This window comes from Henckelia pumila, unplaced genomic scaffold, assembly GCF_033568475.1.
Source record: "Henckelia pumila isolate YLH828 unplaced genomic scaffold, ASM3356847v2 CTG_461:::fragment_3, whole genome shotgun sequence".
NCBI classification, from domain to species: domain Eukaryota; kingdom Viridiplantae; phylum Streptophyta; class Magnoliopsida; order Lamiales; family Gesneriaceae; genus Henckelia; species Henckelia pumila.
This window is the reverse complement of record NW_027331831.1, coordinates 4,358,188-4,622,586: the sequence shown is the minus strand read 5'-3', so window position 1 is coordinate 4,622,586 and position 264,399 is coordinate 4,358,188. Positions and strand designations below refer to the sequence as shown.

Below are 264,399 nucleotides of genomic sequence, written 5' to 3'. Positions count from 1 at the left end.
CATACCCTGTAATTTTAAAATTTATTATATAAATTTCTTAAAGTAATATTTTTAAATTTTAATTATTAATTTAAATTAATTAATTTTTTAAATCATTATCATATAAAAATTAATTAAATATATAATTAATTTATTGATATTTAATTAAGTTAATAAATATTCTGTGGAACAAATTAGTAGTTATAAATAAAATAATCGGAGAATATTTAGTGTAAGATTGATTGTTGATGAGTTGAATATGAGTTTTGTATTTGGTGTAAAAATTACACTATTAGTATTACGCTAAAATAGCGTAATGGGTTGGAGGTACATGATTTTGGATAACTTAAAATGATTTTAGAATGTAGGATTAAGTACAAAGAACAAAATGGAAGCACAACAAGATCAATATCTGGTTATAAAGATCAATGATTCGCTTGAACCAGAGAATTGATAGATAGATAGATAGATATATTCTCGGGACAATTTTTTTATTAAATAACAAATATATTATAAATTTTTTAGGACTGTTTTTATTATTATGAAAAAATTATTTTTTTGGTCCGGTATGTTTGTCACTTTACGATTTCAGGTTTTTATATTTTTAGATTTTAGTTTTAGTCCGCTATCTTTATTTATTTTGCAATTTTAGTCTTTTTTCCGACGTGGCGCTGACGTGGCACCAATTCAGTGTTGATGTGGAGCTGGCGTATACAGTGCCACGTAAGCATTTTCGAATAAAAATGACCGAAATTGCCAAAAATCGGAACATACATGACTAAAATGAAATATGAAAATATAGATGACCAAAATCGCAAAATGACAAACATACATGACCAAATTTGCAGTTTTCCTTATTATTATTTATTTATACTACAAATATATGTATACGATTTATAAAGAAATATTTTTATTTTTTTAGCAAAAAAGTAATATTTTTATTTAATAAAATAATTTAGTAAATTTATAATTTAATCATAACTACCATATTCATCCATTATCAAAAGTTCAAAAATTCACATATTATCTCAACAAATTGAAATTTCAAAACTTCACATATTATCTTAACAAATTACATATTTAATATACTTTCATCATTATTACCTAATTAATAATTATAAACTATACCAAATCAATCACGAATACTTCATTCTTTTTTTTTTTTGAAACACACACATTATGTGTGCCACAATCGGCTATCAGATATTCATTATAAAAACTCGAGATACATATACTAATTGATTGATCTGTCAATATAACACTCAACGAAAAATTACATATCCACCATATAAAAACATTCATTCGTCTCTATTGATAAAAAAAACAAAATACAGGTCGAAATAAAATATCATTCTCTATCTAATATAATCCATATTCATCTCAAATTTTAAAATTAGAGAACCGTCTATCAACTTATCTTTTCACTTTATATATTTCTTTATAATTTTTTATGTGATTTTTGTTTATTATGTGTTATACATACATCACGTATACCTTCATAGCTAGTCTTGATAATTGATCCAATCCAATTACCAAAAAAGAAGGAAAAATTATGAAAGACTTGATTTATCTCTCTCCATATATATGTTATATGTATATATATATATATATATATATGTTATATGTATATAAAAAAATCGTCTGAAATATATGGGAATTTGAATTAATCAGAACCCGGCAATTAATTAGTATTCGAATCTAAGGGAGTGTTTGGAATAGATTGTGCTTTTGTAGAAGTGATTAATTTATAGATTATAAAAAAGTTACGAAAAATCAAAAGTTGGTATTGTTTGGAAACAAATGTGAAATTCTAAAAATCAAAGTTGGGTAGTGTTTGATAATTAAAGTGATTTTAACAATAATCTTCTTATTAGAATTACTTTTGAAGAATCATAATCACCACATGACTAGTTTTTGGATTTCAATTAAGTTAAGTATAAGCTAACACATAATCTAGGTTTAAAAAACACACAAAAATAATTTTTTTAAGCCAAAAATTAACAATCACCTTTTTTTAATTATTGCAAACACTAAATATACTTAACAAACGGGACACTAATCCTAATCTAAATCTATTAACAAACCAAATTACAATATAATACTGTTTTATAAATAAATTCCCAAGCCTGCTGCTGCTTTAGCCAGCTTCTCTCTCTCTTTGCGTGATAAATATATTTCTCCATAATCGCTGGATCGATCCATTCTTTGTGTCTCCTACGATTCTTCATCCATTAATTAGATCATAAACTCTTCGTTTTCAACAAGATTTCGCCTCCGCTTCTGCGTTTTCCGGGTTTCTGGCCGCTCGGTTCTCCGAAATTCCCAGAAATTCGAGTAAATCTCTTCTTCTTTTTTCTTTTTTTCTTACTGATTATAAACGCATGCACATGAATAGATTCTTGAAGGGACGAAAAGGGTTTCCCAGATTTTAGATGTATGATTTTAATAATTTGACGGGTTGATTCGTTGCACCAATTAATGTTCCGAGTTTCGAAAAATACTTTCTTTTTTTTTATTGTTATGTGCATGATCAGTTTACTGTGGCTTATTAGTTTTCATACCTTCAATGAATTAGTGTGAGGTTTTTTCTTTCGACGATTACGCGTTTTTTTGTGTGTGGAGATTTTGGTGATGGTAATCTTCAATAATGATGTATGTATTTCTATATTTGGTCCAGTGGATGCACGAAATATTTATCATGTGGGCGCAATCTTGGAGTATTTGTGAGAGTAGGCTATTTGATTACCTTGATTAGTTGACCTTTTCGAATAAAAAAAGAAGGGGGTTCTATATATGGACTTGGTTTTTTATTCTTGTTGTTGGGTTTTCTATGCTCAAATATTGAGAGAATATAAAGCAAAAAGGAGTGGATTCCTGGTTGAGAGTGGTACGTAGGCTAGACTTCAAAGTAAAAGGTGTTGTTTGTATTAACTTGTTTGAGTACATATGCCACAATCACAGGTTCACAACCTCCCATTAAGAATATGAGGTCAGGTATTGGTGCTTGTTCATCCTGAAAAAGTATGTTTAGTTTATTTTGAATAAGAAATTCGAATTAGGCCTTTAGTTAATGAGGAAAGTCCTTTCATTTTTCCTTTGGTTATCTTATTTTGCAAAGGGCGTACGACTGCAAAATGTGGAGTGCGAGACACATATATTCGAGTGCATTTGTTTCCAAATTCAACAAGCCGGGGCACTTTCGTTGAATTTTTCATTTGTTTTTTAGTGTACTACACAGTAGCTAATAGAAAAGATCACTTTTTTTTTTATATATATATATGTGAAGTGGAATTTGATTGGTTTTTGATGATCATAACTTGCAGGCGTTGAATTGAGATCAGCCGCTGTTTTTGAGGGTTGTTTTGCGGCAAAATGACTTCAAATGCAACAATGGTCAAATGTCCACCACCCATGAAGCCTACATCTAATGGTATCTTCCAAGGAGATGATCCTCTCAATTTCGCACTTCCTCTTGTGATTGTACAGATATGCCTTGTTGTTGCTCTGACCCGAGGTCTTGCTTATCTTCTCCGGCCACTAAGACAGCCGCGTGTCATTGCCGAAGTCATTGTGAGTAGACTCATGTAACTAATTCTGTTTGTCTCTAGCGTGATTCATGAATCTAGCAAGACTTAAAAGGCTCTTTTTAAAACTGGCAACTTTTTCGCTGTTCTTCCTCCTGAATAAAAACTACATTTCTAATGGAAAATTACATGTTATGCTTTCGTGTATTTTGATCTTCTTTTGAACTTTCTTTTGTAAGCTATTACTGATCTTTGACATCACTGAGCAAAATCTGCTTCTATATCTCACAATAAGTTCACCATTGATGTTTGATCAGTTACCATGAAATTCTGGCAAGATATTAACAAACTTTACGACTTTTGCAGGGAGGAATTATACTCGGTCCATCGGCTCTGGGCCGCAACCAGAAATATCTTCACGCAATATTTCCACCGAGGAGCCTGACGGTTCTTGACACTCTTGCCAATCTTGGTCTTCTATTCTTTCTATTCTTAGTAGGGCTTGAGTTGGATCCAAGAGCTCTCAAAAAAACTGGGAAGAAGGCACTAAGCATTGCCCTTACTGGAATCAGCGTCCCCTTCCTTCTAGGAATCGGGACCTCCTTTATACTTCGAGCTACAATTTCCAAAGACGTGAGCCAAGCCCCGTTTCTCGTATTCATGGGAGTGGCCCTCTCGATTACTGCATTTCCTGTTTTGGCTCGTATTCTGGCTGAACTTAAGCTATTGACTACCGATGTCGGTCAAATGGCCATGTCTGCTGCTGCCGTTAATGATGTGGCAGCATGGATTCTACTTGCTCTGGCTATCGCCTTATCTAGCACGGGCCATTCACCAATTGTGGCCTTGTGGGTATTCTTGTGTGGTTGTGGTTTTATATTGCTCTGCATATTTGTTGGACCTCGTGTTTTCAAGTGGATTGCACAACGATGTCCCCAAGGCGAACCGGTAGACGAAACATATATATGTGTTACATTGGCTGCTGTTTTGGCTGCTGGATTTGTGACCGATGCAATTGGAATTCATGCTCTTTTCGGGGCGTTTGTTCTCGGAGTTCTCGTTCCAAAAGAGGGACCTTTTGCTAGAGCCCTTGTCGAAAAGATGGAGGATCTTGTGTCATGCCTGTTTCTTCCTCTGTACTTTGTATCGAGCGGACTCAAGACCAACATAGCTACCATTCAGGGGCCTCAGTCATGGGGTCTTCTCGTTTTGGTCATATTCACAGCTTGTTTTGGAAAGATTGTTGGCACTCTTGTCGTCTCACTCTGCTGCAAGATTCCCTTCAAAAAGGCGCTAACCCTCGGTTTCTTGATGAACACAAAAGGTTTGGTTGAGCTCATTGTCCTCAACATCGGAAAAGATCGAGGGGTAAACGACTGTGTTCTACTCGATAAATCTTCCATTTTCTTGTGTTTTGGTTCCTCATCTGATACATGTCTTGTTTTGAATTTTGCAGGTTTTGAACGACCAAACATTCGCCATCATGGTTTTAATGGCTTTATTCACAACTTTCATAACAACACCTTTAGTCGTAGCTATATACAAGCCAGCACAAATGGCTATATCAGACTACAAGCACAGAACCATTCGGAGGAAAGAAGCAAGCACCCAACTCAGAATGCTGGCCTGTTTCCACAGCAATCGAAACGTCCCCTCCTTGATCAATCTAATGGAAGCTTCGCGAGGAACTGGAAAAACGGGAGGATTACGCGTCTACGCGATGCATTTGATGGTGCTTTCGGAAAGGTCGTCAGCTATACTGATGGTGCACAAGGTGAGGAAGAACGGTTTGCCATTCTGGAACAAGAGGGGTGATCACTCTGATTCAAATCAGATTGTTGTTGCTTTCGAGACTTTCCAGAACCTCAGCCAAGTCTCTGTGACGCCAACCACTGCGATTTCTCGAATGTCAACGATGCACGAGGATATATGTTCCGGCGCAACAAGGAAGAGGATAGCCATGATCATCCTCCCATTCCACAAGCATCAGCGACTGGATGGACAGCTGGAGACGACACGAGCTGAGCTGAGGCATGTAAACCTGAAGGTCCTCGAACATGCCCCATGCTCAGTCGGCATATTCATCGATCGCGGGCTGGGCGGGACGTCCCACGTCTCCGCAAGCAACGTGGACTACAACATCACGTCTTTCTTCTTCGGTGGGCATGATGATCATGAAGCTCTCTCATATGGTGCCCTCATGGCCGAGCACCCCGGCATCACTTTCAACGTCTTCCATTTCGTCGTGGACCCGAAGGTTGTCGGAGAAAGCGTCAAAATAGACATAAAAGACGGCAACAGCTCCGAGCCAAGCTCAGATGATCATGACGGAGAGTTTCTTGAAGACTTCAAGAAAAGAGCATCGAAAGACGGCTCGATCAAGTTCGAAGAGATCGTCGTGAGGGACGATGGCGAGACAGTAGAGGCGATGCGTGCACACAGCCGTTGTTGCAACCTGTTAATCGTGGGGAGGATGCCTGAGGGTCAGCTTGCTGCAGCTCTCAACAAAAGAAGCGAATGCCCCGAGCTAGGACCGATCGGAAACTTGCTGATTTCATCTGGGTTCGCAACGGCGGCATCGGTGCTTGTGGTGCAGCAGTATCGGAGTAAGCTGACCGGAGATTCTCTGAAATCTTTGCAACAAGAGGATATGGCCACCGATGGGGAATCTGATTCACAATGAGACTGCTGGAGGAAGTGTTTACGCAAAATTACCTTTGTTTGGATTCATATAATTTTATTTTATTTTTATTAGTAATTCTTATTATTATGTTCTTTTTAGAATTATTATTATTACGAATTTCAAATATATGGATACCATCATAATCAAGCGTTAGATCTTATGTTTTCTCCATTTCAAAGTTATTTTTAATGTGTGATTTTATTTTCAACAATTACCTTAGGAAAATTCTTATCTTTTGGCTTTTTGAGTGATAAGAGGATTGCATTTTTTAAACTAAAGATCACATTGAAACTTCCCAACATTACCATAATTTTCACCTTTCTTTAAAAAAAAAATTTTAAAAAGGTTATAAAAACAGTATAAAGGACACAAAATATCACTTTTTTATTTTTTCAATCTTAGCATTGGCCTAAAAAACAACATATTTATATGGCTTACGCAATCCAAGTATTGGCTTCAATAACAAATTGTTATCAAGACTTTATAAGTCAGTAGAATCGTCCCCCATATCTTCTTCCGCCTTGAGTGAATTCAACGAGTCTCCAGTTAACTTGCTACGATACTGCTGCACAACAAGAACAGATGCTGTGGTCGAAAAATCTGCAGAAATCAACAAATTTCCGACCGGACCGAGCTCCGGGCATTCCCCTTTCTTGTTAAGAGCTTCCACCAGTTGACCCTCCGGCATTCTTCCAACAAGAAACAGATTGCAACGACTGTATGTTCGGATCGAATTAACCATTTCTGCAGCGTCCCTTACCACGTTATCTTCGAATTTGATTGAATTGTTGTTCGATACCTTTTCCTTCAGTTGTTTAAGAAACTGTTCATCCGGTGTAGTTTCTTCACCATGATCATCACTGATATCAAGTTGAATGCTGTCTCCGATTATATCGGAGTCTACGATGAACCGTACAATGTTTAGAGTAATCCCAGGGTGCTCGGCCATAAGTGCACCGTATGAAAGAGCTTCACGATCATCTTGTCCGCCAATGAACAAGACCGTGATGACATAAGAGACGTTGCTTGCCGTTACATGGGATATGCCGCCAAGCCCACGATCAACTAGAATGGCAACGGAACAAGGCGCATGTTCAAGAACCTTTCTGTTTACGTATCTTAAATCACCTCGAGTCGTCTCCAAATGCCCATCTACCCTTGGGTGCTTGTGGAATGGAAGAATGATTATTGCCACTTTTTTCCTTTGCGCGCTCTTGCATATGTCCACGTGCATACTGGACATTGCAGAGATAGCAGTTGTTGGTCGAACAGAGACTTGGCTGAGATGCTGGAATGCCTCAAACGCTACGACGATTTGATTCTTATCTGAATCGTGACCCTTTCTCCAGAAGGGCATCCCATTATTTCTTACCTTATGGGCCATTAAAATGGCAGATGATCTTTCAGAAAGCTCCATTAGGTGCATCGCATAAACGTGAAGTCCCCCTCTTTTTCCTGTACCCCGTGAAATTTCCATGAGATTGATCAGCGTGGGAATGTTTCTTGTACTGTGGAAACAGGCCAACATTCGAAGTTGAGTGCTTGATTCCTTCCTCTCAACTGTTCTGTGCTTGTATTCTGATTTAGTTAGATTCTCTGGCTTGTAAATGGTTATAACAAAAGGAGTTGTGATAAACGTCGTGAATAGGGCCATTAAAACCATGATGGCGAATGTTTGATCGTTCAAGACCTACACAGTCAGAATAAGACAAACATATATGACCAACAATCAAGTGACTAGAAAAGAGAGTAGTAGCTAATCGTTATGGAATAGCAACTTACCCCTCGATCTTTGCCGATGTTGAGAACAATGAGCTCGACTAAACCTTTAGTGTTCATCAGAAAACCAAGTGTTAATGCCTCTCTGAATGGAATTTTGCACAAGAGCGAAACGCAAACCGTGCCAACAATCTTCCCAAAACAGGCTGTTACTATGACCAAAACAAGGAGGCCCCAAGACTGGGCTCCTTGAATGGTGGCTACGTTTGTCTTGAGCCCACTCGACACAAAGTACAGAGGAAGAAAAAGACCAGAAACTAGGTCCTCGAGTTTTTCCACAAGGGATACGGAAAAAGGTGCCTCTTTAGGAACAAGAACACCGAGCACAAAAGCACCGAAAAGAGCGTGAATTCCAATGGTATCGGTGACAAATCCAGCAGCCAAAACGGCAGCCAATGTAGCACAGACATATATCTCATCCACCGGTTCACCTTCAGCGCAACGCTGTGCCATCCATTTAAAAATACGAGGGGCCACAAATATGCATAGCGTCACGAAACCAGAACCACACAAGAACACCCATATTGAAACAACAGGAGAACGGTCTGTGCCAGATAGAGCGATAGCAAGAGCAAGTAGAATCCATGCTGCCATATCATTGACGGCAGCGGCAGACATGGCCATTCTACCAACATCGGTGGTTAAAAGCTTGAGCTCAGCCAGAATTCGAGCCAACACTGGAAAGGCAGTGATCGAGAGGGCCACTCCCATGAATACGAGAAATGGGCCTTGGTTTGTGCCTTTTGATATGGTGTCTCTGAGTACAAATGAGGTCCCGATTCCTAAAACAAATGGGAGACTAATTCCTGCCACAGCGATGCTTAAAGCTTTTTTCCCAGTTCGCCGAAGAGCCTTTGGGTCAAGTTCAAGACCTACCAAGAACAAAAAGAATAGGAGACCGAGGTTTGCAAGGGTGTCCAAAACTGTAAGGCTTCGAGGTGGAAAAACAGTATTAAGATACTTGTGGTTGCGGCCGAAGGCTGATGGCCCTAGCAAAATACCTCCCTGCCATTGCCAACAGAGTACCGTAAAAGTAGTGTAATAAACAAAATCCATACCATCATTCACAAAAATGATATCAGTAAAACATTTTCCAAATATTATCGTTCTTTGTGAAGTGAATTTCATTATTGTTGACAGAAACAATCATAATTTCACTATTGCTGCTGAAATTTTTTGCTCCTAAAAGCTTATGAATTACAAAATAATAGCAAGAGAAAATTAGCAAAGGAAACCAAAACTCACTATGATCTCAGCAATGACCCGGGGCTGTCTTAGCGGCCTTAGAATATATGCAAGTACTCGTGTGAGCACGACCACAAGGCATATCTGCACAATCACCAACGGAAGTGCGAAATGCATAGGATCGTCCCCTTGGAAGATCCCATTAGAGGTGGCCTTCATCGGTGGCGGACATTTGACTGTTGAATTAGAAGCCATTTTCAAGGAGAAACACACCAAATAAACACTAATTTCACTGTTTCAAATCTGCATGTAACATAGGGCCAACAAAATCCATATTAGATGACAGATGATAAAAAAGAACATCTTACCAACATCCAAATCAAATGATCCAAGAAACAGAGAGTTCGAATATCATAATCCCACCTCCGTTTTTTAGTTAAAACTCGATTGACTTGGAATTCTTGTTAATATACGTATTACACAGCTCTTGGGATCCAAGCAACTGAATCCGTGATTCACGCCCACAAGATTCAACTCTATATCCAATAGGGCTTTGGCAAAAGACCCCACTCATGTATATAAGTTCTTTTTGATTTAAAGTAAGTTATCAAATGCAAGATTAACTTTAAGAAAGTATGTAACAATCCATTTCACAATCTTTTTCCAAATCCCTGTGTTACACACGCATCAACTCCAAGAAACAACACAAGGGACCCAGGGCAGGAACGAAAAAAACAGATTAAATGGACTTTTCATCTAACTTTTTCAAATTTCCCATGTGTGAACAGATTTCAGATTAACCTTAGAAAATGCAGAAATTGTTCTCTAATACATCCCCGATCGAGCTAAAATTCACAAAGATCATCAAGCAGTGGGCTCAAACAAACCTGAATATGTAGGAGAAGTTTATTGCAAGAAGATGGCCGTAACACTGACATTCAGAGCATCTTCCAAGTCAAACTTTTTAAGAATCTTTGCAGATTTCAAGAATAGATGTTAGAGAGATAAATCTAGGAGAATGAAGATTTGGTTTGGTGGTCTTTCAACGGAAGTGAGGTATTTGAAATGGTTGGAGCATGTGAATCCAAATCCAAAGTCAACGCTTTTGCCGTTGAAATATTGAGAAATGAATCCACATTTGGATCATACACTTAGCTACTCAATCATAAATTTTTTTCATAGCTACTCAATAATAATATTTCTTTCCAATTTAAGGTAGTGTTTGTGATAATTTCTGCGAAATATTTCTTAATTTTTTTAGTAAAATTTTAAAATTTTGTGAAATTTTATCAATTATTCAATTGCCAAAAGTTTTGACTTTGAATTATATATATATATATATATATATTAAAAGTAAACTCTTCAATGCTTGTTGATGAGACCTATTATTTTTATTTTCCATAATTTTCTCATTTCAAATTACAAATAATAGTTTCCCAAAAATTTTCACAATTTTTTTTCTAAGAACACTTCAACCTAATATCAAACATGAGACAAAAAAAAAAAATTACGCAAAAAATTAATGGAGGTTTTAAAAACCAAATTAACGTACACAAGTCACTGATCATTATATTCTAAATTCCATAGCTATCGATATTTTTTTATTTAAAAATGGGGAAGAAAAAGCTCGACGACTAGTCAATGTCAACAAATGCCATTCATCATTTACGTGACACTTCGCAGACCTAGGTCACGTGTAGTGTTCATACTTTATTGATATCGTATTTGTTGGGGATATAAAACATTGAATTTTTACATTTTTTTTTTTGACAATATACATATTTTTGTTTAGTCTATCATTTTGCTCAAATTTTATCGTCTTTGTTATTTATATATATGTTGATTTATCATTCATGTATTATAAATCATTCATCATCTCGTTTTCGAATAATACATAATTAATTTGAAAAACATGTGAAATCGTGTGTATGTATATAGGCAAACACTTGTATGCAACCGTTGCACGGGTCATATTCGTGTGACGGGTCTCTTATATGGGTTATCCATTAAAAAGTATTACATTTTATGTCAAAAGTATTACTTATTATTATAAATATGGATAGGGTTGACCCGTCTCACGAATGAGACCATTGCACAGGAGTGTTACTCATGTATATATATACTATATTCTTGTTAATCAGTCAAAACTTAAAACTATCCGCAGAAAAATTAAATTCAAACATTTGATATAATTTAAGGGTACTATTGCAATATGTGTATAACGTAATAAATAATATCGCGTATTGTGTGTATATAACATAAAATTTATTTTAAAGTGTTTAATTGATTTTAAAACGATATGCATTTTTTGTAATTTGATAATTTATGAGTTTTTTTTGTTTTACATATTGGTTTTTTGTTATCATTTTACAATTATAAGTATTTTTTGTAATTTGAGGGTAAACATATAAAAAAAACCAATTAAAGTATTCTTACTTATTAATTGGTATTGAGATCGAACTTGCTTTATGCAACTTGTAATTATTTTAAAACTTTCGTTGGTTTTTTAAATTATTCAAATTTTGACTACTAATAAATCTATGTGCGACCATTTGTTTGGGCTACGTTCTAATATGTTGTCTTGTTATTTTATATTATTTAATTTCGTTACTATTTTTTGAAATGGTTGGTGAGCATACAACACACAAGCTAATACCTTATCATACAAAATTTTGAAAAAATTAAAATCATTTTTTTTATTTCTTTTATTTTCTGGTTGATGCTTTTTTCCCTTTACTTGATCAGTTAAATACATATGAAATTTAATGTGGTTCATATATAGAAACTCGAGTTTACTCAACGAATAAATATGTTTACTGTGAAATGTTTTATAGATCCGATCTATATTTGTCGTTAAAGGATTTGTATCCAGATATTTTCATTAAACATTTGTTAGAATGAAACTATTATTTTGAAATTTTATATTGAGTTTCTTTTTTCAGAAAAAAATGTATTGAAAAATAATCATTATCATAAATGAATTAAAAAATTTATTTATTTGTGCTAATTACTTACCGCTGTAAAATTTATTCTCATTGAAGAAGTATGTTGAAATTCAATACAATCCTTGTTTGCATAATAGTGAAGAATATTAGCTAGAATATGATGAAAACACTTGATACATGGTCGTGTGTTTGTTAACAATTAGTGCCTAGAGTTATAATTCTAATATTATATTATAAATTAAAAACATACATCTTAGTTTATATTTATCTGTACTTTAAACATTTTTGTCAACTCTTGTCGTCATTGTATTATTTTTTTTAACGGTTGTCATTGTATTGATAATTTAATTTGAAGTATTAATTAAATATCTATAGAGGACGGTGGAATTAAAAAATAATTAATGAATTTATTTCTATATGTTCTCATGTAAGATGATCGCATGCAAGCTAGGCTTTGAGATCATTATAATAGGTAGTTTTTCAAATTTATTTAGATATATTTAAAAATTTTATTTGTAATTCTTTTGTTTGAGATAAGTACGTCTCGAGTCCACCTTCAAATTTCGTATATAGAGGCCAGGACAGCTACTTTATATGGTTGTAATTTGAATCAAGATTGTATTGTACTAAAAAAAATGATCACATGTATGATCTATATTTACAATAAAAAAATTGTTGTGGTGCAATAATTTTCTCTGTTTAGGATCGATCGAACCATGAAGCTTGCGGTGATGCGCGATTTAAATGATCCGAGTTACACAACTACCACCAGCTATAGTTTTTCGTAAAACAACAAGCGCTCAGTCTTACAGGTATCAGAGCCAAGGTTATGGCCGGTCGATTCTCACTAATTGCAAAGAGTGTAATTATTGGGAGATAGATTGCTAATGTGCAATAATTGTCCCTACTTGTTAGAACGATCGAACTATGACGTTTGAGCTGTTGTGTTGTTTAAAAAATTTGAGTAATATCATTACCTGTTTTTAGTAAAACATCAAGCGTTCGGTCCTACAAAATATTTTGATATGAAAGCATTATTTTTTCATGGGTCAGAAACCATCACATAAAAGCTGTGTTTTTCTAGCTTTTTTTAAAAAAAATAGAATCAGCATCATGCATTTTTTTTTTAAACTATGTTTTGTTGAGTTCATTTCCCACTTTTGGACGTCGTGTAATTAAACAAAAAAAAAATTGTCAAGAGAGGAAGCCAAGAGATATCCAAATATCACACCAACTAATTAATTAAATTACTTAAAATAACCCCATATTTAAGACAAAAGACTTCTGAATACAAAACACATATGTAAAATCGTAAGGGAAGTGCCAACTTATACATATGTGTTATGGATTATGTCGGAGCGAATATGATGATAATAATTGCGGAATAAAATAATCAACAAGAACACCAAAGATTTACGTGGTTCACCCAATATAGGCTACGTCCACGGAGCTGCTGCAAATTGTTGGAAAATTTGTTATGGACAAATGGATGGTGAATGAGGCTTTATGCTCATTGTCCCACATTGATAAAATGTGGGAATAAATTTCATTATATAATGTCAAAGTTTAGACAATGGGTTGGGGCCCCAAGGGGTACTCATGTTTGTTAAAGGAAGCGGACCTAGTCTAGGCTAGGTTCGAACCATTAGCCACACGGGCGTGGGCGTGGGCGTGGGCTGGGCTGGGCTAGGCTGGGCTGGCTTTGACATGAATATAACTTGGCTTTGACATGAATATAACTTTTTTGGACAAAAATTAATTAAATATTTTATTTTGCTTCCGAATCAATGCAACCATCCAGCTCGAATCAGTGCAACTTTTCGTGTGAACGGGCACGACTTTTGGTCCGAAACAGTGCAATGGTTCGGTCTGAAGAGATGCACCTGTTCAGCCGAAAGGATGCACTGTTTCGGACCAAAAGTCGTGCCCGTTCACACGAAAAGTTGCACTGATTCGAGCTGGATGGTTGCACTGATTCGGGAAGCAAAATAAAATATTTAATTAATTTTTGTCCAAAAAAGTTATATTCATGTCAAAGCCAGCCCAGCCCACGCCCGTGCCGTGCCGAGCCGGCCGGTCGGACGACGGCGGCGGCGCGCGCGCGCGTGTGGCTAATGGTTCGAACCTAGCCTAGACTAGGTTCACTCCCTTTAACAAACATGGGTACCCATTGGGGCCCCAACCCATTGTATAAACTTTGACATTATATAGTGCAATTTATTCCCACATTTTATCAATGTGGGACAATGAGCATAATGCCTCATTCACCATCCATTTGTCCATAACAAATTTTTCAACAATCCCCCACATGAATGTGATATATGCGAATATGTATGCATATGCTAAAACAGAGTTTCTTACGAAAATTATTATATGGAAAGAGGTAGCTTGCGGCTTTGAACCTTTCTTAGTGAAATACTATCGGATTTACTAGGCTGCCTAGTGAACGTGATGTCTTGAACTATTCAGTCGTTGATGTAAACCTAGACAAGAGTATTCACACAATAATTTTTCTCACACTTTATTTGTTCTCATGGTTTTGTCCGTTTTGGCCCTGGACAACATCTTGGATTCTTAAGTGTTTCGTTTGAAGCGGCCCGTCTTCACACTTAAATAGGTGACCTCCTAGTATATAAGTATCCTGTCATACTCTATTTCTTAAAGAAATATAGGAATCATTAAAAGTTTGTTAAAACTTAATCTCGCTACTTGCACAGGTTGCACTTTTATCCTAGGAATGAGAATAGAACAAAGTTCTAAGTGCATGCGAGCATTCATAACTTGATTTTCCCATTGAACCAAGATCTTGGGATCTCCAATCTACAAGGTTGGGTTTCCGTTATGAATATCCTTTAATTTTGTAGGTTTTAATCACATTCCTCTTGATAAGCAGTTTACTTGATCTCTCCCTAAACCTTTTGTTAACGGATCCGCTAAGTTATCTTTTGATTTTACATAATCTACTGCGATAACTCCATTTGAGATCAACTGCCTAATGGTATTATGTCTTCGACGTATGTGTCTTGACTTACCATTATACATACTACTTTGTGCCCTACCTATAGTCGACTGACTATCGCAATGTATCATTATTGCTGGCACTGGTTTCGTCCAACACGAAATATCTTCTAGGAAATTACGAAGCCATTTCGATTCTTCTCCCGCTTTGTCTAGAGCTATGAATTCCGATTCCATAGTTGAACGAGCTATACAAGTTTGTTTAGAGGATTTCCACGACACAGCTCCTCCACCGATGGTGAACACATATCCACTTGTGGACTTATAGTCTTTTGTGTCGGATAGGGATGTAAATGAACCGAACTGTTCGCGAGCTATTCGGAGCTCGGCTCGTGAAAAAGCTCGTTCGGACTCGTTCGTTAAGCTTATTGAGCCGAGCCCGAGCTGAATTTTGAGCTCGAAAATTTTAACGAGCCGAGCCCGAGATTAATGATGTTTGGCTCGTTAGCTCGCGAACATGTTCGTTAATAGGCTCGGAAGCTCGAGCTCGAGCTCGGCTCGTAAGGTGGCTCGTTAGCTCGGGCTTGGGCTCGGCTCGTTTAATGGCTCGTTAGCTCGGCTCGTTTAATGGCTTGTTAGCTCGGCTCGTTTAGTGGCTCGTCAGATCGGGCTCGAGCTCGGCTCGTTTAGTGGCTTGCCAGCTCGGTCTTGGGCTTGGGATTGAATCGTTTAGTGGCTCGTCAGCTTGAGCTCGGGTTCTGGATCGGGCTCGACTCATTTTGTTGGCTTGTGAAAATATATTAATTTATATAGTTTCTCGAACTCGGCTGGTTTAGTAATTTATATGCTCATTGAGTAAATTTAAATTTATAATATTTTAAAAATTAAATTAATTATTCCTTGAAAAAAATTATGTTTTTTAAATAATAAAATTTTGATTTGTATTTGAAATTTTATATAAAAGAATTGATATGATATAATAAATTTATTTGCTTTTAAAATATTATTGTAAAAATTATTAATATTTTTTACATATATATGCACACGAAACATTTGTTTGAAATTATAAAATTGTGATAACATCATATCAAATTTTCAATTTAAAACAAAAATTAGTATATTGTAATAAATAGAAAATTACTGATAAGTGATAACATCTAATCAAATATAAAAATAAAATTTTTATATTATTATAATATTCGATCAAATTTCAAATTGTGAACCAAAATTCATAATTTCATTACAGATATAATTTATGGATATTTTCACATATATATGGATACAAAAAAATTAAGTGTAATTAAAAAATAATGATAACATTTAATCAAATTAAAAAATTTTATAGAAAAAATAGATACATTATCATGCATCTATACCGTTTGTGAATATTTTTGCACACAAAAAGTAGTTAAAATAAAAAAATAGTGATAATATTATATGAAATTTTGAACCAAAAAACATATATTTGATTATGTTTATTTCTTTTATTGGTAATTACGTTTTAGTAATAATTCTATATATATATATATATATATATATATAAATTAGGTATCGTACGGACAACAATCTTAAGCACTTACATGAATGTAACACTTTGTACATTCAATCGGTTATTGCCACATGAGTTGTTAACCAACTAGGTGTCCATGATTGTCAAGTAAAACTTTAAGGTAAAACACAAAAATGTTAAATTTTAATATTAAATAATATTTTTTATTTTAAATTTTAATTTTATGACATACTTCGGGTTATATTAACAAAATAAAACAACCCTAATCAAATGTAAGGTATATAGGTTTATAACTTATATTGTATTTAATATTTTTTTTTTTACACAAATACATGCATGTATATAGCCATGAAAATATAGGAACAATTTTTTTCATTAATTTTATACATTTTCTTTTAATGATATTATTTATCTATATGAAGAAAAAATTAGGTATATATAATTGAGATGAAAATATTATGATATAAATCTTATCACACATTGGTAATTAAATCATTATATATAATTAAAAGAATTTGTGGAATAATAATATCATTTCATTGGTATAGTTAATAAAAATAAGCTTATCAATGATCAAACAAATTATAAAATCATATTTTATTATGATTAAAACTTAAAAGTTAAAAATATGAATTCAGTCTTGTTAAATAATATGATGTTTATTATGTGATCATTAAAATTATTATGTCGAATGATGTTTTAAAACTAAGTCACCATATAGGTGTCCATAAATTTGTGGTAGGCTGAAGTTTTTGTTAAAATATTTTCAAAACTTAATTTAATATTTTCAAAAATTTAGTTGCAGACAACGACATATATATCATTTGCGAGTGGAATAAATCTTCAAAAACAACAACTTATTTTCAGAAATTGTTTCACATAATTATAATAATTACCGATATATTAAATACGTACAAAATTACAAACATATTTTAATGTATTTTAAAATTACCGATAATTATAACAACTAGTTAACATTACAAACGTATTTTAAAAAATCGTATTTTTGAATATCAAAATTTTAAGAATATAAAATAATTATTAGAGCTACAATAAATACAAAAGATTTGATTTATGAAAATATATACATATCAATATATCTATACATAGATACGTACATTGACACACATGTAAGTTTCTTTTCTCTCAACTTATTCCCAGCCAATTCACGCGATCCCCTTTCCCCCAAACCCTAACAACCTCTCAATGCCACGATTCGCCACCTTTATTAGCAAGAAAGCTATCGACTGAAGCTATAAGAGGTGAGAGCTTGTCCTTGGTTTCATTGTAATACAAAAATATTAAGGAATCTAGGCCCAAAGCTCAAATCGTCGCCCCCTGTTCTTTGCGATGTTTGAGCTATTTCTGGCTTTTCTTGGTTTCCATCTTATGTTCTTTATATCGTTTTTAGTAAAGTGCACGGAGGACTAATTGATAAATAAATTGGGCTAAAAGCATTAAATTGGTTGTTCTTTCAGTCGTACTCATTCCTTTCTCTCCGGTTTCTGGCAAGTTTTTTTTTTTTCCTTTTTCGTCTTAAATCACTTCTCTGAATTTGTTTTTGCTTTTGGGAATCGTATTTTCTTAACTGTGGTTTTTTTAGCAGAAATTTAAAATTTTCAGTCATTAATAATTGTTGTATCCTTGAGTAGCGTCATCTTATATTTTCAAATTTTGAGGTATTATCGTATCCTTGCAACATACTTGGCAACTAATCATTAGCTTCAGTAGATGTTTTGGTAATTTCTTCACTCATCCCAAATATATAGCTTCCAAAACCTCCTGTACAAATTTGATTTATCTAATAACTACATTATTATTCCATGAATATGCAAAACAGTAGACATTCCGATGTACCGGTTTTAAAAATCAACTTTTAATTTTCACTTTTTATAAATTTATATTTGATTTTTTAATTTTTCAAATCTTATATTTTCAAATTGTTGCCAGGGACGCATGCGAGCTTGATCTGTAACAAACTCCTGCATTTCTTCTCCATTTTCAGTTGGAATTAGAATAGACTTTCCTTGTTTATGCAAATGTGTAGATAACACCAGTCCCTGTTATTTTTGTTGATCAGCTCCAAACATGTCAAATCCAAACACATTATCTGCTCAAGAATCTAGCACAACTCCAGTGGTGGGAGGAGCTCAACCAAGTACAAATGATGCCAATGAAACTTCCAAAAGCAAGGATGTGATTGAACTTGAAAATAATGAAGATGGGGAAGATGGGGACGACGGTCCATATGGACCAAAGAAAAGGAAACGCACATCTACGGTATGGACTAATTTTAAAGAGATTGTTCTTCCAGATGGGTCGCTGAAGGTTGAATGTATTTATTGCAAACGTCAAATGTCATATTCTAAGGCTGGTCCTACATCACATTTACTTAGGCATGGTAAAGGTTGTTTGCAGAAGAAACTTAGTGAGAAAGGGCAGAAAAATCTAAGTATAGTGACAACCATATCGGAGACAGAATCTATTAGTGCGGTGCATAACTTCAAATATGATCAAGCAAAAATCAGAGAAATTGTATCTCACATGATTATTGTTCATGAATTACCATTCGCCTTTGCAGAATATGAATTGTTCAACTTATTGATGAAAAATGCTAGTCCACATTATCAAAAGATCAGTCGTGCCACAACCAAAAAAGATGTTATCAGTTCTTATGAAATAGAGAAGAAAAAATTACTGGCAGAACTAAAGGATGTAAACAGGGTTAGTGTGACTACTGATTTATGGAGGTCTGATCAAAAAATTTCATATATGGTCGTCACTTGTCATTATGTGGATTCAAGTTGGAATTTGCAGAAACGAAATTTGAATTTTTGTGAAGTCCCTCCACCTCATACAGGAATTGTTGTTTGTGATGTGTTACACAAGTGTTTGGTTGAATGGGGACTTGAAAACAAGGTGTGGACAGTCACAGTTGATAATGCTGCGTACAATGATGTAGCTGTTCGAATGCTCAAAGAGAATCTCTCTTACAAAAACAGTCTTCCTCTTGGTGGAAAATTGTTTCACGTCAGATGTTGTGCGCATATCTTGAATCTTTTGGTACAAGATGGACTTTCGGAGATCCAAAATATAATTTCCAATGTGCGTGAGAGTGTGAAACACATATCTGCCTCGGAGTCCCGTATTAATATTTTCAGTGACATTGCAAAGCAGTTGCAATTATCTTCAAAGAAACTAGTGATGGATTGTTGCACTAGGTGGAATGCGACATATTGCATGTTGTCTACTGCTCTAGAGTTCAAAGATATCTTTCCAAGATATCAACAAAGGGATGCTAGTTATAACTCTTTGCCAAGTGAGGATGATTGGGAGAAAGTTCGTGTCGTTTGTTCTTTTCTTGAAGAATTTAATGAAGTTACCCACATCATTTCAGGTAATATTTTCAACTTGAAACTTGTTTCTTAATAAAAAAAAATTATTGTTTGAAAGTCTAATATAATTATCTACATTTGTCAGGTTCAAAATATCCAACTTCGAATTTGTTTCTTCCTGAACTTTATAACATAAAAAAGCTGTTGAACGAGAAAAATGTGGGTGAAGGCAGTTTCATGAATGATATGAGAAATAAGATGAAGAGGAAATTCGATAAGTATTGGGGTGAGTGTAACTTGTTAATATCTATAGCAGCTGTATTAGATCCAAGGAATAAGATGAAGTTGATTGAATGGTGTTTTCCAGAGATATATTCTGAAGTTGATGCAATTGAGAACATCATTACAGTTCGTGAGACATTGCGTTCACTATATAGTGAATATGTTGAGGCTCACAAAACAAATATCACTGAAAATGATGTCTCAAGTGGTACTCAAAAAGAAATTTCTAGTGGTCTAAGTATTGTTAGTGGAAAAGGAAAGGGTAAAGTGAGGACTCAATTTGCAAACTATATTAAGAATGTTGATAGTGTGGAGCAAGTGAAATCTGAACTTGAAGTGTATTTTGAGGAAGGAGTTGTATTTTGTGAAGATGATGATGAATTTGATGCATTGTCATGGTGGAAGTTGAACAACTTAAAGTTTAGGATTTTGTCAAGGATGGCGTGTGAGGTACTATCAATTCCAGTAACTTCTGTAGCTTCTGAATCAGCGTTCAGTGCGGGTGGTAGAGTGATTGATACATATCGTGCCAATTTGGGAGTAGAGACGGTTCAAATGTTGCTTTGTGCAGAAGATTGGTTACGTGCCCGCTACCAAATCAAGAGAAAAGAAAAGGTGAGTAGATCAATCTCTAATTTTATTGTGTATTTTTATTAATTATTTGTTATGCTCTATTAAATTATATTATTCATGTCTAACATTTTGAATTTTTGTACTTGTATGCAAAAGGAAAATTCAGGACTTAAAGAGATTCATTTCACTTAATGACATTATCATCAACTGCGATAAGCTCACAATGCTCATTGTCTTTGAGAGGTGAAGTTCATTTGTTTTTTGAATTTATTTATTTTATACGCTTTTTTATGAATTTAGAAACCCTTAATTAATTTTTTTGAGTGTATTGTTGACATATATAATAATGTATGTAAAAGTATAGCATGTAATATATATACATGTGTGGTCAGTACTGAGTATTAAAATCTTAAAAAAGTCATGAAAATCATCAAAAATTGAAGGAATTGGAAAAGAGGGCCTCTTTCAATATTGGAGTTGGAGTTGGTCTTATGTTTCTGATTGCTTCCAATAGAAATGAGCTGAACAAAATGGTAAATTTGCACAAACAAATGCAGATTTTGCTTCAAAGTTTCCATACTGAATTTTAAAATAATCTGTAGGCACAAAATAAGATAATGAGTTCAAAATATAAGTATGACTGTATGAGCAATTTTGGTGACACGTGCACCATATCAGTTTTCCTAGGTGATGCATAGTTTCTTTGATTCTTTTGTTTGGTTAATTTTAAGTATTCATTTGGCAGTGGTGGCAACGATATATTCCATCTCAACAATATGGAACACTAATCCTTAACAATGCTACTTGAGGCAAGAAAGTAGTAGAGGTGGATCGAAATGGAACAAATTAATTTGAATAACATGATACTTAAATTAATTTGAATTACCTGGTTCCATATACCCAATTATGAAATTATGATGACATAGAATGGTGATTGCATTCAATTTTTTGCTTGCTTATATTACTTTGTGATAGTGACTTTATTTTTTATATTGCATAATGATTTTTAATTTTTATTAGAGATGATGTTGCGAAGAATGGTGGTTGCAGGATGGATTTAATTTTTATTTGAGATGCAGTTTGCACTTTTCTAATGGTTTTTCTAATTTGGGTTGTTTATATACAATGTAATGATGTTATATTGTTCTTGCGTATCGTTGTAGTGGACTGTTGCATATGACATATATTTGATAATTAATTTTACGGTTTTATTTATGTTTTTCATTTTATTTTTTTAAGAAAAAATTAATTTTAGTTTATATAGAGATTTATATTTTGTATTTAAGTTTCACGAGCTCGAAAACGAGCCCGAGCCCGAGCCCAAGCCCGAGCCCAAGCCCAAGCCCAAGCCCAAGCCCACTTAACGAGCCATAATACGAGCTTGCTTAACGAGCCTGTTAAACGAGCCAGCGAGCTTGAAAACGAGCTTGTTTAACGAGCCAAACTCGAGCCAGGCTCGTTCCATATGATAAATGAGCCGAGCCCGAGCCGAGCCCGAGCCAAGCCCGAGCTTACATATTCAGTGAACGAGCCGAGCCGAGCTTTATTACAAAAGCTCGGCTGAAGCTCGAGCCGAGCCCGAGCCTCCAAATATACCAAACGAGCCGAGCCCGAGCCTGATACTGTTCGGCTCGGCTCGGCTCGTTTACATCCCTAGTGTCGGATATCCAATTTGCATCAAAGTATCCTTCTAGTACGGAAGGATATGTGGTATAATATAATCCATAGTCCATTGAGTATTTTAAGTATTTAAATACTCTTTCTAACGCTTTCCAATGATCATGACTAGGATTATTTGTAAACCTACTCAATTTATTTATTGAGTATGCAATATCAGGACGAGTACAATTTGTAATATACATAAGAATCCCAATTATCCTTGCATATTGCTGTTGAGATACGGGTTCACCTCGATTTTTGGATAAATGTAAACTTAAATCCACAGGTGATCTTAACGGCATAACATCATACGCGTTGAATTTCCGAAGTACTTTCTCAATATAATGAGATTGTGTTAGGATAATTCCTTCAGTCGCTTTTACTATCTTAATTCCTAAGATAACGTCTGCTTCTCCCATATCTTTCATATCAAAATGTTTTATCTAACATTTTCTTAGTTTTCATGATGATATCATGATTACTACCTATTATAAGCATGTCGTCTACATATAGACAAACAATTACATATGAGTAATGTGTGCCTTTTATATAAACACATTTATCACACTCATTAATCTTAAATCCATTTGACATCATTGTTTTGTCAAATTTTTCATGCCATTGTTTAGGAGCTTGTTTTAGCTCATACAATGATTTAATGAGTCGACACGCTTTTTTTTCTTGACCGGGAGCAATGAATCCTTCGGGTTGTGCCATATATATTTCTTCCTCTAACTCACCATTTAAAAATGCTGTTTTTACATCCATTTGATGAATTTCGAGATTATTTAAAGCAGCAATTGCTATAAGTACTCGAATAGACGTTATTCTCGTAACAGGGGAATATGTGTCGAAGAAATCCAACCCTTCTTTTTGTCTAAATCCTTTGGCCACTAACCTTGCTTTGTATTTTTCCACTGTTCCATCAGCTTTGTATTTCCTTTTTAAGATCCATTTGCATCCTAACGGTTTGCTTTCCGGTGGGAGATCTACTAACTCCCAAGTATGATTTTGCATGATGGAATCTATTTCGCTTTTTATGGCCTCTTTCCAAAGTGGAGCGTCAGAACTAGATAACGCTTTGCTTAAGGTCCTTGGATCATTTTCTATAGCATAACTAAGAAAATCAGGACCAAAATTTTTAGCTATCTTAGCTCTTTTACTACGCCTTGGTTTTTCACTTTCATGAGTTTCCTCATTAGTGGATTCATGAACTCTTTTGGAAGAGCTCTTTTCTTTTCCTTCTTTACAAGGAAAGACGTTTTCAAAGAATGCAGCATTCCTTGATTCAATAATCGTATTTTCATGTATATCAGAAATCACTGACTTGTGCACTAGGAATCTATATGCACTACTGTTGTTTGCATATCCAATGAAGATGCAATCTACAGTCTTAGGTCCAATCTTTACTTGTTTTGGCTTCGGTATTTCTACTTTCGCCAAACACCCCCACACTTTCAAGTATTTGTATGAGGGCTTATGTCCACTCCACAATTCATAAGGAGTTTCATCCTTCTTTTTATGTGGAATTTTGTTAAGAATATGATTTGCCGAAAGTATTGCTTCCCCCCACAAGTTTTGGGAAAGTCCAGAACTTATTAGCATGACATTCATCATTTCTTTCAGATTACGGTTTTTTCTTTCCGCAATGCCATTAGATTGTGGTGAATAAGGAGCAGTTGTTTGATGAATAATACCAGATTCATTGCAAAATTCTTCAAACGGAGCAACATATTCACCTCCTCTATCACTACGAATTTTCTTGATTCTTTTGCCTAATTGATTTTCAACTTCATTTTTATAGGTCTTAAATGCTTCAAGAGCTTCATCTTTGCTTCTTAAAAGAAACACATAACAGAATCTTGTGCAATCATCTATGAATGTAATAAAGTACTTTTTCCCACCTCTAGTTTGCACAAACTTTAAATCACAAACATCAGTGTGAATTAGTTCTAGAGGTATTGTACTTCTTTCCACTGTGTGAAAAGGTACTTTAGTTAATTTAGCTTCAACACATACTTCACATTTGTAGTTTGAATCAATCTTAGTCCTTGGAATAAGATTTAATTTTCCAAGTTTTCTCAAAGTGTTGAAATTAACATGTCCTAATCTAGTATGCCATAAATTAGAACATTCAACCAAGTAATTCAAAGCATTAACTTTATTACTTTCAAGATCACGAAGTACAGTCATTACATTCATTTTGAACAGTCCCTTTTCTATATATCATTTTCCTAGGAACTGTCCATTTTTCATGATTACAACTTTTCCAGCTTCAAAAACTATTCTAAATCCGGCCTTAACCAGCCTAGAACCGGATACAAGATTCTTCCGTATGTCCGAAACATGAAGGACATCAATAAGAGTAAGCTCCTTTCCCGAAGTCATCTTGATCACCACTTTGCCTAAGCCAACGATCTTAGAAGTCGCATTGTTACCCATATAGAGCTCTCTTCCACTTATAGGAGTATACTACGAGAATAAGTCCTTGTCAGCACAGACATGTCGTGTCGCTCCAGTGTCGATATACCATTCTCTAGGATGATCAACCATGTTAGCCTCGAAGACTACTGCTGACAGATCTATCTCAGACAAGTCAATAGACACAGATTTGTGTTGGACAACATTTGCTCGATATTGATTGTCCTTCTTCGGTAAGCGACAATCCTTGCCCTTGTGGTTCGTCTTCCCACAGTTCCAGCATGTTCCTTTCCATTTCTTGTTCTTCCCTTGCTTCACATCTTTTCCAAAATGCTTTCTTTTCTTCATAGCATTTGGCTCCACCAAATTTGCCTTTGCTTCCATCGGTATCTTACCAGCTTTCTTCTCCGACTTGCGATTGTCTTCCTCAATTCGCAGCCTTACTATCAAGTCCTCGAGCCCCATTTCCTTGCGTTTATGCTTCAAATAATTCTTGAAATCTTTTCATAAAGGAGGAAGCTTCTCGATTATAGCAGCAACTTGGAAGGATTCACTGATCATCATCCCTTCAGCCATTATATCATGGAGGATGATTTGGAACTCTTGCACTTGGCTAATCACCATCTTGGTATCAACCATTTTGAACTCAAAAAACTTTTCGACTACAAATTTTTTTGTGCCAGCATCATCGGTCTTATACTTTTTCTCCAAGGATTCCCATAATTCTTTAGCAGTCTTGGTTGCAGAGTATACGCTGTACAACGTATTATCCAACCCATTCAGTATATAGTTCCGGCACAAGAAGTCACTATGAGACCATGCATCGAATGCAGACTTTGCTTGTGTGTCAGCATATGGTGCCGGAACAGCAACCACTTCCTTCAAAAACCTTGCCAGATGAAGTGTCGTGAGGTAAAACAACATCTTTTGTTGCCATGTTTTGAAGTCAGTATCGGAGAACTTCTCAGGTTTCTCGGCATGCGCATCGGAAACAGCAGGGGCTGTGACAACCGGTGGCGGCAGCGTAACAGGGGGCGGTGGTGGGGGCGTAACAGAGGGTGGCGTGACTTTGGCAGAAGGATCAGTAGCCATCATACGAAATTTGTCTTAAACTTGTTATTCACCTTTCAACAGCACGTATGCAGCAACAGAGAAGATAGCGAGCCGAGAGTTTAACTCTCTATCTTTAAGACAAATTTGCCCGCCTAGGTGCTTACGGGTTGATCAAAGTGTCTCCCAAGATAGAACGCTATCTATCAACTTCATTTAGTAGCACTACAAAATCGAAGCACTATTGAACACTTCAAAGTGTTTAAAAAACTCAGACTCGAAACTCAGATGTATGAGTATGCAAGAAAAGGAAGAGAGAATCAGAAAAATGAGCGAGTTGGAATGAATGCATATGACGTCTATTTATAGACGTTGGAAAGCTGCCTCGGACGGTTTCACCCCTTCGATGCATGCATGGCCGAAAAGTTGCAATGGTTCGGTCTGAAGAGATGCACCTGTTCAGCCAAAAGGATGCACTGTTTCGGACCAAAAGTCGTGCCCGTTCACACGAAAAGTTGCACTGATTCGAGCTGGATGGTTGCACTGATTCGGAAGCAAAATAAAATATTTAATTAATTTTTGTCCAAAAAAGTTATATTCATGTCAAAGCCAGCCAGCCAGCCAGCCAGCCAGCCCAGCCCAGCCCACGCCCACGCCCACGCCCACGCCCACGCCCACGCCCGTGACCGTGCCGTGCCGAGCGGCGCCGGCGGCGCGCGCGCGCGCGCATGTGGCTAATGGTTCGAACCTAGCCTAGACTAGGTCCGCTCCCTTTAACAAACATGGGTACCCCTTGGGGCCCTAACCCATTGTCTAAACTTTGACATTATATAGTGCAATTTATTCCCACATTTTATCAATGTGGGACAATGAGCATAAAGCCTCATTCACCATCCATTTGTCCATAACAAATTTTCCAACAATATTTATAACCGGAGAAATATTACAAGTGTATACAAAACACTATATCTCTCACACGATCCCAACACCCGAGTATTACCGGGGAAATAATTTCTCTAACTCACACAAGAGAACACTCAAGAAAAATACCAAGAAACACTCTTTGTTTCTTATCTCTCTTTTCTCTCGATTTTGGGATGGGATCTTTCTGTCGGGATGATTAAAACTGAAGAAATGGAGCTCTATATATAGAGCTCCCGGTATGCGTGAATTTAATTCACGCGTCCTCACCAGCCATCTGCAGTCCACCATCCAACTAGCATTAAATATGTTTCCCGACAAACCATTTAATGTTGACCTAACATTTTTCCCACTTGAAGACTTGATTCCAATCATGGCTTCACACAATCAATGCAGCAACTCATGCCTCCTCTTTTATGCTTGCAGTTCAATTGAAGTCGAACATAACTTCAGTTTGTCAGTGGTCACCACCTTCGTAAACATATCAGCAGAATTTTTACTTTCAGAAATCTTCTCAAGCTTCAAGACTCCATTCACCCAATCTCTAAGGATCCTGATTCCAAGGATTTTTTTTGCAGCACCCAAATCCTTCATAGCAAATTCTATCTTTAGTTTATCAATCTCTTTCAGACAAACTCCTGCTATCAACATATCATCTACATATACCAATAGCATGATATAAGAACCATCAAGCTTCACATAACACCAGTGATCAGCATGATACCTCGGGAAACCATCATTATTCATTACACCATCAAACTTCTTGTACCACTGTCTTGGAGCTTGTTTGAGACCGTACAAGCTTTTCTGAAGTTTGCACATCATTTTCTCTTTCCCTCGTACTTCAAATCCCTGTGATTGATTCTTTTCTTCATCTAGCTCACCATGAAGAAACACAATCTTTACATCTAACTGCTCCAGATGCAAATCTTCTTTTACCATCAATCCAAGTATAGTCCTGATAGTAGTTAACTTTACCACAAGAGAGAAAATATCAGTGTAATCAATGACTTCTTTTTCACCTTTTACAACAAGGATTTCTTTGTACCGCTTGCTACCATCGTGTTCTAACCGGTACTCCCACTTGATATGTAAAACATTTTTACCATCAGGAAGTTTTGACAACTCCCACATGTGATTGGATGACAGTGAATTCATCTCATCTTTCATGGCTAACCCCCACTGTTTAAAGGTCTCATAAACATCTGATTTATTTTTCAAAAAATAAACCGAAAATTTCCTGCTCGAATCGTCAATAGTAGTGCCATAATATCTTGAGTGATCTCCAAGGAATGTCACAGGAGATGGCCCCCACACGTCAGTATGAACCAGCTCCAACTTTGCTGCTTTCGGTTCTCTACCGCCTTTCAAAAAGCTCACCATTTTCTGATTTTCAAGAACACAACTTTCACACAGTTTGTGTTCGACAGTTTTTAACTCCGATAGCTTCCCTTTTGATATCAGCATCTTCATTCCTTTCTCACTCATATGTCCAAGTCTATAATGCCATAGACTTGAGTTAGCTCCAGTATCCACAGCTGCTAACATGTCTCTGCAACTGGAAGTCATGTACAGGGTTTCAGTTTTCGTTCCTCGAGCAATAATCATGGCTCCTTTGCTCACTTTCCAAGAGCCATCACCAAAGGTCACTTTATGACCTTCGTCATCGAGTTGACCCACTTATATCAAATTTCGGGTCAACTTTGGTACATGCCTTACTTTGTTGAGCTTCCAGATGGATCCGTTTGACATTTTCAAACTGATATCACCCATAGCAGCTATTTCCAACGATTTTCCATCTGCCAGGAAAATTTTTCCGTAATTACTAGCAATGTAATTACTGAATACATCACGATCACCGGTGGTATGAAATGAAGCTCCCGAATCCATAACCCAAGAATCAACCGAGCTTTCCATGGATAGTACTAAGGCATCATGTACATCCTCAGTAACAGCATTTGCATTATTCTTGGGTGATCTGCAGTCCTTTTTCATGTGACCAGTTTCACCACAGCTCCAGCACTTTAATTTCTTTTCGAATGTATTTTTGTCTTTTTCACTCCTTGATTTGGATCTGCCACGCCATCGGTTAGAACCTTTTTCGCTACTCCTGCCCCAACTTCTATTTTTGAGATTTAGGGCAGATCTCGATGATGTTGCTTCTCCTGAATCCCTCCTGCGAACTTCTTCACCAATGATTCGATCTCTGACATCATTGAATTGTAACTTTCCCTTTCCAGCAGAATTGCTAACCGCTGCCCGCATCGGCTCCCAAACATTTGGTAAAGACGCCAAAAGAATAAGTGCTCGAATTTCATCATCAAATTTAATTTCAACCGATGTTAGCTGGGAAACAATCGTGTTGAATTCATTGATGTGTGCCGCCACCGAAGCACCTTCCTCCATCTTCAAGTTGAATAACTTTTTCATGAGGAACACTTTATTATTTGCTGATGGCTTCTCGTACATGTCCGATAAAATGGACATCATCTCCTCTGTGGTTTTTGCCTCCGCCACGTTGTGTGCCACGTTCTTTGTTAGGGTTAATCGTATTACCCCTAACACTTGTCGGTCAAGAAGCTCCCACTCATCATCCTCCATCTTTTCTGGCTTCACCCCGGATAGAGGTTGATGTAGCTTCTTGCTATACAGATAATCTTTAATCTGTAACTGCCAGAACGTGAAATCTGTACCGTCGAACTTATTGATTCCCGGTCTCGATCCATCATTTCCGGCCATCGCTTCTACTGCCTTAATAAAATTTTAAAAAAATCTTTTCTAATTTGGAAGATCAGACAAAGCTGCAACCACAGAGCATACTCAAAATTTTAAGAAATTTTTCACCAAGGCTCCCGAACACCGTAACTGCTCTGATACCAGTTGTTATGGATTATGCCGGAGCGAACATGACGATAATAATTGCGGAATAAAATATTCAACAAGAACACCAAAGATTTACGTGGTTCACCCAATATAGGCTACGTCCACGGAGCTGCTGCAAATATTTATAACCGGAGAAATATTACAAGTGTATACAAAACACTATATCTCTCACACGATCCAACACCCGAGTATTACCAAGAAAATAATTTCTCTAACTTACACAAGAGAACACTCAAGAAAAATACCAAGAAACTCTCTTTGTTTCTTATCTCTCTTTTCTCTCGATTTTGGGATGGGATCTTTCTGTTGGGATGATTAAAACTGAAGAAATGGAGCTCTATAAAATAGAGCTCTCGGTACAATTCACGCGTCCTCACCAGCCATCTGCAGTCCACCATCCAACTAGCATTAAATATGTTTCCCGACAAACCATTTAATGTTGACCTAACAATATGGATATGGATGGATATGTGGTATCATCATTTCTTCTTTTACTTTTCCCGTCTCATTTTTTAAAAAAAATAAGTGTAATGTGATATGTTTCACATGTTTTTATATGTGAGACGAGTCAACATAATCCACATATAAAAAAATTATTTTTTAAAATAAAAATTAAAAAAAATCATGAGTCGGGTTGAGTAGAGAATTCATTTCACAAAAGTTTTTGTGTTTTAAAAAACTACACTATGTATTTACTTCTATATTTTTTATTCAATAATAATATTTCGTAAATTTAAAATATAGTGACTTAATGTGATAAAATTTAATTTCATCAATAAAAATTTCAAAATATAAGATGATCACCAAAGATCATAAACCTACATTCGATATCTGAGATATATTATTACCTTATGATTATTTTAAGATTTTAGTTACAATCAAGATGACATTTTTCTCTTCAAATATTAGATAGTAAAAAATAATTACATGTAATTATATCCAAGAGTTTTGTCAGTGATCATGCATGTAAAATGTTAGTTTGAGTATAACCTAATAATTTTTTGAATAAATCTCCAAAAAAAAAATTGAATAAAAACTTTTCTTATCTTAAATGTGAGCGCGTCGCTTATAAAGTCAACGCTATGTCAACTTTAAATTAAATATCTCTCGTTCAAACTAAAAACGAATTCTCATTCTAAATCCTTGAAATTCGTAGAACACATTTCAAAATATGAATAAAAAAATATATGCGAGGACAGATCACACAGGAGGATCCTCTTCCAACCATTTGACTAAATTAAACAAGCTGATTATGAGAAATAAAATATATCTCAAAGATAAATTAAAATATAGAATCAAATATTTTGGCAGCTAAGTAAGTTAAAAAAAAATACATGTCAACCTTAATTTATAGGATTTAAATATTCATAAAACCCGAATCCATGCATTTCCAGAGGAAGGTTCATTATGGCCCTCGCCTCGTGTTCCATTATAAATGGCTAAAATATTTGGCAATTTCTCTTAGGCCCATTTGTTTCAAAAGTCAGGCCAAAAAAACATTTTTTAAGTGCTTTTCAGTTAATAAGGTATTTGGTTGACCAAAAAAGTGCTTAAATAACCACTTTTTAAAGTCAAAATTAAAGCTTTTTCAAAAGCTAAAAATTATAGCTTAAAAAATATTTTTTAAGTGCTTTTCAGTTAATAACCACTTTTTTAAGTCAAACGTGTAATCCTCCGTATACATGTAGCATGACCCTTTTTTTTATTATATGGAATTAGACAAATATTAGCTATAAATCTGAGGGGAAATCTTAACTCTGTTCTTCTGATCATGCACAAGCTAAATCAAATTAATCATGAAGTTGCAAAGCCTTTTGGCACTCTTTTTTTTTTCCTTTTCACTTGTAGTTTCTTCTGCCAAGGAACATGACCTTGATTTCCTCGAATGTCTGAAGAAGGCACACGAATCCAACGTTTACACCCCAACCAACTCCTCCTACACATCCATTCTGAGTTTTTCCATCCAAAACCTTAGATTCGACGCCCCGTCCACTCCGAAGCCTATTAGGATCTGATTCTGAGAATGGACGAAATCGCCGCGTCCTCGATTCCGTTCCCTCATAGAGCTGGTAATTTGTACAAGATCCAGCATTTGGTGTTTTGGGGAGCAGCAGAAGCAGCACGAGATTCAGAGAGGTACATAAGCTGGATAAGAAGACTCTACAAGTACACATGACTCCTTATGATTCGAAATCGCCTAGGGAGGCATATGTCAATTACAGGGATCTTGATATCGGGGCCAACAATGACAATGGAACCACTACTAGTTATCCACAAGCCAAGATTTGGGGTTCCAAGTATTTCAAGAACAATTTCGACAGATTGGTTCGAGTGAAAACGGTGGTTGATCCTGGGAATTTCTTCAAGAATGAACAAAGCATTCCTTCACTTGTGATCAGGTAGTGGAATTAAAGATTAGATTGTGGGAATTAATATTAAGAAATCAATGCTTATGGGCTCATTCTTATTAGTTTATTTTGAGCTTGTTATAAGTTATAACATAAGATATCGTTCTATTCACGATATTACTAATATATGTATAACTCATCTCATCTCACGTTATTCTCATCATATTATTTATTTATATATTAATTATTTATTTTACATCAATCAAATCATTAATTATTTATCTCCCATCAATCAAATCATTGAATTCAAATTATTATATTACCCTTTATAAATAATATAAATTTTATTTTATTTATCGTTAAAAGGACAAAATAATCATTTAACATTTTTATATAAAATTTAATCAATCAAATCAAATAAACCATAATCTATCAATCAAATCCAATACAATTTTAACTATCATTTTTTATTTATTTTTTATTACATTATACTACTTATCTATATATTACTTATACCATACCTCAAACCAAACGGTGCCTAAATATATAAATAGTGCTGCTAATTAATAAAAGATATAAATCTTCAAAGGTACCTTAGGTAGTGTTTGCAACCTCTAAAAATAATTGATTATGGAGATTCTCTTAACAAATTTGTTAAGAAAATCTCCATAATCAATTATTTTTAGAGGTTGCAAACACTATCTAAATTACATGTTTTAAGTTAACCTTAATTCAAAAGCCAGAGACAGTTTTTCAAGTTGGAAAGAAAATTGATCCAGATCGTGACAAATAAATCAAGATAACCAATAAACATTACAAAGAAAATCGACATCGTTGAAGGAAGACATGGCAAAAGAAACACGTACTGCGTACATGTGTTCTCCACTTGATCCTCTTAATTTTGCAATAATTAATCTTCAAGATTCTTCCCGCATATTTCATTCGTATGCTTTTGGGACAGATGTACGTACGTGAAAAAAGGAGTTAGTATTTTTTTAAAAAAATCAATTTCAATATATATTGAGATTAAGTAACATCAAATTAATTATTATAAAATGTATTGATCTTTTAATTTGTGTGTTAAACAATTTTTTTATATATAAAATAACAGGAAATATTCATAAAAATATTCTTTCGGTGTAAATTTTAGAGTTGATAGATTGAATATGATATTTATATTTTGACATAAAAATTACACTATGTTGAACGTAGTATGTATGCACTAAAATAACGTAATGAGTTGAAGATTACCAGATAGAGCTAGTATTTGTGATCACCTTCAATGCTACGATGCTTGTTTTTTCACAATCAATGAAGGACCTTTTGTTCTTGGAAAAGATACTATGTCTCGGAACAACGACTTTTTCATTTCATACATGATTTCCAAAATTATAAATTAAATAAACATTAATAGTTATTTCATCTGTCTCACTCATTTAGCCTACATTTTTTTTTCATGTGTCCCATATATAGTCCAACTTCAATATTTAATGTCATGATCTTGTCTATTCTTTTATCAGTTTACCTTTTATTAAATTAATATCATTAACTACTTGTACAGTTATCTTATTCTATTAAAATATTTATTAAATAAGGGTAAAATGAAAAATTTTCTATAACTTATTTTTTCAAATATTTTTTAATCTGAACACAAACTTGTCTATATCAATAAAACGGAAATATATATATATATATATGTAGGTCGATAGATGAAAGAACATTACAGAGAAAATCGATATTGTTTTCATGAAATCGAGTAGAGATCATTCCCACATATTTCATGTTTCAGAATCATGCATGCATGTAGGAGAAACAATGAGTTTTAAAACATGGTTAATTGATATTGATTATCAAGAAAATTTTCAAGATTCACTCTCATGTATATATGGCACCAACACGTACACAAAGTTAAAGAAGAAACCAAACATCTAAATCAAATAACTTACATTAATTAACTTTTTTTTTTTGCTTTTTACTTTTCGGTTCTCTATTATTATTAAAATTATTACTATTATTTCGAGAAACTACATTTATGTGAGGCGGCGGTGAAATTGCACGTTTATGAACAAATACTATTATCATGGGATATTGGGATTTACTTTATTTTATCGCTTTCTCATATTATTTGTATCTCACATTTAGTACTTATATAAGTTTGAGAGACCAAAAGAGATATAAAATGGTGGGCTCACCAACTTAAAGACTCATACCTTTCTCGGCCTTTTGGCTAAGATCAAGTGTAGTATCTGTTCTTATCAGTTTAATATCTGATACGTGGGCCAATGGCCCACACGATATTAAATTAATTTTTTTAGGGGGAAGGTCCAACAAGGTAGCTTGCTACCTGGGCCTCCGAGTGTCGTCTTTGTGTTGCACTACTACATGGGCCTGGCACACCCCTCCAATTAGAGTTTAAATTTAAACCACTTTACTTGCCAATAAAGTTTTTGGGAAAAATTTGCATCTCTCTCACGAGAGCACAAAATCATTCCACTTTATGGGTTTCTTAATAAATTACTAGCTACAGTGGCACAAAAATCATTCCACTTTATTTATGGGTTTCTTAATAAATAACTAGCTACAGTGGCACATACATATGCGTGTGTGTGTGTAAGTAATACAATACATATGCGTGTGTGTAAGTAATAAAATGTGATAGTATCAATTGTAGAAAAAAATTGCATAGATGATACGAAATCGAAAAAATTCACTATAATGAAACATAAAAATTTGACTGAGATATGGAAGAGAAAAAAGAAAAACAGTAGCAACACATCCTTGCATTGGAGAAGAAACTTACTATCTTTGCTTGATATTTTGGCTCTCAGAATTGGACGATTGAATTCTTTTCTACTTTGTGGAAAAAAGTTGTTATGGAGACATGAGAAGGTGGGAGAGTGGGAAAAAAGTTGTTATGGAGACATGGAAGGGTGGGAGAGAGAATGAAATAGGAAGATGAGGGTAAAACGTGAGAAAAGAGTTAAAGTGAGGGTAAAATGAGAAAAAAAACATGTGTCCTCTTGTCATACCAAATATGGTTATTATATACCTCTCAATTATTATAATATAGTCTAAATAATAAGATATCGTTTTCATGAAATCGAGTAGAGAACTAGAGATCATCATTCCCACATATTTCATGTTTCTGAATCATGCATGCATGCATGTAGGAGAAACAATGAGTTTTAAAACATGGTTAATATGATTGATATTGATTATCAAGACAATAATAAACTATAATTAATAAAAAAAAACATCAGTCAATCGACAACTAAAATTAATGTATCTTAAAGTTCGATCATAAGCTACACACGGCCAGACCCACTTGTTAATTGTCGAGAAAACATTGTAAAAAAGATGAACAACACGTACAAAATCCACAATTTAAAAAAATTTGATCGAAAATATAAACTCTACATTTCGATAAATAAGCATAACATCATTCTCGATTGCAAAAAAAAAACATGATATGTATATATATATATATATATAATGAATGATTGAAAAACTTTGAAGGAAAAAAAACTGAACCTAAAATTTGGTGAAATCATATATTTTGTATAGAATAAGAATGATGAATCATTAAGTAATATGAGTTGAAATTATTGTTAATCAAAATGTAAGAAACTTGTGAGAAGAAAACATTGGACAAAAAGTTATAGACCGTGTACCCAAATAATAGAACTAAAATTTAGATCAAAAATTATAAAAGGACAAAACAATTATATTAATTTGCTATTTTATTGGATTTAAAAATTATATATATATATATATATACATGGTGCCCACACTGGGGACAAGCTGGCTTCGCCAGTGAATACGTACACAAAGTTTTTTTTTTTTGATCGGTGAAACTTGTAATTTATTAATGTAGCATAATGTCATTAGTTACAAGATCAACCAACCAAAACGGAAAATTCTCATTATCCCAAATGAACGGATCTTGGGAGGGAGAAACAAAATGAGCAATAGCATTAGCAACGACATTAGCCGACCGACGTATATGAAATAACTTCACAATAGTAAAACGGCTTAAGAGAGATCTAATTTCATTAGTAATTGCCCCATTGATACTACGATCTTCCTCCAAACCGATGATTGCTTTCACCGCCAAGAGAGAATCGAAAGAAATAAAATTTGTAGTTAAACCTCTATCTTGGACCAGTGCGATACCCTCCCTGATAGCCATCAATTCTGCATAAACAACTGAAGGAGGCTTGGTAATATTCTGCCCAAAAGCAATTATAATCTTGCCTACATGATCACGAACCACTCCACCAATCGCAAACCAATTTGATTCGAAATTAACCACAACATCAACATCCATGCGCAAACAGTAAAGAGAATGAGTTGCCCACCTAACTGGAGATTCCAACTTACTGCCTATAGAAGCAGCCACCATCATCTTACATGCCTTGTGGAATTCTTTTAGTAATATCTTGCTCCAATCAATAGAAAGATGAATAACTTCACGCTGATGGCCTGAAGGGGATCGGTTAACTCATGCCCGGAAACGCAGCGGATATTTTAAAAAATATAACAAAAAAAAGTTCCGAGCACTTGTGTAGTATTCAAAATTAAACAACCATAGGGTGTTTAGAATTTTACCTATCAATCTCAAAGATTGATTTATGACTCCAACCAAGTTGATAAACAACTAGGCTCTTGAAACGATAGATACAATCTACAAGTTTCCAAGAGCACTCCTTGCTCAAAATGGATTCAACACTTCGAGCCTCCGAATTAGGTCCACGACTAGACGATCTAGATCCGCTCTAAATATGCACTAGAATATTTAGAGAATTTTGCATTGAGAATTTCCTTTTCTTTCTCCCTCAAAAATGAAAAGAAAATTTGGAGAATTTCTTTTGGTGTGTTCGGCCACTTCAAGCATAAAGTTGGAATGAAATAAATTGTATGTGTATATATTATTCATAATAATATATTAATGGTCAAAGATTAATGGATACAATTAAACATGCATGGAAAAAATCAAGACTTGCATGGAAAATTGTAAACCATCTTCCAACCCTTCAAATTCCATCACACACACACACATATATATATATATATCATATATATATATATACACACCTAGAGTTCTTTTATTGTGCCCAACTCTATATGCCCAACTCCATGCCCACCATGTACAATATGTGAGTTGACCAACACAATTGATGAGTTGACTTATCACATATTGTACATGGTGGGCATGGAGTTGGGCATATGAGTTGGGCACCATAAAAGAACTCTACACACCTATATATATATATATATACATATATAAATATATATATTTAAATGGTATTTTGAACTTATTTTAATTAAATATTAAATCTAAACCCATTTAAGTTTAATCAATTAATTAAATTCAACTTGAACTCATTCAAGTACACTAGTAATAATAATTATATAACACTATTTTATTTGAGCTCTACAAGACTCAATAGTGTTTAATTATTTGTATATTAAAATATCAACTAGTGTTAAATTAATTCAACACTTGAATTAATTAACTAAGTTCAAAATAATAGTTTAGAAAATCACCATTTTCATAAACTAATTATTTTAAGTCAACTTTTAATCTTGGAACACATTCACAAATTAAAAGTTACTTATTCCATTCATTCTCCAATTTAGAAGTCAAAATTCTAATTTATTTTACTTATAAACACCTTTATAAGTTGTTCAACACATTGAACTTATTTTAATCTCAACGGGATCTAGAAAGCTAGTACTTGTGTGACCCTCAATGGTTCACTGATACAACTAGCAGTGGGTTCACATCTCCATGTGATTCGGGATCAACAAGTCCCTTATATGAGCATACCCTATATAGCTCCATTCTTATTGATCAACACATTGATAATAAGAACGTCAGAAAACTCAAGTCTGATAGTGCCCAACCAGTCATGTAAACGTCTAGCAGCATCGCTTACATGACTCCCTAGGTATCAAATGATAGTGCCTGCAAAAACCAATCAATTATGGTTAGTGTACAGTACGGTCCCTTCAACTCATATATCCCGACCGATTCGACAACCATTGGTTTATCGAGAGTTGTCATTGAATCGATAACTATGTGTCATGCCGTAGTTGCATCGAAGGTGTAATTCAAGAAACCCCTTTCTTAATTACCACCTACTCTGATCAGAGATTTCAAGCTACGTATGCATGAGATTACATAGGATATCCATATCCGTAGGTAAGCGGTGAATCCCCGACTACAATGCATTGACTCCTATATGTTTCGTCACAACACCCAGCATTGCCACTTGATGACCCCAGATGAGTCGGTGAACAAGTCAAAGTGAAGCACTAGCATATAGAGTCTCCATGTTGTCCCGGGTCTTAAGGACTAATGGTGTACAACCATAAACTAGGACTTCTCCACTCGATAAGTGATAACCATTTGAAAAGTCTTTTAGGGAGGGTTGTTCCGTGCACTCTACAAGGAGCACCTATTTGCATGTTTGGACATCTCCATGTCCCCTACCAATGAAACATGGTACTCACATCGCAAATACTAGTCTCAAGCTCGAGCGGCCTTTATCCTTCTTTATGACGGCTGAATCGACTAGGAACAGTTTAGAATATACAGTATTTCAAATATGAGTTTCATGATAGTCATCACATGATTATCTCATATTTTTTCTACTATTTGTATATTCAAGGGCTTTATCTATGCAGCTAGCATGGGTATATTGATAAAGATTTGCCAAATTAAATAATGTGAAATATTATTAAAATAAAGATTGTCATACAAGAGTTCTCACAAGGACCATCGGCCAACACATTGGCTCGACGGACACCTACTCTAACACATGTATAATTTTGTTTCTTTCACACCATATAGCCCAGGCTCGCATTATAAAAACTTTCATTTCCGCCTTGTTCGTTGAGTTTTTCAAACAAATAAAAATATCGATAATTCCCAAACACCTTGCCTTCTTTAGAGAAGGCCAAAACATAGTTTGATTCCAGTAGTTTTTAATTCTATGGCACCAAAATAAAGCATGCTCAGTAGTTTCAGAAAACGTACCACACAAAGGACAGCCATCTCGCACAGGAACATGATGAGTAAGGAGATTGTTTGATGTTGGAATTATATTATGTTAACTCTCTACCAGAATATTCGAAATTTTGGAGGGATTGAGACTCCAAATATATTTCCACCAATGTTTTTCATGAAAAGATGATGAATGTAGTGGAGAATCATAAGCACCAATCTCCACTCTATACCCTCCTCGATCATATTTTCCTTTATAGAAGTAGTGCTTCAAATTTTAAATGAGGGTGCATCTTTGGAGGGGTGGAATGATACAATTGTTACTCTAATTCCTAAATTAAAAGATCCCATGACATTGAAAGATTTCCGACCTATTAGTTTGTGTAACGTTTGCTATAAGATCGTGGCATGTACACTTACTAATAGGCTTCGGAATGTGCTTAAAGGATCTATTAATAAGTTTCAAAGCGCGTTTATACCAGGTAGATTGATTTCTGAGAATATAATCTTGGGTTTTGAAACGCTTCATTGGATTAGAAATAGGAAAACTGTTAAGAAAAGCTATGCAACGCTCAAATTAGATATGAGTAAGGCATATGATCGAATTGAATGGGTTTTTCTTGAAAAAATAATGCTGAAAATGGGTTTCGCTCCTCTTTGGGTTGACAAAATTATGAAGTGTGTAAGAACTCTCAAATATTCATTTATGCTGAATGGTAAACTAGTTGGCAGCCTTTCTCCGGGGAGAGGTATTCGACAAAGAGATCCTCTTTCTCCCTATATATTTGTTTTGTGTGCACAAGGGTTATCTGATCTCTTTCTCAAGCGTGAAGCTACTAAAGTTTTTTCAGGGGTGAAAGTTGCTCCTTCTTGTCCATCGATATCTCATCTCTTTTTTGCAGATGATAGTCTGGTTTTCTTCAAAGTAGCATTGGAAGGATTTGCGGGTATTAAGCGTTGTCTCTCTCTATATGAAAAGGCGTCAGGAAAGCTCATTAATTTTGAGAAGTCTTCCCTCTCTTTCAGCCCAAACATAGATGCTGGTATTGCTTTTCAGATCAAAACAATGTTATCTATTCCGATTACTCAGGGACATGAGGTATATTTGGGATTGCCAACTTTTTCAGTTCGTAATAAGATACATCAATTCAGATATTTATTCGAGAGAGTGGTCAAGAGAACCCAAGGCTGGAATAGCAGAACATATTCTATGGGCGGAAAGGAGACGCTGATTAAATATGTGATACGTACACAAAGTTAAAGAAGAAACCAAACATCTAAATCAATAACTTAGATGGATCCATCATACACGATTATCCAGGCGATCTTTCTTCTCCGGCAGAAAAATCTTCAAGATTCTCCCACCATGTATATATATATATATATATTCTCATACGTTTGTGAGGCATTAATTGTCAAGGAAAAGAATTGCAGCTTACGTGAATTATCTGAAAGTAATCGAAAATCGAAGTCGAAATCAAATTATTAAAAAGAACAAAGAATATTAACTTACGCATAAAACTATCCACAACCTTTAAAGGCATGATTGATATGAAGGAATGAGATGTGAATGGAATGAATACTCCCATCTCATTGCTCATACTTATGTTTGGTATGAACATAGGAATGAGAATGATCATTCCCATGGGAATGGCCGCCCATGCCATCCATTTTGAATGAGAATGGTCATTCCCATTCTCCTTTTTTATTTTTGTAAGAAATTTTTTCTATATTTAGAGGGTGTTTGGGAGAGCTTTTAAGCTCTTAAAAACAACTTTTAAGCTGTTTTAGAGCTTAAAAGCTCTCCGGATCTGTTTGGTAAATTTTTTAAAAAACAGTTTATAAGCTGTCAAAATAAGCTGTTTTTAAAAAAGTGAGTGGGGAGGTACTTTTTTTCAAAAAGATCTTATTTTAACATTCTATCTCTCTAAAATATCCTTAAATATTTTTATAAATCTCCATCATATCCTCCACCCATTAAATATTAAATATTATTTTTTAAAAAAATTCCAAATCGCATAAATTTTTCTAAAATAAAAATATTATAACAATTTTATTTTTTAATATATGTTTATTCTAAAACTATTTTCATATATGTATAACTCGAAACATTATTTTCATATAATTATACCCTTTTTGGTAATTTCGACAATAAAAATATCTTATAATACCAAACACATCAACATCTTTAAGTTATTTAAAATAAGTTTATCCAAAAACTTTAATAGCTTATTTTTAAAATAAGTTCTAACAACTTATAAGCTCGTAAAACAGTTTTTAAGCTCTAGGAGCTTATAAGCTCTTTTTAATAAGTTTAGCCAAACACCCTCTTAGTTTATTCTTATCAATCTAACCTTATATAATAATAAAAATAATATTTAATATTATTTATATATAAAACAACAAATTATTATATAATTATTTTACTATTATATATAAATAATTATTATTACGTATATATCATTATTATTAATATGATTTATTATATATTTATCTATCGATATTATTATTTAATAAATATTAGTTTAAAAAAATTAATATTTATTATTATAATGTATTATATTATTTTATTATATAACTAATACTAATAATAATTATTATTATATTTTTAATTTTTATTATTATAATATTTATTTTTTTATTATCTTAAAAATATTATTATATTAAAAAATATTTTTATAAATATTCCGATTAATATATAAGATAAATGAAATAAAATAAAATATTTTTATAATATAATTAATTTAGTATTTAATAATAGTAATAATATTAATAATAATAAACACATTGATATGAGTAGTTATTATTTTTTTCTTTTTGGTTAAAAATATTTGATTATTAAAATAATTTCATTCTATTTTCCATTTTTTTCAATATCAATCATTGGAATGGAATAAAAGTATCATTTCATTTCCGTCATTCCATTGCAAAGTTGATTTCATTCCTTTCTTATTCCATTCTAACGTATTAATCATGCCTTAAGTACTGTATTCTCGAAGAATGAAGGCGATGGTGGAGAGAATTTTTGGACCTATCAAAAGTGGAATTTGTGCAAATTATATCGTATATCTTGAACGCGATTTCACTAGTTCTTCGGGACACGCTTTTATTATTACTACTATTATTTTTTTCTTTTTACTTTTCGGTTCTCTATTATTATTATTATTAAAATTATTATTGTTTCGAGAAACTACATTTATGTGAGGCGTCGCGGTGAAATTGCACGTTATATGAACAAATACTATTATCAAGGGATATTGGGATTTACTTTATTTTATTGCTTTCTCATATTATTTGTATCCCACATTGAGTACTTATATAATTTTGAGGGACCACAAGAGATATAAAATGGTGGGCTCATCAACTTGAAGACTCATACCTTTCTCGGCCTTTTGGCTAAGATCAAGTGTAGTATCTGTTCTTATCAGTTTAATATCTGATACGTGGGCCAATGGCCCACACGATATTAAATTAATTTTTTTAGGGGGAAGGTCCAACAAGGTAGCTTGCTACCTGGGCCTTCGAGTGTCGTCCTTGTGTTGCACTATTACATGGGCCTGGCATACCCCTCCAATTATAGTTTAAATTTAAAGCACTTGCCAATGAAGTTTTTGGGACAAATTTGCATTTCTCTCACGAGAACACAAAATCTTTTCACTTTATGGGTTTCTTAATAATATTTATTAGTATCAAAACTCGTAAAATTAATTAATGTTAATTTTTAAGAAAGTAATATAACTAAAACATACTACTATTAGGTATACCATTGGTACGTATCATAAGAATCAAATGATATTGAGCAATGAGTTATAAAAAATTAACAAAGATATAAGGTAACTTACATAGTGTCATATGAAGTTTGGTGTATAAGCTAAGTGTAAGTTCTGCAATCAAATGATACGTAAAAGTTTTACTTTTTTACCCACATAATTGGTTATAGCGATAAAAAAAATTTCTCCAAATTACTCCTTTCGGATAATTTGAAATCATTAACAATTTTTTTAAACCTCTATCTTAACGATTAAATTTTTGAACAATCATAAACTCTTCCAAGTTAAATAACATTATAAAAGTTCGTAAATTAAAAAATGATAAAAATTTATTAAAATCAAAAAAAAGTTTTACAATATATACACGCAACTGCATAAATTAAATTTGAACCCTTCTTTTTATTTTTTATAAAGAGAAGAAAAAAACTTAAAATGAATATTATTTAAAAGGATTTTTTTACAGTAAAATATATTAGGGTTTTGTGAAAGAAGATAGGCCATCATATGTATATCGAGGTATTTGCACAAAACACCTCTTTGAAATATTGAAAATGCACACTTCTCAATTGTGAAATTTTAATAGGCATTTTCAACCATGACCTTTTAAAAATTTAGCACACTCGCCCCTTCAGATGAGTGCTTGTTGCGCACGTGCCCCTCATGCGATTGATCAAAGATTTTGATATTTTTTTTTTGCACCAAATACTCCTGTGAAATATTAAAAATACATATTTGATCCCTATGAAAATAAATTTTAAATCTATTCAACCCATAATACACAATTTTTATTAAAATCCAATTATAAAATATTTAACAAACACTTTTTATTTTATTATTTTTTATTTTAAATGTATTATCATTAATTACTTATTTTCTAAAAAATATTATTACTTTATCCTGTTATTATTATTTTATTAAACTCACTTCATATTTTTAACTTTTTCATTAAACATGCATTCATAAAAAAATATTTAAATAATATCAAATACCAAAATATTGAACTAAACTGATAAGTTTAAACATATTGTTTTTTTTTTATTTAGGACTATATATTATTGAACTAAAATTTAAATTTTTCAAAAATATGCATTGCACAATTTGTAATAAATAATAAAAAATAACATGCTTATATAATTCTAAATCAAAAAAGTAAAATTCATGAACTTATCATTTGGTTTAATATTTTGGTATTTTTAGATATTTAAATTATTATTTATGAATCATGTTTAATGGAGAAGTTGAAAACACGAAGTGATTTGATAAAATAATGATAACGAGATAAAGTAATTATTTTTTTAAAAATAAATTAATTATAAATTATAAATTTAAAATAAAAAATAAATAAAATTAAAAATATTTGAAAAATATTTTATAATTAGATCTTAATAAATATTGTGTATTATTATTTAATGCAAATTCTGCAATGCAATTTAAAAATTTTAGATTTTGGTTCAAAAATCTATAATCAAAAATTGAAAATTAATATGCATGAACTTATCATTTTGATTTAATATTTTGTTACTTTTAAGTATTTAAATCTCGTTTATGAATGCATTTTTAATTTAGAAGTTGAAAACAAAAAAAAAGTTTAATAAAATAATGATAACAAGATAAAATAATAATATTTTTTAGAAAACAATTATATAATCATAATAAATTTAAAATTAAAAATAAAATTAATAAAACTAAAAGTGTTTGCTAAATATTTTATAATTATATTTTAATAAAAATTGTGTATTATGAGTTAAATAGATTTAGAAATTATTTTCATATGGGTTAAATATGCATTTTTAATATTTTACAGGGGTATTTGATGCAAAAAAAATATCAAAATCTTTGTCTAGTCGCATGAGGGGCGGATGCGCAATAATTACTAATTTGAAGGAGCGAATGTGCTAATTTTTTAAAAAGTTAAAATTAAAAATGCCTATTAAAATTTTATGGAGATAATTATGCATTTTCAATATTTGTTGCAAATAAGTTATATCCAACTTTACAAAAGTAGGCCTTTAAGTTGGAAAAGCAACCGACAATTCAGAATCGGTGCTTACATTCGATTTATTGATTGCTATCAACATTCAATGATTCCTCATAGAGTAAATGGCTAAGTATGGATCGAACCCCACACCCCGCCGACTTTATAATTTCTTTTGAAAAAAAGGGTGATTAAAGAATAAATCATAAACCCCGCGTAGTTATTATATTATACTTTATATGATGCGTTGTAATTTATTTTATAAATCACATCGTCGACTTCATTTATTTTTCTATTTATTTATATTTATATCTATGTAATAATTTACGGGGTATTTATTAAATATATAAATAAGTAACTGCTAATTTACTAATTATATAAAATGTCAAAAAAAAATAAACAAAAGTCAATACAATCATTTTCTCTAAAGTTTAACCTAGTATCTTTTTTTTTCTTTCTTTTTTAATAAAAAAATAGCTTAGGTTAGCCTTTGTTAGCGGATCAACCCATAATCCGTCGCAATTCACCATTAGGCTGGGCAGGACGAGCCGATCTACCTTTTAAGTGGGTTGGAAAAATACCAACCAACCTACCTATTTTAGGCGACGAGACAACCCAACGGCCTTACGTGTAATTTGACGGGTTTTGGCTCGCCGACCTGCAACCCATCAATACCATAGACATAACGAGTCAGCCCACCTTGTAGGTAGGTTGGAAAATTGTCAACTCAACCCACCTATTTTGTATGGTGGGACGGGTCAACTCAATAGACCTAGCCCACTTTGACACATATACCTTTGTATTATATATATATATATATATATGTATATATATATACACACACATACACATATTATACTACGCTATCTTTTCTTTTATATACCCGTCACATCAATCTCATGATGCTTTAATTATTTTTATCTTGATTTTGAATGCAATATCTATGATTAAAGGTGTAAAATTGGCTAGGTCTGTGCGGTTGGCCCGCCTTGACATACGAAATAGGTGGGTTGAGTTGATAATTTCTCAATCCGTCTAACGGTGGGATGCGGGTTGACTCGTCAAAACACGTCAAATTACATGTAAGCCTATCGAATTAGTCTGCCAGCCACCTAAAATAGGTTGGTTAGGTTGAGTTGATGTTTTATCAACCCGGCTAAAAGGTTGATCCGCGCTCCGCCTAATGATGGATTGCGAAGAGTTGTGGATCGGATTGTCCACTAGCCCGTTTTGACATCTGTAGCTAAAATTAATATTTTTTTTATTAAGAAAACTACATGTGATGTAGTAATGTTTCTCAATAAATCATAAACCACGCGGTATTATTATATTATACTTATACGATGCGTTGTAATTTATTTTATAAATCACATCGTCGACTTCATTTATTTAATTATTTATAATTATATTTATATCCATGTAATAATTTACGGGGTATTTATTAAATATATAAATAAATGCCTGCTAGTTTACTAATTATATAAAATGTCAAAAAAATAAAAAAAATGAATACAATCATTTCTCTAAAGTTTAACCTAGTTTCTTTTTTTTTAAACAAAAAGAAATAGCTCAGGTTAGCCTTTGTTAGCGGATCAGCCCACAATCCGTTGCAACCCACCATCAGGCTGGTCGGAACGAGTTGATCTACCTTTTAAGCGGGTTGAAAAAATATCAACCAAAACCAACCAACCAACCTACCTATTATAGGCGACGGGTCAACCCGACGGACTTACTGGTAATTTGACGGATTTTGGCGGGCAAACCACCAATACCATAAGGCGTAACGAGTCAGCCCACCTTGTAGGTAGGTTGAGAAATTGTCAACTCAACCCACTTATTTTGTATGGCGGGATGGGTCACAAGTCAACCCAACAGACCTAGCCCACTTTAACACATATACCTTTGTATTATATATATATATATATACACACACATATATTATATTAAGCTATCTTTTCTTTTATACACCCTTCATTTCAATCTCATGTACTACCATTCTTTAATTATTTTTATCGTGATTTTGAAAGCACTATCTATGATTAAAGGTGTCAAAATTGGCTAGATGCGTACGGTTGGCCCGCCTTGCCATACGAAATAGGTGAGTTGAGTTCAAGGACGGAGTTAGTGTTAGGCCACCCGGGTTGGCTTAAAAAAATTTTATATTGACAAAAAAATTTAAAAATGGATTTTAAGTGTTATTTTTGGGGCTAGTGTTATACTAGCCCGAGTAATTCAATTAAAAAAATGAAATAGCCCACCTTTTAGTTCTCAAAACTAGTCCAAAAAAAAAAAAATAATGAAACGAAAAATAAGTTGTTCTTTATGTTTATCTTTGTCTAAGTGTCATATTTTTCACTCTCTATCTTCTAAAGTTTTCTGACATTATAATGCTTCCACTTTTATAAAGTATATATCGACCAAACAATTATGAAATTTGTATATTCGCCGAGAAATATATAATTTTATTGCAATTAATTTTGAGGCAATTTTTTCTGGTTTTTTTAATAAAAAAATTTACTGTTTTTTTCTACAAAATCGGTGTTTTCAGCTTCTATGATTTTTGGATTTCTCGCTAAAATTTTTTAGCCCGGGCGGAGCTAAAATCCTGGCTCCGCCATTGGTTGAGTTGATAATTTCTCAACCCGCCTAATGGTGAGTTGCGGGTTGGCTCGTCAAAACCCGTCAAATTTCATGTAAGTCCGCCGGGTTAGTCTGTCTGCCACCTGAAATAGGTGGGTTGGGTTGAGTTGATGTTTTTTCAACCCGCCTAAAAGGTTAGTCCGCATCCCGCCTAATGATGGATTGCGACGAGTTGTGGATCGGATCGCCCACTAGCCCGTTTTGATATCTCTATCTAAGATTAATATTTTTTTATTAGAAAAACTACATCTGACGTAGTAATGTTGCTCAGTAATTTTTTTTCCCTTTTAAATCTTAAAATCCCCTAATCAGCTAAAATATTCAAAACCGCTCAAAACCGCACATTTAATATTATTAGATAAAATCATATTTACTCAATAATTTTTCCCAATAGGCCAATACCCGTATTTTATAATTTTATTATTCAGGTGGTAGGTTAACCCGGAGAATTGGCTGTCAATAAAGAATGATAAAGGAGAATCCAACTTGAAAAAGAGTGGACGACATGTGACTCTGTGTTTATATATACACAAACAAATAAATCAGGCTTACTATACAAAGCAAATAAAGTAAATTTATATTTTACAAGCGGCTTTTGGAAAATAAAAATCAGGCTTACTGTACAAGGAAGATGAACACAACATTCATGATGATGTTTTTTCTCCGTGCGTTGGGTGTATATAATCGATTTTTTAAATAAGTTTTCTTATTTTAAAAAAATAGAGATTGAATTTTTAAATTTAAAATTCAAAAATCAATTTAAATTTTATGATTTTTAATATACTTTGTTTTAAAAAAAATTTATACATAAAGTAAATTTATCAAGCCAAAAAATGAAAATATTTTGGGGATCGAAAAATTCACGATGACACTTACTGTATCTCCATTATATATATAGTTTCGATTACATGAGCACCATCATTTTCAGCTGTTGCTCACGTAGTTGCCCATAGTGTTTGACCATATAATCGAAACTCGTTTATTTATGGAAAATGGAAAAACAAAAGGAAAAAGTAAAAGTAATATTCTGAATCTACAAACACATCAGTCAAGGTTATCAAATGAAAAAACAATAATTCAAGATTCTCATCAATCTCTTCCAATTAAAAAATTAAATCATTATCAGACATCTATTATTGGAAGATTTCGATCAGTCTATTTCAAATAAAAGAAAGAAGAAAAAAAAAACAGGATTCTCGTTTTCTTTATTTCTTATACAAGTTCGGAGAATTTTTGTTTTTGTTTTTGCTTTTGTTTTGTTTTTTTTTTTTTTACTAAATTGTGTTATATTTTATTTTAAATTTCCAGTCAAAAATATTACAATCTTCAATATTTTTCATCCCACTACAAAAGCCCATACTCCTTATTTCTTTTGAAACGAAAATACTAATAATAGTAAAAAAAACACAAATAAAATTTTAAAAAATACATTTTATCCGTTTCGATTATATAATCTTTTTTTTCTACACACATATCGAGAAAAATTCAATGAAAAAACAAAAGATATATATACCGTTTTTATTTTATCCCTATTAATTGTATTCAAAAAATAATTGCTCAATTTTTTAAAATGTACTTGATAGAGATATAGTAGTAAGAAGTGGAAAAAAAAACTATTACGAAATATAATGTATTCTATGTATTTAAGACAAATAAAAAATAATTTACAGTGAGATCTTTAGGGCGAGAATTAATATGCGGAGTGGTCCCATATGAATCCAATTCCATTTATTAGAAGGCCCACGAACAATTTAATTTTAATTCAATCCGTACAAAAGATGGTTGCGAAATTGAGGGTAAAATGAAGATGAATCAAACTAATTAAAAAATAGATTATATTAATTTTTTTAAATAACAGACATGTAACACGTGTAATAAAACATTAATGTCAAGACATACTCATCGCTATCTAGGCCAACTACATAGATATTAAATAAAGTAGTCCAATTATTATTTATTATATATATAAAAGTGCATGTGTGACAGTGGAAGTAGTGGCTTTAAATGTTCCCATGACTATTTTCCAGTCAAATTTGGTGGCCACTGCATACTACAGAAAACAACACTTTATACTTCCTTGTTTTAAAAAAAAAACACTTTATACTTCCTGAAAAAAATAAAATAAAAATAAATTCACTTTGTATTATTATTATTATTATTATTTTAAAGAACAATATTTTCAAATTGTCAAGTTTTAGATTTGCGATCCCAATGTTTTTTTTTGTTTTTGTTTTACTCCACTCGAGTTGTTTTATTATATAATTTGGTAAGAGATTTGTGACTCAATTTGATGCGTTTAGAAAATTTATTTTTATACGAAAGATTAATTTTTATTATAGTATGTTTTAGGATCATGATCTTGCCTCTAAATTCATCCTAAAAGCTAGTTCAAAAGAAATAATTGTCAAATTTCATTTATAACTGCTGAAATATTAATCCAACCAATGTAAGATATTTAATAATATGACACGATCGACCTTGTCACCGTTTTATGTTTTTCACGTTTTAATTAAATAAAATTCCAAACATGCAATGGAGAGGTAAAAAAAAATGTTCTCTCTCTTTTTTAAATAAATAAAAACTAGAATTTAATTATAAGATATAGGAAAAAAAACACATTGGACTTAATTTTCGTGGCTAATCATATTTTACCAATCGTTTGTAGTGTTCGTTTTAAATTTTCGATTTTTTTTAGGGATGAAAGGGAAATATATTTTCATATTATTTTTTAAAAATAAAATCATATCTAATGACATATGTTAACATCAACCCATACAATATTATCTTTGGTGAATCTTATTATACGATCGATACTTATGTTGGTGATATTAGGAGCGAGATATTATAAAATTTTATATTTAATCCAAGCATAATATAATATTGGTTAAATATAAAAATATTTTATAAAATATGTATTTTGAGATTATATATAAAATTAAACACAAAAACCTCTGAATGTTTATAATTTTGTCAGAAAAATAATCAATAAAAAATCACTTTTATATAAAAAATTTACCTTTTTGTGTTGAGGTGATAATATTATTTATTATTCCTCAAATCTAAATGAAGGACACAGGAGCAAATCATCCTTCTCCACCACATTTCAAGAAAATCAAGAAACACTCGGCTTCCTACGCGCAAAAAGATAAACAAAAAGATGAAGTTTGGGAAGGAATTAGCTTCCCAAATGGTGCAAGAATGGCAGGAAGCATACATAGACTACACCCATCTCAAGAAACTGCTAAAAAACATCCTAAAATCCCGACAGCAAAACGCTTCAACGTCTCCGGGGAGACAAGGTGGTTTCTTGAAGCGGACATTAACGTTGTACAGATCCTTCAGCGGGCTGACGGGTCACGAGAACTGCGTGGTAAAGAGTGAAGAGGATGTGATATTTGTGAACCAAGTGCAGCAGCCAGGAAGTTCGGACAACGATGGGCTTTTCTATCAGACGATTTTCTTGAAGTCGGCCGAGGAAGGTGGCGAGAGAGAGAGCCATTTTTTTAAGGATCTTGATGAAGAATTCAACAAAGTTTTGAGATTTTACAGGGAAAAAGTTAAGGAAGTGACACTCAGGGCGGAGGAGTTGAGCAAACAGATGGATACGCTAGTTGCTTTGAGGATTAAAGTGCATAAACCTTTGACGGAACGAAATGAGAATCATCAAGAAGTTGAGTCATCAGATCTGGTGCATGAAGGTAAAGACAATGTGGAATTTATTTTTCATGTTTTCGTGTTTTTTAAGGTGGGAAATTTTATATGTATATATGATTGTGTGCGATTAAAAGAATCGATTCAGAACAGAAATTATACTTTAGTATTTGTGTGTGTGTGTGTGTGAGATCTGGGATAGTGAAAGTTTTCTAACATTTTCCTTCTTGGGGAAATAAATGGCTGAACATGTTGGAAGTTATTGGTCATTTTTCGTGTTTTTTGAGGTTGGAAATTATAAATGAGTGTGCGAGCAAAAAATTTATTTGCCAATTACTTGAAAACCGAGCAAAAATAGGGAATAAGCAAAAAACAAGATAATTTATTTTAAAACAAGATAGCTTGAATTCGGGGTCGAAGCTTTCTAACTGATTCCACCATTCGGATTTGAAAGCTTCGAGCCTAAACTCAAATTTTATTCTTGTTCTTTCATACACCAAAATTCTTGTTTTCCAGCATCCTACTTGATTCTTAAGCCCTTTGAATTATAAACCTTCAAATACATCCTTGTGTTCATGGATTCAAGGCTAATGATATGCCTTTTGGACGATGCGGTACGAGGGTCGTGTCACCTTCTGTTGTTTAGTCTTTTTTGTTTAGTACAAGTTTGCTCCGAGCATTTGGGGGGCATTTAATAAGGAATTGGATTGAATGAAGTAAGAATTTTTTTTTGTAAAATGTTGATCTCGTGTCTTCCACTACAGCCATGGATGTAATCCAAGAAGTTGGCCCGAGCCCAGTGGAGGCTTTGGAAGATCGAACCAATGTTGGATCGTTATCATCTCTGGATCATGTAAAGATCAATATCGAACCAGTTTGTCCTGTTACGACAGTAAGAAGTGTCATCAAGAGTACGACAAAAGCAGACCTTACATTTAGCACGGTGGAGCTGAGACGAGCGAAGGACAAATTGCAACGGGCCTTCGTCGAATTCCACCGACAGCTTGGATTTCTAAGAAGATACCGGTTATGCATCCTTGCCTGAAAATTTTATCGGATAACTTGATATTGGCAGTTGTGGAACTAACATGTTTCATGAAAATGCTGGCAGCTTTTCGAACATGTTGGCGTTAACCAAGATTATGAAGAAATATGACAAGGTGTGGTGATTCAAATTCAACCAGGAAAATGTTCTCTATCACCACATTTAACCCACTTGAGGTCTCAATTCCGGAATTGTTTTTCTGCAGATCACTTCAAGAAATACTTCAAAATCCTATTTACACGTGGTTGGCGCCTCATATCTTGGCAGCTCTGATGAGGTTTGTGTCCAAGACATGCTTATAGTCAAGAAACCGAAACTTCGGCCTTATTTCCCCATATTTACTGCAGGTTAACAAACTTATCGATAGAGTAGAGGCCACGTTCATTAAGCACTTCTCAAATGAAAACCGGAGAACAGGGATGAAACATTTAAAGCCTAAAAATAAAATGGAGAGGCACAGAATAACTTTTGTTCTCGGTAAGCTATACATGGAAGGAAAAGGTCTTACATTCTGAAGAAAGAAAAGAGAATGAACAAGAAAAAGTCATTGTTCTCTCTGATTTTGAATTGAAGCTTTTTGAAAACTAAGGCGAATATGTTGTGAACTAACAACTATTCACCTTGTAGGAATATTAACTGGCTGCTCACTAGCTCTAGTTGCCAACCTTATTGTCTCCATACGGGCAAGGGGACTTATAAGACACGAGGGAAGGGACCAGTATATGAACAATATATTCCCACTTTATAGGTAATTCGTACGTAAAACTACTCTGAATTTGCGAAGATGTCACGTTCAATCCCCTAGATAATGAAATTGATAAATGATAAATTAACACTGCGAAATGCTAAATCAATGTCTTTATCCATGTAGCTTGTTCGGATACATTTTCCTACACATGTTCATGTATGGGATAAACACATACCTCTGGAGGCGATTCCGGGTGAACTACCCATTCATTTTTGGATTTAAATCTGGTACAGAATTGGGATTCAGAGAAATCTTCCTTATTGCTTCCGCGCTTTCAGTACTCACTTTGGTGGCTGTACTTTCAAATCTGGACATGGAAATGGATCCACGTACGCTACATTTTCAAACATTAACTGAACTGGTTCCAGCAGGCCTAGTCGTGGTGAGTTAAAAGCTACTCTTTCTCCCTTCATAATGTATTAACGTGATACATATCTTCATATAAATTGCTACACAAGATTCTTGTAAAAGAATCATCCTTCAACAAATATTGATACTAGGATACTAATGTCCAGGTCTTGCTTCTTATAACATTCTGTCCATTCAACATTATATATCGCACAAGTCGATTCTTTCTCATTCAGTGCGCATGGCGATGTGTATTCGCTCCCTTTTACAAGGTACCCAGGATCATGAATAGGACAGAATATAATTAGATAAATTATACCCTGTAATTCATCATTTTGTCTTCTGCTTTCCTTTGTAGGTCATGTTCTCTGATTTTTTCTTGGCCGACCAGCTAACAAGCCAGGTCCGTATTTCATCCACAGCACAACAGAATGACTTATCTAATTATCATGCTCTTAATTTGGTGTGTGTTTTTTGTGAATTCTTTAGGCAGTAATATTTATTTCATGCATTTCAGGTTCAAGCTCTCAGAAGTTTGCAGTTTTATGTCTGCTACTATGGATGGGGCGACTTCCAAAGGAGATCAAATCAGTGCTCTGAAAGCAAAATATATGGAATTTTTAACATTGTTATAGCAATCATTCCATTTTGGTCACGAGTTCTACAGGTAAGCCAATGCTTTGATTGGCACAATCTTTTCTTTCCCAAAACAATATTACAACTTTTTGTTGCAAAATTGAATTCAGTGCCTACGCCGCATGTTTGAGGAAAAGGATCTCATGCAAGGAGTCAATGGCCTGAAATATTTCTCGACGGTAGTGGCACTTGTCTTTAGGACAATGTATGATTTGAGGAGAGGAACATTTTGGAAAATCATGGCTGCATCAAGTTCTGGAGTCACGACGATTTTTAGTACGTACTGGGACATTGTCATGGATTGGGGACTTTTACGAAAGAATTCAAAAAATCCATGGCTGAGAGACAAGCTTTTGGTAGCAAACAAGGCTGTTTACTTTGTGGCCATAGTGAGTGTTTTTAACGGCTTTCTTTGTGTCAGCAGACTCTGTAACATTTTTGCATTTTTCATGAAATATGTATACAAAAAAGAAACCAAATGTTATATTTTTCTGATTGACTTGGAACTGTAGGTGGTGAATATTCTCCTGAGACTTGCATGGATGCAGTTGGTTCTTGATTTCGATGAAGCACCGTTCATCCACAGGAGAGCCATGATTGCCCTTGTCGCCTGCCTGGAGATACTTCGTCGTGGCATTTGGAATTTTTTCAGGTACGATACCGAAAGACCCTTCAGCATGCTTAATTATTCTTTCTGCCCCCTCTTTTTAACAGTTTTTGGCCGTAGGATGACGGTTATTAAAGACCGTTAGGAAAAACATTAATAACACCATATCCATCGACAAATGGAGCTTAAAAAACTTGAAAATTACATGATGGATATGCAACAGTGCGTCCAGTCTTCTGAAAAACACCTGATCCGCATCAGAAACCGAGAAATAGAGACTACATCTGTTGATTTACTGGTCTAGAGCAGATAATTTCAACCTGTTTAACTGCTTTTGAAAACCAAGACTTCTGTATTTTGATGGTTATGGCACTAACTTTTAAATCGGCAGGTTGGAGAACGAGCACTTCCACAACGTCGAAAAATATCAAGCCTACAAGTCGACACCTTTGCCATTTTACTATGAAGATGAAAAGTTTTTATGACAGATTATTCAGCATCACTGGATGTTAATATCAAACATTACATAGACCAGGAAAGGCGTAAACCGAGTGCTGCCTTATATACCCGCGACTTTTGGGGTCCGAGCATACGCTGTCTGATGAAGCTTTTGTCTGAATCCGATGCAGCTGCAGCATATGATCTGAATCTGATGCAGCTGCACATGATTTTTCATACAGCACACATCAAGTATACTTGCACTTGTGCTAAACTAAAGTGTATAAACATTTTGAAGCCTCACTACGTTTGTACACAGGGTGCACTAGGGGCCAGAGTTGGAGCCCCTTAATCATATAATTTCTTACAGTTTTCAAGAAGGGCTTCAGGTAACGATAAATTTAGCATGAAAATATAAATCTTCTAAACCATCAACTATCATCCATATTTTTAACACACAAAATCTGTTGACGTCATGGATGAGTTAATTTTATGACATCGATTTTCTATCATATCTAATCTATAAGAAAATATTATATTTTATCTTAAAATTATTATTTTTCATTAAACATGGATCGGATTGATTTGTTTTACGGATTTAAATATGTACGATCGTAACAAAATAAATTGTTTATATTTATTATTTTTAAATGTTTTATAAATAGAAAGAAATAAAATTAAAACAACAAGTAGAATTAATTACAATATACTAAACTTCTAACAATGAAAAAATGTTATTAATAACTAAGCTTTTAATGAAGTCTATTTTATGTTCTGTATATAATTACAAAATTGGTTTGTAATTTTTTTTTGTCCGAACTTTAAACTCAAAACAACTTTTCAGGTTTCGTCCAATTTAAAACAGATTCAAACCGATAATGATAAACAAACCTGAACTATTATGGTAGTGTTTGAAATAGTTTTTATGAAACACTTTTCATCTATTCTTTCACAAAAGTTTGAAATTTTGTAGAATTTTGTGAAAGAAAAACTGATAAGTGATTTGTATCTCAAGCACCGCCTAAAAGTTTGGTTTGATTCCCCGATTTGATTCAGCTTCTGCTTACCAAAATTAGGTGATTTCACGTATAAAATGTTCATTAAAAATGAATCTCAGTTTTTTTTTCACCAAGAAAATGATTCTCAGCTGCTTGAAAGTCTTGAATTAGAAATTATTTATCAGCAATAGATGCATCATGCATCGATGCCACTGACTTTTGTGTAGTTGTGCTAAAGGAAGCATAAAACTATCTGGATTTTGGTCTATGTAAATTCAAAAACTTTGATTGGTGTCTCACATGGGATATTCATTTGAATGGGGTACAAAGTTAGGTCTTTTTCTTTCTTATTCACATGTCCTGTTATGTGGTATAATCTGTCACACAAATTTCTCATCCTCCTGGTAAAATGGCAAAGGCGATAACTTGAAGGCTCGATATTTTTCGACGTTGTTGAAATGCTCGTTCTCCAACCTGCCAATTTTACAAGCAACTGTGAAGGAAAATAAAAGCATTGAAAGAAATTAGTTAGATGCTTCAGGCATTTTCAGAAGTGAACTGGACACACTGTTGCATAGCCATGATGTGGTTTTTAACCTATTAGGTTCCAGTTGACAGTAAACATGGGCTTTGCTGCAATTGAGTGTTTTTTTCGGTGAAGCAGGAGGGTGGTAGATGTATCATCAAACCTGAAAAAGTTCCAAATGCCACGACGAAGTATCTCCAGGCAGGCAACTAGGGCGATCATGGTTCTCCTGTGGAGGAACGGCGCTTCGTTGAAATCAAGAACTAATTGCATCCATACAAGTCTGAGAAGAATATTCACTACCTGCAATTCAAGTAAGTTCAAAAACTTTAACTATTAGTGTCTCTTTTAAACATGATCCATAGAAATTCACAACTGTTATAAGCCATTGGTAGGACTCACTATGGCAACAAAGTAGACGGCCCTGTTCGATATCAAAAGCTCGTCTCTCAGCCAGGGATTTCTTGCCTTCTTTTGTAAAAGTCCCCAGTCCATGACAATGTCCCAGTATGTGTTAAAAACCGTCGTGACTCCCGAACTTGATGCTGCCATGATTTTCCAAAACATTCCTCTCCTGAAATCATATATTGTCCTAATGACAAGTGCCACTACTGTTGATAAATATTTTAGGCTATTGAGTCCTTGCTTGAGATCCTTCTCCTCAAACAAGCGGCGCAGGCACTAAATTTCATTGAGCAACCAAAAACTGTGACATTATTTTGGGACAAAGGAGACTGAACAGAAGATCATGTCCATTTGAGCAAGGACTAACCTGCAGAACTCGCGACCAAAATGGAATGATTGCTACAACAATGTAAAGAATTTCATATACTTTGCTTTCGAGGCAGCGGTTTGATCTCCTTTTGAAGTCACCCCATCCATAGTAGCAAATGTAAAATTGCAAACTTCTGAAAGCCTGAACCTGAAATCCATGAAAGTGGAATTACCACATAGAATGTTGGAAAAGCACAATCAAAATCATAGCAACTATCAAATTAGCTATACAATTATGAAGGAAATGAAATATGAACCTGGCTTGTTAGTTGGTCTGCCAAGAAGATATGTGAGAAGGTAACCTACAAAAGCAGCCAGAAGGCAGATGACGATGATGAGGTGATTATTTCTAACTACATTTTGTTCCATTGCTGAACCTGCATACCTTGTAAATAGGAGCGAATATACAATGCCATGTGCATTGGATGAGAAAGAAGCGACTTGAGCGATATATAATGTTGAAAGGACAGAAAGTTATGACAAGCAAGACCTGGAATTTAATTTCTTAGTATTAATATTTATCGAAAAATTATAGGTTTACAAGAATTTGCACAGAAATTTTCACTGAGGAAATGGTAATATGCCAATACATAACAGAGGGGGAAAGAGCAACTTTTAAGTTTTAACATACCATGACTAGGCCTGCTGGAACAAGTTCTGTTAATGTTTGAAAACGTTGCGTTCTTGGATCCATTTCCATGTCCAAATTTGATAGTACAGCTACCAAAGTGAGTACTGAAAGTGCAGAAGCAAGGAGGAAGATTTCTCTGAATCCCAATTCTGTACCTGATCTATATCCGAAAATAAAGGGGTAGTTCACCCGGAATCGCCTCCAGAGATATGTGTTTACCCCATACATGAACATGTGTAGGAAAATGAATCCAAACAAGCTACATCCAATAGTGTCATAAATTGAGTTTTCTTAGTCTTAATGTGTCCACTCTATCATCTATGAGAACTAAAAAATTTAGTACCTGTAAAGAGGAAATATATTGTTCATATACTGCTCCCCTCCATCGTGTTGAATAAGTCTCCTAGCATGTATTGCGACAATAATACCGACAACAAGTGCCACTGAGCAGCCGGTTAATACACCTACCAGATGACGAATAGTTCGCTAAACTAATCGGTTCACATAATTTCCCAAAAGATTTTGAAATAAAAACATAGAGACTATAGCTATTTCCTTCTGCGCTAGCTTACCTAGAAGAAATGTTGTTCTGTGCCTCTCCATTTTATTTCTGGGCTTTAAAAGTTTCACCCCTTTTCGTCTATTTCCATTCGAGAAGTGCTTAACGAATGTGGTCTCTACTCTCCCAAAGAGCTTGTTAACCTTCAGTAAAAACAGGACAGTAAGGCCAAAATCGTGCTTCTATTTTCCCAGTAAGGAAGGCTTGGAAAACATACCTCATCCGAGCTTCCGAGATAGGATTTATCAATCATCTGTAAATAAGAATCTGAAGCACTTCTTGAAGTGATCTGCAGTGAAAAAAACTCCACCGATGAGACCCCAAGGGAGAAAACAGTTACTGTGAACTGTCATACCTTGTCATATTTCTTCATAATCTTGGAGAATGCCGACATATTCAAGGAACTGTGGCATTGTAATGAAGCATGTTAGCTCAACTCCTGTGTATATCAATTTGTCTAATACTGTTTTTTTCAGGTGAAAGATGCATCACCGGTATCTTTTCAGGAGTCCGAGCTGCCGGTAGTATTCCACGAAAGCCCTTCTCAGTTTTTCCTCCGCTCGTCTCAGGTCCTCGATGCTGAACGCAAGGTCGGACTTTTTTGTACTTTTTATAACCCTTTTCAATGCCGCAAGGAGACCATTTGGTTCTATATTGATCTTTACATGATCTCTATGGGAGCTCGTCCCAGTTTCTTGGACTACATTCATGGTTAAATCTTCTACAGGTATAAGAAACGGAATCAATCTTAATTTTGTACCACAAATTGAAAGAATCCACATCGCATTTACCTTCAGTTTCCGGATTTGATGACTTCACTTCGTGATGATTCCCATTTCGTTCCGTCAAAGGTTCATACACTTGAATCCTTAAAGCAATAAGTGTATCCATCTGTTTGCTCAACTCCTCTGCCCGCAATGTCACTTCCTTGACTTTCTCCTTGTAAAATCTCAATACTTTGTCGAATTCTTCATCGAGAATCTCAAAGAAACGACTGTCCGAAGCTTCTCCTCCATCTTCTGGTGACTTAAAGAAAATAGTCTGATGTAACCCATCATTCTCCGATCTTTCTGGCTGCACTTGGTTTACTGATATCACTTCATCTTCACTCCTCATCATGCGGCTGTCTCGACCCGTCAAGCCGCTAAATGATCTGTACAAGGTCGGAAATGCATTTCGCTGTCGGGATTTTGAGATGTTTTTCAGCAGTTTCTTGAGATGTTTGTAGTCCACGTATGCTTCTTGCCATTCTTGCACCATTTGGGAAGCTAATTCCTTGCCAAATTTCATCTTTTCTTGCTGAGCCTTTTCTTGAAATGCACTTTGGATTGCTGATTTTCAAGCATGGAATTTGGAAATCTAAAACTTGACGATTTCAATCATATTTTGCACGGGCCGGTTCGGTCAATTATATATGGATATGATACAGAATTAGTTATTGTTTATGTTTGTGCTCGATGAGTTGTCATTTACTATTTGTTTGCGTGTGTTTATGTGTAAACCTTGTATTCGTGAAACGAATCCCAAGGACTATTATTTTATAGTGGTCAACTGAAGAAGCACTTTTATTATAGTTTTGGGTTCGGTACCTTCGTGAAATCGCATGTACATGCTGGTATACTTAAAATGTTTTAATATCTTTCTTTCTTTTTCTTTTCTCCCCCACTTTTTATCGTTGTTTTCAGTACGTTTTAAACAAACTTTCGCATCAAGAGAATAGTTTACAAATCATAATTTATCGAGAGTTATTTTCAGTACCCTTTGAACAAATTTTCGGATTAACATAATAGTTTGTAAATCATCATTTACTGAGAGTTATTTTTAGTATGCTTTGAACAAATTTTTGAATTAACAGATAGTTTGCAAATCATCATTTACCGAAAGTTTATTTAATCCATCACAAACGCTCGTTGGGGACAAGAGAAATAATGTTTTTAGTTAGTACATGAAGACATGAAGACTGAAATTATTATATACAAACAGATTGTGTTACACTAAATGTATGTATTTCTGAAAAAAAATAATTAAATTATGAGATTTTTTTTAAAAAAAATAGAATAAAAGTTATTAATTTTTGAAATATGCAAAGGTAAGAAATAAAATAAAATATAAAGAAACATACTATCATGACATAGTAATTTCAACTTTGATCTTTTCTGTGGTTTTTTATTTTTATTTGCTTTATATATTTAAAATTTATCGGAATTTTTTTTGATATATTCTAGTATTTTTGCAACTTCTGTTTTCCAAACTCGCACTACAAGATTTTCTTTCGGATTGTAAGTAATAGAATTAGTAAAAAAAATTAATTAATATAAATCTTTTCAGTATAATTTTATTTGTGCTATGATAAATACCACATATTTAAAAAGAAATAATTTTGTTGTACTCATTTTTATTTTGTATGATATTATGATCATAAAAAAATCATTTTCAAAATTTATAATAACTACAATATTTGTGGTATGAAGTCATTAAAAAATAAAAATGAAATATTTTTTATTTCTAAAATTGAAAATAAAATATAAATTAAGTTAAAATTATAATTAAAAATTAGTTTGATGATAACAATTTTAATATTTATTCCTAGTTTTCTTATATTTATGAATCTTAATAAATTATACTTATTAATAAGGCTTTAGTTTTATAACAAGTATTTTGAAAATTGAAACATACCCAAATATCACATTTTGATTACTGTATTAGCTTGAAAAATAGTTACTCCTCAACAATTGCTTGCTCACATTCAATTCATGAAACATATATAATCTTCAGCTTCCATTTTTTCACAATATTATTGAAGAGTAATTTGCAAAAATAATGGTTTTATTCCCCTTGAGATTCTGTAGAATTCGGATCAGCATAGTAAACCATGAACCTGTTCTCTTCAACAGCTCCATTAATAAGAATATATCTTGAGTAGCCGAGACGGTCTCACGGAGTTGACTTGACTCATATTTATAACGAAAACAGATCGTGTTTCCAGGACAGCAATCAGAAAATGGAGATGCCCAAGAATTCATTTCGAAGTTTCTGAGAAGTGTCAAACATACGTTGGAGATTTGGAGTTCGGATTTCAGGACAAAAACAAAGAACAGCCATTGCTAGAGCTTCGTTGATGAATCCTTGAAATCTGCTTGTAGACGACGCCATTACTAGTGCCGGGGCGCCCACTCTCTTCAAAATTCCTACATATGTACCCGACTATACTTATACGCCCTTTTCAAGCCCACTGATCACTCAATGTTTTTAGCAACTTCCTTGGACTCCAGATACTGTTGTGGCCTGAAAAGTTTCCACATGCCAACAGGATGACGGCTTCGAACTTGATCTTCTCCAGAAAATCTACCGTAAACCTTTTCCAGTTCTGGATATGGCTTAACATACATATTATAGAATTTCAGCCTACTGAGCTTAACCAGATTTCTCAGACGAACCTCGTCTCCAAGCCCACCATTTGCCCTTAAATAATCAATCACCTTGAATCTAGGAACAATCTGCTTATCCAAATTCAACCCCAAATATTCAGGAACTTCGACCAAGCATTGTAGGTCAAACCTCATTTTCTGCAGCAAGAATTCGATTTTCTTCTCGATTTCCCCAATCTCATACAAAATCACCCTTGGTTCCTTCCATAGTACCCCAAATGCATCTCTGTATGTCAAACCATGCTCCCTTAAGCAACTTATCCTCAGCTTCACTTCATAACCAGCTCTAAATTCTCCTGACCGAAAAATACGCTCCTTAATTGCCATTCGACACTTCAAACTCCTGAGCAATTCCATACACCGCGTCAGCTCTCCATTTTCCAACTCAAGAACCACAGGATCTCTAAGAACCTCTCTCTTAACCTCACTTAAGCTAAAACCTAAATCATCAAACTCATCAAATAATGGCTTCAACCTATTTTCCACTCCGTACCCCAAAATCCCAGGAAACAAACAAATAATTCTGTCTATTTCTTTCTTCCGAACTCCAATCCCCATCAAGAACTTAACTTTTTCCATAATTTCATCCCTTTTCGACGCCAATATCATAGGCTCTTCCTCCAAAATCCTAATAATAGTCCCCTCACTGATCCCCAAATCCTTTAAATATAGGATACACTCAAGAACATCATCTGGGCTAAGCCCCATTTTCTTTGCAACTTGAAGGACATTCTTAACTGCCTTCGTTGTGATGTTACAAATTTGTAATTGCAGAAAACCCTTCTGCCATTTTTTCAAGAATTCAAGTTCTAGAACTCTGGGACAACTACTAATTGTTGAAACAATAAAATCTTGGGAAGGCTTCATAGACAACAAGATTTCAAATGATTTTTCGACTTCTGAGGGGCTCGAGTCCAGTAAAAACTCATTCTTTCTGAGGAAATCAGGCAGCTGAGAAGGTGAAAAACCATACCTTTGGAAAAGGGATGCTAAATTCGAGTGATGGGAAGCTGCGGAAATCGAAAAAGATTGAAAATTTATGTTTGGAAAAGGAGGGGCGGTGATTGAAATTGCTGATCTCTTGAAATATTGATGCAAAGGTCTAATGATAATATCCCGGGTCGCCATTTTGAGGGGAAAGTTAATATAAACTAAGCTCAGAAGTTTAAATCCACCGAAAAATCATAAATTTAAAAACGAAAACAGAGAATTACCTCTCACAAGTATCGAATTTTCGACGTTTGTGCAAAGTTTCTGTTCAAGATTCAATAGTTAAGGTTAGGGCAACATAGGAGAGAACTGAGAAGCAAGAACATGGCGGATGGTATGTCCATAGATGAATATGAAACAGGGAAAATGAAAGAATGAAATTGAAAGTGAGCCCAATACAGAAAAATTAAAATCTAAGGCAGCCCATATTTTCTTAATAAAATTGTTAGACAGTTGCCCACATGGGCATGTGCGAGTTGGTAAGGTTTAACGTGATATGGAAAGAAATTCTCCAGCGTTGCGGGTTCGATACTCGTGTTGAGCATATCCTGCTAAAATATTGTAAGGTATGCTCTGAGGTTGACCATGTTGCTCCCTCAAATATTGTGGGGTATGCTCTGGGGTTGGCCACGTTGCTCCCTTCCTCATATCCCAGCCGCGTGCATATCCCTCGATTTAACCCCGCATGAGCCAATGGACCTCCAACTCATGTGGATTGGGTCCCTTTGGGGTCAACCCTTTTAAATTGTTATATAGTTTTTTTAAGGGAAAATCGCAATTTTTGGTCTAATATGTTTGTCACTTTGCGATTTCGATGCTTTATGTTTTCATATTTCAGTTTTAGTCTTGCATTTTTTGATTTTTAGCAATTTTAGTTCTTTTTCTTCGAAAATGCTTACGTGACACTGTACACGTCAGCTCCACATCAGCACTGCATCGATGTCACATCAGCGCCACATCAGAAAAATGACTAAAATTGCCAAAAAAATAAAGATAACGGACTAAAACTAAAATCTGAAAATATAGAAGATCAATCGCAAAATAACAAACATACCAGACCAAAAAAATAATTTTTTTTTTTTTTATTTCAAAACCTGAATCGTATCGATTTATTTAATCAAATCAAATTTTCGATTTATATCGGTTTCATCGGTTATTTCGATTAAACTATATTTTGATTATTTTCATTTTTTTTTACAAGATTATTTTCATTTTCGATGATTGAGACTATCTTAGTATTTTGGAATGAGAAATAGACCCATCGGTGTTATGGGAAATTCGATTCAAACCCCAAATGTATTTCGTGTTTTTCAATTCTAATAATTTATTAGAATCTATATTTTAGGGTTTTAAAAAGAAAAAAAATAAAATAAAATAATTTACTTTATTTTTATAAAATATTTTGTTAATGAAAAATTTTCAAACAAAATAAAATTTTCTCGAATAATTTGCAACCGCACTTTTGAAATTTTCCATATATTGTTTCACTTAATTTATTTTAGTTATATTACAAGTTCACAATTTATTAATTCAGTTAAAAATATTAGTCGAGTTATATTTGGAATAAAAAAAAACGATACGACTGTTATTTTAAATTCATTCTCGATATCATTTCTCCGATTCAAATGTATTGGTGGACTGCATGGTACGATCGGTACAATAAAACAAGCTACAATATTAATCTATACTTTTACATGAAAATTGAAAAATATATTGAAATCACCAAGTTTGTCCAATAAAAATCTTGTGCTTATTTATATATTTACATGAAGAGTGATATATTGAGATGGTTTCATGAATTTTTATTTGTTAGAGAATTAATTTTATTTATATTTATAATAAAAAATAATTTTTTTTCATCGATAACCCAAACAAAATATTTTTTTTTTATAAAATTGGCATGTGAGAAGTTTTTGTGTTACACGAAACATACCGAAAATGTCATGTTGAGATTCCAGGTTCAAGCCTTAATTAATGCCCATTTAATTATAAAGGACCAAACCAAGTCAATGTTTGATTTTGATTTTTATTTTTATTATGGAGGTCAATGTTTGGTTTTATTTTAAATGTTTTGGGAAAACTTTTGAAAAATGATTTCGGAGATTTTTTTTTCTTTGATAAAAAGAAATTATTTTAATTTGTATTTTTTAGAATGTTTTTTTTATATAATAAATTCAAGTAATATTTTGTATAATAAAAATTATTTTGTTTATTTAAATTGATAATTATGCTGATAATCATTCGGAGTGAGATACTATAAAAAAAATAATACTTAATTTAAGTATGATATAAATTATATAATAATAAAATATATTCGGGAAGAGGAAAATTTAACAAAATAAATTTTCTGAGGATAAAATTAAAAGGAGTTCACGATGTTTATTTTTCTATTTAATGGATTTCAGCAAACAAAGAGCAAATCATATTCTCCAACACATTTCAAGAAAACAAAGAACACTTACAAGGCGCAGAAAGGATGAAATTTGGCAAAGATTTAGTTTCCCAAATGGTCCAAGAATGGCAAGCAGCGTATATAGATTACAAACATCTTAAAAAACAGCTGAAAAACATCTCAAAATCCCGACAGCAAAATTCTGGGAGCCGAGGTGGTTTCTTGGAGAGGACCTTAAGCTTGTACCGGTCATTCAGCGGGCTAACGGGTCGGGACAACCACATGACAAAGAGCGAAGATGAGGTGATACTAGCTAATCGCGTGCAGCCGGAAAGTTCTGCGGATGATCAGTTCTATCAGACGATGTTTCTGAAGTCATCAGAAGATGATGGAGAAAGAGAGAGTCATTTCTTTAAGATTCTTGATGTTGAATTCAATAAAGTACTGAGATTTTATAAGGAAAAAGTTAAGGAAGTGACAGTGCAAGCAGAGGAGTTGAGCAAACAGATGGATACACTCATCGCTTTAAGGATTATGGTGTATAAACCTTCAATGAGACAACATGGGAATCATCAAGAAATTGAGTCATCCGATGTGGCACGTGATTGTAGAGATCCTGCGAATCGAGGACATGAAGGTAAATGCAATATGGATTTTTGTTTGTTCTAAATGTTTTCTGAGGCTCAAAATTGTAAATGATGCCGTCTCTTTCCTATAGAAGATTCATCCATGAATGTGGTCCAAGAACTTGGGACAAGCTCGGAGAGCGCTTCCGAAGATGAACCAAAGGGTGCTGATAGAGATCAGCACAATACGCATCTGGATCATGTAAAGATCAATATTGAATCAAATTCTCCCCTTTCAACATTAAGAAGGGTCATCAAAAGGACAAAAAGATCAGACCTTACATTCAGAATTGAGGAACTAAGACTAGTTGAGGAAAAACTGAGACGGGTTTTCGTCGAATATTACCAGCAGCTAGGACTCCTAAAAAGATACCGGTGATGCATCTTCACCTGAAAAAAACTATCATACTAAATTAATATCGAAAGGAGTTGAATTAACAAATTCTTAAAATGTGACAGTTTATTGAATATGTTGGCATTCTCCAAGATCATGAAGAAATATGACAAGGTAAGTAGTTAGTTCACAGTAAATGAGGAAAATGTTTTCTGTTCACTGCACTTTACTCAACGATGGAGCTGTTTTGTTGCAGATCACTTCAAGAGCTGCTTCGAAAACTTATTTACTGATAATCGACAATTCGGATCTGGGAGGCTCTAATGAGGTTTGTATCCGAGTCTTTTTGGCATAATAAAAGCATAATTTTGGCCTAACTTTTGTCTCTGTCCTGCAGGTAGACAAGCTCATGGGAAGAGTAGAGTCCACATTTGTCAAGTACTTCTCAAGTGGAAACCGAAGAAAAGGGGTGAAACTTTTAAGGCCAAGAAATAAAGTTGAGAGGCACAGAACAACGTTTACCCTTGGTAAGCAAGTTCGAAAGGAAAAGGGCGAACTGTCTGTAAAAGAAAATAAAATGTCAACATTCTCTATGATTTCATTGCAAATTCTTTTGGAAAATTAAGGCGATCCAATTAGTTTAACGAACTATTTACTCATCATCTTGTAGGTATACTAACTGGTTGCTCAGTGGCACTAGTCGTCAGCGTTATTGTCACAATACATGCAAGGGGACTTATTCAACATGAGGGAGGAGAGCAGTATATGAACAATATGTTTCCACTTTACAGGTATTATTTTCAACCTCCGAGATAATAAAATGGATACCTCGAGACTACGAAACCCTCAATCAATGACCTTATATGTGTAGCTTGTTCGTCTTCATTTTCCTGCACATGTTCATGTATGGGATAAACACATACCTCTGGAGGCGATTCCGGGTGAACTACCCCTTCATTTTTGGACTTAAATCAGGTACAGAATTGGGATTCAGAGAGATCTTCCTACTTGCTTCCGCCCTTTCAGTACTCACTTTAGCAGCTGTACTTTCAAATCTGGACATGGAAATGGATCCAAGAACACAACGTTATCAAACATTAACTGAACTGGTTCCAGCAGGACTGGTCATGGTAAGTTAAAAGCTGTCCTTTCCCCCTTCATAGTGTATTAACATAGTACTATTACATTGCATAAATATCTTCAGCAGATTCTCACAAATGTATCATCTTTTGATAAATACTGACACTAGGATATTAATTTCCAGGTCTTGCTTCTTATAACCTTTTGTCCTTTCAACATTATATATCGCTCTAGTCGCTTCTTTCTCATTCGATGCACATGGCATTGTCTTCTCGCTCCCTTTTATAAGGTATGCAGGTTCATTAATGGAACAAAACATAGCTGGAAAAATTTTACCTCATCACCATCATTTCTCTTCTGGCTACCTTTGTAGGTTACCTTCTCAGATTTCTTCTTGGCAGACCAGCTAACAAGCCAGGTTCCTATTCCATTTTCACAATAATTGTATAGCTAATTTGCTAGTGGCTATAATTTTGTCTGTTTTTAGCCAATAATCAACGTGGTAGTTTCACTTTCATGTATTTCAGGTTCAGGCTTTCAGAAGTGTGCAATTTTACATTTGCTACTACGGATGGGGTGACTTCAAAAGGAGATCAAACCAGTGTCTCGAAAGCAAAGTGTATGAAATTTTTTTCATTGTTGTAGCAATTATTCCATTTTGGTCACGAGTTCTGCAGGTTAGTCCATGCTTCAATGGGCATGATCCTCTGTTCAATCATCAATGATCAATCTTCTCTGTCCCCAAAAGAATATTACAACTTTTGGTTGATGAATTGAATTCAGTGCCTCCGCCGCATGTTTGAGGAGAAGGACCTCATGCAAGGACTCAACAGCCTAAAATATTTCTCAACAGTAGCAGCACTTATCATTAGGACCATATATGATTTCAGGAAAGGAACATTTTGGAAAATCGTGGCAGCATCAAGTTCCGGAGTCACGACGATTTTTAACACATACTGGGACATTGTCATGGATTGGGGACTTTTAAGAAAGAAAGCAAGAAATCCATGGTTGAGAGACAAGCTTTTGATATCAAACAAGGCCGTTTACTTTGTGGCCATGGTGAGCACTCAAGTCAATTCAAAAGACGTAATATCCGTGAATTTTAATGGATCATGCTCATAAGAAACACAGATAGTTAAATATTTTTAACCTACTTTGAACTGCAGATAGTGAATATTCTTCTGAGACTTGTATGGATGCAGTTAGTTCTTGATTTCGATGAAGCACCATTCCTTCATAGGAGAGTCATGATTACACTTGTCGCCTGCCTGGAGATACTCCGTCGTGGCATTTGGAACTTCTTCAGGTTTGATAAAAACATCCATCACAATCCTGCATCACAGGATTACATTATGTTTAGTTTCTGTCTGCCCTTGCTTTTTCTCCACATTTTTCGGCATCAGCATGACAGTTATAAAGCCAGAAAGAACTCATTTCGGTTGCATCAAGACCATGTTTATAGAAAATTGGAACCTAAGAACTTAAAAATCACATCATGGTTATGCAACAGTGTGCATAGTCGACTTAGAAAATGCCTGAATCAGCCAACTAATTGCTTTGGAAAACCAAAGGTTTTAATCTTTCCATGGCAATGACAATAACATGTAAATTGGCAGGTTGGAGAACGAGCATTTCGACAACGTTGAAAAATATCGAGCCATCAAGTTATCATCTTTGCCATTTTACTATGACGATCAAAAATGTTTGTGACAGGTTGTTCCATATAAGGTATACATTGGCATCATATGAAAGTCGAAACATCCGTATAGAAAAGGCCAGCTAAACTAAATGTTACGTATCTTGCAACGACAGGATCGAGCATGTGCTAGCTGACTTAAATTTTGTACATCTGCTGCATATAACTTCTCATGCAGCAAAACAGATACACTTGCAATTGTCCTAAATTACATTATATGAAAAATTACATTGTTGAAACATCTCTATGTTTATTGCACCTCAAATCTGAATGTCACATGTATGGCAAGCTTTAGCGCAAGGCAGACAAATTAAAAACATCTGATGCGTAAGACATTAACGGGCAGTCCGACACATGACGAGATTATGATCGAACTTGGACGACCTCAACCCAAAAGCTTGAACAATGACCCTACAAGTTCATATATACAATTCCCAGAAACTTAATCCAATAGACGTGGACATCTAACAACTATGACCGTACAAGTCCATATAGATGGGGACATCTAACAAACACCCAAATCACCATATAAAATTTGGTGCAAAAAATCACCTAAGAAGCAATAATACCTTATCAACTACACCCAATTAAGAATTACCGTTGAATAACATGTTCATCAAATTCAGAAGAACCCCAAAAAAAAAAAAAAGATTAAACTGCCAATTAAAGAGAACCATATTTATTCAATAGTGGCAACGAAATACATACTTTCCTTGTCCTTCCAAGCGCGATCCTTTACCGACCGAATTCGCGTACAATGATTAGCAATTCCGGGAGGGGAGGGGAGGGGAGGGGAGGGGAGTGAGTAGCGTGTTCGGAGCCGTCTGATGAGTGGTTTTGGCAGGCGAAGCACAAATCCGAGAGTATTCCGCCGCCGCAGCGTTCCCCGACATCTTCCGTTAATCACGTCGGAAAACAGCGGGGAAAGCATGCATTTACGTGTACTGCGCGGCGGCGATGAAATTTGGTTATCAATCCTTCAAAATGGTTTTCTAAAACATAATTTCATCGATGTTAAATTATAATCAAATTATTTTTGTTACGTTTACATTTACGTCTTTAGTTATAATATTTTTGTTACAAAAATTAAATTTTATGATCATATAATATATATTAGCCGATCGGTAAATATGTATGAATACTTGAGAAGTTGAGATGGTGGAGTTAATGTTTTTTTAATTCTTAAAACATCTTCTAATTATCTAATTATATAGATCTCGTTTTGATATTCAGATTTTTCGCTATGAACAATAATAGAATGTACATTTGAACGGTTTTTTTTTAAATATGAAATTCAAATGGCATTGAAAGAAGAATTACGGAGAATTTAGAAAAATCTAAACAAAATCACAACTCACAAAATTAATTGCATTTAAGTTTAATTATTATTATATATATGAAAAGTAACCAATGTAACTAGCAAAACAAAAAAACTAAGAATAGTTACAAAACTACTTCTATTTAATTCTAATCACTAAATATTAATTAACTCGATGGATCAGAAATGGCAATGAAGCTTGTGGAAGATGTTATGAATCAACCAAGCGGACATGATCTTATATCCTTCTTGAGTTAAATGCACACCATCCCAACTCATATATCGATGAGGATCCGAGCACACTTCAACGCCAGCAGCTCCACACATTCTTCTCAAATCGAAATTGTATTTGCCTCCAATCCCACAACAAGCCCTTTCCGTATCAAATCCTGAAATTAATCAACACAAATATCCATTTAATTAATATCCATAAAATAACCAAATTTTGCAAACATGACTTGTTGCACGGTTTATAACAAGTGAGGTCGACATACCGTAAAATCGTGCGAAGTTGAGCAAGAACTGATATGCATTGTAGTAATCTCCATAGATGATCATGGCATTCGGTGTTTCTTGTTGTAGTTTGTGAATGGCTTGTTGGAGTTGTTCGTTGTGGTATGTCGCAAAGTCGTTGAGCTGCTTAAGACATTGGTTCTCGTCGTATGCCGCGGAGACGTTGGTTTGGAAGGCTGTTTGGTAGATTGGGAGGCATCCGATGGGGAAGTTTCCGGGAACCACCACTCTTGTAGCCCCATAACTAATCACTTTCTGCAAATTAGACATATGTATATAATTATTTTTTTGGTAAAAGAATGGTCAATCTTGGAAACTTGTACACTTTTAATTGAATGTATATAATATTTTTTTTGATAATATAAATTACCTTAACTGCCTCCACGATGACATTGACAATATTAGGAACCATACTTCTTAGATCATCCATTGATTTTCCTTGAAAGATTGCGTAGTTGTAGTCGTTCCCGCCAATCTCTCCCACCATGAAAAGGGATTTATGAAGTTTCTCCACACAATCTATAACATCAATTTATAACATATTATAATTTAGAGTTTGAAAATTTTATTTGAAGATATGATCAAAATATATTATATAGGAAGTTGGTTACTAACCTCTATGGTCAACACAAACGGAATCGAAATGAGATGTCATCCAATCTAATTGTATGTCGAGAGAAGAATTGGTGACTGGATTCAAAATCTTTTTGTTTGCCAACACTGGAGTAGATAATGCAGTGGACCCTGCAACCGCAAAGTTTGCTCCATGCTCGAAGTTTGCTGTCGTGTTTTTATAAGGCTGAAGCAATGGAAGACCCGCGGCCATAGCTATCATAAAAAACAAGATATTATTATTGAGTTGCAAATCTTTTATAAACAAATTATAGTTTAAGATTTTAAATATACATGCATACAATTAATATATACATATATGTTTGCTCTAATTAATCATGCCTATTAATTCTAAAAACGGAACATATATGTAATATATCGAACAAAACATATAGGCTAGCCACGAGCAATATAATTCAGAAGCATGCATATATCAATAAAACTAGCTCGTACGTACGTACCTATGTAGTCGATCATAAGAAAGCCATTAGAACATCGTCCCGTGGCTTTGTTGAAAAAGTTCTCTCCATATGGAAGCTTCGCAAACGCCGTATTCGCTCCGATGGGATACTCGCGTATCAAGTTTCCCGTATCGGAGATGGAATCACCGAGTTGATATATTCGTTCGAATTCACAGATCTTCAGAGGATGAGCGTTGGTCGGAAGTGAAACACAAGAAACAAGGAACAAGAAGATGGCGATTGCGAGTTTACGAGACATCTTTAATTTCACGAGCAGAAAATAAATTGGTTACTAAAGTTGTATGTGTGTGTATGATGATAACGAGTATTGGTATATACGCTAATGTAAGGGGTTTGGGTTGTATTTATAGGGGAAGATGTACGTATATTTCTACTAGGATTAGGATTTGGTTATAGGTGTTGTATTAGGATACTTTGTGATTCGGGATTTAATTTGGATGAGTTTTTTTAGAGGGTTTAGTAATTATATTTGATTTTGAATTCTGCTAATTTTCGTTACGTGCTTTAAACTTATATAAGCTATATATGTGATCTATACAAATCCAAAATTTGAACATTGAATAAGATATTATTATTTATTATTTGTAAATTTTAAATTTCTAAAGCTTTCTTTTTATATTCTTTAAAATAAAATTGATACATTTTGTATTTTATTAAAAGGGGTCGTTCTGCGATTTAAAAAGTACATAATGATGATTATCGATTCAAATGTACATACCTATTTATTTATTTTTTTTGAAAGGTAGTAATAGCTATTTTAATAAATGTACATCTTATCTATATTTATCGTATTTTAACAAAATGTTTTTTTTTTTATATTTATCTTATTTTGAAGTTTTTCAATGATCATATCACTCATTCATAAAAAAATTATTACAAAAACTATTTTCAATATTTAAATTTTAATATACTTTCTGAATTTTCGGGGAAAAAAAAGCATATAACACCAATGTTTGCATATCAATGAGACTAATATCTATACTATTAATAAAGCAAGATCTATACTATGAATAAAGCAACATGGGTGAATAATAACTGTTTTTTTTGGTGAAACTTTTTTTCCTAATTTCAAACGTGACCTTTAATACATTAACTCCTAAACATATTTAATTTTGTAGGGATGCTCAATTTCTCATATTTTATATAAATAATTATCTTACTAAATCTTATATCATATTTATTTTTGTACAATATGGTAATTAAATTGAAATTTTCAAAAAAAAATATGAAAACATATTATATTTTACGCACAACGTGTGTGATCAGTTGCAAGTATTAATAAATTGGTATAGTATGTTTATAAATTGGACTTGAGAATCCCCACTCCTCGGTAGACCTGGCCACGGTCCGGGTCCGGGTTGGCATTTAGCCAACCCTTAACCGGCCCGCCAATGGCCGGTTCCGGTCCGGGTCGGTGAACCGGCGGTTGCGGTCCAGGTCCAGGTCCGGGTCCGGTTAACCGCCGGTTCAGGGTCCGGGCCAAACCGTGCCATTTTTTAAAAAAAAAAAAATTGCAGCGCCCCAGCGCTGAATTGGCGGCGCTGGGGCGCTAAACCTTCGAATTTAATTCGAAGGTTTAGCGCCCCAGTGCTGCCAATGCAGTGCTGGGGCACTGCACCTTCGAAATTTAATTTTTTTTTAAATTTTTAAACAAATTTTTAATAAGACATATTCTTTAAATAATCTCAATCAAATATTTCATATCTTCATAATGAAAATCTATTACATTTATTAAATAAACAATATATTAGAATTTCAACATCTTAATATCTTATGACTTAATATTACAAATCTATTACATTTTATTCTACTTCACTCGCATTTCCTCCCGTCGTAGTTCCGGATGTTCCTTCGGTATCATCTTGGTCTTCTTCATCACTTTGAATATGTTGTGTTCGAGTAGCGGCTTTTGACCAATCATTGAGCAAACATTGAGCTTCCAAGTTTTCCGGCCTTAAGCTAGAACGTCTCTCGTCCAATGTATTTTCTCCAATACTAAATGCTTGCTCCACTGCAACTGTTGAAACCGGACAAGCTAGAATTTCTTTTGTCATTATAGCCAAAATTGGATATATTTGTGTTTTTTGCGACAACCATCTCAAAATGTCGAAGTTTTCCTCATCTGTATCACTAAAATCAAAAGTAGTGGTAAAATAATTCTCAAGTTCCTGACTGGAACTTGAGGATCCTCGTGGACGTTTCGTCCGTTCCCTTAATAAAAGTTGTGCTTTAGTAAGTTTATAAAAAATATTACTAGTTGCAGTGGATTGTGTTTCATGTAAAATAATTTGTCCACCATATTTGATGTTATATTCATTATAAATATCAAATAAATGAGTTTTAATATTAAACAAAATCAATGAGATAGAAGGAATCGTTTCCGCAATAGGCTCCAAAGATTCATAATATAATATTAACATGTCGCTTAAGCCATCTAATTTAAGTCTAGGATCTAAAACAAAAGCACATAAAAAAATTTCAAGAATGACCAAAAAATATTTTTCACATTTTGCTTTCATGACGAGAATACATTGAGATAAAACACTATCATTAGAATTAACATGTTCATGAAAAATACAAGCAATGTTGCAACAATGTGTTAAAACTAAATGTGAAGTAGGGTAATAAACACCGGATAATTGGTCACTAGCATCATTAAAAACTTTTAAAATTTCACAAATACTAGTGCATATGTTCCATTGATTTGAAAACAAATAAATATCACGAGCTTGAACAAATTGATGAAAAAATGTACATAATAAATCTTTATATTCAAAAGAGGATAATAATAATTTATATGTTGAATTCCAACGAGTTGGAACATCTCGTGCAAACCTCTTAGGCTTCATACCATTTACTCTACAAAATTTTCCCCATTGCTTCATAACTTGAGGATGCGTCCATAAAATATGACATGTGCATCTAATATGAAAAAATTTGCCACCTAGTGATGATTTACATATTTCAATAAGCTCCCTAATACTAGAAGTATTTGCACTAGCATTATCAAAAGACATTGAAAAAACTTTGGTAGTTAGACCATATTCTTCTAAAATAACAAATATAAGTTGCGAAATATTTTGTGCCGTGTGTGATTCGTTGAAACATCTATATGCAAGCAACCTTTTTTGAATGTTCCAATTATTATCAATCCAATGACATGTAATACCCATATATGAACAACTTTGCCAATGATCACTCCAAATATCGGAACACAAAGAAACTTTATTATTCAAACTATAAAATTCCTTAATTAATTCTTTCTTTTGATCAACGACTAACTTTTCCATTGTGCGTTTGAGACTATTTCTTGAAATACGTCTAATAGAAGGATTTGCACTTGTAGAAAGCCAATTTTCAAAAGATAATTTATCGCTAAAACTAAAAGAAAGTTGTTCAACCGTACAAAATTTAGTCGTTTCTTCTCTAAATCTAGCTTCGTTATATTTAAATAGTTGAGATTCATTACCCGATTGAGAAGAGAATGCCGGAATTTGAGTTTGACCACGATCAATACCAATTTCCACCGGATGATTTTTCTCGATATGCCGCGTCAAAGTTTCATAACCACCTCCTTGTTTAAATTTGTAACATTTTGAACAATATTTGCATTTGGCTTGCAAATCACCAGAGGGAAGCGTCACCTTGTCGAAGTGTTTGGTGAAGATATCGGATGTCGGGCGAGGCACCGCTTGAGTTTGTCTTTGAGAGGCCGCCGGATCGTTCATACTTTCTTGACTTGCATGATGACGTGGTGGTGGTGGTGGTTGTTCAACTTGTTGTCTTGTTGCGCCTCTTGTCGAATTTCTTGAATTTCATCATCGGAATATTCAAGATCAAATTCATCGACATTGAATTGAGGATACTCGACCTCGAGTGGCATGATGCTCTTTTCCTTTCCTTTTTCTTTGTTACCCCTACGACTTGATCCCGCTCCGGACATTTATAATTATATAAATATGAAAATAAATCAACAATTGACAATAAACCAATAATCGAAACTTGATATTTTTGATAATTCAAGAAATTAAAAGGAATTGAGAATAGAGAGAATGAAGAGAGAATTGTGTAAACAAAATGAAAAGAGGTTGGGGGTATTTATAGATAAAATCATAAAAATTAGGTTTTTTTATAAAATAAAAAAAAATTAGCCGGTCGACCCGTCGGGTCGGGCGGGTCGACAACGGCCACTTGCTAGTGGCCGTTGGATCTGGGCGCCCTGATGGGCGCCACGTGTCCAACCCGCCGGGTTGGACGGTTCCAACCCGGCGAGTCGGACCCGTTCAACCCGTTGACCCGGTTAACCGGCCCGTTGACCACGGGCCAATTTCGGGCCGGGTCCGAGCCCAACCCGGCCCTTGGCCAGGTCTACTCCTCGGAGCCATATTTATGCGGGAATACTTAAAAAGTTAATCAGCTTTTTTGTTTCATTTAAAAAAAAAAAAAAACAAAAAAAAAGGCAAACCAAAAGTGATCTCGATATTTCAAAAAATAATATTAACTAATAGGTTGCGTACTTGCGTTGCGAATTTTTAGCCTACGTACGAAAGTTATTTATGTTTCAAATTTACCCATATTCATGCACAAAGTTTTACGATTAATCCTAAGCCAACATACGAGCTGCAATTCTTATTTTAAAGATATTTTGACACTAAATCAAAAATGTTACATATTTTAACTATGTAATAATGCGATTCAACCAAGACTAATTAAAAGTCCGTTATATTTTGGCGGGAAAATTGTTTTTCCTATCTCTTATATTTTATCTCTTTCCGATTTTTAATCCACTATATAAATCGATCGTGTACTATATATTCTATTGACAATTACTATATTTTCACTTTATAATTTTAATCATTTTTCATCTGAACAGATCATGCAACGTTGAACAGATCGTACGTGTCTAGAAAACACTTATCAATTTTTACTAGATAACTTCTCAAACACTACCTAATTGATATTGGAATTTGGCTTTACTAGATAACTTCTTCTTCGTTTGATCGCTAAATAAAATAATAAATAATCTTGAAAATCGTTTATGGAATTACACATAAATTAACGCACAAAACTACAAATGATAAAACGTAACTAAAGAGTACAATGTACGGATTACTATTTAATGTTAAATTTAATAATCCCAAATTAAAATAAGATAATTGGATATGACACGGAGATATTATTATTTTTATTAAATGGTTTTTACAATCTTTAAAAAGTTGATTATGGATATTTTTTTTGAAAATAAACATTTTTTTTAAAAGTTGTGGACAAATTTTTTTAAAGATTGCAAATACGTATACTCGTTTAGAGTTTCACCAACCGAAAGGAACTTCCTTATCATGATAAATGACCCAACAAACAATTGTCTATTCAGAAATTTTCTGCATCGGCATGACAATATTTATGAAGCCAGAAAGAAATCATTTCGGTTGCATGAAATCCATGTTTATAGAAAATTGGAACCTAAGAACTTAAAAATCACATCATGGTTATGCAACAGTGTGCATAGTTCACTCAGAAAATGACTGAATCAGCCAACTAATTTCTTTGGAAAACCAATGGTTGGAGAACGAGCATTTCAACAACGTTAAAAAATATATATCGATCCATCAAGTTATCACCTTCGTCATTTTACTATGAAGATTAAAAAAAAATGTTTGTGCCCAGTTTTTCCATACATATGTGGACGGTGAAGATCATGATCGGAATTTTGGGACTTGGGGAAAGGTGGCTCAGACCGCCGAACTGCAACACAATCTGCTTGCATAGTTTCTGAGCAGTGTTCTTGAAAAAGTCATTCTGAAAAATCTAACCGTTGAAATTATTTGAAATTTTTATCATGAGTTCAAAACATCTTGACACACATTCTGGACGGTGAAGATCAATTTTTGTTTCCTACATCAAGTCGGTTCTTTGATCAAAGAATAAAAGATGTTATCATGCTATGCATCCAAAGTCATGTCATCGACAACGCATGAACGAGATAAGTATTTCAATCATCTTTATGTTTGAATTAAATTATTAAATTTTTATTTATTATCATTATTAATAATATTATGAGGCATCTTCTACTATCAAAATTACATGTTTGTTTTCTTGTAATCAAATTTGTTGGACTTCTATTTTTGTTTGGGTTATTTTACGTCATTGGGCATGCAATCTTGCAGTAAGGCCCAATTATATCACATCGGGCATGCAATCTTGCAGTAAGACCCAATTATATTATATCGTGTATGCAATCTAGCACTAAGGCCTACTCTACGACTTGACACTTTATAAGACCAACATAGCTTGGCAAACCACAAAAGCCCGACTAGTTCGGTACTCACCACGCCACTCGTGGTTATCTCAAAAGCCCGACCAACTCGGCACTTACCACGCAATTCGTGGTCAAAATCAAAGCCCAATCTGTTCGGCACTCACCGCGCAATACGTGGTCAAAATCAAAGCCCGATCAGTTTGGCACTCACTGCACAATTCGTGGTCAAAATCAAAGCCCGACCAACTCGGCAATATGTAAACCCACGCCACTCGTGGTTATCTCAAAAGCCCGACCAGCTCGGCAACATGTAATCCCACGCCACTTGTGGTTATCTCAATAGCCCGACCAGCTCGGCAATATGCAAACTCACGCCACTCGTGGTTATCTCAAAAACCCAACCAGCTCGGAAATATGTAAACCCACGCCACTCGTGGTCTCAAAAGCCCGACCAGCTTGGTAATATGTAAACCCACGCCACTCGTGGTTATCTCAAAATTTCGACCAAGTTCGACACCTATCACGCACTTCATGGTCAAATTCAAAGCCCAACCAGCTCGGCACCTACCACGCCACTCATGGTTTCCATCAAAAGCCCATCCGGTTGGAAAATGTTACATGTACTTGGTTAATATAAGAGTTCTTACATGGGCTCGGAATTCGACCAGACCATATGGTCTAAACTTCATATTTCTTTTAGACCAGTAGGAGGAGGTACTATTGATGCCCCTAAAAAATATACGAGTCTAATCCGACCCGAGCCCAATAATCCATATTTTTGGAAATATACTTTGAGGCTCATCTAGTCTTATTTTATGAGAAGCCCAGTCTGGGATGGCCCTGTTAGGGAATGAGCTCATGATCATAAATTCATGGGCTTGAGCCATAACTGGTATGGTTGGAGCCCGACCCGAACCCAGGAAGGGCCCAATATCTAGAACCTTCCAGTACTCTCGGACACATGACGATCTGCAACATATAAGGACAATATCTTATGAATCCAAGATTTGATATGATTTTAGACTCATCAATTAGAGTCCTACTCTAATACATGTTCTATCTTGGCAAGGTAGCCTACCCCTCCAAGCCCCTATAAATACAGGTATGGTTCATACATGCGCAGATCCTGATTCAATGCTTCTTTTTTTATATGATAAATAAATCAGATTACATATTATTATACATTGATATCATTATTCTCATTACGTTTAAGTACTCCATGAATAATGCATTCAACATCTAAATATGTTATTTAAAAAATATCCTAAACATAAAATAACTATAGTAGATAGATATACTAAAAGTATCTATGCCAAAAAAAACTATTTATAATTGTTACGGTTAGAAATCAAACAGAACAATTCGATATTCTAAGAATTACTAGACAAACACACACACAGCAACACAAGAACACAATCCCAAAAACAGATAAAACTCAACTCACGCAGATCAAACATCAACTCACGCGAAAGCAAATAAACGACACAAATATTTACGTGGTTTGACAATGAATTTACCTACATCTACGGGAGAGTAACACAACACTTTTATTAATCACGAACAGAAGAAATCCAAGCTCAAACCCGAGCTTATTACAGAACCAAACCAGACAACTCTAACAATAGATACAGTCAAATTTCAAGCTTTAAATTCTTGAATCTTCCCGTCATGCACAATCTACGCCCCAGTTCTCTCCTCTGAATTCTCTCTCAAATATTTTTTTGAATAATTTAATTTTTTGTTATGTTGATTACGGCCAGCTTCCATCTGTTTATGTAGAAAAGATACACCAACTTTTTTCTTAGGCTTTAGGTCAACAACTTACTAAGGCCCAACTTCAAAGTCAACGTGGATCAACTCGATAAGTCTTCTCGCATCAGTCTGATCTGCTCTTGTACTTCGATTTGCCTTCAAGCTTATAGCTTCACAAACAATTCATCTGACTTCTAACCAAGTCCCAGTACTCGAACAATCGATCTGCCTGAACTCATCCGAAGAACTCATCAGACCATCACCTTCGATCTGATCCCAATATTCGATCTGACTATGAACTTATCTGGTCACTGTACTTTGATCTTATCTTTTCTCTATTCTCATTCAATCTGACACAAGCACACTTCAACAGTTACGTAACATTGTTAATTATCCTACCCATTAATGAAATCAAGATCAGACACTTCCATTGTATTTCAATCAACAGTCTTAAGAAACAAAAATATATTTGCATCTATTCCATCAAATGGAAAACACAACTCAAAACTATCAAATTGCAAAAACAAAATAACGTATCATATTAGAAATCAAATACTATTAAAAAAATATTTTGAATTACATGCACACGGTGCAAGATATTTATATATTAAATTTTGAATTACATGCACACGGTGCAAGATATTTATATATTTAGTCACACGCAATGTACATCCCATCGCGACTAGTATTTATTATCCGCTAACCCCTTAGAATAAGTATCTCATTTTATGAACGGATAAAAATACCATTTTTACATTTCAATAAATTTATTATTTACTATTTTTTAAAATTATTTATTAATTACTATTTACTATCATCTCTCAAATATAATTTTTCAATTTAAAAATATAAATGTATTTTAGACGTAACATAAATTATTTATACACATGAATTTCGAGTGTAGAGATTACTCGCACATGCATGTGTGTGTGATACATATATCCACGCACACATTAGATTAAAGTCAAGACGATATATTTTTTCTTAGGATAATACAGAATACACAAAATAAAAAATCATAATTTATTATACAAAATGTAAACTCGACAAAGGTAGTGTTTGGAAGAGATTTTAGGAAGTACTTTTCAGCATTTTCTTAACAAAATTTCAAAAAATTTGTTAAGAAAAAGCTGAAAAGCATTTCATAAAAACTCTCTCAAACACTACCTAAGTAAGAGAGGTGTATTGGTTCTAGACTTTTAAAAACTTTTATGAACTTTTTTTAAAATGATTGATTTTTGTGGAGTTCATGAATTTTTACTAATTTTATAGACTCTTATTGATTTTTTTTCAAGATTAATTTCTGTAAACTTTTGTAAACTTTTTTTATAGATTATTCTTGACTTTTTATACCTAATATTTTTCATATAAATTTTTTTTATCCAAATAATAAGAACCAACTATAGTACTACACACAGACAATTTTACTGGATTATATGCCAATTTTGTAAATAATAATTCGAATGACATGATTCACGAAAATAAAAAATCAAAACCAACTACAGAAATCACGATTCACTAGAAAAATCAATTCATAGTTACAAATTCCAGATTCACGGAACATATATAACATATTAACAAAAGTGTCGATTTCCACTTTTCAATTTGTTGAAGTATGCTTCTATCAGATTGAATGAAAATAGAGAAGAGATCGGATCGAATAGTACAGATCAGATGAGTTCAGTGATCAGATGAATTCATGGCCAGATCGAATATTGGGATCAGATCGATGTGATGGTCAGATGAGTATTCGGATGAGTTTATGTAGATAGATTGCTCGAGTATTGTGACTTGGTTAGAAGTCAGAAGGAGTTTTCGTAAAGCTGGAAGCTTACAGGCAGATCGATGCAGATCGAAGTACAAGAGCATATCAGATTGATGAATGAAGGCTTATCGGGCTGGACCATGTTGACCTTGTAATTGGGTCGTAAGTTACTGTTACCTAAAGCCCAAGATGAAAGTCGGTGTAATTCTATATATAAGCAGATGGAAGATGACCGCAACAAAAATAACAGAAAATCAAATTCTTTAGAATATATTGTGAGAGAAGAATGAGAGATTTCGGAGGAGAAAACTAAGCATAGATTGTGACGGAAAAATTCAAGGCTTTAAACTTGAATTGTGTCTGTATCTAGCTTGATAGTTTGTCTGAGTCCATCTCTGTAATAAGCTCTGTTGATTGAGCTTGGATTGTTCTGTTGGTGTTTAATAAAAGTGGTTGTGTTGCTCTCCCGTGGACGTAGGCAAATTCCTTGCCGAACCACGTAAATAATTATGTTCTTTAATCGCTTTCGCGTGAGTTGGGTTTGATCTGTGTGCGTTGGTTTTATCTGTTCTGGGATTGTGTTGTTGTTCTTGTGTGTTCGTTTGCGTGGTGAATTCTCGAATATTAAATTTCAGTTTGATTCCTAACAAGTGGCGTCGTCTGTGGGAAACCAAGCAAAGATGGTGGGATCAATGAAGTTTGATATCGAGAAGTTCACGGGCAATAAAGATTTCTCGCTCTGGAGGATTAAGATGCGTGCAATCCTGATACAACAAGGATTGATGGAGGCTCTTAAGAAGAAGGAGGAGATGTCCGATGAGATAAAGAACAAGGATGAATTACTCGAGAAAGCACACAGTGCAATTATTCGCTGTCTGGGAGATAGACCTCTTCGGGAGGTGGCCAGAGAAGAATCTGCAGTGGCGGTGTGGCTTAAACTCGAAAATTTATACATGACGAAATCTCTGGCTAACCGTATGTACATGAAACAAAGGTTGTATTCCTTTGTGATTAAGGATGAGAAAAACCTTGAAGACCAGATCGAAGAATTCATCAAGATATTGGATGACTTGAAGAATATTGAAGTAAAGCTTGAGAATGAAGATCGGGCTTTGATACTTCTGAATGCTCTTCCAAAAGCATATGAAAATTTCAGAGATGCTTTGCTGTATGGAAGAGAACAGACGATAACCTTGGAAGAAGTTATGTCTGCTATTCAATCCAAGGAACTTCAGAGAAAGTCAAACACAAATACTGAATCACATGGAGAAGGTATTACAGCGAGAGGCAGAAGTGATAAGAGGACATCCGATGGGAAATACAGGCCAAAATCCAGATCGAAGAGTCAAGGAAGATACCAGAACAGAAACTTGGGTAATATGAAGTGCTATGCTTGTCAGAAGGTTGGACATCTGCGAAGAGATTTTCCAGAAAAGAAAGGAAAGCAGCAGAAAAACCCAAAGAAGATGGTACTCTGGCCGTAGCTACAAATGGATATGACTCAGCAGAAGTATTGGTGGTCTCTAAAGGTAATCAGAACCACGAATGCATATTGGATTTAGGATGTTCCTTTCACATGTGTCCTATAAAATCTTGGTTTGAAAAGCTGGAAGAAGCTGATCAGGGCATGGTACTGTTGGGAAATAATTAATCATGCAGGATAAAGGGCTCTGGAAATATCAGAATAAGGATGCATGATGGGATTGACAGAGTACTCACCATGGTGAGGTATGTGCCCGAGTTGAAGATAAACTTGATATCATTGGGAACACTTGATGCTCAGGGATATTCATTCAAATCAGGAGCAGACAGTATCTCAGTGTCTAAAGGATATCTGGTTGTTATGAAAGCTGTCTAGAGAAATCTCCTGTATGTACTACAAGGTGACACGATTATTGGAAGTACAACAAGTATTCAGGAACAGCATGACAGAACCAAGCTATGGCATCTGAGGCTTGGACATGTAAGTGAGAAGGGATTACATGAGCTGTCTAAACAGGGTCTGTTAGGTGGAGATAAGATCGAATCACTTGAGCTGCGTGACAGTTGTGCTCTTGGGAAATCAAAAAGAGTATCGTTTGGTCAAGGAAGTCACACAACTGAGCAACCATTGGTCTACATTCATTCAGATCTATGGGGTCCTTCTCGGACAGAAACTCATGGTGGAGGCAGATACTTCATGTCTTTGAAAGATGATTACTCAAAGAGAGTATGTATATTCATCTTAAAGACTAAGGATGAAGCATATGACAAGTTCAGAGAATGGCTGCTGGCAGTTGAGAACAAGAGTGATCGAAGAGTTAAACACCTGAGAACAGATAATGGGCTGGAATACTTATCAGATAAGTTTGTGAAGTTATGTAAGGAGAAAGACATTACCAGACACAGAACAGTGGCAGGAACATCACAGCAAAATGGCCTGGCAGAGAACAGAACTCTTCTGGAAAGGGTCAGATGTATGTTGATCAATGCTTCTCTTCCTAAGTCTTTCTGGGGAGAAGCATTATCTACTGCTTGCTATTTGGTCAATAGGTGTCCATCCAGTGCGATTGGTTTCAAGACACCAATGGAAAAGTGGAGTGGAACACCCGCAGACTACTCAAACTTGAGGGTATTCGGATGTCTTGCATATGATCATCTGAAACAGGACAAGTTGGAAGCAAGGGCAGTCAGATGTATATTCATTGGGTATCCGGATGGTGTGAAGGGCTATAAAGTTTGGAACCTGGAGTCAAGAGGTCCAAAGTGCTTCAACACCAGGGATGTGAAGTTTGATGAATCCAAACTGGGATATAAAATGAATACAGATGGAAAGGACAGTCAGATCAGTGTGAATGATAAACTACCGATTGAGGTGGAGTCTTTTGTGCTAGATGAAGAGTCAGACGAGATGCAAGATGATGATATGAAAGCGAGTGATCCAAAAGAGGACTTGAGTACCTATAATCTTGCAAGAAACAGAACCAGAAGGGAAATCCGAGCTCCTAAGAGGTTTGGTGAAGCTGATCTGGCTTGGTATGCACTTACAGTAGCTGAGGAGGTGGAGTATTCAGAGCCGAATAGTTATAATAAAGCTATGACGAGTAAACAGAAAAACAAGTGGATTGAAGCTATGAATGAAGAGATGAACTCACTTGAAAAGAATCAAACCTGGAAGCTAGTAGATAGACCGAAGCATCAAAAGACATTAGGATGCAAGTAGATCTATAAACAGAAGGAAGGAACTCCTGGTACAGATCAGATCAAGTATAAAGCAAGATTGGTTGCAAAGGGTTTTGGTCAAGTAGAAGGAATCGATTTAATGAAGTCTATTCTCCAGTGGTCAAACATTGTTCCATTCGGATTATGTTTGCACTGGTGAACCAGCTCGACTTGGAGCTTGAACAGATGGATGTGAAGACTGCGTTTCTACATGGTGACCTGGAATAAACCATTTATATGGAACAATCAAAGGGCTTCATACTTCAGAAAACCCAGAACAAAGTCTGCTTACTGAGAAAATCATTGTATGGGCTGAAGCAGAGTCTGAGGCAGTGGAACAAAAGGTTTGATGAGTTCATGATTGGTATTGGTTTTGTGAGAAGCCAATATGACAGATGTGTCTATCTGAAGAAGGACGATGAGCAGGTTATCTTGTACCTACTGATTTACGTTGATGATATTTTGATCGCAAGTAAAAGTAAGACAGAGATATCATTCTTGAAACAACAACTCAACACAGAGTTTGAGATGAAAGATCTGGGTGAAGCGAAGAGAATTATGGGCATGGACATAGTGAGAAACAGGAAAAGACAGGAGATTCATCTGAGTCAGAAGAACTATTTGAAGAAGGTTGTTCTGCGGTATAACATGAATCAAGCAAAATCTGTCTTGACCACTCTGGGACAGCATTTGAAGCTATCTGCGAGTCAATCACCTGAAAGTGAGGAAGACAAGATGAAGATGGTTGGTATTCCATATGCTAGTGGAGTGGGAAGTCTTATATATGGAATAGTGTGTAGTAGGCCTGATCTGGCATACGCAATCAGTGTTGTGTCAAGATTTATGGCTAATCCGGGAACATATCATTGGGAAGCTCTGAAGTGGATTCTCCTATATCTCATAAACACAACTGGGCTGGGATTGAAGTTTGAGAAACAGCAAGATGGGATTGATCCGGTAGTTGGATATGTGGATTCAGATTTTTCTGGGAACTTAGACACGAAAAATTCATTGACTGGTTATGTGTTCACTTTTTATGGCACTGCGATCACCTGGAATTCAAATTTACAGTCAGTGGTTGCCCTTTCTACCACTGAGGCAGAGTTCATAGCTGTTACTGAGGCTATAAAAGAAGGATTGTGGATAAAAGGGATGATAGCGGAGTTGGGAGTAAAACAAGATCAAGTTGTAGTACACTGTGACAACAAAAGTGCAATACACTTGACGAAACACCAAGTCTATCATGAACGATCAAAACACATAGATGTGAAGATGCATTTCGTCAGAGATGTAATTGAAAAAGGAGATGTGATCCTTGTGAAGATAACATCAGAAGAAAATCCTGCAGATGCTATGACAAAGTCACTGCCGTATGCTAGGTTCAAGAAATGTTTGGACTTAGTTGATGCGGTGATTGGAAATTAGCCAAGGTGGCTAGGATGGAGAGCAGCATTCAACCTGAAAGAATCAAGGTGGAGATTGTTGAAGTATGCTTCTACCAGATTGAATGAAAATAGAGAAGATATCGAATCGAATAGTACAGATCAGATGAGATCAGTGATCAGATGAATTCATGGGCAGATCGAATATTGGGATCAGATCGATGTGATGGTCAGATGAGTATTCGGATGAGTTCATGCAGATAGATTGCTCAAGTATTGTGACTTGGTTAGAAGTCAGATGGAGTTTCCGTAAAGCTGGAAGCTTGCAGACAGATCGATGCAGATCGAAGTACAAGAGCAGATCAGATTGATGAATGAAGGCTTATCGGGCTGGACCATATTGACTTTGTAATTGGGCCGTAAGTTACTGGTGACCTAAAGCCCAAGATGAAAGTCGGTGTAATTCTATATATAAGCAGATGGAAGATGGCCGCAACGAAAATAACAGAAAATCAAATTCTTTAGAATATATTGTGAGAGAAGAAGGAGAGATTTCGGAGGAGAAAACTAAGCATAGATTGTGACGGGAAAATTCAAGGCTTTAAACTTGAATTGTGTCTGTATCTAGCTTGATAGTTTGTCTGAGTCCATCTCTGTAATAAGCTCTGTTGATTGAGCTTGGATTGTTCTGTTGGTGTTTAATAAAAGTGGTTGTGTTGCTCTCTCGTGGACATAGGCAAATTCCTTGTCGAACCACGTAAATACTTGTGTTCTTTAATCGTTTTCGCGTGAGTTGGGTTTGATCTATGTGCGTTGGTTTTATCTGTTCTGGGACTGTGTTGTTGTTCTTGTGTGTTCGTTTGCGTGGTGAATTTTCAAATATTAAATTTTGGATTGATTCCTAACACAATTTGATTCGTTTCTCTTATTCCCAGAATGTCAAATTCAAAATTAACTTGTTCCTAGTGTTGTTTCTTTTTCAACATTCACACTCTTTTTTCTTTGAAATCACGATTCACTGAGTTTTTAATAAAAAATAATAATTCATATTATCATGCTAACAAATACGTAGGTAATATTTTTCAGAACGCAAAATATTGTAAAAAAAAAGTGTTGAAAAAGAAGAAGAAAGATAGCTTAATGGAAGAAGACGAGAAGCCGGTGAGAGAAGAGAAATCCCAATAACCCTAAACGTTTGAGGAAAATAACAAGTCTATCAAAATTTTTGGTATGATGGGAAGAAAATTATAGACTTTTTTATGGTACCTAATGCTTTAATATTTGTACATAAAGATATTAATAAGAACCATTGAAAATCCATGTACTTTTTCAATACCACTCAACTTTCATAGAGTTTAAAAAAGTCAAGATTGAATACAACTTGACTTTTTATAACTCTATGAAAATCTATTTTGAATACTACTGTACTTTTATGAAATTTATATTTAATACCACTAAAATTTAAAAGTTCATAAAAGCCTTTAAAAGTCAAAAACTAATACACCCCCCTTACATCCCGAATTTATCATGCAATAGATCTTATCCGCGAGACAGTTTTACGGATATATATCAACGAAATATTTAAAAATGAAAAAAAATCTTGTCGAACAAAGGACTTGTCTAACAAAATGACATTATCTCACGCGAGTTTTCCCGGTCGCGGGGAGTTACTCCTGGTTACAAATAGTCCGGCATGCTCTCATCCAGCCGTTGATGTAGCCACGTCATTTCCGTTAAAAACAAATCCTATCCGCTAAAAAAACTTGTGGGCCACCACGCCTTCCCCTTTCATTAAATAAAATTTGAGAAGCATGCCTCACTAAGCGGGAACAAACCCAACCATCTTTATGCACACCCAGAAAAATAACCAACCAACCACCCGCCGCCGCCGCTCGCATTTTACTCCGGCCACCATTTCACCGCCGTGATAAACAAACACTCGCACATTGATATTCACCATTCTCCCATTTTATCTCCATCAAAAAAGCACAGAATTAAACCAAAGTAGACACATAATCACAGATTAGTAAATTTCCATATCCTCGACGTAAAAAATTGTGTAGCTATTCTAGTTTCTGACAGATCAGAGCATGCAAAGATAAAAAATTTCTGGATTTAGAGAAGAAATGGAATCGAAGCATATGTTGATGTCGGCTTTGGGTGTAGGGATAGGAGTTGGGTTGGGGATTGGATTAGCGTCGGGATCGCACAACGTCAGCAGATTGAGAGGTGGTGATACCGGTATCACTCCGCTGATGATGGAGCATGAAATTCTGGGTCTCGTCGTTAACGGAAGGGATAGCGGCGTCACTTTTGCTCAATTCCCCTACTATCTAAGGTAAATGTTGGGGAAATGTAGTTTTTGATAGTAGGATTTGTGATCCATTTATATCTGTTGCCTGCCATTGAATGTAGTCATCAATCATTTTGTAAAAAAATTGTACAATGTTGAATTTTTGGTTTTTCGTATAGGCCAAATTATATTTTTCTTATAATGTATGCATTATCATTGGTTATTGTAGTCTATCTTGGGCAAGCATGTTGTCTTTGCAAGAATCAAACAGATCAAAGGGTGATTGTTTGCATGTTATCGTATGTCCGAACGGATTTTCCTCCTCTTGTACTGATGTAGGCTCACTGGACTGCCTAGTTGATTGATATAGACCTCGACCAAATCAACAGCGTGGACAATTTCGAATTTAAGTTGAACATTGAAAATTTCTAGCTGATGTGGTTTCAAAAGGAAACACAATACGGTTCCTATATCTCAGATTTTCTGTTCATTCATGTGATAGTTTGAGATCGGAAATGCATTATGTTGTGTTTTGTACTGATTTTAGACACACTACACTCTTTGCACAACTCTTTATGTCATCGAGTCTGCGAGAATGGTGAAACTGATGAAGTTTTTTTTTTATTAATGGACAGTGAGCAGACAAGGGTCTTGTTGACCGGTGCGGCTTTTGTTCATTTAAAGAAAGGTGATTTTAGTAAGCACACACGGAATCTTTCTCCGGCAAGCAGAACAATTTTGCTCTCTGGTCCCAATGGTATTTTGTCGTCTAGATTTTCATTTTTCCTTTCCTTGATCTTAAAGGCATTTTGAGTTCATCAAATATTTTTTCCAGAGACATACCAGCAAATGCTTGCTAAGGCCTTAGCTCATTATTTTGAAGCCAAACTACTGATACTAGATGTAACAGATTTTTCTCTAAAGGTGAGTTGAAGACGCCTGAATTTCTATTTAAGCAGGAAATAATATTCAGATTCCTTTTGCTAAAGCTTCTGTGGTTGGTTAAAACAGATTCAAAGCAAATATGGGTCTCCTAATAAAGTAAGTCTAAGTTCTCTGGATAATTTTTTTATCACTGGCCTATATTTTTTACTCCCTGGCTGGTAAACAATCGGCGTTCAAGCATATATTGACTCAAATGAGCATATATTTTATGAAATCTGCATTGTTCCACCATATTTATCGCAGTCTTTCAAAAGGTCCATATCTGAAACTAGGCTGGGTCGAATGTCGGAATTTCTGGGACCCTTTTCAATCCTTCGATCAACTGTTGAAAATAAAGGTATGGCACGGATAAATTATTCCTATTGGGATAAAGCTGACTCTGCACGAGCCAACGCTCTATGATGTTAAGTTATTTCTAAATTTCTCTGTGATGTATCGTGTGTCTGTCATAAAATACTCTTTTGTATCGCATTGTGTGTCTTCCTTGTTGTGTCACGTGTCTTTCTTAAAAGATATATGATATATATATGATATGATTATAATACATGGGCATTAAAGTGATGTATGTACATGAATAACCAGACAGGAGCAAATTTCAAATGTAGATGTTGGATTATAAATATGATTCATGTCCATATTCAATCTCAAATTGTCCTTTTTTACTTGCTGTGATGTATCCAAGAAAAATCTATCTACATAGTAATAGGAAAGCAGAGCAGCAAGCTTCATTGCACACCATTGCAGTCCTACAATAGAGTACAACTCTTATTTGTGCCCTCTTTTCTAGTGATCCATCATTTCACACAAAGTATCTCATACTTTGCTTGCTCTCCATATACTAGAAAATTTAATTTCTGATCTCATCCATATCTCTGACTGTCATTTGATTGTTTTATTATTCTGTCATATTTTGAATTTTCTTGTCGAAGGCATTTATTTACTCTGTTTGTACTTTCGTCTTATCTTTCTATTATGTTGCAGGCAAAATACGTAGACAGAGCAGTGGAATTGATTTTCGAACAAAGTGTGTTGTTGTCTAAGCACTTTAAAATGTTTATCATTTTATTTTCATGTTTTCTGATTGTGGGAATATTTGGTATGCGCAGTGGACAGGAAGGCTCTAATTCTTCGCCACTAAGGAGAAATTCATCTGCCTCTGCAAGCTTGAACAGTTTTGCTTCAACCAGTACAACTGCAACTTCAGGTCTTGAAATCATTTAATTCAAGGAATAACATTGACGCACACTTTATTTGGTAAAAACATTTCATAGATGTACAGGTTGGACAATTATTTAATTAACAAAAATTCAACATCGTGAAACATTTTGCCGATGGATGGGAATTGCGGTACCCAGACTTTTTTCTTTGTAAAGATTAGATATCATATGATACAGCATCTTTAGAGAAACAAATTATGGGAGTTAGAATTTGTGAAGTTCAAATACAAATTGATATATCAGGTTATACAATCTTTTCCCTAAAAGAGAACTGCATTTGGCCATGTCATGAAGCAAAGAAAAATTTGTATGTGGTCCGCCTTTTCAACTGGGTTATGAATGAGATTTGCTTATCTTTAGGCAGGGAATGGCTTAATTGATTGAACCCAAGCTATTCTTGTTTTTTGTGTTGAAACCTTTTATAGAAGAAAATATGAATGCCAAAAGTTGAAAGATGAATTGCAAAAGGATAACTCGCATGGGAAAAATCGTAATTGATATGTATCAGTCCAAAAGTACGGTTGAGTTCACTTCATGCAAGCTGGATTATACTCAACCTCATAAGATTGTTCAAGCTTTCGCTCTCGTTGCTTTCTCAAAATTCTTTATCTTTCAGCTCCACTTAGGCGCGCAAGCAGCTGGTGCTTTGATGAGAAACTATTTATACAGACACTTTACAAGGTATAGCATTTTCTTCAGATGAATTTTTAAATATTTATTCGATGTTCTAAACTTAATACAAATGATACAGGTTCTAGTCAATGTATCAAAGATTAGTCCCATTGTCTTTTATCTGAGGGACGTTGAGCAATTCCTCTGCAAATCGCAGAGAGTTCATAACTTGTTCCAGAAAATGCTGGCAAAACTCTCTGGATCTATCCTGTTCCTTGGCTCAAGAATTATTGACCCTGAAAATGAATATGGATCAGTCGATGAGAAAGTTTCTTCTGTATTCCCCTACAATATTGACATAAGACCCCCAGTAGATGAAAATAATCTTGTCAGCTGGAAGTCTCAGTTGGAGGAGGATAAGAAGATGATTCAGTATCAAGACAACAGAAATCACATAATCGAAGTGCTTGCCGCTAATGACATTGAGTGTGATGATCTGAGTTCAATCTGTGTTGCGGACACAAAAGTTCTAAGTAAATATATAGAAGAAATTGTTGTATCAGCTATTTTATACCATCTGATGAATACAAAGCAACATGAGTACAGAGGTGGCAAACTCATTATATCAGCGAACAGGTAAAAATTAGCTCCTTTTTTCTTATTCAAAAGGGCATCCGAGTAAAAGCTGCTGACATACCACCCTGGCCTTTGGACTAGTTTGTCGCGTGGATTAAGCATTTTCCATGAAGGTAAAAATTGTGGAAAGGAGTCGGTGAAGATTGAGGCCCAAACTGAAAAGGCTAAGGTTATGCTTAGTTTTGTATCTCTTTTGTCTTTTTCTTTTTTTGAACGATTCTTAGTTTTATATCTACTTGCAAGTATATGGTCAGAAAATTTTATTTCATCTTGTTGCTCAATGATAATGAATACAGGAAGGAGAAACTCTGAGATCAAGCCCTAAAACAAAAGATGAAACCTGCAAACCTGAAAGCAAGGGTGAAGATTTGGTTTCGAAAACTCTAGTAAGTCAAATAATCCAGTTTTCCAACTCATATATTATGGTAATATGTGGATTTCTTTGAGATTGAAAATGGTGTTCGATAAATCCTATTATTTTTTCCTTACATACAGTCACTCAAAACTAATAGCAATTAATATTATGTCATGGTACTCTGATGATGATGTCGCTGCTGCAACAAATCATGCACCACACTTTTACCCAAGTTATTGGTTTGCAATCACTGAGCATACACTTCTTAGTGTGACAGACTAGCACCTCCTTTTCTTTCATTTTTGCATGTATAAATAATGTGGCTCTTGCTCCTTTCCCTTTTTATCTTGTCAGGAAAGCCCTCCAGATAATGAATTTGAAAAGCGCATACGGCAAGAAGTCATACCATCAAGTGAAATTGGAGTGACATTTGCAGACATAGGTGCCTTGGATGAGATTAAGGAATCTCTTCAGGAACTAGTAATGCTGCCTCTTCAAAGACCAGATCTTTTTGAGGGCGGCCTTCTGAAGCCTTGCCGAGGCATATTGCTTTTTGGACCTCCTGGTACGGGGAAGACTATGCTGGCCAAAGCTATTGCTAATGAAGCTGGAGCGAGTTTCATTAATGCTTCAATGTCTACTATTGCTTCTAAATGGTTCGGTGAAGATGAGAAGAACGTTAGAGCACTTTTCACTCTTGCAGCCAAGGTCTCTCCAACCATCATATTTGTAGATGAAGTAGACAGCATGCTTGGGCAACGAAGCAAAGGTGGGGAGCATGAGGCCATGCGGAAAATAAAGAATGAGTTCATGACTCAGTGGGATGGGTTACTGACAAAATCTGGTGAAAGAATTTTAGTGCTAGCAGCAACCAACAGGCCTTTTGATCTTGATGAAGCAATCATTAGGCGCTTTGAGAGAAGGTATGTATACTAATTTTGGTTACCCATGGTTAACAATTTTTTGATTCGAGGAAACTGTTGCGGAGTTCAGGTTTCAGCTGCCATTGGTTTAGTTCGAATTAATATATGCAGAGGAACCTAAGGCTATGCTAGAAGCATTTCTATTCAGTTGATAATCTTATTTTTTCTATGTTGGAGACCACTCACCACTTATAACCACCAACTTACTTGAATCATGTTTCTTCCGCGTGCCTAGAGTGACAACTGATGAAAACTTTTGTTGCTTAATCAGAATTATGGTTGGTTTACCATCGGTCGAGAACAGAGAAAATATTTTAAGGACTCTAGTTGCCAAAGAGAAAATTGATGAAGGATTAGACTTTGCAGAGCTCGCAAGGATGACAGAGGGATACTGTGGAAGTGATTTAAAGGTTCTTTGTGCATAGTTTGTGTTTCATATGTGCATTATTTATATTTCTAAATTTTAACAAAATATGTATGAAATAGAACCTTTGTGTTACTGCTGCTTATCGACCAGTTCGAGAATTTATACAACAAGAGCGGCTAAAAGATCAGGTAACTTTGATATTCATGGTAATTTATGTATTTGAAGTGTAAATTTGTGTGTTTCTGACCTTTTTGTTTCACTCCTTGAACGTAGCAGGATAAGAAGCATAGAACTGAGGAAGGGCAAGATTGTAGGAAAAATTCAGCGAAAGGACGTGATATGGAAAGGAAAATTACTATCAGACCATTGAACATGGAAGATTTTAAGGACGCCAAAAATCAGGTAAAACATTCATTCATTCATATGAAATATTCCGCCGTATTATCATGAAGCACTTTCATTGAAAATCATATGGCTTATTTCCAAGTACGGTCATACATAGATAAAACATCAAATATTATTATTACTATAAGTTAATAAAAAGAAAAATGCTAGACCTGTGATTAATTCAATTTCCAAGTGTGTCAAATTCCAGATAAAAATGTTTCCCCCAAATCTATTGGTGTTACAGTTTAGCCGCAGCAAAACATTAGTTGTCACTCAACAGAACTGAATCACTATGTTGATTCATTTTATTATTTTTAGTGATGGTAAATTAACTTTGTAAGGAGCCTCGTAGCGTTTGCCACAATATATTCATCAAGAAAAATTGTACTGCCAAGTATTCTTACTTTGTCTGTATGGAAATGTAAGATAACATTCATGAACTCCGAATATTCTTGAAAAAAAAAGGCAAGTGTTTGCAACAGCTATTTCTCAATTCAATTCGCTGGGTTGTCATGTGCGGATATGTTCGTGGTATTTGACAACAAATTGAAATATTTCATACAATGTTACAGATTGCAGCTAGCTTTTCAGCTGAAGGGTCAGGCATGGCCGAATTGAAGCAATGGAACCAGTTATTTGGGGAAGGTGGTTCGAGGAAGAAGGAGCAATTATCTTACTTCTTGTAAGATGCAGGTCAGAATTCAGATGATCTCTTGAACTATACACATATATTCCTGTTGATCAAATAATGATCTGTTTGCAAACATTCATAATAGTGAATCGTTATGAGGTACTGCAGAAGCATCAAAAGCCTCAAGCCTTGTCATCAGATCCAGATAAGTTAGATTGAAGTGTATATTGTTAGCAGTGTAATAATTCATCAATCGTGTCCGTGCTTGTGTTCTTACTTTTTCGCCGCAATAAAAGGTTAGTGACCTGAACAATAGTCGATGGGGAACGATGAACGTCTCCATGTACATAGTAAGTAAAGTAATGTGTAGAAATAGAATGATTTCATTCCTGCAAAGGATTGGTTGGTGCGAGGGATACCTTGCACTAAGATTGGAACTTTAGAGTGTAAGTAAAATGTAAGGTCATTGTACCTATGACATTTGATCATGTATAAATTAACATTCATTATTAGGTTAAAGTTAATTTGATTAAATTTTGTACTGTGACATTTTCCTCAAATTCCACATTAAAACACACTAGCAATTGAGAGTTTGAAATTTATAAGCATAGTATAGAAAGAACAACTTGAATCAATTACAGTGGATCTCTAATCTACATTATATTCTATTGTAAATAAACTTTCAATGTTCATAGAAATATAGAATCACACATAATCACATCAATTAACTGTAGAAATTTAAACAAGCATTGCTTACACATTCCATGTACATTCAAATATTAATCCTGGAGCTGAATTTATGATCCTAGAGGAAACTCACAGGCACCATACTATCCTTAGCCAACTATAAGTTTATCCACATTTTCATGAAACAAGTGCGGCAAAGACATTGAAACAACAGAAAACAACACATATACAATAACGGGGTCAAGCCCTCTTATTATCCTTCAATGGTCCTCTCGGAATCTTAGACAGTACTGTAGCGTCAAATACATCATAGTGTTTCTTGAACTCGGCCGTCCCCTTCTCGGCAAAAGAGGCAACCTGATGTTCATACTTCTCATACAAAACAGGCACCGTGAATAGCAGCACAACACCTGTTTAAATGACAGTGAATATTGAGTAAGAATTGGGGGCATCCCAGGCTTTGCCATGTAGGTGACATATCATGTTCGTGGTTCTTGGGGAAAATGAGGAAAGAAAAACTGATGTAGTTCTGCCTGATGGACATTACCTATATACAGCAGAGTCAAAAAATCACAACAACTTCCAACAAGCGACAACACCCACAAGCCGGCAATCACCTGCTCATTATGGCATTGTAGGGAAATTTATTAGTTCAAAACACAAGCAAGAAGTAAAATATTTGCTGTAAATTATGTATTCACCCTCATTTTTAAATTTGCAAAAAGAAATTGCACACAAAAAATCTCAGAGACAGTCCTTCCTAATAATAGAAAGCAAGTAAATATATGATAATTTTAAGGACATTTACATCTGAGTAAAGAAAAAATCTAAAAGTTGCTTACTATATTCGCAGGTTGAACAAGGTTAAACATAACCTTGTGTTTAAAAAATATTAGGGGATTAGATGGGCGAATTCAGTAAAATATAGCTACATGTCAACACCATTTTCATCTCTTGTAACCAACAGCATCAAGCATTTAGGGATTGCATTTATTTAAAACAAAATCGAAAAAAAATTAAATACGCAGAGAAACATCTTCAAATCCTTTCCCAATGCAATATCCCTCAGAAATGCACTGGCTTGATTGATCTCGATCCTCAAAGCTGACGCCAATTTTAGTACAGGATCTTCTGGAATATCTACTTTTGGGATGCGCGGAGGAGATCTAGAATGAAATCAAACACACATAGAACATACAAATCATTGATATAATTTATGCAAAGCAGTAAGGATAATGACGAAGAAAGTGTTGGAGAAAAAGCAAAACCAACAGGAATGAATCAGGGCAACCCACTCTGTGACTGAAAAGATTTCTAAGTTTTTTCGCCACAAATAGTATGTCACCCCTCATCAGCATTCTCCATGTTAAAAAAACAATACAATATCTTACTTATTGATGAAGGTTGTCGCATTTGACCACAAGAACGATACAGCCAATACAAGAATCAAACCATGAGAGACCAATGTGAGCAAATGGTATTCAAGAACATCAAACAAAACCCATATTGCAGTCACCCCACCGAGCACTCCCGCTGAGACCATCTTGTTCCTCCATAGGAACAAGTCCGCAGCTGATAATTAAACACAATTAACACAAGCACACATACACTACCATAAGGTGCTTACGCAAGATGCATGCATAATATGTTGTATCGATTCAAAACTTTTTGGATGCTAAGAACGTTTATTTATTCTGAGTTGATTAAAATATAAGATAAATCGAGGCACTTAACTAATGGAGAAACAAAACAAAACGTTTTGATGATAAATCAAAATCGTTAGCAAACAACTATAATAAAATTAAAATAGTTTAAAATATGATAACTTGTAAACAAAAACTCTTTGTTTTATACTTCAATTCTTGCTCAAGTTACATGAAAGGCAATCCAAAGAGGCATTGTGTCAAGTGGTTCATTTTTCTTTTGTAAACTGATTGAAGTTGAGCACGCAGCAAAGTTCGAGCGACCAAAATTAAGAATTTCCCACTTCAAGAATCTATACTTCGACACGAAAGTTATGCATTCCGAAAACAAATCATAAACTAATAAAGATGTTTGTAAAAAGAATCGCTAGTTCATTCTACCAAAATCAAAGTTAAAAAAAGGGGGAAATTTCTCACGTTTGCCACCGCCAAATACTTTATGGAGAGGCGTCGTCCGGCCGTCGGAATCGCGGGCGGCGTGGATTTGGTCCGCCATTTTTTCCAAGAAAGAATCTGCCTTGTTCCGCCATATAAGCAGAAAATTGGTGAACACGGATTGATTGCGAATTTGCGCGTGCGGACGATTCAGTAACTGTCAGCTCACTGAAAATCTTCTTTGGAATTTATTCTTTAATAATAATTAATTACGGTATTTAAGTTGAAAAAGTAAATAAATAAATAAAAACCATTTTCACATTTTTTGAAAATATAAACACGTTTTTTTCATTAAAAAACTTTTCTTACTTTTGAGAAAATATAAATTTTCATTGATAAGTAATAAGTTGGACTGTTGGACTACTTTCTTAGTAACTTTAAGCACAATTCATCTAATGTCTTTTTTAAAAAAGGAATATGGTCCTATAAAATAAAATAAAATAAAATAAAATAAAATAAAATAAAATAAATAAAATAAAATAAAATAAAATAAAATAGAAATGGTATGAGAAAATTATTTTGTCACGCTGTTTATTAGAAATATTGGTATTTTAAATATGTAATCTCAATCTAATCTAAAACATTAATGGAAGGCATCCCGGGAAATTTTAGTTGGTATGAAACAACTTTTATTTAACCAATATTGTATAAGAGTATAACGATCGTGTGATCGTTAGACGGGTTGATCCGGTCTATATTTAGTAAAAAAATATTTTTTTTTACATAAAAAATGATATATATTTTTTCATAGTCAAATGGACGGGTTGATCGAATATCTATACATAAAACTGACATTTGAGATTATCTCATAAAGTTATCATATAATTTTTAATTAATTGGCATGAAACAATTTGTTTGTATTAAAAGAATAATAGCCAACAAGAAAGTTAAGATTTTTTTTGTATATTTGACTAATTATTTATGGAGAATCATAGTTATAAATCCTTATGTTATTCGTGTATGAGTTTTATCACTGACGCGATTAAAAGATTTATGTTATAAGTGCATAATGTGAAATCGTGATGACTATATATTTTATATTTATTGAAACATGATATTTAACTAAATATCCAAATAAAACATTTCAAAACCAACTCGAGTTAAGTTAACATTTAAAATATATTTAAATAATTATCGTGAGAATACTAATATGCAAATTTAATTAATCAAACTTGTTGGATTTAGATTTTAATTTTAGTATTTAAAAAAAGAAACAAATTTCCAGAAACTTGTGAAGGCCCATTAGAGGCACAATTGATATCTCAATAAAGAAAAACATATTGGGCCATTTATTATTGCTAATTTACGGAAGGCCCAAGTTTTTGCTATTCCCAATCCAATTTCTATTTTCGGCTACTGACACTCCGCCATTTCTTCATGTTCCAAAACCCTTCAAACCCCAAATGCTGATCCGACGGGCCGCAGCTTTGACCACAGCCACTCTCGCCAGCCACCTCCGCCGTTATGCCACCGCCGCACTCCTCCAAGAGATTGACGTTGACCTTCCACAGTTCACCTACCTGGAGGGATTCCCAAGACCAGACCCTAAATACGCTGAAACCATCCACGCGATTCAACGCGCCACCTCCGGCAAGAATATTGCCGCCAAGGAGAGGAAAGCTGGCCGCGTGCCAAGCATTGTGTTCGAGCAAGAAGATGGGCAGCACGGCGGCAATAAGCGCCTGATTTCGGTTCAGTCGAATCAGATTAAGAAACTCGTGAACCATTTGGGTCGATCTTTCTTCCTTTCTAGGATTTTTGATCTCGAAGTTGTGTCCGAATTCGGCTCCGATGAGATTGTAGAAAAAGTCCGGGTTTTGCCCAGAAATGTATGTTCTGTGTTGGGTTAGCTTTATTATTTCGTCTGAGTATAAGAATTTTTAGTGAGCTAGGCATTTGGAATTTATAGCACGAACGATTCTTCTATCAGATTTTTCTGCGCTGGGTTGACTGCATAGAACTTACATTTCAGTATAAACTGATCCTTTGCAATTTTCATGTGCTTGTCTATAATTTATGTGTGGTGATTTGGTAAAAGCTTGTGAATTTTTTGGTCTTTTTTTGAAAATGGCTACTAGAGTGCCTTCGATTTCCCTTTGTTCACAACGAGTAAGTACAGTTTCTTGTTTACTCTGATCTGGCATGTTGTATGTGTTACTTCTCGAGTGGATAAGGTAATCATGGTATCCGGAAAGATGAGTTCGTCAGGCGCCGAGGTATGGTATCCGGAAAGCCGGATGACTTCGTCAGGCGCCGAGGTCGTGGAAAGTTTATTTTTGGATGCTCAGGGAATTTTTTTCATGTTTGGGAGTATAGTGGTACTCCTTGTATGTGAATAAACTATTTTTTATTTCTGCCAATAAATAATAGAGTGGACAAATGTACATGTGTTTTTCTTTAAGCCATTGCCGTTCAGATGGACAATATGGAAGCAGAAGATACAAATTTAGATTTTTTATGAAGATCTTGATTGTTTTGTTGCTTCTAACATGTTATATAATCTGTATGTAAAACTAATTTGTTCTGGATATGCACTGATTCAATTCTTCGTTATGTATGTCAGCTTCATCTGCATCCGGCGACAGATGCCGTGCTAAATGTTACATTCATAAGAGCTCCATCAAGTGCTTGGTTAAAGGTCAACATTCCTATTGTGTTAAGAGGAGATGATGTCTCCCCTGGACTCAAAAAAGGTGCATTGAGAAAAATGTTTCATTTTTCCTGTAATTTGCTATTTCCAAAGACATATCCCTTAACCCTGTCATATTGCGTGGCATAATATCCATTTACGTGCTCTGTAGATCACTGTTCTTGTGTTGGGATATTCTTCTGCTGTATGAAGCTCCCTTTTCTTTTGTTTCTGAGCCTTTTTCTTTTGTTTTGTCACTGTTTTGCAGGTTCACCTCTAAACATCATCAAAAGAACCGTCGAATATCTTTGTCCTGCGGATATTGTTCCACCATACATTGATGTGGATGTGAGTGAGCTCGATGTTGGGCAGAAGATAGTCGCAGGAAATCTTAAAGTTCATCCAGCTCTGAAGCTTCTAAGATCGAAGGATGAGGCCGTTTGCAAAATAACGCCTTCCAGAGTTTCCGATCAAAAGAAATCCAAATGATCGCCTATTTTTCTTCCAAATTTTGGTTGGTTGTAACATTGTCATAATATTTTGCAAGGCCATTGGGGAAAAAAAAAGTGATGCCTTCGTTTTGATCATGATTTTCTTTCATCTGTCACTTGATAAAGAAACCTGTGATTGAATGCATACTGTAGTATGATTTATAATCTTTTGGAAGTTGGGAAGGATATTACACTCACCCTCTGAACCTTGTACTTATACTAGGATATTTGAACTCAGAAATTATTCGCCTCCCTAAATCTGGACTTCCGATCAAATCTATAATGTTGGCCAGTGATAGCATGATTTATGAGGGAACTTGGAATGGGGAACTGTCATCCTAACAGGTTATATTTCAAGAATTGATATTTGGTGTGTCATCCTGAAAAAGATGGGTTATATAAAGTTCGCTCGGGTTATAATATCAACGATAATTATTATTATAAATACCATAAAAATATATTTTCATGATTTTGTTCATACTCCTTGGATCCACAAATCATTTTCGAAATGACAAATATGTATAAAAAATTAAAAATCAGGTATAAATATATGAAATTTCAGTACCAATTATTTCAAATTTCGTATAAAAACAAGTTTTTTTGGTATAAAGTTTTTTGTGTTATATTTCATCTCTTTAAAACCGAAAATATAAATCATGATTTTATACTCAATTTAAGACAATTAATGTCATAAATATATAAATCAATACATAAATTGTGTGCTCAAATTTATTAAATTAGTGCACACAAATTATTAATTTTTGTGATTTTCAAAATAATAATGTATGTACTAATTAATAATGGACAAGTGCTTTCATATAAATATTTTGTACATAAACATGTATGTACAGTTAGCTTTTGATATTAAAAAATTTGTTTTAATGTTATACTCAAAATCTTAATTTTTATATCAATTTGAGACTTTTATTACTCAAATATCATATATTAATATAATAAATTTAACTCGTTATATCAATTTTCATCCATGGAAAGAAATATGAAACCAAAACGTTGAAACAAAATTTTCAGATATGAAAACTAAATCTTTTTAACTTATGCTTGAAGTGAACATATCGAGAGACTATAAAAAGTATCACATCCCACAAGAAAACAATAGTTGAGTTGTGTGTCTCTCTTTCAGCACATTCGTGGGAAAGTATTGATGCAGCAGTTGATTGATAGGTTACTATGGCTGACAAACTGACTGCTAAATCACATGACTCCTCTGTCATACCCACACACCACATCCTTATTTTAATTATCAATAATTTAAATACATTCTATCCAACCAAGTTTTATATATATATATCTATATATATTTGAAAAAAAAATTATTCTTCTGGAAAATATATTATTTATTCGGATTTCAACTTTCCAATCAAAATATATAATCACAAGACTACCATTTGTCTTATATTTCATGTTCCCCATTACAATTTTTTTGTACCCCTCGAGGTCACAAGAATTTTCTCTTATGAGATAAGACATACTACGGATGAATCGGAGTTTAGTTTGGCTTCGAGATTAATCATGGTAAATACGATCTTATCATACATTGCTTCAAGAAATATCTAAAATTTAAGAATTATTAATACATATGAGATTCACTATTTTTTCAATAAACCCTACATATCTATACTATACTACTATATATATATATATATATATATATATATATATATATATATATTGTAATGTTATTATAGTAGAGAGCCTTTAATTAACTAACTTTAGATTAATTGATGATGAAATTACGATTATATCCTAATTTAATTCCAAACAAAAACCAAAATTATTAGACAAATTAGTCATTTTATATGATCTCTTATTTCTTTTGACATTAGATTTTATCTTATTTACCAAAATGACATGCTCTATTTTTGTTTGTATTTTTAAATTTCTAGATTAGATTGTTATCACTCTTAAAATTTTGAATATTTAATTCATCATGTGACTTCTATAAATAACATGAAAATCAATTAGCATAAAAAATTTATATATAGCATGCAAAGAACGCTAGTATATTATAATAGTTCAACCCCTTAGACTAACCGATTTTGGTGTATCAAATTACACCAAAAAATTTTCTTATTTTACCCCTAAATTTAACACACATATCTTTTATGTTAGATTTTAAATAAATAATTTATCCTCGTTTTTCTCTAACAATCTTATCTCATATTATCTTTATCTCTTTTTTAAAATTTAATCATTTATCAATTTTTATTAAATTATTTACAATTTTTTTTTTTACAACTTCTCTCTAATTTATATATCAAATCATCAAGCATATAAAAATCATGTGTCATGATCGCTAATATATATTATATTGCACACGCAAAGCGTCTGTTGCGGTCACTAATATTAATAAATTTTCACTATTAGATGCACTATTAATGTCGTGCATGTACAGATAGAGTGAGATCTTCATATTAGATCTAAGGAATTAACAAGAAATTCATTTTGTTTGTATCTATATATCAGTCATTGTTTGATGTGGTATTAATTGGTCATACATATGTATTTCATTTAATATTTGATTTGAATTCTACATATGATTAAAATTATAAATTAATATGTTATCTGTGTATTGATTTATCATTTATATATGTATCGTACATCCTAAATCACCAGATCCCACGAGTCAAATAATTCCCTGAGGTTTGAATTATAATTGTAGCTCTTCTTAAACGTTGACCAATGCACTTCTTCATTCGTATGTAGTGGTGCCCAATAATGTTGCATGCACACGACAATATAATAAATGTATAAATATCACCATAAATTTCAACATATATTTTTGTAGGATTCCAATTAAAATTTTAGTGGATTTCTAATATTTTGAGATACTATAATTTCATGATTTTTCAAAAAAAAAAAATTGGAAAAAATAGTGAAATATACTTTTTTTGAAAAAAAAAAAAAATTCGTTTCAATATGCTTCAAAACCTAAAGTTTTATGACAGCATTCTTGCGGTACAGTGGAAAAACATCTCAATAGGATAGAAAAACTGGTTCAAATCCACGTTAATAAATAAATCTCACTTTCAATTGAAATGAAAAAACACCTTAATATATATTGTATTTATACATACAAATTAAATCATTAAAAATACAAATAATAATAATAATAATAATAATAATAATAATATCAAATCATAAATATAAATATTGGTGAAAAAATGTCAAACTATGTCAAGTATGTGATGATAAATCTCATATTTAAATACAAAAAAAATTGAGATAATGCATGTAAAAAGTAGGATAAAATTATCACAAGTGTGGTTATCTTTACCCACACTCCCATGAATTGTTGTTTCAATTTTCACCACTTTGTCCCCGGCTCTGTGATTTTTGGGAGAAATATTTTTGATGTATTCGTTCAAGATATCCGTGGATGTGTTCATTTGAAAATAATGATAATAAAAAGACTTACGAATTTCATGTATTTGTTTTAAAGTCGTTAATCGAAAATCTCATGTAAAAAATGCACCGAGAGTAAAACTTCATGTATAACATAGAATTACATATATTTAATTCATATTATATCATAAAAACAGTTTTTTGTATCGTACGTGCGCACACGTTCCTTATATTATTATAGTAGAGACTCTATAATTAATTTACTTTTAATTGATTGATAAAACTTTAGATAAAATTACGATTATATCCTAACTTAATTTTCAGCAAAATCAAAATTATTAAACAATAGTCATTTTATATAATCTTTTTTTTAGCCACTAAAAATAATATTATTTACCAAAATGATACTCTCTATCTTTGTTTGTATTTATGAATTTTTAGATTATATATATATTTTTTAATGATTTAGATTAAATAATCATCACTCTTAAACTTTTGAATATCTAATTTATTATGTGAATTCTAAAATAATATGAAAATTAATTAACATAAAAAAAACTTATGTATATGCACAGATCGCGTGCAACGGATACTAGTATATATATAGTAAATCCCTGATACAATTTCATGTATCTTTATTCATGAAAAGTGTCAACTCTCCTCATATTTTATAATAAGATGTGATACTTTCACCATAAAAATAAGAATAGATCGGTCTCATGAAATTGACTTATACGTTTTTAGCAAAAACTCTTGTGAGATGGTCTCATGTGTTAATTTTGTGAAACTGATCTCTTTTTTGGATTACCCATAAAAATATCAAATAACACTCATGCGAGACGGTCTCATCCGTGAGACGGATCAACCATACTCGTATTTATAATAATAAGTAATATTTTTGGCATAAAATGTAATATTTTTTAAAGGATAACTCATATATGAGACACGCCTCAAAAAAATAACCCTTGAGACCGTTTCACATGAATTTTTACCAAAAATATCACTTTTTTTATTATAAATATGATTAGGACTGACTTGTCACGGTCTGTTAGATCGTCTCACGAGAGATGCAGTCTTACCATTTTTCATATGAGAGTTGATATTTACACTCCATTTTGTGTTATCTACACTCCACTTCATGTGTAAAATATGTGTCCAATTTACTCACAAGTGGAGTGCAAATAACAAAAAATTGAGTGTAAATATCAACTTCCTTTTCTCATATATATATATATATATAGAGTTTTGATATGCTGCCCACCTCCATGCCCACCTATGATGTGGCACTCATTCATTGGATGAATCATTTGTATATGATTCATCTCATCCATTGGATGATTGACACCTCATAGGTGGGCATGAAAGTGGGCAGCATGACAAAACTCTATATATATATATATATATATATATATATATATATATATATATAGAGTTTTTTTCAAGTGCCCACCTACCATGCCCACCAATGATGTGGCACTATTCTATTGGATGTGATAAAGATGTGATAAATTGTAGGTCCAATAGAATAGTGCCACATGGTGGTGGGCATGGTAGGTCGGCACTTGAAAGAAATTCTATATATATATATATATATATATATAGAGTTCTTTTATGGTGCCCAACACTATATGCTCACTTCATGCCCACCATGTACAAGTCAACTCATCTATTATACCGGTCAACTCATCTATTGTACATGGTGGGCATGGAGTTGGGCATATAGAGTTGGGCACCATAAAAAAACTCTATATATATATATATAGAGTTTTTTTATGGTGCCCAACTCTATATGCCCAACTCCATGCCCACCATGTACAATATGTGATAAGTCAACTCATCAATTGTGTTGGTCAACTCACATATTGTACATGGTGGACATGGAGTTGGGCATCATAAAAGAACTCTCTATATATATATATATAATAAAATAAAATAAAATACGTACATAAATTTGCTATAAAAGCATCTTTCTTTCTCCGTAAATCTCCGCGAAGTAAAAACTCCACGCATTCCCAGCTTAATTTAGTCAATATATATACTGGTTCTGTTTCTCCTACCCAATTATGGAAGCTTTCTCTTTACTCAACTACTGGCGAAGCGGCGGTGACGGTGGCGGAGGAGGATGCCCAACAAGTGCCGTGGAACAAGACTCCTCCTCTACCCCGACCATCGTCACCGCCGCCGTCAGTCCTTGCTCCTCCGACGGAGAAGAAGATGGGCCATACTTCGACCTCGAGTTCACACTCCCCGAAGATGAAACCGACGCCGAAGAAGACGAGTCCACCCCAAAACGCAGCGAAAATGATGACCCAAGAACTCGGAGAACAGAAGATGGAGATAAAACTGAGGATGGGTCCCGTGCGGAAGAAGGCTCGGAGCATGAAAATGAAGGAGACCCGAAATTCACGGTCGAATCTTCAAGCATTTTGCTGAATGTCTCCGAAGAAACCTCGTACAGCGCCTTCCCAGTTTCTTTACTGAAGTCGGCGACCAAAATTCGTGTGCTTTTGCTCAAGTTCAAGAGATCGAGGTCTGAAAAATCTGAGAATGATGCGGAGACCCCGAAATTTCAAGAAAACCAGTGTACTAAAACGAGTGGCAAGTTTTTTGCGGTGAAATTTAAGGTGGAGGAGGTGAAAGCCCCGCTCGTCTCTCTGTTTAACAGAGACAACCATTCTAAGGAAAAACAGGGGAAAGGGATGAAGAACAATGAGGAGAATTTAGATTTGAGTGGCGTTTCTGTTTCGGATGACAAAAAGTTGATCCAAAAGTATTTGAAAATGGTGAAGCCTTTGTACATACGTGTTTCAAAGCGCTACGTCGAGAAACTGAAGTTTTCCGGCGGGCAGCAGAGCTTCTCTGGTTCGAAGGGTGGTGGCGCGGCTTCTTCTCCGCCGCGTGTGGCGGTGGAGGAAGAAGGAGTGAAGAGTCGTATAGCGCCTCAAGTGAATGGAGGACTACCAGTGCAAGCTCCGGGGCCGAAAGTAGTGCATAAGCAGTTGGGTAAAAGCCGGTCAGCGTCGTCGGCAGCCGTCGCAGCGTCGCCGCCGGACCGCCGCGATGACTCGCTGTTGCAGGTGCAGGATGGGATCCAAGACGCCATTCTGCATTGTAAGAGATCCTTTCAACGCCTCTAGAGGTAAATTTCAGTGTTAACATGTTATTTTCGTTTTTTTATGGCATGTTAATGTGACATTAATTCAGTATTTTTGTTATGTTGAAATACTTAGGTAATGTTTTGGAGATAATTTTTCAGTTGTTTTTTTTTGTTTTAAATTTATTTTTGTGTAGTGAAAATTGAAGAGTGCCTCTTAAAATCTATCTCAAACACTACCATAACGTTGTATCAGAGATCTTGATTGGCAAATGACGAGAAAATTTTACAAGGTAGTAGTAAAAAAAAAGAAGCAATTTCTATTGAATATTATATTAAATTTCTTAATGTTATAATTTTATAAATGATTTGTTTTTTCTGATTGATATTTACAGGTCCCATTTGTCGAGTACTGATCCAACTTGGACTATTACCATTATATTATTATTTTCTGGGAAGATCAGTTCAGACTTGGGGTAATTAGTACCTAGTTATTATTATTATTGTAAATTATATTAAATGAATAAAGTAAATAGTGGAGATGGTCAAAGTGCTTAAATTAGGGTTAAAAGCACTTAGGTTATAACTGTGTGGTCTTTTCGACTTTGAATGCTTTGAAGTTAGTGATTAATTAAAAGTTATGGATTTCCCATTTCTTATTTGTCCATATCATATTTCGTTTACTATAAAATAATCACAATACATTGAATCGTTCATTTCCCATCTATTGTGACGTTGAAAATGTTAGCAAAGTCGATTTCTTTCATAAACACTCTCGATTAGATTTTGGACTGCTAATGTAATCCTCGACGATCGATCAAATACCCACGGTTGTCAAGTGATCTCTTTTGATTTTTATTTAATATTCTCTATATATGCAAAATATATGAACTTGTTTAATTATTTTTTCTCAGAGATCAAGAAAATATTTGAAAAACTAAAATTTGCAAGTTATTTTTATCATTTTTTAAAGTATTATAAAGAAAATATGTTTTCTAAAACTTAACTGATATGCGAATATTAATTAAGTAATTAAAATATGTATATAAGAACTAGACTATATGTTAAAACAATCGAACAAATAAAAGAAGAGCATGTTTTCAGTAAGACATTCTCACGAATTTGAATATTTGAGATAAGTCAATCCGATTTATATTTATTACACAAAATAATTTTTTATAAATTAAATTAAATATGAAATCTGTCTTATCCATGAGATATTGCTATATATATCTCTTGGAAATTTCGACTCGCCAGTTACTTAATTCCCTGATTCAAAATATGACGTCCATTTAATTATGTAGGGCACTTAGCAATTAATAAATTATTTTGTGCTTGATATCTATTTTCAAGGTGGCGACGTGGATTACTCAATTACACAACCATATTTGTATCATCTCTTGCGATTTTTCCATGACTTTAATGTGTAGGGAAACTTCTTCCTTTCACAATCATCACGAATCCAGTGCTTCTACAAGACCTTTCCCATCTCTATCGTTTATAATATATATATATATATATATATAATATATATATATATACATATATATCAAGTTACTCTATTTTGTGTTCATGACAAATAGAAATCTCAAAATGAATTACACTTGTCATATTGGGTTTGACAATTTTTAAACCTATCAAATTGCGGGTCGGCCTCCCCGGCTCGTCCTCTAATGGTAAGTTGTGGGTTGAATAGCCAAAACCGTCAAATTATAGCTTATCTCGTCACCTAAAATAGGTGAGTTGGATTGAGCTGACATTTTTTCAACCCGTCTAAAAGATGAGCCGTCCCGCTCCACTTGGTATATTAGTAGATTACGATAAGTTGTGAGCCGGTCCTATTTGACACCTCTATTCGCAAGTCTTCTTAGTTCTTAGCCAATTGATGAAAAAAAAATTATCGGGTTTTAATTTTAGGTGTGTATTGACAAATAACTAAAACTCAGACGGAACACGACTCTGATCAAATGAGACACCATCCAAGTTTTGGGTTGATCGGTAGTTTGATTCACTTCTGCTCCGAGTTGGAAGTATACTTTTCCAATGTTTTTGTGAATTACATGAAGATATGATAGGATATATCTTATATGTGTCATTTCAAAACAAGATTTAAAACGATAATAAAAAAATATCTTAAAAGGGGATTTTTTAAAATCTAACCTACTTTTTGTCTGTCTTTCTTTTTTTTTTTAAAGAAAATTTTCAACATGGGGATTCGTGTTAAAATTGGTGGTAGAGGTCAAATTTGTCTTTCTCGGTGGACATGTTATGCCTCAAAAGAGATGTTTCACAAAGTGACTCACTTTTCCTTTCTTCGCCTCGCAGTTTGTCTTCTCACCATTAATAAGCTTGCTCGTTTTCGTTCCGTTTGTCTTTTTCTTTTTTCGATATTTGGTTTTAATTGAGTTTTTTTTTGTTAGGATCAAATGATTATCACCAAACCAAAGCAATGTTAGTCAAGACACAATTTTATTTTCTTATATTTATGATAGTATAGATTGGTCGAGTTGTTAAGCTCATGATCAGTCTAGAAAGGGGTGTGTCTTACTGCTGATGCTGAATCGTACTTCTTCAAAATCAGTCTTATTATTTCCCTATAGCCGATCCTTTTTCCATCAGAGACTGTAACGCCTAGAAATTCGTCACGTAAATCCGCATGCATAACTAGGAGATTTAATAATTTTAAAATAATGTGAAAATGTGTTAAATTGCTTTTATGGGATATTATGTGAATTATGTGATTTAATTGCATGTTTTAAATATTATTTCAGCATTTAAACCGTTAGATTTTAATTTATGAGTTTAATTGAAAAAATTATTTTATTATCGCGTAGGCGGGACCGTGGACGGACGAGATGTTAGTTTTCACCCAAAATATTTTATGAGATTTTTAGGAGCCTTAAAATATTATTTTATGGTAAAATTTTAAGAAAATTATGGTATTTATATATGTATATATGTATGTGCCCGCTTTTACCTAAAATAAGTTATTTTAATGACTTTTATTAACCTTTAAAAATCCTTTTATTTTGTATTTCGGGATTTAAGGTTAAATATCAAATTTATGATTGTGTTTAAGAGTTTTAAGTTATTTAATTAGTTTAATAATTAGCTATTATCCTAAACTTGTTTTTATTAAAGAATTAACCTAAACCATACCCCTTAACCTACGTAAAAACCTTCTAGCCGCCTCCCTCATCCTTCTTGCCCATTTCTCATGTTCTTTAGCAGAGAACTCATCCACCATAGCCTAGCTTTCAAGGTTTTTTATTTTAGTTTGGAGATCTGTTCGTCCCGGAGGGCCTTGCGCGCGACATAAGCATTATTTCTTGCTAATAATTATCAAGGCACGTTCGAATCCCTTCTTGCTCACCATTTAAATCATAGTACACTGATTTATGCATAAAAGATTTGATGTTGCATGTGTATTTAATTTTAGAATGAAAATCCTTCATGAACATGCATAGTTATTCACGTTTTTATGACATGATGGCTTGTTTTTGAAAGTTTCTGATTCAAGGGCTGTTCGAGGGGCTAACCAATGGTTCAAGGGTTGAGATAGGGTCCTTAGGGTCTGTTTTGGATGGGTGGTTCAGGCTGGAAAGGGCTGGAATCGAGGCATATCTCCTAATGCGCAGCAGATTGCGCAGGTTGAGCGAGGTTGAGAGATTGGATCGTTCGCGGTCCACAGGGCACGTGTTTTAGGGTGATTCCAGTTGGGTTAGAACCCCAAGACCTTAGGAAAGCTTTTCCATGTAGTTCCCCGACCGTTAATGACAGGAGCTGGGCGGCAGAACGTCCGGAATGCGGTGGTCGCGTTCTGCACGCGAGCAGAAACTAGAGTGTGATTGTTTTGGTTTGTTCTCCTTCTACAGAGCTCCGTTTAAGGTCAAATTTGTTGGGTTAGAACCTCCTGGATGGTGGCTAAGTATGAGAGGTGGTTTCACGGTCAAAGGTGGCCTGAGCAAGCAGCACAATAAGATTTTCTGAAGCCGCTCAGGGCTGCCTAGAGTTGGGTTTAGGGAGAGGTAAGCTAGGGTTGTGTCTTGTGTTTTGGCGGAACGGACTTGGTTTTTTTGGGTCCGGGTCTGGTCTAAAATATAATGGGTCAAGTTATTTTGGTCAGGGTCCGAGTTATATTAGTTGGGCTCGGGTATTTTTATTTTAAATTAAATAAGAGTTTAAGTAGTTAATTAATGGGTTGAGCTTGACTAATTAATTAATTGAATTAATTTTATGGGCTTTAATAATTATTGAAGTGAGCCCACTAATTTGTCATGGGCCGTGTGATCCATGAGAATTAATGGGCCAAGTTGTATCGGGTTTAGAAATTTTATCGGTCTAATTTATAAATTAATGGTTAGTTAATAATTTTATTAATTTAATTTTAAGTTAATTAGTTAATTGGCTTAAATTATGTTTTTAAGTGAGTCCATTAGTTTTTCATGGGCTTGGGGGCCCATGAAGCTTAATGGGCCAGGTTAGGTTGGGATTTTGGGTTTTTGGGCCAGTCTATAAATTTTTGGGTTTTTGGGCCAGTCTAGAAATTTTTGAGTTTAAGTCTAGTGATCAGCAGCTCGAACAAGTCCTTGGAAAAATAAATGAACCATAAATATATATTTAATTCATGCATGTAATTTATTAGTTATATAAGTATGATTTTTAAGAAAACAAATTAAGTATATATTTACGGGCAAATTTTCATGAAATAAAGAAATAAATGAGAATTTTAAGTTCATGCATCATTAAGAATTTTCATGATAAGTTTAAGGGCATGTTATGAAAAATATTTTTATGGAAGTTGAAGTGAAGGTGGGAAGTGATGTGGTTGGAGGCCGGGATACCTGGGCCCGGTGACCTTCCTAATGATGTATAAGTATGATGAGCTTATGGATCCAGATGAGAGGGCTGGTGAAGTGGCAGCACAGAGATGAAAATCCCACCGCCGCGTACGTTGGTTTTTAGATTGATCAATCGCTTAGTATGAGGCCACCGACATGGATATGACCTGTTGAGAACTAAGAAATTTTGATAAGTCATTTTTATGAGAATTATGAAGTATGATAATTTATGTTATTGCATGATGATTAAGCTGTATAATTAGTTATTTCATGTTTATATGCATATAATTTTAAGATCATGCACGTATAATTATTATTCACGTATTTTATATAATGTGTGCTTGTATGTGGTTTCATTTTGTTATATAAGGATAGAACGTGCTGAGCCTCTAAGCTCACTAGATTTAAATGGTGCGGGTGAGCAAAATGTCAATGAGGACAATGTGTTCCCGATTGGCGGCGAGGGCGTATGAGTTTTCAGGCGGCTAGTACCCGTGATCATAGCTCTATTACGATATTTATGTTGAGATTTAAAATATGTATTTTCGCACACGATTAATTGCTTTAGATTTTTAGATATGCATGATTGTTAGATTTAATTATTTTATTTTAAAGTTTGCATGGATTTTGGTGTAGAATTATTGTTTAGGAATTTTATTATGGAAATTTTTATAAATGATTATTTAGTAATTAATGTTAGGTATTTAGTTACATGTGTGTACTTTTATTGTATTTATTGTGCATTTATATTTTAAATTAAGTAAAGTTATTTTTTTTAGTACGATATATATATGTATGGGCATATATATATTTATATTCATTATTTTATTGTTAGAGATAGTTTTCAAAAAAAAATGCAGTAGAAATTTTAGGACGTTTCAGAGACAATATTACCCCTTAAGATCTGATATATCTCTTTTACGGCCCACCTAACCAACCAAATCAAGCAGTACAACGTCAGCAGCTTGACGCACTGGAACTTCTGCAGCTAGAGCACCGGCATAACTCCAATCCTCTTATGGCCTAATGATGACTTGCACTGTCAAAAGAGAATCCGAAAAAATAAAGTGAATCAATAGATTATTTTCATTAGCTACTTGTAATCCACTGAGAATTGCTTCAAGTTCAGCATAAACAATTGAAGGAGGCTTCTGAATACGTTGTCCAAAAGCAAGACTTAGCATTCATTAATGGATATTGATCAACTATTTTGTAAAATAATTAAATACAATAACACGTTCGATTCGAAGTCGAATTTGCCAAACTGGCAAGTTTTAATATTTTGACTTCATATCGTAGAGAATTATAAATAATTGATTGCCTTCGAGTGAATCGAGTGACATGAAGGTTGCAATAAAATATTTTGCACCCGTTTAGGGAAAATTAAATAATATATGGCCATGTGAATCTATTTTGGGCACGTAGGTTTGTTAATCCACTTAGAAAAAAGAGCCTCGACAATGCATCCAATTAAGGAGCTCTCACATGGCCTATGTCGTCATTACATGGTTAGAAATTTGAAAACCGCTTTCAACCAAAAATAGATTGATCGGGATTAGGGATGGGTTTTCGGTATGCCGTATCAAAAATATTGGTATGAAAAAAATTCATATCGATACCGATATCGAAATTCCTAAATTTTGGTATGGAAAAAACTCATACTAATACCGTATAGATACCGAAAAAAATTCGATATACAAAAAAAATGTATATATTGAAAAACTTTCGGTACGATATCCCGAAAATTCGGTATTTTGGTTCGGTATCTCAGCCCTAATCGGGATAGGGATATATTGTTACAAGATCGTCACAAACAAAAATATAAGAATGAAATCGTCTTTAAACAGGTGTCTGAGTTGATATAGTAGACGATCGTTTTGTTAATGATCAATAGTTTGATTATCTTATCAACAAATTATCGGATAAGCTCTGTGTGATTTATCTAATTAACGTGATTTGTAAGTTATTACGTTAACCCGATAGTTTACCTAATGTACACCTAGGGTAGCGGTTGCGAGCAGCAACGTCATCTTTTATAATAACTTGCGTCTGCAATGCGTGTGTTTATTAAATTATCGTATTAAAAAATAATTTATGATAAAAGTTCTTATTTTTTGAATTAATATATCTAAGAGTTAGTTTTGAATTTTGAAATTAAAATATGTCAAACATGATGTATGAAATTGTGGGAAAGTTGTATTGAAGAAATTAAAATTGCAAAACAGTTTTTTTATTTATTTATTAAATAGGGTTATTTTTGAAAGTTCACATAAAAATACCAAAAGGTAGTTACTATAACATCATCTTATTTTATTAAATAGTAATTATTAATACTAATAATCATTATTATAATAATAATAATAAATAATTTTTCACTTTTTTGTTGGAAAATAGTGATTTATTCACTATAATTGGGGATTTATTTTAATCTCAAAGTTTGGAATGTTTTTTTAAAAAAAAACGTAATATAAATTATTTTTCTTATATTTTAATGATATATATATATATATATATATATGAAAACCTCAAATTAATTATATGTGAGTGAAAAAGTGGCCATGAAAGTGGATAAAGTTTTGTTTAAAATCACAAGGTACTCTACCGTCTCAAATGGAATTTCCACATTTTCTTTTCGTCCCAACTATAAATACAATATCGATTTTTAAAATATTTCATTGATTCATAAAATCACTCTTAAACTTGTCAAAAAAATAAAATCACTCTTATCGATTAATTAATATTCCATTTAGCCGATGAATTTCACAGTGTCCGAATACGAGTCATTTACTAATTTACTATCTTCCCCTCTAATTTGAACAGCACATAAGAATAATAGTATGATTAAAAAAGTGATACCTTAAATTAGATTCCTTGTAAGTGTTTATAAGATTGATGGGAAATAAATAGACTTAAATTTTCAATAAAAGACGTTGTATGTTAGGCAGATGTTGAAATAACAAGAAAAAAAAAGGTCTTTTTGTTATAATGGCTTTGTAATTATAGTATGAGACAAAAGTGTTCGACTAAATGCATCGCTTTATTGTGATACTATTTATTTTTTAAGTAAGTCTTGTATGATACGATATATTGATCTGATTCATGTTTACAATGAAAATAATGTTTTTGACATAAAAAATAATATTTTTCTGAATCGATTCGAATAATATATATGTCTCACAAAATTAACCTTGAGATCGAATCATAAGAGTTTTTGTGTTATTTTTTATAGTACGCAATCACAGCAATAAAAAAAGAAGAGAAATATAATGTACACACATTTTATATGGGTTATTTGATTTGATCTAGTACTGAATTGCACGCAACGTATACAGTGTATTTTTGCGTACATACATTGCGTGCTTATACAATTGAATTTTGCTTATACGTTGTGTGCTCATACAATCTGTTTTTTATTAAATAAATGTAAAAAATAAAAAAAATTAAATAATTTTAAAAAAATTAAAAAAAAACATAAAAAAGAAAGATATCACATCAACGTACCAATTTGATGTGATCTCACACTCAATATAATATAATAGATATATTGTAACGCCCAAAAATTCGTTACGTAAACCCGCATGCATAACTAAGAAATTTAATGATTTAAAAAAATAAATAAAAATGGGTTAAATGATTTTTATATGCTATTATGTGAATTATGTGATTTATTTGCATGATTTAATGTTATTTTAGCATTTAACCCGCTATTATGAAATTTATAAATTTTTTTGACAAATGTTATTTTGCGATCGCGTAGACGGAACCGTGGACGAACGAGATAAATGTTTTCATCCAAAATTCATGACTAGGATTTGTAAGAGTGATAAATTATTATTTTAAGATTTTATTTTTAGAAAATAAGAGTTTTAATATATATATATATATATATATATATATATATGTATAGAAACCTATTTTTAACCAAAATAGGTCATTCTATGGACTTTTAAGGTACTTTCAAAAACTTATACTTATATATTACGAAAATTATTAGTTCTTAATCTGATAATTAGTGGGCTTAAATGTTTTTAACTTAGTTTAATTTATTAGTTAAGCCCAACCCATTAAACATGCAAATATATATCAAATATTAAGCCTCATTCTTCTCCATCATCACATGAATACCTTCTCAGACGCCTCCATAAAATTTCACAGCCTCCATACACACACTTACACACACTTTCACCTAAATTTTGAGAAATCTCGAAGGTTCGACGCCCCGTTCGTTCCGGAAGGCGATCTACGCGACGGTAACGTAGTTTCAAGCTTTAACGCAAAGGCACGTCTCGAATCCATTTTTGCTCACCATTTAGATCATATTACACTGCTTTTAAGATGAATGATCTGATTTATGCTTGTGGTTTCAATTTGTATGAGATTCATCAAAGTATTATGCATGTTTTACGTTTTTTAGTATGATGTCCCAAATTTGTCATGGTTTTTTCATTCATGGCTATTTAAGACTACTTCCTAGTGGTTCGGGGTCCTAGCTAGGGTCCTTAGGGTTGGTTTGGTGTGAGGGTTCGACCATGGAGTGGGCTGGAACCAGGACTGGGCGTGGCTGTGCATGGGGTGCAGATCGCGCGCAGGCTTTAGGGGAAGAAGTGGGTTCGGTTCGAATATATGAGGCTATGGCTGGGCTAGGGTTGGGTTAGCTAGGACCGACAGGACTCTGGGGAGGTCCTACCGGCAGCGCTCCGGCTAGGGGTGGCCGGAGCTGGGCAGGAGAAGGCTGAAGGTGGGGGGCTGTCACGTAAAGATAGGGTGAGGGGCTAGGGTTTGATTTTGGGTTTTGGGGGGTCGGGCTCAGGTTTTTGGGTCCGGGCCAGGACTGAAATATAGTGGGTCAGGTTAGTTAAGTCCGGGTCCGGATTATATTATTTGAGCTTGGGTATTTTTAATTTAAGTGAATAAGAGTTTAAGTTAGGAATTTATGGGCTTAATTGGGTTGATTAATTAATTAATTGTGCTATAAATTTGATAACTTGGGCTTAATTAATAATTTAAATGAGTCCATTAGTTTCATGGGTCTAGTGGTCCATGAGAATGAGTAGGGATGTAAATGAGTTGAGCCGAACCGAACAGTATCGAGCTCGAGCCCGATCTGAGCTTTTATCATAAGGCTCGGTCTCAGTTCATTTAGTATATATAAAAGCTCGGGCTTGGCTCGATCTCAGCTCGAGATCGGCTCGTTTATCATATTAAACGAGTTTGGATCAAGTTCGGCTCATTTTCGGGCTCGTTAGTGAGCTCGTTTTCGGGCTCGTTAGGCAAGGCTCATTAGCAGACTCGTTAAGGAAGCTCGTGCTCGTTAAGTGAATTTTAATACAATGACTTTAAAGATAAAATAAAAAATACAAATTGTGACTACATCTTATATATTGTAAATTCATCTTTATTTCAACAAAGTATTATGTTCTAATCATGTCATTTGCATTAATATTAATATTTTTTTATTTTTTCACTCAAACTCAAACTATATAAAATTACATAAATTAAATGAACATATTCGTGAGCCTTCGAAACGAGGCAAACCAAGCTGGAGCTCGCAAGCCTCCTAAATGAGCCGAGCCGAGCTCGAGCCTATACTAGCGAGCCTCCTAAACAAGCCGAGCCCAAGCTCGGGCTCCCGAGCCTATTAAAAAACATGTTCGCGAGCTCACGAGCTAAACATCCTTAAGCTCAAGCTCGGCTTGTGAAAATTGTCGAGCTCAAAATCAAGCACGGGCTCAGCTCGATAAGCTTACTGATAGTCGTGTTTGTGTTGCATGTTTTAATATTATTCTGTTGTTGTTTTGCATGTATTTATATGTTGTAATTAAGTATTTTGTTCATATTTCATGCATCATGTCTACATTACATGCTCCCGGGTTCATTGTGTAGGATGTAGTTTTTTGGCTGGAAAATCGAGTTAGAGTTTTGGCCGCTCGATCTGCATCATTCAACCGATCGAGTGGGCATCATGGGAGTAGAAAAGATTTTGAGCCAGAGATTTTTCCGTTCGATCTGCCATATTCCACCGATCGAGCGGCCAGAAGAAGAAAGACGGAATAATCGAAACAGAGTTTTGCTCGCTCGATCTGTCAAGTTCTACCGATTGAGCGAGCTGCACAGTTTGGAAAAATATTTTAAATTAGCAAACTTGTCTTTTGAGGACTCTAGGATATATTTAATACGTTTTATTCCGATTTTAGGGACGGATTATCAGACTTAGACGTGGGAGAACACCAAGTATTCTTTGGCGGCTAGGTTTTATTCTAACTTTTCTTAGTTTTCTTCTCTTCTTTTGATTTTTCTTGCGAATTTTCATGAATATGTGTGGCTAGGCTTTAGAACATGGCTGAGGAAGACGAACACTTGAGTTTATTTATTTGTGAGATTCAGTTTTTCATTGTTTAATTTCAATTGAGTATCAAGAGTTGTTTGAAATTGATTGTCATGCTTGTGTGTTTGATTATTGGATTGATCACCTGATGATTTTTCATACAATCTACTGCTAAATTAGAATCCAATTCCGCAATTGTTTGAATCATCTAATTTGTGAAGCAACTACAATTAATTATCGTCCGCTTGTGAGTTTATTAAATTGTAGGAACAACGATTGACTAGATTAAATACATCCGCTTGTGTGTGTTTTGTTTAGATTCATCAGTTTCACTAGTTTGCATGCTGCCTTGGATTTAAATCTAATCGCTTGTATTAGGTTAATTCATTGGTGGAAGTTAATTTAGAACGCTTGTGTTTAGTTAACTAAGATTAAGGTGAAATAGTAATTAAGTTTTCAATGATGAATATTCAAAGATAATTAATGTTTTTTGATGATCGATGATCGAATGAATAATTTCAAGGGTGTAGTCGACCGATACCAAAGATTGTTTTAATTGATTAATTCGTTATAATTTTAATTATTGCATGCTAGATGGTATAATTTATTTTAATTTGCTTTTAATTTTCGGTAGTTAATTTCAAAAACCCAAAATCCCCTTTTATTTATTTTCAGTATTTTTAAGAACACAATAAATTGCACCTTTCTCATGGGAATGATTCTTACTATCGCTACTACATATTTATTTGTTTGAGTTGAGTTTGGTTAATTTGGGCGCAATACGACTAAGCGTACCAAATTTTGACGCCGTTTTCGGGTAGGGCGTTTAATTTGATTGTGTTCTTTTATTTTTTCTTTTCATTATTTTTTTTTATTTTCTTCTTCCCAGTGCTTCTCGGGTTTGTTAATGCTTACAGGAGAGTCTTCTGAAGAAGAATTCCCCTACGATTCGGAGATAGAGAGAATACTTCATAGAAGAAAGAAAAAGGCTCGAAGGAAATTAGATGAAGAAGACGAAGTTCTACTTGAAGAGCCTAGAGAGGAGATGGCTGCAAATTTGAGCTTGAGACAACTGGGCACTCTTGATTTAAACCAGTCGCCGTTATGCATCACTTTTCCCACTATGGAAGCTAATGTTACATTTGAGTTAAAATCCGGATTAATTCATTTATTACCTTTGTTTCATGGTCTTGCAGGTGAGGACCCCTCAAGCACTTAATGGAATTCCATGTGGTATGCACGAGTATGAAACCCCATGGAGTAACAAATGAGCAAATCCAACATAGAGCCTTCCCTTTCTTTTTGAAGAGTGCTGCAAAGGATTGGCTATACTATTTACCCTCTGGATCCATCATGACCTGAACTGAAATGAAGATGATTTTTCTGGAGAAATACTTCCCAGCTTCTAGAGCAGCGAATATCCGAAAGGAGATATATGCAATCAAGCAAATTACGGGAGAATCACAGCACGAATACTGGGAGCGGTTCAAGAAGATTTGTGTTCCGCAACACCAGATAAGTGAAAATATTTTAATCCAATACTGCTATGAAGGTTTGTTGCCTCATGACAGGAGTATGATAAACGCGGTCAATGGAGGAGTGTTTGTTGATAAAACACCGCAAGCTGCAAGGAACCTAATAGAGAATATGACTGCCAATTCTCAACAATTTGGCACCAACAGAAGTTATTCTGCACCCATAAGAAGTAACGAGGTAAATGTTTCTTTCCTTGAACAACAACTGATTGATTTAACGTCTCTTGTGCGTCAAATGACTGTAGGGAATGGACAGAATGTGAAAAAGTGTGGAATTTGTGCTGCAGTGGGACATGCTACTGACATGTGTCTCACTATTCAAGAGGAATCGGTCGAACAAGTGAATGCCACTGGAGGATTTCCCGGGCCACCGCAACAAAAGTATGATCCTTATTCCAACACATACAATCCAGGTTGGAAGGATCATCCCAATCTTAGATACGAAAACCCTCAAGTGAATCAGCTTGCACCTCATGTGCAACCGAATAATCAAACATATAGGCTACCGTATCATCTTCCACCACAACGTCCTCAAATTCCAGCGCCTGGTGAGTTTCTAGAAAACATTGTTAAGGATCTTGCAACTAATACTTTAAATTTTCAACAGGAAACGAGAGCAAATATCCAACACTTTAACACTCAGGTGCGACAGTTGGCAACCGTAGTTAACAGGTTGGAAGCACAACATTCTAACGGTTTACCATCTCAGACTGTCATGAATCCAAAAGAAAATTAAGTGCAATCACCTTGAGAAGTGGAAGAGAGTTGAAGGTTCATGAAAAAATGGTGAAAGAAACAGTACAGAATGAAGATGTGAATGAATCCAAGGTAGAGGAGAGTGAACCTATTCAAAAGAAAGCACCAAGAGGTAAGTGTCCTCCTCTTTCTGAGTATAAACCTGTAGCTTCTTTTTCCCTTGCATTGAAAGAGTCTAAGAAGGATGAAGGTATTAAGGGGTTGTATGAAACTTTTCGTAAATGTGAGGTAAATATTTCATTGTTAGATGTTATCAAGCAAGTAACTCGTTATGCTAAATTTTTAAAAGAATTGTGTATTGCGAAAATAAAACACAAACTGTAGGGATGCTAGAAAGTTGAATTAGGAGAAAATTTTTTGCTGTGATTCAAAGAAAAATACCCATAAAATACAAGGATCCATGTATGTTTTCGATTCATTGTAAAATAAAAGATGTTCAGCTTGATACGGCCATGTTAAACTTAGGAGCATCGATTAATGTCATGCCGTACTCGGTTTATGCTTCCTTAAAACTAAGGCCTTTGAATGAAACTGCAACTGTTATCCAGATGACTGATATATCTACTATTTATCCTAGGGGTGTGATAGAGGATGTTCTTGTGCAAGTTGGTAATTTGGTTTTTCCTGCTGATTTTTATGTTCTTGACATGAAAAACAATGATTTGAAGAGCTCAATTTTGCTAGTATGATCATTTATTAAAACTTCAAAGTCTGTTATAGATGTTAATAATGGTACTCTCACTATGGAATTTGATGGGGAGATTTTCAAGTTTAATATTTTTGAGAACCTGAATTTTCCTAGTTGTGAAAGTGCTGTTAATAATATTGATATCATTGATTACTTGTCACAAAAACATAAGAAAGTTGTGAACGAGGGTAAGTTGAAGGAAGTAATGGCAAGACCTGTTAAAATTTCTCTTTCTGATCTGCATGTACCAAAAGCTGAAGAGCTTAGGATTTATAGGAATTCAAAGAAAATATCAAAATTAACTGTGAAAGTGTTCAAATGGGTGAATGTGGACAAGACAACTAGATATGAACCACCATGAACATCAGAAGCATATAATCGGGCCGAAGAATGTAAATAGAGGCGCTGGCTGGAGGAAACCCAGTGTTCTTTCTTTTCATTTAGTTTTTTTTTCATTTTGTTTCCTTGTTTTCAGAATCGAGTGCCTCCACCTCCGCAGTCCAAGTTTCAATATGATTCTTCCGTTATTCTGCTAGACATGGAAGAGGATGACAACGCCAACACTTGAACCAGGGGAGTTCTGTTTTACATTTGCATATCATTGTCTTTTTGTTATTTGTGTTGTTATGTTTGTGTTTTTGTGTTCTGAAGAATTGAGGGCAATGCTTTAGATAAGTGGGGGGTGCATTTATTGTTTGGCATTTTGTTTTGCATTTGTTTTATTGCATTTCTGCATATAGTTCGTGCGTTGTCTTGTTTGTGTTTCTTGTTTGTTCGTTTGCATAAGTAGAGGATGAAGATTGTTAGCCTATGATGATGAAATTGGAAAAAAATGAAATTTTTGAAATTTTTTTACTCTTGATTGGATATGAGAAACCGTAGGTTGAATTGTGAATAATCTTAAGCACGCATGTTTAACCAGTGAATTGTAGCGATGTATTAGATGATGTTGATGTTTGTTGGACCATTGCACGACAATATGTGTATGTGAAATTGATAGTTTCTTGAATCTTGATGATCTTTTTGATATGACATATACGATCTTGGGCGCACCTGCTAAAATATTTTTTTATGAAAATTTTGGGAAAATAAAATTAACTCCATCTGGGTTATGAGCAAGAGATTGAAATCCTAATTATCTTGTTCTTGACTAAGTATACGGATCAAATAGGGTTAAAATTTTGAAAAATTTTGAATTAACAATTTCATCAGGGCTTGGATAGTGATTGAAATTCTATTAACTGTTCCATGGCTAAGTTTGCGGATCCAATGGGATTGTAGCTCCATCCGGGCTATAAACGAGGGGATTGAAATTCGAATCCTATCTTAGTTATAGCTAAGTTTGCGGGTAATTATTGGGGTTTAAGAAAATCGGATGCAAAATTCGGAGGTGCGTAATTATATCTCAAGAGAGTTGTGTTGTGTTTAAAGATTGTTGGGATGAGGGGATCTTGATGGTAATACTCACATTGATGTGACATAGGTCAGCGAACAGTCTTGAAACTATGTCTTTTTAAGTTGCATGTAGCTGGGGTAACATGATACACACACGTTCATATTCGACTGGAGGTGTATCATGAAAAATCGAGAGTATTCGTAAGCTTGTTTTTGTGGGAGAAACTTCATTGAGGCTATGTTATGCATGATTCGTCATTCCTTATGTTTTTGTTATGTTTCCATTTTGTTTTTGCATGACTTGCTCGAGGGCGAGCAAGGATTAAGTGTGGGGGAATTGATAGTCGTGTTTGTGTTGCATATTTTAATATTATTTTGTTGTTTTGCATGTATTTATGAAACGACCTATGACTTCTACTGATTTTTTTTTAAAAAAAAACTCTCTGATAATAAAATAATGAATATAAATATATATATGCTCATACATATATATATCATACTTAAAAATAACTTTACTTAATTTAAAATAAAAAATACACAAAAGATACAATAAAAGTACACACATGCAATTAAACACTTCAAATTAATTACTAAATAATAATTTATAAGAATGCCATAATAAAATTCCTAAATAATATTTTTTTCACAAAAATTCATGAAAACTTAGAAAATAAATACTTAAACGTAAAATCCATGCATATACTAAAAATCTATAATAATAAAACATATGCGGAAATAAATGTTCTAGTCTCAACATAAAATTCATCTTAGAGCAATGGTCACGGGTTCTAGCCGCCTGAAAACTCATATGCTCTCGCCGCCAGTCGAGAACACATTATCCTTATTGACATTTTGCTCACGTGCACCATTTAAATCTAGTGAGCCTAGAGGCTCAGCACGTTCTATCCTTACGTAACAAAATGAAACCACACACAAGCACACATCATATAAAATACGTGAATAATAATTATACGTGTATGATCTTAAAATTATATGCATATAAACATGAAATAAAATAATTATACTGATTTATCATAATGCTAAACATATATCATCATACTTAATAAATCTCATAAAATAACTTATCATGATTTTTTAGTTCTCAACAGGTCGTATCCATGTCGGTGGCATCATACTAAGTGATTGATCAATCTATAAACCAACGTACGCGGCGGTGGGGTTTCCACCTCTGTGCTGCCACTTCACCAGCCCTCTCAGCTGGATCCATAAGCTCATCATACTTATACATCATTAGGAAGGTCACCGGGCCCAGGTATTCCAGCCTCCAACCACATCACTTTCCACCTTCACTTCAACTTCCATAAAAAAATATATTTTTCTTAACATGCATTTAAACTTATTATAAAAATTCTTACATGATGCATGAACTTGAAAATTCTCACTTATTTCTTTATTTTCATGAAAATTTGCCCGTAAATATATATTTAATTTATTTTCTTAAAAATCATACTTATATAACAAATAAAATACATGCATATATTAAATATATATTTACGGTTCATTTATTTTTCCAAGGACTTGTTCGAGCTGCTGACCCCTCCCTTAAACTTAAGCTCATAAAAATTCTAGACTGACTCAATAACTGACCTTAGGCCTATTAACTTATATTTTAGCTCAAATGTATTATTCAATCCCAATTAATACTTAACCTTATCCAATAAATTTCTTAAGCCCATTAACCACTTAATCTGCTCATTAAATCATAACTTAAACTATTAATAAAAATAAATTAAAATACCCAAGTCCAACCAATATAACCCGGACCCGAACCCGGACTCATCTAACTTAACTCACAATATTTTAGACCCAACCCGGACTCAAAAACCCGAGCCCGGCCCCCAAAACACCAAAATTCAGAACTTAAGCTAGGCTGTCCCATGAGTCTATGACCAACGACCAACAGCCCTATATGGGCTTCGACCGCCTGAATCCGGCCACAACCGGCCAAAGCACCACCCAACCTACCTAGCCCACATCCAGAGGGTTCCAACAAGACAAACCCCAGCCCATAACTCATCCCATAGACCCGAAACCAGTCCCTTCTTCCTCTGCCTAAAATCTGCTCGCGCGCAGAACACCAACTCAGACTTCAGGCCGTTCAGCCGCCCATATTCGGCCATTACCGGCCAGAAACCCACCTGGAGGGATTCTAACACAACTGGAACCAGCCTCGAACTCGCACCATACAGCCTACACGATCAATTCTCTCAGAACTGCTCAATCTGCGCGCCTGGTGCATGTTTCTGTTCTTATTTCATTTTCAGCCTATTCCTGGTTCATGAACCAATACAAGTCGATCCTAGGGACTCTAAATCAGACCCCTAACCATGGATCAGCATGCTGGAACGTGTCATAGCAGAAAAACATGAGAAAATATGATATTCAAGCCATAAACGTGAACTGCTCAAAAATTCATGCATGATCTTCAATCAAAACCACTTACACACGCAAAATGAATCCTTTTATGCATAAATCAGTGCAATATGACTCAAATGGTGTTCAAGAAGGGAATCGAAACGTGCCTTTGTGATTTATTCACTCGAATATACGTTACCGACGCGTAGATTGATCTCCGGGACGAACGGCAAATCGAACTCGTGATTTTTCTTCAAAGTAATCGTGTTGTGTGTGGTGTGAAGGGAGAGGGTCTGCTGGTTTTTTTAATGGAGGCGGCTGATTGTTTAGACGTGATGTAGGGGAAGGAATGAGGGAGATTTCTAGGTATATATTTGTGTGTATAATGGGTTGGGTTAATTAAATAATTAAAATAAATTAGACACTTCTAAGCCCACAAAAATATATGATATAAATCTTTTAATTTTCGTAATAATAAATTAAGGGAATTTAAAAGCATTTTAAAAGCCCATAAAATGGCTCATTTTAGTGAAAAATGAGATTTTATACATATATATATATATATTAAAACTATTATTTTTTAAAATAAAATCTTAAAATACTAATTTATAATTCCTAAAAATTCTAGTCATAAATTTTTGGATGAAAACTTTTATCTCGTTCGTCCACGGTCACGTCTATGCTATCGCAAAATAACTTTTATCAAATAAATTCGTAAATTCCATAATAGCGGGTTAAATGCTGTAATAACATTTAAAACATGCACATAAATCACATAATTAACATAATAAGTCATAAAACTAATTTAACACATTTTCACTTTATTTTAAAATCATTAAATCTCCTAGTTATGCATGTGAATTTACGTGACGAATTTCTGGGAGTTACAATTTATATGTTGTAATTAAGTATTTTGTTCATATTTCATGCATCGTGTCTACATTACATGCTTCGAGTTATTGTGTAGGATGTAGCATTTTGGCTGAAAAATCGAGTCAGAGTTTTGGCCGCTCGATCTGCATCATTCAACTGATCGAGCGGGCGTCATGGAAGTAGAAAATATTTTGAGGCATAGATTTTTCCGCTCGATCTGCCATATTCCACCGATCAAGCGGCCAGAAGAAGAAAGACGGAAGAATCAAAACAGAGTTTTGCTTGCTCGATCTGTCAAGTTCAACCGATCGAGCGAGCTGCGCAGTTTGGGAAAATATTTTAAATTAAGAAACTTGTCTTTTGAGGACTCTAGGATATATTTAATACGTTTTATTCCGATTTTAGAGACGGATTAGACGTGGGAGAACATCAAGTATTCTTTGGCAGCTAGATTTTATTCTAACTTTTCTTAGTTTTCTTCTCTTCTTTGATTTTTCTTGGAATTTTCATGAATATTTGTGGCTAGGCTTTAGAACGTGGTTGATGAAGAAGAACACTTGAGTTTATTTATTTGTGAGATTCAGTTTTTCATTGTTTAATTTCAATTGAGTATCAAGAGTTGTTTGGAATTGATTGTCATGCTTGTGTATTTGATTATTGGATTGATCACCTGATGATTTTTCATACAATCTACTGCTAAATTAGAACTCAAATCCGTAATTTTTTAAATCATCTAATTTGTAAAGCAACTGCAATTAATAATCTTCCGCTTGTGAGTTTATTAAATTGTAGGAACAATGATTGACAAGATTAAATATATCCGCTTGTGTATGTGTTGTTTAGATTCATCAGTTTACTAGTTTGCATGCTACCTTGGATTTAAATCTAATCGCTTATATTGGGTTAATTCATTGGTGAGGGTTAATTTAGAACGCTTGTGTCTAGTTAACTAGGATTAAGGTGAAATATGAAATAAGTTTTCAATGATGAATATTCAATGGTAATTAATTATTTTTAGATGATCAATGATCGAATGAATAATTTCAAGGGTGTAGTCGATCGATACCAAGACTTGTTTTAATTGATTAATTTGTTATAATTTTAATTATTGCATGCTAGTTGGTAAAATTTATTTTAATTTGCTTTTAATTTCCGATAGTTAATTTCAAAAACCCAAAATTCCCTTTTATTTATTTTCAGTATTTTTAAGAACAAAATAAATTGCACCTTTCTCGTGGGAATGATCCCTACTCTCGCTACTACATATTTATTTGTTTGAATTGAGTGAGTTAATTTGGGCGCGATAAGACTAAGCCTTACCACTTATCAAACGAGCTTTCTACCGAGCCGAGCTTCGAATAGCTCGTGAACCGTTCGGTTCATTTACATCCCTAAAAATGAGCTTGAGTAAATAAGTGGGCTAACTGTAAGTTATTGAGACATACCAAGTAGATATTAGACTATTAAGATGTGCTAAGATAATAATGAGTCAGTCTAAAAATTTATGGGTTTTAGTTAAGGGTCAGCAGTTCGAACAAGTCCTTACAAAAATACATAGTCCGTAAATGTATATTTAATTGTTGCTTATATTATTTTAGTATATAAGTATGATTTTTATAAAAATAAATTAAATATATATTTACGGACGAATTTTTATGAAATAAAGGAATAATGATGATTTTTAAGTTCATGCATCATGAAAGAATTTTAATGAGAAATTTAAGGACATGTTAAGAAAAATAAAGTTTTAAGGAAGTTGAGGTGAAGGTGAAAAGTGATGTGGTTGGAGGCCGGGATACCTGGGCCCGGTGACCTTTCTGTTTAAGAATAAGATGAGCTTATGGATCCAGCATTGAGTGTTGGTGAAGTGACAGCATAGAGATGTAAACCCCACCGCCATGTACATTGGTTTTTATGATTGATCAATCGTTAAGTATGAGGGCACTGACATTGATGCAACCTGTTGAGTTTTAAGAATTTAAGACATGTCATATTATGATAAGTAATAAGTATAAAGTTATGATGTTAATGTTTATGATGAGATATGATGATGATGTTTAAGATGCAGCATTATGTAACGTTTTTAAGAACATGCATGTATAAGTTATATGTATGATATTTTATAAGATGAGTGCTTGTATATGGTTTCATGTTGTTATATAAGGATAGAACGTGTTGAGCTTCTAGGCTCACTAGATTTAAATGATGCAGGTGAGCATGAGTCAGTCCATGATGATGTGGTCCCAACTGGCGGCGAAGGCGTACGAGCATCCATGGCAGCAGCTAGTACCCATGACCATAGCTTAATTTGAGTTATTGTTATTATGTGATTTTTAAATAGTTTTAGTTTTTGAGTTAAAGAGTTTTAATTTCCGTACATGAATAATATTTTATGGTTTGCATGAGTATGAGATATTTTAAGTATGCATGGATTGACATGAGAATATTATTTAGTCATGATATTTTTATGCATGAGATTTTATCATGATTTAATAATTAATTTTATGTTATTTCGACACTTTATACTTTTCTAGAATTTGAACATGCTAAATATATTAAATTTTTTTGAAAATTATTTACCAGTGTTTTTATAACCGGACCGGTGATCGAACCGGTCTATCTAAAAAAAATGGTCCAACCGGTCGGACCGTTTTAACCGGACGGTCGAACCGGAAAACCGTTTATATAATATAATCTAATAAATAATATATTTTGAATTTTAAAAACTCAAAAATATATATAAATAGACAAAAAATATATATATTTGTCATAGTTTGAAAGCTAAATAAATATGTAAATATATTCAAAATGTCAATTATAGTTTTAAATTATTTAAATAATTAATTATTTAATTTTTAAAAAATAAATAATTATTAAAATAATTTTTTAATGAAGTACAAATTCCAAATAATCATGTATATATATAAAAATATATTAAATTTAAAGTTTTTAAAATAAAAAATTCAAATTTTCAAAAAAAAATAAATAAAATTCGAAAAACCGGTTCAATCGGTTGAACCGTTTTTCCGGTTATTGACCGATTTTGACCGGTTCTGACCGGTTGGACCGGTTTTCCGGTTCCTAATGAAGTTCCGGACCGGACCGACGACCGGTTCCCGGTCGAACCGATCGAACCGGTCGGTCCGGTCCGATTTTAATAACACTGGTATTTACTATTATTTTTTTGATAATCATCTAGATTTCTTTTTTTTTTTTTAAATAATTTGGAGTTTATGTACATTAACCGATTAATTATTCAAAGTTGTTATAAATTTGATCGATTTTTTTTTAGATAGCAAACGACTGACTTCTTGTATATTTAAATATATTAATTAATAAAACGATAATATAATTTGTTGGGATCGAAAATTACTGTAGAGGGGTGAATATACTCTTTAAAATTTTATGATACTTTGAGCTGATTTAACAGCTTGTTAAAAGTATTTTTGTTTAAACTAATATTTTGCTTGAAAGAACTTAGACAGAAAAATCTTTCTCGCAAAACTGAACTAAAAAAAAGCTTAAGGAAAACTGAATGAGTAAATGCAGTAAGTAAAGATAAGAGAGGGATTTATATGGAAGTTCGAAGTCAAAGCATCTATGTCTCCCCTTCTTGTGTTTCCAGAAGGATTTCACTAGAAGAATTTGATTTACAAAATAGTTTGTACAAATCCGATCCAATCAATCTTTGAAAGGAACTCCTGATAACAACTTCTCAATACAGATCAACGTCTATTTGAGTTATAAATAAAAATCACAAGAGTTGTTCTACAACAAATCACTCTGAGATATCACATAGTGCTTGAACTTGATCGATATGATATCAACAATAAGCTTTTTTTTTTTATAAAAAAAATCTCTATATGCTTTTCGATCTGATATCTGTTTTAGCTGAGTACGATTCACAAATGAGAATTGTTTGGCTTTGAATCGAAATGATAAGAGTTCTTCGCTTGCCAAAAGTTGTCGTTTGCTGATCATCGCCGAGTATCTACAAGCTTTTATTCGCAACGTTCAAAAAAGTATCCGGTGAAATAATTATCTCTATTTTATCAGACATTTGATCAGCAATTGACACGTGTTCTCATACTACTCCAAATGTAGTGGAATTTTTGAATCATTGTCGAGTACGGAGTCTAATGTAACTATTCCCAACAACCCTTTTTTGTCCTTTGGCTAGAAAGCTCGCAGCTTCGATCTGATCTGGTCTACCTGTTTTGCTCTGAGAATATTTGATTTGTCCTGACTTTCTTTCTTTCCTCTGAGAGATGTTTTGTTCTGATCTGATTGATCTAGATAAACTGCTAGTTTGCCTTGTATAATTGATTTGATCTTATGTTCTTGATTTATATCAACTTATCAGAGTTTAATTATTTGGTTTTGTTTGATTTGATCTTATCTAGTATAATCACCAAATTTATGAATTAATCACTATCATAATTTAATAAAAGATAATGTTATTTACTCTCCAAAAAGTATTAATCACACTCTAATTTTATTTTTATTATACTAGGTGACAAAATTACCCCAATTTATGACTTTCTAAATACATATAAAATCTTGTTTGACCTTTCAAACATATATTTTGCATTCATTATAAAAATTATTATGTTTAAAGCATTCATATTTTTATTCTAGATATAATCAAACAATAAAATTTTAACAACTCACGTGTAAAAATATTTATATATTTTATGTTTTATCTTGAATTTTAAAAAAATATTATAAAATTTTGGTTAAATCAAATTAAACATTAACTATTATCTAAATTGTATATTTTGATTTAGATATATCTCCATTATTAATTTTAAGAATATATATTATCTTATTTCAATTCATTAAATATTTGAAAATTTAACCATAGATTGAAGTTCCGGAAAGCAATTTTTTATTTTATTTGTTAAAAAAAATATTCAATTTCCTTTATTTATTGAAATATTTACTTAATTTTATTACATAGAAATAAATTATTCTAATTATTATAATTTTAATCATTTTATTTTATGGTTTCCAAATCAATTGATTACCCGATATTATATAATTTATACTAAAACTAATATTACAAATTCACGACATATTTATAAAAAATAAAAATAAATATTATTTTCTACTTTTTGAATATACCGTATTATTATTAAAAAATTATATTATTACTTTTATAAGTAAATTATCGAGTCATATATATATAAAAAATGTAATTAAAATGTATAAAATTTTTTATAACTATCTCAATATTTAATATTTCATTTAAATTTCAATATTGTTGTTATAGTGTAAAAAAATTAAAAAATTATACAAATTCTGTCAATACGATGATAAATTATATTTGTAACCGGTTTACTATGTAAATTTTTTTCTATTTTGAAGATTAGTTTTAAGATTTTCTCTAAAATTAATTGATTGCTTATTTATTTGTTTATTAATTACACAAAAAAATTAGTTTATATTAGGTATGCGTTTAAATTTTAGAATGATTTAAAAACTTATTAAACAATAAGAAAGGATACTATGTCAATATGTATAATAAAAAATTATAGTCGAGTGTGATTAGTATTTTTTGGAATGTAAATAACACTCTTTATTAAAATATTGTAAAATTTACGATATACTAATTATTTTTAAAGAAAAACATAATAATAAGGTTTTAAACAATATAATATACATATAATTGTATTGTTGCGTAATATTACTAAACTTTTGGTAAATCAAAATTTTGTACACCAATATTTCTATGTATTTTGTGGAAAAATCACAATAATTTTACATAATATTAAAAGTTAGGATATGACTATGAATAGTATTAAAATTAAAATTTAAGATTAGAATAAAAGTTTTATTTGTTATTTTATATTTTATTTTTATAGAATAAATTATTGCGATAAATTTAAAAAAATCAATTTTTGAAAATAAATATTTTTGGTAATAAGTTGATTTTTTAATTAATTGTAATTCAGAATTTTAAGATATACGCAATTTAGATTTAATTAATGTATAGAGGGACTCGTTTGTACCATTATTATAACCATTCTTGTTTCTTAGCAATATATTTAGGCTACCCATTCCGACGACGGAAGAAGTTGAGAAGATGACCGGCACGGCGGTGACACCGGAGCCGACGACCGGCGTTGACGTCTCTCCGAGTAGTGTCTTGAATGCGTCGAAAGTGAACGCCTACCGCATTTCCGTGGTGATGGATCGTTTATTAGGTCACGTCCGCGACTCCTATAAAAACGACTCGGAGTTCTTGAATCTCTGCCTTTCCCTGTCCAGGTAATCATCCACTCCACTACGTTCGTTTCTTACTCGAACGACTGTTTTTTTTACTCTTAGATTTTAATATTTTCTGGGGTCTATTGCTGTATGACAAGTAACTCGTGTTACAATAAGGGATGAAGTGGGATTTTGGTTTAGGAGGTGATACATAGTAAAATTAAAGCATTATTAGAGCCAAAGTTGCAGTCTTTAGATCATTACCCACGGAAATTGTTGTCTTGGGGGCAACTATCTTGCCAGTCTCTTGCTAGTGGGATAGTTCGACTCTGATTTGACCTTTAATTGCCATAATAGCGCGCCTCGATTGAATTTTAACTCCACAGATTTAACCTAGAATCGAAGAGGAAGAAGCTGAAGAAGGGTATTTTTTTTTTTTTTGAGGAGAGAAGAACGGTGTTTTCTGAAGATAGGAAACCGGTGAGCTAGGGGATAAGACCAAGAGAAAAGCTGAGGAGGTGAAGGAAGAAGCCTGCCAATTTTCATTCTCCTCAAATTGCAACTATTTATATTTATATATTATATATAAAGCCATATTCTCTAATATCACAACAAACTAGTTATTATTCAACATGTATACTATTAACTTGTCCAACATTGCTAAGCATTTATTCACTATAATTATGATAATCGTGATACGTGTCAAACTGCTCGTAGTCCCTTACTCGTACAATGAAGGTTAGATAATGAATCTTTGGCTACAAACTCAAGAATTATTAGAGCTCAAAGCCCAGAAGGCTAGTATGTTAGAGATGGGAAAATCATTTAAGCTCATTGACCACTCAATGTTTTGATGCGAGACTGATGACAGAGTGTTACATGCAAAATCATCCAACATTTATGAAGGTGACACCCATTGTGATCTGCTTTGAATGGTTTTAATCCATTGACCATCGAAATTCTTTGGGACTACCAAACACAATATATCCAACCGTAGGAAACTGGAGTTGGAGTTCGAATTGTTCCAACAGATATCAGAAAACATTTACTAGGATTATTAATTATCAATCTTAATCTAAACAAGTAAAATTAAACGAGTGAGTGGAATCATTACTAATAAAACTAAACTAATTAAATTTTCAAAATCAAATTGAGTCACAAGGAATGTTGGAGAAATACACCAAATACAATTAAAATGATCAAAGCACATGACGATATCTGACTCAACTATGTGACACATATTATAATTCAATCAATCGTTGAAATATTATGAGGTCATAGAGTTCAATCTTATCTTCGCTCGCTTGCTTATTATGGTGAAATCCAGGAGAATTTATGCTACACCTGTAGTTCTATTCTTGGTGAGTTTGTACAAGATGTTCCTGCGAACATCTCAGTGTAAAACAAAAAAGTATGGAAGTACAATATATTTTTTGTTTTGTAGTGCGATGTTCGTGGGAATCTATTATACAAAAAAAGAGAGTACTTCTCCCAGTGCTGCGTATTATACAAAAGAAAATGAGAGTACTTCTCCCGGTGTTGCGTAGACTGACCCGTGAAATCCCCTTAAATATTTATCAATATATTTCCGGAATCAATTAATCTATTTTTATTTAAACGTCCTAATATTTCTATTTGAATCTAATTGAATAAAAACACATTAAGCTTTGTAGAATACGAGTTTTCACCGAAGGCCTCACATTGAAACCAAACACTTATGTTTTTTTTTTTTGAAATCGAACAACAAATATGCAAATAATTGTCCGACGATTCACCTGCAATGATAAACTAAATATCAATTAAATTAATAATTAAAAGCTGGAAAGAAATAGATTCCTTGAAATTAATATCAAATATCACATAGTCTTGCTTTGGATTTATCTTGGTTTAAGCAAAAGACAATGTTACCATTTAAATACTACTACTAAAGAAAGAAATAAATTAATGTTTCAATCTATGAAAATAAAATTCAATAAAGATTAAGAATCTCAGCTTGAAAATTCGTAGATCCGCTTTCAACTGGTGCTCTTCCTCCTTAAGAGCCTAGCATCCCAATTTAGTAGTCAAAAGTTCTCTTTATCGTTAGGGCTCGCTGTTTGTAGTTCCCTTCCGAAAGACTTGAAAAATCTCCAAACATAGAGTCATAACATGTCTGGAATCAAGAAAATCGAGTTTGAAAAGGAAAACAAAATCTGATTTTTCCTTGTACCGTGTGATATTTCAGGATTCGGAACCCACGGCTACGTCTGGCCGTGCTTCGCCTTTTTCCCAACAACGGTTCGTCAATTTTTTACATCCCATGGGTTAAGGTACGCGAGAGCGCCTGTTCTTGTGCAATTAATTAGCACCATGCGGGCAAACCGACACAAACATGGGGTTCCACCATGTCTTCATGGTCGAGCAAGCGAAACAACCCATGCAAATGTGGGCTCGGCCATGCATTAGGCAAGGCATACTTGCTTCCAATTCTTCATCCCCGTGTAAGGGCACAACCACGTGGGTTATTTCTTGGTTTTTGACTCAATTTTGACAATTCCCTTTCGAGATTTTCAGCACTTCTTGACGTCTTTGCTTATATGGCGTCCTTTTATTGACTTTTCTACATATTTTATTCTCTTTTCCAAGCTTCGGTCAACACTAAATAATAACAATTAAAAACACGATGAATAACCACAAGAATCGGACGCACATAAGCCGGATACACATGAAATCAATATAAAATTATACACACCACGATGTTATTTTGCTTTTCTTTCTTTTCATTCATTTACAGTATTCGATGTAATATCTTAATCTAATCGATAAGGTAAACACAGACAACATTACCACTATCGAGTCAGTGTCATCCGTTCCCAAGAATCTCTTTTATCGTCGACTCTCAAGTCTCAACCCAAGAATCAAAGTTACGCCATATTTCAAGAGAAGAACACAAACCTCATATGAATTGCCTATTGGGTTGAAAAGTTCCTTTAACTTTATGAGCACTCTACATTTTGTTGTGCAATCACTGAGGGACGCATAGCAGTCTTAGAGAGTGAAGTTTAATTTGATTTTCTGCTTGGTTACCCTGACACATGAGCAACTCCAAAGACCCATATGTTGAAATATGGTGAGGAAGTGCATGGGGTTCGAATTGAGTACTTTCTGTCATAATAAAAAGTAAAAACCACTCATATTAAAAGTTTGAGCCTATGAAAGTGGTTATGTTCAACATGTCAGTGTAAACTACGTTTGCCTTGGGATTGGATATGTGGCAGAGTGTTAGGAGATAACACCAACAAAGTACCAAATTTAACTATTAGTTTTACTGAGTTTTTTTTGTTTATTGGAATCTGCAGAGGTATTGATTTTGCTGTTGTACACCACGAGGTTCCAAGCAGAGTGCAAGAGTTCCCTTCTCTGTTGAAGCAGGTGACTTTGGATAAAAGTGCTGTTTCTTAGGGACCTGGCAAAGGAGTTGATTTGTATTGGTGGAATACTTGTACTCAATAAAATATATTTTTTGGTCACAAATCATTAATTATATGTAATGTCTCTCAAATCAACATCATAATTTGTAGGAAGACCAATAATTCGTTATAGATTCTAGTTGTTAATTTCAATTATAAATTATAGTCAAATCTATTCCAATACAATTCCATCAAACTTGCGTGCTCAGTCTAATTTTGCATTATTTTCGTCAAAGCATTGTGTAAAATTTGACTTCTGCATTGCAGTTTCTCTAAATCCTGAGTAAATTAGACAGTAGTGGCTTTATTTGATTAGGTTCATTAGGCTGAACGACTCTTTATCTCCTTGTTACTAAAATTATTTATATGTATGAGTGCATGTTGTCTCTAACACCAGTTCTCTCTTTCACTTTCATGAGCCTGGTTATGGCCTTTTGATGCCATTCTTTATATTTCCTTCATATGATATTATACGGATTTATCATTTTTCTTCGATGATCATCTAATAAGGTGTGCCGATGTAAGAACGATGCCCTCCTGCGATCAGCTATAATGGTTTTGATGATTTCTGTTAAGGTTAGTTACCAAGCAATATTTGGTGTGACCGTACAGCGTCACATTTCATCGTTTTTTGGTTTTTAAAATTTGAAGCAATGTTTTTATGGACTCCATGCGTTTGAAAATTGCGAGTTGTGTATATATGCGTTAAGTGGACCACTCCATGCACTGCCAAACGGCACCCTTCATGGTGCTATCTGCACAGAGAAGATTGCTTTTACTTGTGTGGTGGCTAGTTTTAATGATTGACAATGTTGAAAACTTTCAACTTTGGTCGTGCTTGTTATGGTGGTTCCCCTTAATTGACAAGTTTAATGTAGTGGGAAAAAAGTAGAGTTTTGATGGCATTTGTCTTATAGCTAGTTGGCGATTCCAGCCATCATAACTTGTAAGGCAGAGGAAATGAATTTTTCATACCCGAATGCTTAAAGAAGCCTTTTGGTGGAGTAATTACCCCCCTGAAGTACATTGGCATTCTGAAATATGGAAGTTTGTGCTGCATAATTCAGTGACAAAATTTACCTAGAAAAGCAACCTTATTCCTTCATTTTGCAATTCTGATGCTGTTCATTGTTTGGCTGCAGAATGCTTGTGAATGTGGGTGGTTTTCAAATAAAGATTCTGATGAACTAATAAACCTGGCAAAGGAGGTTGGTTAACAATTGAATATTGTTTTATACTCATCAGATTTTTCTCCCTCGTTGGTTGGAATTACAATTATTGAAATTTCTTTCTTCATGTGTAGATGGCGAGTAATTTTTGTAGCTCATCGAATTTTGATACCAAGGCGACCTGCTCTCTTACTGTTACCTCCACAATTATGTCAAGGTAAAATATGCATGTCTAATTTTTTTAGAAGTGATATTGTGGTTCCAATTTTCTAGAAATAATTGCATGCCGGTTGTTAAATTTCACACTCAACTGGAATTTAGATGTGGTCTCTCTGTTTATGCACACAGCCACACACGCATTATTTGATGAATTTTTTTACCGAGCGATTGATGATAAGATTACATAAGCACTTTTTTTTTTTGGCTGGTGGAGTGGGATGGATCAAATTCTTCGCCTTCTTATATCCTCCGTAGCTTCATTGTGCTATGCTGACATGTTAGTAATCCTTTGATTCAACGGTAAAATTTATCGCTGTTGTTTAACTCGACATTTTTTAATGTAATTACTGCAACTCAGTTAGCAACGTGACTGTTGTATCAAGTCTTGTTACCATGTCCAGTTAGAAGAGAGAATAGAACCGCCACAGTTTTTATGCGAAATTGTATATGCACCAAAGCATCTGATTCTTGGTGTTTCCGATATTTATATCTTGTATGTGGCTACTCCATTTGCATACTTGGCTTTCCGTTTCTTTCTTTAATTTTTGTAAACTACCTTTTATGTGTCTTGCCAAGTGGTTATTTGCCATTCAACCTGCAACTGAAAGAAATCTTGGGTGTATGCTCATCCGCAGGTTCTATCCAAGAATGAGGATGGGTCATAAATTAGTCTTCCTTGAAGTCAAGGTGGCTATTTTGCCTTCCTTCCGCATGCATTGATCTCATATCGTTTTAACTGCTGATAGCCTTGGTGCACTTTGTGTTTGCATTTTAGCCTGGGTTCAATGCTTATCTGAGTGGCTTCCAGATTTCAAAAACTTTAAAGCCTTCTCCGGGTCAAAAAATAGTAAGCGTGCAAAGCTCTCAAGTGCAATTTTTTATATTCAGGAACAATTCTGTGATTGTGCAATAACTAGACATTGTATTGTTTCTGTAATTTTATTGCATCGCAGTACTTGACGTTTCTTTTAAATTAGCTGGATCGCTTAGTATGATCCATGAGAAGGCAAAACAATAACTAAAACATGTGAGCTGATTTTCAAATATAAGTTGTGCAAATTGTTTTTCTCTTGCTATGGTTTATTGCTGGTTCAAACAGAGTTTTTCAGTTGCCCTTGCGTTTTTCGAGGCAGCTATGATGAAATTGTGCGGGTCATTGGTAATATTCACGTGTGACACCATATATAAAAGCAATTGAATAAAGGAGAAAGAAAATGACTAAATAATTATTATCTTGTACACATTGCTCCTGAACCCTTGTACTGCTTAGCTTGTAACCTTTGATTATATGGCATCATATTATGTGTAACTGTTGTGTGTTTCTTCTCTGGGTGGACAGATGCAAGATCTAATAGTTATGCTACTTTTGGTTCATGGATTTTGTGGTGGAAAGTGGAAAGGAAAAGAAAAGACAATTTTTTCTATTTTAAATTTAATTGAATAAAATGGAAAAAAAATGAAGGATTTTGTGGCGGAAAGTGGAAGGGAAAAACAAAGTCAGTTTATGCTATTTTAAAAATTGAATAAAATGGAAAGAAATGAATCAGAGTAAATTAACCTTGAAGATGTACATGACTCATGAGAATATATTTGAATATTTTTTTGTCCAATGAAATTTAAGATCCAATGTAACTGTAGTAAATGCTTTCCTTTTGTCCTTCATATTGTGGTTCAGATGCTTCCGAGCATGGGCTAAATAAAGCTGAATTCTCAACCAGGTGGTCCTCAACATGTTGTAGATAAGGGGATGCTATGAATTTGGAGTGGGTTGTAGAAATGGATCAGTACAAAAGGGATTGTTTTAAACTTTAACCTTCCCTTATTTTAGTCACCATCTTAAAGCTGTGAAGTGGCAATCTCATTTTCTTGAATATTGAAGCAACAATAGGCTTCTCTGATTTACTGATTTGACCAACTGCAATTTATTAGCAGTTCATGATAATCCATTTATATACCAACTACTAAGCCTCAGCACAAGAATAAAATAATAGGTGAATAAGTGCCTTAAAGTCCTTCTCGATCTTGTTCTTAGTGCTTGTTCTAGGACATCTTGTGGACAGAGTATCAGTTCATAAGTGTAGAGCACAACTCGTTGAAGTGAGATGCTTCCTTTTAATGTATTATATTATACTTTAAATTCATGAAAAAAGTAACAGATATATCATAAATTACACCACCACCATGTCAGCCTTTATCCCAGTAGGTGGGGTCAGCTAAGATATACCTTAAATTGCTTGATGATAATTCATTTCATCTACAGAGGTTATTTGTTGCACAATCAGATAATACAACGACGTCTTCCTGCCTCGCTACCCCTTCCAAAGTCAAGTAATCTATTCTTTTGCTACTTCATTATTATTATTTTCATTTTGAGCAAAAATAGATTTGTTTCTTTCTTCAAAACGAGATGAAAGAATTTAACATTTTCTATATTACTTCTGCAGCTTTCTCGTGAATGGGAAGGGAGTGGAGAAGAGGATTACTATTTCCATGGTTGGTCTAGACTAATTTTTGGACACACCTTTATCTGTAAGCTAATTGTATTGTGAGATAATTGTTTTCCTTCTCTCAACCAGGATACAGGACCTCAAATCCCGACAGACGTGACACATATGCTGAAATATGGGTCGAATCTTCTTCAGGCCGTGGGTGAATTTAATGGTATAAGTTTGGTTCCATATCTGAAAATGTTGCTTTGCAGTATAATAGGTAAAGGCGTTGACTCCCAAAGTTGATATTTGTGAAGGGAATTATACTATAGCAATTGCTTTCATGAGTGAGATGCCAAACCTTGAGAGTAGTGCCCTTCAAGACTCTGAGCAGCATGTTCTCACAGCTGTGGATTCAGGTGCCGTTATTATAATTTCTGGAACTTATTTATTCCTGTCAAGTTGGCCATTCTTTTGCTACTTTTTAGTCTGAACAGCATTTATTTTAGAATGACATGCATATGGTAAGGTCTATTCCTTAGTGGAATGCCTGTGTTGTTTAACTGCTTATGTTAGTTTGCTTAATTTCCTCTGTAGATTCTGAGATAATTGAAGGGCCATCAAGGATATCGCTAAATTGTCCCATTAGGTAAACCTTGATTTTCGTTGCTTGACTATGTTATGTTCTTTCGCATTCATTTATGCACCATTTGCGTGGAACTTAACAATTTTACTGGGCCCCTCATTCTTTCATTAGTATTTATTCATTGTGACAAAGTAAAAGATCATTGTGATATCTGATCACAACGCCACCAATCATTGAAAACATTATGAGATGTATATACTCAACGGTATTGATCTGTGGTGCTCATATCGGTTCTAGAATTTGGATTTTGACTTCAATTCTGTTTTCACATTTTCCTTCAGTCTTTTAGCTGGCCTTTTTACCAACCCTGTTTGAGTAGCTGAACCTTTTTAACTGCTGATTTCTTACACCCCTTTTAATATTGAACAGCTTCAAGCGAATTAAAACTCCTGTCAAAGGATATTCATGCAAACATATTCAGGTAAGTTTCAAGTAAAGAAGTTGCACTTACTGACAAATGTGATTACAAAGACTGCCTTTTTTATTTTTGAAGTTGTGTGATAGTTTAATGCACAAGTAAAATTTCTCTACTCTAATCCCATTGTGACCCCATGGATACTGAATTTATCTCACGTTACCTGACCACTACCGAATTGGTCTACGTTCCAGTTTGACCGCTGAATTTTATCTGATATGCTGTACCATTTACAACTTCTGATTTGTTGACTTTTGTGATGTTTGTTATAATTGATTTGTAACTTGTAAGACCAGGACAGGTGCTGGAGGGAACCAGCTTTCTAGGATCTTTTTCCATCTTTATTTCAGATTTCAACAGCGCAGAATAAATTGATTTCCTATTTTGTTCATTTTGATAACTCCTCCATATCTGCCTTTATTTCTTGAAATTTACGTTTGCCAAGAGATTTGAGGGATGAGGAAGTGAGCGCTTTGAGTGGTTGCTAGGAGCTTTAGAGAGGATAAGCTTGATTGAAGGAGCTGAAGATGTTAGAAAATGGGTTTTGGACTCTTTGGGATATTTTCAGTTAAATCCTTCAACGAGTCTTTCTTCCCTGTTGGTGGTCTTCCCACTTTCTTCTTTATCACGTTATCTGGAAATCACCAGTCTCATACAAAGTCCAAGCGTTCTCGTGGATACTTATAATGGGGAAGTTACCAACTTGTGAGATGCTGCAAAGAAGGTGGCCCACATGACTAGACCTGTCAATTCGGGCCGCCCCGCCCCACCTCGGCCTGCCATCGGGCGGGGCGGGCCGGTCCGAATTGATGGCGGGTTGGGAATCCACCAACCCAACCCAACCCGTCATGGGTTGCGGGTTGGGCTGACCAACCCGCCATAAATTTTAAAAAATTCAAAAAATTAAAAAAATATATGAAAAAAGTTTTAAAAATCATACATAAAAAATTATAAATGATATACATATTTAAAACTCATTAACAATAAATAAATCATTATAAATAGGGAATATAGTCAAAATGGTCTTGTAAGTTTGCCTATTTTGTGTTTTGGTCCTGTAAGTATTTAATTTTAGGTTTTGGTCCTATAAGTTAAGTTATAATTGGATTTTAGTCCTTTTTTCATAGGAAGATTACTGACGTGACATTAGAAAATGCTGACGTGACAGCTAAAAATGCTTAAATAGCATTGAGAAATGATGACGTGTCTATTGTGATATCAACAATTAAATGTTATGTTTTCAAAACCTTAAATATTATGTTTTCAAAATCAGACTGTACCAACTGGTTCAACCAGTTCGACCCAGAACCGGTCACTGATTTGATCCAAAACACTCCCAAAAACCGTTTTAACGGTTGAACCGGCAGAACTGATCAAGAACTGAAAAATTGGTTTTTCGATTTTTTAAAAAAAATTAGTTTTTTATTTAAAACCTTAATTTAATATTTTATTATATATATACATGATTATTTGATTTTTTTTCTCGTTAGAAATATTATTTATTAATATTAGAGTTTATAATTTTTTAACATATTTTTTATTTTTTAAAATTGATTAATATTTATAAATATTAAAGTTTAGTTTTCAAACTACGATAAATATATATATTTTTTCTATTTATATAAATTTGTTAGGTTTTATAATTTAAAATATATTATTAATTATATTATATAAACGATTTTTCGATACGATCGACCGATTAAAACAATCCAATCAATTGGACTGTTTTTTTAAGTTAGATCGGTTTGATCATCGGTCCAATTATAAAAATATTTCTTAAATGAAAAAGGACTAAAAATCAAAATATAACTAAATTTACAGGACCAAAACTCAAAATTAAATACTTACATGACCAAATTACAAAACAAGTAAATTTACAGGACTATTTTGGCTATTATCCCTTATAAATAACCCTTATAAATAATATAAAATTTTAAAAATAATCAATTAAATATAAATTATCATAAATCATATAAATCATTTAGAGCTTATAATCATTTATAAAATATTTGAAACAATATAAATTGTTTAATACTTATCAATCATACATAAAATATTTAAAATATTAATTATAATATAAATTTTAAAATGTAAAAAACAAAAAAAATATTGGCGGGCCAACCCGCGGGCCAGCCCGCCACGCCCCGCTTGGCCCACAGCCCAAATGGGCCAGCAAACGGCCCGCCTCCTGACGGGCCGGCAAAAGCTTGACCCAACCCGCCATTTTTTAATGGCGGGGCGGGTTGGCACGACGGGTCAAACCTGAATTGATGGGTCCTGCACATGACTTTATGTCCGAACTGGTTCGTGTTATGTCAGCAAGAGGTGGAGACTTAAGATCACTTTTTTATTCATCGTCCTTTTACGAGCTATCTGTGGTTCAAAGCTTTGGGGTAGTTGGGGTTTGGTTTGAGTGACTCCGAGATCGACGAAGGACTTATTTGCAACGGATATTGGGCATGATCAAGGTAGGAGGGGCAGAGAATTTTTTGGACAGTAGTTGCTCGTTGTATTTGTTGGTCAGTGTGGCTGTTAAGGAATCGGAGGATTTTTGACAATTTGGAAGACACGCGGGAAGCGTGCTGGGATTAGATAAAATTTCGGACCCCTAGTTGGATCGGAAAGCACAAGGACTTTAATTTATTTTCGGTTTCAGATTTATACAGGAATTGGAGTTTCATATGCTGTTAATATGTTCAGATCATGGTGTTAGATTGCGTGGACCACTTGTCCGCTTTTCGTAATTATCCTTCTCATTGATATAATATATTATTGTTCTTATCAAAAAAACTTGTAAGACCAGTAAGCAACTAGTGGTGGTTTGATATTTTTGTTATAATTGATTTTTAACTTTTAAAATGTGAATGCAAATTGCGGTCGTTTGATGCATTGATAAATCTATAGATTAATGGGGAGGTGAAACAACAATCCTGTTGAGCTTAGAAAACCTGAATTATCGCTAACTTCACTCTCATACTTCTGCTGGATTTCATAGCCTTGCTTCTCATTTTTTAAAGTTCTTAGTAAATTTGAAAGCTTGCATTTTCATTTTGTGCCAGTGTTTTGATTTTGGCAACTACGTGGACATAAATTCTAGAGTACCTTCCTGGCGCTGCCCTCATTGTAATCAGTATGTCTGCTTCACTGATTTACGCATTGATCGAAAGATGGTCAAGGCAAGTATATTATCTGCATTTTTTTTATTATATTCTTGTATTATTTTATTCTTAGGTTGATATGTTTGGAGCTTTTTCAGATCTTGGAAGAGGTTGGAGCAAATGATACCGAGGTAATTTTTGCCTCGGATGGATCTTGGAATGTTGTGACGGGAACCGATGACTCTATACAGAAATCAGTGGATGAGATCTCCAATAACGCACAGGATGAGCCTCAACGATCTGAATCTGTTTCGTTGTCGAAAGCTCCTGTAGATGTTCTTGATCTAACTGCCATTGATGATGCAATAAGTTCTTTTTCCGATGATGAACTCCTAGACAGGACGCTCACCGCAACTCATCAGTGTCAAACGAAGACTCCAACTGAGGCATTCGACCCTCAGATGACCAAAACAAATGATGCTGACCAAAATGATGCTTGTCTTGACGATGACTTCTGGTCTGGATTAGTTCTGCCAAACTTTGGACAGGTGTCATCATTATCAGACACACCGATTGATGCTGCTTCTGCCACCAATTCAAGCAATATTGCGCACAGTTTTGTTTTGACCAATCCAGTTGGTCCTAATGCTCCAAATCAAGAACTTGAGGCCGTCTATGGTGATGCACTTGTTACTGCCCCTACGCCACAAAGTGAAATTTCTGTATCAACTGCTCTGCCATTTCAGCAGCAGCAATTTGGAAATTCAGCTGTCACTAACGAGTATGGAAGGTCCCCGTCTCTACCCAGGAATGTTTCCAGAACACCAACAGTGGTTCAGATCCTTCCTGCACGGAACCCAGATTCTGTCCTTCAAAAACGGCCAAGAGATAGTGGGAACACGTTTACCAAGAATAGTTCGTCAGCAGCTTCTCAAGCCTCTCCACGGGCCCAAATGATTGTCAACTCAGCTCATACGAATCTATTTAACGCCTCACAGAGGTCTTCATCTCCATTGCATCAGTACATGGGTATGCAGGTAAATTAGTGCCCTTTCCCTGATTTAGTGGTTATTTGCAATGCATCCAAGTGATTTCCTTATAGATTTTCCTAATAGTTCAGATTGTTTTTATTACTAAAAAATCGAATTTTTTTGCACCAAACTCATGTGAAATATCGAAAATACACACTTCTCCTTTTTGTAAACACGCGTTGTTTTTGCGTCAAAATAACCATTTTTTTTAATAATATTAGGATAATGATATGAAAACGACCTATTATTGTAATAATTTTCATAGCAACGCAAATACATCACCCAAATCAGAATACATGATTTTTCTTTACAAATACACGTGATGTATTTGAGTAAATATGAAAAATACTACAATATAAGGACATTTTCGTACTATAGACATAATATTGTAAAAAAAAAGTGGTTGGTTAGGCGTCGTAACAACGCGTGTTTAATAACTCTTTATGTTAAGGGTTAAACGTGCAACTATTACAAAATCTCAAGGGCTAGAATGTCTATTAAAATTTCACGGGAGACAGGAGAAAAGTGTGTATTTTCAATATTTCAAATGGGATTTGGTGCAATAAACTCCCAAAAAAATCTACGGGAGTCTTTTCAACTCAAAATGTGATCTGTGTTTATTATGCTTCTACCACAGCATGAAGTCTCAAACAACCAAAATTGCACTTATCTATTAACATCTATTTACCCTTCTCAATTTCTTGTCTGGAATTGTGGTCAGCGAAATCACTCATTTCCTTCCGTTCGATCATCTCAACAAAGTGTTCCAGATCAAGGACGAAATTCTTTCAGTGCTTTAAATGAACGTCGTAGTTCAACTCCACCTCACCTCGTTGGTCCGAAGATGCCATCTGCTCAGTCGCCTGCGAACTTCTCTCGGCCTCAAAGCCAAGTTGGCGTTTCACGGGACCGAACCAATCTCCCTGCAGGACCAGTCACTAGTCAACAAGCTGGTAAATCATCAGGTGGACAGATGCCATCTGCTCAGTTGCCTGCGAACTTCTCTCGGCCTCAAAGCCAAGTTGGCGTTTCACGGGACCAAACCAATCTCCCTGCAGGAGCAGTCACTAGTCAACAAGCTGGTAAGTCATTAGGTGGACAGATGGCTAGGCCTGTTGAGGCATCTAGAACACCACCTACATATACGATTCCCAATAACCACAAGATGCCATCAATGAGAGACCAGGTAAGTAAACCAGAAATAACATCTTCTCAAGGTCAGACAACTGCAGCCAGTGATTCAACCGAGCAGAATTGGCGCCCGGCAGCCCGTATGCGTGGAGCCTTATCGGGTCAGGCTTATTCTGATGCTTTAAACCAGTACATTATTCGACCTAACCAGCAAGCTCAGGCAACGAGACCGTCACTCCCGCCTAATATCCCACCACATTTGCAATCCTTGATGGCCGATACAACTGCTCCGCCGCGGCCTCCAGAACCAAGCCATTCGCCTGGAGCCTCCGTCACCCCGCCTGAGGTTTCAAGCAAATTGCCAGACATATCATCTGGGACAAAGTGATTTGAAAAATCGAAGGGGCAAAGTCTTGGGTGGCTTGCATGAGGAGAGGCCAGTTTTACCCCTTTAGGCCTTTCTGCTAACGAATTATTCTAGATTTTTTTTTTTTTTTTTGGGTTTTATTTTCAGGTTACCCGAGTTCTTGTTAGAGATGATGTTTTTCATGTCTGGTGTTATAAAAAGGGTCACACCTTCTTCTGCTTTAATTTCCAGTTATCCGGGATATGTCGTATGGCTTAAGTAGTGTTTGAGAAAGCAAAAACTTCTCATAGGGATGACAATGAACCCGACACGTATCAAATCCGCCCCGACCCGTCCCACCATAATATATATGTATATAAATTTATATAAATATAAAATATATATAAGTAATATTTATAATATGTATTTATATTTTTATACTAAATAATTAGTATTTTATCCATAATTTGAGTGTAATACTATTGGATTGAAATGAATTTGTTTTATTATTATATATTTAGTATAAAAATATATAATTATAATATTTTTTGGGCTAATAATTATTAATTAATTACAAGTTAAATTTAAACTTGTGAGAATATTTTTTTGTCTTAAATATTATCAATATATATTTGAAATTTAATTTAATGATAATATTTAAAATTTAATTTAATGATTTTTGTTAATTTTTTAATTTTTTAATTTAATAAACGTAAAAATATTTAATTTGTGACAGGTCCAACGGGTTTAAACCCGCCCCAGACCCATTCCGTTGCCATCCCTAACTTCTCAATCTTTTCTTTTTGCTCTCCCAAACATTATCTTAATAACATTTCTCGAGTCTATTTCCAAAAAAAAAAAAATTTAAAAAAATTAAAATCAGCCCTACTATTGAATATTCACTAAAAACTAAAAGAAGAGAAGGGCAAATTTATAAATTAATTTTTATGATTAAACATAATACTTCAAGAAAAAGAAAAGGTTAAACATAATGTTATGTGATTTTTGTTTCTTACCTCTCTTCATCTTTTCCCAACTTCTCACGATCTCACCTCTTGCATAAAAAATTTATTGATTCTTTACAAGAGAATAAAATTTATTTTTCTTTTTTTAAAAAAGAAATTAAAAATTATTTTTCTAGCTAATTGATTTGTTAATTATAATTTCAAATCTTATTTAATATGCATCATTTTCCGATATATAGACATAACACTAACATAATAAATTTGCATGATCTGTTAGTAAGTTATTAAGGGAGTGTTTGCATGAGATTCTATTTATTTTGAACTAAATATTTTAGAGATTATAAAAAAGTGAATGCGAACTTAAAAATAGAGAGTGCTTGAAATAAAAGTTCCTAGCTAATACAAACTAAAGTTTGGGTGTTTGAAAAAAAAAAAAATTGATCTCAAGCTTAATTTTTTTTAAAAAAATGACAATAATATCTTACCCTATATAACACTCACTCTTTTACTTATCTAATTTTTGTGCTCACACTATCAAGTATATAATCATTATATTTTGAATATTTGTATAAAAATTAATTTATCTTATTATAATATGAAAACTTGGAAAATATATGTTAGATTAATATATTTTATTTTTTTTAAAAAAACAAATGACAAAATTTGTGTAAATGCATAAAACACATAAAAAAATTATGGAAATGATAATTTAAATTTTAAAAAATAAATGATTGTAATAAAATACTATTATAATTTTATGAATTCCATTTAAAACTCTTTGAAAACTCATATATATAAATTAAAATTTTTAAAAATATCCAAAAATTTTTATAAAAGAAGGCATGAATTTGAGAAAAAAAGTATGAAAAAAAATACGTGAGGACAATTATGGAACACGATAACTTTTTTTAATGATAAAAATATCAAAATTATATTATATTATAATTTAAAAACATTAACAAAAAAAATAGAAGCTACTAAAACATCAAAACCTTGCTTCCAACTTTTGATTAAAATTATAGAAGTTGAAATAAATACAAATATATTTACAAACATTCCAAAATACTTTCACCTTTATAATATAGGAAGTGTTTTCTAATTATTATTATTTTTTAAAAAATATTTTTAAATACATTTAATCAAACTTTAACCCATTAGCCCGCCAAAATTCAGAGACAATTTCATCTTCTCGCCAACGAAAATGGCTGAAATGCTAAAATCCTCCATTTTCGTTTCGGATCAATATCTTTGCAACGCTGATATCATTCCTCCTTTCGAGGTTCCTACATCTTTTCATTTTTGTAATTTTTTGGTTTGATTCCCGTGATTCTTAATTTGTTAGTTGGTTTGCTTTCAGGTTCGAGCTAGGATTGAAGTCGCCGTCCTTAATTTCCTGAGGAATCTGAATTCAACGAATCCATCGATCTCTGATTTACCTCTGGTTCGGTTTTTATTTTTGGATCTTCTTGTTTGTGATTTGTAAAATTAATGCCTGTTCATTTCCTAAGTTATGGCAATTTTTTTTTATGTTTAAGATTTTATGGTTCGTTTGTGACAGATAGACAGATCGTCGAGCAATTGTAGAGCCAGTCGAGGATTGCTAACTGAATCCTCGGCGATTTTTCTTTCGCGTTCATTTTGCACCCGGTCTTTGATGAATGAAAGCAGTGCTAAGTCATTTATCAGAGGTATCCATTGTTCGCGATTTTCGGTTTGGTTTGTTTCGTAGTTGAATTCACTTTTCATGTTAATTTGACGTTCTTTTGGGTTTTTGAAGTGTGGAAGGTGATGGTGATGTGCCATCAGATTCTGGTCCAAGAAAAGAAAGTGACTCAAAGGGAATTATTTTATAAATTACTCTCCGATTCACCAGAGTATTTTACTTCTCAATTGCAGGTCAATCGGACTATCCAAGGTCCAAGTTTTGTATTTGTTTTTGTTTTTTTTTGGGAGCTGCATTGGTTCTATAATCATTTATCAACTGGGATAGCAGTAACATGTTAGAGAATACAGATGTGGTGCAACTGTCATGGCAACACCTGTGCTTTACTTTGCTTACAGTATACTTTGACAGATTGAACTTGATTTTGTTTTAATTATCTTCCTTTATCTGCCTGTAGAGCTTCTAAGTTGTGGCGTTCTTTCTTTGATAAGCAAACAGATGTGGTGGCATTACTTAGATGTAGCCGCTATAGCCTTGGCATTATGGCATCCAGTAGAGGAGTGGTTGCTGGCCGCCTATTACTTCAGGCATTAATCTTTAACTCGCCACCTTCAACAGAAGATTAGAATTTTTGTTGTTGAAGTGGATCAATGACGTGATTATGTTAGTTTTACGGCCTCCAAAATTTTCAATAATCTACTTTGTGTCGATTGAACTTGTCATATGGTGTTCTTTTCAAACAATCATTTGCTAAGATTTAATACTCCGGGATAAATTTATTTTATAGTGCATTTTTCACACAATCATTTCCCATGATTTCATAATGGTGAGAATTGTACGACCGGCTTCCCTCTCTTAGATTTTATTATTAGAAAAAGGAAAACCACAATTGGTATAACTTGAAGTAGAATAAAACAACTTGATGTCACTCTACTTTTGTCTGCAAGTGAAGCATACTATGTCTTACGAATGTTTTTTCAATTGTGGAGAAGGAGCCAAACCTAAACATTGTTGATTGTTCGATCTGTGGATCTTCTGGTTATGCCATCTCTGGAGACCTGAATTTTCTCGAGAATTTGATGATGAAGAGTGATGCTAGATACATCATTGTGGTTGAGAAGGTTTTTGTTTCCTCGTTTAGTTTTTACTTATTTACTATTGAAAAAATCCCTTGCTGCTACTTTTATGGCAAATCAATGAAACATCAGTATTGTCCAGCATGCCATATTCCAGAGGCTAGCTGAGGACCGGGTATTCAATCAAATTCCATGTATTCTCATTACGGCCAAAGGATATCCAGATATTGCCACAAGGCATGACCCTTTCTTCATTAAACTCACTTGGCAGTTTAGCACAGGTTTTTTTGCATGTTGGGATTTGGGAACACCACTTAATGATGTATAATTTGTAAAATTTCATGCAGGTTGTTGCTTCATCGAATGAGTCGAGAGTTTTCAGAACTACCCATTCTAGGCTTGGTTGACTGGTATGAATGATCTTCATCAATCTCTGCAGACTTGTAAAAAGACCTGATCCTTGGGCTTGAGTTTTCCAAAATTCTATCATATAACTTTTCAAATACACACTGCACATGCACCCACAGAAGTGTGTAATCACTTAATACATGTTAATGTAGAATTAAAATTATTTAAAAAATAAATGAGATGCATCCCCTGTATTGTCGTCTTCATCATTTGACAACCAGTCAAATTTGTTTTACCGTGTCGCAATAAAAAGCATTAACTCAACCATCCTATTTGTCAATACCATGAACTAAATTTAGAATGTATGTAATCCTTTTTGAGCCCAAAAATATTTAGTGCCTCCATTTATTTGCTGTCCTAATCTGAGTAATTTCTATTGATAATTCAGAGTTATTTAACAATTCCTTTACCTTTTGATTTTTAAATACGAAGGAATCCAGCAGGATTGGCAATACTATGCACCTTCAAGCATGGAAGCATAGGAATGGGCTTAGAAGCATACAGATATGGTTCTTACTTCTAACCTGTCACAACCCTTCATGCCTGAAGCCATGCAAACACTGCCTAAAACGACTTAATCTCTGTAATTTAGCTTGCAATATCAAGTGGCTGGGACTGCATAAGAATGATATCGAACAACTCGTACCTGAAGAATCACTGATCCAACTGAAGACGCGTGATCATCAAATAGCTAAAAGCTTGGCGAATTCAGAAATTTTACTGGTAAATTTACACTATCGCATTAAACCAGATCATCTTCATGTAATTGTCTTTCAATATACAACTCTCATTATAGTCTTATCCGTGCTGATGTTATGCGAAATGTTATAACTATCCTTACCATTATGCTCTTTTTTTTTTTCTTTTTTTTTAAAAAAAAAAAAATCTTCGGCCGCCTTGCTTATCAATGGTGTACTTGGTTTTACAGGATAGATACAAAGAAGAGCTAGCCATGATGGTTCAGAGTGGCCACAAAGCAGAAATTGAAGCTCTTTATGTTCATGGCTTCGATTTCTTATCAAAATATCTGGCTAAGAAAATTGTGCAAGCTAGTTACATATAATTTACCTTTTTGAATGGATATACTCCCAATTATACATTTTTTTTAGATTGAGTAATTGTGTAATGTAAATATGTGAAAGCTAATAGTTATACCACTGAGGCAATTGTTGCTCACATATATCCAAAAATCACCATTTCAATATTTGAAAGGGCAACTCGTGATGATGGACGAACTTGTGCAACATGGGACTCTGGTATAAAATTGTTAATGTGTTATGATATTCTACTCATGGTATTAATTTTCAAATACAATTTTTCCGCATCAAAATAATTTTTGAAATTATATATTGTTCTATGTTCTTTTTTCTTTTTTTTTCAAGCCATGTACAATAATTTAGTTGTATAAGAGAAATCGAACACAAGATAACTGAACTAATGTCTATCTACTCCATCAACTTAGATACTCTTTTGGATGTAACCTTAATAAAATACCCACCACTTTTGACATGCATGTCTGCAAGTCAAATTTGATTGAAAAATATAATTCTGAATGATGAATAATATTTTTCCATTGAAATTTTATTTAGTTATATTTGTTTTTTGGCAGATAATAAAAATAATTTTCTTTTAAAATCCCGAAATAGTTTTAACAACGTACTTGTCACCCGGTATTACATAGATACAATACAAATCCAGAGATTGGAAAGATGAGTGGCAAAAGCAATTCCGCTGCAGTAAATGTAAAGATTCTCCCTTGTAATGAAATTTGGCAACAACACCTGCCTTGTGACGCCAATTGCCACCTAGAAGCCTTTGCGTTGCAAATCCACCCTCAATTCCTCCGTGTATATCTGTTAGTTTTCTCTTTATCGCTTGCACTTCACCTTAATCAGTAATCTCCTCCGGGTTTTGCACGCTGGATGAATCAATGCTGGGTAGTTGGCCTAGTATCGATCCTCAAAACTTCAGCCAGTTCAAACCCAATGATCCTTCCAACCCATCGGTAGTATTTGACTCGGTGTTCTTTTTGCTACACCCCATTTGGTTTTTTAGTAGAATCCCATTAGTTTTTCGTCTTCTGTAATTCAGTTGTGTTTTTGTTTCAAGACTTCAAGTTTCGTGCGTGAGAGTTTAAGAAATGGATTTTCTGAGATGACTGAATATTTAACTGTTTCGTGGACTTGTGAGGTTGTGATCTTTGGTCCCTTTTGCAATTAAGGGCGTTTTAGTTTATCGATGTCGTTTTACAAGTCTCAGCTTTGGGTTGTTTTGAGTTGTGTACTGCATGAAATTGTTGGCTCAAGAAATGGTTTTTTTTTTTTGTTTTTTTTTATGGAAGAATGCTGTGGCCTACGCTTGTTGGTTCAAGAAATGGCGTTTTTTTGGTTTTATGGAAGAATGTTGTATCCTATGACAGTTAAAGCTTTGATTGGTGAAGAATTATTGAGTGGACTGTGTTTAGTTGTATGATCTTAATTTGAGTTTACTGTGTTGTGTATCTCTGTTTGCTAGTAGTGTGATTGGCATCATTTATGTCCGTTATTGTGCTATTGAAAGTTGATTTGTGTGAGATCCGTATATTGGATTAGATGAGCTGCATTCATTTATGTCCGTTACTGTGCTATTGAAAGTCGATTTGTGTGAGACGTGTATATTGGATTAGACGAGCACGTGTCTAGCAGTCGCGTAACGGAATTGTTGTCCGTTGTGTAAAGATTGACTTCTGTTATTTAGATACTGACCTTTTTATTATAACGGACGCGACAATTGTTGGATGTCAATTCTTGATATTTTCCTGCCAACAGATAACGGTAGACTTTTGGTGAGTCGAGCACGTGTCTGTAAATTATCTTTATTATAGGTGAGGATTGTCACAAGTGGTGAAAGTTTTCCAATTTTGCTCAGTTTCATAATTGGTGGTTAACGAGCCGAGTAAGAGTGCAATGTCTAGAAGCTCGTAGGCCTAAAAGAATTGTATACCGACAGGTTGCTATAAGACAACATCATTGTTCTGTATTTTGTTCATTGTGTGGTACTAGTGGTGTTTTCTTTCTGTTTTTCCGGGAGTAAATCCACAAGTATCATACTTTTCTGGCCCTCTCGCCTTCATTTGGTTCTTGGAAGTATATTATTTCGACTGTAATTTTGGCCAAGAGTTGAAGACTGAAAATTGTGCTTGTTGATAACCCAACTAATCACCTTGTTCATTTGTAATTACTGGCAAACATAGTTAACCACTTAAGATTCTTGAAAGATTCAACTTTCTTGGAAGATTTGGGTCACACAGACATAGGAAAGCATTGTCTTTCACGTTTTTTTTTTGGTTTGCTTGGTTTCTTCATTTCGCGGAAGTCATGTCAGGCAGCTTCTCTAACTTGATAGTTTAAGATGTGCAAGATTCAGATGGATCTAATTTCAAGACTATTAGCAAGTTTTTCCTCGCTAACTTTTGAATTCAAACTTGTTTCTTTGAATCAGCCCAACACTTCACGTGCTTCAATTTTTTTCTGTTTGATGCTCGTTCATTGAAATAGGTTAAAAAATCTGCACAAATTTCTATAGCAAGTGCCAATTTACCATTTCTCAGTTTAAAGATCAATTCATCAGAAAGAGAGAAAATCAATTTAAAAACAATATCATTTAAATAGTTGTTGGTTCATAATTATGGATTTTCCTCTCTGCCTACCTTCATACATATGCATAAACACACACTCTTATACAATATACGTAATTATACATGTTTCGTGTTTCATTTTGTTCCTTTCTTTTCCTGAGTTGCTCAAGAATGTAGGTTAGTCTGCCTCCATTGTAGCAGACTCCAGGTCATGGATGTGACAAGCTATTCTATCTAAGCACATCTTTGGATATATTTTTCTATAAAATGTTTCCATTCCATGCACTCAGTATGGCTTACATTTGAGATGGCAATCCTTTGAATCCAACTACTTCACTTTTGGGTTTACCATTGTAAATAATATTATTTAATGTTTGAAGTTTGTGATATCCTAGCAATTATGATTCTCAATCTTGCCCAAAAATTTGAAATGTCCGATGAACTTCTTTTGTTCTCAGAGATCGAATTCCTTTTAGTGGTGCCATGTTTATTGGAAACTTGAACAATTGTTTCTCATATACTTTGTCTGTGTTGCTTGTGTCTCCAGAAAATGACACCCGTTACTTATCGCCCAACTCATGATCGCACTCTTCCACCACCTGATCAAGGTATTTGAAAACTTGACGTACCCCTTTTTTCATATTTGACGCAGATTCCTGTCTTTTCTATTTTAACTTGCATGTTACATCTTTCTTATGTTCTTTCCGCAGCCAATTTATCAGTTGGTGGTGTTTAGTTTGATTTCGGCATTTCTGGAGTTTGATTTTGAAAAAATATTTTTGAAAATTTTATCTACATATCGATTTCTTTTTCCAAAAGATATTTTTACTGCAGATATCATATCATGTAAGAATGTGCTGTAATTGTTTATTAGTATGTCTGATATTTTAAAATTTAGTATATTGTATTAGAACATAATACAAAATTAGAATATGTTTGAAGGCAGCGAAAATTTGAACTAAACATAACGATGAATTATTAAATTGGGAGGTGTGAAATGTGAAAATATTTTTTGGAGGAAAAAAATGTAAATAACATGAGGATTTTTGTTTTTATTCTTGGAGTGGAGAACTGCATCCACGAGAAACATATTAAGCAAAGCCTTGAGATTTCTTATTATGAAGCCTGCGTCAAATGAATATGCATCAATGTAATTGAGAACTTTAGCTTTGCGAAGAATAATATCAAAAGTTCCATCTAATAGATGTGAACTTAGAGGGTAGGCTGCACAAATTATTTGCAGTTTTGATCATGGATGGATATGGTTTCTTCACGCTGTATTCTCGACTTTCTTTTATTTCATTTTGCAGTGATAGTTTCCGAATCAAGAAACATACTTTTAAGGCACTTCTACAAGCATACTGAAGAAAAGGTTAGTGTGATTTATAATTTCCCTTTTTCATATCTTGTGATGAGATGGCTTTGTCAATGTCATCTTTATTTTTGAGCCGTAATTCGAATGGTATATTAAAAACCCGAGTCTTGATGATCCCTAATCTCCGAGTAAAACTTAATCAATGCCTTCATGTCAAGTTGATTTCAAGTTTTTTTTTTTTTTTTTGATACAACGATTTCTATCCCCTTGAATATCAGTGTCTCCAGCAGTTGATATTGTAAGTGAAACCATTTCAAACACTGATTTCTGATATTCTTTTCATCAATCAACACCAGGTTGTTCACTAATATCAATCCATTTTTATGTGAAACTCTGTTCATTCTTATGGTCGTGAATTTCGCGCCAAAGCATACGCCTTAGTATGAAGATTGTTTCTCTAGTAAATATATATGATTTTGCAGTTGAGACCCAAGAGAGCATCTTGGGACAATCCGGCCCCCGAGCGTCCATCGAAGCTTCAGAGGTCTTCTTCTGTTTCAGATAATTTTAGGCTTTCATATGAACCATGAAGTTGTTTCGTGTTTGTAATGCCATCATGATATAGACGTAAACTAGTGAACAAAGTTTGTCTGTTTTGTATTTTCGTAAACTTAGGATATGTATGCATAAATTTATGGGTTAGATTTTGTTGATCTTGTTTATTGAAATTACATTAAAGTCTATTTTTGGTCTTCCTCCATTTTGCAAAGTAACTTAAAAAGTGCAATTGAAAAAAGCACAAGTATTTTTTGTTTTTGTCTTAACATTTTTCATATCAACAAACTTAAGATGTCGATATATTTTCTCTGTGCGCAAAATATCCTTGATCGAATTGCTTTTAAAAATCATAAAATTTTATACTCGGCGACCGGGGTAACGTTGGTTTTATGTTTAAATACAATATGTTGAATTGATTGTTATTATTATTATTATTATTATTATGTTGATTTATATATTTTTATTTATCTTGAATTTATATGATCAATTAATATTTTTCATTTTTTTTTGAAATAATATACTTTTTTTTTATTAAAACATAGAAGTTTGGTCAATTGATTTACGTTGGAACGGAGGTTGTGTTTGGCGGCGCTTATAAATAAATAAATTATTAGTAATTAAATGATAAATAACAATATTTAAAGAAAGTTCATTGTGTGCATTCAATTCAATAGCCCGCAAACACGACTCCGACTCCCTATATAAATATTACCCTTCCGATAGTATATTTAAATATTCTTCATTTTATAATCACGACTAAAATTGAAACTTAAATTATCTTACTTTATCTATTTTAACTTTATTTATATGCTTGATTTTTTATTTTATTTTTTAACTGTATTTTGTACTATTTGTGGCTATACTAAATTTAATGTATTCAAAAAAATGATTACACAAGTTTCGATATGTATTTAATAAGAATATATTAGTAAAAAATTATAAAAAATATTACTAAATATGATATATGTTTATATATTTAGAAAAAATAAAAAAATAAATGTGTCATATATAATTGAGAAGGAAAAATTATATAATTTTGATCTCGAACTCAGATGCACGGTGCAAAAAATCGGTATTGTGTTTTAAACCACTTTTATCATGTTTTTTTTGTTACACTAGGTGAGATGAAGTGGATTTCGCAAGCATAAATGAGCGTGATGGGATGGATCAACTCAACGAACCCGTCTATTTTGACATAGGAAGGGTATATATGTACATGTGTATGTGTAAATTGTAATGTATATGTATATGCATATATATGCCTCCATAAAGCTACAAATTTGAGTTGGTAGCAGAGGCGTCTTCCACAGATTGAGAACACAGTCAAAATTCAAAAATGGCGATGGCGATTTCTTCACTCAGCTATCCAACCAACACAAGCCTCACTAAACAACCGCCGCTCCATTTCCCGGGGCCTTGTTCAGCTCGCAGCTCTCTGAAGCTGGCGGCGGGCACTTCATCTTCGTCGGCGGCGATGGCTGTGGTCGCCGCGACCACAGGCGCTGTGGAAGCTGAACCGAAGACGACGGCCTCTGTTCCGACTAGGTATCTGCCGTTTCGGGTAGGGCACGGATTCGATCTACATAGGCTGGAGCCTGGCTATCCTCTCATCATCGGTGGTATTGATATTCCTCATGATCGAGGCTGCGAAGCTCACTCCGACGGTATCAATCAATACGCGTTTGACGTTTCTGTTTCTATAGATAGGCTATTTTAGATGGTTCGTTTCGGAAGAAAATTGGAATTTTTTAAATTTATTTATTTCATTTCATGATCATCCCCACTTCTGCTGCATCCGTTCTTGTGTATGTGTTGCTTGCTTACTGATTTTTTTTTATATCACGATTTCATGTTTAGTTTAGATAGCTGAATGGTGAAAGCCTGTATTTTTTGCAACTGATTTGTTTGCTTAAATTCCATAAACAATTGAGGTTCTATATTCGTTGCTTCTCGTTTTTTTCTTAATTTTGAGAACTAATAGATTTGTTAGAAAGAACTATGAAGAAACTGATGGGTCATAGAAGAAGAATAGATTAACATATAATGTCCAAAATGCTCAATCTCTTAATGATCTTACCATTGATTTACACTAATCGATTCTATTAATGTTTGTGACAACTGACAATAATGATATGTTACGAAAGTCACTCCAATGAAATCATAACCAAATCAAAAAATCACTTCAAAATTTCAATCCCATAAATGAAGCCCAAAATTTCAATTTTTTTCCTCGTTATTGATTTGATTTCACTTGGATATTACAAACACTTGTAAAATAATAATTGTTTATATGGATTGCTTCTTGGGTGATATATTGCTCATCTATCGCGAAATTTATAGCCAATTCAGAATGACTGGCTAAAATCAAAATCATGTTATAACTTATCAGCAGTCTTTCACAAAAAGGGCTAGTTAACTCGTTCTACTCTTTTCAATTTTCGATCTTCAATCATCGACAATAGTCAGTGCCAGTGGACAATGACAAGCTTTAAAGAATTGGAGCAAAATTAAGACATGTTTCTCAACGATAGCGATAGTCTGAATCTGCTCATTTTAGTGTCCATACAGTAGTAGCTGGTAAAAATTTTGTCATCAAGGTGGCTTTGTTCTTTTGTTTCTAGGGGATGTGTTATTGCACTGTGTGGTTGATGCTATATTAGGCGCACTGGGACTTCCAGACATTGGGCAGATCTTTCCAGACACAGATCCTAAGTGGAAAGGCGCAGCCTCTTCTGTTTTCTTGAAGGAGGCTGTGAGTGTTTCTCCCCTTCTTTTTTACCTATCATGCTTAGGTTTCTTTTGTTCAGACTTTTTGCATGTAATTCATAACGTGTGTGTATTGAGTGCCTGAATTGGAGAACTTATTTCACATGACTCACCCCCATAGCCAGAGTCTCAAGGAAAATTCTGTTAAATGAAAATAATGCATGCCTAGCTTGGTATATGAAATATTCATTTTTTCCTATTTGAATTATGACATAACCCAATTCATTGTTCTCGTAAACGGTAAACACTTCAATGTTGTATGAATGCCTTGATAATGCATTCTGAAGCTAGCCCATACAATCAAATTGCGGTAACCTATTTTGACCAATAGCGGCTGCATCATCCTCATTAGCCGTTCACATTCTTTTCATGCATTGGATTATGTATAAAATGTTACAAATTCCCTGACTCAAATATGCAACTTGTACATTACATCAATTCATGGTCGTGGATCTCATGGCCCACTCTGCAAGAGCAAGCTCACTCAGTTAGGGAGCATCATCATCCTGCTTTGTTACCACGGTACCACCTGTGGGAACAGTTGGCGGTGCGTCACTAGCTTTCCCTGTGTAATCAGAAACTAGATGATTGACCCGAGTGTGCTTGAATTGTTTTTTGTTGTGCCACCGTGCTTTAATCATTGTTAAAGTTCGAAAATTTATGGTTAATTGTTGGATATTTTAAAGTTCAAATTATGGGAACCAGTATTAGTGCCGAAATGACGATTACAAAAGTCTGGAGTTAACAAGAAGATTTCTGAATATAACCTTTCTGCAGCATGCTATTGAATATACCTTAGTTTATAATGTACTCAAATGCTTGAGTATTGACTGATCTAGTTGTACCCGTAGAATATCTACTTGCTTGACCGAAAACTCCTAAAACTTGATGGCGCCCCCATATGGGATTTTTAGAAACTTAATTCCTGAACAAATGAAAATACTATTGCCGCATTTGTTCCTTAGATATTTCATATTTCACATGTTAGGTTCGACTAATGCACGAGGCGGGGTATGAGCTCGGAAACCTGGACGCTACTTTAATACTCCAAAGACCAAAGTTAAGTCCTCATAAGGAAACTATCAGGACCAACTTGTGTCACCTTCTCGGTGCGGATCTGTCGGTTGTAAATCTCAAAGCAAAAACTCACGAAAAGGTTGACAGTCTTGGGGAGAATAGAAGTATTGCGGCACACACAGTGGTTCTACTCATGAAGAAGTCATAGATGATTCTTTTAAAAATCCAAATAGGAAATGTTGTGCAATATGTCTCATGTATTTTTACAGTCTATGGCGCGATAAATGTTATCAATATCAGACGGTGAACCAATAGAATCTCTTGTAATTCAAACTTGAATAAATAAAAGAGACTTGGAGCTTAGTTCATGTCGATCTTAGATTTTTTTTAATTTAAACCACTTATGCTAATTTCTCCCCCAAAATTATCATAATTATATTAATTTAATAGAGATTTATAATAAATTTAAAAAAATGACGTTGAATATCACGGGTGTTTAATTAAATTAAAGGGGATACAAAAGACAAAGATCGGTTGAGAATTGGAGGACCTATTCCCAGACGAAATGTCATAACTCATAAGATGTGATCTCACCATATTGCCTCCCCAACCAATGCCCTTTCAATTTTTATTTATTTTTCATTTTTTAACAAGTATTCAATTTATATTTCAAACAATGTCCACATCTCAGTCGTCATCCACGCAACTTTCATATATATTATATAACATATGTATGTGAACATATATGCAGATATGGAATCTGAAATTTTTAAAACCAAACATTATGTAACTCATTTGACATCAAGATTTTAATTTTGAAATGATGTCCAGATTCGAGACTCGATTACAACAATAGAACAACACCACTTGTAGTATGACGAAAGAGTCTTTTACAGGTTATATCTTGTGAACGAAACTAGACGATTCTTCGATATTCAAGAAACGACACAAGAATTTGGATTCTCGTCAGCACTGTGGACATAATAGTGCTGCAAATGGTTATTGGTAGGATGATGCTGATGATGATAAACAGAGTTGAAATTCCTGTAATTCTTCCAAAGCTCTGCAATCTGTTCACTCTCTTTTCTCTTCCTCTCTTCTTCTTTCTTCTTCTCCTCTTCCTTCTTCTTCTCTTCTTCTTCCTTCTTCTTCTTCTCCTCTTCTTTCTTCTTCTTCTCTTCCTCCTCCTTTTTCTTGTCTGGTTCTTTTGCTGGCCCCACTGTTAGAATCTGTGTGGCCCATAGCTTTCTCAGCTTGCTCACGATTTGAATCGGATCCACGTCTCCGACTATCGTTAGTTTCTTGTCCTTCATGTCCATGGATATTGATTCAAGCCCTGTAATTGTATATATAAATGTAGGATGTTTCAAGAATTGAATAAGCTTCTAGTGATGGAATCTAGATGATCAAAATATATGCATGACTTGACAATAGTTCTTTCCTATGCTAGCTAACCTTGGGAGAGTTTGTTATAATTGAGCGTTGAACGTGAGATAAGTCGTGAATGAATTTTGGTGCAAGATGAACTACAAGTCGTCGATGCATACTATCTTTCGATATCTCTATGATGCTCGTATTTCTATCTTAAAACACTTAAAAATACTTCATATGTAACGTCTTAAAAATTCGTATAGATTGCATCAGAAACCTAAACTTCAACTCGATTTATCTACTAACTTGATGTATGTAGTTTTATGAACAGAGGAAGACAGAAATATATCGTTTTATTAAATAAATAAATATATGTATGTATGTGTTTGAAAATTTTACATATTCGATAAGATCATGTTGGCCACCAAAGTCCAAAGAAACCAACCCCCATAACAGTACTATCAGTCCTTTTCTCTTCATATATTTTCAACGATTAATGTTTTAAAGTAAATTATATGCATAATTGTTAGAGAAAATATCAAAAATTAAATCATGTACATGAAAATTTCACACTTTAATCTTTAGAAATTAAATACGATCAGATAAAAAACTTGTAATTTTGAATGAATACAACAAATATGCAAGAGTATAACAAGGATATGCTAATCACAAATCAATGTTATGTCGAAAGAAAGAAAAATAAAATTTTTAAAATGATTGAATTTTTTTTAAAACACAAGAATATGTATAAGAAGACAAATTGAGTACCTGAAAGGCTCGAAACAGCCTTCAAAGCCTTTTGTTTGTCTTTGTCATCGTGTATTTCTAACTTCAACACCACTTTCTGTTCTCAACAAACATATTTGAATAAGTCTCGAAAACTTTTGGTCAGTTGAGCATAAGAAAATGTCGATTTTCATCGAAAACACGTAGAACTCGGGAAAAAAATTGACTCGCGAGATCTTCTTAAAACAAAATTAACTTTGGAAGAACATGATGAATGATGATGATGTTTATATATAGCTAGGCGTGTGACTTTTTGGTCGCTGATTCCGTTACAAATTCGCGCGTTTATTTTTTTTTTTTCTTAAAGTGCAGGAAGAAAGTTATATAAACAAGAAATGGATTGAAGAGGTATTCAAATCTAACATCTAATTAACAATATACAAAAACAAGAACAAAATCAAAGATGTTGTAGGGAAATTACCTTTGACATCTTGGATCAGATTGAGAATCCTTAATCCGGAAAATTTACGCTAAAATCAAAATAAACTAATGGGAAATTATGATCAGTTTTGTTGAAATATTTGGAGTACACCAAAGGAAGGAAGAAGCTGATGATCGAATTGATTTTCAAAGTGTGAATGTTACTATGAGGGCGGGTTTATAAATCAAGAATTATAATAATGGTAAAATGAAAGAGATATATAAAATAATATATAATTTTTTTTAAATAATAAATAGTTTTGGTTGTTTGCTGAAAAAGAATATGGATTTTTATTTGTCAAGAAAACAAGGTTAGACGATTTGACTAATTAGTCTCCCTTAGAAAATCTAAAGGCCATTTTGTGGATGCAATTGTACCCATTCTTTATCAGGAAAGTTTGTGCATGTTGTTGTCTTTAAATAAATAAAAAATGAAAATTCAGTCGGGTCGGGTTAAATTCTTGAAATATTTTATATCTTTATATATATATATATATATATATATATATATATATTGTTGAAAAATATATTATTATTATTATTATTATTATTATGTTGAATGTTGAATGTTGAATGTTGAATATTGAGTTGTAAAATGTGGAAAATTAGTGTGTGATGATGTAGATGATGATGTATTTATTTTTGGACTAATCTCAAATGTGGATCTATAAATAGGTCTTTATTTGTGATGAAAGATACAATTGAGTTGAGAGAAAAATATTATAAAGTGTAGAGTTTGATATATTTTGTGTTTTGAAGTATTTACTTTTTACCGTAAAATTTTACTTTTTCACAACACGTTATCAGCACGATCGCTCGAAGGTTCTCTATAATTTTCGACGCTCCAAAATACAAGAAGGAGTCAAAAATAATCAACAAGTAAGAATATTCACTTTTACTGTTTATATATTTTTATTGTGTATAATATCATGTTATGAATTTCAAAAACTTGTTATAAATCCTGGGAGGATGTTAAGACGACATCCCACACTCCCGGTAAGAGATACGACAAGTATAAAAGCCTCTAAGGTTTTTAAACAATATAATCATATTTGTATAATTTTATGTTATTATATAAAAGGCTGTCTATGACACCGATCTTATAATAATATGATATGATATATTATACCTGACTTTATACTAACTATATTAGTATAATTTCACAATATTATATAAAAGGCTGTCTATGACATCGACCTTATAATAATGTGATATGATATACATAATTATTTAATTATGATTATCATTATATGCATTGCATCATTATCACAAATTTTTATTCAACACATACTCGATTTTTTTCTTTACCCTCAACGGTCACAAACGGCTAATTTTTGCCCTATAAATATGTTCACTCAAACTCATTTTCAATCACACCAAATTCACTCTTTCTCTCAAAATATTTTCTCCTCGATTTTTTTTCGAAAAAGAAGAAGATGGAGTTTTTAACCTTTCTAAGGCTATTTTTCATAACGACTATGATCATCATGCTCATGAGTTTTGTACTCACCGGCGATTTTCCACCACATATTTTTTTATCTATTTATATACGCACTTGTAATTTTCGTCCTTCCATTATTTTGTATTATCATACTAATAAAAATTAACTAATAAAATGCATTGTTATTTTTCTAGTACCACCATGTCAAATTTGGCAAAGATTGAATTCGTTGCGCTCGATATCACTGGAAAGAATTATATGTCATGGACTTTCGATGTAGAGATGCATCTTGAGTCATTGGGTCTAAGTGATACCATCAAAAAAATTAATATATCAACCTCACAAAATAAAGCAAAGACAATGATTTTCTTACGCCGACATCTTGATGAAGGGTTGAAATGTGAGTATCTCACAGAAAAAGACCCAATGATTTTATGCAAAGGGTTGAAAGAAAGATTTGAGCATATAAGGGAAGTGATACTTCCGACCGCCCGTAATGAATGGAATTCGTTGAGAATCCAAGACTTTAAAAAAAGTCAGTGATTATAATTCTGCGATGTATCGAATAGTCTCGCAATTAAAATTCTGTGGACTTGAAGTCACAGAGATGGAAATGCTTGAGAAAACGTTTTTCACTTTTCACGCATCAAATATAACTCTACAGCAACAGTATAGAGTGCGTGATTTTACGAGATATTCTGAACTCATTGCATGTCTTCTTGTGGCGGAAAAGAACAACGAATTGTTAATAAAAAATCATCAATCCCGACCCACTGGATCAACGGCATTTCCTGAAGCAAATGTCGTAATGAAAAATAAAAACCAAAATCAAAGACATAGACCAGAATTTGGTCGTGGAAGAGGTCGAGGAAGTGGGCATGGGCGTGGACGTGGACGTAAAAATTATCGCGGTCGTGGTCATGGCCGTGGATATAAAAATAATCGAGATAGTTATTTCAATAACTCATCTCAAAAGAACGTCACAAACCACCCACCAAAAAGGCAGCATGAAAATACGAGTGAAAATGAAAATCACTCAAAAAGATCTGAGAGTGTTTGTTATAGATGTGGCACTCCAGGACATTGGTCACATATTTGTCGAACCCCTGAGCACCTATGTAAGCTCTATAAAGAATCGACAAAGGGGAAAGGAAAAGAGACCAATTTTGTTGAAAATAATGACCATTTAATTGGTTCAACTAGTTTCAATGCTGCAGATTTTTTGAATGATTTCGAAGACATTGATTAAAAGATTGGTGGGATTAGATTGTAACAAATTTGTATTTTTATGCATTCTTGTATTATAAAGCATGTTATATTTTGCATTTGTATTGTACTTAATTTTTCTTTATTGCATTTTTGTGAAGTTTGATATGGAAAATGCTATGAGCAAACATGAAAATAATATCATGAAAATTTGCATACCGGATAGTAGTACAACGCACACTACTCTACGAGATGAAAGATATTTCTTGGAAATAAAACCAACAAAAACAATGGTGAATACAATATCAGGTCCTGTAGACTTGATTGAAGGTTGTGGAAAAGCACATTTTTTGTTACCTAATGGTACAAAATTTTTGATAAATGATGCTTTATATTCACCACAATCGAAAAGAAATTTGTTGAGTTTTAATGACATATATTCTCATGGATATGATACTGAGACGATAACTGATGGAAATCAGAAATATATGTGTCTTACCACATATAAATCAGGAAAGAAATATGTGGTTGAAAAATTATCAATGCTCCCTACTGGATTGCATTATACACATATAAGGCCAATCGAATCAAATATGGTGGTTAATAGTTCTTCAATATTAATCAATTGGCATGATCGATTGGGACATCCTGGTTCAATAATGATGCGAAGAATTATTAAAAATACGCATGGTCATCCATTGAAAGACCAGAAGATTTCTCAGAATAATAAGTTTCAATGTAAATTATGTTCTCTTGGAAAACTTATTATAAGACCATCGCCAGCTAAAATCCAAACAGAATCACCCATATTTCTTGAACGTATTCAGGGTGATATTTGTGGGCCAATTCATCCACCATGTGGATCATTTCGATATTTTATGGTATTGATCAATGCCTCCAGCAGATGGTCACATGTATGCTTATTGTCAACTCGGAATGTGGCATTTGCAAAACTAATGGCTCAAATAATAAAATTGCCGAATCAATTTCCCGATTATACAATCAAGAAAATAAGACTTGATAATGCTGGAGAATTTACTTCCCAAACTTTCAATGACTATTGTATGTCAATGGGAATTACTGTTGAACATCCTGTTGCTCATGTTCATACACAGAATGGATTAGCTGAATCATTGATTAAACGTCTACAAATGATTTCTAGACCAATGATTATGAGAACAAAACTCCCTATTTCTATATGGGGACATGCAATTTTACATGTTGCGGCATTAATTCGCATCAGACCAAGTGCATATCATAAATTCTCCCCATTGCAGCTTGCATTTGGTAAAGAACCAAATATTTCTCATCTGAGAATTTTTGGATGTATGGTGTATGTGCCTATTGCACCACCTCAACGATAAAAAATGGGTCCTCAAAGAAAAATCGATATTTATATCGGTTATGATAGCCCATCAATCATTCGATATCTTGTGCCTCAGACAGGCGATGTGTTTACAGCACGTTTTGCTGATTGTCATTTTAATGAAGAAATCTTCCCAATGTTAGGGGGAGAAAAGACACACATCGAAAAAGAAATCACATGGTATGTACCATCATTGTTACATTTGGATCCAAGGACCAAACAATGTGAGAAAAATGTACAGCAAATTGTGCATTTGCAAAGAATTGCAAATCAAATGCCAGATGCATTTGCAGACACAAAAGGGGTAACAAAATCATATATACATGTTGTAAATGCCCCTGCTCGAATTGAAATTCCAAAGAAACAAATTGAAGACACTCATGATGTCATAAAACGCTTGAAGCGTGGAAGACCAGTCGGTTCCAAGGATAAAAATCCTCGGAAAAAAAAGGCATAGAGAAACACGATGATCATAAAATAGAAAATGGTGTTCCAGAAGAAACACCTGATGATGAAAATATTCTGTCAGAACCACAAACTGACGAAAATCGTGAAATCTCTATCAATTATATTAATACTGGAAAAATATGAAACCGAAAAGATATAGAAGATATTGATGAGATATTTTCTTATAATGTGGCATGTGACATCATAAATAAAAACGAGGATCATGAACCAAAAACCTTTGGTGAATATAAAACTCGTCATGATTGGGCAAAATGGAAAGATGCCATCCAGGTTGAATTGGATTCGCTAAATAAACGTAATGTTTTTGGACCTATAGTCCCCACACCTGAAGGTGTAAAACCTATTGGATACAAATGAGTTTTTATTCAAAAGCGAAATGAGAAAAATGAAATAGTAAGATATAAAGCTAGACTTGTTGCACAAGGTTTTTCTCAAAGGCCTGGAATTGATTATGAAGAAACGTATTCTCCTGTTATGGATGCAATTACATTTCGATATTTGATTAGTTTGGCAGTGTCTGAAAATTTGGAAATGTGTCTGATGGATGTTGTTACGACTTACTTATACGGATCACTTGATAGTGATATATGCATGAAGATCCCTGAAGGATTTAAGATGCCTGAGGCACAAAGTTCAAAACCCAGAGAATTTTATTCTGTAAAATTGCAAAGATCATTATATGGGTTGAAGCAATCCAGCCGAATGTGGTATAATCGGCTAAGTGGGCACTTGATGAAAAAGGGATATGTAAATGATCCAATATGCCCTTGTGTTTTCATCAAGAAAACAACATCCGGATGTGTAATTATTGCTGTATATGTTGATGATTTAAACATCATTGGAACGAATAAAGAAATTCAAAAGGTTATGATGTACTTGGAGGAAGAATTCGAAATGAAGGATCTTGGAAAAACCAAGTACTGTCTGGGTTTGCAAATAGAACAAAAAGAATATGGAATTTTTGTTCACCAGGCAAATTATACAGAAAAGATCCTTAAACGTTTTAATATGGATAAATCAAATCCATTAATTACTCCAATGGTTGTAAGATCATTAAACATAGAAAATGATCCATTCCGTCCATGTGAAGATGATGAAGTTATTCTTGGTCCAGAAGTACCATATCTAAGTGTCATTGATGCCCTTATGTATCTTGCAAATTGCACTAGACCAGATATATCTTTTGCTGTAAATTTATTTGCAAGATTCAGTTCATATCCAACAAAGAGGCACTGGAACGGAATTAAACATATATTTCGTTATCTACGAGAAACGACAGATTTGGGACTTTTGTACTCAAAAGACATCAATCAAAGTATCATTGGTTATGCAGATGCTGGATATTTATCTGATCCACATAAGGCACGTTCCCAAACCGGATATGTATTTACTCATGGAGGCACCGCAATTTCTTGGTGTTCACAGAAACAAACACTCGTAACAACTTCATCAAATCACGCTGAGATTATTGCGTTACATGAAGCAAGCCGTGAATGTGTTTGGCTAAAATCAATAACACAACATATCCAAACTTCTTGTGGATTATCAGTAGACAAGAAGCATGTGACGTTGTATGAAGATAATGCTGCATGTATTACTCAAATGAAAGAAGGATACATCAAAAGTGACAGAACAAAACATATACCCCCAAAGTTCTTTGCCTACACTCAAGAGCTTGAGAAGAATAAAGATATTGATATCTGTTATATTCAATCAAGTGAGAACTCATCAGATCTCTTCACAAAGGCACTTCCCACGACGATATTCAGAAAACATATATACAACATTGGGATGCGCAATCTGCGGAATATGTGAAGAATCATTCATGTTAACATGAGGAGGAGTTTACGTGGCTGCACTCTTTTTCCCTTACTATGGTTTTTATCCCACTGGGTTTTTCCTAGTAAGGTTTTTAACGAGGCAGTATAAAACACGTAATAAAGACAGTCATCATATCACGATCATCATCACAAGGGGGAGTATTGAAAAATATATTATTATTATTATGTTGAATATTGAATATTGAATGATGAATATTGAGTTGTAAAATGTGGAAAATTAGTGTGTGATGATGTAGATGATGATGTATTTATTTTTGGACTAATCTCAAATGTGGATCTATAAATAGGTTTTCATTTGTGATGAAAAATACAATTGAATTGAGAGAAAAATATTATAAAATGTAGAGTTTGATAAATTTTGTGTTTGGGAGTATTTACTTTTTACCGTAAAATTTTACTTTTTCACAACATATATATATATATATATATATATATATATATATATATATATATAAACATATTTATAGATGGTACATAAGAATATTCAAACATATATATGTATGCAAGTTGTGGATTTTGAATATAATATACCATTTTATACAAAAAATATTTAATTTGTTGTACATCAGTATATGCAATGGATTACATTACAAGTAGCTAGAAATGACTAATGAGCTATCTTAAAAATTGATTATTGTCTAATAACTTATCTGACATCAAGATCTCGAATTTAATATCAAATCTCGGGTAATCCATTTTAAAAAAGAGAGAAGGGATCTTGAAACATCATGCTCCAGAGTTAACTACTGAGGGCGGCAGTAGAATATTAAACAATTTCATCATCAATATCAAATAATCAATTTGAACCATTATATTAGCCACTAAAAATAATATTAATCCATTGGCAAAAAATAAAATAAAATGGAAAAGTACAATGAGCAAGTCTACGCACATCGTTTTACACATCGTTTTCTTTCTCTTTCTCTTTTTCTTTTTATTTATTTATTTATTCATTATCTAAAAATGCCGCCAATAATTCCAATTTGGTGTACTAAATAATAAATATTACATGTACGTAAGATATTATACTTCATGCGTTAATTAGATAAATATTGAATATATGAATCTCACATATATAATATTACGTGCAAATCTTTCATGAGATGACCTCACATATCTATATCCGTAAACGGGTTGAGTTGGTTCAAATTTGTAGTAAAAAAAATTAATTTTTAATAGATCGAGTCAGATAAAAAATTTATATCACAAAGTTGACTCATTATATTGTGTAGATTTATGCATGAAAAATTATATACTAAAAGTAAATAGAGGGTGTTAAATTAATTAGTTACCTCCACTGATACTATATATATATATATATATATATATATATATATATATATATTAACCATTAAATTAAATATGATAAAAAATATTTTAGTTCGAGTACGTATTTTAATAGTAGTTTTTTTTTTGAAATGATAATAGAAACGGTTTCCAATAAAATAATATTTGGGTTTTCGTTTAGATAAATAAAAAATAAAATACAAATTGTTTTAAAGTAGAAGAGCTAAACCTGCCAACCCCTCTCCAAAGTAATTTAGAAAATATGCACGAACCCACCAAAATTAATTAACTTGCACGCATTAATTTCTTTTTATTATTGAATAAATTTGTAATTTAATTTGCTGAAGATTAATCATATGAAATCAACTAATTTAATATGATATAATATTTGCTTATGTCGACTGACTTTAAATTTGTCGTTAACTAAATTCCATATCTATCAAGTGGTGTATACATTACTAATTTATGATTAATATTTAATAATGTAAAATTTTAATGAATTTTAACTTTCGCTTAACAGATAACACATAAATAATTATTGTGATTAAATTTTTTATTATTTAACAAATAATTCGTTTTTTCGTTCGAATTAGTTCACATTTGTAAATTCTCAAGACAATTCTAGTAATTATGTTTGAGAACACAAAATCAATATTTAAGAAATTACAATGTAAGCATTAACAAAGCTATTTCTCTTTTTTCTTTCCAAGATGCAAACATATGGTTAGGAGGCGTTGGCTCTAACATGATTGGTCCACTTTCAATTTCGATACAAAAAACAAATACAAGAAAAAGTGTCATCAATCTTGGATGATCATCATCCGATTTATCGACTACCAGACAAATATAAATATAAATATATTGTCGGATGCAACAATGAGTCATGTTGCGAAATACAACGGTTGATTTGATGTACAATTTAAAACATAAAATTTGTATCATTACCATCGAATTCGTATCATGAAATGGGCTCAGTCTATGTTGGCAGACGAGCATTGCCCGATCTGCCAGCATCAATATCCCGGATTACTCGAAAGATCATATCATGTGACTCCCAAGTGATCCGGGCCGTTGCTACCCCATGCGGACATTGTTCAGTTGGGGTAGCATAGACTGCTCCCATGAAATGATAGATATATGTTTTACTAAATTAAATTTCGTCTTAAATAGTAAATGCATGAGTAGATCGACCAGTATCACGTAAATAAAGTCGACATGATCTATATGGAAAACAATATTTTTGATATAAGAAATAACATTTTCCCATGAGTCAAACCAGATCGAATGTCCATTTCACAAAGTTGATCTGTGACACAACCTAATACGAGTTTTTGAGATTCGGATCCTCTGCTATAGAAAGAAAAACAACATAGAATGTTGTGCATTGAAATAACATTTTCTAATTCATATCACATGTTTAAGTAATAATTTATGTTGTTCATTGAAATAACATTTTCTAATTCATATCACATGTTTAAGTATTATATAATTAATTACACACATAAAATATTATAAATCATCTTTATTTCAATACACAACACCAATACAATTTCTCCCTCCACAACATACGATCGTTTTCCGAGTTTTTGTGCAAATATACTTTCCTTTAAAAGGGTACAAGTTCAAGTTTGATGGACAAAATCGTAAATGATGAGACCCTCAACTACAAATTACAATTACGTCATGAACCAATAATTGAACGAGAAAAGGTCAAAAGCTTTACGTAAAATAATATTATATGGAAATGCAGTGAGCTGTCTGGTCCAAGAGAACCCTTGCATGAACCCAAACATGCATATGGATAAAAATATTTGTGAGTGATAATTTTTTTTTATCCATCGAAAGGATGAATAATTAATTATAAAATTTTTAATAATAAACAAGTAACAAACATTCAACAAAAGTGTGCAAATTTAACGAAGTGTATATCCCAAAATAATTGTCAAGTGACAACTCTAGTATTTTGTCTTGCGTATACAATTAAATAGATTTCCAACACCTCCATCAACTTCTAATATATAACTACATCAACGGAGGCCAAAAAGGTAACCAAGATTTATCCTGTAATCTGGAATCGACAATGTTAGAAGGAACCGGAGCTAAGAAATCAATCTTATATATACATGAGTGAAGTGACGGTACAATGAATCAAAAACTGATGCCCATACGCGCACGTATCACTTATCTATACAGATGAAACATGAGATGAAACACAATCGTCTAGCACGAAAACTGGAGTGAACAAAACCGTCAAAAAGAGTAAAAATGGAGCTCACATTGCAAGGAGAGATAGCTAATGGTTGGGACAAAGTTCAGCAGTCAGCCAATGTTCATCTTGTCATCTCCTATGTGCTTTTGCATTTATATACACATAAGTATGATTGATAAAAATGCAGTTTTTTGCAGACAAAATCGATTTTTTTTCAAAACTTAAAAACTAGTGAACTCCTGGGAGTGGATGAAACCAATATATAAACAGAGGGGAAAAAAATCACAACCAAGCTAGGGACAGAAACAGGGCACAAAACGGAACTGCTCCCCTGTATCTGAACATCCCAAGTTCTTATATAACGCACCCAGTGAAGAGCTTTTACATTATCCTCCCATAGTAGGACTGAAAACCATTTCCTGCGTTCAAGAAACATCTAAGAAATGCATCCGGGATAAAGAACTGTTCCATAACAAATGGAGAATCAGATAGATTAGCAATTTTAACCTGGTCACAAACAGGACAGGTATCACTTCTTTCCATCCATTCAAGTATGCAAGCAAGGTGAAAATGATGATCACATTTTGTGATAATTTTTGGGTTCTCCACATCATATTCTGCAGTAATGCGAAAGAAGTTATTACTATAATAATAGCCTCAAAACCTATAGCTATTTGCGGATATCCAACATTAGCTATATGTTAACATGCGACGTGCAGCCTGGATATGGGGCAACAGAAACAAGAAGACCTACAAATATTGGCATGGGAAGCCTAGAAGTAAACAACCAAACCGACTTAGGAAAAAATGCATCTACATGAGTGCAAACTCATGACCCCCAATTCTAATGTCAAGAAAATTGTACATGATTAGTCCAAAACCCTATAGCAATAAGAAATGGTTTAACAATAGAAAATAAGTTCACAGTGTTCAGTTTGTTAGAGAGAACAAAAACACGAGCCATGAGGTAAAGTTCAGTAGGAAGTTAAAAAGGTTATCTGTAGGACCTTCAAGGCAAGTGGGGCAAACATCTTCCTCCTCTTGCAAAGGTGGAACAAAAGGTTCACTGGACTTCTTAAGTTCGTCAGAATTGTTGTCTTCCATTTCTTTTGAAGCTGTAAGGTCAATGTGGGTTTCCATCTTTTCATCAGATTCCAGATTCTTTAACTTAGCATCCAAAATACTATCAGAGTTGTTATCACCAACAGTGTTTGTGCTTTGCAAAGCAGTCTCATTTTTATTTCCAGAACTTTGTTGATCTATTGACGGAGTTGGTGGGTATCCTACATTTGTTTCATACGGTAGAGGTGCAGGCGGTGGCCGGTAAGTATCTGGGACAGCGGTGTCCAGATTTGTATCAACCAAAAGTCCAGTAGAGAGAGCAGAGATTGTCGCATGGTGAGATGATAAAGGCTCGTGCTCTTCAGAGACTGGGTACTGCAAGTAAAATCCCCATGAGGCAATCAATTGATATTGGTGGACAAACATCAACCTTAATAAAATTGGAGATTTTTAAGTTGAGCTATATGGGTTGACGACAACTGCAGTCTGTAGCTCATAACTGAACGGGGAAAATAAAAACCAAGACTTACGATCCACCTGTAATATCAATATCCAAAAGAAACATAGAAAATTGGTTTCAAAACATTTTTAAGAGAACCAAAATTTTTCCTCATTAAACCTAATTTTCCAGTGAGAAAATGGGCATCGATATTCATTCCTACCAATGAGACGGTTTAAAGACACATAGACATAGTTGAACAATCCAGCAAAGATAGAATTTCAAGAAAATCACATATCACCTTAATAAACTGGATAAAACAATGTATAGTATTTGGACTGATGGAGAAGAGCTTAAAATGAGGCAAGAGAAATCACTCACGTGAAAATATGCAGGTGACCTATTGAATTCAGGACTCTTAGATGCACAGCAACAACAACAGCCTCCCATCACTGCTTAAGCCTTAATTATCTTTTGTGTCCACCAAGAGGGGCCGGAAACTTGGTCATTGTGGTCCCTCTCTCTATCACAAGATAGAAGCACCATGAAGCAAAAGTAATGAAAAATATCATACTGAAAGCCCATACTCAGTTACCAGATGTACAAGTGTCCAACTGATTAAAAAGAAATTAGCTAGGCTACATTCATAAGAATACGATTCTAAGGTATTACTACAGTAAGAAACCTCAGCACTGAGAATAAAATAACATCAATTCGTCATCTATGAAAGGACAAAATGGCAAGTGCAAGCAACACATTACTAAACTATCAAGACCTTTTTGTTAGAGCTTAAAACACAACCCTGCAGATCACAAGGCTCAACACTTTCAAAAACATGTAGTTAGATGAACTGCTCAGAAAGTGAATAAGCAAGAATGACATACCATCGTAAGATCAATTGTAATGAGAACTTTTGCAAGTTTCAGGTCCAATCTTCCTCTAATTTTTGTTTACCGTGGAATTTAACATTTTTCTAGACCGTCAGAATACAATCGGCTTTATAAATGAATTATAATTATATTAATTTATATTCCATTCATAAAAAATTACAGTGCATTCAAGGTTTCCAAGCGGATTTAGACATTTTCCATGAACAAGCTTTCCCCATGGTTGTGATCATCCACCTTCAATAAAATCAGCTAACCAACAGCCATCATCCACCTCTCACCATAATTTAGACATACACGAAATGCCGATCTTCTTTTTACCCCAATTGAGTCACAAGACTAAAAATTCTTAACGGCTATGATTTTCATCTGATCACAATAACACTAATCCAAAACTAAAGGAAGAAGATGAAATCATTGAAAGACAAAATCATACATAATCGCTACTATACCAGTGCCTAGAAGGCAGAAAGCTAATAGCTCAAACTGATCTAACCATGGTTTCAATCATTTCCCAATAAAAATCCACAAAACCCCATGAAGAAAAGGCATAATTCCTCACTAAAATTGCACCGAATTTAAACCCATATAAAAAATTCAGCTAATCAGAGGCAGAGGCAGAGGTCATACGCAGGGGGAGAAAAATAGTGTTTTTGCTACAAAACTTGAAACAGAGACCAGCAATTCAATTCCAGAAAACCAAAAGCCCCCACGTTTGGATTCAATCACTACCCAAAAAAAAAAGTCCAACTAAAAATCAGCTAAACGAATTCAATAAAGCTTACAATCATCAAAAACAAAAAATTTAACCAGCCAATCGAATTCAGTTACATTCAAGGAATCCAGCGAGCATCATATAACAACAACTGGTGTATACGAATATAAAATGTACGTACGTATGCGAGTGTGAGTGTATGGTGAAATAAAAACATACCTCTTTGGTTGGATTGAATCAATGAAGAGAAGAGTTGAGAAGAAAAAAAGTGTGTTTTCGAGTGGTCGACTCTGGAAATTATTTGGAATTATAATTTAGTTCTTTGAGTTTGGATTAATAAATTTTAAAACCATTAATTTTATTTTAATTTTGTTTTTTTTTAAATGTTACCATAAATGACATGGATATTCTTGTGAAAAATATTTGGTATCACAAAGTCTATAATTAAAATATTTATTCCGTATATCTCATATTAATTAAAATAGATTTCAAGTTCAATCTTGTGTTATTTATTAAAAAAATAATTGTATTATTTGAAATCCACGTTGTGCTAATAAATTAATAATATGTAAATAAGTAAAATATGAATTTAATTTGATCTATTGTTTTATTGTTAACAATTAAATTATAATCGAAACCCATGAATTTCAAATTCATCTCCCCAAATACAACATTATTGTTTTTCCAAATATATAATATTGTTATTATTATCAACATTGGGGATGAACAAGATTTTTACAATCTGTTTAATTCAAAAATTAAAATCAACTAATCAAATTGAATTAAAATATAATGTTTTGATCTGTATCCAAATAACCAAATTTTGGGGGAAACTTAAAGGATAGTATATTTTATTTAAAAAATTGTAAAAGCGCAAAAAAAAAAAAAAAAAATTTGAATCTTGAGTTTGCTTGGTTTAATTGATTTTTTAAAATAAAAATAACCAATATCATATCGAATAAACTTTCTTTTTTTTACCTTCTGTTTTGGAAAATAAAATCGAATTTCAAAAATTACCGAATCGAAATTTTGAATTCAATCGATTCGGCCAATTATTTTCGTTATACCGAAGTGTTGCTCACTCCCAACATTGCCTACAATTCTCCTTTTTTAATTAATTATGTTGTAGCAATACTTTAATATATTTATTTTTATAGTTAAATATACTGATATATTAAATCATTAATCAAACAAGAACTATCTTTTAATGTCGATTTTTTAGGCCTGCACAATTTGTGAATTATTGCCAGTATTGAGGAGGAACAACAAAATTTCCGACAAGGAAGAGTGTCGTTGATTCTACATTTCTATTAGGAGAAAATAATAATTACAATAAACATAAAATACTACACCATCAAACTTAACCAGTGAAAGCTCTGCAGATTTTGGTAAACATATTGGAAGTACTACAGCTAGTTTATAAAATTACATGATTCATGTTTCTCATGCTTCTTAAAGCGATTCTGGCACGGATTCGAGACGAACATGTGGGCAGACCCTATCCGGTTCACCACTCGTCCAAAGGATCTTCAGGTCCCCTCTTTTTTTTCCGAGCGCGAGAAACGTCCCTGCATCAAGAAATCCAATGTTTTACAAGCCTTCAATCTAAAAGTTTCTGCTTTTGGTGTCTACTTTTATTGCAAGTGCGTTCTAAATATAACAGATAGTGCAATCTTTTTAATTTTGGATATGAGTCTATTATATGTCATTTGAGCTCTAACACAGAATTAATCTAACAGCAAGTACACATTTAGTTTACCTAGTGTAAAAGGGACAATGTAAAGCAATGCTGGTTGGCCATGTCCGTCCATCAAGTTCAACGCCACGTAAGTGACGAGAAGACCTGCAATGCATGTCAAAAGTGTTGAAAATGTGTAACCACCATAGAAAATGCTTCTACATAGACACTCTCATGTCATCTCCTATCTTGGAATCGATGGCGAACATCCGCTTCGTGAGGAAGACATTGGATAACACAGGACATCGAAGATGACAAAAGACCATTTGTAGTATAACCGTATTCAGGTGACTCAAAATCCGCCGGTAAAACGAGAGAAATGAGCAATCTAGCTACCCAAAATAAAGGTGCGAGCTCAGATTATATTTGCGAAATTTGTTGTGAATATGCTCGCGTGAACAGGTCAACGGTTTAGCTAGCAAAACTTCAAATCATGAACTTGTTAAGAGCTCATACTATTATTATATTATATTATAATATATGTAACTAAAATTATTAACTTTTTATATTATTAAACTACAAAAATATTTAAAAAAATCAATTATGAGCTGGTATGCTGGTTTGCGAGCTCATGCACAGTAAGTGTTGGACTCGAGCTCTAAAACTCCTTAGCTAAATTCAGCCGGCTCAACTAAACTTACACCATCTGATAAATAATTGAGCTGAATTTCAAGAAGTCAGTCAAATTTCGGAAAAGTTTTGTTTACCTAATCCATAAGCAAACATCGCCCATAAAAAGTATCCGGCCTGTAGGCTCTTGTTTGCTAACCAATCATACCTGCAACAGATGAAAGAGATTGAGTAGAGGTGTACAATAAAGGAAAAACATATTTGAGTTAAGGATATAAATTAAGTTATTAAAAAAAAAAGGATATAAATTGAGACTGCACGATGCTAAGTTTTTGCATCTCGACCGAGTGCTTGTCAAGTTTTTTTGGAAGGGAGCAGGACCAAAACTTTCCATACCAATTTCACTTCACGTTGTGTTGTCACATCACTTACATACTAGTCGACCGGGCCCAAGATATGTGTATGTGAAGTTTGAAGGGATTGTTTCTCAAATTTGCATAAAAATGCCACAACCGTAGTATCTCAGTATAAAAATTACTAAGGTCGTGAAAGAGCCATCATATTAAAAAAAATTGAGCCGTTCTGAAGCTAATCAATTATTAAAAGAGGTTTTAACAAGTTTTTTCGCAAATTCAAAGCATGACATACCAAGAGATAAAAATGGTCAGCAGAGTGCTTTTTTTAGTAATATGTATCACCTCTCTTCATACTTGGAGAGGACAAGGGCTCGACGCCCATAAATCAATTTCATTTCCCAGATTCTTATAAATCAACTACACAAACACCGACTGTGTTGACAGAACAGGAATAAGGGACACCAAATGAGTGCTAAAAATCCATTTAGGTCCAAACTGGATGCCATTAGGCCCATTACCAAGCCCTGGACAAACATTCTAGAAATTAGCAAGTAAATGTGAATAACTCTAACCTTAGTGAAAATGCTACTACCAGTCCAGGCAAGAGGATGTCACCAAAGCCTATGATACTGTAACCACCCCATGGATCAAACATACGTGGAATTTTCAGAAGCATCGGTATACCATCCTCACCACTTCTGTCACCACGGGCAACCTAAAACAACAATAACCATAAAAACTCATCTCTTCTACTTGCTACGATCTTGGTGGATATATATTGTGAAATATTGAGGTCAATTACCCACCACAATCATCACACTTTCTTGGAAGAGTTTCTGGGAAACAAACACCCAAAAGATGTCATACATGAAAGCGCAGCTAAGAAGAACAGTTCCCACCTGAAATAAAAGATTGTGGTACGGAAAGGGCCAATGACTACAGATATTATAAATACATAACAAAAGGATATTGAAAACAGAGCAATTCCTTCAATTATTGATTGAATCGAATATATGCATGAGAAAGATTTCATGAAGGAATATATATATATTCATAAGGTAAAAGATGAAGATGTATTCTCTACTGTTAGCCCCAAATGTCCTGTATATCCAATGAATCATTGCTCGGACAGAACTTGATCCTATTCACATCAAGTCAGGAAAGCCATCAACTTTTCAGTAATCTTCCAAATGTGTCAGATGAGTAATTGATTGAACTATACAATCTGACATCTTTTTTTTTTTTTTCTGTTAATCAGAAACGATACAATCTGACATCTGTTCATGTAAGGGAGTTCGCAAAAATATTAGAAGTGAACAACCCTATAATTAACAACTTGAACAATAAAATGAGGCAATGCTTGATTCTGGCAATATACACCATTGTCTCATTTCACAAGCAAGTTGTAAGTTGAGATTAAAAGGATGAGTGAGAACTTTCTGGCACAGGAACCTGGTTAACAATCATGTGAGAAAAATTTGAATTCCGTGAGGGAAAGGCACACAAGGAAAATCATGTGATTTCCATAGCCCACCAAATTTAAACACTCTACAAATGCATTTTTTGCTGGTATATCAGCAATTATATTGCAGTAAAGTTTATTAACCAGGACCATCTTAGATTTTAATAAGTTATCAAAAGGAAGCATTAATCCGATAATTACAAATTTTGGCCGCTCAAAAATCAAAATATAATTCATCTCACCCTTTAACGAGTAAAATTTAAATCATAGACTGAAGCACTACCAAATATCAAGCCAGCTGCCAGCAATAAGTGCATGCCCTTGAATGAAAGTACAACAATTGATAGATGTTCAGACTTGACTCACGAAATATATAGAAAATTTATAAATCCAATAACAGAATAGAATTATTGATGTAGAAGAAAGTGTTGATGCCAAATACATAGCAATAAACAAGAAAAGCTCTTCAAATTTGACACCTAAATTTGACAAATCAAAATTATTACCTTGAGATTAGGAATTCGAACTATCTGAAGAACAGTAATTATCAATGCAATTCCCTGAAAGAAAAGGATACCGCTATCAATTATCAACAACAATAGCATATGATGAAAGGCAATTTATCTTTCAAAAATACATAAATTATTCTCTTTTACAGGAACAAGAACATCTCTTTTGCTAAAATATGCACGTGATGAAAGGCAATTTATCTTCACACGGCAAAAAAGGATGCCTGTCAAAGTCTTAACAAGCCTGCCAAGAGTATTATATCTTCACTTTGTCATTGATTTGAAAAGGTAAAGGGGTTTCATCCAGATCGAGACAATATGTGTCACATCTCTTACAGCTCTAACTTTTTGTAAAAGTTCTCTCACAATATGATGCCGGGCTCATGATGTATCACCACCTCCCATTTCAAAGATTAAAGATAAAATAGCACAAATAAAGCTACAGAGAACAACACTACCATCTCATGATTGGACATTTACTAGAGATACAAATTTTGGCAAACCACATATCCAACAACTTAAATTTTCAGACTCTGTCGGTGTTCAATTTTTCCATCAATATTAGAGATGTCTTTCTAAAATAATCCCTTCATTAGCTCCGGAAAGAAAATTATCATTCCACGGAACTTCAAAAGGACGAGTTGAGAAGACATCTTTGAATTTAATGATCCTGGATATCCATTATTCCATAGTAGAAAGATGATTAGCTCAAATAATTCTATTTCCATAAAACAAAAATCATTTGAAGGAGGTTGACAATCAACTGTAGTTCCCTCATGGTAGCTATGTACACTTACGAGTACATCTTGGCCTATCCATGCAAAAGAGACCTCTCTGTACACAGCCCACACCACAGCAAAAGCTACGCAGAATGGAGCAACAGCCAAAGTAAGGTACGAGATAGCCCCCAAGACAGGTACTTTGATAAAAGATTCAGCAGCTTGCTTGAACCACCTGAAAATATAGTTTAAGAGCTTGAATTCTATCCCCTCATTAAATTTACACTTCTGACCTTACAACTTCAGTCTAACTGTAGATAATTCTGACGGTAGATTTTAGTAGTAACACAAAAAAAAATAATGGCATTGCTCCATTAAACAGGTTCAATCACATGCCTTAATCTATTAATGTAGAACCAAATGAGACAGATAAGGCTAATTTTTTAGGAGGGATCACTGGCTAAGCAATTTTCCAAATCAGTTAAAAACATAAAATGGAGTGCCCAAAGTGCATACCTTGATAACAAGGCAACCAAACAAGTTTGTAAACCCTTCAAGAAAAGAAGGAAGTAGAATTCAGGATCAGTTTTGACAAGAACAAACCAAATACAATCCCTGCAGGTATACGGAGTAAAAAAAACAATTCACCTCCACACCACCAATGCAAAAGAGAACCACCAAGAGCTCAATGAACCATAATGACATTAGCTTGTATATAAGTATCAAAAAGCATGAGGCGACAACAACAAACAGAACAGCCGATGTCGTGTTGATATCCACAACACTACTTCCACCGAAGCCTTTAATGTTTGGAAGTTCATCTGAAGCATCCTACAAAAAAAAATTAATTCATATGGCTGCTGATATAAAGGTTTTCAAGCTTACAAGTTTTACTTCTAAGCAATCTTGGTTGAATATTTTCCAGACCTTCAACAGCTTATCTTGCTCAATAGCTCCTTCTCTGGCACTCCATGCAGACCAATAAGAGGCACATAAGATGGTCCCAACAGCCATCAACCACAGAAATACTTCGGCTATATCAACGACCGGTCTCTTCGGAGAGTACAGCTGTACAGATACTGCGAAAGATACAGTGTCAAGCGAGCCACTTTTTTTAACTTGTCAAAAGTGCTTGTGTATTATGCAAATGGAATTAAAGAAATCACATGAAACAAAATGTGGCATATAAAAACACATTGTATATAATTGAGCAACCAAATGATGACCAGATCTTGCAACTTGAAGGAGAAAGGCATCATTTGTCAGCAGAGATTTTAAGCACAATGAAACAACCTTTTATTTCAATCAATGCTTTCCTACCTCTTTGCCACACCCCTACTACTTTCTTGAGCAATTGGACTAAATCCTTTTGCATAATTTCTAGAATCGAACCTTTTAAATTGTCCGGAGCTTAGTTAGGACAAGGGTATCTTTTAATATTTAGGTCAGGGTTTAGTTCACAATCATTAGATTGTGCCGACGAGCTAAGTAACCCGATGATGCATTTTGTTATGCCATTCTGTTTTCAACTAAAAAAACAAAGGCATTCAATCAGTCAGCATATTCTTTAAAACAAACACAACCCAATTGAATTTCACTTCTTTGCTTAGTCATATAAACATTACCTTGTGAAAGGTTTGGAATCTGGATGATTAACTAGGTTGTTATATGATTAGCACCATCAGAAAATGAATTACAGCTTTGCTGTTGTGAGAAGCAACAGCACAAGTCTTGCCACATACTGGAAAGGCATTTGCATATAGAAATTAATGTTATTGATCGAAACTAAGCCAGGGAAAGATAACCCAGCACAAAAATAAGCCAAAACACACATTCTCCTTTAGCACCAAGTTGAAATTGTGAAAGAATACTGATGATTTCTCCATATCCCCCATCACTGTGAGTTTGCTTATTGCCAGTGCTTGTTAAGCTCGTATTTAGATTATATATTGCAATGACATAGCATCACGGTACATCACCAATTTGAGGCCAATTGTACACCATCAAGAGAGCCATCAAGGAGGTCAATCGAAGCAAGAAACATAAATCAAAGGCAACAGGAACTTTGGAGAGGCAAAAGAGCAATCTCTTAATAAAAAAATACCTGATGAACCATTTGACAACATTTTCTCCAGTGTAGAACCAGCATCTTGAGGGAGCATGACAGCAGAAATTTGAATATCTAGATCAGTTTCATCAGGCTCACAAACCATCTTGTAGAGTTCTGAGGAGATAAGGAATGACTGGTTTACATATGGAAAAGAATTTGAAAGACAGAAGTAAATAGATATGCTTTAATTAATGCTCCACTGATTGAATCCATGTACCAATTAAATTGATTTGGTAGCATTTGTATCATCTACTTATGATGCAACATGCAACAATCCAACAAATTATCAACAATATGAGGTGATGAAAGTAAGTTTTATAAAAAAAAAAATGGAAAAAGAAAAGAAATTTAGTACATCTTATTAGACTCATTGCTCTGTCCTTCATTTCAACCTAAATGTTAAATTAATAACCATAAGCTCGGTCATGTTACTACATATACCAGCAAGGGTCAATTCCTTCCATCTTAAAACCACAAATATGAAGTATGAACCATGATACAGAACTTTTGTGAACTATGATATGAGAAAATTTGAGCAATTTTGGGCCACCTCAAATTGGCATTATAGACTGCAAACAGACTCTTATCAAAGCATTGAAAAGAAAAATTAACCTTTCTGGTTGTTTATGATGAGAAGTGCCGAAGCACCAGCAGCTTCAGCAAAGTTTGTCTTTGCAGTGAATTTGCAGTTACCTCGAGCCACCATTATAACATCTCCAGCATACTACAAGCATAAAAATATGGAAATTCAAAAATAGCATTGAGGCATATCTATTCCATCAAGGCATCAAAACAAAATAAAGAATCAACAAGAACCAAGCAAGATAGCAACTATAACCTTTTTCTTTGGAGGACTGCATCCATCCAAAGGGTCTGACAGGGTTAGGCGATTCTGGTTTGCATTTTTCTCCTTTGATACTATGGCTTTGCCAAATCTAGCACCCACACCGACAAACTCCACGTTTTCCACACCATCGACCCAAGTTTGGACTTTTACCTAAAAAGGAACAGCTTTTTTGTTAGAAGCTGCAAAATGCATTGACAAGTGAATCATGGGAAAGCTTCTGGGACACATTTAAAACTAATGCCCGTGTAGTTTACATCTAAAAATTTAAGTCCCAAAGAACTATACATGCAACTTTGTATTTTATGACGAACATGGTGAAGATTCATAATTGTGGCATTCAACTTGAACATTGAAGCATCAATGCAAGCTCTCCTTCTCACACACAGGCCCCAGAAATAAAATAGGCATCGATGCAAAAACAAAAGAATAAAAAAAGACCTTTTGAAATGAATGGACTAAAAAGGGAAACCAAAGCTGGGGGTCCACAACTATAATTTAGCAGCAGGACACATTATCAATACTCGCCAAAAAGAATACTCACAAACATAAACAGAAACATCATACACTAAAGAGAATAACAAAGATCTAAACATATCATCATCAAAAGGATAAAAGTATCATACAAATCAAGCTCAAAAACAACTATAACACAAAACATCAAGATTCAATCTTTAGTAAAGAACCACAAAAAAAATGGTAACCCTGCACGTAAACCTCCAAAATATCTGCTGGGCCAGCAAAAAAAAAAATGAAGTAAACAGAAGAAATTTACCAGCACAAAATCATTCGCACATCCGGGCTTTTTGGGAGCCAGATCGTCATCATGGACTATGTCACCGGCTGTCACTCCATCTGGGATGCAAAAGAGCATCGATAAAACAACGCATATGAAAAATTTCTGAACTCCCATGGCGGAGCTTCAGATTTATAAGAGTAATTTTCTCTTTTATTTCTTGATTTCACCGCATCACCACATGTAGCCAATTTATAGAGAGCTTTTTGCAAGGCAAACCAACCAACAGCAAATAAAAAATGAATGAAGGGATTGCTTTCGCATTTTCATCCAAGATTTACACAATAAAATCATACACTGAACTGCGTAACGGGGAAATGAGAAGAAGAAGGTGCGAGGGGGTGGGGGATTTACTGCTGTTGGACTCCAGGTCCGCAAGGGAGTTGCAATAACAATATTTTAAAATTCATATATAATGATATTAACAATAACGTTCTAATAATTGTCACAAAACAAAATAACGTTCTAATAAAAATAATAATTCAAATATTATTACAAAATAATAAAAATAAATTATAATAATATAAGAGGAATGGTTTAGGTAATACATAATTATATTAGAGTTATATAAAAAAAAAAAATCAAAATAGGAGACTCTCAAGAAATGATAAAATTAGGGATCTAGCCGAGCCGAGCTTTTGAATGTTCAAGCTCGGTTCATTTATAAACGAGCCGAGCCCGAGCTTATTTAACGAATATAATCATGGCTCACGAGCTTATCCGAGCTTTTATCGAGCCTAAACGAACTTAATATATTTAAATTATAAATTTAAATATTCATTAAATTAATTAAAAACTAAATTATATATTTGAAAAAATATAATAATATTATTAAAATTTGTAATTTTATTCTAATAAATTAATTTTTATATATTTTTCAATATTTTTCATAAGTAAAGTGTAAATTTATAAATTAAATATCAATACTATTATTTTTTCGTATAAAAGATGACTTACGAGCTTGTTCACGAGCATGTTCACGAGCTAACGAGCCGAATATTGTAAAGTTCGAGCTTGGTTCATTTGTCTTAACGAGCCTCATTAAACGAGCTCGAACAAGCTTTTAACGAGTCGAGACCCAAACTGTTCGTGAATTGTTTGTCTCATTTACATCCCTAAATAAAATAGAGAAATTTCAAGGCCTAGTATATGCAGGATTGTAGGATTATAGGCAAATCTCTAATGACAGTGGAAAGTGAATGGGATTTATTGAGATATTTATATATTTTTAAAAAAAATATAGTTATTATTATATTCATAAATCATATTAACAATAATAATATATATGATTTCTTTATTTCTAAAAAAATATATTCTTGTAATGATAGTAATAACAACGAAAAGAATAATTTGATTAAAATAACAATAATGCAAAAACTTAACTTATTTAATAACTTCAAGCAATAGTGAGTACAGAAACACAACATAATATTTTTTTTTTAAAAAAAAAGTATTCCATGGATTGAAAAACAAATATCTAAACAAATGTTTAGAATCAGAAACATAAATAAGATCTCATCTCAGCGTGTAAACACTGCCCCTTAGCCGCCACTTTCAAGTTACAAAAAATCCCCCAAAACTAATTCCTCCCTTCTCAATTTATATTTTCCCTTTTTGAATTGGATCACATGGACCCGTAGGCTGGATTGTGCCAAGTCCATTGTGTATATGCTCTGTGCTTGTCTTCATTATTTCATCATGTTTTGCTCATCTGCAATCCACCAGCAGACGTGCACAGCTTTATTTGTTGGAAACATGGTTGGGGGGAATGAGGGTGTGCCCCTTTCCTTCTCAGCTTTGAAGTTCAGCACGATTTCCATGACTGAGACATAGCATGGCTTTGTGGATTAACCAGGGTACCTAGCACATGGATCTGTGGATTCTCAGCCAAATTTTTCGATGTTTCATACTTTCATCCAGATTCTTTAGACATGTTCTCGAGGTCCATCCATGTGGCATCCGAATTGGTGACTTTTCTTTGGAATTTTGTTTATCCCCGAGCCCTCGGTGAATCTAGCATAAAACAATAATATGCAATGAATAACTGTGATGTTCAGATGAATATAGCCAGATCAGTGTGAAGATAAATTAATAAAAACAATAGTGTAATATAATTTGGGCTTGTCAATTCTCACAAAACAGTTGAATAATATATGACGAGCTTGGTATTGCTAAGATATAAATAAAAGCACAACAGTTGAATAATCAGAAGGGTGATCGATCATAATAACAACAAAGCACCATGGTTAGTACATCAATTAGTCCGGAGCAGAGAGCAATCTCTGTGCCCTTCCTCATCAACCGGGCAGGTTACAATCTCTAACTTCATCGAGCACAATATATACAGAGTCGCAAACATAGCCTTCATCTTTCATCAGTGTAGCCAGATCTTTCAAAAGTGCAATTATTTCATCATCATTAGGATGACATTTATCACCAGAAACAAAGTAATTAGTTTTCTGTTCCACAACTATCCAACTACATCCAGGAAATTTTTGTACTCCTCTTTCATTCATCTTTTTCCTCACAAAATTAACACCTTCCCAGTTGCCTGATGCTGCATACATATTGGAAAGCAGCACATAAGGAGAAGAATCCTGAGGTTCCAAATGAATAAGCTTTTCAGCCGCTCGCTGGCCCCTTATGTCATCCCCATGCAACCTGCACGCGTTAAGATATGTGGCCCAAATCATAGAATCAGGCTCAAAGTCCAGTCTATTGATAAAGTTTTCCGCCTCCATCAGAAAACCCCAACGCCCAAAAAGATCAATCATGCAGGCACAATGATCTACCCTTGGACTAACCCGATAATGATTTATCATGCTATCGTATAATTCTTGACCTTCAGATACCATCCCTGCATGGCTACATGCAGTTAGAACACCAAGGAACGTGATTTCATCAGGTAGCACATTCTCTTGCTTCATCTCATCAAAGATCTTCAGAGCATTTTCGGCAAAACCATTTTTGGCATATCCAACAATCATTGAATTCCACAAAATAATATCTTTTTTGCTAGCCATTGCCCCAAAAACTAGGGCCGAACTTTTTACATCTCCACATTTTGCATACATATCCACCAGAGCACTTGCTGTAACCTCATCTTCGTCATAACCAATATGAAAGATGATAGAGTGGATTCTCCTACCTTCATCTAAGGAAGCTAATTTCGAGCATGCTCTAAGGACGCTTGCAAACGTTGCTTGGTCTGGCATGACATTATGAATACGCATTTCTTGGTACCAACGTAATGCCTCCTCACCATAGTCATTATCAGTGCTCCCAGATATCAGGACAGTCCACATGACTGTGCTTTTTGGACAAGGGAGCTCAGAGAAAAGTTCAATAGCATCAGTAATTACTTGAGCATTCATGTACATACCCAATAGAGAGACGACTAAAAATTCGTCATAAAATGATAGGCCAAGCTTTATAACAGAACAGTGGATTTGCCATCCGAGAGGCAAATAAGTATTATCAGAACACGCCTCTAGAAGGGTAGCAAAAGTGATTTCTGACGGTTGCAGTCCTTCAGAAAGCATAGACTTAAAAATAGTTACTGCTGTAACTATATTCACTCGAGCATAACCAGAAATCAAAGCATTTATGCAAACCACACTTAATTGAGGCATGCAAGAGAAAACTTCACTCGCAGCTGCCACTATCCCACACTTGCAATACATGTCAATAAGTGAGCTTCCACTGTAAAGGCCTTCTTCTAAACCATGTTTGACCAGAAAACAATGAACCTGCCTCCCCTTAGCAAGATCCTGCAAGTTTGCAGCAGCACTGAGTATGCTAGCCATAGATACCTCATCAGGTTCAATCCCCTCGGATACCATCCGGCGAAAAAGATAAAATGCTTCTTCTTCTCGTTCATCCCTCACGTAACCAACAATAATTGCATTCCATGAAACATGATCTCGATTGCTGATCAGTTCAAATTGTTTCCTAGCATCGGGCAGAGCCCCACATTTGGCATACATATCGACCAAAGCATTTCCCACATATAAATTCAGTCCATACATATTCTTGACAATAATTGAATGTAACTGGCAGCCCATTACCATATTCTCTAAGTGTGCACAAGCACTCAGTATGCTAGTGTAGGTATATTCATCTGGTTGAAATCCAGAAATTCTCATATTGGTAAACAACTTTAAAACCTCAAGAGCATCCCCTTTCTGAGCATAACCTCTGAGCAATGTATTCCAGATCACATCATTTTTTTCTTGTAATTCATCAAAAACTGCATGTGCCGACTCCATATGCTTGCATTTGGCATACATGTTAATCAAAGAACTCCCTGCATATATATTACAGTCCAGCCCCTGCTTCACCGCCTGAGCATGGACCTGCAAGCCATATTCATAATTTGCAACACTGGCTATGGCGCTGAACACACTTCCTAGAGTTGAACGTGTTGGTTTAACACCAGACTGCATCATATGTTTGAAGATTTTGATAGCCTCTCCCTCATGACCACCTTTGGCATGCCCTGAAATCATTACATTGCAAGCCACAACACTTGGGTTACGCATTTGAGAAAACAGATTCCAAGCATCATCAAGTCTTCCTTGCCCTACATACGCATTTAAAACAGTCACAAACACTACCTGATCCGGCATGCGACCTACTCTTTGCATCTTCATAAATATTTTGATTGCCTCTTCGGTCAAACCAACTTGAGCGTACCCCGAAATCAATGCAGTCCAAGAAACCATATCCGGTTCCAACACATCATCAAATATACTTCTGGCACAGAAAATATTTCCACATTTGGCATACATATCAATCAATGCACCCTCACAGTATGCATCAGAGTTGAGCCCCATTTTAAATACCTCGCAATGCACTTGCTTCCCAAGCTCCATGTCCATCAACTTAGCACAAACCGATAGAACAGTGGCAAAAGTAAACCGATTCCCCACTAACCCATAACCCCTCATGGATCCAAAAGCCTCCAGCACACCACTCAACAACCCTTTTCTTGAGTACATAAACATGATGGAATTCCATGCTAATTCATCCCTTTCATTGAGGTGGGAAAATACCTCTAAAGCATAATCAGCACGTCCGCATTTGGCATACAAATCCAAAATGGCATTCCCCAACTCCCTTTCCGCTGAAAAACCGAATTTCAGGCTCTTTGCATGGATAGCTTTGCCCGTCTTTAAAGAACAGATTCTTTCTGGCATCCCGTCGAACACTTGACGACCCCGGATCTTCTTGCATTGTTCCAAGCATAGCTTCGATAAATAATTGTGTAAGTGGCGCTCTTCTGCGGGCGATCTCTGGAGGTGAGAATCTTGCACAAGTTGGGTAGTCAAGAATTTGTTTTGTTGATTGAGGGAATGAAACTTTGGTTTGAGATGCTGGACTTTGACGCGAAAGCTAAGGGGCATTAGCTCACTGTTTCAGTTCAAGAAAAGGTGTTGTAGCAACCTATTAAATTATGTTTTTCTCCCCGTTAATTATATTGTAATGTAGACGTATAAATTTGCTCTCAAAATAATAAGTATTGTAAGCCAAATTCGTTTTTAAAAATGCCAAAAAGACGAGGAAAATTAGAGACAAAATGCATGCAATAAAGTTTTTTCAATCGTTTTTAAATCATTTATAGTTTTTATACTTGAAAAACAAGATAAGTCTTAAATTCATAAAAGTGTAAGGACGATGAATGTAAATGACTCGTCTTAAACGTAACCCTTAATGAAGTATTTATAAGAAGAGAAATTTTCCATTCCGTTGCAAGAAAAAATTGCATACAAATTCAATTTTATAATATAAAAAGAAGCATTTGTTATCTTGTGTGTGGTCCAGAACAAGAAAGACAAAAGAAGAAGCTTCACCACATCGATTGAGGTTTAGTTGCAGAATATCTATTATCATATATTAAGGCTTAGCTTAATATATACGAACCTTTGGTATATTTGGTATGATCTTATTTTTAATTGCAATGTCACCCTTTAGCAATTTCCACAAATACCACTTTACAATTTTAAGCAATTATTTTTTTTTACTTTATAAATATTATAATTATCATTTTATCACTTTTTCAGTTTTAATAATTACTTGACAAAATTGAAAAAAAAAAGAAAAAAGAAAAAGGACTATACAAGCTCGTAAGACGTACAATGAGACGTTAGAATCCGATGGAATGTTTCAGTTGCTCTTCAAAATTCTCGCGAAACTGAAAAATAAACACATATTGCCCAACATAAAAGTTAAAACTTTAATCTTCAGCTTCCACAGCAGATCTCTAACTTTTGCACCACCACAAGCATTTTAAAACCAAATCCAACATTAATTCAAATTTTTAAAAAAAAACTTCAATTCAGGGAATAAAAGAACACACAAAGAGGGGATCTTAATAACGGAAAAAATAACTACCACAAATTTCTCAAGCTCGATTTGAAACCTCCCCAACTCGAAATTCCTTAACCTTTTCACAACCCATGTCACTGCTTATGCCCTTTTGTTGAACTGCATTCTTGAAAACGCTGGATTTCCTTCTAGAAACTTTGCGACGCTTCCGTTCATTCTCGGACCTAATCCGCAGTCTTCGGTTAAGGTTGACATGTCAGAACCATTATCCATAACCTGATGAAGTCCTGGAACTGGAAACCTGAGTCCAACGCTCGTGGTTTGAGAGAGATTGTGGCCTGAATTTTGGCAACTAATCAGAGAACAACTTCCAAGTTGTGTTTCTGTCGGATGGAATGCTGGAAATCCATCATGGTTCTTCGAATTCATCAATTTCCGGATATCCACATCCGAGCCTGTGTTGATCTTAGGTGTGGCTTCACGAATACAATCATTTGAAGGCACGACATTGCTTTGAAGTTGTGGTTTCATCCCGACAGTAGGCAGAGTCAAGTATGGGGAAGAAACGACGTGATTCAATTCATTTGGTAGAATGGAAGATAATCCATTGGTTTTTGCGGTTTTCAGATCCACATTGCTTTTGAAGCATCGCCCCGTCAATCCATTGAAACGATTAGTTCTTGGCCCTGAAGATGACCGGCAAGCCATCATCTTTCTCATTTCTTCTTTCATCTGCGCAAACATGTTTTCTCTAGCAACTTTAAGTTCTTGAACTAACGAATTCGTGAAAATCTTTAGATTTTCAGACATTTTCTTCTCCTGGGCGTTCGTGTTTCTCCTCCTAGTCTTCTTTTCCTTAAGTGGGCTTTTCTTCGGTTTTCTCTTTGTCTTCTTTTCCTCAATCGGGCTTTTCTTCCTTTTCTCCAACTGTGGATCCTTCTTCTTCTTCTTGGTTGGTTTGACTCTTTTTTTAGCAGTTTTCTCCGACAGGACATGAACATCTTTATTGTGATCAAGCTCATTATCCTGCTGAAATCTTGGAGTTGCAAGCACTTCAATATTTTCAGGCACAGCTAAATTAGAAAATAGCTCACGTTTCCGGTCTTCAGCCTCGGCGCCTGATTTGGATTTGGAATCATCGCTAGAGGAATCTGCATCGTCCTCTCTTCGTCTAAAATCCCATCGATTCTGAAACTGCTTGTCACTGCCTTTGTTCATTTTCAAGCCAGAGCCTACAACCAAACATACGCATTCAAGAACCATGGTCAATAAAAATGCTAACTGAAGTAAACTAGGAACCCAAAACCAGGAAAGTCTGGGACCCAATTAATATATGGCCACTGATTAGGATACAGAGTCGTTTCAAAGATTGAACTCATTTGTTCCAGAATGAAATTCAAGCCCACAAGGTATTCACCACGAATTTGTTGACCTTTCTAATCAAATCACATACAAATTTGGTTTACAGGATGGGCGTCTTAGATTGCAGTCTCCTTCTCAACTAATGCAACGCTTTTAACCAGAACAAGACCCCATGTCCGGGTTCAAGACAAACAACATTTTCAAAAAAGTAAATATTACTTCATATTTTTTAAAGGCTAAAATCTAATTTTAAATGCACTTTTTTTAAAAGTTGGAAGTAATCTCATTAAGGAATAGCTAAGCCATTGATTTAATCATGTAATCATCTGGAAACGTAAATTTCACCCTCTTCCTTGCTTTTTTAGGTATTATATGCCAAGGCGATCCGTACCTATTCGACCTCCAAGACAAGAAATATTACCCTAAGCGAAACATGGCAATGTATTGACATGGGGTAAAATTGAGAAAAACAAAGATTGAACCATCCCCGTCATCAAGCAAATAAAATATCCGATCAGCAAAAAAATATATCACAAGAGAAGACACCAACTTATCTGTTTAAACAAATAATAATTGAATGATCAAAATCTCAACAATGACAAAATTTGACACCTAAAATGCACAGCAGCAAAAGACATCCAATAAAAGCTAAAGGAGAAGAGGAGACAGAACCCTGATGAAGGCATAGAAATCAAAAGAAGTATTCTTCCCTTCTTGTTATGGGCAGACTAGATTAAATGTTATAATACGTACAAGAAATGACTCTTTTCCTCGGGTAAAATCTTTACAATTTCTCCCTTCTCTGGGTTACGGTTGAAGCTGCAGCTTTCTTTCTGCAAAGCATTACTTCTTAGCATTCACTATGTAAAGGGAATAAAATGATATGACTTTAATGAGTGAAAGTATCTCAAAATGGAGACTGTTTTTTTTTTCGTATTTGGATGGAAATTGAACAGGTGAATCGGATGTAGCGGGGTTGGAAGAGGAATATCACAGTTACGGTATGAATACAATTATGCCAGATTATTTGGCAACCATGTTACCTTATCTAAACACGCATCGCCTCAAACATGTAATTTGCTCAAATTATATACATGATGCATTCACCAACCTTTTGTCTTACCGAATGTTACTAGAAAACGTTTTTCACTCTCCTGAGTCAAAATGTCTATTTGCTCCGGATTGCATATTTTTAACTTTTTATAATCCAAGTTAATCTACTGTCTTTATTTTCTAGTTTCCAACAAAAATTAGCAATTGTTCTTACTCCAATACCGTCAACTCACTTACATTTTTCATGTCAGGAAAGGAAAGTGCTGCTTGTCATGGCAAATGTATCCCTCTCCTTTTGCCTTCTTTTATGGGTTTTGCTTTCCATTTTTATTATTTTTATCTATATTTCACTTGTATGAATCCTGGAATGGAATAAGAATTAAATTTAGGAGCGTAGTTAACATTTCCACATGTAACACGTGATAGGGAGGAAAGGGGAAAAGAATCGTATTTTTAACTACCTACACATGCACACTAAAGCTACTTTGCCTAGAAAGAAATTAGTCCCTGCCAAAAATGTGAACTTTCAATTACTAAGCTATCTGTGCACCTCAAAACAGTAATTTTACTGCTCAAAATCATAGAATTTAAGTATCTTGATATTTTTCCTGCTCAGGTTGATTATCTTGATTTACAATTCTTCAAAATATCAGTTGATGACAATAAATTGGATAAATTGCAAAACCACCCTTACATTTTTGGAAATCCACTGAAACCCGTCAATGAAAAATCAATGAGCTAAACACCTTCTGTGACTTTATACTTGAAGCTGAAAACTGCATAAAAGTTTCAATTAGTTTTACAGGGTTATTTTGCTAAAATTGAGGGGGAGAAAGAAACACATATTTTTACTACATGCCAAATGTTACTCTCGACTTTAATCTTTTGGTTTTCAACATTATGTGTAAACGCTTTAAAAACACATGTGCAACGAAAGATTTATCGATTGGGGGTTTTAACTATAAATTCAGTAACACGTTCGGGGTTTTCTCTCATTAAATTTGCCCAAGATTTTTAACTACAAATTTAATAGGAGGATTTTCACTCGTGATATTTTACAATGTGGCTTCAGCATCAAATTTAATACCAAGGAGAGTTTTTACCTAATTGGTTTCATAAAAAAGATATTTGGTGGTGTTCACAATTTACCCCCAATAAATTTCAGAAAGGAGTAACTGCAGCAAAGTTATGAAACATGTACCAGAGTACCAGTAATAACCTGTGTTGGGGCAACTTGTCTCACTCCATCAACAAGTCTATCCCACGCATCGGGAGCATATGCATGCTCCATAATCACTCCAAAAGCTTGTTCCTGATCCATCCATTTCCAATACACATTTGCAGTGAATCACCCAAAACTTGAGCCTAGAGCAAACATTCAAAATATGAATATCATTGCTCTTACCAGGGGTGGGCCCATGATTCAAAAATTTAGGTTGTGAAACTCGCATTTTCAACAAAATAACGCACAACACAAGATCTCTTTTTCAACCCTTCACTATTGGTAAGTTACTCCATGATCCTTACTTTATTAGAAGCACAAGGTGCACTATGGTACAAGTCAAAAGGTATGCACTTCAATGATGTTACACACTCCAATTCTCCAAAGGATAATATGCTAAAATCTAAATATCCGAGAAAATTCTGTTGCATATAATCTAATATGCATTTTACAAACCATTAAATGAAAATAAAATTAATAAACATTAGTTTATCAGTAGACTAAATGAGTTCCTCAAAAAAAAAAGTAGAATAAATGACTATTATATTTTATTTTATCTTGTCTTTACTATCCCTACATATAAGGTGTGCTTAAAAGGCAACTTAGGCCCAAGGTTGAGGATTTATTCTTCAAGTGCAAGCATCATTAAAAGACTGCCTGTGGCCTAAGGGCTGAGACTTAGTGAACCCTGAGCACAGGCTCACAACATGTAGGCTTTTAAGAATTATGTAACTCTCCATTACAAAGGTGATAATAAAAGGTGCCCGAGGATTCTCCTGTGAGATAAAAATGCATCCAAATCTTCAATGTTCACAATTTTGTGATGTGGATTCACCATACTCTGAAAAAAGCTTATCCTCAGCATCTCTATTTCCTCCATCCCATGAAAACCTAAAAGTTCATCGATTTATGAAACTGTAATATAACTTCACCGCATCGTCCAACGTCAGTCAATAAAAATAAAACTCAACAAATAAAACCGTGTCTTAGTTGACTCCTAACATGTTATCCCCATGGACTCGAGATCCCCGTACTCAATCCCATGATTTACATGTTCGAGAAGTCTACTAACTTTCCATTTGTCCCCTAGATTCAAATAAACCAAAAGACTCATTAACTGATATGTAAAATCGAGCTGCATTAGTGTCCCCTACAATTACCCGAGATCACAACCTGGCATCTCCTCCACTTCATTTTACTTGTCACAACCACAAAGAAATCTTAACAACACTCGCATCAAAATCCGATTACAGAGGTGGACCTAAAGTCTATCGAGTGCGTTATGTTTTCACATGATTACACAATAAATTTGGTTCACAGATTGAATCCTGAGTATTCATTCATTTTATCAATCGTTTGTATAACATATCAGATTACATTAAATTCGGTTCACCTCTGTACAAGTTCCTTGATTTCCACAGCCACAGAGTAACGTTTGGGTTCAACAATCCTGACCTTAATTTCCCAGAATCCCTGGCTACAAAATCAAGATAAATTGGTGGAGAACTCAACAATAATCACCTCAAAATGCGACCTTTTTTTCATTTTCTTCTCCAATCTCATCATGCAAAAAAACATCAGCAAATCCTCGAGGTCCAATGACTTCCGACAGCACCAAGTAATCCATACCGCCAACTTCGGGCTCGGGTTTATATCGGGCTAGCATCGATCAAATTCAAAACCTTCCCTATAAATTCAGTGGTCACATGATGAAGGTCGACTGCCGTTGGAGGGTTTTTGAAATAGATAATATAAATAAATTTTAGCATATTATTTCTTTCCAAAAATATATATATAATTTGATGCTTGTATTGCATTTGTGACATTCTGACGGGTTGTCAAATGAACTCAATCCAGCTACCCAACGTCAATGGGGAAGGGTCGATGCTGGTACCACCAAGATTAATTTTGCAGGTCAAATCATTTGATCTGTAACAAGATTCGGGTCGTTGCTATCCCATTCGGACACTGTGCATCGACCAATTCCGTCAATGGATCCGAAAAATATGAGGTTTGGGTTGGGAGGTTTTTGGATTTGGATTAGACCCGAAAGCTAACCGAAAAAATTAAACAGGTTTCATTCAGGTCAAGCCGAATTGATTTAAATTACCCGAAATTTTTTGTTATTATTATTTTAAAATAAAATTAAGAAAATTTAATATATTTTTATATATTATATGTTTGAAAATAATATATTGTATATTGATATAATATATTTTCGTTATTTAATATTTATTTTGTAGAATTTTGATTTTTAAAAATAAATTTTTTTAAAGTAAATATACTTTAAATTTTTTGCATCTAGGTTTTCAAATTTAAGTTATACTAGTGATTCATGCACACGAATTTTCGCGTGCATAAATAGGTTATATTACATCTAAAAATAATGAACGTTTTTTTATATTTTTAAATTGAAAATTAAAATTGAAAAAGATGATAGTTATAAATAGTAAGGAACATTTTTGTCCATCCATTAATTTGACCAATGTAGTTATTCCACGGGTTCATGCATTATTATATTGTATAGATTCTATAAATAAATTTAGATTTTGTTATTATGTATTTAAATTAAATATTACTATTTATTATTGTGTGTTTTTATTATTTAATTATTTTGTTTTAAAATTAAAAAAATCGTGAGGGTTCGAGTTGATTGAGTTATTCAGGTTAGTCGGGTTCGGGTTGAAAAATTTTAAAATAGTATTTGTGTCAACTCGAACTCACACGACTCATCCAAATTGACACCAAGGGCGTTTTCTGATATTGTTAACCCGAATTTTAATAGACGGGTTCACTCCTTGCATTTTTAAAATTTTAAGCACACACATCTCATTCTTTCAAATCTTAAGCACACACATCATACGTATAAGTTTTCAAATATATTTGTGTTCAAGTGTTGAAAACACGGAGGAGAGTTAACAATCACAAAAGCTTTTAAATCTCAATAATTTACAAAACAATGCATGCGATTAACCCTGAGTTTTTAACAAAATAAACCAAAGGTACCAGGATTTTATTCTGAAAATTTTTAATTAATAAAAATATAAATTTTAATTTTGTAATATACACAAAGTAAATCAATTAATAAATATATAATTATTATAAAGAATATAAGACTAATAATATTAATAGTACCAGTGACAATAAATAACGTGAAATGAAATTTAAAAATTAAAATTTGAAGAATTCCCTTTCCCTGATTTTTTGTTTTAATAAATCATTTAACTTTACATGGGTGAGTTGATACAAAGTTGATTCCTGTTTTAAAATGAGATGGTCAATATTTGTTGTCAAAGGCTTGTCTCAAACTAGCAACCGTGACACACACGTTGTGTGTGCATAACGTTAAAAATTAAATGAGACTTAAGATTTGGTAGCTGTCTAGTAGTTGAAATATATTATTGGCAAAGAAAATATAAGAACATAAAAAATGGGAAACAATAATAAAAAACAATAGTTAAACTTTTCTATCAAACAGCGGGATGATACTATCATTATTTTTGTAATATTAAAATAAATTAGTTTCATGCTTACAATAGTTGAATAGCATTAATTTTTTTAATATATAGAAGTCATGATAGTCACCATCGCCAAAATTGTATAAGTAAATTTCGCTATCGAATTTCAACATGCAGGAACCAATAAATTGTATCTACTTCAAAAAAAAAAGTGACATTACTCCATCTCAAAAGAAGGTCAAAAACAACATTCCCATATTAAATTGGAAAGAAGACAATTAATCTACACAAATTTCACATGCAATAATCCAAAAATGCCGTCATATATTTTTGTCAAACTTTATAGTTTATTTGAAAATTCATAATCCAGAATCTCTAACTTTAAAACATGACACTTATATGCTAAATTATGCGGCATGAATTTTAGATACATATCATTGAATTGCTAAGAATAATGTCAAAATATATATATATATATATATATATATATATATATATATATATATATATATATATAATGAGAAATTCAAACTAAGTAGATACATAAATTAAATATTTTTCTTACTTCAAGCTCTAAAATTATGATTAACATTGCAAAAACCGAAGAACGGATACCTTGCAAATCTGTTTCATCATGTCATATAATTTGTTTAATTCAAAATCAATAATTTTACCATAGTAAGTACATATTGACGATAGAAACTTTTTTGTCACACAAAAAAATTTTTAAAAAAAACTTGTGAACCTAAATGAATATTCGAGATATCAACGATTTATTTTTTGTATTTAAAAAAAACTACAAAACTAATGTATCATCGGAAAAAAAAAATACTACATGACTATATAAATAATGAGCTACCATTTTTTTTTCAATATAAAACCATAACAATGATTACACGAACCATCTAACTCCCAAAGCTTGCAAGGCTACACCAAATTTTAAACATCATAATGCTAAGTAGTAGCCTGTAACAATTCGTTGAAGAATAAGTTTGATTTCTTACCTCATTTACGAATAAAAACTCAACATGATTAGTGGCTCGAGATATAATTCTTCATATATGTTTCTGCATTTAATATCAAATAAGTAATTGAACAAAAAAAAAGTCAAAATATTAGTTAATATGTGTTTGAAAATTGACACCAGAAGAAGAATTTGGTTTAAAATTGTACCTATCATGAAGCTTTGACAAAATTTAATCACGGTCGATTGATGGTTTGCATGAGATCGATGATTTAATTTTTTTGGTTTTGGAATAGATGAGAAATCAAGAATAAGTGGAAAGAAATGAGAAGTTGGATTGAGATAATGATCATGGGAAGTTGAATATATATGAATAATAATGAGAAAATCTTGAGAAAAAGGTTGGAGATTTTTTACCACGTTGTTTCAGCGATTTCTATCCTTATACAAAAACTTGGCAATTACTAAAATCTTTTGCAATGCATGAAAAGAATTCCACCATAATTAAAAAATTCAACCAATTATTGTTCTGTTTTCACAACATAAACGTTTCCTTGTTCAAAGAAAGAGAAAAATATTGGGGAGAATAAAAAATCGTGTTAGACCTGATGCAATTTTCATCCTCTGCATTTCTGAATTAGCATTGCTTTTTGAGGTGAACTTGTGGAATTTAACAAAATAAATGAAGTCAACAAAAGTTCATATGTCAATAATTATCAAATCCACCAAAAAAGGTAGAAACAGAAGCAAATATATACACTATGACAAATGAAAATGGGATCCATTAGATACAAAAAAAAATGCAATCAATGAAGATTGTACAGAGACATAGCATAATGAAATAAACACATTAATAAAATACTTTTCACAAAGCAATTGCTTGTTCGGACCATCGACTTTTTTCGGCTTTATCCCTCACGAACCATGTTTGTTCCAGTACCCTCCCTCGCTAGATATCAACGATTAGGATTATTAGGGTCATGATGCAGGAGAAGTTAAAGAAGAGGTGAGGAAGATAGTTAGAGGAAACGTAGATAAAGACGGTTAAGAATGATTGATAAAGTCATCCAAATTTCAAATTTCAATTTTTTATCTACTTTGACCGAGGATAAATAGAAATAGATATAACTGAATTTGGGGGAAGTTTTCAATTGTTTTTTTTGCATAAAACGTGCATGTAAAAGGATAATTTTGGGAAACTAAAAAGGTCATACCATCTTACCAATTAAAGTCTGCTCAAACTTAATATAATAGTAAGAGATAGTAAGAGATTTATAATATATTAAATTAACTTATAAATATTTTATTAAAAGATTAATTTTTTTCTTAGGAAGGACAAATCTAATTAAAATTTGATATATATAGTTATTATTAAATTTTAGAATAATTATTTTATGTTTCGATGTAATTATATTAAATCTTAGTAAAAAATAATATGTTATGATTGATTTTATTAATCATTTGATACAATCTTTTATTCATAATAACTATTTCAAAAAATATTTACGCCAAATAAATATTTTAGACAATTGGTAATTTTGAATTTAGAAAACATATTAGCTTATAATAATTTAAATGGAATGTTTCAGATTTTGATAAAATAGATTTTTTCTAATGAAAATTTAGTGCACTTAATTTTTTTAATGTTTCTCTGTGGGCTTTTTTAATATAATATTTTGAAAAATATATTTCTTGATAAAATTTCAATATTTATTTTAGGATTTTTGTTTTGAGGTTTATTTGTTAGAGTTTGTATAAAAAAAAATGCCGTTTTTTAATTAAATAAAAAAAATCGAAAAAATAAAACTTTTAAAACTTTATAATGAAACATGGCCTTAACCGCTTGGTACCAGTACTATTAGTCATGTATAACTTATCCTATCAAATCCGAAGTTCTTCTTGTTATAATATTTATCCATCTATTAATTATTTATTTTACATCAATCAAATCATTAATCATTTATCTTACATCAATCAAATCATTAAATTTAAATTACAATATTATCCTTGTAAATAATATTATTCATATTTTATTTATTCTTAAAAGAACAAAATGGTAATTTATTATTTTTATATAATATTTAATCAATCAAGTCAAATAAACTATAATCTATCAATCAAATCAAATACTATATTAACTATCATTTTTTATTTATTTTATATTACATTATATTACTTATCCAATATTATTTATCCTATCACTCAAACCTAAAGGTATCACTCACACACCAAACACATATAATAAGTAATTACACCACATAATTATTTTTATATATATAAATTTATTTTTTATTCATATAATACATCCATATATTTTCATGGTCATATCCAGCGAGCCTCCATGAATGGAACAGAGAAGAAAGAAGCAGTCAAGTGGGGAAGGAGTGTGGGAAAGAACAGAGAGGAGAAACTTGGAAGAAAGAAAAACATTTGATTCTCATTAGGATCCAAAAAAGTTAAGAAACATTTACATTTACAAACTTGTTTGATGGTCTGACCATTTAACACTACATTCCAACAGATTTTCCATTGTCTTCCGATCATCAGAAATTCGAGTAAAAATTATTAAGCCCACACTCGAATGCATTATCTATATTTTTGCGCTCAGCTGCTGCACCAACATCAAAAAAACAATCCCACCACTGGGATGAATTACTTCAAATATCACAACTAATAATAAATTTTTACCCAAAAGTCGGATGTCTTAAAGATTTTTTAGCACGATCTTCAACATTTCTTGATAACTTTTTGAATTGCTTGTTTGATAACTCCTGCCGATGCAAGTTTCAATCCATTACTCTGCAGATATGGATGTTTCAATGTTAGATATCTTGTGTATCCATACTGCATATGCAACGAGAACTTATTGAAAGTTGGCAAACGAGCATATAGTGTCTGGGATTGCTTCTACGAATCACTTTTGAGTTTGTGAAGGAAAAACTCAATAATGCTTCCCAGAAGCAATCCCAAACATTACCATAGTCTTGTTCAAGAAGTGCTTTTTACCAAAGTTCAGCTCAATCCTAAAAGCTGACTTCTTGGGCTTGAGTTCTATCATGTTGTTAATTTCAACCTTGAGGAAGCTCATATTGAGTTAATCAAGTCACTCATGTTTGAATTTTTTCGAGCATAAACCGTGGATGATGAATAAAAAATTTGGATGACAGGGGAGTGCAACAACTGAACCCTTCAATCTTTGTAAGAACCACGCAACTTGCGGAAAAATTTTGTGTGTAATTCACGTTAGACAGTTAGAGGCTTAGAGCAAAGAGTACTCCGGCTTCACAAGCAAATACTCGAGCTACGCCCAAGCTTTAATTGACTTGTGAAAAGTTTCAACTCATTTCATACTATAAGTTACTGACTTAGTTATACTATGTAAGTTTTTACTGACTACTAATTATTTCAATTAGGATAGCTAACCTTGGCTTTTATTGTCATGGAGAGAACCCCATCGCTGTTGGAGGTTTGGACGCTTTGTGGATGCAAATGTAGTTTGCTCAAGGCCTCCATAACTTCGAGCAGCACACATTCCTTCCAAGAACACCTTGTCTCAATGATGACATCCTTGTCCACAACACTGACAATTATATCATCTGTCAAAGAATCTCTCAATCTACTAACCCTGTTCTTTACAAGTCCTACTTTATCGATATCACAACCTTTTCTCTTGTTTGTCAGTGGCTTCTTGCCATTACCGATTCGGTTTTGGCCGTAATTATCAGAGGTCTGTTCAATGGCGTCGTGTGATTTACTTTTTGTCCTCGATTCTTGCTCCATCACTTCTTTGTAGGATTCCAGTTCTTCGACCTTTCTCTCGAGCTCTTTCAAATACTCAATCGTATGATCAAGAATCGATACTTTGTCAACCTGCAAGAAGCATGCCAAGAATCTCCTTTAGTAAATATGCTCAACAAAATGGCTAAAACAAATGGCGAGTTTGTACCATCTCTACAATTATTTTTAGCACAATAGAGTGACAATGGCTCACAGTGCCCAACGATGTACTTGAAAAAAGCCACAATACAATATTGGTGTAACTCAAATTTTTTAAGTTGTACAATACCCTAGAACAGCATGTTCCAATTGCATAGCCACATATGTATCCAAGACTCACGCAAGGAAGTACTATTGTTGGCAAACAACGTGGAATCGCTATGAGTAACTACTCAAAACAAATGAAAGAGTTTTACAAACCTTGCCACCAGATGGGACTACTGACCCTAGAATCATAAATCTCTCGTTTATTTTTTCTCTTCGTTTCCTCTCAGACAAGACGTGGTTTCTGTCGTTGTCATCAGCTTCCTTCGAAGAGACGTCTTTTTTACCCTTTTGTCTATCAGATTCAAGCCTATATTGGTGCATTCTAGGTACGTCAAGTAGAATTTTCTTTAACAAAGTTTGTGGTGTTGGGGTTTGTGGAAATCGAGATATCAACGACCCATCCTTCCTCCAACTTACAAAGCTCGATTCTTTATTTCCATTCCTGACGTATGGACCAAAAATCAACTGGTGGGAGCTTTTCAAAAGATTCGTAAGTACGCTTTGGTAATGAATATCATCACTTTGAGGACCAGCCTTTGGTTTCTGCTGTTGCGTTTCTAGAGTGTTGAGTCCCTGATTGCCAGTTTCCTTATACCCGTCGGTAAGTGGGGCGACAAGTTCAGGATTTTCGTAGGTTTGGGATATACAATCACTCGAGTTTGCCGAGTTGTTGAGGCCATTGCTGATTGCTTCGTCCACAAACGGCCAGTTTTGCATTTGAGAAGCTTCTCCATCAACCCCTTCAGCTAAATTCGATTCTTCTCTCAGGATATTGACCCCAAAATCATTTGAACTGTCATCTGGAGAGCAAATCTCTACATCAGGGCAATCAAGAAACTGATTGACTTCGTTATCTAGCATGTTAACATTATCAGGCGTTTCAGAAACGAGGACATTGTTGTTTGTGCTATTGTTAGGTACATGACTTGGAATCTTGGACACAACAAAGGAAGGAATCTCCAGAAACGAAGTTTTAATATGCTGAATTAGATTTGGGTCCTCTGCCACCTTAAGAAAGAAAACCGTAATTGGTCATTATCATGAATGATTTGATAACTAAAAGCACACTGCCCCTGTGTTGGACTCTAAAAGCGGCTTACTAGATCAGTGGCTCCCAGTTCAATTACACCTCCTAAATGCGGAAAGCACACTACCGTCTGCAAGAACAGGACGTGATATAAGTAACAATAAATTCTTTTGAAAAGAATACATTTCCAAAGCAGAAAACAAATCAGTACCCGAATAGATGCACTCTGCAAGATGCATTGCAAGTCCAGCCAGCATAGATGGAAATTAGAAGGAAATGACGAGTCAGAAAATTTCTCAAAGATTCGAGAAAGGAATCTGATTAGCTTGAGCAAAATTTATCAAGAACTAGATTTTCAAGAAATTATGGGAAATTTTTCAACTTACCTTTGAAAGCAAAGAACGCGAGAAAATTTTGGTGTCAACAAGGTGGGCGTTGCATAACCAGATAGTTCGATTTTCTGCAAATGTCTTTCCAGGCAATCTTTACACATCCAAGAAAAGCATAATAATCAGTGTTTATATAGTTTGATGAACCACGAGTACAGAACTTCCATAAAGAGGTAATGACCTATATGAATATGTGAAAAATGAGATGTAATGAGCCTGATGCCAAAAGAACTAGTGGTCCTGACAAGATGATAACCTTTAAATTTTCACCCATGAGCTAACTGAGGATAGTGACAGTACAATTCTCAGGAATCTGTATTGCAGTTCTGAACTTGCATCATTGAAAATTTCATATCTTATTATTTCAACCATTTCCGTAAAATTGATGAAATGACTATTTCATTAGTGGCATGCTGCACTATCACTACTAATTCAAAATTCAAATTATTTGTGTAATATGTTATCATTTATCATTTGTTAAAAGTTATAGCCAATATTAATGATACAGTTCAAATCTCACTGTCATTTTGGTTGCAAACATCCACTCAGTATCCAAGGCACTTAATGCACCACATAAAATGACCATGATAAAAGATTCAAAAGTAAAGAAGCTTTACCCTTGGCCAATATTGAAGGCAAAGGACATGCAAACCAAGAAATACCACTCGGCATCCGTAAGATCTTCAGGCGACAATGCAGCCGTAGGCCGTTTAGCTTGCTGGTTGGTTTCACCACCTGAAAGAGACTCAAAAAGTTCTCTCAATTGATCACTTCTCTGCAAACCGAGCTGGTCTGTGCTCAACTCTGCAGCTTGAACTGTTTTTCTGGTTTTGATGTCTCCATTATAGTACCCATCACCCCAGGTCAACGCCCTAAACAATAACATCACGTAAATCACAATAACTACAACACACATCATAAACATATAATTTTGTACGCATTTTCTGTCCACGAGAAAATGCAGGACAAGTAAATATTAGGAGCCTTCCATTTCACCACTTTAATCAAGAAAATTTCCCTCAAATGCAGACAAACTTGATGTTTTCTTGGTTTAACAAGAGATATATTAAACTAATTATAAGTGCCATCGCGCAGATTACTAAAACATATTGAAAGGTCAACAGTAAAATCATTCAATTCAAGACTGGAACAGATGGCCAATCCAAATCAGATGTGCATTTGAATAGTCTTTTCTAAGGTGATTCTTTCTAGATGTAAAGTCACGAAGAATAAAGGGTCAACATGGAAATTTCCCACACACAACAAACCTTGTGTCTAAAAATTTCTTGCCTACAGATTTTCATGGGATTTTTAGAAACGGACATTTATGCAAGAAGATTTGTAAACATTGTGGCGATCTTTACAAAGACGGCACGTAAACAAACAAACAGATGAGAAAAAGAGATGAAGATTTCAAAACAGAACAATAAAAAGAGAAATGGGTATTATCCCCAATCAGATTCTTCAAATTTTCCATATTTTTAAATATAAAGATGTGCTAAAGATTAAAACTTTACCCCGGCTTCTCAGCTGAAAACGACCAAAAAATTGCATAGTTCCACTGAATGCTTCTAATAGCAAGAGCAAGCTGCTTCTTTAGATTCTCTGGGACATGCTTTGGGTTTTTCCCAGTAGCCATTCTTGAACTGTGGAATCCAATTCCCAACTTACTGATTTAAATGCATAAAATAACAATGAAATAATCAATTTCCCTTTAAAAAAAAAAGAAAGAGAAGGAAGATAAAAATATTTAAATAAGCATCCAACTTTGCGTTTGACCATCTCCATCAGAGATGTGAACGAAACTACTGCATTCTCAAGTCCAAGGCTGCTAATTCTTTACCACTTCCAAAATATGCCAGATTGTTGACCATTAACTAATGAGGCCCTCGAAAACTAAAATCCCAACACAAGATGAAAACTAACCTTTTTAAAAGGCCTGCAAAAGTTTTGGTTCAAAAGACCAATAAATGAGCTTCCTTTTTTAGGAATCAATACAATTTTGCAATAGATATGCACGAGTTATGTTTGACAAGAGTATGACATGATTTCAAGATTTTGCTCATCGTTTCAAACTCACTCACACTAACACAAGCCCAATTCTTTCAGAATTCTATGGAGATGGAGGACTATGATATGCTCTAGAAAAATAAAAAAATGGGAAATAAGTTGAAATGCAATTAAAGATTTTTGGGTTGGTGCGTGAAGCTTCGGAGATTGGACAAGGGACCCTACACAAAAGGAGGAGTGGCTTAACAACAGTCCACATTTTTCATTTACTAGAAATAGAATGCTTCCAAATAACAAATTATTGGTTATTTCTCTCTCAGAAAAAATAAGTAGATACTGTCTAAAAAAAAGAAAGGAATGGTAGATACTTTTTATATACTTATGAGAAATTCTCTTTTCTAAAATTTATAATAGTTTTTGTAATATTAATATATATTAGCAATTATTTTATTAGTAATCGTGAGTAACTGATAGTTTATTCAGAATATTTTCGAAAACACTTTTTAGTCAATTTAATTTTTTTAAATGATAATTTATATATTGAGACCATCAAAATACATTATATTGAGCTAGTGTTACTTTCAGTAATGTTTTTATAACCCAAATGATAATTGAACATCTCAACTTTTCATAAACCTTTCAATCGGACAGTCAGATCAAAACACTATTATATTATATAAAATAATAATATAATAAATAAACAAAATATTTTAGATATTAAATAATTAATGATATTAAATGTCTAAATAATAATAAAAATATGTGTTTCTCAAAGTTGAAAATCTAACAACAATATACATATAATCAAAATATCAAAAATTAAATCGAGTTAAGCTCAAATACTACTAAAATAATATTTTTAACAAATTGAGTTCAAAACCCAAAACCATATATTTATTTATGACAAAAAATGTAAATTAAATTTTTTTTTTAAAATGGGAAATTTATAAGAAAATTTAAAAATTTAAAAATGGATGAACTTATCGGATCGGTTTTTAACAGTTTCACATATTCAAAACCAATCCGACCGGTTTTAACCTGATTGGCTGCTAAAACGGTGCATATGATTGTTCCAAAGCAGAGTCATTTCTGATCACGACTCCCCTCGAACCGACATATCCAATCCAATTTTAAAAAACTTGATTTTGAGTGCTAACGTAAACTATATGTATAGTGAATTGTATAATGTTTGAAAATATATATTGATAACTGAATTTTTTATATTAGCTAGTTGTCCAATTAGTTGCAATATAAGATAAAAACGTATGTTTATATATTAACTATTGCAAGATCTAAATCTTATTGAATATAATATGAACAAGCCAAACTTAACAATATCATAACATTATATATATATATATATATATATATATAAACAGAGCTTATTTGGCTAAAATTGATTTCAAATTAATTCTACCAAATAGACCAAAAAAGAATTTTATAAAGGTTCTCCCTTGATGATTAATAATTATTATATGACAAAATAAAAAAGTTTTTTTGTAAGACGATGTCACGGATTTATATTCGTGAAAAGGATTGGTCCAAAGTCCAAACCATTTAAGTAATTCAAAGTAATAATTTTAATATAAAAAATAACTTTTCAATAGGTCGGGTTAGATATCCGTCTCACAAAATTGACTCGTGAGATGGTCCAACCGATTGTGAATACCTAAAATAACATGGTGTGTCTGATACTTTTTTTTTTTGAACCTGTGTTTGATATTTATATGTAGATAATAACAATAAATATGTTTTGTTAAAACACAAAAATGGTAATTATTATTAATTGTATCTTGAGAGGAAACCCAAAAGAAACCATATCCAAGAACATGGATAATACCCTAATATTTGATTGGTTTTAAAGGAAGTAGTTTAAAGAACAGAGCAAAATAGAAAGGTAGGTAACATAGTTACATAAATGCCATTTAAGGGAAGAAAGTTTTCTACACATAGCAATAATCATGTTATTCAATATACATGAAAACGCCTCAACAAAGGATAAAATTGGCGGTTGAGACGCAGTTACGTAGGGCATGGGAAGAAAAAGAAAGAACGAAGAAGGGAAAAAAAAGTTCCAACTGAATTTTATTTCGCTCATCCGGCTGTCCGAATCCGCGGTCGATAGAATAATATTAATTCATAAAAAAAACGTTTGTGAGATGGTTTTATGTATCAATTTTGCATGACGTACATAGGAATGACAATGGGTCGGATATGGGTAGGATATTTTGGCTCCATCCTCATACCCATTTATTAAATTCATCCTCATCCCCATCCCCATACTCATACACATCGGATATTTAATTTCATTTTCATCTCCATACCCGTCGAATGATCGGATATCCATACCCTACCCATATACCCATTTATTGTATATACTCTATAAAAATAATTTTTTTAAAATTTTAATTATTTGATAAAACTATACTTTTTTACTAGATTTTTATATCAAAAATTTTACGATAATAAAAAAATAAAACACCGAAGAAAATTTACAACCAAAGACTTATATAAAAAATAAAACTTCTAAAAAATCATTAGTTTTATATTAATAATTTTCATTATTTCATCCAACTAACATAATTCAACAAAAAAAAATTAAATTAGCATTTATTTAATATAAATTAATATGTGTATGTATGTATATATATATATATATATATATATATATATATATATATATAATCGGGTATCGGATCGGGTATGGGTAGGATACCACTACATCCTCCTCCATCCTCATTTACGAGATCCCCATACCCATTTATCCATTTATTTAATCGGGTCTAAAAAATGTCTCCATACCCTCCTTCGTTTGGGTCGGATATCGGGTTCCTCATCGGGTTCGGAGGAAATTGTCATCCCTAGACGTACAGTTTTCATATTTAATAAGCCCAGTGGCGAATGCGTTTTTTTTTTTTTGTATATAAAAATTTTGAATAATTTTGGTTTAATTTGTTGTTAGCTCGGGTAGCTCAATTCAAAATATTAAATGATACGAGAGCTTAGAATTTTAGCCCGGGTAGACTAAAATTTCTAGCTCCGCCATTGAATAAGTCATCAATGAAAAAATATTATTTTTTATGTGAAATATATTATTTTTATTATAAATATGATTATAGTTAACTCAAATAAAGATTCGTGAAACTATTTCATAATCATCTGATCGATAATCACCGATTCAATTTATTTGCTGCACAAGGTTTACTAAAAGAGTAGTCGCAGAATTTACTGTCGGTTTTCTACATTTAATAAATTAAATACAGTACTTATTTTGATTATCAAAAAACAAAATTTGGTTGAAATGTTGTCGTGCGTAGAAAATGACGTTAAAATACGTGATGGCGATTGGTGAAGTACTGTAATTTTTTGTAAAGCATATATTTTTGGTATAAAATATGTAATCATATTGGATCAAAATTTTGTATTAATCTTGCATTCGAGATTTGATCCGTTTTCTGCTTTAAAAAAAAATACTTTTTTAGGGAATGGGTGTTTCGAGAAGAAAATATGATGGGTTTTAATAATAAAGTTGCATAATTTAATTAGATTGACTAATCCAGTACTAGTGGGAGCGAAACTAAACGTGATTAAAATAATACATTATACAGTGCTTAACTTGAAGAAAAAGATTGATTCTGGATCCTTGTACATTTTGTTAGAATAATTTCAGAAATTCATTTAATATTTTTAGAAATTTAATTATCGATAACGACTAACGAGTAATGATCATCACTGTGAAAATTATGGAGATCGACCAAAGCTCTGATCAGAATCTTCGTGTCCGTTCGCGAGTGGATGTGTCCCATAAATACAGAAGGGACACGATAACTTTTCAGAAACCACGCTCAGCAAAGGCGTGTTGTTTGATGAAGAGTTACAACGGTTCGGAGTTGTCTCTTAATTTCTATATATATATTGCATCATCAGATTCAATGACGGTCTTTTTTCGGTTTTTGTTTTGTTCAATAACAGAACATTTTTTTCATAGAGAGATTTTCATATCATAAGAAAAATATTTCTTAAAAGATAGCGTATAAACATGCATTAATGGAGTTCAATCAAAATCTTTTATAATTTTCTAAATTGTCAACACATTTAACTCAATATTAGTGCACGCAACATGCATGAATACTCGTATATGACCATGAGATATACGTGTACGCATGCGTGCGTGCGCACGTGACCATTTCAAGTAGTAGTTGAGATCGACGCTAAATGATCATTTCAATCAAATCAAATTCAATATTAATTGGTAAAAATCAAATGGAGGCAAAAGGTTATGATAATTAATTCAATGGGATTTCAATTTTGGCAAGACCATCTAGAGAAGTCTGGATCGACGATTATATTATATAGTTCCCAGCCGACAGCTAGAGTCATGCAATAAATTGGCTACAATATATATGTCGCGCAATTCGTACTATTTTGGTTGATTTGTGTTAAAAAAATTTCCGATATATATTTCTTTGGAGGGTTAGAAATCACTAAAAAGAAATTTAATATCGTTTGGATTTTGGTTTTTAAAAAAAGCATATTTATATGTTTCTTGAAATCGGATTTTGTATTAGTTTATACTTAATTTTATCGAAATCCAAATGTTGATTATATGGTGAGTCTGATTCTCCCAAAGTGATTTTGGTAAAGTTAATATACACTAGAATTATTTAATTAAGATACTATTCACATAATTTCAACTTTTCACTTTTATTTTCAAGCACTAAACTCACTTTTGATTCGTCTTCATATCTTCGTGATCTATAAATTTAATCAACTTTGGTATAAAACATTCATTTTTTTTACCAACTCTCCAGTTCCAAGGTGATATTTTGTTGGAAATTCTTTAGAAGATTTTCAAACAATGATAAAAGGAAAAATGACATTTTTTGTCGTGTAAGTTGTATATTTTTTACAATATTCATAGTTTTAACTTTTAATCTATCAAGTGCATATAATTTCAATTTTACTCTTTTTCATCGAAATGCTGATGGGACATAGGAAACGTCAATAATGTTTATAAACCACACCAACAATGTCCAACATCATGTCACCATTTCTCAATGTCACGCCATCGTTCATTGAAATATATCATCAAAGATGAAAAACGATGTGAAAGTTGGTCGACTCAATCTAAAAATTGACCAATATTAATAACTTAATCAAAAGCGAAAAATGTGCAAATAAAAAAAAAAAAAAAAAGGTTTCGTCAGCTCGTGATAAAATATATTGCAATTTGTTTTCGAAGGTGATAGTTTATTACAATTTACAAGGCAGGGTTTTCATGTAGACTTAGATACTCACAGGAACCTAGATGAATGTTTCCACTTATAAGTTCGATATAATTCACATGCTATTGAATCAAGTACTTAAGGTAAAAGGACTCCGTTTTGTCCATATTTCCTGTCAAATAATTGACATTAATAGTAAGTATTAGTTGGCGTACTTTTGATAATTTTTTTAATTAAATAAAATAAAATAAACATAACTTATAGCTAGTCATAGACCATGGCATGTCGATTGGAGCTCGATTCAAAATAATTGGCAAAAATCATTGCACGAACTCGATCGTGCATGGTGTTATGCCTAGTAAACTTCGAGCTAATTAACGATGATTTATCACACGCACAAATTAATCACTTAAAACATCACTCGGTAAGAGGATAAAACATTATTCGTTATTGATTCTTATTTTATCTAATGGTTTTCTCAAGTTTTACAACGAGTTAGTGTCGGCATGTGTTATTATCTTTTATATGTTTGTCATTTTAACTTGTATCTTTTTTTTTTTTCATTTTTACTCAATTTTTTTCTGACAACAATGGGCTCGAGTAAAAAACAAGAGTCGATAATAGGAAAAAAATTAAGATACAAGTCATATGACTAAATTAAAATGAAAGTTTAAATTTCCATTAAAAAATTGATTCATTCAATATTCAACCAATTTGATCTAATTTGAATTGATGGGTATTTCATTGCAAAATAAGATTGAAATTTTAATTCAAATAGAATTTTATTTATTATCCACTTGTCGATTGAATCCATTATGTTATTTGGTGTGCATTGTTGGTACGGAATGAATGTGAAGATGTGAACGATCGAGTGTCACACAGATTCGGAAACGTGTAGTTTCCGTTGCCAAGTAAACTAACTACCCGCAGTACTCAAATGTTATCGATCGAACACCAGTGCCTCACAACGATTGGCATTTATTATTTATCGTCCTATCGTCAACTCGTTTTTTCGTCAAAAAATTATAGTTGATGATAATGGTATAATAACTCAGTGAAATTTGTTAAATCGTCGCACCGACATGAGCGTAGTATTTCGATCACTTTTCTGATAAGACAATTGTTTGTCGCTCTCCACATTAAAAGTTTTTTTAAAATATATGATTTGAAGAAGACTAAATGATCATAATTAATTCATAACTAATGTATTTTTCCTTTTCTCCAAAATAATGATGAAATTATGGAATGATAACAAAGGAAATGTCATTTATTTGTTGATTGGATCATTTTGACAATTAGTGTAAGAAAATTCTCGATATCTTTAATTACTCAGAATTGACAACCGAACACGAAATGACGACTAATTTTTCACGAAAACTTAACCTAGAGATCATATATATATATATAGTTCGAAAGATTCATTTTTCACGAGTCCGACCGAGAAAATTATCCACGGCACATCATTCATAAGAACAATTTTGAGTGATCTAACTCAAGCTCGAATATAAAAATCAGTTATTCTAATTGCATATCGGGTTTTTAATTAATCACAATTTTCATAATCTCGAGCTGGTTATCATTCATTCGCTTCGCACCAACAAAATCCTTGGCACACACTGTTTTTTGTTTCTCTACGCAAAGAGAAGTGGCACGACCCCACATATATGTCAATTGTTATGTATAATATGTCAAGCCGATGATGCTTTAGTCTGATCTTAGGTTTGATTCTCGCTGCACATCTCGAGTTCATGCTTAACTTTCGTTTATATTGCAAGCAGATACTTTATATGTTTATAATTTGGATCAATATTGTATATGTAGTACTCTAAAAAAATGTATAATATGTCAAATCTAAAAATTTGACCCAACCAAATTTGTAAATTAATTTTAAGATTTTAAGATTTTGTGGTATACAGACACCTTAATTCTGTAAATAAAATGTTTGATCTATATAAATTGAATTTAACTCTTTATTTTTGTTTCTTCTTTGGTGAAGACTAAATATTAATATCATTTTTATAGGGTGATTGTTGAACAATTATAAGTTTCTTTGTCTCACATATTATTATATCATCATTTTCCTTCTTCTCTTCAAATTTAAAAGGAAATTATTAGTTTAATTCAATTTGTAACTGGAACCGTCGGTTTTGTACCATAGTCATACCTACCAAAACATACGTGCGGAATTTAAAATATATTAATTGTACGAAGCTCGACATTTTAAATTTGTTTAAGAAAAAAAATTTGAATTAAACATAATAGTATAAAGTAGTTTTTTTATAGTTTCAAAAAAAAAAAAGTAGTTTTTTTATTTTTTAATTTTAAAAGATATTGGAAGAAACAATTCAAAAGTTCCTTCTTCTAGCTTCCAATAAAATCGTTTTAGTACTAATTTAACATTTTAAAAATATATGACATTTTTTTATATATAAAATGTTATTTTATTTATTTTTTAAAAAAAACCGTCTCTTTTTTTTAACTTTATTTTTAAAAAAAAAAAAATCATAATTAGTCCCATTTCACAAACCACCAAAGTCAAAAAGGCATTGGGTTGGCTAAGCCGCCTCGGAAGCTTTTATTTTTTGTCGACTTTTGCACTGTATTTTTAGGCGAATTACCAATATTTTTTTGCGTGTGAAACTTAAATGACAATTTCAAATAATTATGTTTTATTAAACCGTTTTTGAAATAAATGGTAGAAATTTTATTCAATCAACTCATTTACCTGTTACGTCTAAAATTAAAGTTGGAGGGATATGTCATTCAACCCGACATGAAAACATTGATCATAGCTAATGTATATATTAAAATCACAATGAGATGTTACTATTGTTAGACTTGTAACCATCTGTTATCATTCGAAAGCTTGAAAAGATCTGAATCGATCGAGGGCATTTAGGTAGTGTTTGCGACCTTTAAAAATAAGTGATAATCATTTATTTTTAAAGGCTGCAAACACTACCTTAGTACAACTACCACCACGTAAACGTTTCGTTCATCGATAACACTTTGTGTTTGCATGTCCTTTAGTCAGTTAAGAGCTCTTGAATAAAAACCTAAAGATTCTGCAATCGTGGGTGAATGCATTTCGAAGTGTTATACCATGCATTGTAGCCAACAACGATCCTTGTGAGTTCCCGAGTACGCATCTATATCCAACATAGTATGGGGTTTACTATATCGGGGGTTAGTAAAAATTGAGATATTAATATATTACTTTTTATTGTAAATATAGATATTATTAATTCGTCCAAGAAGAAACATATTCTTATATAATTGCAAAATTTTGCAAATGAAACTTCTATTTACAAACACCGATAACAATGTATTTGTCTGAAAATCAAAAAAATTTATCCAAGGTTGGTTTTGTCCACGAATAAATATATAAGTTGTTTCGTTTCGGGGAAAAAAAATCCAATGACATTTTTTCAATATTTTTATAATCTAGTTAATAAAAATAAAAAAAATCCAAAGGAGAAAGTCCAGTTTCAGTCAAGCCCAAGCCCAAGACCAAGCCCGGTTGATTTTGGACCACGTAAAACTGATCAACGTTAAGCCCATTATACGTTCGATATTTTAAAATCTGCACTATGATATGGATTTGTTCAGGCTGTTGGTGCTCAAAGTGTTAATAAAAATTATAAAATAACTACAAAGAGATTACCTTTTCTTTTCTTTTCTTTTCTTTTTTTCTTTTTTTTTTCATAAATAATATGTAATATATAAGTTTATGTGAAAAAATACATGCCGCCCCTCGTAGTTTTTGGATCAAGGGTTTGGCACACTCGTTATGTTTAGCATCGAAACATCCATTAACTTAACGTAGAAAGCATTGCCAGTTTGTCGTTATTATTGTTATTTTTTGTGTAAATCCTCTGCCATTATCGGACTCTTATTACTTCTTATTCATAGTACCACATGTAGATTAAAATAGGCGTGGAGAGTGGAGACGTCTATTTTTGATATCGGATACCGAATCCATCGGATAGTTTTAACAGTTGAATCCAATAATATAATGATTGTTGGGTATTTTTTTGCTATCCGATTGCGTATCGAATACCCGACGTATTATTATTATTATTATTTGGAAAATGATATGAGTCTATCCAAATATCCAAAATAACTAATATACTGCGATCTTAACAACGGCTAGGGTTTAAAATTTAACTCTTATCACCCGCCCTAAGATCATCTCCAGCAGTTAGCACTAAAATAGTGCAATTTTTACACTATTAGTTTATTATTATGTTAAATATAGTGTAATTAATACTTCATCTCTAGCAGTCTTCACCAAATCTCTACACCAAATGAATATTTCATAATATTCTTTACTTTTACATATATTTTATAAATTATTATTTTTATTTTTATTATATAAATTAATGTGGTAAATTTAATTAAAAATTATATGAATTCGTATATAATTTATTAAATAACATTTTTGAATTTATAATTTCGTTTTACTATGTAATTTTGTCTTAAAATTTTAATTATCCTATGTTAAAGTTTTTTTATCATATATGCCACGAATTATTTTAAAAGTAATATGTAAAATATTATTAATGTTATTAAAAAAAATAATATAAAGATTCTAAAAAAATAAAAAAAAATGATAATATAAAAAAAAAACCATAAAATAACAAAACAAAAAAGAAATAAAAAGAAATTGCAGTTGTAAACATGCAACTCCAAATTTCACAACTTCAAAAAATCGGCATTTTGTAGTATTTTAGGGGGGTGTATTCAATGTGGAGAATTAATGACTTTTTTGGATTTTAGAAGTCTGGTGATATTAAATCATGACTTTTATATACTCTATAGAAATCTAGTGGTATTCAAAATAGAATTTTTTAGAGTTTTAAAAGTCAAGTGGTATTCAACCTTTGACTTTTAAAAACTTTACAAAAGTTTATTGTTATTCAAAATGTCAATGAACTTTTAATAACTCCATGAAAATCATGGACATACAAACATTAATGCTTAAGGTACAACTATAATTTGTAAAAAAATGTCTTTGATCTATCCCAAAGATTTGGATGAATTTCTAAAATTATAAAACTCATAATTTCTCTCTCTTTCTCATATCTCCTCACTCCTCTCTATCTCACTATCCACCATATTCAAAATGAATTAATATATATATATATATATCAATGTATTTTTTCGTTTTTTTCCTAAAATAAAAATAAAAATATTATTCAAAATATTTTGGGATAGTTTAAAATAAAAAATATATATTATTCAAAATTTTTTGGGATAGTTTAAAATCAAAATAAAAAATATTATTCAAAAATATGAAATTTTTGAAATATTTTGTGCTTTTTAATTTATGATTAATACCAATTATTATAATATTTAATGATAATAATATATGATTCAAAAAATTATAACATGATTTAATTTAATTTAAATATTTGAATAACAGATAACATACATGATAAAAACTAGAATTGACAAAAAAAAATTTATGATATAATTGATAAAATAATTTATAAGTTATCATATGTTTTTTTAAAAAAATTAATTTTACACAATCACAAATTTTTAAGTTTTTAATTTTGTTACATTCATTTATATATATATATATATATAAATGAAATCCATTTTCGTCAATAAATTAAAAAAATATTTCAAATAAAATTATTATTTATGTCAAATAATAATTACTTCAAAAAAAAAGAAAAATAATAAGATATATTAAAGATACAGAATTATGTAATTGTATTAAAAAGTTACAAATTTTTATAAAAATCCTGTAAAAATCTACAAATAATTCATGAAAATCTGTTTGTAAATCTGTGAGATTCTATAAAAGTCAATAAAAATCAATCATCTCCACGAAAGTTTATCATTTTAAAATATCACTCAAAGTCATTTAAAACTCTGAATTGAATACATCACTTTAGTATAGCGCTGGTGTTGGTCTAAGAGCCACTCGCCAGTCGCGAACAACTGAACCAGCACTCACGGAAAATTATTGAACCGAAACTTAACAATTCTCGTTTGTTTTATTGGTTTTATGATTATCAATTTATTTATTGTGTTTTGAGTGTTTTTTTTTTTCCTTTTTTTAAGAAAAATGTTTTACAAGTGTTTGGTGTAAAAAAATGAAGGAGAAGTAAAGAGATCCAAAATAAAAAAAAAATTTGCATAGAGAATTGTCATCCAATATCATTGAAGCGCAGCCCCATGGATTTGCAAGTGGAGAAGGCTTAAGCAGAAAGGATGTTTATGTTTGCACACATAAAATCTCGGAACCATAACAAGAAACAGATTTCCAAGAAGAACTATGTGCGATAATTATATTATAAATCTAAATGGCAAGAGATTTGATGAAATCCAAACCTGAAATTACATCATGCATCTGAGCAATGGACAGAGTTTTTAAGGTGGCGGATTTCATTTGTTCTGTTCGCTCCTGCCTTCCTAGGGTTTGCTTATAATGCTGCACATTACATCTGGGCCTGGATTTTAATCTAGACGGCCTGTTTCTGATAATTAACACTTGTACCAGGCCCAGATTGGCCTCATTTTGTATTTGCCCAAATATATGATTAATAGTAATACTAACAATATCTAAAAAAATAGATTTGAATTGGAATTCGAATTGGAATTGGGTTTTAAATCCATTAAATTGAAATTCCATTTTTATGTTTGAAAAAAAGTTAAAATATATTTTGAAATTTGATAGTATAAAACTTGGATAAATGATTTTTGTAAAAAAATATTATAAGGAAAACTTGAAATTTATAAGTAAAGTATATAAATTTATTATTAAATTTAATTTTATTATTTTAAAAACTCAAATCCCGTGAAATCCGATCAATATTGTCAATATTTCACTTAATTAGTGAAATAATATGAAATCTCGTCAAATACCAATATCGTCTTACCAAACATTAAAATGGTATTTCAATTCCAAATCTCACTAAATCTCATCCAATTTCATTAATCCAAACATAGTGTAAGGGAGGACGTGCACACGTACTGCGTGTGTTATTTATTAAATAACCTTGCATGTTATGTCGTTTGAATACCGTTATTCGGGTGCGTGTGTTATTTATTAAATAACCTTGCATGTTATGTCGTTTGAATACCGTTATTCGGGTAAATTACTTAAAAATCCCTAAATCTAAACTTAAAATTGTGTCCAGTACCCATGTCAGAAAACATTTGTTTTCACTCCCTCACCGAGACCATTTGCTTTTTTCAACTCCATGATCTAGTCAAAAGACACAAAAGCCCTTAACCACCATTGTGAATTGCACTTGAACTCCTCGTTTTTGTCTTCTTCTTACTTCTAATTTCTCACTCTTTCTTCTATAATTTTAAAGATTGATTCCACTTTCTTTTCCTTTTTTTTTTAACAAATTGATTCCTCTTTATTGAATCCAAAATAAGTAACAAAAAATAATCAAACCCATCGAACATACCATCGCAATTTATAATCCAATAGATGTTATGTACATAATTTAAAACGAATAATCGTGATTCGCATTTATGCTATACTTAAATTAAATTATTTTGTGTCTATAATGCTTTTGTTAGTGTCATTTACTCAAATCCAAGTTATGTATCGAATTTAAAATGAATAATAATAAATTTGATAGTTTAAAATTATGGTACACAGTTTTATGAATTTGGATAAAACGACAATGTTTATCAAAATTTAAACTTATATTTCGAGGTTATGTACCCAATATTAAATGAATAATACTGAATACACGTTAAATTGTTTTAAAATTAGCATATTTTATATCAATAATTATGTTGTTAGTGTCGTTTAATTGGCAAGAGAGTTTGAAAAATGATCTTGGTCAACCAAATTTTTTGATTTATGACATTCTTTAAAAAAAAATTTGTAAAATAACCTTCAAATACAAATAAAATGCAAAAAAAAATTAAAGGAAAAAAATTGAGAATGTTATATTTTCAAATCATGGTCAAACGGGGATCAAGATAAGAAATTAATTTGAGAATGTTATATTTTCAAATCTTGGTTTCGTTTAATTGGAATCATGATAGGAAATTATTTTTTTTTTTACCTCTTACTCATTAAATATACATGAGTTTGGATCAAGATAAATATTTTTTTTCTCCAAAACAGGGATTTTTAGAATTTGAAAATGATGAAGATGATCAAGATAAAGGTATTGTCCCTCAAAATTTATATACAAATTCCAAGTATATGTACCCTATTTAAAATAAACAATACTGAATTCGAATTAGATTATCCCAAACTTAACATATTTTGTATCAATATTAATGATGTTAGTTTCGTTTAATTGATAGATCAAAATTGTGATAAGAAATTAATTTTTTTTTTTACCTATACCCATTAAAAGTATGTATGTATGTATGTATGTATGTATGTATGTATGTATGTATGTATGTATGTATGTATGTATAATCAAGCAATAGTAGATTTTATTAATAGGTAAAGATCATTACTATGTGCGAACATCTTAATAATAATTAAATAATTGGTGGTTTCTATTTCATGAAGTCATAATGTAAACATTTCATAGAGATTTTGTACTTGAAATAAGCTATTTTGTGCCAAAATTAAGTTGATATTGTTTTGTTTATAAAATATACAAATAATGGTAAAAAGTTATTTTTATAAATCTTAGAAATTAATTAGATAAAAAAGTTCGAAAAAAGAGCGTGTTGGTGATCTCTAGATGAAGTCATGTTATGCAAGCGTTCAATAGTCATTCATCCACTAATTACAAATAAGTATATCTCGTGTTTGATAATTACTCGTTGACTTCGATATGTACTCTATTTAAATTTTAATGTACCGAAACTACTAAATTATGTACCTTATTTTAACTTTAATGTACTTGATTTACTAATGTATGACCTTATGTTGGTACTAATTTACCAAATGATGTTCTCAATTGACTCCTATACGTACCCGGTTGTAAATTTAATGTGCCAGATTTAGTTGAATTTGTACCCGCAATTAACAAGTAGTGAAATATTATATTATACTTGTGAATTAGCATGAACAAAGCTTGTTAGACTAACTATGTTATTATTTGTCTATATCGTACATATATCCATAAACACCCCTATGATTTTGATATTGGTGTTATCTAGATGAAGTCATGTTATGAAAACATTCCATAATCATTCATCCACTACTTAGAAAGAAGTTTATCTCATGTTTGATAATTTTAATCCGAGTGCTTGTGTGAACGTTCCATAAATAATTCAATAATATATGTTTTTGTGTGAAATCTCGTTAATAAATTCAATATTTAAAATAACTAATCACATTCCGTTCGTTGAATACAACAATCTTCCCATCGAATACTCAAATTGGATCACAATGTGCTCTATTAACTTTTATATGTACCATATTTTGTACTCGGATGTACTTGGTTTTCTTACATATGTACCTTGTTTAACTATTTTATTATTTACTTATCAATTGACATTAGTGTAGTTTTTTGTGTAAATACTCAAATTGAATAAATATGTGCTATATTCACCTCGTTATGTACCTTATTTTAATATTATTATACTTTATTTACTTGAAAATGTACTATCTTGAAGTGAGTAATTAAATCTTTAGATTATACTACTTGACAATTGATATAAGTGAAACTTTTCTGAGTACTTATTATATGGTTTTAATATCTCAAAAATATATCCATACGCACCACTAATGGTTGAGAATTGAAATATTGGTGATCTCTAGTTGAAGCCATTGCATATACACATTTCATAGACATTCATGAACCACTTACCAAGACGTTGATCACATGTTTGGTGATCTTAATATATGTTTTGTTTGAACATCTCATTAAAATAACTAATCACATTCACGTTCGGTGGTTACAACAATCTACCCACCGAATGGTTGGAAATTGGGATATTGGTGATCTCTAGTTGAAGTCATAACAAATAAACATTCCATAGACATTCATGAACCACTTACCAAAAAGTTGATCACATGTTTGCTAATCTTGATATATGTTTTTATGTGAAAATCTCATTAATAATTCAATATTTAAAATAATTAATCACATTCACGTTCGGTGGATACAACAATCTTGCCACCATATACTCAACTTGGATAATAATGTGCTCTATTAACTCTTATATGTACCATATTTATGCTTGGATGTACCTAGTTTACTTATATACACACCTTATTTAACTATTTTATTATTTACTTATCAATTGACATTAGTGTTGTTTTTTTGTGTAAATACTCAAATTGGAGAAATATATGTTATATTCACCTCGTTATGTACCTTATTTTAATACTATTGTACCTTATTTACTTGAAAATGTACCATCTTGAAGTGAATAATTAAATCTTTATATTATACTTGACAATTGATATAAGTAAAACTTTTTTGAGTCATTATTATATGATTTTAATATCTCAAACATATATCTATACGTACCACTAATGGTTGGAAATTGAGATATTGGTGTTCTCTAGTTGAAGTCACAACATATAAACATTTCATAAACATTCACGAACCACTTACCAAGAAGTTGATCACTTGTTTTTTAATTTTAATATATGTTCTTGTGTGAAAATCTCATTAATAATTTAATATTTAAAATAATTAATCATATTCACGTTTGGTGGATACAATAATATTGTCACCAATACTCAAATTGGATAACAATGTGCTCTATTAACTCCTATATGTACCATATTGTACTTTGATGTACCTAGTTTACTTACATATGTACCTTGTTTAATTATTTTATTATTTACTTATCAATTGACATTAATATAGTTTTTTTGTGTAAATACTCAAATTGAAAAAACATGTGCTACATTCACCTCGTTATGTACCTTGTTTTAATAATATTGTACCTTATTTACTTGGAAATGTACTTGATAGAATGGATATATTGATAGATTATGTAAAGTAAGAAAATCACAAAAAAATATCAATTTCACCATGAAATTTACACATGATTTACTAAAGTGTATACCTTATGTTGGAACAAATTTACCGGATGATGTTCACGATTGACTTCTATACATATTTTATTTCAATTTTAGTATACCTAAAATACTCACTTATGTACTATATTTTAACTGTACAAATATATCTTATTTAGCTTTTTTATTATTTATTTATCAATTGACATTACTGTATCTTTTTGTGTAAATATTCAAATGTGTTAAAAAATATGCGGTAATTTATGATTCAGTCCCCAAACCTAAATCTAATTTGGTGATCAGTCCCTGTCAGAAAAAACTTTGTTTAAACTCCCTGGGCCCACATGTTTTGTTTTGGATGAAATTCGGTACGTAACATGAAAAATATGGTACAAGTAAATGATAATTGAGTATCAACTATTTCAAATATTAGTACTAATTTATAATTTTTGAGTACTCAAATATGTAAGCAAATATTGATATAATGACACTTTTTTTTTAGATGACCATCGGTACAAAATATTAGAAATACGGTACTAATATATGAGATTTTGAGTATCAAATGTGTTAGATCTGGTATAAATATATGATTTTCGAGTACTAAAAAATATTAATATTAATAACACATTTATCTTATTTGGATAGAAATCGGTACAAAACATTTAAAATATAGTACTCATATGTGATATTTGAGTACCCAATGTGTTAGATCTGGTACAAATATATAATTTTTGAGTACTCAAACATATGTTGCAAGTTCACATTAATAAAGATGTTTAGATTTTATACTCAAAATCTTATTTTTTGTACTCGATCTTGAACAATCAGTGCTCAAATATCATGTATTTATACCATATTTTCAATGTTTTGTTTTATTAATTTTTATTTTTTATTTTAAATATATTATCATTAATTAATTATTTTCTAAAAAATATTATTACTTTATCATGTTATCATTATTTTATTAAATTTACTTCGTATTTCCAAATTTTTCATTAAACATGCACTCATAAACAAGTATTTAAATAATTTCAAGTACCAAAATATTGAACTAAAATGATAAGTTCAAACATGTTGTTTTTCGATTTAGGACTATATATTATTGAACCAAAATTTAAATTTTTCGAGAATATGAATTGCATAATTTTTAATAAATAATAAAAAAATAACATGCTTATATAATTCTAAATCGAAAAAGTTAGCACAATCGCCCCTTCAGATGAGTGGTTGTTGCTCAAACGCCCCTCATGCGACTGAAAAAAGATTTTGATATTTTTTTTTGCACCAAATACCCATGTGAAATATTAAAAATTCATATTTGACTCATGTGAAAATAATTTTTAAATCTATTCAACCCATAATACAAAATTTTTAATAAAATCCAATTATAAATATTTAGAAAATATTTTTTGTTTCATTATTTTTTATTTTAAATGTATTATTATTAATTAATTATTTTCTAAAAAATATTATTATTTTATCATATTATCATTATTTTATTAAATTCACTTCGTATTTTTAATGTTTTCATTAAACATGCATTCATAAACAAGTATTTAAATAAGTTCAAATATCAAAATATTAAACTAAACTGAGAAGTTCAAACATATTGTTTTTTCGATTTAGGACTATATATTATTGAACCAAAATTTAAATTTTTCGAGAATATGCATTGCACAATTTGTAATAAATAATAAAAAATAACATTCTTATATAATTCTAAATCGAAAAAGTAACATTCATAAACTTATCATTTGGTTCAATATTTTGGTATTTTTAGATATTTAAATCCTTATTTATGAATCATATTAAATGGAAAAGTTGAAAACACGAATTGATTTGATAAAATAATGATAACGAGATAAAGTAATAATTTTTTTTAAAAATAAATAAATTAAAAATTAAAAATTTAAATAAATAAAATTAAAATTTTTGATACTTATCATTCACTTATAATTTTGATTTAATATTTTGGTACTTTTAGGTATTTAAATCTCGTTTATGAATGCATTTTTAATGGATAAGTTGGAAACAAAAAGAAAGTTTAATAAAATAATGATAACAAGATAAATAATAATATTTTTTAGAAAACAATTATATAATCATAATAAATTTAAAATTTAAAATATAATTAATTAAACGAAAAATGTTTGCTAAATATTTTATAATTAGATTTTAATAAAATTTGTGTATTATGGGTTGAATAGATTTAAAAATTATTTCCATGGGGTCAAATATGCATTTTTAATATTTCACAGGGGTATTTGGTGCAAAAAAAATATCAAAATATTTGTCCAGTCGCATGAGAGGCGCGTGCGCAATAATCACTGGGGCGAGTGTGCTAATTTTTTAAAAGGTTGGGTTGAAGATGCCTATTAAAATTACATAGGGAAGAAACGTACATTTTCAATATTTTACAAGGGTAGTTGATGCAAATAACTCCATTTTTTATCATCAATTTTTCTTGCACATTTTGGATTCTCGGGGGAAAAAAAATATTTATGGGGAGAGGATGAGAGGGAAAGATGCAGTAGTGTCGTTAGAAATGTGGAAGATTGACAATTATTATTTAATATATATTAAAGGTTATTTTAGGGTTTAAATAAAAAAATAAGGATATTTTGGTAATTTTAAAACGAAAAGGGAGTTAAAACATATAAATGAGTTTGGTCAGGGGCTGCAGAATTAAATGGGCTGACATGGGGACTGATCCCAAACCCAAGATTGGGTTTGGGGATTTACTCTCAATTTACCGTTATTCTTTTCTCTCGTGTTGTATATTTTTTTCTTCAAATCTATATAAAAAGAATTTTTTGTTGTGAATGCAAGCACTTAGTGATAAAAAGGTGGGAGAAGTGGATCTCAAATGGACCTCGATCGATTTTTGTCCAGGCCAGACTGAGGGAGTTTTATATATAAAATTTTTCTTATCTATGATTTTGGCATTTGTTAAAAAAGATATACTCCCTCCAATTCATCTCATATCAATGACAAGTGTGTGTTTTCACACTTATTAAAAAAGTCTTTTCTTTAAAATTTATTTTTGAGAAAAGTAATTTTTAGAAAAAAATTATCATTTTACCCTTATTTTAAATTTTTTTTAATAGAATAAAATAATTATACAAATAGTTAATGATATTGATTTAATATGAGTAAACTGTTAAAAGAATATGAGAGATAATATTAAATATGAAAATTATATTACATACTTGAGACGAATGAAAAAATAAATATATAACTTAAATAAGTGGGACGAAAAGAGTCGTACCAACCATGAATAAATGTTTAATAAGTAAACTAGCTAGTTGAAACAAATGTTAAAATAATCCGACCTTCAAAAAATAAACGAACTGCAATTGTCAAAACGAGATGTTTATTATATTGATTTATGGGGAAATCATCAGTGTTTCCATCACGAAGGTTTTATAACATTGTATTAGTGCCAAGAGAGTGTTTTTATTTAAAAATTTAAAACATCTTATAGTTTCAAATTCTGTAAAGAAAATTTAGTAATAATATTCTTTTAAGTATTTTTTAACATTATCTTGGGAGCTTATAAGCTGATATGTCTAATTTTAAGTTAAAATATTTAGATAAAATTAAATGATTGAATTTAAAGACGATTATGTGTTTGATATTATAATATCTTATATGAATTACACATAACATTAAATAATACAAAAAATGATTTTAACATATGATTGGTTGAATAATAATTATAAATACAATTACAATAATCAATAATAATAATATTATAACATAAATTAATATTTGAATAATAATATAATTATTATAATAATAATATCAGTATCATTATAATAAATATAGCAGTATATCTTAATTTTATTCATGTAATTATTATTATTACTATTACGATAATATAATAATTATAATTATAATTACTGACATATATACGCTACTATATAGGATAATTATAATATTATTGTTTAATTAAAATTCTGGCACCCTATACTGCATCTATTTGGTTGGAGAAGTAAAAAATTAACTTTTTTAAAAATATTTTCCTAAAAAAAATTATAGTATTTGATTATAAAAGTAATTAAAAACCACTTTAAAAATGCTTTATTTAAAAACTAGGATTTATATATTTTGGATTTTGTTTATATAATTATATTATATATATAAAAAATATTTTTCAATATCTATTCAAACGCCAAAACAGTTTTATTTTTAAATACAAAAAACTTTTAAGAACGAACTTATGAGACGGATTCATAAGTCATTTTAGTGAGACGAATCTCTTATCCGATCAAATCCGTATAAATTTATTAATTTGTATATCAAAAAAATTATTTTATATGATAAATGTGAATTGAGTTATCTCACGAATATAAACGTAAAAATGTATCATAATAGAGTTACTCATTATCAAAGTAAGTCAAAGCCACCATATTTAAGATTATATATATAATATATATAATATTAATATAAATCTAATTCATCGAAATAAGCTATAAATTTGAAATCCCAATTTCAATTTCAAATATCTAAAATCATATTACAAACAAGTTCATCTTCTTTATATTTTTTCCCATAAAAGCGCAAGAAAAAAGTACTGGGCGGGAATACCATTCCGTAGTGGGCCACACGATCGCTTTTCTACATTTCATATTATCAATTTTACTTTTTTGTTTTCATTCATCATCAACCATTGATGCCCAAATTCGCTTTACTTCTAGATCAAGAGATTCCCCAACATTCGGAATTGTTTTTTATTTTTTCTCCTATTTTCATCTGCTAACATGGGCAAAACCTCGGAGATTTAGGTTTAATTTCTTCAAAATGGATGATTTTTGATTTTTACCTGAGGTAATGTTGGCAATTTACGTGTCCATTTATGGGAGCAGGCTGCATTCACCCATTTGCTTGTTTCGGAGTCTGTAGCTAAATTTTCTGTTGTGTTTTTTCGAGATGGGTTCCTGTTTGGATGAAATTGTTGAGCTTTAAGACAATGTGGGGATTTTGGTAGTTTCAAGATTTATATTTTTTTTTGGGTTTTTCCAAACGAAAATTTTAAGACATTATGCTTTTGTTTGTTTGTTTTGGTGATTAATTATTAACTCAATCGTAGAAAATTATCGCGGCTCTAACTTGCACTCTAAATTTTCTTACAATTATAGTCATACGGGGTGATTTGATGTCTAATGAAGAAATGTACGAGTTATGTAGATTATGAGAATTTGGCTTCTGAATTAACAGATTAAATGCTTCTCCGTTTTTGGGATGCTCTGCCGAGAGCTAGTAGATAATTTCACTTTCAAGTACGTGAAAAGATTTTTCACTTTGGGGTTGGGCCTTTTGATTTGTGAGGCTATTAGGGAAATGAATACTTGTTCTGATTATGTAAACTGTGTTGAGTTTTAACTACTACGGAGAAGTGAGAACCAATTGGCTGCATCCTCAACTATAGTAATGTTTTGCTATAAAATTTTCTTCCATTCATGCGTTGAAAGTTGTGGCCTTTCCTTGCGCATTTGTCTGTAGTTTCATCCTTATTGGTGACATTGATTTTCAATCCTGTCCTAATTATCAGGCACTTATGCATCAATATCCCAACAACTGAGTTTTATTTGTTCTACTAGGCGATAGTAGATGATATAATGGAGGTTTAACTTTAAGCATAATGCACCATTAATATCAAATTGGTCCTCTTTATTTATTGTCATTTCCTTTTCGGAACCGTTATAACCTATCCAGTTTTTCTTGAATAGTTTTTTTTTAAATATTTCTTCAGCATCTCATAATATTCATAAGAGTGTCACATGAGTTCTGGATGATTCATGGGTACTTTGTTTCAGAGAGTCAAAAGCTCTGAAGCCATCGATCCCTGCCTACTGTTCCAAGTCACTCATAGAAACACAAATGCACACTCAACAAATGTATTTATTGTTAGATTTCTACCATTTCATTTTTCCAAATATTTTCAGGAATTGCCTTCTCGTTTTGTACATTTTGGTAATTGTTCACGACTGCCCTTTATATTCCAAGTTTCAGGTGCCCCTTGTGATCCTGACAACCATTTATCGAGTTTGTCATGGACCCACAGACACAAAGATGTGTGGGTGAAAATGGAGAGCGGGACGGTTTTCATGAAATCCGCAATGGCAATGTTTCTGAAAGAATTGAAGCTTTTAATGGCAGGGCTGAAGGTAGAGGACCATTTGATAGATTTTTCCTTTGAGTATTATGTTGAATGGTACTTAATTTTCGTTGATGTTCCACAAAGTTAGTGTTTTGTGATCTCCTGTAGAAATCAAAGTAGTTGATGTCAGAGTAGTGTTAATCTTCAAGTACACTCATGTTAGTGTCAATGCCTACTTTTTGTCTTCGTCAAAATCGATGAGTTCATGAGTAAATGCATCTGCATAAATGCAGAAATCGATGTTTGCTTGTTATTCTCCAAATTTTTTTAGCAACTTGTTTCATTAAACCCCCTTGCTCAAAACAAATAGCATCTATCTTGATCTTGGAGTGACCGTGAAGGAATATAACACGACGAGAAAGATATGTGGCTCTGTGTTTTACTGTATGTTCAGTTGTTCACACAAAAATGGTTCTCTTCTTGTTATTATTTAGCTCATTCCAATAACCTAGGTTTTCTCAATCCAAATGTGTCCTTCCTTGGTGACAGTTTACTCTTTTTTTGAACCTAATGTTTGTATAAAGCACTTCATCTTGTAGGGAATAGTTTTGCCGATGACTCCCAACCTAAGCGTGGGCATTCTGGGGAGGTCCCAGTCTCTAAGATTTCAGAGCTGATGAAATTGGGTAGTTTAGAGGTGAAATGAACCCTCCCCTGCAAAACTTATTTATTATTTTCTAAAAATAGAGACAGGTTCACTTTTATCTTTAATACTTCTACATCTTCACTTTTATCTATAATACACTACATTTTCACATGATTATGAAACTTCTAGTCACTCTGAATACGCAGAGCGCCTCTACGCACTCACTTTTTATCGTTGTGAATAGTATTTTGGATGAAAGCATTGAGAGAAAGAATGAAGATATCCCTCAGGTATGGTGGGTAAAGAGCACTTGGAAAATATCATGTAGTTATCTATTCAACTAATCAATTCAAAATTTATTTTCTTCTGAGCTGACTAATTTTTCTGCATTTGATGGTATCTTGTGGTGTGTTTAAATAGCGTGTTGCATCCATGTTAAAATTAGTGGTGCAAGAAATTGAGCAGCGGGTTTCAAAACAAACAGAAAATATGAAGAAGGTAATACATTATCTGCAGTTGAAGAACATTTTTATTTCTTCGAGTGGCTTTGTAATTATGCACCGTCTTGTCACTGCAGCAAGGCAGTGTGTACAAGTCACGTGAAGACAGGTATCAAGTGAAAATCAGAGCATTAGAAACCCTTGCAACTGGAACCACAGAAGAAAATGAGGTATTAAAATGTTGGTTCAATTGTTTGACAATGGATGATGTGTTCTTTTCCTGTTCTTTATTTTATCTCATAGAATTCTAAATTCTGCAGATTGTCATGAACCAGCTTCAAGAAATGAAGGTGCATGTGTTGATTGACGAATCACAATATCCCATGTTTCCATTGCAAATTTTTTTATTTTCCCTGTATCTATTGTCTTTTCCAACTATTGATGCTATATCTTAAATTGTTGAAAAATTCAAATGATAGGATTAGTTTTCAATACACAGATTTATAGAGCTAGTTACTGCTATGTATTTGGTTTTATTGTAGAATATGATTTGTATTTAATTTTAGGATTTATATTTATATCAATAGTTAATTCTTTTGTTTGTCCTAAAGTTTAAGGAAGGTGGAAGGTTGGAAAGATACAAAGTTAAGCTGTAGTGATGGGAGACTCAAACCTTTGGTATATATTATGAAGATACATTTGTCCTGGTTGCAAAAATGAATACCATTCAAATTTTAATATCTTTGATAGCGAACTTTGGATGGTCTATGCAATATATATGAATTAAGAATGTCTCTTTACATGATGACTTAGAGGAAAAAGCATACATAGATCCTCCTCCCGGGTTCATTGGCTCTCTTATTACGAACCAGGTGTGGCGACTGAAGGAAGCAATATATGTCTTAAAACAATCACTAGTGCAACATGATGAAACAAAACACATTGTGGTGGAAAGACATTTCATAAAGGAGAAACTTAATAATGGACTAATGATCTAATATGTACTCTGTATATTCCCACTGTGACCAATTTGCTAACATCCTCAATAGGGGCTCTCTCATCCTACATGCAGGAATATTTTAAATAAGTTGAGATTGGCATATCTTTACCAACTAGCTTGAGGGGGAGTGTTGAAAAATCCAAATGACAAGATTAAGTTTCATTGGACAGCTGCATGGAGCTAAACACTGTCGATTACTTGGCTTTATGTTTAGAGTTATGATCTGTATATTATCTTAGGATCTTATTTATTTTCATAGTTAATTATTTTTATCTTTCCTAGAATAGATTCCAAGGTTATATGTTATTCCTCTTAATTTAAATGTAGAATACAGCATTGGCAGTAAATTTATTTTTATATAGAGAACTAATCTATCATAACACCAGGATGGTTGCCTCCATATAATAATTCTTTTCTGGTATGTTATCTATTTGATATATAAGGGCCTGATGCTTTGTCTGGAGGTTTATGAATTCCCCAGTCCTATATTGATCTAATGTATCAACCAGGAAGCTAATTCACATGCTTCGATATAAACTTATTATGGATGGAATTATACTAAAATTGTTGGAAGACAGCTTCTATATTTTCCCCCTAATTTGAATAATCTATGTTTTGCTTATTAGCCTTTTCTATAGAAAACTCTAGTTTCTTCTTCTCCTTTTTTTTTACAGTGTTTACATGTGGCAGATTGAGAAGACCAAAATTGAGGAGGCGAAGAAGCTTGAAGAACAAGATTTGATCAGATTGAGGAAAGAAAAGGACATCTGTGAGAGTCAAATATCGTCATTAATAGAGGAGTTGGAATTAGTCAAAAAGACCTATGAAGAAAATCGCCTGCAATTGGAAGCCAAATCAGACGAGACTAAAAATAAACTTCAAAATAAAATTTTGGAACTTGATGGTTTGCTGACAGATTCAAGGAAGAAAGTGAAAGAACTTTCAGATTTTTCCGAATCAAAATTCTTGCGATGGAAAACAAAAGAACATGAATATAGGCACTTCATAGATTCTCAATCTGTGTCCTTGCAGGTTTGTGGCAAATTAAGGCCAGTCTCTTTTTTCTTCTTTTTAGAAATGATTTCAACCACATATTTTTCTCAGGAACTTTCTTTTTTCCATCCACAGCACCATTTCATGTATCAAATTATTATTTTTGGGTACTTCAGTGACTCAATTTCTCCTTTTCACGTTTACCTTTTCATGAATCATTACCGGCAAGTCTATCAATCATCACAATATCAGATTGAATTTTAAAATAAATCGATAAAACACCACCTTTTTGCCAATTCAGTGTTTCAATTTCTTTAATATTCCTCAAAAGCTTAAACGAGAAGTGTAAATTCAACATTAACAACCTTAATACTTTATGCTATGTACAAGCACTCATCATTGTTGTTTTATCTCATGATGTAACCAGGAACTGCGGTTGGCATCTAAGTCCATCAAGCAAGAGGTTTTGAAGATCAACAAGGTCTATGCAAAAGAGATTCATAACTTTGGTGAGAAGTGCCTAAAGTTTTCCTTCTTTTGAACTTCTGAAATGGCTATTATCTTGGTACTTGTTTTCTTAAAAGCAAGTTGTTTCTCAATATTTCTTATATTAAGATTTTATTGTGTTTTTAGGTGTAAATCTTGAAGGCTTGATATATGCCGCGCAGAATTACCACAGTGTACTGGAGGAGAATAGGAAATTGTATAATGAAGTTCAAGATTTGAAAGGTAAGCATCTTAGCTTGTCAAAAAGTGTAGTACTCAACTGAATTGCTCATTCATTTTCCTTGATTTTGGTAGGAAATATAAGAGTTTATGCCCGTATAAGGCCATTCCTTCCTGGACAAAGTGACAAACAAACAACCATAGAATATATTGGTGAGAACGGAGAGTTGGTTGTTATGAATCCGGGAAAGCAAGGCAAAGACAACCATCGGCTTTTCAAATTTAACAAGGTGTTTGGTCCCACCGCTTCTCAAGGTTCTGATTGTACTAAATTTTAATGATTGCTTATAATGTTAAATCGTACTCAATACTATTTCGTTAATCTCTATTTTTTTTGTGTGGGTAATCATCTCTGTGTCCATCTACAGAGGAGGTATTTCTAGACACTCAACCTCTAATTAGGTCAGTTCTTGATGGGTATAATGTTTGCATCTTTGCCTATGGTCAAACTGGTTCTGGGAAAACTTATACGATGGTAAGTCCATAATTTGTTATCAAGGAAAAACATTTGTTTGCTATTTAGGTTCATTAATATCGTGAAATTGAAAAACGTATCCAGACTGGACCCAATGTTACATCAATTGTGGATTGGGGAGTCAACTATAGAGCTCTGAACGATCTCTTCAATATCTCAAGGAATAGACACGGATCTGTTGCATATGAAGTTGGTGTCCAAATGGTTGAAATATACAACGAACAAGTGCGCGACTTACTCAGCAGTGATGTTTCTCAAAAGAGATATCCTTTTCCATTTTTTCAGCTGATTTCATGTTTAATGAACCCATAAATGTTCCATCATTTTAGCTGCTGTTGTTAATACTTATCTTTTTGTGTTTTCATTCGTGCTACTTCTTAATTCATGGTTTTCTTTGACTTGCACACGCTTGGGATTTGGAATACCACCCAACCGAATGGGTTGGCTGTGCCTGATGCTAGCATGCACCAGGTTAAATCAACTTCTAATGTGTTAGAGTTGATGAATATTGGGTTGATGAATAGGGCTGTAGGTGCCACAGCGTTAAATGAACGAAGCAGTCGTTCCCACAGGTTGACATTATTATTATTTAGTCACTTTCCAACTCTACATTGTTTTGGATTGTATAGTTTTGATTGAATCTGTATTTAAACAGTATCCTCACTGTTCATGTTCGGGGAACGGATTTGGAAACAAATGCTGTTTTGCGTGGCTGTTTGCACTTAGTTGATCTCGCTGGCAGTGAGAGAGTGGACCGTTCTGAAGTTACCGGTGAGAGATTGAGAGAAGCACAACACATCAATAAGTCTTTGTCGGCTCTGGGAGACGTTATCTTCGCTCTAGCACAAAAAAGCCCTCATGTTCCCTATAGAAATAGTAAACTAACTCAAGTGCTTCAAAGCTCTATAGGTATTTTTATCAGTTTCCAGTTATTTCACATGAATAACTGTTCTTTTAATGTCTAAAACTTCTTGCCTTTTGTTTTTTCTGTTCTCTCCCATGTCATCGAAAGCTCTTTCATTTTGTTACTCTCTTCCTCTCATCTCATGTAACCTTGCCTCAAATTATTGTCGTTTTTTGCAGGTGGGCAAGCAAAGACACTCATGTTTGTGCAACTCAATCCTGATGTAGAATCGTACTCTGAAACTATAAGTACATTGAAGTTTGCTGAGAGGGTTTCTGGTGTTGAGTTGGGTGCGGCACGCAGTACCAAGGAGGGCAGGGGTATCAGAGAACTTATGGAACAGGTCTAGTCTTGTGCTTTAAATACCCATCATTTCCAAATCTTAAATCAAATTATTTGGTTTATCCAAAGATCAGTTGTACGATGAACAGGCATGATCAAATTTTGATGCGACTTTCACCTCTGAGCCTGTGACTGTCAGATAGCTTATTTGCTGTCGTATCTTTGAGTTGATGTTTTTGCTCGGTTCTTTTTCCTTTTTCTTTCATTCTGTATTGTCGTGCTTTTTGTCTAGATTCTAATTGCCGCGTGATGTTTTGATTCCAGACTTTTCACTTGATAGTTTTTTATGTATCATTCTGTTTAATAACTAAGCATCGTTAGTGAGCATGCCAAGTGAAATCATTAAACCATGAATCCATTATTAGCCTCATTATTTTTCCCATTCTTTGGTTTCAACTATTTTTGCACCTGTTTATGATGTATGCATCACTCCTTTAAGTGGCTTTGTTTAATTTTGTTTATCACTTTTTTGCTTGCTCTCCTTTTGTTGATACAAGACCTTTTCTAAATTATTTGTGTTTTCTCAGTGAGCTTAATTTAATATATGCAATTTTTTTACATATTAAATTAAACAGGGAGTTAAGAAGTTAATTAATTTGTATTTATCTTGTAGATAGCTTCTCTAAAGGATGATGTTGCAAAAAAAGATGAGGAAATAGGTTGTCTACGGTTGTTTAAAAATTCTGGAAATGGTGAAAGACACGGTATAAGTTCTCCGAGGTATGGATCTACCTCTCCAAGAAGACATTCTTTAGGGGCATCACGGCCCGGCCAAAAACTTTCGGGTAGGAAAAGCTCTAGTGAGAAAGGTGCTTCTGATTTGGACAATAGCTCTGAGTACAGTGATAAGCATTCTGAGGCCGGTTCTCAGCAGTCAATGGACGATTTCAGCCACCACAAAGAATTCTTTCGACAATCAAGACTTGCTGTTGTTGGTGCTGGTGAAAATTTCCATGAAGATATTGGCTCGAAACTCGATTTAGCAGATGCAGTCAAGAATCTGGATGAGGATATAGAACTCTTGGGATTTGGAGATGCAGATTCAGATGAAAGACTTAGTGATATATCTGATAGTGTTCTTTCTATGGCTACAGAAACTGATGGTTCTATAGGTAGTGCGGTCGAGTATACCCTTTTCCCAGAAACCGTAAAATCAACTGCAGAAACAACCGAAAAGTAAGCATTCTTCTATCCTTTGTACTCTCTAATCTGCCGAAAAGTCAAGAATGGATGCAAAATAGTTTCTTGGCACCAATAGTCTGCAATTTTAATCGTATATAGCTCTTAAGAGAACTTCGATTATACGATAAGAATTTAAAGCCTGCTCTGTGTATGCTATATTTGCCTACATTTATATCGTATTTCCAGCATGTAGTTCCACTTGGGTTTCATTATGTTTCTTGCAGGCCCAAGGTACCTGCCAAACTTCCAAGACCACCTCAAAAACAAACGCAAGCAGGATCTTCTCAGACATCTGCAAGCAAAAGCTCCTCCAAACCGTCAAGTATGTCCCCTTTTTCTTGTGATGTGTTAGTGGTCATGTAGAGTTAGCTTTGTTAAAGGTGACTAGATGCGGTTACGGGTGTTCTATTCTGATTTATAATAAACATTCTCAGTATAAACTTCACCCTGGATCATCCTGAATCTTTACCCTTGGAATGATAAATGATTGGTCGCATTTCCAACAATTCAACTTCGAAATTTGGCATTACAATATCTTCTCTTTCTGTGCTCCTCAGGTTCTAAAAGAGCAACCACCGGCTCATACGCGCAGAAATCTTCCAAGCGATGGGTGTAATTCACAACTTCCTAGCACGACAATGATCAAAACTTTCAAGACCATTGTAATGGTATATACTACGATGTTAATGCCATTAATTGATGTTTCTCAAGGCATGAGAATGTTGTATCAAAGAGGCTATTTACCAGCCTTCATTCGTAAGAGTACCTAATTTAGTTCCCAGTGGATTACATGAAAAACGGGGGTCGTGATCTTCTAATGTAGATTAGATCATGTAACGGTTGTAATATAGTTTTAGAGACCCAACACTGATTTTTAGTTTTACTTCTTTTTTTTTTTTTTTTTTAGAAAGGTTTTAATTTTAGTTTTAATTTTTTTAGTTTTAATTAATTTTTTTTTTGTGAATTTCATCATTCCTGTCCTTGATTAGTCTTGGACTCTTGGGTTCGTTTTGAATGATAGGGTTTATTTTAAGGGTTAATTGCAATCACTCCCTAAAACAATTTCTAACTTATTTATAAATCCCTACATAAATAAAACTTACTTTCAACTTTTTGGAGAGAAAAACTTTTGTTTATAAATACCAATTATATCCTTATCTCTTAAAATTCATAAAAAAAATAAAATTAAAAAAAATAAGAGAATGGATAATAATAAAAACAAAACTAATCCAAATAGTATATATATAAAAATTCAAATTAAAATCAAAGAACATAAACCATATCATATATATGTTTATGTTGATACAGGAGCAAGTATGTGTTTAGGAAGCAAATATATATTTCCAAATCATTATTGAAAGAAATATGATAAAGGATTAAAAGTTCGAATAGGAGATGGATCAATAATCATGCTTGATACAGTAGCAGAAAAATTAAAAATAGAAATTGAGGAAACAAAATTTGTAATACCCATTATATACCAATTAGAATCAGGAATGGACATTATAATAGGAAATAACTTTTTAAGAGAATATCTTCATTTTACACAATTTGAAAATCACATAACTTTAAACAAAGGATCATCAATGATTTATATTCCTAAAATACGAACAACATTTCGTGTAGAAAATGAAGGATTTACAAAGAATTTTCATAAACGAAATACAAATCCAATAGAACTAAAATTAGAAAATATTTTAACAATTAATCATGAAAAAAAAATCATGAAGAAATTTCATGATATTTGTTCTGAAAATTTTCAGGACAAAATTAAGAAAAGAAAACAATTCATTGCTTCAATAAAACTTAAAGACCCTAATATCACAATCCGTGAAGCACCAAGAAGATGCAACATGGATGATGTAAAAATATTCGAAAAAGAGGTTCAAAAATTACTAAAACTTAAGATAATAATCCCAAACAAGAGTCCACACTCTTCACCAGCCTTTTATGTCAGTAAGAAAGACACTGATAAGAAAAGAATGGTAATTGATTATCGAAAAATGAATAATACAACAATTATGGATGGATATTACATCCCAAACAAGAATGATTTACTATCTTATATAGGAGGAATGAAATATTTTTTCAGTTTAGATTGTAAATCAGGATTCTGGCAAATTCAGCTAGAACCACAAACACAATTACTTACATCATTCAGTTGTCCAAAAGGACAGTATCAATGGACTGTATTACCTTTCGGACTTAAACAAGCACCAGGTATCTTTCAAAGATATATGGATGAATCTTTTAAATCATATGTAGATTTTTGTTGTGTTTATATAGATGACATATTAATTTATTCAAAAACACTAGATCAACATTATAAAGACCTCATGACAGTATTAGATATTTGTCATAAAGATGGAATTATACTTTCTGAAAAAAAAGCACAATTGTTTAAAACAAAAATAAATTATTTAGGATTATAAATAGAAGATGGAAAACATTGTTTACAACAGCATATATTTAAGAAAATTCACGATTTTCCTAGTGAAATCAAGGATAAAGATCAATTAAGAAGATTTTTAGGATTATTAACTTATTCTGGAAATTACATTAAGAAACTTGCAGAAATCAGAAAACCTCTTCAGACAAAACTTAAACAAGACTATAAGTGGAAATGGTCTAAAGAAGATACTAATTATATTGACACTATTAAAAAGAAGATAATTAGTAATCTTCCCGAATTATATTTTTCTTCAAATAAAGACATAATAATAATTGAAACAGACGCCTCGGATGAATACTGAGGAGCATGTTTAAAAGCTTATACAGGAGAAAGAAATTTAGAAGAACTTACTAAAACAGCTACTAGGAATAATGAAGAATTATGTAATTATACACCAGAAACTTTTCAAGGTGCATAACTAAATTATCATTCAAATGAAAAAGAATTATTAGCTTTAATATATACAATTAGAAATTATGAGATTTATCTTATTTCTAAACCGTTTTTAGTAACAACGGATAATATGAATTTAACATATTTCAAGACAAGAAAAATATCAAGAAATGCAGGGAGAAATGCAGCAAGGTTAATTAGATGACAATTGGAATTGAACCATTATCAGTTCGAGATCCAGCATGTCAAAGGAACGGACAATTCATTACCCGACGCATTAACTAGAGAACTTCATCCAAATTATACTATCCGTAGTACCAGGATAACAAAAGAGATCCTAAGTGATCCAGAAAATGACTGTGAGTCATCCGAACATGCCTTAGAAAACATGAGAAATATAAATTGATGAAATGAGATTTATATTCAAAAACATGAATTATTTTATGACTTCAAGTCATCCGAACATGCCTTAAAAAGCATGGAGAATATAAATTGATGAAATGAGATTTATATTCAGAAACATGAATTACTCTATGAGTAAAATAATCAATCTCATGAAGATTGGTTCAATTCTTGCAAAAGAATTCATAAATGCAATGATACGCATAATAAAACTATCCGAATTACTCACAATAAAGAGTTAAATTTCTAACCATTTTTATATATATATATATATGTTTCTTGTGCAGGATGGAGCTATTAGATCAATTAAAAGAACAATTGATTGACATAGATGAAGAAATTCAGATTCTTCAACAAAGGAAAAAGAATATAAATGGAAAAATTCAGAGGATAAAAGAAAAGATGACAACCTCGTCGTCATCATCCTCACCAAGAACACCAATCAAGTTAGCAACTCCATTTGACAAAATAATGGAGATGAATGAACAATCAGTGGTCACAGCCAACACTGATAACAAAAAAAAAGAAAAAATGAAAAAGAAGAAAGGACGTTTAAAAGCGCCCTTGAAATAAGAGAAAGAAAGATGGTCAATCTGCGACCACAAAAACCAATTTTTGAAAAAACAAATTTTCCAGAAAACTCAAAACTGAATTCTTTGAAACACTAAACTATTTGAGAATAACCAAACCATCTGCAGGATCTTGGCTACAAACTTGTGACACACAGAGCATATCAAGAGCAAGAACACTACAAGGTGCTCCAGCGCATGAAGTCGCGAGATTCTTTTCAAATGGATTATTAAGCGGATTAGAAGTCAGTCCCAACAATCAAGAGATAGAACTATTTCCATATCAACTGAGAAATAGTATTATCCAGTTCAAGAAAGCAGTCTTCAAGGACGAACCAGTGTTAACATTAAGTATTATTCATTCAACCCTTCCAGATTGGGAAAATGACAAATTCTATCAGCCGATGATATACATTCAATGTCGAAAAAATAAAGACAAGTTTTTATTTGAAGGATCAAATGAAGAGAAACCAGTAATGGATATCTCAACACTTTCTGAGATAAGAATAAAGACATTGATTGACATGATCTCAAAGACGAGAAAGATTGATGGAAACTCAAAGGTTAAAATAAATTTTGCAACCAGTAAAATTTTATTAACCATTGGACACAAGGAGACAATCTAAAAGAAAGAACAAGCCATGTTAGCTCAATTCGAAGCTCCAATCTATGAAGCAAGAGTTGACATGACCAGAGAAACCCAACAAATGTTATGTCAAAGACTAAGAACCATGATTTTCACTCACAAATGTGGACATTGCCAACCCATTCAGACAAAAGAAGCATCTGTCAAAGAGGACAAACCAGCTGTCAAAGAAGACAAACCAATAAAGAAATGGTCCGAATGTACCAGTCATTCAGAAAGTGACACAATGTAAAAACAAATGAAATCGTGGACCACACCACATGTGAAAGGCATCCACTCAGAAGTAAAATGAGCTGTTTTCCATTATGTAGTATGGTCCCCCTCTTCCTTTATTTTTACTACTGTATGCGTTTCTCCACGCCTATAAAAGGAGATGTTTGTGTTATAAATGGATAAGTGAAGTTTGAGTATCTCTCTCTTCTCAAGTTTCTTACAATCTGGTTCATACAAGACGTATGAAAACTATCAGAAACTAAGAAACAAAAAATCAGAAAAAAAAAAGTCTTATGGCTAATAACTAAACAAGCAGGGCATAAGGAGGATAAGGTTGGAAACCAACCATTGAAGATTCATGGTTAGAGTAAACCTGGAGATCCATAGAGCAAGTACCAGTTGATCAAGTGATCGTTAAGAGAAAGCAAGGATTTGGCCTCTGCTCAAAACCAAGATTCATTCAAACAAGGTAACCTTCCTAAATCTCCTGCAGCCCTTAATTTAAAGAATTAGTCAAAATACATTAATCATGTCATCATCCTTTATAAGAAATGAAAGATTGATAATAAAAAACTGGTTTGAAATAGAAGATGATCATGAATACGATACATTTCATAAATATCATTTAAATACTTCTGATTTAACCATATTCGAATCAATTTATCAACTAAAATTTGTAATTATAACCTATGAATGGAACCAAACTAATCTGAAAACATTTATCTGTTATAAATGAATCAGATCTGTAAAGCCATGAATGAGAAAATTCATAAGAATTTGAAGAATTTCGCAACCTGGTATCAGAGCGGTTAAATAAAGCAGATTATTAATGCCTGGATTAACTTTAGATATTGAGACTAAAAATTTATTTGATAAAATAATCTTACTAAAAGATTTACGTCAAATAGATCAATTATGGAATAAAATAAAAGATCTCCAAACCTTTTATTTCAAAAATCATAAAAAAGAACATTTTTCAAGCAACTGAAAAATGATAATTCAAATTTCTGAAAACGATGAAATTGAAGACATAACAATATGTTATGAATAAGAACAAATTTTGTTATCGAAATCCGATCAACAAAAATAAAATAATAAAAGTAACAATTTTTACTAAATTGAAAATGTATGAAAAATACAAAAATGAATATCTTTAATTTATATTCTCAAAATATAAATTTTGATATAGAAAATTGTGAAAACAATTTGAAACATCTTAAAAATTATCAATCTTTAATTGATAGTTTCGAAGATTTTCAGAATTTATTAGAACAGATAGATTCAACAAAAAGGCTTTTAATATCCTTAAGAAAATTAAGAAGTTCTATCATCTGTTAAAATGACAGAAGTAACAATTCCAAATCAAAATAGTCAGATTGATGAATCTGAAGAGAACCAAGAGTATAATTTGAATATTATATTTAATCAGAATAAGTTTGCTGAGATACAGAAAACAGAGTTTTCTAATTCAAAAACAAATCTAATAGACCAACCTGGAATATTAAGCAAGATTTCAAATTTTATTAATCCTAGAAAAAATTTAATTTAGTATTCGATTCGTACAAAAGAACGATCTTGTAAAATAAATAACGAATCAAGGTCTAATACTCTGAAGTTATTAACAACTCAAGATATTGATACCATCATGGTAAAAGCCAGTGAAAAAGAACGATCTGAACTGAAATATGTTCACATTGGAAGAATCGAAATAATAGTATCAGCTCACTACCGAGAAGGAATAGATACACCAATTGAAATCACAGTTCGTGACAAAAGGATACGTAATTATGAGGATTCTATTCTTGGAAAAATTGAAGGAAACTTATGTTACAAAAAGATGAAATTTTGTATTTATCCACAATACAATATATCTCTTTTTGATAAAAATATAAATGACGTTTTAACATTAGATTATTACTTTTATAGAAATAATCTTATGTTAACAGAAAACCATCCGATCAATATAAACTATGTTGTCGGTTTAGCAATAAGTAATAATTCTCAAACATGAATAATTTCAACAAAACCAACTATTTCTGTTGAAAGAATGTTTGAAAATATTACAAGAATTGAACACCCTCGAAAAGCATTTATTTAAAAAATAAATTCCTATAAAAGATGGAGTTCAGATGACCTCCAAATCACAAAACAGTCTGTACCAAGAAGATCATTATTATTTGCTAGAAATGATGAAGATATTCTTGAAAAGATTGGAACCATGAATCAAAATATTCTTAAAATTAAACAAGCTATTGTTAATGAATCAACCTCATCGCAATGATGTCCTTAATAAAATTAGAAAAAGATCTAGGAGATTTAGAAAATAAGATCAATAAGATCAATCTATCAATACAAGAATTAGAAAAAAATTTCAAAGAATATATTGATTTAGCAACGACTAGATTAATAATTGAACAGAAAAAACATAGTAATGAAATATTAAACTATCTTAAAGAAGTTTTCCAATTGATAAAGGAAAAAGAAAAATGGAAGAAGAACCACCATTCAAAATTGAATCATGATATAGAAATCCCCTTAGTTATGGCAAACATAAGTATGGAGATGTTTAGTGAAACCGACTCATCTGATTTTGAACAAAGTAATAGGAGTAAATACAGAAGAATTATATCATTCACATCAGGACTCAGAACAATACAGAGATATGGATATTTCAGAATCAGAATCTGAAGAAGATTCTAGACCACGATTAAATCTACGAACGAATGTAGAAGGTAGTGGTGGAAGAGATGATGAAGAATTTAAATATAACAGAGACCAATACTCTGGATCTTATAAAGATGTTAGAGATATTCTTAGAGAATCAAAAATATCAGGATTTGTGAAACAGAATATCTTAGATTTAGGTTGTTCAACAGCCAAAGAAAGAAAATCAAAGATAGATCATTGGGCAAATGAACTATCAGTACAAATTCAATTAACACCATTATTAGACAAAAGTGAGAATATTCAAGTTTTAACTCATGGGATGATAAAAATGACACTGGTAGGAGCAGTAAGAACTTGGGCTGAAAACCTAATAATTACTAATCTACCACAAGGAATGACAGGACATCGATATTTCGAACTATTTGTTGATGCCTTGTACCAAGAATTTTTAGGAGTTTCTAATAACGACGCTAATTTAGTAGCAAAAAATATAGAACAAAATAAAGCAATTTTTATTCTGGATAATATAAAATTATGTAATCTATGTTATCTAGAAGAATTTATATGTGATTATGAAACAAACTATTATCAGTTAATAGATGCTGATAAAAAAGAGCATTATAAATTAAGTATTTTTAATAAAATACCTAATATACCAATAAATAGTAAAGATGAATTCTTAACTAGTGCTTATGCCAAAACACTAAGAGGAGCTATTAAATTTATTAAAGACGTTATAACAAAGAAATGTCATGAAGTAACATTAAATAAAAGAATATCCAAATCTTACAAACAAAATAATAAACTTTGTTGTGACAAAATGAAATTCACAGTAAAAGAATACGGTTGTAAAACAAACATGTCACACAAACATTTAAAATGACAGAAACATAATAAATTAAATAAACCTTATAAATCTTTTAATAGAAAATTTATTCCCTATAAGAAAAAGAAATTTAGAAGGAATTTCTTCAGAAAATCTTAAAAAAGAAAATTTTATAAAAAGCTTGATAATAAAAAACCACCTTACCCAAAAGGTAAAGGAAAGAACTGCACATATTGGTTGTGCAATGAAGAAGGTCATTATGCAAATGAATGTCCAAAACGAAACGAAAAGAAAAATAAAGTTAAACTTCTTGAAAAAATATATACTATTGGATTTTATCCAGTAGAAACAATTGAATTTTCATCCGACGATGAAAATATTTATTATCTTGATGAATCAAGTGAATCAGATTTTGAATCCGATTCCACATTTGATAATTCAAGAAATAATAATGATTAAAATAAAGACAAGGACATTTTCGAAAAGACAAATATAGGGAGTAAATTAAAACTTATATTTGATTTAGGAAGTTATCTACAAGTTGCCCTTATTTTAATTTCTCTATGGTTGTGTTTAGGGAGATGATTATTATAGTTTCATTCTTTAGGTTGAAAATATAAATCAAATTTTAAATTATGTAAATGATATAAATCAGAATTGATTTTAAACGATGTTATTATTGGATGAATTTAAAATTTCATTTTCATTAATATGAAATACTACATAACATGTAAAAGGAGGATTAAATGTGTGGGGACCTCGGGTTGCTAATCTCATCTTAGGGCAATAAACGATTAATAAGCAATTAATCATAACCTAAAAGAATATTCAAACCAAGAGCTAAAAATTTTTTTTTTATTTTTTTTAAAATGAGCCCCTCGCTCGATCGGTAAAACTTGCCCGATCGAGCGAGCCAAAATATTCTGCTCTCGGGTCTGAACAAAAATGGCCTCGCTCGATCGGTGAAATGTTACCGATCGAGCGAGCAACAAAAAGCTCAACCTCTGTCTTGCAAAATAAGGCCTCGCTCGATCCGTCGATATTAACCGATCGAGCGGGCTCCAAAATACTGGAAATCTGCTGCATCAAAAAGGCTGTCAATTAATATACATGCATTGGCAAATAAATCCTATCTCATAAATACATCAATTCAAGAGAATATAAACTAGGATTTATCAACTAACAACATGTACAAGATCTCTGTTTTCTAACATGTTGGCATACAATACATTTCATCTACTTAAAACCCGAGTCCTCACTTGCTAAAACTGTTCTTGCTGCTATCCAAGCCAACTCTAGCTTGATCATGCCCCAACCTGATGCAATGCACACATACAAACAAAGCAACAGCCGGATAGCTCCGGTGAGAATAAATCTCAGTATAAATAGCATGCATATACATCATTTAAACATATAACTAATTCACATCTTGAATTAACATAACATGCTAGCATTTATAAACACATAATCTAAACCATAGAAGTCTCTAGGTTAATGCATAAATGCAATGCATGTGCCAAGGAATAGGCTAGTAAAGCTGATACCAATAAAGCTTGGTTCTTTGGGATCCCGAGGAATAAAATAGCTCTCAAACTACCGACACGCCCATTCGAGGCAGCATCAAGTATTTTACTCCTCTGACTTTGGTGCAACTATAGTGAGTCTTCTGGCTCTGAACATAAATCCATATTCTGTGTCATGAGTCAAGCTGACTCTAGAAATAAATCTATATTCCATGTCACCCACTACAGCTCTCCAAACGTCATCTGCACTCTAGGCGATGGCTGCCCTCTGTGCTATTAAGGCTGGAGTTCAAGATGAATGCAACATAAGCTGTATGCATTAAAAGCTATAAAACACCTTGAACACTTGCTCAATAATCAACTAAGCAAAACAAAGCAGCTAATCACATAAAGATAGCAATAAATCTGCAAGCATCTCATAAAACATGTAAAACATGTTCAATACAGCAAATAATACAAATCAGCTTACACAGGTAAACATTTACATAAATGTTCTGGGAAATTCAAGAAAATAGCTATCCTGAATAATCTATCCCATTTATGTAAACGTACACCATAACATATATAAAAACAGGCAAGTATGTGATTTTAGGCAACTCGATAAGCAAAACAATCTCGAGTTATTCTGCCCATCTTATTAATGTCTATTCATACCTGCATTTCTGATTCCAATAGCTGACACTCTGTCATCTAATTCTTGATCAACTACAAGCTGTCCAAATCTGACATCAAATTCTGCTCATTTCAATCAGTGCTACTTGAAGGTATTCTTGATTCAACTTCAAACACTTTAAGTCATTCGAACTCGAACTCATCAATTCAACTTCGATAATCTTCAAGTCAAATTTGAAATAATGTATAACATATCTAAACATCAATTTCCAATCTGAATCGATGTTTCTTTAAAGCTGATACATTTCAAATCTGACTAATACAATCGGAATTCAAACCGACGTCACAACTATTCGAATTCGATAAATCTTTCGATTCAAATATCATTATACCTTAATTCTAAATATAACCACATATTCAATTCATCCACTAAACACTTGAATATGAGCTCTAGACATATAGAATGAATAACAATTCAAAATCTTGAACCGGCGGCGTAACGGATTAAAATCGGAAATTCTAAAAGCTTAAACATCAATTAGACAATCTTATAAGTATCAGAACATCCATAATTCAGCAGCCTAATCACGTGAATTGCAGCCCTCAAAATTCAGAATTTCGATAATTCTTTCAATATTCCAAAACATGTCCAAACGACGATCTTTTCTCGATCCGTCTTAGATATACTATCGTCGTATATGCTAGAACATGTTTATACAATCAAATCTTAATTGTAACAACAACATAAAATTCAAACATGGTAGAACTTCACAAAACTTACGTCAAAACGTAGCACTCGGAGCTGTGATCGCAAATATATGCTCAATCAGAAATTCTACCGGGCGGATCAAAAGATATCGGAGTTGAAAATCAAAATTTGCTTGAAACCCTTTCTTCTCCCTTCTCTCGGTCACTTGCTGAACATTCTGAAGAATTCCTGCTGATTACACGTTTTTATTCAGCCAAGTTGCAAGGAATTTGCAGTTTGGTCCCTGCACTTTGGCCTAATTGCAATTCAGTCCCCGGACAAGCGATTTAATTCAATTTCAATTCTAAATAATTTAAGAATATTAGAATTCAAGTCTAAACTCTAAACATTCTCAAATTAAATATTCTTGGATTAAAATTAAATCATTTTGGACATTATTTCACTTTAGTCCCTGAATTGCTCAATATTTGCAAATTGGCCCTTTCTCGGATTTTATCCTCAAATTTATTCTTGATATTTATCATCTTGGAATTCACATCTTAAATTCCATAAATATCAATTGCAAATATTTTTAATCTTTTAATTTAAGAATTCCGGATATTAAAATCTTAAAATCCGAAAAATCCTCAAATTAAATATTTTTGACCCGAAATTGCAATTCCACATTTCTTAACTTCTTCAAATAAATATTTTCTCATATCCGGAATTTAAATCTTAAATCCCGTCATTAAGAACTTAATATTTACGGACCTTACATTTCCTCCCCTCTAAGGAATGATTTCCTCCTCGAAATCGCATCGATCTTACTGCTGATTCTTGTAGGCTGTGTAGCTGACTGAAGTAAAACTAACTTCAATTCTCTGAGCTATCGATACCTATTCTGATATCTTCTCTTCTATCATAGCTTAATCTTCTTTCTGATTGCTTCTGCAATCCTATCAATTCGCATTCACATATAATCACTGAGTCAACTTATATCTAAGTTGCTCTTTCTTGTGATCTAACTCTGCATCAATTACTTTGTCTTGCTTACAATTTTATCAACTTCTGTTGCATCTGAATTGAATACACATACATGTTCTAGCTGATATTCTTCAGCCAATGCATATGGATAACAATTCATCTATCTGATACTTCATGCTTGAGTATTAATCAATAAGCTAGATCAAATACTCATAGAAATCAATTCTGAAATTTCTTTCTAAATCTACTGATGCTCGATAAACAATTTTTGAATTGATCATTCTGCTCAGGTTCAAATATCTATATCTGTTGCCCATTTTCTAGCTCAGTCACTGCTGTTCTATTTCTGTTCAAAACAATATTCACATTCTCTATCATTTCTTGACTCATAGCTGGTCAAATAGCTGATAGTTCTGAAAGATCATTTCTATAGAAAGACATTTCTGTGTTTCTGATCAATCAATCATCAAAATACTGTCTTTATAGCTATTCAAGAGCTCTTACAGGAATCATAGTAATCAAGTGGCAAATAATCAATCAATTAGTACCGAATCTAGTACTCTAGTTCTGAGCATATCCTCGGAAATCTGGATAATCACATCTGATAGTCCACTAATCAGAGGATGGTATACTGAAATCTCATACAACCCAACACTCAGAACATCTGACAATCACTGCCACAATCTAGAAAACCAATCTAAAGTCTCTATCTGGACAATAGATTTCACTCATTCCTGTAATCTGATCATCTTGCTAAATGCATAACCATTATCTTTTATGGTTGTATCATATCTAATACACCATATTCTTGAATCTGTCGAAATCGACTACAATCTAAATTTGCACAATCATGACGATTCAAGTAGATTTGAACTAAAGCTGTTCGTAAAGTTGATCTTCTTTCAACTTTTATGTAACTAATCTGTTACATAACTCACTTGAGTTCTTCTTTTCTGCTTCTTTTACTGGAATTCTAATATTGGTAACGTCAATTCTGTCGTATCTGCTTTCATTTCTTTCACTAATACTTATTTCCAAGTAATACTACATGTAAATCATACATGTTTAGACAACTGAATGGATATTCATCTGTTGTCATATGCCTCTTTCAGAATCTGATATTCCATATCTAGAATATTTGGCATAATTCAACAATTAGTCACTGCGAAATTCATATGTTCTGCTCTGCTGTCTTATCTCTTATCTTAATCTTGCATTCTCAATCAATAGTGTATTGCTTGATCTAAAATCAATGTTGCTTTTATCTTTTCAAACCAATCAAGTTTAGCTTGGATCGCAACAATTCTGATCTTTTAAATATCTGTCAAGCACAAACTTACAACAAATACAGATCTGTACCCAATAAATCCATCAATTAGCTAAAACCCATAAATCTTGCTGATGGTCTGAATCTGAATTTCTATCAGTTACGAGCCAAATACTTCAAAATATACTGAATAAACACATCAAATCATCAAGAATTCTCAAATTTCCAAACAAAGGAACTCGCTCAAGGAAATTTCAGTCAAAATCAAATATTCTGAATGACAGCGAGTGAATCAAATTAGACTCTAGCAAAGAAATAAGAGTCAATCAATATCAATCGAGGTCAAAGAATACAACCTCTGCATCGATATCAAGAAATTCAAGAATCATGATTTCTATGATGTAATAGCTTCAGCAAAATTGAAGATATAGCTCAATTGTAACTGATTGTTCTGATTCTCTAATGATATGAGTTCATTTATTAATTCTGAGCTGAGAATAGTCGAATATAATCTTTTCGACATAACTTATCGTCATAGCATCATTTCGGTACTACATAATTCTTTTCTACTCAATCTGCTAGCTGTTTCTGAAGTTCTTCAGATCAAGTAATGCTCTTCTATACAAGTTGTCATAATACTTTCGTACTAGACACCACTCTAAAAAGAATTGCATTCATGTCATAGAAAAGTCGAAATAGGCTTGAACTATTTCTGTACATTCTAACCACTGACATAGCTGTCAATTCTAGGTTAATGTTGTACTAGTTCAGTATATCGACTAGACTTCTACTGACATTCTTCTACAGTCAACATGATCTAATCAGTACCGAAATAACAAAATCTTATGTCTGAAACTCATATCATACATTTCTATACATTTCTGTTGCTTTACCATTGCACAAATTTCTAGCTTAATATCCCATATCTGATATCAGTACATTCAATCTTATTTCCTCAATTCTGTATTGCATCGTCTATAACTAATCTTGCACATGCATTCCATCTACTTAAAGATAAAATCTCAGCAAATACAATAAATAAAGGCTCATCAGATATAGATTATAGCATAACAAATCACTGATCTATGAATGTATGCTATATAATCAATATACAAGTGGTTAACTAGAATTAACTCACTTACCTGTAAGATTCTTATCTGATACAACTTGAGCCGTATTTTCTGTACTTGCTTATTGCCTAAGCAATTATCTGTCATTCAACTGTTCTCTTGATCTGTTTCAGCTAGGGGACTTATGCTTATAGTTATTCATTTGCTGACGTTGCGATTGAATCAATCTTTGCTGATGTTGCCACTATTTCTTGCTGTTCTTGCTGCATAGCTATACTGCTATGGACTATCTGGTGATGATCATAATTGTGAGGCCTGAATAAGAATTCAACTCTGCCTCATACTACCGGTTCATGATTTTGTTTTGTTTTTTTTTTCTGGCTTGAAATCAACTTGTACTTCTATTCTGCAAAGTCTACTGTTCTATATTTTGTAGCATATATGGAAATAAACAATTATGTTTACTTACCTGCCAAACAATTGCAATACTTTTTATGGCTTCATCAACTTCTAGCTAAGTCCTAGAGTTGATATAAAATCAAGCTGATTCTATGTTCATCTAAATATGCTTCTCTTGAACAGCTGATCCAGCTCGTCAATTCAACCCCTTTCTAGACATAGCCTATGCTGTATCTTTCTGGTTGGTGATCAATAGCTTTGGAGTTGTTCAACTAACATACTCCTCAGTGTACTGAATTCAAATACTTACCTCAACATTGTTCTGTGCTATCTGCAATTCTGTTCTATCTGAGGTTCTTATGCTATCTGCACAACCTGTCTGATTTGATAACAGAAGCAATATATATGGCAGGGATTATAAAATACAATTACAGTTTAACATACATATAATCTCATGCTTCTGACTAGAACACATACTTGCAAAATATCATGCTTTTTCCAATAATACATGCTTGCAACGAATTCATTTATGCTAATGAATTCAAGAAATCAGGCATACATATCAGCATATAAGCATGTAATTCTTATCTCAATAAAGCAAGTAGTGTTCAATCTAATAATCATAGTCGCATACAAAGAAGAAAAAGCAAGTAAAGCATAATCATTCAATACTATAAATGCATGCGACTCAATCTACCCCGCTCAACTTATATCTTAGTCCAAGACTTTATGCTCCAAGACTTTACGCTTTGATACCACCTGTTGTGGGGACCTCGGGTTGCTAATCTCATCTTAGGGCAATAAACGATTAATAAGCAATTAATCATAGCCTAAAAGAATATTCAAACCAAGAGCTAAAAAAATTTTTTTTATTTTTTTTAAAATGAGCCCCTCGCTCGATCGGTAAAACTTGCCCGATCGAGCGAGCCAAAATATTCTGCTCTCGGGTCTGAACAAAAATGGCCTCGCTCGATCGGTGAAATGTTACCGATCGAGCGAGCAACAAAAAGCTCAACCTCTGTCTTGCAAAATAAGGCCTCGCTCGATCCGTCGATATTAACCGATCGAGCGGGCTCCAAAATACTGGAAATCTGCTGCATCAAAAAGGCTGTCAATTAATATACATGCATTGGCAAATAAATCCTATCTCATAAATACATCAATTCAAGAGAATATAAACTAGGATTTATCAACTAACAACATGTACAAGATCTCTGTTTTCTAACATGTTGGCATACAATACATTTCATCTACTTAAAACCCGAGTCCTCACTTGCTAAAACTGTTCTTGCTGCTATCCAAGCCAACTCTAGCTTGATCATGCCCCAACCTGATGCAATGCACACATACAAACAAAGCAACAGCCGGATAGCTTCGGTGAGAATAAATCTCAGTATAAATAGCATGCATATACATCATTTAAACATATAACTAATTCACATCTTGAATTAACATAACATGCTAGCATTTATAAACACATAATCTAAACCATAGAAGTCTCTAGGTTAATGCATAAATGCAATGCATGTGCCAAGGAATAGGCTAGTAAAGCTGATACCAATAAAGCTTGGTTCTTTGGGATCCCGAGGAATAAAATAGCTCTCAAACTACCGACACGCCCATTCGAGGCAGCATCAAGTATTTTACTCCTCTGACTTTGGTGCAACTATAGTGAGTCTTCTGGCTCTGAACATAAATCCATATTCTGTGTCATGAGTCAAGCTGACTCTAGAAATAAATCTATATTCCATGTCACCCACTACAGCTCTCCAAACGTCATCTGCACTCTAGGCGATGGCTGCCCTCTGTGCTATTAAGGCTGGAGTTCAAGATGAATGCAACATAAGCTGTATGCATTAAAAGCTATAAAACACCTTGAACACTTGCTCAATAATCAACTAAGCAAAACAAAGCAGCTAATCACATAAAGATAGCAATAAATCTGCAAGCATCTCATAAAACATGTAAAACATGTTCAATACAGCAAATAATACAAATCAGCTTACACAGGTAAACATTTACATAAATGTTCTGGGAAATTCAAGAAAATAGCTATCCTGAATAATCTATCCCATTTATGTAAACGTACACCATAACATATATAAAAACAGGCAAGTATGTGATTTTAGGCAACTCGATAAGCAAAACAATCTCGAGTTATTCTGCCCATCTTATTAATGTCTATTCATACCTGCATTTCTGATTCCAATAGCTGACACTCTGTCATCTAATTCTTGATCAACTACAAGCTGTCCAAATCTGACATCAAATTCTGCTCATTTCAATCAGTGCTACTTGAAGGTATTCTTGATTCAACTTCAAACACTTTAAGTCATTCGAACTCGAACTCATCAATTCAACTTCGATAATCTTCAAGTCAAATTTGAAATAATGTATAACATATCTAAACATCAATTTCCAATCTGAATCGATGTTTCTTTAAAGCTGATACATTTCAAATCTGACTAATACAATCGGAATTCAAACCGACGTCACAACTATTCGAATTCGATAAATCTTTCGATTCAAATATCATTATACCATCATTCTAAATATAACCACATATTCAATTCATCCACTAAACACTTGAATATGAGCTCTAGACATATAGAATGAATAACAATTCAAAATCTTGAACCGGCGGCGTAACGGATTAAAATCGGAAATTCTAAAAGCTTAAACATCAATTAGACAATCTTATAAGTATCAGAACATCCATAATTCAGCAGCCTAATCACGTGAATTGCAGCCCTCAAAATTCAGAATTTCGATAATTCTTTCAATATTCCAAAACATGTCCAAACGACGATCTTTTTTCGATCCGTCTTAGATATACTATCGTCGTATATGCTAGAACATGTTTATACAATCAAATCTTAATTGTAACAACAACATAAAATTCAAACATGGTAGAACTTCACAAAACTTACGTCAAAACGTAGCACTCGGAGCTGTGATCGCAAATATATGCTCAATCAGAAATTCTACCGGGCGGATCAAAAGATATCGGAGTTGAAAATCAAAATTTGCTTGAAACCCTTTCTTCTCCCTTCTCTCGGTCACTTGCTGAACATTCTGAAGAATTCCTGCTGATTACACGTTTTTATTCAACCAAGTTGCAAGGAATTTGCAGTTTGGTCCCTGCACTTTGGCCTAATTGCAATTCAGTCCTCGGACAAGCGATTTAATTCAATTTCAATTCTAAATAATTTAAGAATATTAGAATTCAAGTCTAAACTCTAAACATTCTCAAATTAAATATTCTTGGATTAAAATTAAATCATTTTGGACATTATTTCACTTTAGTCCCTGAATTGCTCAATATTTGCAAACTGGCCCTTTCTCGGATTTTATCCTCAAATTCATTCTTGATATTTATCATCTTGGAATTCACATCTTAAATTCCATAAATATCAATTGCAAATATTTTTAATCTTTTAATTTAAGAATTCCGGATATTAAAATTTTAAAATCCGAAAAATCCTCAAATTAAATATTTTTGACCCGAAATTGCAATTCCACATTTCTTAACTTCTTCAAATAAATATTTTCTCATATCCGGAATTTAAATCTTAAATCCCGTCATTAAGAACTTAGTATTTACGGACCTTACATTTGTTTCTAGTTGTACTTTTTTAAACAATAAAAATACATTTATAATCTATGAATTTGAAATCTATCTATTCAAATCGATATTTTTAACACTAATAATTGAGACTAAGTTATACATGTATTTTGTTATTCAAACAAATATATTGCCCTGTCAGTCAATCCACCGATGAAGCTCCGTCGAGTTATAAATCGAGTTTTGAATCAAGTGAACTTCAATTCAACTCTATTCCGAGTATTCATCAGAAACCTTTTAATACTTATTACTCAATTTTTTCATGATATTATTATTTAAATAATTATTTTCAATTTTTTAAAACTCAATGTCCGTTTATACGTGTGTGTGTGTATATATGTGTGAAAAATAATAAATTTTTCCCAAAAGTAATTATATACTGGAAATACTTATCGGAATTAAGTATTCAATATTCGCATTAAAATATTTGAAAACAAAAGGTAAATAAATATATAATTAAATATGAAGTCTTTTCGATTTTTTTTAAATTTTAAATTTGAATTATATTTCATTTTAAAATATACATTTTTTTAAAATATTACATAAAATATAAAATTTGTGTAAAATATTACGTTTCTAAATTTTTAGGAAGAGTATCATAATGAATTTTTGGGACATTAAATATCCTTAAATTAATATAATTTTTATGCATTTTAATATAAATATTTCTTAAAATTTTCTTTAAAAAATTAATATTTTTAATCAAAATATATTTATTCAGATGAATGACAAGAATTTTCATCTTTTGAAAAGCCTTTATTAATTTTTTAAAATGTTAATAGATAAATTATTATATGATTTTTTAAATGTATTTTTCTTTTATTTCTATAGGTACCCGTTCCAATTAACCAACATACAGTCTATCTATACATAGGGGTGTCAAAACTCAACCCAACCCGTCAATCCGACACGACCCAACCCGAAAAATATCAGGTTATGGTTGTAGGTTTTTGGGTTTAGGTCGAATCGGGTTGACCTGAAATCTAACCCAAAAAAATTAATCGGGTTTGGGTTAGGTTAGGGTCAACCCGGGTTGACCCGAAATAACCCAAAACTTTTAATTATTATTATTTTTATATAAAATTAAGATAGATTTACTACATTTTTATACGTTGTATGTTTGAAAAAAAATTATTATATATTCATATAATATATTTTCTAAATTTAATTTTTATTTTGTACAATTTTTATTTTTTAAAATATTTTTTTTTATTTTTTGTATTAAGTATACTTTAAATTTTTTATAACTAAAAGTTTAAATTTAAATTATATATAAGTTTAAATTTTGTTATTATGTGTTTTAAATTAAGTATTATTATTATTATTGTGTTTTTTGAATTTAATTTAATAATTTTGTTAAAAAAATATAAAAAAATTCGGGTTGATCAGGTTAGTCGGGTTCGGGTTCGGGTTGGGCATTTTCGGGTTGGTTCGGGTTCGGGTTGAAGAAAATAATACATTTTCTTAATAGTGCATGCATCTAAGAGGCAAAATTTATCAATATATGTGGAGTCCGCTGAAAAAAATAATGAACCTCGTATATATTGATAAATATCCACATTCAGATGTTTTTTTGAGTCAGTGCTTGTAAATACAAAAAATTGTATTATCTTTTGAATGTTATCTCAACATGCATAAAAATTCTTTGTACAATAAGTTTATGTAATAATTTTAAATAATGATTCAAATGCTTATACTTACGTCTTGTTGATTACATAAAATAACATTAAGTCCAATGGATAGACGATGAAATACTAGTGGAGTATAAAATAAAAATCACTACTTGACTGGGCCCAAAACTACATGGGTGCTTACAATATTTGACTTATTTTTGTTCATTGTACAGACAGGTTCTCAACATCGTGCAAGAAAGATCCAGGGAGCTCAATCTCGCATGTTTCAGGATACACTTTCCTGACTTGAACAAACTATGAAGTACAAAAAGAATACATGTCTTAAAGACACTAAAACTCGACCGATGATCATGAACTCGTCGGTAATTCTATCGACTAAGAAATATAAACAGTATAGTTTCTCCTTCGAAGATCATACAAAAATGTCTGGCATAGAAACTGTTTCCAACCTTCAATGTAGACCTCAGCAGTCATAGCATTCCTGATATTCCCCTCGATCAAGAATACTTGGGCGGTCTTGAGACACATCTCAAAATATGTGCGACGTATCATGTCTCATAACAAACATGGAGCATTCTTGATGTCAACTATTTTGCAGGATGCCCCGTCCCATGTGCGTACACGCATGCAAGAGCAAAAATGCAATCATTTTCCAGTTCATCACATGGTGTGTACAGTATATCAAGTACTTGGAGAGAACAGAGATTGAGAACGAATGTACAGGTGTTCATCTCTCAGAACCAATACACCATGTGTTCTTGATCTTACTCTTTTTTCAGAACGCTCCACATGCCTGTCTACACTCGGGCAATTGGAGAGAAAGGTGGATTGAGTACAAGAGATGGTACTGGTTCGCCCATCTTCTTTCTAGTTACAAATTTATCTTCCACTCCATCCATCAAATTCTTGAATTCTTCCTCAGCGAATACTCTCAGTGAGTCACTTCGCAATATTTCTTTGGTACTCTCATGTCCAACCAGACTGGAGGCATTTGACATATGCAAAATCGCAGCACAAATGGAGAATGCTTGTAATGAAGATAATTGTGCATGGAAATCAACGGCATACTTTCCATCCTCGAGTACACTCATCCTAAACGCAGGTAACTTATCTTTCCTTCCCTGTATATAGTTGAGAACTGCTAGTCAGAGAGATCAAATGAAACCTGTAGCACAAAGTCAGCTGCATAGGCTATATTCATCTTCAATAAAGTTGAGATGAATGTCATCCATTCATTTCAAGTCATTGTCTTGAATCAATCTAAAAGGTAACCACATAAATTAGTAAGAAAATCAAAAAAACCTTTAAGGGGTCGTTGGTAAAGCTACTGGTTACAAAGTTATGAGTACACACCACACACAAATGTCATGGATATCAAGACAGGGTTTTCAAGCACATCATCAGAAGTCAAACAGCGGCAGAAGTTTTTCCATTCTCCTTATTGTCTCCCCGTGCAGAAATAAAATAATTTAACTATTGGATATAATATAAGAACGAAACTCATGTATGCACAAATCACATAAAAATTCAAGGACATATTTCCATTCAAAGTTTAACTAAGATATTCTAGTATTAGGCAGCATAATATTCAAGAATCTGATGATACAACTATGGACAACCTTGGTAATATATGAAGGAAACATACAATCTTATGTTAGATGGGAAAATTACCTGAACAAAAAGTTCCATTGGATGTTGATTGTCCATAATGCCCTCACCGATCTGAAGATTTTCATTGCCAAAAATGTTGATAGGACATGCCATGTCCCAGCCACCACAATCACATCCTCCACCTAATCTCCATCTATCTAGTAATGGCAAAGGGCCAAGGCTTTCAGTACATGGCACACTGTGGTTTCCAGAAGGAATAACAACGTGCATTTTCCGGCCAGTTGAAGTGTTGGAATTCAACTCCTTTCTCTGCTCAAGATGGATTAAGTCCAACAAGTTTGGAAGTGTTTTTGTGATAATTCTATCTCCACTATTGAATTTCAAACTCTCTCTCTTCTCTAATGGCATTTGCATAACTACTGCTGCAATTTCAAGTTCTGGACCTAAATTTGCTGATGCTCGAGCACTGTCGCAGGGTTCATCAGAAATTGATTGTGCTCTATCATCATGGGAATGACTAGAATTATCTTGAGCGGAAATACTTTTTCTTGGACGGGAAACATCGGCCAAAACAAAATCTGTCACCATAGACTCATTGTGCGCCCCAGTGCCTTTTATTTCTGTATGTAGATAACATGAAACATGCATTTGCCCACATATGGAGGATCCTCTATTGCTTTCTTTTAGGCCCCATCCACTAGCATTACTCTTTCTTTTACCATGGATTGAATGGAACGTGTAGACCCAATTTGAAGAATTTTCCACTTTACTCATCTTTGCCATGTAAACTTCTTGTGGAGACTTCACTGAAAACTTAAAAAACGGCACCCCATGTTTATTTTCCAACTTGAGAAGACCATTCAGGTGAGCTGGAGATAACTGTGGAACTGAAATGTGGTTCTCCTTCATTTCAAATTTACAGCTGAATTCTTTGTGATTTGGCTCGTTTGTACCACAAATTGTAGGTTCATGACTCGAGTCAAGCATTCTGATTCTTGTTTCCCGTTCTGTATCATTTGCAGAACTTAAGGGACTCTTATGCAACTTGGATTTAACAAATGGATCAAACATCTTTTTGACAGTAGTAAACCTAGCCCTTGGACCATTGGTGTTTGAGCCATCACCAGTTGATTGAGGTGGCAAAGGGGGAAAAGAAGAAGTTAAGAAATCCCGAGAGTTGAACTCTGTCTGGGATTTGCAAACCGAAGAGGTACTTTGTTCCGAGAGAGACACAAATGAAGCTCTATTCTGCTCCAATAATGAGCTATCCTTGTCATCTGAACTACATAATGCATCAATAATACTGAATGAGATCGAAGATTCACTTCCTCGAGAAAACTCGATTTTTTGCCTCCCATCAACCACATCTGTTTTCTTCAGCAGCCTCACATCTTTCGAACTTTGATAGACCGAACCCCGCTTTAACAATTCATGACCTTCATGTTTGAGTCTCATAGATGTTCCGTCTCTACACGACGTACTACGGTAGTGATTTAATCTTATCTCGGATAAGTCTTCCTCGAGGATCGGTTTACGATCATCACGTTTCGGCTTTACACTTGACTTTCTATTTGAAACTCTCAAACGCGTCCTAGGAGCGTCAAGCACAGTTGTTGGACTTCCATCCACACTGCAATACTTGTCAAAATCCAACTCCATTGCTATTTACTCTTGTTTCATCTACACATCTAACACCAAGAAAAGAAAATGTAATTGTTAAAGTTTCAATAACTCCTACACTCAATTGAACATAAATGGAAGTGCGTATATAGAACAAGAATATATTTGTCAATCACATAATTCAAAAGGACCATGTGTTTCCAAGAATATCGAAACAAGGGATAGAAAGATTTTGATTCGGGAGACAAGGACTTCTGCTGAAGTTAAGTTTCTATATAAATTACACAAGCAATTAATTGTACTTACTGTTGGAGGAAAGACCAGCTAAGGCCTTTAAAAATACAAACTGGAAAATATAATTTAATGAAATTCACAACCATATATCCATTTATCTACCACACTCGAAAACAGGATTCTAAATTCCAACTTCATTTACATGTCTTTTCCTTGAAAATGCACACAATGCCCATAAAATTCTTGCGCCAATTAATTATAATATTCAATAGAAACAACCAAAAAAAAACCAATTTGTGTGCCATAAAAATCGAAACTTTCCAACAGAGAAGCAACCTAAGACACTGCTAAAAATACTGACTGCGTGATAATTAGCAAAGCCAACATTTTTATGCATTCCAAGCAAAGTAAAACACAATTTCCACACAAAACAGTCATACCCCACTTCAGATCTCAGAGGAGTGAAGCCAAAGCAAACCCCCCAAAAACAGCCAGCAAAAGCAATCACTTTTCCCCTACCTCCCAAGAACTCCCATCTCACAATCAGATTCACCAGAACAAGAAAAAGCTCAACAAATTTGAACCACCGAAAAGATAAACAAAAACATCACCCACAATTTCTCCAAGAATGAAGAAGAGCAATGCAATGTGGTTAGCCAAAAAGAGAGAATTTTGAGCCCAACCCACAAACAGTAGAAAGCTAATCATATGTATGTATCCACAAAAGACAACATGCATGCCTCAATTTCTCTCTTTTTTGTTGCTTGGAGTGGGGTAGGCTGGGCTGGATGTGAACACCAAATATCACTCTAGTTTAAATGACAATGTAGAATGGAGAGTGACAGAGCTGCCAAGCCTCTGTGGAGTGTCCAAATATTTTAAAAAAAACAAAGCCAGTTACTTTGACTGGTCAGTCTTTAAATGCTTTGGTTGTTAAAATTATTTAGTGATATCCATTGATACCAATGTTAACTAGTATGATAATATTAATTAAAGATATCGACTCTATCCGGTTCATATTTTATTCTATGTTATTTGTTTATCTTCATCTTTCTAAGATTCGATTTATCGACATATTTTGTATATGATATATTTATGGATAAATTATATTACATGGTTTTATGTCATAGCTAGAGCCTAGATTGGACATAAAAACTTAAATTACTTTTAATCATTGCTTTGTTTTTCCAAATGTGCATTGAGTGTGTGTGTGTGTTTTTACCATCTTTTAAGGTCACTTTAGATGGAGGAGGCTTCAAGCTTAGTAGCTCCGTGAAAAGACGAAAACACCCTTTTCAACATCGTGCTATTGTTTTTAACGAGGGGCTTTCTCGGGAATATCTGTCTCTAACCGGGGGTTTTTTGGGGAATATACGTGTTAGCAGCTGAGGGAGGACTTTCATATTGTTATTAAAGAGAGAATCCACTGCAGATATTAATTTAAACTTTTGTTATTGGGAACTGCGTTATTTTAGTGTTTTTTTAATTTTAATAATATATAATAATTAATTACCTCTTGGCTAGCTTTTGCCACTAAATTAATAAGTAATAATATAAAATAATAATTCGATCAAAAAATAATATAAAATAATAATCATAAATTTTTTTGTTGGGTCTGTTCAAGGGGAAAAAACCAAAATTTATATAATTTTTAACATTAAAGCAGCATCACATACACGCGATGTGCGTGTAAACTAATAAATTTTTTTAAAAAATCTAATAAAATTATTTATATGTTAAATGAATTTTTAATAAAATTATATAAATATAAACCCGAATCTGATTTTCGGATGAACTTATCCCAATTCTTGTATAAATGTACTCTCCAAAAAATGTAAGATAATTCATAATAATGATAATAAAAAAAACACACACACAATGAAATTGACAAAATAAACTCATATAATATTGACAAATTAAGCAAGCAGAAAAAGCTCTTGTCAAATAGCAAACAATCCAAATTTCACGGGTAAGTTTCACTCTCTTCGAAAATCAAGAGTTAATTACGATATATCCTGAATGTTAGATTTTCAATGAGTCGATATTAATCCAAAGTATTAAAAAAATTTACTAAATAGTTTCGATTAGGAAATTAATTAAGATGATTTACCAGATAATTCTCTAGTCTTTATTTATCCATTTGAGGATATATGAAATCTGACACAATACTTACTCATAAAATTTGAATAAAAAGAACCAATAAATTTATTTCATGTCAAGAACAATTCACAACTCATTCTCTAGCAGATATATTAAATTATTAATCATCACCACATTAATCAAAAAATAATAAAACTCATATATAATTTTGGGCAACCTATGAATAGAGAACGGGGGAGATCGATGCTACCATATGAGCATTGTCAATGTGCTAGATCTAACGACTCATTCTGCTACTGACAAGTTCATAACATCTCATTTGCATAAAAAGATGATCGTTGGAGAATGAAGCAAAAATAAATAAGTATCACACCTGATCAGCTTGCAATTTTGTTGTTTCGAGCAGACCAGTCCTCTGTGTAACTTATGCTTGTTGTTGCTTCACAAGCTTCTCTGATATTAAACCATCGAGATTTCAACAATTAAAAAACTCGGTTTACAAAATTCAATGAACGATTTGATATGGTGAATCAAAACATACACAAAATTCGAAAATCCCTGCTTGCTGTAAAAAATTTGAAGAGATATTTAGTATGTCAAAAAAAATCATAAAAAATTGCAAACTATAATTTTATTTCATCTACGTACCTTTTCAATGAGAAGGAGACTGTTGAATTATGGTGATGAAGAATTAGAAATGGAAGAAAACTGATGGGCAAAATGAAACGTGATCGAAATAAAATACAAGAAAAAGATTCGGAGTGTGCAAATTATATATTTGTAATTAAGGTGGTCTTATAAAATCTTTGGGACAATTTGAAGGCAGGAGCAAACATATATGGAATCGAATTTTGGTGTGTTAATGACGTACAAAAACAGTTAGTATTTCTTGATAAGTTTAATTAATAGTCATAGATGTATGTGAATATGTATAGATTTTATACTAAATATATTTTGATTCGTATATCTAATTATTATATGTTAGAAATAAGAATTATTCTGTCGCTACAGTTAATCATAATATTACCAAAAATAAAAAACCGTGTTAATCTCATAGGCATCAAATTTAACTAATAGTATTTAAAGGTTTTTTTTTTAAAGGCAATATTAATTAAATTTTTATATGTTCAAGGATTGATAAATGCTATCTACTCTCTATAACGGCGGAATTTAATCCATTGTATTTGAATTTTGTAGGTAGGAAATATTAATATGAGAAATTATTTTTTTGTCCCATTTTTCTTCTTGTTATTTTGGTTCTCAATGTTGTCAAATTTCATTTTTAATCTTTTATTTTTGCGGCTTTAGTCATTTTTTTTTCATCAGTGTCACTGTCACATAAGCATTCCTCATGAAAAATAACTAAAATTGAAAAAAAAAATAAACGAAAAATGATTGATTAAACTAAAATTTGATAACATAAAAGACAAATCGCAGAATGACAAAATTACAGTAAAACAAATATATTTTTCTGTAATTTACGTCCCATCATGTCAAATTATTTACATTTTGAATTAAATATATTCATTGATGAGCGTTTTTAACTTTTGTTTGGATGGATGGATTTCAAATCTATCGATTTCGATTATAATTTTATTATACAATACAATAATAAATTAAATCTTAAATTATACAACTTAGCTATCTACAAATTAGTAGTTCAAAATATAATGAAGATCAAATGATATTATTATTGAATGAACTTGAATTCATCATAATTAATACAAAATATTATATAACAGTAAGATGTGGATTTTAAGTTTATAGTCTTACTTTTATCAATAACAAAAAATCACTTGCATTCATAAATTCAAAATCCATCAATTCAAACGTAACATTTCATTATCTTGTTCGAAGATTTTCGTTGATACTATTTTTTATCATAGCTAGTTTATATATATATATATATATATATATATATATATATATATATATGTTTACAAACCATCAAAATTGACGGTAATTATATAACAACTAATAATTTTGAGTTAATGCTAACAGTATCTCATCTATGCAAAATCAAATGCCTTTTATTTATTTTATGTATAATTTGTTAGTTCAACGTTGATAAAGATAATATAATGACTTGAGTCATGTTATATGTATAATGAAAATTACATACACGGTTACACGGTTACACGGTTACACGTTATTTTTGAAATTATAAAATTATTCAAATAAATTTTATTCTAAAAACATACATGTGCAATAGTTTCTAATATAAAAAATAACGTATAACCGTGTGTAATCTTTATTGTACATATATCATTTTAAAAAAAAACTTTCATATGATTGAAAAATGTGCATTTAATTCTTGGCCAAAATCTTGTTGTCCAATTTAGTGTCGTTTAATGGATCAACCATATGTACATCAATATACTTACCGTTAGGATAGGTTGGTAGAATGATGAATCATTTTTATCCTAACCAAAAGAAAAAAAAAATGGAAAATGGAAAAAGGAAATAATGGATCATTTGATTTTAACATGCGGAATTATAAAAAAAAAAATAGAATAATTAATCTCTTAGCTAAACATAACATTCATTAAATATGACACTGACTCACACCCTCTTTGCCATAATATACCGGGACCATCTTCTCAAACTCACGTTTAATCCAACATCACATGATCCCTAAAATATTTTAAAATTTTATTAATATCTATCGATCGAGCCTAATTTATCTCGGTCATAATCGACTTTTATCCGTTTTCACTTTACAAAAATGAGTAAACTTATATTTACAATTTTACAAATCTTCTTGTTTTTTTTATCAAAAACAATGTTTACGACTTGGTTTAATAGTTAAACCAATACACAATATATCATATACACCCCAAAAAAATAAATAATAAAGAAATTGAAAGATGCATGTGATTGGTCTTAAAGGGGTGGCGGCAGGTCAACCAGTCAAATATCAAACTGGTCGCCCTTTTCCATTTGTTTGCTTTCCCATCATATACCCTGGGATGGAGATAGGCATATATTAATATATATTCTCTAGGACTCCATTATTTATCTTTGTCCACAATAAATTTGCAATATTTTGATGGAACTAAGAGGTCAATCGGTGATAAGAAATAAAGAAACAAAAACATTTCAAAGAAATATCAAAAGCCAACATAAGGCTTTTCCTGCCTCAAAGCATAACCAAATTCCAAGGGTTTATTCGAGGATCCGACCCTTCGGATAGTACCACGAGAGTTGATCCATAGCATGAATGAGTCACACGTGTTTTTTCACGGATTCTTCGACCCTGCAAAGGGGTAGCCATGATTGGTCAATTTTCAATTTTGATGTGGGGTCCACATCAAAATTGTGGGCTCCACATCAAAATTAGCCAATCATCGCCAAGAAACACAGAGGGCACACCCTCTGTAGGATCGACATTCCCTTCTCTCACATATTCCAATATATAATATATATATATATATATATATATATATATATATGTGGCTCATTCATGGTCGTTGGTTCGGCCTTGGGGCACTATCTTTAAAGGTAGTATCAAACAAACCTAGGCAAAATAATTTTTATGTGGCTAAAGAAGTAGAAATTCCATTCAATAACAAGCTTTCATGCATAAATGATTGGTAATCCAGTACCTCATGAAGTGGAAACAGAGAGTTTCTATTTACATGAATAATGGAATGGTTAAGTTGGTGAACCTCTTGATTGAATCATGCTCAGCATTCTGGGCAATTTCCTTCAAACTAGTCCAAAACTTTCTCCTCCTCTTACTCGAAGTACATCTGTTTTTTTCTGCGTCGGCAGCAGTTGAGTTACCTTCTGCTGGTTCAGTGGCTTTTTTGGCACTCGACCTATTCCTTTTCCTCTTTGAATCTAACAAGGAACGGCCTGTTGTTGGCAAAAGAGTTGAGGGACTGCTTGGTTCGAGACTCTGCCTATCTGTAATTGGAAAAGCTACAGTCTCCATCTTGTTGTTAGCCTTGACAGTAGTTGGTGTAGATTGTGTCAAGCTAGTAGATCTCTCTACAACATGGTTGGCGGCATCGAATCTTGAAGGCTGTTCTGTCATTGGAGGACTTATCTCTTGTATATAGCCCTTCGGTGTTCCTCTCATTAAATTTCGATGAGAACAGAAATGACAATTGTAAACCACATTATTCTGAGTGGCAATA

At 33.2% G+C, this 264,399-nt stretch overlaps 29 protein-coding genes, 1 long non-coding RNA gene and 2 other non-coding genes across 69 annotated transcripts in view; 17 read left to right on the top strand and 15 right to left on the bottom strand.

The window, feature by feature from the left end:
- Positions 1-2,125: 2,125 nt before the first annotated feature.
- LOC140872151 (cation/H(+) antiporter 18-like) lies at positions 2,126-6,339 on the top strand. Of its 6 annotated transcripts, none has more exons than XM_073274927.1 (4): positions 2,126-2,313; positions 3,303-3,549; positions 3,870-4,871; positions 4,960-6,339. In XM_073274927.1, the coding sequence occupies exons 2-4, from the start codon at positions 3,352-3,354 to the stop codon at positions 6,184-6,186; spliced, it is 2,427 nt and encodes an 808-aa protein (XP_073131028.1). In that variant the 5' UTR covers positions 2,126-2,313; positions 3,303-3,351; the 3' UTR covers positions 6,187-6,339. The 6 variants fall into 6 exon arrangements, with proteins under 6 accessions (XP_073131028.1, XP_073131030.1, XP_073131029.1 ...); XM_073274929.1 differs by lacking the exon at positions 2,126-2,313 and adding an exon at positions 2,364-2,413; XM_073274928.1 differs by lacking the exon at positions 2,126-2,313 and adding an exon at positions 2,420-2,631.
- A 211-nt stretch (positions 6,340-6,550) lies between these two features.
- LOC140872152 (cation/H(+) antiporter 18-like) lies at positions 6,551-10,224 on the bottom strand. Its single transcript, XM_073274931.1, has 4 exons — positions 10,038-10,224; positions 9,211-9,453; positions 7,969-8,970; positions 6,551-7,876 (listed from the first exon to the last, which is right to left on the bottom strand). The coding sequence occupies exons 2-4, from the start codon at positions 9,403-9,405 to the stop codon at positions 6,668-6,670; spliced, it is 2,406 nt and encodes an 801-aa protein (XP_073131032.1). The 5' UTR covers positions 9,406-9,453; positions 10,038-10,224; the 3' UTR covers positions 6,551-6,667.
- Positions 10,225-18,651: 8,427 nt separating this feature from the next.
- LOC140871925 (zinc finger BED domain-containing protein RICESLEEPER 2-like) lies at positions 18,652-24,267 on the top strand. Its single transcript, XM_073274669.1, has 3 exons — positions 18,652-19,960; positions 20,044-20,795; positions 24,217-24,267. The coding sequence occupies exons 1-3, from the start codon at positions 18,652-18,654 to the stop codon at positions 24,265-24,267; spliced, it is 2,112 nt and encodes a 703-aa protein (XP_073130770.1).
- A 7,443-nt stretch (positions 24,268-31,710) lies between these two features.
- LOC140871924 (cannabidiolic acid synthase-like) lies at positions 31,711-32,090 on the top strand. Its single transcript, XM_073274668.1, has 2 exons — positions 31,711-31,823; positions 31,889-32,090. The coding sequence occupies exons 1-2, from the start codon at positions 31,711-31,713 to the stop codon at positions 32,088-32,090; spliced, it is 315 nt and encodes a 104-aa protein (XP_073130769.1).
- A 2,151-nt stretch (positions 32,091-34,241) lies between these two features.
- LOC140872396 (U2 spliceosomal RNA) lies at positions 34,242-34,437 on the top strand. Its single transcript, XR_012147816.1, has one exon. It is a non-coding gene; the product is annotated as a U2 spliceosomal RNA (small nuclear RNA).
- Positions 34,438-35,900: 1,463 nt separating this feature from the next.
- LOC140871923 (uncharacterized) lies at positions 35,901-36,437 on the bottom strand. Its single transcript, XM_073274666.1, has one exon. It carries the CDS (start codon positions 36,435-36,437, stop codon positions 35,901-35,903), a length of 537 nt encoding a protein of 178 aa, XP_073130767.1.
- A 5,982-nt stretch (positions 36,438-42,419) lies between these two features.
- Positions 42,420-42,615, top strand: LOC140872395 (U2 spliceosomal RNA). Its single transcript, XR_012147815.1, has one exon. It is a non-coding gene; the product is annotated as a U2 spliceosomal RNA (small nuclear RNA).
- A 7,895-nt stretch (positions 42,616-50,510) lies between these two features.
- On the top strand, positions 50,511-55,274 carry LOC140871388 (phosphate transporter PHO1 homolog 9-like). Its single transcript, XM_073273879.1, has 13 exons — positions 50,511-51,127; positions 51,845-52,106; positions 52,192-52,240; positions 52,331-52,402; positions 52,473-52,602; positions 52,753-52,873; positions 52,997-53,255; positions 53,389-53,493; positions 53,580-53,624; positions 53,739-53,888; positions 53,968-54,246; positions 54,370-54,509; positions 54,856-55,274. The coding sequence occupies exons 1-13, from the start codon at positions 50,587-50,589 to the stop codon at positions 54,947-54,949; spliced, it is 2,247 nt and encodes a 748-aa protein (XP_073129980.1). The 5' UTR covers positions 50,511-50,586; the 3' UTR covers positions 54,950-55,274.
- Positions 55,275-56,176: 902 nt separating this feature from the next.
- LOC140871854 (phosphate transporter PHO1 homolog 9-like) lies at positions 56,177-59,831 on the bottom strand. Its single transcript, XM_073274591.1, has 13 exons — positions 59,182-59,831; positions 58,883-59,111; positions 58,746-58,794; positions 58,608-58,679; positions 58,404-58,533; positions 58,175-58,295; positions 57,832-58,090; positions 57,586-57,690; positions 57,458-57,502; positions 57,199-57,348; positions 56,829-57,107; positions 56,590-56,729; positions 56,177-56,374 (listed from the first exon to the last, which is right to left on the bottom strand). Exons 1-13 carry the CDS (start codon positions 59,678-59,680, stop codon positions 56,281-56,283), a joined length of 2,172 nt encoding a protein of 723 aa, XP_073130692.1. The 5' UTR covers positions 59,681-59,831; the 3' UTR covers positions 56,177-56,280.
- A 1,240-nt stretch (positions 59,832-61,071) lies between these two features.
- On the bottom strand, positions 61,072-63,165 carry LOC140872121 (transcription termination factor MTERF15, mitochondrial-like). 2 transcript variants are annotated; one of them, XM_073274880.1, is made up of 2 exons: positions 63,033-63,165; positions 61,072-62,828 (listed from the first exon to the last, which is right to left on the bottom strand). In XM_073274880.1, exon 2 carries the CDS (start codon positions 62,683-62,685, stop codon positions 61,627-61,629), a length of 1,059 nt encoding a protein of 352 aa, XP_073130981.1. In that variant the 5' UTR covers positions 62,686-62,828; positions 63,033-63,165; the 3' UTR covers positions 61,072-61,626. The 2 variants fall into 2 exon arrangements, with proteins under 2 accessions (XP_073130981.1, XP_073130980.1); XM_073274879.1 differs by having other exon boundaries at positions 61,072-63,156.
- Positions 63,166-65,241: 2,076 nt separating this feature from the next.
- On the top strand, positions 65,242-69,131 carry LOC140871635 (phosphate transporter PHO1 homolog 7-like). Of its 4 annotated transcripts, none has more exons than XM_073274238.1 (13): positions 65,242-65,837; positions 65,922-66,201; positions 66,286-66,334; positions 66,417-66,488; positions 66,558-66,687; positions 66,831-66,951; positions 67,032-67,290; positions 67,425-67,529; positions 67,614-67,658; positions 67,768-67,917; positions 68,024-68,302; positions 68,410-68,549; positions 68,860-69,131. In XM_073274238.1, the coding sequence occupies exons 1-13, from the start codon at positions 65,285-65,287 to the stop codon at positions 68,951-68,953; spliced, it is 2,277 nt and encodes a 758-aa protein (XP_073130339.1). In that variant the 5' UTR covers positions 65,242-65,284; the 3' UTR covers positions 68,954-69,131. The 4 variants fall into 4 exon arrangements, with proteins under 4 accessions (XP_073130339.1, XP_073130342.1, XP_073130341.1 ...); XM_073274241.1 differs by having other exon boundaries at positions 65,919-66,201; positions 67,768-67,859; positions 68,131-68,302; XM_073274240.1 differs by having other exon boundaries at positions 65,919-66,201; positions 68,446-68,549.
- On the bottom strand, positions 65,874-69,932 carry LOC140871636 (uncharacterized). Of its 4 annotated transcripts, none has more exons than XR_012147727.1 (5): positions 69,648-69,932; positions 68,398-68,575; positions 67,084-67,215; positions 66,109-66,226; positions 65,874-66,019 (listed from the first exon to the last, which is right to left on the bottom strand). It is a non-coding gene; the product is annotated as an uncharacterized lncRNA (long non-coding RNA). The 4 variants fall into 4 exon arrangements; XR_012147726.1 differs by having other exon boundaries at positions 66,104-66,216; XR_012147725.1 differs by having other exon boundaries at positions 66,109-66,216.
- A 505-nt stretch (positions 69,933-70,437) lies between these two features.
- LOC140871922 (GDSL esterase/lipase At5g03980-like) lies at positions 70,438-71,994 on the bottom strand. The gene is made up of 5 exons (XM_073274665.1): positions 71,844-71,994; positions 71,386-71,598; positions 71,141-71,289; positions 70,752-71,025; positions 70,438-70,646 (listed from the first exon to the last, which is right to left on the bottom strand). Exons 1-5 carry the CDS (start codon positions 71,857-71,859, stop codon positions 70,438-70,440), a joined length of 861 nt encoding a protein of 286 aa, XP_073130766.1. The 5' UTR covers positions 71,860-71,994.
- A 10,326-nt stretch (positions 71,995-82,320) lies between these two features.
- LOC140871921 (uncharacterized) lies at positions 82,321-85,069 on the top strand. Its single transcript, XM_073274663.1, has 8 exons — positions 82,321-82,451; positions 82,527-82,615; positions 83,041-83,270; positions 83,499-83,730; positions 83,983-84,096; positions 84,448-84,576; positions 84,670-84,800; positions 85,007-85,069. The coding sequence occupies exons 1-8, from the start codon at positions 82,321-82,323 to the stop codon at positions 85,067-85,069; spliced, it is 1,119 nt and encodes a 372-aa protein (XP_073130764.1).
- Positions 85,070-88,059: 2,990 nt separating this feature from the next.
- On the top strand, positions 88,060-95,075 carry LOC140871546 (uncharacterized). Of its 3 annotated transcripts, none has more exons than XM_073274097.1 (17): positions 88,060-88,561; positions 89,152-89,213; positions 89,352-89,440; positions 89,528-89,557; positions 89,705-89,798; positions 90,443-90,485; positions 90,568-90,665; positions 91,295-91,359; positions 91,430-91,926; positions 92,008-92,095; positions 92,223-92,312; positions 92,636-93,204; positions 93,476-93,614; positions 93,691-93,759; positions 93,845-93,973; positions 94,531-94,651; positions 94,735-95,075. In XM_073274097.1, the coding sequence occupies exons 1-16, from the start codon at positions 88,350-88,352 to the stop codon at positions 94,642-94,644; spliced, it is 2,388 nt and encodes a 795-aa protein (XP_073130198.1). In that variant the 5' UTR covers positions 88,060-88,349; the 3' UTR covers positions 94,645-94,651; positions 94,735-95,075. The 3 variants fall into 3 exon arrangements, with proteins under 3 accessions (XP_073130198.1, XP_073130197.1, XP_073130196.1); XM_073274096.1 differs by having other exon boundaries at positions 89,152-89,273; positions 93,848-93,973; XM_073274095.1 differs by having other exon boundaries at positions 89,152-89,273.
- A 212-nt stretch (positions 95,076-95,287) lies between these two features.
- Positions 95,288-97,570, bottom strand: LOC140871433 (reticulon-like protein B2). Its single transcript, XM_073273938.1, has 5 exons — positions 97,397-97,570; positions 96,668-96,848; positions 96,301-96,442; positions 95,824-95,893; positions 95,288-95,686 (listed from the first exon to the last, which is right to left on the bottom strand). Exons 1-5 carry the CDS (start codon positions 97,473-97,475, stop codon positions 95,517-95,519), a joined length of 642 nt encoding a protein of 213 aa, XP_073130039.1. The 5' UTR covers positions 97,476-97,570; the 3' UTR covers positions 95,288-95,516.
- Positions 97,571-98,799: 1,229 nt separating this feature from the next.
- LOC140871432 (uncharacterized) lies at positions 98,800-100,625 on the top strand. Its single transcript, XM_073273937.1, has 3 exons — positions 98,800-99,243; positions 99,978-100,107; positions 100,312-100,625. Exons 1-3 carry the CDS (start codon positions 98,818-98,820, stop codon positions 100,530-100,532), a joined length of 777 nt encoding a protein of 258 aa, XP_073130038.1. The 5' UTR covers positions 98,800-98,817; the 3' UTR covers positions 100,533-100,625.
- A 5,250-nt stretch (positions 100,626-105,875) lies between these two features.
- LOC140872269 (probable membrane-associated kinase regulator 2) lies at positions 105,876-107,572 on the top strand. 2 transcript variants are annotated; one of them, XM_073275087.1, is made up of 2 exons: positions 105,876-107,036; positions 107,387-107,572. In XM_073275087.1, exon 1 carries the CDS (start codon positions 105,961-105,963, stop codon positions 107,032-107,034), a length of 1,074 nt encoding a protein of 357 aa, XP_073131188.1. In that variant the 5' UTR covers positions 105,876-105,960; the 3' UTR covers positions 107,035-107,036; positions 107,387-107,572. The 2 variants fall into 2 exon arrangements, with proteins under 2 accessions (XP_073131188.1, XP_073131189.1); XM_073275088.1 differs by lacking the exon at positions 107,387-107,572 and adding an exon at positions 107,189-107,286.
- Positions 107,573-119,525: 11,953 nt separating this feature from the next.
- LOC140871920 (uncharacterized) lies at positions 119,526-121,704 on the top strand. Its single transcript, XM_073274662.1, has 8 exons — positions 119,526-119,641; positions 119,729-119,862; positions 119,938-120,073; positions 120,300-120,335; positions 120,421-120,676; positions 120,889-121,057; positions 121,169-121,458; positions 121,612-121,704. The coding sequence occupies exons 1-8, from the start codon at positions 119,526-119,528 to the stop codon at positions 121,702-121,704; spliced, it is 1,230 nt and encodes a 409-aa protein (XP_073130763.1).
- A 10,112-nt stretch (positions 121,705-131,816) lies between these two features.
- On the top strand, positions 131,817-146,225 carry LOC140871443 (uncharacterized). Its single transcript, XM_073273950.1, has 16 exons — positions 131,817-132,050; positions 135,329-135,401; positions 135,950-136,015; positions 136,582-136,647; positions 136,743-136,825; positions 137,463-137,514; positions 137,603-137,674; positions 139,088-139,155; positions 139,272-139,320; positions 139,404-139,488; positions 139,574-139,675; positions 139,854-139,905; positions 140,272-140,323; positions 143,377-143,493; positions 143,574-144,452; positions 145,168-146,225. Exons 1-16 carry the CDS (start codon positions 131,866-131,868, stop codon positions 145,963-145,965), a joined length of 2,799 nt encoding a protein of 932 aa, XP_073130051.1. The 5' UTR covers positions 131,817-131,865; the 3' UTR covers positions 145,966-146,225.
- Positions 146,226-148,068: 1,843 nt separating this feature from the next.
- Positions 148,069-151,184, top strand: LOC140872282 (meiotic recombination protein SPO11-2). 2 transcript variants are annotated; one of them, XM_073275100.1, is made up of 11 exons: positions 148,069-148,167; positions 148,246-148,329; positions 148,447-148,576; positions 148,666-148,803; positions 149,050-149,138; positions 149,544-149,672; positions 149,770-149,864; positions 149,975-150,037; positions 150,468-150,544; positions 150,628-150,758; positions 150,964-151,184. In XM_073275100.1, exons 1-11 carry the CDS (start codon positions 148,090-148,092, stop codon positions 151,096-151,098), a joined length of 1,149 nt encoding a protein of 382 aa, XP_073131201.1. In that variant the 5' UTR covers positions 148,069-148,089; the 3' UTR covers positions 151,099-151,184. The 2 variants fall into 2 exon arrangements, with proteins under 2 accessions (XP_073131201.1, XP_073131202.1); XM_073275101.1 differs by lacking the exon at positions 149,050-149,138 and having other exon boundaries at positions 148,666-148,784.
- Positions 151,185-151,731: 547 nt separating this feature from the next.
- LOC140872081 (DET1- and DDB1-associated protein 1) lies at positions 151,732-155,699 on the top strand. Its single transcript, XM_073274813.1, has 4 exons — positions 151,732-152,040; positions 154,199-154,259; positions 154,962-155,023; positions 155,449-155,699. The coding sequence occupies exons 1-4, from the start codon at positions 151,966-151,968 to the stop codon at positions 155,554-155,556; spliced, it is 306 nt and encodes a 101-aa protein (XP_073130914.1). The 5' UTR covers positions 151,732-151,965; the 3' UTR covers positions 155,557-155,699.
- A 1,115-nt stretch (positions 155,700-156,814) lies between these two features.
- LOC140871762 (2-C-methyl-D-erythritol 2,4-cyclodiphosphate synthase, chloroplastic) lies at positions 156,815-159,670 on the top strand. Its single transcript, XM_073274450.1, has 3 exons — positions 156,815-157,188; positions 158,146-158,276; positions 159,279-159,670. Exons 1-3 carry the CDS (start codon positions 156,861-156,863, stop codon positions 159,513-159,515), a joined length of 696 nt encoding a protein of 231 aa, XP_073130551.1. The 5' UTR covers positions 156,815-156,860; the 3' UTR covers positions 159,516-159,670.
- A 403-nt stretch (positions 159,671-160,073) lies between these two features.
- Positions 160,074-162,076, bottom strand: LOC140872076 (uncharacterized). The gene is made up of 3 exons (XM_073274808.1): positions 161,886-162,076; positions 161,447-161,522; positions 160,074-160,643 (listed from the first exon to the last, which is right to left on the bottom strand). Exons 1-3 carry the CDS (start codon positions 161,892-161,894, stop codon positions 160,243-160,245), a joined length of 486 nt encoding a protein of 161 aa, XP_073130909.1. The 5' UTR covers positions 161,895-162,076; the 3' UTR covers positions 160,074-160,242.
- A 9,674-nt stretch (positions 162,077-171,750) lies between these two features.
- Positions 171,751-175,116, bottom strand: LOC140871723 (probable E3 ubiquitin-protein ligase RHB1A). 3 transcript variants are annotated; one of them, XM_073274389.1, is made up of 5 exons: positions 175,025-175,116; positions 173,585-173,726; positions 172,710-173,139; positions 172,210-172,319; positions 171,751-172,121 (listed from the first exon to the last, which is right to left on the bottom strand). In XM_073274389.1, the coding sequence occupies exons 2-5, from the start codon at positions 173,651-173,653 to the stop codon at positions 172,089-172,091; spliced, it is 642 nt and encodes a 213-aa protein (XP_073130490.1). In that variant the 5' UTR covers positions 173,654-173,726; positions 175,025-175,116; the 3' UTR covers positions 171,751-172,088. The 3 variants fall into 3 exon arrangements, with proteins under 3 accessions (XP_073130490.1, XP_073130492.1, XP_073130491.1); XM_073274391.1 differs by lacking the exon at positions 175,025-175,116 and adding an exon at positions 174,876-174,982; XM_073274390.1 differs by lacking the exon at positions 175,025-175,116 and adding an exon at positions 174,088-174,975.
- Positions 175,117-175,991: 875 nt separating this feature from the next.
- Positions 175,992-184,293, bottom strand: LOC140871294 (signal peptide peptidase-like 2). Its single transcript, XM_073273738.1, has 14 exons — positions 183,889-184,293; positions 183,108-183,266; positions 182,882-182,993; positions 182,264-182,383; positions 181,087-181,238; positions 180,808-180,990; positions 180,676-180,710; positions 180,238-180,394; positions 179,438-179,491; positions 178,276-178,368; positions 178,042-178,184; positions 177,251-177,321; positions 176,565-176,648; positions 175,992-176,373 (listed from the first exon to the last, which is right to left on the bottom strand). Exons 1-14 carry the CDS (start codon positions 184,024-184,026, stop codon positions 176,258-176,260), a joined length of 1,617 nt encoding a protein of 538 aa, XP_073129839.1. The 5' UTR covers positions 184,027-184,293; the 3' UTR covers positions 175,992-176,257.
- Positions 184,294-185,371: 1,078 nt separating this feature from the next.
- On the bottom strand, positions 185,372-189,723 carry LOC140871598 (pentatricopeptide repeat-containing protein At3g09040, mitochondrial). 3 transcript variants are annotated; one of them, XR_012147722.1, is made up of 2 exons: positions 186,151-189,723; positions 185,372-185,922 (listed from the first exon to the last, which is right to left on the bottom strand). XR_012147722.1 is itself a non-coding variant. In XM_073274179.1 (2 exons), exon 1 carries the CDS (start codon positions 189,312-189,314, stop codon positions 186,207-186,209), a length of 3,108 nt encoding a protein of 1,035 aa, XP_073130280.1. In that variant the 5' UTR covers positions 189,315-189,723; the 3' UTR covers positions 185,372-185,922; positions 186,163-186,206. The 3 variants fall into 3 exon arrangements, 2 of the variants coding, with proteins under 2 accessions (XP_073130280.1, XP_073130281.1); XM_073274179.1 differs by having other exon boundaries at positions 186,163-189,723; XM_073274180.1 differs by having other exon boundaries at positions 185,372-188,407; positions 188,526-188,647.
- A 414-nt stretch (positions 189,724-190,137) lies between these two features.
- On the bottom strand, positions 190,138-195,623 carry LOC140871796 (uncharacterized). Of its 9 annotated transcripts, none has more exons than XM_073274507.1 (6): positions 195,267-195,623; positions 193,871-194,016; positions 193,346-193,427; positions 192,889-193,013; positions 192,352-192,431; positions 190,138-191,468 (listed from the first exon to the last, which is right to left on the bottom strand). In XM_073274507.1, the coding sequence occupies exon 6, from the start codon at positions 191,452-191,454 to the stop codon at positions 190,378-190,380; it is 1,077 nt and encodes a 358-aa protein (XP_073130608.1). In that variant the 5' UTR covers positions 191,455-191,468; positions 192,352-192,431; positions 192,889-193,013; positions 193,346-193,427; positions 193,871-194,016; positions 195,267-195,623; the 3' UTR covers positions 190,138-190,377. The 9 variants fall into 9 exon arrangements, with proteins under 9 accessions (XP_073130608.1, XP_073130612.1, XP_073130613.1 ...); XM_073274511.1 differs by having other exon boundaries at positions 193,853-194,016; positions 195,395-195,623; XM_073274512.1 differs by having other exon boundaries at positions 193,861-194,016; positions 195,395-195,623.
- Positions 195,624-200,703: 5,080 nt separating this feature from the next.
- Positions 200,704-205,948, bottom strand: LOC140871493 (transcription factor GLABRA 3-like). 3 transcript variants are annotated; one of them, XM_073274024.1, is made up of 9 exons: positions 205,682-205,948; positions 205,273-205,425; positions 204,373-204,627; positions 203,753-203,849; positions 203,578-203,592; positions 203,440-203,496; positions 202,493-203,347; positions 201,719-202,165; positions 200,704-201,094 (listed from the first exon to the last, which is right to left on the bottom strand). In XM_073274024.1, the coding sequence occupies exons 2-9, from the start codon at positions 205,392-205,394 to the stop codon at positions 201,023-201,025; spliced, it is 1,920 nt and encodes a 639-aa protein (XP_073130125.1). In that variant the 5' UTR covers positions 205,395-205,425; positions 205,682-205,948; the 3' UTR covers positions 200,704-201,022. The 3 variants fall into 3 exon arrangements, with proteins under 3 accessions (XP_073130125.1, XP_073130127.1, XP_073130126.1); XM_073274026.1 differs by having other exon boundaries at positions 205,273-205,401; XM_073274025.1 differs by lacking the exon at positions 205,682-205,948 and adding an exon at positions 205,523-205,633.
- A 20,496-nt stretch (positions 205,949-226,444) lies between these two features.
- LOC140872237 (kinesin-like protein KIN-14J) lies at positions 226,445-235,605 on the top strand. Its single transcript, XM_073275047.1, has 19 exons — positions 226,445-226,741; positions 227,927-228,081; positions 228,614-228,711; positions 228,867-228,950; positions 229,081-229,158; positions 229,238-229,330; positions 229,421-229,450; positions 230,791-231,132; positions 231,521-231,602; positions 231,727-231,822; positions 231,895-232,074; positions 232,188-232,294; positions 232,379-232,557; positions 232,702-232,866; positions 232,950-233,203; positions 233,378-233,541; positions 234,154-234,716; positions 234,947-235,044; positions 235,280-235,605. Exons 2-19 carry the CDS (start codon positions 227,967-227,969, stop codon positions 235,336-235,338), a joined length of 2,787 nt encoding a protein of 928 aa, XP_073131148.1. The 5' UTR covers positions 226,445-226,741; positions 227,927-227,966; the 3' UTR covers positions 235,339-235,605.
- A 19,226-nt stretch (positions 235,606-254,831) lies between these two features.
- LOC140871759 (uncharacterized) lies at positions 254,832-260,966 on the bottom strand. Of its 6 annotated transcripts, XM_073274448.1 has the most exons (5): positions 260,906-260,936; positions 260,799-260,822; positions 260,631-260,710; positions 256,364-257,991; positions 254,832-255,813 (listed from the first exon to the last, which is right to left on the bottom strand). In XM_073274448.1, exons 4-5 carry the CDS (start codon positions 257,960-257,962, stop codon positions 255,490-255,492), a joined length of 1,923 nt encoding a protein of 640 aa, XP_073130549.1. In that variant the 5' UTR covers positions 257,963-257,991; positions 260,631-260,710; positions 260,799-260,822; positions 260,906-260,936; the 3' UTR covers positions 254,832-255,489. The 6 variants fall into 6 exon arrangements, with proteins under 6 accessions (XP_073130549.1, XP_073130547.1, XP_073130545.1 ...); XM_073274446.1 differs by lacking the exon at positions 260,799-260,822 and having other exon boundaries at positions 260,906-260,966; XM_073274444.1 differs by lacking the exons at positions 260,631-260,710; positions 260,799-260,822; positions 260,906-260,936 and adding an exon at positions 258,572-258,988 and having other exon boundaries at positions 256,364-257,964.
- A 2,820-nt stretch (positions 260,967-263,786) lies between these two features.
- The window catches only part of LOC140872207 (uncharacterized), a 2,457-nt gene continuing 1,844 nt past the window's right edge, over positions 263,787-264,399 (bottom strand). For all 3 annotated transcript variants that reach the window (XM_073275001.1, XM_073275002.1, XM_073275003.1), the window contains one exon: positions 263,787-264,399. This exon is cut by the window's right edge and continues 90 nt beyond it. In XM_073275001.1, the coding sequence (XP_073131102.1) occupies positions 263,892-264,399 (508 nt within the window). In that variant the 3' untranslated portion in view covers positions 263,787-263,891.

What these genes read in the sequence shown, in the direction of transcription:
- LOC140872151 (XM_073274927.1), top strand. Translation starts at nt 3,352, where the DNA reads ATGACTTCAAATGCAACAATGGTCAAATGTCCACCACCCATGAAGCCT. An exon ending in GTGTCATTGCCGAAGTCATT is followed by an intron (nt 3,550 to 3,869) that starts GTGAGTAGACTC and finishes CGACTTTTGCAG; the next exon opens with GGAGGAATTATACTCGGTCC. An exon ending in ACATCGGAAAAGATCGAGGG is followed by an intron (nt 4,872 to 4,959) that starts GTAAACGACTGT and finishes TGAATTTTGCAG; the next exon opens with GTTTTGAACGACCAAACATT.
- LOC140872152 (XM_073274931.1), bottom strand. Translation starts at nt 9,405, where the DNA reads ATGGCTTCTAATTCAACAGTCAAATGTCCGCCACCGATGAAGGCCACC. An exon ending in GGGTCATTGCTGAGATCATA is followed by an intron (nt 8,971 to 9,210) that starts GTGAGTTTTGGT and finishes TGGCAATGGCAG; the next exon opens with GGAGGTATTTTGCTAGGGCC. An exon ending in ACATCGGCAAAGATCGAGGG is followed by an intron (nt 7,877 to 7,968) that starts GTAAGTTGCTAT and finishes CTGACTGTGTAG; the next exon opens with GTCTTGAACGATCAAACATT.
- LOC140871925 (XM_073274669.1), top strand. Translation starts at nt 18,652, where the DNA reads ATGTCAAATCCAAACACATTATCTGCTCAAGAATCTAGCACAACTCCA. An exon ending in AGTTACCCACATCATTTCAG is followed by an intron (nt 19,961 to 20,043) that starts GTAATATTTTCA and finishes TACATTTGTCAG; the next exon opens with GTTCAAAATATCCAACTTCG. An exon ending in AAATCAAGAGAAAAGAAAAG is followed by an intron (nt 20,796 to 24,216) that starts GTGAGTAGATCA and finishes TCATTTTTATAG; the next exon opens with GTCTTAAATGCTTCAAGAGC.
- LOC140871924 (XM_073274668.1), top strand. Translation starts at nt 31,711, where the DNA reads ATGGACGAAATCGCCGCGTCCTCGATTCCGTTCCCTCATAGAGCTGGT. An exon ending in GCAGCACGAGATTCAGAGAG is followed by an intron (nt 31,824 to 31,888) that starts GTACATAAGCTG and finishes GAAATCGCCTAG; the next exon opens with GGAGGCATATGTCAATTACA.
- LOC140871923 (XM_073274666.1), bottom strand. Translation starts at nt 36,437, where the DNA reads ATGGTGGCTGCTTCTATAGGCAGTAAGTTGGAATCTCCAGTTAGGTGG.
- LOC140871388 (XM_073273879.1), top strand. Translation starts at nt 50,587, where the DNA reads ATGAAGTTTGGGAAGGAATTAGCTTCCCAAATGGTGCAAGAATGGCAG. An exon ending in AATATATTCCCACTTTATAG is followed by an intron (nt 52,874 to 52,996) that starts GTAATTCGTACG and finishes TTATCCATGTAG; the next exon opens with CTTGTTCGGATACATTTTCC. An exon ending in CCGACCAGCTAACAAGCCAG is followed by an intron (nt 53,625 to 53,738) that starts GTCCGTATTTCA and finishes CATGCATTTCAG; the next exon opens with GTTCAAGCTCTCAGAAGTTT.
- LOC140871854 (XM_073274591.1), bottom strand. Translation starts at nt 59,680, where the DNA reads ATGAAATTTGGCAAGGAATTAGCTTCCCAAATGGTGCAAGAATGGCAA. An exon ending in CAGAACAACATTTCTTCTAG is followed by an intron (nt 58,296 to 58,403) that starts GTAAGCTAGCGC and finishes GTCATCTGGTAG; the next exon opens with GTGTATTAACCGGCTGCTCA. An exon ending in TATTCGCTCCTATTTACAAG is followed by an intron (nt 57,503 to 57,585) that starts GTATGCAGGTTC and finishes CTGCTTTTGTAG; the next exon opens with GTTACCTTCTCACATATCTT.
- LOC140872121 (XM_073274879.1), bottom strand. Translation starts at nt 62,946, where the DNA reads ATGGCGACCCGGGATATTATCATTAGACCTTTGCATCAATATTTCAAG.
- LOC140871635 (XM_073274237.1), top strand. Translation starts at nt 65,285, where the DNA reads ATGAAATTTGGCAAAGATTTAGTTTCCCAAATGGTCCAAGAATGGCAA. An exon ending in GGACTCCTAAAAAGATACCG is followed by an intron (nt 66,202 to 66,285) that starts GTGATGCATCTT and finishes AAAATGTGACAG; the next exon opens with TTTATTGAATATGTTGGCAT. An exon ending in AATATGTTTCCACTTTACAG is followed by an intron (nt 66,952 to 67,031) that starts GTATTATTTTCA and finishes TTATATGTGTAG; the next exon opens with CTTGTTCGTCTTCATTTTCC.
- LOC140871922 (XM_073274665.1), bottom strand. An exon ending in TCATCGTGGAGGCAGTTAAG is followed by an intron (nt 71,026 to 71,140) that starts GTAATTTATATT and finishes TCTAATTTGCAG; the next exon opens with AAAGTGATTAGTTATGGGGC. An exon ending in CAACTTCGCACGATTTTACG is followed by an intron (nt 70,647 to 70,751) that starts GTATGTCGACCT and finishes GATTAATTTCAG; the next exon opens with GATTTGATACGGAAAGGGCT.
- LOC140871921 (XM_073274663.1), top strand. Translation starts at nt 82,321, where the DNA reads ATGGTGGGATCAATGAAGTTTGATATCGAGAAGTTCACGGGCAATAAA. An exon ending in AAGAAGCTGATCAGGGCATG is followed by an intron (nt 83,271 to 83,498) that starts GTACTGTTGGGA and finishes AAAGCTGTCTAG; the next exon opens with AGAAATCTCCTGTATGTACT. An exon ending in AGTATCGTTTGGTCAAGGAA is followed by an intron (nt 83,731 to 83,982) that starts GTCACACAACTG and finishes AATACTTATCAG; the next exon opens with ATAAGTTTGTGAAGTTATGT.
- LOC140871546 (XM_073274095.1), top strand. Translation starts at nt 88,350, where the DNA reads ATGGAATCGAAGCATATGTTGATGTCGGCTTTGGGTGTAGGGATAGGA. An exon ending in CAATTCCCCTACTATCTAAG is followed by an intron (nt 88,562 to 89,151) that starts GTAAATGTTGGG and finishes ATTAATGGACAG; the next exon opens with TGAGCAGACAAGGGTCTTGT. An exon ending in AATATGGGTCTCCTAATAAA is followed by an intron (nt 89,558 to 89,704) that starts GTAAGTCTAAGT and finishes TATTTATCGCAG; the next exon opens with TCTTTCAAAAGGTCCATATC.
- LOC140871433 (XM_073273938.1), bottom strand. Translation starts at nt 97,475, where the DNA reads ATGGCGGACCAAATCCACGCCGCCCGCGATTCCGACGGCCGGACGACG. An exon ending in GCGACAACCTTCATCAATAA is followed by an intron (nt 96,443 to 96,667) that starts GTAAGATATTGT and finishes ATTTCATTCTAG; the next exon opens with ATCTCCTCCGCGCATCCCAA. An exon ending in ATTTGAAGATGTTTCTCTGC is followed by an intron (nt 95,894 to 96,300) that starts GTATTTAATTTT and finishes CATAATGAGCAG; the next exon opens with GTGATTGCCGGCTTGTGGGT.
- LOC140871432 (XM_073273937.1), top strand. Translation starts at nt 98,818, where the DNA reads ATGCTGATCCGACGGGCCGCAGCTTTGACCACAGCCACTCTCGCCAGC. An exon ending in TCCGGGTTTTGCCCAGAAAT is followed by an intron (nt 99,244 to 99,977) that starts GTATGTTCTGTG and finishes TATGTATGTCAG; the next exon opens with CTTCATCTGCATCCGGCGAC. An exon ending in CTCCCCTGGACTCAAAAAAG is followed by an intron (nt 100,108 to 100,311) that starts GTGCATTGAGAA and finishes ACTGTTTTGCAG; the next exon opens with GTTCACCTCTAAACATCATC.
- LOC140872269 (XM_073275087.1), top strand. Translation starts at nt 105,961, where the DNA reads ATGGAAGCTTTCTCTTTACTCAACTACTGGCGAAGCGGCGGTGACGGT.
- LOC140871920 (XM_073274662.1), top strand. Translation starts at nt 119,526, where the DNA reads ATGAAGATGATTTTTCTGGAGAAATACTTCCCAGCTTCTAGAGCAGCG. An exon ending in AAACTTTTCGTAAATGTGAG is followed by an intron (nt 120,677 to 120,888) that starts GTAAATATTTCA and finishes AAAGATGTTCAG; the next exon opens with CTTGATACGGCCATGTTAAA. An exon ending in GGATGTTCTTGTGCAAGTTG is followed by an intron (nt 121,058 to 121,168) that starts GTAATTTGGTTT and finishes AGTCTGTTATAG; the next exon opens with ATGTTAATAATGGTACTCTC.
- LOC140871443 (XM_073273950.1), top strand. Translation starts at nt 131,866, where the DNA reads ATGACCGGCACGGCGGTGACACCGGAGCCGACGACCGGCGTTGACGTC. An exon ending in CTTCTCCGGGTCAAAAAATA is followed by an intron (nt 137,675 to 139,087) that starts GTAAGCGTGCAA and finishes TTTCATCTACAG; the next exon opens with AGGTTATTTGTTGCACAATC. An exon ending in TTGATCGAAAGATGGTCAAG is followed by an intron (nt 143,494 to 143,573) that starts GCAAGTATATTA and finishes GAGCTTTTTCAG; the next exon opens with ATCTTGGAAGAGGTTGGAGC.
- LOC140872282 (XM_073275100.1), top strand. Translation starts at nt 148,090, where the DNA reads ATGGCTGAAATGCTAAAATCCTCCATTTTCGTTTCGGATCAATATCTT. An exon ending in TGCTAAGTCATTTATCAGAG is followed by an intron (nt 148,577 to 148,665) that starts GTATCCATTGTT and finishes GGGTTTTTGAAG; the next exon opens with TGTGGAAGGTGATGGTGATG. An exon ending in CTGGCCGCCTATTACTTCAG is followed by an intron (nt 149,139 to 149,543) that starts GCATTAATCTTT and finishes ATTGTGGAGAAG; the next exon opens with GAGCCAAACCTAAACATTGT.
- LOC140872081 (XM_073274813.1), top strand. Translation starts at nt 151,966, where the DNA reads ATGCTGGGTAGTTGGCCTAGTATCGATCCTCAAAACTTCAGCCAGTTC. An exon ending in ATGATCCTTCCAACCCATCG is followed by an intron (nt 152,041 to 154,198) that starts GTAGTATTTGAC and finishes TTGTGTCTCCAG; the next exon opens with AAAATGACACCCGTTACTTA. An exon ending in ACAAGCATACTGAAGAAAAG is followed by an intron (nt 155,024 to 155,448) that starts GTTAGTGTGATT and finishes ATGATTTTGCAG; the next exon opens with TTGAGACCCAAGAGAGCATC.
- LOC140871762 (XM_073274450.1), top strand. Translation starts at nt 156,861, where the DNA reads ATGGCGATGGCGATTTCTTCACTCAGCTATCCAACCAACACAAGCCTC. An exon ending in CTGCGAAGCTCACTCCGACG is followed by an intron (nt 157,189 to 158,145) that starts GTATCAATCAAT and finishes TTTTGTTTCTAG; the next exon opens with GGGATGTGTTATTGCACTGT. An exon ending in CTGTTTTCTTGAAGGAGGCT is followed by an intron (nt 158,277 to 159,278) that starts GTGAGTGTTTCT and finishes TTCACATGTTAG; the next exon opens with GTTCGACTAATGCACGAGGC.
- LOC140872076 (XM_073274808.1), bottom strand. An exon ending in GGCTGTTTCGAGCCTTTCAG is followed by an intron (nt 160,644 to 161,446) that starts GTACTCAATTTG and finishes ATACAATTACAG; the next exon opens with GGCTTGAATCAATATCCATG.
- LOC140871723 (XM_073274389.1), bottom strand. Translation starts at nt 173,653, where the DNA reads ATGGGAGGCTGTTGTTGTTGCTGTGCATCTAAGAGTCCTGAATTCAAT. An exon ending in GGTCACCTGCATATTTTCAC is followed by an intron (nt 173,140 to 173,584) that starts GTGAGTGATTTC and finishes TTTTACTTGCAG; the next exon opens with TACCCAGTCTCTGAAGAGCA. An exon ending in CCTGTCCTGTTTGTGACCAG is followed by an intron (nt 172,122 to 172,209) that starts GTTAAAATTGCT and finishes TCTTGAACGCAG; the next exon opens with GAAATGGTTTTCAGTCCTAC.
- LOC140871294 (XM_073273738.1), bottom strand. Translation starts at nt 184,026, where the DNA reads ATGGGAGTTCAGAAATTTTTCATATGCGTTGTTTTATCGATGCTCTTT. An exon ending in CATCATAAACAACCAGAAAG is followed by an intron (nt 182,384 to 182,881) that starts GTTAATTTTTCT and finishes TTATCTCCTCAG; the next exon opens with AACTCTACAAGATGGTTTGT. An exon ending in GTAGTAGCATTTTCACTAAG is followed by an intron (nt 177,322 to 178,041) that starts GTTAGAGTTATT and finishes CATCTGTTGCAG; the next exon opens with GTATGATTGGTTAGCAAACA.
- LOC140871598 (XM_073274179.1), bottom strand. Translation starts at nt 189,314, where the DNA reads ATGCCCCTTAGCTTTCGCGTCAAAGTCCAGCATCTCAAACCAAAGTTT.
- LOC140871796 (XM_073274507.1), bottom strand. Translation starts at nt 191,454, where the DNA reads ATGAACAAAGGCAGTGACAAGCAGTTTCAGAATCGATGGGATTTTAGA.
- LOC140871493 (XM_073274024.1), bottom strand. Translation starts at nt 205,394, where the DNA reads ATGGCTACTGGGAAAAACCCAAAGCATGTCCCAGAGAATCTAAAGAAG. An exon ending in AACTGGGAGCCACTGATCTA is followed by an intron (nt 203,348 to 203,439) that starts GTAAGCCGCTTT and finishes TTCTTTCTTAAG; the next exon opens with GTGGCAGAGGACCCAAATCT. An exon ending in TAGTCCCATCTGGTGGCAAG is followed by an intron (nt 202,166 to 202,492) that starts GTTTGTAAAACT and finishes TGCTTCTTGCAG; the next exon opens with GTTGACAAAGTATCGATTCT.
- LOC140872237 (XM_073275047.1), top strand. Translation starts at nt 227,967, where the DNA reads ATGGACCCACAGACACAAAGATGTGTGGGTGAAAATGGAGAGCGGGAC. An exon ending in AGAATGAAGATATCCCTCAG is followed by an intron (nt 228,951 to 229,080) that starts GTATGGTGGGTA and finishes GTGTTTAAATAG; the next exon opens with CGTGTTGCATCCATGTTAAA. An exon ending in CTCAATCTGTGTCCTTGCAG is followed by an intron (nt 231,133 to 231,520) that starts GTTTGTGGCAAA and finishes TGATGTAACCAG; the next exon opens with GAACTGCGGTTGGCATCTAA.
- LOC140871759 (XM_073274446.1), bottom strand. Translation starts at nt 257,962, where the DNA reads ATGGAGTTGGATTTTGACAAGTATTGCAGTGTGGATGGAAGTCCAACA. An exon ending in CAATGGAACTTTTTGTTCAG is followed by an intron (nt 255,814 to 256,363) that starts GTAATTTTCCCA and finishes AACTATATACAG; the next exon opens with GGAAGGAAAGATAAGTTACC.